This window comes from Sus scrofa, chromosome 17 (assembly GCF_000003025.6).
Source record: "Sus scrofa isolate TJ Tabasco breed Duroc chromosome 17, Sscrofa11.1, whole genome shotgun sequence".
Lineage (NCBI taxonomy): Eukaryota > Metazoa > Chordata > Mammalia > Artiodactyla > Suidae > Sus > Sus scrofa.
The window spans coordinates 32,044,989-32,260,533 of record NC_010459.5 but is presented as its reverse complement, the minus strand read 5'-3'; the positions used below and the strand labels follow the sequence as shown (position 1 = coordinate 32,260,533).

The 215,545-nt window shown below is 41.6% G+C and overlaps 1 protein-coding gene, 1 long non-coding RNA gene and 1 pseudogene across 6 annotated transcripts; all 3 read left to right on the top strand.

The window, feature by feature from the left end:
- Positions 9,368–15,504, top strand: LOC110257419. Its single transcript, XR_002339986.1, has 3 exons — positions 9,368–9,821; positions 11,527–11,616; positions 14,826–15,504. It is a non-coding gene; the product is annotated as an uncharacterized LOC110257419 (long non-coding RNA).
- Positions 20,958–206,294, top strand: ATRN (attractin). 5 transcript variants are annotated; one of them, XM_021077390.1, is made up of 30 exons: positions 20,958–21,471; positions 72,042–72,125; positions 75,890–76,003; positions 83,621–83,749; positions 85,641–85,846; positions 87,338–87,506; positions 101,039–101,129; positions 102,576–102,819; positions 103,556–103,739; positions 105,446–105,600; positions 108,197–108,281; positions 114,633–114,853; positions 116,791–116,912; positions 117,760–117,898; positions 120,326–120,516; positions 122,999–123,218; positions 124,953–125,138; positions 125,834–126,067; positions 133,532–133,669; positions 136,408–136,501; positions 139,027–139,079; positions 143,236–143,330; positions 146,745–146,823; positions 148,772–148,929; positions 168,820–168,881; positions 185,089–185,167; positions 188,957–189,064; positions 196,357–196,471; positions 201,926–202,083; positions 204,249–205,828. In XM_021077390.1, the coding sequence occupies exons 1-29, from the start codon at positions 21,101–21,103 to the stop codon at positions 202,048–202,050; spliced, it is 4,251 nt and encodes a 1,416-aa protein (XP_020933049.1). In that variant the 5' UTR covers positions 20,958–21,100; the 3' UTR covers positions 202,051–202,083; positions 204,249–205,828. The 5 variants fall into 5 exon arrangements, with proteins under 5 accessions (XP_020933049.1, XP_020933051.1, XP_001927324.7 ...); XM_021077392.1 differs by adding an exon at positions 198,286–198,291 and having other exon boundaries at positions 20,962–21,471; positions 196,357–196,466; positions 201,926–206,294; XM_021077389.1 differs by having other exon boundaries at positions 20,988–21,471; positions 202,926–205,828.
- On the top strand, positions 179,688–181,609 carry LOC100158021 (annotated as a pseudogene).

Here is a 215,545-nt window from a genome sequence, read left to right as displayed (position 1 = left end):
ATACTCATATCCGACCTTAAGGCAAGCAGAACTTCTAGGAATAGAGACTTTTCATAATGGCAAAATGTTCAATTTGCCAGGAAGATATAATAATTACAAATTTGTTGGCATCTGGTAATACAGTCCTCAATATGAAAAACTAGATCGACAGAACTAAAAGGAGAAATAGAAAATGTCCACAATTGTGGAGAAACACACGGTTCTCAGAAACTGACGAAATAAACAAAATATCACTTGTTTGCTCTTTCTCTTTCACATTTCCTTCCTGCCCTCCCTCCTCCTCTTCCTTCCTTCCTTCCTTTCTTTCTTTCCTTCCTTCTTTCTTTCTTTCCATTTGTTAGTTTATTAAGTCAGAATTAGTGTTATCAGCAAGTTCATTACAAATATGGATGTAAAAACCAGGAGAAAAAACTCCAGCACTCAGGTTGAGTGGGATCAGAAAGTTCTTTTCCTTATGAGCTTTCCAATGCTATTTTATTTTTTTAATCAATTTCATTTGTTGCTTTGGCAAAAATTAACAATTTCAAATGACATTTTAAATAATTGAATAAAGAATAATTAACAGAATCAGATTAATGGAGGTAGAATCAAGAAGAACCAGAGGCCAAAACATGCTTGTCAGAAGTTTAGAAGCAAGTGAAAAGCAAGGCTCCTCAATGAAGTTAATTCTTATTTAAACAACATGGAGTTGTTACAGGGATAGAAAAGCAGGTCAGTGGAGCAATGCATAATCAGGAAATACAACCTGGGATTTCCCTTGTGGTCTAGTGTTAGGATTTGACACTTTCACCACTGCAGCTCAGGTTCAATCCCTGGTCTAGGAATTGAGATGCCGCATCAAGGTGCTACATGCCCTCACTAAGCAAACAAAAAATAGAACCACTTAAATGTAGAATCTAGGTTGTAATGAATGTGGCATTTACCACTAGCGGGGAAAAGATAAATTATTCAAGACATGCTTTTAGGGCAGCAGGTTTTACACATGGGTAAAAAAATGTAGATTATTTACCTCATGGCGTAAATAAAAATATATTCCAGATGGAGTGTAGACTTAAACTAAAAACAACATTTTATTTTTTAATTTTTGTCTTTTTAGGGCCGCACCATGGCATACAGAAATTCCCAGACCAGGGGTCGAATCAGAGCTGCAGCTGCCGGCCTATACCACAGCACAGCAACGCCAGATCCAAGCCAAATCGGCAACCTGTGCTGCAGCTTGCAGCAATGCCAGATCCTTAACCCACTGAGCGAGGCCAGGGATCAAACCTGCATCCTCATGGATACTAGTCAGGTTCTTAACCTGCTGAGAACTCCTTAAAAGAATATTTTAAATGCAAAATATATGAGCAGATTAAAAAGAAACATACATACGTATCTGTCCATCTAATCTATCTATCTAAATTTATACAAATATAATTTGGGAAAAGGAAGATTTTCATAAACAAGACACAGAAAATGGAGATGAGTAAGCTAGCTATCATACACTTACCAGATTTTCCCTGCCTCCTGTTCTTCCGTATCAAAACTATTTCAACCCATGTAGAGCACATTCTGAGTAGTCTGAAATTACTGAACCAGCTACCAGACACATGAATGGATGCAGCACATACTGGTCAGCGTGCCCATAATAGCTAGCAGGCTCTCCTGGGATTCCTACACCCCATTCATCAGGAGAATCTTCCTCTCTTCCTTTGGAACCATAAAGTGTAAGGATGTGGGCCACGTTTCCAAAAAGATAAAGGGAACGTCAATGGGAAAGAAGCCCAGGGAATCGATAGATGGAGACAGAAATGGCCCTAAGGATGTGTGGCTGGAGTTATAATTCTAGTTCAGGCTCAGGAACAAACACCTCTAGAATTCCCAATTTTGGTAGCCAATAAAGTGTCTTTTTTTTTTTTTGGCCCTGCCTATGGCATGCAAAATTCCCGGGCCAAGGATCAACCCTGCACCAGAGCAGTGACCCCAGGCACAGCAGTGACCCATTTGGATCTTTAACCTGCTAAGCCACCAGCGAATTCCAATACGTTATCTTTTTATTTGAACCAGATTGAGTTGGGTTTGCATCACTTTCGACCAAAAGAACCTATGTCCCATAATCCCAAAAATGATAAAGGTGAAGCTCGTTGATTTAGACGTTATAACATCACAACTTTCTCAATACTGAGAAATAGCCTAAATGAAGTAAAAGATAAGTGGTGGAGTGAATTATGTACAGCAAACAATAGACAAAAGATCAAGGTCCAGAACATATACAGAATGCCTTCAATAAGGAAAAAATAGAACGGGCTCAAAGGAAAAATGAGAAAAGCGTATTGTGTTAGAACTTTTTCCACTGAACGTGATAAAGCTTAACACTTACTCCTTTAAGGAATAAAGTGGGGGATTTTTATGTTCAAATAACTGGGAACCCAAAGGAGCAATATATTTCAGGAGTGGTAGAATTCTGATCCTTAGTTATTGCCTAAGCAATTGCTTCCTTTTCTGTACTCCATCTCTTAGTTCTAATTCTTTCTTTCTTATGAGTAGTTTTCATTGTTACCCAGGGTCTCTTCACGTAGCAGCAACATATTTTCCTGCAGCTGCCGGGCTTGCCATTATTGGGTCTGTCATAACTGTTTTGATTGTATTATAAAATCCAACCCAAACTGGTTTAAACAGAAAAAAGAACACATTAGCCTGTGTCATCAAAGAGGGGTAATCTGAAATAGGCCTGTCTGAGTGGAGCTCGTACCAAGGGCACCAACACCATCAACTAGGACTCATTTCACCCCCCTCCACACTCTCCTGCTTTCTGCAGGGTTGGCTTTCTACTCCGGGTCCTCCTGATGGCTTCGTGCAGCCCTACTTTCCCCTCATCCTTGATACTCTTAGTCCAGGGGGAAAAAAGAGTTTTTTTCTCTTTTACCAATTGCCATATTTCAGTGGCTCTCACTGGGTCACATGACCACAGCCCACAATCTCTGTGGCCACGGGAATGCGGTTGGTCAGTACTGGTCATAGGCCCACCTACAGACTCAAGGAGAAGCCAGCTCCACTCAAAAGAGAGGAGCCAAGAATAAGAGAAAGAGCTAGTTCCTCCCTCTTTCTTCTCAAATCAATATACTGGGTTATCAGAGGAAGAGTGAAATATTGTAGGAAGTAAACATACATCTTCTTTTTTTTTTTTTTTTTTTTTTTTGTCTTTTTAGGCCCTCACCCATGGCATGTGGAAGTTCCCAGGCTAGGGGTTGAGTCAGAGCTGCAGCTGCCCGCCTACGCCACAGCCACAGTAATGCCAGATCTGAGCCGTGTCTGTGACCTACACCACAGCTCACGGCAATGCTGGATCACTGACCCTCTGAGCGAGGCAAGGGATCGAACTGCATCCTCGTGGATACCAGTCAGATTGGTTTCTGCTGCAGCACAACGGGAACGCCTACACAATGTTATTAAATGTAGCTCATATTCTTAAAGAGAGATAGGGTTCCCAGAGTCTAGATCAATGCCCTGAAAAGTTCTAGCTATGTCAGAGGCACGTGCCTTTCCCGGGGCCAATCCATCATTGCATCTCACTGAATGGGTTTGGGGTTGGCTACCCTAGAAGCAGAGCCTGAGCCGAGGAATCAGCTGCGCCTGACTGAGGAGTACTCTCAGGAAGAGCCTCTAAGGGAGTGAGGGGAACAGAATAGGGTCAGGGAAAAGACTAGGCAAAGGCGAGGGTCCAGCTGCAGTCCTCGTCTCTTGGGGAGTGCGGAAGCATAAATTGCTCTGCTGAACTCTCTCTTCCACATCCCCACATCCCCTCATGAGGCAAGAGAGGGGTCTTTTTTATCTCCTTATCTTTAGGTGTGGAATGGGGGTGTAACGTGTATGTGCAAATTGGCCTTCCCCTATACTCTGAAGAAAAATGCAACCATCAGCCACCCTCTGCTGAACCGCAGGATGGGTGCCCTGGCCAGTAAAGGGAATCTAACTGGGGTGACGACAGTATCTGCTACAATGAATTAAGACGATTGCCCTGCTTGGGTGGTTTGTACGCCTTGTGTCAGGGGACTTGAGCCTTCTGAGTGACAGCCCCACCAGAATCATACCGAACGGGAGAAGGCAATTCTGAAAAGTAGAATCAGATACTGTCTGCCGTTCACCTCTTTGGCCAGCACTCACACACGCATGCCTGCAACCTTTAAAATGCCCCCATTTAAGATAATAAGGTTAGTTCACAATGGAAGAGACACTCTTTCTTTGCTGCAGATGCTGCCATTGCCTTGCCTAAATCCTCTTGTCGTTACCACTTTAGTGCACGCTGGCCTGACTTTCAGCTGCCAGTATGTGTGCTTCTTTGCATAAGGACTTTCTCTGATTGCTCCCTGCTTTGTCGCCTATGCAGCTGGCCCAAAGTGCAGAGGAATTAATGTTTTTTCCCTCCCTGGGAGCTGTCCTCAACCAATTTGATTTGACGTATAAACACTTCAGCTTTCTCACTCTTGGTAGTAGAATAACACTGTGGTGCGAGTGGCTCCCAGAGCTTCCTATGGGATTAAGATCTAATTGTACATGATGGGAATTCCCGTCGTGGCGCAGTGGTTAAGGAATCTGACTAGGAACCATGAGGTTGTGGGTTCGATCCCTGCCTTTGCTCAGTGGGTTAACGATCCGGCATTGCCGTGAGCTGTGGTGTAGGTCACAGACATGGCTCGGATCCTGCATTGCTGTGGCTCTGGTGTAGGCCGGTGGCTACAGCTCCGATTTGACTCCTAGCCTGGGAACCTCCATATGTCGAGGGAGTGGCCCAAGAAACAGCAAAAAGACGAAAAAAAAAAAAAAAGAGTTATCTAAGAAATGATGACAAGATGGAATCATAGAAACTAATCAATTAATCTGAATGAAGACAGGAAAAAAAAAAAGAAAAAAATTTTAAAAATTAATTGTACATGATGGTAACTGGCTTGATAATACACCCTCTGTTTGCTGTCTGACTTTCCCTGGGTCACTTCCCTACTCTATTAGCAATATTCTCCTTCACCTCCCAAATAAACTACTACTTAAACTGATGTAAGTGCTATTTGCTTTGGCAGCTGACAATGTTCCTTGGTCAGTCCAACTCACTGCGTCCTGGCTACTCTCTCTGCTGATCCTCTTGTTCATTGTCCTCCATGGCCACATCTAAAAGGTTTCTGGGATGGATCCCCTTCCGAACTCTGCACAGCTTTAGGAAGGTCATTTCCTGTTGCTGCAAGATCAGAGGGCTGAGGATGCTCCAAGGTATTGTCAGCCATAACTGCTGTATCACAAGACTTGCTCGGGATGCTTATAAAAAAACATGAATTCCCAGCAGCTCTTCACCCTTCTAAAGGAATAGATCCTGGGAAATTGTCTTTGTCTGATTCCCCTGGGGAACAGAACAGGAGGCAAAGCTTTCATGTAGAGCTTTAAAGGGAGGTACAATCCCAGAGTAACAAAAGTTAGGAATAAGGGGCAAGAGCGAATCCCTGTTGTGGCTCAATGGGTTATGAACCCAACACAGGGTTCCTGAGGACACGGGTTCAATCCCTGGCCTCACTCAGTGGGTTAAGGATCCAGTATGGCCACAAGCTGTGGCATAGGTCACATCTGCCGTTGCTGTGGCTGTGGTGTAGCTGGCAGCTGCAGCTGCCATTTGATCCCTAGCCTGGGAACTTCCATATGCTGCAGGTGTGGCCCTAGAAAGAAAAATAAATAAATGAATAAGGGGCAGGAAAGAAAACAAGTGCAAGGTGGTCTATTACTGGGCTCACCAAAGCTTCAAGAAAACATTCCTGATTGCTTAATTACACAGGAGTCTTTAAAAGTTATGCAAACCCACCATGTCTTAGAATGTTCCACTGAGGGGGTGAAGAAGAAAGTTTATTTGCTAGATCTCTCCTGTCTCTTACCTTACACTAGCCAAAGTTCACCCATGGGGTAACTCCCTCATGGCCTGGGATTCCCTTTCACTCCTATAGAAGGGTCAGCCAAGGTCACTGACTGACCGGTTTACTAAACCATGGATGGTAGGAGAATAGCAATTCCCCCCAATGAGAAAATGGAAGGAGAGAATAATTAACTCACAGAATTTGAAGGGTAAGAGTGATATTCAAGATGTTTAACAATCAGGAGTTCCTGTCATGTCCAGTAGTTAACAAACCTGACTAATATCCATGAGGACACGGGTTTGATCCTTGGCCTCGCCCAGCGGGTTAAGGATTCGGTGTTGCTGTGAGCTGTGGTGTAGGCTGGCAGCTATAGCTCTGATTTGACCCCTAGCCTGGGAACTTCCATAGGCCATGAGTGAGGCCCTAAAAAGACCAAAAAAAAAGATATTTAACAGTCAATACATGATGGGCATAGCTCAATCAGAAATTATTACAGATATTATATAGGACAAAAAAAAAATGAGTACTTGTATTGATAACAGTAGGAACAAAGATTTTCAGTCCAGGAGAAAAGAGATACAAACATAAAATCAAAGTTAAGTAAAACTTTGTAGTCCTAAATTTGAATTTGGAATATCAACATGAATTTACGATGTATTTTCTTTAAAAAACAAAGAAACAAAAATCAAACAGGAGTTCTTCTTGTTGCTCAGAGGGTTAAAAACCCAACTAGTATCCATGAGAATGCAGTATCCATGGTCCCTAGCTTTGCTCAATTGGTTAAGTATCCAGGGTTGCCACAAGCTGTGGTGTAATTCACGGATGTGGCTCAGACCTGGTGTGGCTGTGGTGTAGGCCGGCAGCTGCAGCTCCGATTCGACCCCTAGCCTGGGAACTTCCTTATTCTTTTTTTTTGGGCGGGGGGGAGTGTCAAGCCCATGGCATGTGGAAGTTCCTGGGCCAGGGATCAAACCCACATCACAGCAGTGACCCAAGCCACTGCAGTGACAATGCCAGATCCTTAACCTGCTGCACCACACAGAAACTACCTGTATATTCTTTTTTGTATTCTTTTCCATCATAGTCTAGTCTAAGACACTGGAAATATTTCCCCCATGCTATAGAGTAGGACCTTGTTATTTATCTGTTCTAAATGTAATTGTTTGCAGCTACTAACCCCAAGCTCCTAGTCCATTCTTCTCCCTCCCCCGCTTCCCCTTAGCTAGCACAAGTCTATTCTCTATGTCTGTGAGTGTTTTTCTCCTTTGTAGATAGGTTCATTTGTGCCATATTTTAGATTCCACATATAATTGATATCATTCATTACTTGTCTTTCTTTCTCTTCCTGGCTTACTTCACTTAGTATGGTAATCTCTAGCTGCATCATGTTGCTGCGAATGGCATTATATCATTCTTTTTTGTGGTTGAGTAGTACTCCATTGTATACATGCACCACATCTTTTTAGTCCATTCATCTGCTTTTTAATCTTTTTTGATACACATTTTTAATTAAAGTATAGCTGATTTACAATGTTGTGCCAATTTCTGCTGTACAGCAAAGTGATTCAGTCGTACACACACATACATTCTCCCTCTCACATTATCTTCCATCGTGTTCTATCCCAAGAGATTGGACATAGTTCCCTGTGTTATACAGCAGGACCTCATTGTCTATCCACTCTGAATGTAATAGTTTGCGTCTGGTAACCCCAAACTCCTTGTCCATCCCATCCCCTCCTCCCACCCCAGCAACCACAAGTCTGTCCTCTACGGCTTTGCGTCTGTTTCCATTTTGAAGATAGGTTCATTTGCGCCATATTTTAGTTTCACATATAACTGATATCATATGGAGTTCCCATCGTGGCTCAGTGGTTAACGAATCTGACTAGGAACCATGAGGTTGCAGGTTCCATCCCTGGCCTTGCTCAGTGGGTTAAGGATCCGGCGTTGCCATGAGCTGTGGTGTAGGTTGCAGACTCGGCTTGGATCCCGAGTTGCTGTGGCTCTGGTGTAGGCCAGCATCTGTAGCTCCAATTGGATCCCTAGCCTGAGACCCTCCATATGCCACAAGAGCGGCCCAAGAAATGGCAAACAAACAAACAAACTGATATCATATGGTATTTATCTTTTTCTTTCTTGCTTACTTCACTTAGTATGATAATTTCTAGTTGCATCTATGTTACTGTGAATGGCATCATATCATTCTTTTTTATGGCTGAGTAGTATTCCCTTGTATGTATGTACCACATCTTTTTAATCCATTCATTTGTTCCTGGAACTCCAGGAAAAGATTTGTTAAACAAGAAAAGCACAGACTGGAGTTCCTGTTGTGGCTCAGCAGGTTAAGAAGTCGACTAGTATCCATGGGGATTCAGGTTCGATCCCTGGTCTCGCTCAGCAGGTTAAAGATCCAACATTGCTGCAAGCTACAGTGGAGGTCACACATGCAGCTCAGATCCGTGTTGCTGATGCTGTGGTGTAGGCCCTCTAGCCTGGGAACTTCCATATGCTGCAGGTGTGGCCCTAAAAAGAAAGAAAGAAAAGAAAAGCATAGCCTCTAAAGATTGATAAATAATCTACACTAAAAATAAGAACTATTTGTTGAGTGATACCCTAAAGAAAGTGAAAAACTGAACAAAAATCTGCAGCATGATATTTGTCACACATACAATGAAGAAAAGATTAGTATCTAAATATATACATCAGTATTAAAAAGATAAACCAATAGAAAAATGGGCAAAGGATATGAGCATGCAATTCCAAAAAAGGAGACCTAAATGACCGATAAACAAAAAATTGATCAACAAATATCTGCATCTCTGTGTTGATCACCCCAGTAATAAACACTCCTTCCCCTAGCAACCCTCAACCATGGCTGGCTGGAGCTGGTGTATAAATACCTTCAAAAATTCCAACCCTCTTCCCTCCCTGGAGTTTGTATCTTACACCATTTCCCAATGTTTCCCTCGAGTAATTCAGCTCCAATTGCTCACGCTAGTACCGGGTTTGATAAAACACCCTGTGTTGACTTCCCTTATCTTCTATGTCTCACTTCCTCACTCCCCTGTGTGCTTTTTAGGATTACATCCCCCAGTAATCTTGAATACTTGCCTCAGGGGTTTCTTCTGGGTGAACCTAAACTAATTTGCCAGCTTGGGACAAAGTCTGAATCCTAGCAACTCTGTGGGGAAGTTTTCTTTTCTTTTTTTTCTTTCTTCTTTTCTTTTTAGGGCAGTACCTGCGGCATATGGAAGTTACCAGGCCAGGGGTCAAATCAGAGCTATAGCTGCGCAGGCTACGCCACAGCCACAGCAACGCCAGATCCAAACTGCATCTGCGACCTACACCATGGCTCACAGCAATGCCAGATCCCTAACCCACTGAGCATGGCAAGGGCTCCAACCCGCATTCTCAGGGATACTAGTTAGGTTTGTTCCTGCTGAGCCACACGGGGGAACTCTGCGGGGAATTTTTCCAGATGAACTCCCTCGAAATGTATATAGGGCAAGGGCCCTTATGGCTTCCATGGCCTTAGGCACACATTTCAAAGCTGCCCCAACTGTAGGACTTTGGCTCATGGACCTAGTGCAGGTCTGCTTTCTTTCTATCCCCTTTGAAACTTTTCCATAATCAGTGCCCTTGGCCCTGACACACTGGGGTTCATAGCTAAATTATCCTTGTTCCATGAGCCATGTCTGATACGCTGCTCTGGCTTCAGCCTGTTTATCTTGGTAAACACTGCAATCTGGGCCACACCTCTAGTCACGAGGAGCCAGGCTTTCAGTCAGCTAGCTCTGCATAAAGAGTTACCTGCCACCCCTCCCCCACCTTGGGGTTCCTGCACAGTCACATTACAGGTGAATGCAAGAACCACTTTGCTGTTATGAAGTCTGCATTGCTGCCAGTGTCTTCTTAGAGGATGGGAGCTGGTGCCTGTGGCTCGGCAGCAAGGTGAGATGGTGAGCTCTGTGTAGGCATCAGAGATTTTGATCATAACCCTGGCAGCAATCTGTATCAAGGCCTTATATAAGCTCTAGAAATAAAGATGGTGTTTCTTTCTTTCTTTCTTATTTTTTTTTTGTTTGTTTTTTGTTTTTTGTCTTTCTGTCTTTTTCCAGGGCCGCACCCAAGGCATATGGAAGTTCCTAGGCTAGGGGCCTCATCAGAGCTCTAACCGCTGGCTTACACACAGCCACAGCAACGCAGGACCCGAGCCGAATCTGCAACCTACATCACAGCTTACAGCAACGCCGGATCCTTAACCCACTGAGCAAGGCCAGGGATCGAACCTGAAACTTCATAGTTCCTAGTTGGATTCGTTAACCACTGAGCCACGACGGGAACTCCAAAGATGGTGTTTCTAATAGCACCAGGACAGTGGGCTTTGGTGAGAGTCAGCTTCAAGAGGAGATGACTTCTCTATGAACCAAGGCAGGAAATGAGGAAACGGATACCTTCCACGGGTTTGCCACATTGTCTTAGTACTAACAGCTTCTGCTATGATGTTGGTTGTGTGCAGGGGGAATTTCAAACTCTCATTGCCCGTATTAGTTATCTATTGCCATGAGATCAGTTATCCCCAGTTCAGGGGCTTACAACAACAATAACAAATTATTATCCTCATGGTTCCTGTGGATCAGAAATTTGAGGACAGCTTGACTAAGCAATTCTGGTTCAAGGTCTTTCATGAGGTCATGGTTAAGATGCTGGCCAGGGCTGCCACCATCTGAAGCCTTGACTGAAGCTAAAAGATCCATTTTCTTTTCTTTTCTTTTTTTTTTTTTTGTCTTTTTGCTATTTCTTTGGGCCGCTCCCGCGGCACATGGAGGTTCCCAGGCTAGGGGTCGAATCGGAGCTGTAGCCACTGGCCTTTGCCAGAGCCACAGCAACGCGGGATCCGAGCCGCGTCTGCAACCTACACCACAGCTCACGGCAACGCCGGATCCTTAACCCACTGAGCAAGGGCAGGGACTGAAGCCGCAACCTCATGGTTCCTAGTTGGATTCGTTAACCACTGTGCCACGACGGGAACTCCCTAAAAGATCTATTTTCAAGTTCACTCACACCCACGTTTGGCCAGTTTGTGCTGGCTTTTGGTGGGAGGCCTCAATTCCTTACCACTTGGGCCTCACCACAGGCTTTTTGAGTGGCCTCATGACATGATGACTGGCTTTTTCCAAAGCAAGTGAAGAGAGAGAGAGAGGGAGAGAGAGAAAAAGCAGGGGAGAGAGAGAGAGAGGGAGAGGGAGAGAGAGATCCTCTGTGTGGTCACAATCCACCCACATCCTATTTGTCAGAAGTGAGTCTCCAAGTCTGGCCTACATTCTAGGTAGGGAAATTAAACTCCAATGTATAAATATAAAGGGAGTAGCAAAGAATTTGTGGACATATTTTTAAAAGCACCACATTGCTTTTCGTTCCATAGATAACTATAACTTGGAATCTAAGGTATTTTCCAGCTTCTATTTCTGATTAGTTTCTTCCATTTTTCTGTTCTTTCCTTATATAAACAGCCAGGTACAAATCATCAGTTGGGGATACAGTATGGTCAACTCATTACTGTAATCGATAATTAGAACACTTATCTGCCCTTACTAGGAGGAAGTCTGGTGTCTTCCTCAGTATCCCTCTTTTTTTTTTTTTTTTTTTTTTTCAGAAGAAACCTGGGGCTTATTCAGTCGAAAATGGCCAAGGCAGCTTCCAAACACGTCAGCCAAGCCAGGGTCATGCATCGAACTTGTGAAAAGTAAGATGTCTAGAGAGGACATTGATTGAGAAGCCGTCCCACTCATCTCCAGGGAGGTGGCATGAAGGAATGCTGTACGGTGTGAAGTTCATGAAAGTGCAGTGTTCACGTCTCCTGCCGTGGGGAGTGTAACTCACTGGCAACCCAGCTGCCTCAGCCTGGCTCCATGACCATGTTTGTGCTAATACAGGCCTATTCCTGCGAGAGTCAGGGCTGCTCCGACTGACAGTTTTGTCTCCAGCACTGCCCATTGCCCTGGACAGGCCTTTCTTGGAGCTTCGCAACAGCTTGAGACTCTTCCTAACCAATCCTTCCTTCCTTCTTTCCTTTACAGCTGTCAGGTTTTTATTCCAGTCTGAATACTCTCCCTGCCTTTCCCTGCTTCCTTTCTCTTTCTCCTTCACAGATGTTCCCCCTAATTTGTCTCTTAGGTGTCTCATTCTGTTCTGGCATCTGTTTCTTTTTCTTTTTTGTGCTTTTTAGGGCCTCACCCGTGACATACGGAGTTTCCCAGGCTAGGGGTCTAATTGGAGCTGCGGCTGCCAGCCTACACCACAGCCACAGCCACACCAGATCCGAGCCGTGTCTGTGACTTACCCCACAGCTCACAGCAACGCCGGATCCTTAACCCACTGAGCAAGGCCAGGGATGGAACCTGCAGCCTGATGGTTCTCAGTGGGATTTGTTTCCGCTGCATCATGACGGGAACTCCTGGCATCTGTTTCTTGGTAGACCTCCCAGGTGTTCACAGTGATGGAGCTGATTCCCACCGGCTTGAGAGAGCGGAGTCCGGGCACCTCTTGCCAGCTTCGCATTCAGTGCCATCACATTGGTAGCTTGAACTAACGGGTCATGGTGGGAGTAGATACACCATAGGAATCAACAAATGCTACGCATGAGGGCTTTTCCCCCCTCCTGAGCTGGTGAAACATTTATCAGGATCTCTCTGGTTATTTACCCACGAGAAATGTGTACATGTGTTCACCAAGATTCCTAGATTGTTCAGCGTATAGAAATGAAAACGAATGACCTACAATGTAAAACAACAGGCATGAATTTCACCAGCATAATCCTAAGAGAAAGCCAATCACAAAAGAGCTTGTATTGTGGCTTTCCATTTATATAAAGTGAAAAACTGGCCAAACAAATCTATAATGTAAGAAGTCAGGACAGTGATTCCCGTGTGAAAGTAGTGACTGGAAGGGGCCGAGAGGGGTCCTGTAATGTTCAATTTCTTGACCTGGGCCCTGGTTCTATATGACTGTGTTTACTTTGAAAATTCACTGAGCTGTACAGGTACGAGCTCTTCACTTTTCTCTATGTATGCTAAATTTTATTAGAGTTAAAAAAATATATATATACCTGATTAGTGGTCCCATGAAGGCAGGGTTTTTTGGGTTTTTTTTGCTGCAGCATGTAGTAACTTAATGTGGGATCTTAGTTCCCAGAATCAGAGATCGAAGCCAGGCTACAAAGGTGAAAGTTCCATGTCCTAATTTACCACTAGACCAGGAGGGAACTCCCAGGGATTTTTTAAAAATGTGATTTTAAACTTGTTTAATTGTGGTTTAAAAAACCCCCACATACCATAAAATTTACCATCTTACACATTTTTTTTTTCCTTTTTCTGGCTACACCTGCAGCATATGGAAGCTCCTGGGCGAGGGGTTGAATGGGAGCTGCAGCTTCGGGCCTATGCCACAGCCAAGGCAACACTGGATCTGAGCCGCATGTGTGACTTACACTGCAGCCTGCAGCAATGCCGGATCCTTGACCCATTGATCGCGCCTAGGAATCAAACCCTCATCCTCACAGACACTATGTGGGTGGGAACACCTCATCTCAAACATTTTTAAGTGTACAGTTAAGTAGTGTCAAGTATATTCACACTGTTGTATAACAAATGTCCAGAACTTTTTCATCTCGCAAAACTCTAACTCTATATCCATTAAACAACCACTGCCCATTTTCCCCTCCGCTCAACCCTGGCAACCACCATTCTACTTTCTGTTTCTATGAATTTGACTACTTTGGTTACCTCATGTGAGTGAAATCATACAGTGTTTGGCTTTTTGTGACTGACTTGTTTCACTTAGCATAATATTTTCAAGGTTCATCCATGCTGTAGCATGTGTCAGAATTTCTTTCCTTTTAAGGGTGAATACTATTCCATTGTATTTATTTACCACATTTTGTATATCCACTCATCTGCTGATGGATGTTTGGGCTGCTTCCACCTCTTGGTTATTGCAAATGATGTTAATTTGAACATGAGTGTGTGTACAAATATCTCTTCAAAATCCTGCTTTCAATTATTTTGGATGTACATACCCACAAGTGGTATTGCCAGATCATATGGTAGTTATACACATATATATTTTTTTGTCCTTTTGGGGCCGCACCAGTGGCATATGGAGGTTCCCAGGCTAGGGGTCTAATGGGAGCTGTAGCTGCCAGCCTACACCAGAGCCACAGCAACGCGGGATCCCAGCTGAGTCTGCAACCTACACCACAGCTCACGGCAACACCAGATCCTTAACTCACTGAGCAAGGCCAGGGATCGAACCCGCCACCTCATGGTTCCTAGTCGAATTCGTTAACCACTGCGCCATGATGGGAACTGCAGGAATTCTTTCATTGATTTTTCACTGCTGCCCCCCCCAAATCCTAGATCATTTCTGGTACATACTAGCCACTAAATAAGTATTAGTTGCATAAATAAATAAATTGAATGAGTTGACTTCATGTACAGGGTTGTGTAGTGGGTTGAATAGTGGCTCCCCAAAAGATGTGTCCACTGCCTTACTCCAGAGCCTGTGAATGTTACCATATTTGGAAAAGGGTCTTTGTAGATGAAATTAATTAAGGATCCTGAGATAAAGAGATCATCCTGGATTACCCAGGCGGGCCCTAACTCTAATGACACGTGTTCCTATAAGAGACACCCACAGGAGGAATTCCTGTTGTGGCGCAGTGGAAACGAAACTGACTAGTATCCATGAGGACGCAGGTTCAATCCCTGGCCTAGCTCAGTGGGTTAAGGATCCAGCGTTGCTGGGGGCTGTGGTGTAGGTTGCAGACGTGGCTCAGATCCCAAATTGCTGTGGCTGTGGCATAGGCTGGCAGCTGTAGCTCCGGTTCGACCCCTAGCCTGGAGAACCTCCATATGCCGTGGGTGCAGCCCTAAAAATATATATATATATCCACAGGAGGAGAAAGCAACGTGATGACGAAAACTGGAGTGATGTGGCCACAAGGAATGCCAAGAGCCACCAGAAGCTGGAGCAATCAAGGAAGGATTCTCCCCTGGAGTCTCCAGAGGTAACATGGCCCTTCTGAAACCTAGAGCTGTGAGGGCATACATTCCTGTTGTTTTATGGCACCAAGCTTTTAGTAATTTGTTACAGCAGCCACAGGAAACTAACACAGACTGTTGCCTGTAACTCTGAGAAATTTTTGTCAAAAAGGATGGCTTCAGCAGTGAGGAGGGAGGATGAAAGAAATAAGTGAGGGAGGTTAAGGACAAACTTCCAGTTACAAAATAAATGTCACCAGTATAAAATGTACAGTGTGGGGAATACAGTCAATAATAGTGTAATATCTTTGTATGGTGACAAATAGTAACTAGATTTATCATGGTGATCGTTTTGTTAGGTATAGAAATACTGATCACTATATTTCACACTAGGAACACACACAGTGTTGCAGGTCAAAACCCAACAAATATACAAACTTATAGACAAAGAGATATGATTTGTGGTTACTAGAGGCGGAGGTTGTGGGGCAGGGAAATTGGATGAAGCTGATCAAAATTACGAACGTCCTGAAGTTCCCACTGTGGTGCAATGGGATTGGTGGTGTCTCTGCAGTGCCTGGACACAGGTTCAAGCCCAGCCTGGCAGAGTGGGTTAAAGGATCCAGTGTTGCTGCAGCTGCAGTGTAGGTTGCAACTCCACCTTGGCTCTTATCCCTCGCCCAGGAACTCCCATCAGGTGACCAAAAAAGAAGAAAAAAAGTTGAAATCTTCCAAGTATAAGATATACAAGTGCTAAGGATATAATATGCAATATTATTATTATGCGGCATATGGAGGTTCCCAGGCTAGGGGTTGAATCAGAGCTGTAGCCACCCGCCTGCGCCAGAGCCACAGCAACGCGGGATCCGAGCTGCGTCTGCAACCTACACCACAGCTCACGGCAACGCCGGATCATTAACCCACTGAGCAAGGGCAAGGACCGAACCCCCAACCTCATGGTTCCTAGTCGGATTCGTTAACCACTGCACCACGACGGGAACTCCCCCGAGTTCTTATCATAAGGAAAGAATATTTTTTCCGTCTCTTTAATTTTGTATGTATATGAGATGATGGATGATCACTAAATTTATTGTGATAACTGTTTCATGATGTATGTAAGTCAAATCAATATGCTGTACACCTTAAATTTATACTATACTGTATGTCAATCATATCTCAATAAAACCAGGGGGAAAAGGATGGCTTTAGTTTGGGAAGCTCTAATTTGAAGTCATTCTTCACAGATGTACTATTTAGCAAGGCCAGTTGTCTTTTAATGCTATTATTGCTTTTATAATATCTAATCTATGTACAAGAGATGCTTTTTAATTCTCAATAATAGAAATTTGGGGATGGGGCATGTGTTCTGCTCATCCAACAGGAATTTCAAGTCCTCTGCTTTTAAATTGGCGATCTTGTCCAAAGGCTGGGTCTTATCCCTTAAGCTGATATAAAGGCCACATTCTGTATTTGTGGAGTTTGTCTATGTAGGCCACTAAAAGCTCTGCCAATAGCTCAGGGGGCCAACTTCATGCAACCAGGTCAAGGGTCCCTAAATCCTCTAAGGGTCCCTTAGAGCCTGCCAGGGAGTATTGGGATCTTATGCTTCTAAGTTGACCATTCCCTCACATGGAAGCTGCTCCCCAACAGAGCTTTGTTCCTACCTAGCACCCTCCCATTGTATTTGTTTCAAAGTTTCAGCATTAGCCTGTTTCACAGGCAATATGTTACCCTGCTTGTTAGGTGAGATCCTGACAGCTGTAATTGGGGAATGATTTCACTTCACCTAGAGTGAAAGTATAAGATGACTTTTGTCATCCAAAGTATGTTGATGCTCCAAACAATTCAGAGTGAGGTCTGTTGACCCTTAGGGAAGGTCAGACAGCTGAGCAGATAGATCTTACCAGGGAGGCATTCCTCTGTGCTATATAATGCTTAATAAATATACATTGTATACAGCAGATTGTTGGTACCTCTCCCAAATTTCCTTTACTGGAGGTTTCTTACTGCTGTAAGTGATGCCTTCTACAAGAGATATGTGTATAAAATGCTGGTCCTTTTGCCTGAAGGTGGGACCAACTCTATGGTAAAACTCATGCTTCACAGCTCTTCACAGGGTTAGCTTGAGGTTCCAGATAAGATCACATCCTTAATCAGCTACCTTCCCTGCCTGATCCTGTTTCCTTCATTGCCTTTCTCCTAAGAGAATTCTACCAATAAATTATGCATTAGAATCCTGTTTTATCTCTGCTCTTAGGGAAACTGACCTAAGACACCATGTGAATAAAAAATTGTAAAAAATCAGGAGTTCCTGTCGTGGCGCAGTGGTTAACGAATCCGACTAGGAACGATGAGGTTGCGGGTTCGGTCCCTGCCCTTGCTCAGTGGGTTAAGGATCCGGCGTTGCCATGAGCTGTGGTGTAGGTTGCAGACACGGCTCGGATCCCGAGTTGCTGTGGCTCTGGCGTAGGATGGCGGCTACAGCTCCGATCGGACCCCTAGCCTGGGAACCTCCATATGCCGCGGGAGCGGCCCAAAGAAATGGCAAAAAGCCAAAAAAGAAAAAAAAAATCATCCATGTCCATGACCTGGAGACAATGTAATAATGCAAGTAAAGATACAGAAAATGATGACATGAAATCAGAGAGAGCAAAAGAATGTTCTTCCTTGGGTGGAAAAAAAAAACCCCACAACCCCCCCCCCCAAAAAAAATTGGCAGAGGCAACTTCACACCATCTTAGTGGCAAACATCCTTGGCTGTGCAGTTGGTAAGGACTCTGTTATTTAGAGTCTGGATTTAGAACAGTTCCAGATCAAAGGCTAGGCAGTCATTGCCATTGGAATAAAAGTTTCTGGGACCTAGAGGTGGCTGCCTTGACGAGGACTAGTGGAGGAAAAAAGGGACATGGATTTGAGGTAGAAGAGCCACAGAACCTCAGTGATAAGGCATGAGGAGTCCAGCAGAAGTGCTTTTGGAGCTTCAGTGATCCTTTTTCTTTTTTACTTTTTAGGGCCACACCCAAAGCACTTGGAAGTTCCCAGGCTGGAGGTCTAATTGGAGCTACAACTGCTGGCCACAGCAACAATGGGTTCCGAGCCACATCTGCAACATACACCACAGCTCACGGCAATGCCAGATCCTTAACCCACTGAGCGAGGCCAGGGATGGAACCCCCAACCTCATGGTTCCTAGTCAGATTCGTTTCCACTGTGCCAAGACAGAAAGTCTGGTGATTCCTTTTGTTAGGATTGGCTGGATATTACAATATCAGAACCCACTTAGTATTATATAGAGATGACTAGTTATACATGATGTATGTATATATAATTATACAACCATTGTTGATCAATTCTTTTTTTTTTTTTTTGTCTTTTTGCTATTTCTTCGGCTGCTCCCGCGGCATATGGAGATTCCCAGGCTAGGGGTCCAATCGGAGCTGTAGCCACCGGCCTACGCCAGAGCCACAGCAACGCGGGATCCGAGCCGCGTCTGCAACCTACACCACAGCTCACAGCAATGCCGGATCGTTAACCCACTGAGCAAGGGCAGGGACCGAACCCGCAACCTCATGGTTCCTAGTCGGATTCGTTAACCACTGCGCCACAATGGGAACTCCTGTTGATCAATTCTTAATCAAGTTTACCTCATAAGACTTGGAGGAAGCAAGTTACAGAGTATTCTGTAATCTATTGCTGTGTAACACATTTAGTGGCTTAAACTCATTTATTTTGCTTATGTACCTGCAGTCTGGGGTAGGTTCAGCACAGATCACATTCTTCTGCTTCATGAGTGTCTAGGACCTCAACTAGGAAGATCTAAATGGCTGGGGATTGACTTCCCCATAGCATGTAGCCTCAGAGTAGCTAGACTTCTTTTAAGGCAGCCCGATTTCCCCAGAGCAAGTGTTTCGAGACACTCAGGAGGAAGCTGCAAAACTTCCTATGACCTAGACTCAAAAGTCTCAGCCCATCACTTCCACCATAGTCCACTGGTTAAGCAAATCACTAAGACCACCCCAGATTCAAGGAGTTCGGGGTTCATTCCCACCTCTCCATGGAAGGAAGGTTAAAGAATTTGTAGCCATCTTTGATGCAGCATGCAGAAATAGAAAGTGTAGCAGACTCTGACAACAACAGTAAATGAGAAAGGAAATGCCAATACTTCCCTTCATAAGAAAAGATTTTGTTTGTTTTTTAAGGACAAGATGATTTGAGCATGTTTGAAGGCTAAGGAAAAAGAACCAGTGAAGGGAGTGGATTAAGGCAGTAAGAAAAAGAATGTTTGCTGCTTGAGAGCTTTGGAGAGCAGCCATACTGCTGTTGCGTAGATGCAAGCCATTTCCTGTTATCCTTGAGCATTGGTGAAGTCATGTGAAACTTCTCAGCCTGGGCTCACTTTTGCTGTGGGGAATGGCAGGATAGGCTGGTTCCGCTTCTGGTCTGGAAGAGCAGTGCTTTCTGAAGCCAGAGATTGGCTCCATGTCAGTCTGCCCCATGTTAGGGCCATGTGCTCCATTTTCCTTTCTCACCCTGCACAGCCTCATGTAAGACACCACAGCAAAAACACAACCTGCAAACCAGAATGCCAGTGCTAGGGCCTTGGTGGAACAAAAGGTTTCACGTAGGTGGAGGGTGGAGAGCGGGCTGTGTGTAGTTCAGCTTCACCAGGCTTGAAGAGGATGCAGAAGGAGGAAGATCAGAACCTGGTTACATCCTAGAATCTTAGAATTCTGTGCTCTGAGGTAAAAGAGGGCCTTTCTTTATTTTCCAGGGATTGCAAGGTGCCCAAACATCCCTAGCTGCCATAGGGTTATTCCTCACAACACAAGGCTTATGTCAGACAAGGTTCTGGCAAAACTCTCTAAACTTTGCAGACATAAAATAGCAGCTGGATTTTAATTTCTCAGGATTTTGGATAAGGCATAGTAGGAAAGACTTGTCTCCATTCTAGGTAATGTGGAACAGCTCAGATGGCAGGGCTTCTTCCCTCAATGACTTGGTTCCTCACCTGGATGGGTGCACCTGGTTCTTGTGTCTGGGATCTCAGTTCTCTGTGATAACTGGAGAACTCCATGTGATCTCTTACAGCAAGATGGAAGAGCAGATGCAGCCCAGTTTTATCAAGAGCTCAGAATCAAGATTGCCAGGTGTTCTTAAGGCTCAGACCTGAAACCAGCACATCATCATTTCCCCCAGATTCTTCTTTGGGTAAGTTGAGTCAAAGGCCCAGTCCAGATTTCAGGGTGGAGAACCACACAAGCTTATACTGCCAGGAGGCACGTTTCATTGGAGGTCAACAAAGTAACTACCTGACAAGAGGGGCTCTAGGGGCTGTGGCGGGGTGGGTGGGTAGGATGCTTCGGTTCCTAATTTTATGCTGCCCTTTCTTCAGAGATGACTGGAGCGCAAATAGTGGGGAGCAATTAAATCCCAAACTTCCTCTACAGAATTAAAGGTGTGTGTGGGGGTCTGTTCTAATACTGAATCAGTCTGTATCAAGGGAGGCCGGGCTATGTAGCTTCAGTCTTAGGCATTTACTGAGTATAGCCTATGCGTTGGGTTCTTAAGACACGTGTTACTTGTTAACCCTGTATTAGAGGAGAAAGCAGAGGCTCGATCGCAGCACTCCTATGTCACCGCATCAAGCACTACACCGCGACTCCTAGGACCTTTCTGCTTGGCAGCAGTGTTGGGGTAGAGAGCTGATGGGCGCCGGCGTCTCTGGAAGGTAGCGCTCAACTCCGCGGGGTTGGCTAGAAGAGCGATAGGCTCCCAGGCAACCAAAGGGAAGAGGGAGCTTCAGGATGTCTACCCAGATGCCGCCGAGCCGAGCGAAGGGATAAAACTAGAGCGCTAGGGCGCCCGGGTCGGTATCAAAGCCTGGGACGCTTTGGCCAACCTCAAATCTCCAGCTAGAGACCCTCTTCCAGGGCCGCGCGCGCTGGAGGATGGCAGCCTGCTCTCTGCGCCCCGCCCACGCACGGACGCGCCGGCCCCGCCTCCCGCGCAGTCCTGGCCCCGCCCTCAAGATTGGCCGCCCAGAGCCACCGTCCGCCCAGCCCCGCCCCGCACGGCCAGGCGAAGCTGAGCCGGCCGTGCGGTGTGTGTGTGTGTCTGTGTCCGTGTGTGTGTGTGTGTGCGCGCGCGTGTGTGTATGTGTTCGCGGGGCACACTCTCTGCCCCGGGAAGATGGTGGCGGCGGCGGCGGCGACTGAGGCGAAGCTGAAGAGGAGGACGGCGGAGACTACAGCGCCCGCGAGCAGGAACGACAGGCGGCGCCAGGACTGGGACACAACTGGGGCCGGGAGGCCGGGGCTGGGGGCCGGGCTGCGCCTCTCGCGGTGGCTGCTGCTGCTGCTGCTCCCGCCGCTGCTGCTGCTTCCCTGGGTGGCTGAGGCCGCGGCGGCAGCGGCAGCGGTGTCGGGCTCAGCTGCAGCCGAGGCCAAGGAATGTGACCGGCCTTGTGTCAACGGCGGCCGCTGCAACCCTGGCACCGGCCAGTGCGTCTGCCCCGCCGGCTGGGTGGGCGAGCAATGCCAGCACTGCGGGGGCCGCTTCAGGTGAGTGGGGGTAATGTGCGGTGTTGGAGGGTAGGGCCCAGCCAGAGGCTGAGGCCAAGGGGGCTGGAGATGGCCCCAGGCTGGGGGCGCATGCCAGACGGAAAGTGGGGAGGGTACGGCCGCCCCATGGTGTTTGAGGACCATTTGCTTCCGGGGAGATCATCTTCTCTGGCCTGGGGTCTTCCTGTACTAGAAGATGAAAAGGTTCAAGGCGAGGGTGGGGGCTCCCCAAAGGGGTTTGGGTGCGGCGGTCTACATGAGTGGAAAGCTTAGGGTCCCGAGGATTATCAAAGCCAGTCGGGCTTCTTCGTAAATGAGGTATAAAAGAAAAGGTGAGAGAGCCAGTCTTCCTTAAACACTTCAAAAGAACATCCCCTAGTTCTCTAGGGCCTGATGAGTTGCCTGACTGGTTAGAGATACTCCAGTCTGTGGGGTACTTTGAAGAAACAGGGCCCTGGAAGAGATTTGTTGTTTGGAGATAGAAGGGAAAAGGGTAGGATTGTGAGATATTAGATATAGAAGAAGTAGTGATTCTTGGCTAAAGGAAAGTGAGGAAAGTAGCCTTTAGAAGCTCACCGGAGGAGGCGGATTGGACCAGGGTCTGTCGTGGGGAGCACATGGAAGGAGGTTCTTATTTGCCCTGGTTTCTGGAGAATATGGAGTTCTGAGTTGGTCTGGTTTAGGGCAGGACCTCGCCATTAATTAATTGGTAGTTAGCTATTATTTGCTTTAGTCGTGCAAGGATTTCTGGATAATACACACAGACAGATAGATTAGGCAGACTTTAGCCTAGTCCACAAGGTGTTTGGAACATAGGTCGAGAAAGATAGGTTCATAGATGACTCTAATCATAAGGACCACAAAGTCATTCATGCCTTTGGCAGATGTTCACTGGGCATTTTTGATGTCCGACGTGGAGGAGTGGGGAAATACGGAGAACAAGACAGCCAGGGTCCCTCCTCTCATAGAACTTACTTTCTAGTGGGGAGACAGGCAGTTAACAAGTAAATGAATAAGTGAAAGAAAAGAACAAGGTGATTTCAGATAATGATAAAAGCTGTCAAGTGAGTAAGACATGTTGGCCTGATAGAGAATTATAACCAGTGGATAGTTTTTGGAGAAGCCACACATTGGAAGTGACCTTTGGTCCAATATCTGAATGAGGCAAGGGAGAGAGAACCTGTGGGAGTTCAGGGACAGAGAGACTGTGACTGGTTGGGGGACGCAGGGAATAATTTGAGGAGGAGGTGGCATTGAGTTTGAGCATTTGAGGCTAAGTAAGGTTGGGAAATGTGGAGCTGGGGAAAAAACTCCAAATGGAACAAAGGAGTCAGACAAAATTGTGGAGACTAATAAGTATTGCTAGTGCCAGGGTACATAGATGAGAATTGTGAGAAAGAAGTTTGGAACAGTAGAAGTCTAGAGTCACGTAATGTCAGATCTTCAAGGAAAACTCAGAGAATGAGAACTTTGAGGAGATGAGCTTTGTGGAGCAAGCAAGTGATTTCAAGACTAGTGTACAGCAGGGCTGGCCATGTAACGAGGATTCTGGTAATGTAGTTCTGGTTTAGGAACTGCATTACTCTGCACATACTTGTGAGGGCTACTCTGGGTGAGGTTATGTGATTATAGTGATTAACAAGAGAGACACTGTCCTGCCTTTTTGGAGCTTATATTCTACCTTGGGAATAAGAAATCCAGTTGTCAGTTTCTTATAATTTTCTTAAAGCTGTAGAAGCAAAGAGCAACTTGATTTAGTTTGGAAAGGTAAGGTTAGTGTCCAAATAAGTGATTTCTGAGTTGAGATGTGAAGGGTGACATCACACTGCCTACATAGGAGGTGGGGTGCTGAGGGGCCAGCATGTACGGAGGCTTGAAAATGAGAGGGATCATGGCAGGATGGATAGAAGGCCGGGTGGCTGGAGGAGAGAGAGCAAAGGGGAGCATGGCCAGACTGGAGAGATGAGCAGGAGCCAGGCTGTGTGGAGCCCTGTCCATTGAGTTGAGAATTTTGACCTGTAGCCTTTGAGCCTTGGATTAGCATAGTTCAGCTTGTTTTCATGACATTACAGGCTTTTAGATTGGAGCCAGAGCAGGAATGTTCTTGAAGATGGGGCCAGAGCATTCTGAACCTGAGGAACTTTCAAGATCAAGTGAGTGGATGGTTGGGTCAGAGCAGAGTTCTTCAAGTTCTGAAAATCTGGGAAGCCTTGGTAGGCAGTGGGGGCCCACGGATGAGGAGGGACATACATAGCTAGATCAGTCTGTCTGTAATGTTCGGATTGGGTGGACTCACTTTAAGCATGAGAGATAGTGGGCAGCTAGGTTGGAACTGTTGATCTGGGTCAGGCCAGGAGTGATGAGAACTTGAGGTAAGTTGTGGGAGCGCAGGCAGGGGTAGAGCTAGGTGGTAGTGGAGAGGTAAATGACAGACCTTTCTTTGAAACTGGCTTGCTTTTGGGAAGAGAGAGGGGGCTGGTGAGGGAAAGAAAACTAGATCATATCTTAGGTGATTGAGAGGACAGTGGTGTCATCAACAGACATAGGTGTGGATCTCAGATGTTTAATTCTGCGCACACTGAGATTGGGGTGCTTTCAGGGTATCTACCTGGCAGGAGGCTATAAGCACTGGAGTCATCTACATATACAAGAGCAGGTCTGAGTGTCCACATGGACAGTCCAGAGGTTTGGAGAAGAGCTACTGGTTAGGGGGAACGGGCAGTCCTGACTGGCGCTGCTTGTCTCAGATGGTGTCATGTGCGAGTGAAGGGGCTCCCCTGGTTGTTTTGGACTCTCCATTTGAGCCAGTTCCAGCTGGTGTCAGTGCTCTTTCCTGGGCAAACAGTTATGACCTTGGTCCTGATAATTTCATTGTATCTTGTGAGCTTCCGGAATTTGCATTTAAAAAAATGAAATAAGAGGGACTTACATCTCTAACCTTAAAAAAAAACTCACTTTAATTTTTTTATTGTAGGTTTTTTTAGGGGAAAAGTGAAATGTTGGTTTTGATTGTATGTTGTTATGTGTCTTGATTTAACTTACAAACCTCTTTGTTATTAGATAAGAGGCATTAGAGTGAATAATTTTCTGGTTTGGGTCAGCATCAAGTTGGTGTGTTTTTTAAGCTTTTTAGTTCCATAAGTCCTGGGTTACAATTGCTATTATAAGGTCTTTTTCATTAATTAGAAGGAATGTAAGGAGTTCCCGTTGTGGCTCAGTGGTTAACGAATCTGACTAGGACCGATGAGGTTGTGGGTTCGATCCCTGGGCTTGCTCAGTGGGTTAAGGATCCGGCGTTGCTGTGAGCTGTGGTGTAGTTTGTAGATGCGGCTCAGATCTCACATTGCTGTGGCTCTGGCGTAGCCTGGGAACCTCCATGTGCCCCGGAGCGGCCCTAGAAAATGCAAAAAGACCAAAAAAAAAAAAAAAAAAAAAAAAAAAAAGAAGAAGAAGGAATGTAAGATAATAAGAGGATTAGATATATCTCTGAATGCATACCGCATGCCCTGGACCTGGTCAGGCGTTTTCATGTATGTTGTGCCATTTAATCTTCAGGACAGCTCTGACGGTGTTGTTTAAAATTTGGATTATTGTATGGTTATAGTTAGAAAATCGCTTAATTTTTTCCCCAAATGTAAGATACTATAGAAATGATTAATTACAGAGGATGAGGTTAGTGGTGTCAGGATTTTTGTTTTTGTTTTTTTTCTTTTTGCCTTGCCAGCAGCATGTGGAAGTTCCCAGGCCAGGGCTTGAATCTCCGTCACAGCAGTGACAATGCCAGATCCTTAACTGCTAGGCCACCAGGGAACTCCCTTAATGGTGTCAGTTTAATTAAAATAAGTGAACTCTTTGGTGGATGATTTCTAAATCAGTGCCACTTCCATTCATTTTTGTGTGATTCAGTAATCATTTTTTTCTACTTGTGATACCATCATTGGAAATTTTCTTTGGAGGTTTGTGTCGCAGCAAGTTAGAGAATTAAAATATTAAGCTCATTTATGAAATTAATGTGCATTTAATTCTTTTAAGTTCCTGCTATACAACTTTTGGGAGGATAGACTACAATAGCCTACTGAATTAGAGCCTTATTGTTATGTATGATATTAAGATCATCTATAGAAGAAAAAAAAAGAAGTAGGCATTGAGCATCTGTTTTGTGACCAGCACATGCAGTAATAATACAGTAATAGTTGAAGCAATAGCTGCTTCCATTTTTCTAGCATTTCTCTATATTTTCCAGACGTTGTATCAAGTGCCTTTTAGAAATTATTCCTTTTAGGAGTTCCTTGGTGGCTCAGTGAGTTAAGGGTCTGGCATTGTCACTCCTGTGGTGAGGGTTTGATCTGTGACCCAGGAACTTCTGCATGCTGTGGGGTAGTCCAAAAAAGAAGAAATTATTCCTTTATCATTCCCTTCCTTAGAGTGAAGCTAACTTCACAGATAGGTAAACTAAGCTTGGACAAAATAGTTTGCCCCAGGTTACACAACTTGTAAAAAATTGAGATTTGAATTTAGGCTTTGTCTAATTGCGAAACTCATGCTTTCCATTGTACCATTTGGCCTCTTATTTTTTGAGTCCAGTCATCCTTTATGAGCGTTATTTGGAAGTGCTGACTTAATACCAACACTTTGAGAAACAAAAGGGAAAATATTGAGAACTATGTCTAGATACTCATGTTGCAACAGAAGAAAGGATGGGGGAAAAACTGTAATTGTAATGTATACATGTAAGGATAACCTGACCCCCTTGCTGTACAGTGGGAAAATAAAATAAAAAAAAAAAAAAAAGGGAAAATAGATTTGTTGAAACAGCTAGCATTAAAGGAGTTCCCGTCATGGTGCAGTGGTTAACGAATCCGACTGGGAACCATGAGGTTGCGGGTTCGATCCTTGCCTTTGCTCAGTGGGTTAAGGATCTGGCGTTACCATGAGCTGTGGTGTAGGTCGCAGATGCGGCTTGGATTCCGCGTTGCTATGGCCCTGGTGTAGCCCGGTGACTACAGCTCTGGTTAGACCCCTAGCCTGGGAACCTCCATATGCTGCAGAAGCAGCCCTAGAAAAGGCAAGAAGACAAAAAAAACCCCCCGAAAAAACAGTATTAAAAAAAAAATCTTGGAGTTCCTATTTTGGCTCAGCAGGTTAAGGAGCTGACGTAGTCTTTGTGAGGCTGCAGGTTTGATCCCTGGCCTCCCTCAGTGGGTTAAGGATCTGGTGTAACCACAAGCTGCGGCATAGGTCATAGATGCCTTGGATCCGGTGTTGCTGTGGCTGTGGTATAGGCCTGCTGCTGCAGCTCCAATTTGACCCCTAGCTCAGGACCTTTCATATGCCACAGGTGTGGCTATAAAAAGAAAAACAAAACAACCCCCCCAACTCTCTCATAGGCTACCTTCTCATTTCCCTTTATTTAAAAAAAATCTTAATTTACTTGAATATTTGTCTGGCTGCTGGTCTGAGGACATAAATATACTGTTCTAACTAGTGAAATGAAAATTCTTGACAATAAAATTTGCTGAAAGAAGGTAAAAAAATACTTATTTTACTTATAGTAATTTCTAAGGAAATATTAACCTGAAGCCCTAAATTATGTTCATGAATCAAATTTAGTCTTGTGTCTTTTCCCCAGTAAAATAAAAGCTCCATGAGGGTGGGAATTTTCATCTTTTTTGCTCATTGTTCTATTCCTAGAGCCTAGAGCAGGGCCTGAGATGTAATACTCAATCACTGTTGTTGAATGAAGGAATGAAATTCTGCTGTATATTCTTTATGCCTTAAAGAAAAAAGTTACCTGACTGCCATGTTTGTGTTTTGTCCTTTTGCTTCTCCTGAACTTCATTGTCTTGTCTTCCACCATTTGCTGGGTCTCTTTATCGTGCTGTCACCCCATATTGAGTCACATCTAAGATCAAACTTCTTATCTTCATTGAAAAGGTAGTATTTTCCTCTGTACTTCTTTACTTTAGTAGCAGATCCTACTTTAGTTAACCACACGTCTGAATTTAGGAGTAATCCTTTGCTCTCTCTGTTTATTCTCCATTCTTTAAAGTCTTAGAAATTTGTTCCTTTCTGTTCTTCCTGCTGCTATCCAAGTGCACTGGCCCTTCACCTCATTGCATGCCTACCTCTGTTGCGCCCTGGCTGGTTTCTTGTACCTCTGGAATCCATTCTACCCTTTGTCATACAATCCCCTGAGAACATGTGTCGCTGTCTTGCTCAGAAACTTTTTTTTTTTTTTTTTTGCCTTTTTAGGGCCGAACCAGTGGCATATGGAGGTGCCCAGGCTAGGGGATAAATGGGAGCTGTAGCCGCTGGCAAATACCACAGCCACAGCAACGTGGGATCCAAGCCACATCTGTGACCTACACCACAGCTCACTTTGCAATTCCAGATCCTTAACCCACTGAGGAAGGCCAGGCATCAAACCTGTGTCCTCATGGATACTAGTTGGGCTTGTTAACTACTGAAGCATGGCGGGAGCTCCAGAAACTTTTCTTTTTGACCTCCTTTTATTATCTGTAAAATGACCCTCAGTAGAAGACTCCTCTGTGCCTTACACTTATCCCCTTTTCCCTAACCAAATCCTCTACTTTGTAGTTTTTCTGCATATTTGCTAAATTCAGCACCCTTCCTCTTCCCTGCTCCCACATTCTTCTCTACTTGTCTAAATTCTGCCCCAAGCCCAAGGCCCATTGTCAGTTCTCTATAATCTGTAATAGCCAATTCTCTGAAATCATGCCCATTTTCTTCTTTTGAGATGAGCTCTTGACTTGTTCAGTTCATAAATAGCTTCTGAATGATGATTATGTGTTAGGTACTGTGTGCTCTGACTTGAGGATGTGAAGGTGGATTAGAATCAGGCCTTGCTTACCCCTTGGAGAGCTCATAATTCTGAGGGGGGATTGCTGTGTGCACATGCTTTCAAAATTTAGTAATAAAAGTACGTGCAATATGTGGTGCTGGACTAATATGTGGTGGAGAGAGTAACTCTGATGGGGGCTCTGGTGGAAAGTGTCACAGAAAAGGGAATATTTGGGCAAATCTGAGAGGTTTAGTGTGAATAGACCGTCTAGGGGAGAGCAAAGAGCTTGTGCAAAGACAAAGAATCATGAACTTACTCGGTGTATTAAGTTTCTAAGACAGTGTTAACAAAGTACTGCAAACTGGGTGGCTTAAAACATTAGAAATGTAATCTCTCATAGTTCTGGAGATCAGAAGTCTGAAATCAAGGTGCTGGAAGGGCAATGCTCTCTCTGAAGGCTCCAAGGGAGAATCTGTTCTGTGCCTTTCTCTTAGCTTCTAGAATTGCCAGTAATGCTTGGCATTCCTTGGCTTGTAGATCAACCTCTGCCTCTATCACTTCAATCTCACATAGCACTTTCCCTTGTGTCTCTTCCCTTAAGGACATCAGTCATATTGGATATATGAGTATGGCCTCAACTTAAGTACATCTGTAAGCACCTGTTTCCAAATAAGGTCATGTTCAGGGATGGTTTGAACTTCAGTGTATCTTTTTCATCAACATGGTTCAATCCGTAAGACTGCAAGAACTCAACATAGATGGCTATTGCTATTGTCGGAGCGTAACTTTTAAGAGATACAATTGGAAGGATGTGAGACTGGAAGGTGTAAATGGCCTTCCCTTTTCGCCTCCCAGTAGCCTCCAGCTTCAGGATGCATCCTTGACTTAAGCCATGCCATCAGAGCATTCTAGTCTCTGGCTACAGTGATTGTTTTGTGGTAGGCTTGTGACCCAAGGTGATCGAGTCAGAGTTAATCTCAGGATTTTTGCTGGACACCTCTCTTCTCTATGGGCGTTTATGAAGGAAATGTGTTGTCTTCTGTTTGTGTGGTGAGGATGTAGGGCCTACAACTAGTGTAGCTAGCATTGCTGTTGTGATAGCTCACCTGAGGTCAGAGTAACTCGCAGAAGAGCAAAAATGGCTGAGAAATGGAGCTAGAGACCCAATGACTTTCTGAATTTCTGGATCAGGCTTTACCTGAAGCTGTACTTTTGGTTTTACAAGGTGCTGCAGTCCACATTTTTCTCAAGCTAGTTAGAGTTGGATTTCCTGTCCCTTAAAATATAGAACAATTCCTAACATACAGAGGGACAAAGGGCCAGATCATTAAAGACTTAATATTCCATACCCAGGAGTTTGGGCCTTATCCTTTTATTTTTTTAATTGAAATACAATATTATATTAGTTTCAGGTGTACTACATAGCGATTTGACCTTTAAATACATTATGAAGTGATCACCATGATAAGTCTAGTAACCATCTGTTCCCATACAAAATTATTACAGTATTATTGACCACATTCCTTATGCTGTATAATTACATCCCTGTGGCTTATTTATTACATAACTAGATGTTTGTATCTCTTAATCCCCTTTACCGATATCACCCCCACTCAGGGCTTATCCTCTTGGGATTGATAACAAAGTCTAAATTAGTGACATTTTTATACCAAGTTTCCCAGTGTTCTAATCATGATGGGCACATGATCTGAACCCTGAGTTGCCACAGGCAATAGTTTTAACTTGTTTCTCTGGTATCACATAACTGGAATTGCCAGCTTCCAGCTGGGGATCAGGCTGTTTTCACTACCCTCTACCTCAGCTCTTTTTATCTAGTTTCACATTTGAGGGCTCCTAATTGTCACTGTATTTGTAAATTATATTGGATACAATTTCTATCAAAGTTCTTTTGATGACAGATGCCCAGCTCAGACAAGCTTAAGAGAAAAAGGTGGGAGAGATTTAATAAAAGTCCAGGGGACTTTTTAGGTTTCATGTATGGCTAGATCCAGGGGAGCAGTTGTTCTCTCTCCTTCCCTCTTTACTGGCCTCACTTTCAGGCAAGCTCTTTTCACATGATGTCTCCAGAAGCTAAATCCAACTGGAAAGGAGTGACTCTTCCTTAGGAGTCCCTAGTCCTTTACTGAAGTAATCACTGTGGCTGGGGTCATGGGAATGTTCTGACAGATCAGACCTGAGTTGAGTACCTCTCTGGAGCTGAGGTTCGGTTCCATTAGAAGCACAGACGAGAAAGGGGGAAGGAAGAAGGAGAACATGTAATGTTGTCAGAAAATAGGGCCAGTGCTAGGAGGTGAGAACAGTGACATTCCCACATATTTGAAGAACCTACTATTTGATGAATACTCACAAGTGTTGATGACGAGAATTGGGAATGGTCTTCAAAATATAGCAAGTAATGAGATGCTCGTCCCCCATTTTACTAGGAATTCACTCCATGAGGCACCCACTATGTGGGGTGTTGAGGTTACTGCAGTGAGGCCTGACTTGTGTTGAGATTAAGTGTAGTAGAACCATGTCATCGAATGACAGTTGTAAAATATGTGCTGATATTGTGTGAAGTTATGTTATTTTGGGTGAAAACTTAACTTTATGTAAAATACTTATATAATAGACCTTAAAAGATTTTGCCTGACTCCTGGAAGATAGTGTTTACTTAGATGAAAGGGGTAAAAATATGTTTATTGAGTAAAAAGAAAAATTGAGGATGAATGTCTTAATGTAATTGCATAAGTTATATTTGAAAGTACATATCTGACCTGTAAATTTTACATCTGTGAACGCTTCCTAAGATAGATGCATTTTATTTACTACAGCATAGAAGACAGATAAATGCATAGGAAAAAAGCAGAGTATGTTTATGATCAAAACAGTTTAAACTAATTATGATTAACTGATTTAATAAATTTGTAGGTTATCTTTATCTTGAGAATTAAATGTAGAAATAGGTAGCTGTTACTGTGGTTGAACAGAGATCGTACTGGTTTTTCTCTTTAAACACAATCTTGTTTCTAAAACTGAGATGAAACTGGTTGTACTTTCCAAAATACTTGCATCTGGAAATTTTTTAGCCACTAACCTGGTATGCAGCTTGTTTCTCACTTATACTACCATTTTCTATGATTTCCCAAATGCATTGTGGCAAAAGTGACTCCTATTCATCTATTATATACTAACCTAATCCTTTATTTTGTTACTTTTCATCCTTCCATTTTATTCCCTATGCTTTCAAACTGGCCCTTATTATTTTTTTTCTAATTTTTCCTCCTCAGGCTGACTTTCTTTTATTTATTTTGCGTTTTTCTTTCTCTTCATTTTATTCACGTCATATCCCTTTAACTGCTTTTCTGGTTTTATCCTTTCAAAAATTTTATTGGGGGGGCACCCATGGCATATTCTCAGGCCAGGGATTGAATCAGCTGTGGCAATGCCTGATCCTTTAACCCAGTGGGCCATGCCAGGGATCAAAACCTGTGCCTCTGCAGAGACATGAGCTGCTGCAGTTGGATTCTTAATCAGTTGTACCACAGTGGGAACTCCTATTCTTTCGACTTTTAATTCTTTAAGTTTTCTGTTTTTTAAAGTACATTTTGAGTGAACCTTAATTCTAGCTATTTATATGTTTACTCATCTAGAATCTCTTTCTTTTTTTAAATTAATTAATTAATTAATTATTTTTTTGCTTTTTAGGGCCCCACCCACAACATATGTGGTTCCCAGGCTAGGGCTCCAATTGGAGCTACAGCTTCTGGCTAACACCACAACCACAGCAATGCCAGATCTGAGCCGCATCTGTGACCCACACCACAGCTCATGGCAATGCCAGATCCTTAACCCACTGAGCGAGGCCAGAGATTGAACCCTCAACTTCACAGCTCTTAGTTGGATTCACCACAGTGGAAACTCTGTGGAATGCTCTTTTACTTGGAGAATTCATTTTGTTCTTCATTGTTCACCATTTTACTTACTGATGTACAGTTACTAAGATGAATGAAATATCCAATTAATTCCTCTTGTACTATTGCATTCTAAATGAGTTTTCTAATTTGTTTATTAATAAGCCTATAAGCATTGGTGGCTGAAATTGTATCAAGTGCTGTTAAGAGACACAAAAGTAATCTCTTGACCAGTATTTCCTGTATTTCTGGATTCACAAATCCTTTCACGAAAATATATAATCTTGTGGACTATTTTAATTACACACTAAAAAAATGTATCCTGTTTTTGATAAGATTATTATTATTATTATTTTGTCTTTTTAGGGCCACACCCGTGGCATATGGAAGTTCCCAGGCTGGGGTCAAATTGGAGCTGCAGCAGCTGGCCTACACCACAGCCAGAGCAATGGCCAGATTCAAGCTGCGTCTGTGACCTACACTATAGCTCGTGTCAACCCACTTCCTCATGTACACTAGTTGGGTTTGTTACTGTTGAGCTGCAATGGGAACTCTGATAAGGTTATTTTAAATAGAATAAAAAGAAATTTCTGATTAAGGATTATAACATATAGTTAAAGTTCAATTTGTAATGACATTCATAATTTATAAAAGGAAAAATTTGGCCTTTTTCCCTCTTTAACATTTGGGTACATGTTTAATGTTATTTTAAGTTAATTAAGGAAAAGCATTATTTATAGACAAATAAAAAGTGACACTTAATTTTGGGATCAAATATATATTAAAATGGAGATTGAATTTGACTCTGCTTTATGCTGTAGAAATAGACAACTTTAAAAAAAAAAAAAAGGAGAAAAGAGTTCCTCTCATGGTTCAGCAGTTAACGAACCTGACTAGGATCCATGAGAATGCAGATTCAATCCCTGGCCTTGCTCAGTGGGTTAAGCATCCAGCGTTGCCGTGAGCTGTGGTGTAGGTCACAGACACGGCTCGGATCTGATATTGCTGTGGCTGTGGCGTAGGCTGGCAGCCATAGCTCTGATTCAACCCCTAGCCTGGGAACCTCCATATGCCATGAGTGTGGCCCTAAAAAACAAAAAAAGAAAAAAAAGAAAAAAAGAAAAAAAACCAATTTTCTTGTCCAAATGTTTGTTATTCATGCATGCGTGCTTTAAAAATTATTTCTTAGGATTTTTTTTGTGTTTTGTTTCTAAACGATAAAATGATAGTGGTTTTCAGCTGTTTATAAGCATTTGTTTGCAAGCAGCATATTTCCTGTGTGGAGGGTTTTCCAAAATTGAATGAAGAGCCCAAACTAGCTATTAATTTTCTCCTTTAACATTGGTTTTTGAAATACCAGCGACATCTTGTAAAGTTATATAAGAATTTTGATCAGAAGGTTTTAGCAAGCTGATCTTCAGGCGGATTTGCAGAATTAGATTCGTTTTTTGCCCTTGCCTAACATTTATTTAAATATCATGTCTTATGCTTAATAAGTGTGCTTGATGTCTTTTATTTGGAAACATTACTTGGACTACTAGTTGAGAAACACTGACCAACTCTGACTGAGTAGCTGGTTGCTTTAAAGCAATCATGTATTTGGTGTTGGTTCAATCTCTGAGCTAACTTTAACATTCTTTTAGCATGAAATATTTTAAGCCTATGGAAGAGATTGAAAGAATAATAAAATGCATATCTGTGTACTTACTGTCCAGCTCTTCTGAATTTTATTGCTACACAATGATATAATTTACACAATATAAAATCTTAGATACCAGTCAATGTCCTTTATTATTCTGCCTTAATCCTATTCACTGTACAAGAGGCAGCTAATATGGTGAAGATGATGTGTATTATTTCTTTTGCATGTTTCTACTTTTACTACAGATACACACAGACACACAGATGCATATACACAATGTCTTTTTTCCAAAAACAAGATCATGTTTTTAAACTATAAAAAGTAATCATTCTGTGACATGCTTTTCCTTATTCCCAAACCTATTTTTTTATACTTTTGAGTTGCTGATAAATTTAGTTCTAGTTGATTTATAGCTATATTCATTACAGAAATCCAATTTATTTACCTATTTTTTTCTCCTGCTGAGCATTTAGGTTTTTCCAACTTGTGCTATTATGAACAGTGCTGCAATTAACATTTTTTATGTATCTCTTTGTGTATCCTTGTATGATTTCCTTAAACTATAATCTTCAGACTTTTGAAGCACCTCCAAAATAATTTAAAAATTCTATTTATTCCTTGAATACTTTTAGGTTGACATGCAGCTGACATATGTCATTTAAAATAATGGATTTAATAATGTTAAAAAAAGAGTGTATATGAATGTATGGCTGGGTCACTTTGCTGTACAGCAGAAATTGACAGAACATTGTAAACTATAATAAAAAATTAAAAATAACATAAAATAATGGATTTAGGGAGTTCCCATCGTGGCTCAGCAGTAACGAACCTGACTAGTATCCATGAGGATACACGTCTGATCCCTGGACTTGCTCAGTGGGTTAAGGATCTGGTGTTGCCATGAGCTGTGGTGTAGGTGGCAGACGTGGCTCAGATCTGGTGTTGCTCTGGCTGTGATGTAGGCCAGCAGCTACAGCTCTGATTCAACCCTTGGCCTAGGAGCCTTCATATTGCAGTGGGTGCAGCCCTAAAGAGACACACAAAAAAATCTGTAATGGTGGAGCTCCTGCTGTGGCACAACGGGATTGGCAGCATCTTGGGAGCTCTGGGCTGCAGGTTCAATCACTGGCCTGGCACAGTGTGTTGGGGATCCGGCATTGCTGCAGCTGTGGCTTGGGTCATGACTGTGGCTTGGATATGATCCCTGGCCTGGAAACTCCATATGTTGTGGGGTGGCCAAAAATGAAGAAAAAAAAAAAATCTGTGATGGAATAACTTAACTGTTAGAACGAGACTGAGTTTAGTGTAAATATTAATCCTTTCCCCTCTTTTGGTCAATGTAAAACTAATAAACCATATTAGCATAACTAAATATCTTTATTTTTTTCTTTTTAAACAGTTTTTTTTTTTTTTTTTTTTTTTTTTTTTTTGCCTTTTTGCTATTTCTTGGGCTGCTCCCAGGGCATATGGAGGTTCCCAGGCTAGGGGTCGAATCGGAGCTGTAGCCGCTGGCTGACACCACAGCTCACGGCAACGCCGGATCGTTAACCCACTGAGCAAGGGCAGGGATCGAACCCGCAACCTCATGGTTCCTGGTCGGATTCGTTAACCACTGCGCCACGACGGGAACTCCTAAACAGTTTTAAGTATAGTTGATTTATGATGTTGTGATAATTTCTGCTGTACAACAAAGTGATTCAGTTATATGTGTACACTCACATCCGTTCTTTTTCAGATTCTTTTCCCATTTAAAATTATCACAGAATATTGGGTAGAGTTCCCTGTGTTATATAGCAGGTTCCTGTTGTCCAGTCATTCATTTACCAACCCCAAACCTCCAGTCCATCCCTGCACACCTGTTCCTTTTGGTAACCATAAGTTTTTTTTTTTTTTTTTTAAGTCTGTGAGTCTGTTTCTGTTCTGCAATAAATTCATTTGTATCCTTACTTAGATTCCCCATATAAGTGATATTATATAATGTTTGTTTTTCACTATCTGACTAACTTCACTTAGTGTGATAATCTCTATTCCCATTCATGTTGCCACAAATGGCATTATTTCATTCTTTTTTATGGCTAGGTAATATTCCACTGAATATATGTATCACATCTTTATACAGTGTATGTATGGGTCTTGTTTTTGTATCCATTCAGGTAGTTGTGTCTTTTTTTTTTTTTTTTTTTTTTTGGTCTTTTTGCTATTTCTTGGTCCGCTCCTGCGGCATATGGAGGTTCCCAGGCTAGGGGTCGAATCGGAGCTGTAGCCACCGGCCTACTCCAGAGCCACAGCAACACGGGATCCGAGCCACGTCTGCTACCTACACCACAGTTCATGGCAATGCCGGATCATTAACCCACTGAGCAAGGCCAGGGATTGAACCCACAACCTCATGGTTCCTGGTCGGATTTGTTAACCACTGCGCCATGACGGGAACTCCTAGTCTGTGTCTTTTGATTGGAGCATTTAGTCCATTTACATTTAAGGTAATTATTGATATGTATGTTCTTATTGCTATTTTGTTAATTATTTTGGATTTTGTTGGTTGGTCTTTTTTCTTCCCTTCTTTTGTTCTGTTCTCTTGTGGTTTGATAACTGTCTTTAGTATTGTGTTTGGATTGCTTTTCCTTATTTGTATATGTATCTATTTAAAATTTTTGATTTGCATTTACCATAAGGTTTAGATATAGGAGCCTCTCTCTCTCTCTCTCTCTCTCTCTCTCTCTATATATATATATATATATATATATATATGTAGATTGTTTTAAGTTGCTGTTCAGTGCATTTCCAGGATCCTGTATTTGTACTGTCCTTTTCCCAGAATTGCTGGTTTTGGTATCATATTTGTATGATATGATTTCCCACCTTTACTGTATGTTTGCCTTTATGGCGAGCCTTCTCATTTGTAATTTTCTTGTTTTTAGTTGTGGTAAAAACTTTTCTTTTCTGCCTGGAGAAGTTCCTTTAGTATTTGTTGTAAAGCTGGTTTAGTGGTGCTGAATTCTCTTAGCTTTTGCTTGTCTGTAAAGCTTTGATTTCTCCTTTAAATCAAAAGGAGATTGATTTTGAGCCTTGCTGGGAGGATTTTTCTTGGTTATAGGTTTTTTCCCTTTCATCACTTTAAGTATATTGTGCCACCTCATTCTGGCCTGCAGTTTCTGCTGAAAAGTCAGCTGATAGCCTTCTTGGGATTCCCTTGTATGTTATTTGCTGTTTTTCCCTAGCTGCCTTTTTTTTTTTTTCTTTCTTTTTTTTTCTTTTTAGGGCTGCATGTGCAGCAAATGGAAGTTCCCAGGCTAGAGGTTGAATCAGAGCTGCTGCTGCTGGTCACAGCCACAGCAACACAGGATCTGAGCCACATCTGCGAATTAACACCACAGCTCATGGCAATGCCTTAACCCACTGAGCAAGACCAGGATTCGAACCTGCATCCTCATGGGTACTAGTCGCATTCATTATCACTGAGCCATAACAGGTACCCTTCTAGCTGCTTTTAATATTTTTTCTTTGTCTTTAATTTTGGTTAGTATGATGAATATGTATCTTGGGGTGTTCTTCCTTGGATTTAGCCTATATGGTATTCATTGTGCTTTCTGGATTTGAAGGAGTGATTCTTTTTCCATGTTAGAGAAATTTTTGGCTATTGTCTCTTCAAATATTTTCTCTGGTCCTTTCTCTCTCTCTTCTTCAGGCACCCCTATAATGCAAATGTTGGTGTGTTTAAAGTCGTCCCAGAGTTCTCTTAGACTGTCTTCAGTTCTTTTCATTCTTTTTTCTTTATTCCATTCCTTGTCAGTGATTTCTAGCAGTCTATCTTCCACCTCACTTTTTTGTTCTTCTGCCTCCTGTATTTGCTGTTGATTCCTTCTAGTGAATTTTTTTTTTTTTTTTTTTTTTTTTTTTTTGCCATTTCTTGGGCCGCTCCCGCAGCATATGGAGGTTCCCAGGCTAGGTGTCAAATCAGAGCTGTAGCTGCCAGCCTATGGCCAGAACCACAGCAACACGGGATCCGAGCTGCATCAGCAACCTACACCACAGCTCATGGCAATGCCACATCCTTAACCCACTGGGCAAGGCCAGTGATCGAACCTGCAACCTCATAGTTCCTAGTCGAATTCATTAACCACTGAGCCATGACGGGAACTCCTAGTGAATTTTTTATTTTGGTTATTGTGTTGTTCATCTCTGCTTGTTTAATCTTTAAATCTTCTATTTCTTTAAATGTTTCTTATAATTTATTGATCCAATTTTTTAATCCTGCCTCTGGATTTTTTTCCCAAGATCTTTGATCATCTTTACTGTCATTACTCTAAAGTCTTTGTCATGTAGGTTGCTTATCTCTACTTCAGTTAGCTGTTCTGGGGTTTTGTCTTGTTCCTTCACCTGGCTCATATTTCTCTGCCTTTTCATTTTGTGTAGCTTTTTGTGTGGTTTCCTTTTTGCGGGCTACAGGTCTGCAGCTTCTTTTGGTTCTGGTGTCTGCCCCCTTGTGGGTAAAGTTGATGGAGGCGCTTATTGCAGGCTTCCTGATGGGAGGGACTGGTGCCTGCCCACTGGTAGGTGGAGCTGAGTCTTGTCCCTCTGGTGGGTGGGGTTTTGTCTCTGAGTGAGATTAGAGGCAGCTGTGTGCCTAGGAGGACTTTAGGCAGCCTGTTTGATGATGGGTGGCGCTGTGTTCCCACTGTGTTTATTTTTTGGCCTGGGGTTTCTCAGCCCTGATGGGTGAGGCCAGATTTTTCCAAAATGGCAGCCTCCAGAGGAGGTCACACCCATGATTATTCCCGAGACCTCTGCCTCCAAAGTTCTGTGCTCTGCAAGCCACAGCTGCTCCTTGCTCTCCCAGGAGACCATCCAAGACCCACAGGTAGGCCTGGTCCAGATTCTTATGTAGTTCTTGCTTTGTCCTAGGACCCAGGGCACATGAAATCCTGTGTGTGTCCTTTAAGAGTAGAGTCTGATTCCGCTAGGCCTGTGGAGCTCCTATGCACAAGCCCCACTGGCCTTCAATGCCATATGCTCCAGGGACTCCTCCTCCCAGTGCCAGACCCTCGGATTGAGGAACCTGATGTGGGCTTCGAAACTCTCACTCCTATGGGAAAACCTCTGTAATATAGTTATTTTCCAGTCTGTGGGTCACCCACCCAGCGGGTATGGGATTGCTTATATCATGAAAACTCCCCTCCTACTGTCTTGATGAGACTTCTTTGTCTTTGAGTGTAGGATACTTTTTTGGTAGCTCCTAGCCTATTTTGTTGATGGTTGTTTAGCAGTTTGTTGTAATCTTGGTGTTTTTGTGAGAGGAGGTGAGCTTGAGTCCTTCTACGCCACCATCTTGTCTCTGTTATTTACGTTCAGTTTCCCATGTTCTGTTGTGGTCCTGTCCACATGTTGTAAAGTTAGGATGTTCCTTTGCAGGATGCCATGTTTTCTCTGACTTAATGACCAACAAACTGTTCTTTTTCTCCTTTTTTTTTTCTTGTCCTCTGTGCTGAGTCTAGTCTCACTGGCTCATGCAGAGGCCCGGCACCTGGCCCTTCAGCTAAATAAGTATCTTTAAATGGAAGAAACTTTGTGGTAGTGTCACTCAAGTATTTGAACTCCTTTTAAATTATATGTCAAAAGTCAGATGATGCTCTTTCATCAAAAATTCCTTTAAAGTATCTATCAGGTGACAGCTGAGTTATATCTGCCTTTAATTTTGTTTTAAGGAAAAAATTGGAAGCCACCTGACTTTTGAAAGGATTTGTTACCCAGTCATTAGGAGTAAAATTGCTGGGTCAAAGCACTTCAATTTTAGATATTACTGAAAAAAATTTTTTTTTTTTGGTCTTTTTGTCTTTTTTCCTAGGGCCACACCCATGGCATATGGAGGTTCCCAGGCTAGGGGTTTAATTGGAACTGTAGCCACCAGCCCATGCCACAGCCACAGCAACTCAGGATTCGAGCCATGTCTGCGACTTGCACCACAGCTCACGGCAATGCTGGATCCTTAACTCACTATGCAAGGTCAGAGATCAAATCCACAACCTCATGGTTCCTAGTCGGAGTTGTTAACCATTGCGCCACAATGGGAACTCCAAGATATTACTGAATTGTTTTTAAAAGGGATTGGTCCAGTTTTCACTCCCATCGCTGTTTAGGTGGTCCGTTTTTTTTTTTTTTTTTCTGTTCCAATCTGGTGGGTATGAAATTGTATATGGTGGTTTTATTTTGTATACCTTTGATTACTAATGAGAGTGAGCATCTTTTCATATGTAAAGGCTGTTTGATTTATGTTCATTTGATTTTTCTTGCCTTTTGCCCATTTGTCATTTGGGTTGTCTTTTGAAAATTTTTTATAGGAGTTCTTTATATATTCTGAATATTAATCCTGGGATTATATATGCAACAATGATTTTCTTTTAGTAAATGGCTTGCTTTATATCATAATTAAAAATTTTTACCTGTAAATGATTGGATAAATAAATAATTGATAAGAAAGGACAAATCTTACAGAAGAATTCTGAGTAATGTAAGTAGATATTCCCTCTTCCAGGATGTGGAGCTTAATTTCTTTCCACTGTCTTCTCCCACCGCCACCCCTTGACTATAGGCTGGATTTAGGGAATCTCATCCAAATAATAGAATATAGAGAGGGGAAAGATAGTAACTTTATTTTTTTTTTAATTTTTTTTTGTCTTTTGTCTATTGTCTTTTTGTTGTTGTTGTTGTTGTTGTTATTGTTGCTATTTCTTGGGCCGCTCCCGCGGCATATGGAGGTTCCCAGGCTAGGGGTTGAATCGGAGCTGTAGCCACCGGCCTACGCCAGAGCCACAGCAACGCGGGATCCGAGCCGCGTCTGCAATCTACACCACAGCTCACGGCAACGCCGGATCGTTAACCCACTGAGCAAGGGCAGGGATCGAACCCGCAACCTCATGGTTCCTAGTCGGATTCGTTAACCACTGCGCCACGACGGGAACTCCAAAGATAGTAACTTTAGAGTAGAGAAACCTGGTAGACACTACCTTAACCAGATGATCAGGGTTGACATGGCAGTGGCAAAACATGTTGATAATCATGTGCCACCTGAAATGATGTGATTAGGAAGGAATGTTGCTTCTGTGGTATTTTCCCCATAACCCCAATCTGATTATGAGAAAAACTTCAGACAAACTGAGGAACATTCTGTGAAATCCTTGATAGTATTTCTCAAAACTGTCAAGGTCATGAAAAATAAAGAAACTGTCATAGATCAGGGTAGACGAAGGACACATGATGAATAAATGTGACTTGGTATCCTGGAAGAGAAAAATAGTACATTAGTGTAAAAACTGGAGAACTTTGAATAAGTCTAGTGCTTAGGGAGTAGAAAGGTACCAATGTTGATTTCCTAGTCTGGCAAATATATCCTAGTAATTTAGTATGTTATCATTAGGTGAAACTGGCTAATAGGTATCTGGGAATTCACTGTATCGTCTTTGCAACTTTTTTTGTAAATCTAAAATTATATTCCAAAATAAAAATTTATTAAGAATTTTTAGCTTAATTTTATTGAATCTAAGATGCCATCAACTGTAAGATACAGTGTTTTATGTACTACTAAGAGAGAAAAATGTTTAAAGTTAAGATATTGGTATCAGTTCTACAAAGCACCTTGATTTCAGAGATGTTAAATGAGGAAAAAAAGGCATATCTTAGAACAGATGAAATACGGTCTTTTTTTTTTTTTTTTTGTCTTTTTGCCTTTTCTAGGGCTGCTCCTGCAGCATACGGAGGTTCCCAGGCTAGGGGTTGAATTGGAGCTGTGGCCACTGGCCTACACCACAGCCCCGGCAACTCAGGATCTGAGCCATGTTTGCAACCTACACCACAGTTTATGGCAACGCTGGATCCTTAACCCATCGAGCAAGGCCAGGGATCGAACCCACAACCTCGTGGTTCCTAGTCGGATTTATTAACCACAGAGCCACAATGGGAACTCTGAAATATGGTCTTTTTAAAAATCTATGATACCTTCAAAAGCTACAAAGGGGTACATGGTAGCAAGTTTTCCTTTCACTCTCTCTGGGAATAGTCTGTTATCAGTTGGGTAGGTCTCCAGATATGTTAGCAGCTTATATAAACAATTACATATATTGTATGTTTCCCTTCCTTCCTTCTTTTTTTTTTTTTTTTTTTTAAATCTTTTTAGGGCCACACCCCAGGCATATGGAAGTTCCCACGCTAGGGATCGAATTGGAGCCACAGCTGCCAGCCTACACCACAACCCCAGCAATGCCAGGTCCGAGCCGTGTCTGCAACCTACACCACAGCTCATGGCAATGCCGGATCCTTAACCTACTGAGCGAGGTCAGGGATCAAACCCACATCCTCATGGATCCTAGTCAGGTTCGTTACTGCTGAGCCGCTCCTCCCTCCTTTCTTTTTATGTAAGTAGGGTATACATTCCTCATTGACCTGTGCTTTGCTTTCCCCTCTCCACCCTCACTGAACAGTATATCTTGGAGATAGTTTCATATGGCTACATTTGAAAAAAAAATTGGAATTCGGTAGCATGCTTGTGTCTTATTCTACTTTATGGTTTTGTTTTAATTTGTATAAAGCTGTTTTTTATTTGTTTGTTTGTTGTCTGTCTGTTTTTTTGGCCATGCCCATGGCATGCGAAAATTCTGGGGCCAGAGATCAAGCCGATGTCACAGCAGTGACCTGAGCCCCAGCAGTGACAGTGTCATATTCTTAACCCATTGAGCTACCAGGAAACTCCTAAAGGTGTTGAATGATCTGTGTTTCACATGTGATTTTACACACTTGTGGAGCTGTTTTTACTTTTAGTTCTCAAAAGTAGATTGCTTCATCAGAGGGATGTGTGCATTTTAAATTTTGTTAGGTATTGTCAAAAAGCTTCCCATAGAGATTTAGCCAATTTATATAACAAGCAGCAGTAAGTTATGGCTTGTCTTTAACTTTCTTTATGGTGTCCTTTTAATAGAAATTTAAATTTTAATGTAGTCAGTTTCATCACTTTTTTCCTTTCTGGCTTGTGCTTTTTTTTGTTATATTAAAAAATTCCTTTCCTGAACTGACCTTGTAAAGATGTCCTCCTGTATTTTTGCCTCAACATTTAAAAATACTTGCTTTTTCACACTCTGATTTTTTCATCTACCTGTAATTTATTTTTATGTAAAGTTTTGTGTAATGACCTAATTTAGTTATTTTTATTTGGGAAGCATTTGTCCCAGCCCCTTTTATATAATAGTATATTTTTCCTCCTACAGATTTGAACCCTGGTTACCTAAAACTTAAAATTTCTTTTGATTGTTTTTAGCCCTTTGCTCCTTTTATTTTAATGAAAAATACTTGTTGAGTTTTTGATTAAAATTTTACCTGATAGTGAGATTATCCTGGGGAAATTTTTCATCTTTATAGATAGAATGTTTCCATCTAGAACATGCTTTATATTTCTATCTATTTAGGTATCTTTTATAACTTTTTTCAAAATGGTCTCATACTTTTATTGGATTTACCTGTAGATAATAATTTTGTTGCTATTGCTAAGCCTAAGAGATTACTGTAGTACATAGGAGTGAAATGTTTTATTTTTTATCAATATTGCCATTAAAAAAGTAAGCAGTATTTAGCTCATGAGTCTCTGTGGTTATCTGGGTGACTTGAAGAATCTCTCCAGAATTTACCTGTATGGTCTAGGTTGGAGGTTAGCTGGGCTTATCTGGTGGCAATGGGGTGTCCCAACTCTCTAATCTTCTTTGGACCGGAAGCTGTCTGATCCTTATCATCACTGTGATGGTAGAGGTGCAAAAGCACAATTGATCTTCTTAAAGATTAAACTTAGATCTAAGAAACCTTCGTAAATTTTTATAGTGCTGATAGCTTGACTATGGATTCCTCTCTAAGTTTTCTGTGTTGACAGTCATGCTGCCAAGAAATTGTGATAGTTTTTTTATTTCTGATCTGTATACTTTGTGCTTCTTTCCCTTGTCTAATTATTGAATGGTTTAAGGTCTGTAGGACATTGTTGAATAGTCTTGTTTAAAGAAATCTTCCAGAATAATGCCTGGCACATAGTAGGTGGCCAGTGATTATATTGCTTTTGTCGTTTAATTTGTTAATGTGTTAAATTACACTGATAGGCTTTCTAATTGTTTGACCATCCTTATATTCCTGAGATGAACTCAATTTAGCCATGATGTGTGTGTGTGTGTGTGTGTGTGTGTGTTTGACCATGCTTGCAGCATGCCGAAGTTCCAGAGCCAGGGATTAGAACCCACACCACAGCAGGGACCTGAGCCATAGCAGTGACAATACCAGGTTCTTAATCACTAGGCCACCAGGGAACTCCTGGCCATGATATATTTTTTTAATAGAGATTTTCTGGATTTTATTTGGTAGTATTTTGTTTTGGACTTGTATATCTATGTTCACGAGCTTCTCTTTTGGCAAGGGTATCAGATTTTGTCTTTTGTCTGTATTTTGTCTTCACTCTTCAATGCTGATGTTTTAGGGGATAGAATTTAAGACTGATCATTGTTTTTTCTTAGCAGTTCGACTATATTCTATTGTCCTTTTTTCTTTTTTCTTTTTTTTTCTTTTTTGATCTTTTTAGGGTCATAATCCCGCAGCATATGGAAGTTCCCAGACAGGGGTCAAACTGGAGCTGCAGCTGCTGGCCTACACCATAGCCACAGCAACGCCAGATCCAAGCCAAGGCTGCAACCTACACCACAGCTCATGGCAGTGCCAGATCCTTAACCCATTGAACAAGGCCAGGGATTGAACCCGCATCCTCATGGATACTAGTTGGATTCTTAGCCCTCTGAGCCACAAAGGGAACTCCATCTTCTGATTTTTTATTACTGCCGTTTCAAATATAGCTATCAGTCTGTCATTTGTTCATTAGTAATCTTCCTTTTTTGTTTCTTTTAAGCTTTTAATCTGGAAAACTTCAAACAAACAAAAATCAAAAGTATAATGAACTTAAGCATTTTCAACTCACAGCCAGTCTTTCTTACTTTAACCACTAGCACTTTCCTATACCCACCCTTGCCCCTCCCAAAGATAGCAGGAATTATTTTGAAACAAATCTTAGATGTCATTTGATTTCAAGTTCATTATAATTCTAAGTGTTTGTTTTTTTAATTTGACCTCGCCCATTGCATACAGAAGTTCCCAGGCCGGGGATTGAACCTGAGACACAGCAGTGACAATGCTGAGACTTTAACTGCTAGGCCTCCAAGGAACTCCTATAAGTGTTTTTAAGTGCACTCAAAAGTGCACTCATACTCTTTTTCAGTTTTTTCTTTTTCCTTTCTCTTTTGATTGCTGTTGTTTGGTATTATTATGATATGTCCAAATGTGGATTTATTTTTATTTATTTTGCTCCATGTATATGCTTCCTTTATCTGAGGATTCAAGTCTGTCATCATAGCTGAAAAATTTTTAGGTGATATATCTTTAAAGATTCCTCTCCCTTGAATCATGCTCCCTGACTTCACACTAAACTACAAAGCTCAGTAATCAAAATAGTATGGTACTGGCACAAAAGCAGACACATAGCTCATTGGAACAGGATAGAGAGCCCAGCAATAAACCCACACACTTATGCCTAACTAATTTATGACAAAGGAGGCAAGAATATACAGTGGGGAAAAGAGAGTCCCTTTAATAAGTGATGCTGGGAAAACTGGACAGCTACATGTAAAAGAATGAAGTTAGAACGAACATTCTCTAACAACATATTAAAAAAAATCAAAATGGATTAAAGACCAAAATGTAAGACCAGGTACTACAAAAATCCTAGAGGAAAAAATAGGCACAACACTCTTTGACGTAAATCTTCGGCAATATCTTTTTGGATCCATCTCCTAGAGTAATGGAAATAAAACCAAAAATAAACAAATAGGATCTAATTAAACTTAAAAGCTCTTGCACATCAAAGGAAACCATTGACAAAAGACAACCTAGTGAATGGGAAAAATGTTTACAAATTATGTGATACAGGGATTAATTTCCAACATATGTAAATAGCTCCTACAACTCAAGGTAAAAAAGAAACAACCTAATTAAAAAATGGACAGAATAACTTGAATAGACATATTTCCAAAGAGAAAATGCAGATAGCCAACAGATGCATGAAAAGAGCCTCAACATTGCTAATCATCAGGGAAAGGCAAATCAAAATCACAGTGATGTATTACTTCACACCTGTTGGAATGACTGTCATCCAAAGAACGCAAATAACGACTGCTGGTGAGGTTATGGCAGAGAGGAAACCCTTATACCCCATTGGTGAGAATGTAATTTGGTGCAGCCACTGTGGAAAACATTATAGAGGTTTCTCGGAAAAAAAAAAAAATCCCACTAAAAATAGAACTACCATGTGATCCTTCAGTTCCACTCCTGGGTGTATATCCGAAAAAACAAAAAACACTAATTTGAAAAGATACATGAACTCCAGTGTTCACAGCAGCATTATTCACAGTGGCAAAGATACAGAAGCAACCTGAATATCCATTAATAGATGAATGGACAATGCAGATGTGGTATATATAGCCAATGGAAACAGTGGAATACTGCTCAGCCATGAAAAAGAAAATTTGCCATTTGTAGCAACATGGATGGACTTGGGGAGCATTATGCTAAGTGAAATAAATCAGAGAAAGACAAATACTGTATGGTTTCACTTATATATGGAATATGAAAAATACAGCAAACTGGTGAATATAACAAAAAAGAAGCAGACTCACAGATATAGATTACAATCTAGTGGTTACCAGTGGAGAGAGGGAGGGGGCAATATAAGAGTGGAGGAGTAGGAAGTATACACTATCAGGTATAAGATAGACTATAAGGATACATTGTATGACATGGTGAATATATTCAATATTTTGTAATAACTATAAATGGTGTGTAACTTTTAAAAAGTATAAAGAATACTCCCAAAGCAACAGAAATAAGAGCAAAAATAAACCAGTGGAACCTAATCAAACTGACAAGCTTTTGCACAGCAGAGGAAACTGAAAAGAAAACAAAAAGACAGCTTACAGAATGGGAGAAAATAGTTTCAAATGGTGCAACTGACAAGGACTTAATCTCTAGAATATAAAAGCAACTTACACAACTCAACAGCAAAAATGCCAACAACCCAATTGAAAAATGGGCGGAAGACCTGAATAGACATTTCTCCAAAGAAGGTATACAGATGGCCAACAAACACATGAAAAAATGCTCGACAACACTGATTGAGAAATGCAAATCAAAACTACCATGAGATGCCACCTCACACCAGTCAGAATGGCCATCATTACTAAATCCGCAAATAACAAATGCTGGAGGGGGTGTGGAGAAAAGGGAACCCTCCTGCACTGTTGGGAATGTAAGGCGGTACAGCCACTATGGAGATAAGTGTGGAGATACCTTAGAAATCTATACATAGAACCACCATATGACCCAGCAATCCCACTCTTGGGCATCTATCCGGACAAAACTTTCCTTAAAAAAGACACATGCACCCGCATGTTCATTGCAGCTATGTTCACAATAACCAAGACATGGAAACGACCCAAATGTCCATCGACAGACGACAGACGATTGGATTAGGAAGATGTGGTCTATATACACAATAGAATACTACTCAGCCATAAAAAGGAACTAAATAATGCCATTTATAGCAACCTGGATGGGACTAGAGACTCTCTTGCTGAGTGAAGTAAGTCAGAAAGAGAAAGACAAATACTATATGATAGCACTTATATCTGGAATCTAAGGCACACTTGAACCTTTCCACAGAAAAGAAAGTCATGGTACATGGAGAACAGACTTGTGGTTGCCGAGGGGGAGGGGGAGGGAGTGGGGTGGTTGGGAAGCTTGGGGTTAATAGATACAAACTATTGCCTTTGGAATGGATTAGCAGTGAGATCCTGCTGTGTCGCACTGGGAACTATGTCTAGTCACTTAGGATGGAGCATGATAATGTGCGAAAATAGAATGTGTACATGTTTGTGTAACTGAGTCACCATGCTGTACAGTAGACAAAAAAATTGTATGGGGGAAATAACTCTTAAAATATAATAACAAAAAATAAAATAAAAAAATAACCTAAACAAAAACTATAAAAAATAAGATGAAAAGGAGATTTCCTCTCATTTTCTTGGCTATTTTTGCTACTACTGTAGATGCATGTTGCTCATTCTTAATCTGTTCTTTCTATCCTCTCCTTTACATACTTTGTCTTTTTATTTCTCTCTGTTGCATTCAGAGTAGTTTCCTCAGCTCTGTTTTCTATTTCACAAACTTTCACTTTAGCTGTATCTAATTTACCATTTAACTTGTCAAGTTTTTATTTATTTATTTTTATTTATTTTTTTTTGTCTTTTTGTCTTTTGTTGTTGTTGTTGTTGCTCCCAAGCTATGGCCGCTCCCGCGGCATGTGGAGGTTCCCAAGCTAGGGGTTGAATCGGAGCTGTAGCCACCGGCCTACGCCAGAGCCACAGCAACGCAGAATCCGAGCCGCGTCTGCAACCTACACCACAGCTCACGGCAACGCCGGATCGTTAACCCACTGAGCAAGGGCAGGGACCGAACCCGCAACCTCATGGTTCCTAGTCGGATTTGTTAACCACTGCGCCACGACGGGAACTCCAAGTTTTTATTTTTAATGATTATATTTTTAATTTCTAGAAGTTCTGTCTTTCAAAAACTGTCTGCTCATTTTCATAATGCCCTTTTCTTTTTTGATCTTTTGGTCCATTTGTGCCTTGAAGCATTTTAAGATAATTTGTATTCTCAGAGGTTCCCGTCGTCTCAGTGGTTAATGAATCTGACTAGGAACCATGAGGTTGCAGGTTCGATCCCTGCCCTTGCTCAGTGGGTTAAAGATCCGGTGTTGCCATGAACTGTGGTGTAGGTCGCAGAGGTGGCTGGGATCCTGACTTGCTATGGCTCTGGTGTAGGCTGGCAGCTATAGCTCTGATTAGATCCCTAGCCTGGGAACCTCTATATGCCACAGGAGTGGCCCCAGAAAAAGGCAAAAAGACAAAAAAAAAAAAAAAAAAAAAAGTTAATTTATATTCTCTATTGGATTGTTTGAACTTTGTAGGGTCTTATCCTAAATTGGTTTTGTTTGCCAATTTTTGTTCATGGAGCCTTGCTTCCAAATATGTCCAAATTTTGTCTCAGTAACATTTTACAATTTTCTATGCAGAGTTTCTTGTACATCCCTTTCCAAGATATTTGAAATTTTTTGTAAAGTATATTTTTAAAAATTTCATTTTCTGATTTTTGCTGCTATAAGGGAATGTAATTGACTTTTTGTATATGTCTTGTATCCTGCAGCTTTGCTAAACTCATTGACTTTGATCATCTATAAATGACTTATTCTCTGGAGAAGAAACCTCTGTCTTGATCCAATAGTTTCTCCATATGTTGTCTCATTCTATGTTTTTCTTTTTTTTTTTTAACAACACCTAGAAAATGAAGTTGTTGTTTCTTCTTGCCGTCTCTTTTCTTACTCACCTCCAGCTTTCTCTTTAGCTCATTGTAGTTAGAATTTTTAAGAGTAGCAACTTCCACAGCTTCTGCAGTCCAGTGGTTAATCCTCTTCTTCATCTTCCTAAACTTCGTAACCATCCACTGCTTCCTTTTTGAAAACTTGTCCTGAGCTTCAGGGATCCCTGATTTTTTTCCCAAACTTGACTGACTTCTCATTTGCAAACTCTTCCTTCTTTTGGCCTCTAAAAATTATAGTGTCCCTCAAGGCACTCTCTGTACATCTATACTCAGTCCTCTTCTGTGTTAATACCTGTGTTCAGATGTTCTCCTTAGTCCCAGGTCTTTAAATGCTGTACAGTGGAACCTTCTTTTTTTTTACTCCAAACCTGGGTGTTTTCTGCACATGTATATGGCACCACTCAGGCCAAAAACCTGGGTGTTTTCCTTACTTGCTCTTTTCTTTACTCACAGACCATCATCAGATCTTGTGTACTTAACAGCTAAAATTTATCTAAGAATTTGGTGATATTCTTTTTTTTTCTCTCTATTTGTAGATAGGAACAGATTGTGTTATGTCTTTTTTTTTTTTTTTTTTTTTTTTTTTTGCCGCATATGGAAGTTCCCAGGCTAGGGGTTGTGTTGGAGCTGCAGCTACTGACCTATACCACACCCACAGCAATGCAGAATCTGAGCCATGTCTGACCTATACCTCAGCTCCTGACAGTGCTGGATCCTTAACTCTGTCCTCAAGGGTACTGGTTGGGTTCATTACCATTGAGCCACAACGGGAACTCCCGTGTTATCTTTATAGTCTTAAATAAACATACAAAAATTCTGAAAAGCATAAGATGATATGCAAATGAAAGGTGTCACATGGCTAGGAGGAGTTGGAGTTAAATGTCAGGATCTTTAAGTTTCTTTTGCTCATTGAATTCTCTTTCCTTTCATTCCTATAAATGTACATGGACTCTTTGAAAGGGATATAGTTTTAAAGAGCCGATTGCCAGCAGGGTTGGTCTTTGGTTAAATGTAATCCTATTTCGTGCTGATTTTTGCCCTATCAGAGATTCTGTGGTTATTAGGTACACAAGAAAGATGGAGAGCACATACTAGATAAGGGGGAAATGTGTGTGGGTGGCTGGATCGGCTTTCCAGGGAGAGAAGGGGAATATGGTGTAAGAGCACAGTAGAGGTGAAAATGGGAGTGGAGTGTTTGAAGGACAGTTTGAGGACTGGCTTATCAGGTGAGAGGGAGGATTGATAGTCTTAATAGTCAGATTGTCAGGATCAGGAGTTTAGACTTCATTCCACAGTCTGTGCAGAGTCATTGTAAACACTTGACAAGGTGACATCGGTACCTTAGGAATGTTGCTCTGGCTGTGGGGTGCTTTGTAGACTTTGTGGGCAGGTCTCAGAAGCTGTGAGGATAGCCAAAGGCTTTGGCAGTAAGACTGTCAAGAATTGTTTGGGTTTTGGGGTAGAATGTAGCAGCGGTAGTGGAGATGAAGGGATAGATCTGAGGAAGCCTTTTGTGTGTGTGTCTGTGTGTGTGTCTGTGTGTGTCTTTTTTTTCTTTTCAGGGCTGCACCCGTGGCATATGGAAGTTCCCAGGCTAGGGGTTGAATTGGAGCTGTAGCCTCTGGCCTTTGCCACAGCCACAGCAACACGGGATGCCAGCTGCTTCTGTGACCTACACCACAGCAACGCTGGATCCTTAACCCACTGAGCAAGGCCAAGGATCAAACCCTCATGGATACTAGTCAGGTCTGTTACTGCTAAGCCACAATGGGAACTCCTAAGAAAGCTTTTGATTGCAGTTGTATTATAAATTGGTCATACATTTGGTAAAGGTGATCAAAACAGAGGAAGAAGCTAATAAACTTCATACCAACATTTTGAGCTGTTTTATCATTTCAGGTGAACGAGTGGGAAGAGATATTCCTACCATAAGATTAATTTAATAACTCAGATTATGAGTTAAGGATGTATCTAGAAACCTGGAAGAAACAAGGGAGGGGGGGCACGCACAGTGGAACCGAATATAGCTTGTGTCAGAGCCCTGTTTTTTTGCTTCTGATTTCTTTCTTGGGTTGAGTTTTGTTGGTTCTGAAACTCTCAGTTTTTGCTGTGGCATTGCCCTCTTATGCTCTGAATTTTTAATTTTATTTAGAAAAACATAATACAGACAATCTTTATACGCTGTTTAAGGGAACACTTTGCACAAACTATTGGACTTTTCTGTTTCTTGAACCAAGCCAGCTATCCACCCACAGGTACCATCTTAATTGAGAGGATAGAGTCAGTGTTCAGATGTCTTTGAACTGGAGGCTCTACCTCCAGTTCTTTTTTCTTTTTAAACCCAATGAATTTTGTTATATTTATAGTTGTACATCTATCATCACAACCCAGTTTTACAATATTTCCATCCCAAACTCCCAGCCCATTCCTCTCCCCCCCAACCTGTCTTCTTTGGTAACCATACATTTTTCAAAGTCTGTGAGTCAGCATCTGTTCTGCAAAGAAGTTCATCGTATTCTTTTTTTTTTTTTTTTTTTTTTTGGTTCCACATATAAGTAATAGCATATGACGTTAAGCACTAACTTCACTTAGCAGCATGATAATTTCTAGGTCCATCCATGTTGCTGCAAATGCCATTATTTTATTCATTTTTATGGCTGAGTTAATTCCATTGTGTATATGTACCACATCTTCTTTATCTACTCCTCTGACAATGGACATTTAGGTTGCTTCTGTGTCTTTGGTATTGTATGTAGTGCTTCAGTGAACTTTGGGGTACATGTATCTTTTTGAGTCATGGTTTTCTCTGGGTAGATGCCCAGGAGTGGGATTACTGGATCATATGATAATTCTATTTTTAGTTTTTTGAGGAATCTCCATGCTGTTTTCCATAGTGGTTATACCAGTTTACATTCCCATCAACAGTGCAAGAGGGTTTCCTTTTCTCCACACACCCTCTCCAGCATTTATTGTTTGTGGACTTTTTTTTTTTGTCTTTTTTAAGGCCACACCTGCAGCATATGGAGGTTCCCAGGCTAGGGGTTGAATCCAAGCTGCAGCTGCCAGCCTAGCCACAGTCACAGCAGCACCAGATCCAAGCAACATCTTCGACTTGTGCCACAGCTCACGGCAATGCTGTATCCTTAACCCACTGAGCGAGACCAGGGATTGAACCCACAACCTCATGGTTCCTAGTTGGATTCGTTTCCACTCTGCCAAGATGGGAACTCCCTTGTTTGTAGACTTTTTGACGATAGCCATTCTGACTGGTGTAAGGTGGTACCTCATAGTAGTTTTGATTTGCATTTCTCTAATAATGAGTGATATTGAACATCTTTCATGTGTCTTTTGGCCATCTTTGGAGAATTGTCTGTTTGGAGCTTCTGCCCATTTTGAGTTTTTTTTTTTTTTTTTGTATCAAGTTGCAGGAAGTGTTTATATATTTTGGAGATTAATCCCTTGTCAGTCACTTCTTTTGCAAATATTTTCTCCCATTCTGTGGGTTGTCTTTTTGTTTTGTTTTTTCCTTTGCTGTGCAAAAACTTTTAAGCTTAATTAGGTCCCATTTGTTTATTTTTGTTTTTATTGTCATTACTCTAGGAGGTGGATCTGAGAAGATATTGCTGTGGTTTATGTCGGCCTATGTTTTCCTCTAGGAGTTTTATAGTATCCGGTCTTATATTTAGGTCTGTAATCCATGTTGAGGTTATTTTTGTCTATGGTGTTAGGTAGGGAGTGTTCTACTTCCAGTTCTTTAGGTTTTGAAATGCTCTTCTCTCCAGACTGTGATGGAGAATTTATCCAAGACTTTCTTTGTGGTAAACTTTCCTGATAATAAGCTCTTGAAAAATTTTCTTGTGAAACTTTGCTGGAATTGATACTGTTATTTATAAGGCAGCAAATGTTACATGGATACCTGTGATGTTTTAGGTACTGGAGAAAAAAAAGCGAATGAGCTATGTCCTTGAGAGGATCATGGTAGTCTAGTGGGCAGAGATATTTCTCTCATGTCAGTATTATTCGGACCTCATGACTCAGCTCAGTGTAGAAAACGTTGGGCACAGTTTCCAGAGTTCTATGGATTATTTGAACTGAGATATAAAAGAGTGGTTAGGAGTTAAGTAGGTGGGGAAGAAAGAGGGAGGAAAGAAAGGACAGTTACTCTAGACAGAAGTCGGGATGTGCTAAGACGTGGGGACTTACAGGTTGGTGAGTTGAAGGAGGACAGTGACATTCAGTATTGCCGCAAAATTGGCTGCTCTGTCTGGGAGTAGTGGCTAGAGATGGAGCAGGGGATGTAAGTTGGGGTTGGATTGCCTGGGACCATGCATGCGGTGCTAAGGCAGGCACTATTTTCCAAGCAGGTTTTGATATGATCCGATTGGCCTTTGAGGATGACAGAAGATATCTATAGAGAAATGGCTAGATCAAAGAGTTGGTTTAAACTGTTGCTGAAGAACAAACTTGGATGAGGAGAATTTGATCTGGGGCGTTGGCCCTAGGGATAGAAGAGGGACAGAATGGGGATAAAAGAGGGACAAAAATAAACGTGGTTGTAGGCTGAGTCAATGGGGTGAGGCAAAAGAAGAGTTAATAAGTTTTGAAAGATTGGGTGGCTGATGACAGAATGGTAGGGAAAAAAACAAGAGGCAAAAAGAAGTAGATTTAGGGGAGTTTCCTTTGTGGCTCATTAGTTAACGAACCTGACTGGGATCCATGAAGATGAAGGTTCAATCCCTGGCCTCGCCCAGTGGGTTAATGATCCGGCACTGCTGTGAGCTGTGGTGTAGGTTGCCGACTCAGCTTAGAGCTGGTGTGGCTGTGGCTGTGGTGTAGGCCGGCAGCTATAGCTCTGATTCAGCCCCTAGACTGGGAACTTCCATGTGTGTCCGGTGTGGCCCTAAAAAGCAAAAAAAAAAAAAAAAAAGGTGGATTTAATGACTTTATTTATGTATTTATTTTGCTTTTGAGGGCCACCTGTGTGGCATGTGGAAGTTCTCAGGCTAGGGGTTGAATTGGAGCTGCAATTGCTGGCCCTTGCCTTAGCTACAGCAGTGCAGGATCCAAGCTGTGTCTGCAACCTGCACCAAAGCTCATGGCAACCCCGGATCCTTAACTCACTGATCCTTATTTATTTATTTTGCGGCAATGCTCAATGTCACTGTCCTCCCTTAACTCACCAACCTGTAAGTCCCCACGTCTTAGCACATCCTGACTTCTCTGTCTAGAATAATAACTTTCCTTTCTTTCCTTCCTCTTTCTTCTCCACCTGCTTAACTCCTAACCACTCTTTCATATCTCAGTTCAAATGACCCTTAGAACTCTGGAAACTGTGCCCAATGTTTTCTACACTGAGCTGAGTAATGTCATCTCTGTGGTGAGGTCTGAGTTAAGGATCCGAGTAAGGATCCGAGTTAACTCCATCCACTGTGAGGATGTGGGATTGAACCCACATTCTCACAGACACTATGTTGGGTTCTTAACGCACTGAGCCACAATGGGAACTCCTTGTCATTGTATTTTGATTTTAAAGAATTATTAGATCAGAAGTTTCTAACTAAAGGTGAAACTTCAGAATGTGGAAATAACTTTTAGAATTGATGTCAGAAATTCAGCTTCTTACTTTAACACCCAGAAATTCTGAGATTGTATGTGGAAGATTTGTTCTTCATTCGGAGTATGTATTAGAATAATTTGTGAAGCTTTTATTTTATTTATTATTTTTTTAGGGCCGCACTGCAGCATATGGGGATTCCTAGGCTAGGGGTCTAATTGGAGCTGTACCTGCCAGCCTATGCCACAGCCACAGCAACATGGGATCTGATCCAGATCCTCGACCTACACCGCAGCTCACAGCAACGCCGGATCCTTAACCCACTGAGCAAGGCCAGGGAGCGAACCTGTGTCCTCATGGATGCCAGTCAGATTCGTTAACTGCTGAGCCACGATGGGAACTCCTTGTGGAGCTTTAAAGACACCAATGCAGTATTGGGTCCTGTCTCAAAGTGGTTTGTGTTGTGGCCCTATCTTTTGTTGTTTGTGTTTTTTAAGAGTCTGTGGGTAATTTTGATGTATGCTCCAGTTGAGAACTTTATCAGAGGTTTGGGCCGGTGCTTTGTTAGTGTATTTATTTCTTGTTAATATAGTTAACTTCTTCGCTTAATACTGGGACAGCTAAGGCCAGCTAAGGCCAGAATACTAGCAAGTTAGTGGGTCTGTCTACCTCAGTGAGATCGTTTGTATTTTTATGTGAACTTAAATCATGAAACAAAATTTAAAAGCAGTTTAGTTTGGACTCAAATCATTATAGGACTGATTAAATAAAATATGCCACACAATGGAGTGTTATACATGGAGTAGCTATAAAAGGGAATGAGGATATTCTTTATATCAGCTGTGTGGTCATCTCAGGAATGTGTTATTAGATGGAAAAAGCAAGGAGCAAAACAGTGGTGTTGTATGCAACTATTTTTCAAAGAGAAAGGTGCTACAAATATATACATCTATATTTTGGTGTATATACATAGACCAAGCAAAAGAATGATAAACCAAAAACTAAGAAAAATGGTTACTCTCAGGAAAGGGAGGGAATGAGGTGGAAGAAACTGGTAAAGAACTTAGACTTCTGAACCTACTTTGTGGACTACGTTTTAGAATCATGCAGATGCTTTACCATATTATAAAACAAGAATAAAATAAAATGAGAGAAAAATGCAATTCTTAAAAACCAAATGCAGAATGAAATGTGAACTTAAGTATATATCAGATTTGAGGCTGAAGTACATAGAGAATATTTCAAGTGACTTTGAAACAATAATTTGTATGTTTCTAATTGGATATACTCCCAGGGACCAAAAACTGCAAAGATACCATAAACTGTTCTTAGTAATCATATATTGGTATAATATTGGTATCATTATTCTGGAGGTATATATCATAAAGTAAAGCAAGAATATTTATTTTGGATTAAGCCTTTAGATTTTTGAATGGAAAAGAGATACTATCAGAGAAATTGGGTAAGAATTCTAGGATCTTAAATTTAGGTTGGAAATGTCAGTAAGAACTCAGGATTTTTTTTTTTTCCCTTATGAAAATGTATTTCCTAATTCTCTCTACTGAAAAATCCCAGAAATTAAGCTAGGTAGCATGAAGCACTTCTAATGCCAGACTCTGTTCTTTAAATAATAATTCTCACTAGGAGGAATCCTAGGGTAACTTGAAAAAATGGCCAGCTCCCCCTGGGTTGGAGCCAGAAGATCTATAATATGAACCGAGAACATATTTTTATATCACATAACAAGCTACTGAGGAGATTTCTGTTTCTATCAGTGGTAGAGTAGCCTTTTCCAAGCCAGCACTCTGAGAACAACTAGAAGAGCTTGAAAATATTAAAAAAAAAAAAATCTATTTGAAGGCTTTGGAGAGTGAACAAGGTAGACAGCAAGAACTTGAGAGGCCAAAATTTTGGAGAAAAGGAGAGCACAGAGGGATGAGGCCAACTTTTGATATAGCTTTCTCCATGGAGTATTTGGCTGATTTGAAACATGTAGCTAAGGGATTGAGCAGAAAGTTGTGGCAGAGACGCTGATATTCTAAGCAGAATTGTTGGTAGTCTTGCAGAGTCGGGGGACAGAATTGGAGTTCAGAGCTGGCAGGGTAAGAGGGGCACTAGGAAACACCCCAGGCTTTTATTTGGGAACCCGGAAGGATAGGCTACACTTTATGCTTAAAGGTGAAGCCAAAATAGTTCATTCAGCTCTCACAAAAAGCTGAGGCCTAGCTTTCAAATCGCCTCAGTCCTTGATTGGATTAAGATCTGTTCCTAGCTTTATTGTTTGCTAGAAGCAATTGTAAATCTTCTCTGGAGGAAGACAACTGTCATTAGTCATTGATTCAGGTTATCTGTATAGTTTTTATGTATTTAGTGATAATGCATGATGTCTATTTATATATAACTACATGTAATATATATTGGTAACATGATAAATATTTACAAACTTAGTCTGGCATTCAATACAAAAAAATAACCAGCTATATAAAAAGGAGAGAACTGACTGAAAATCAAGAGAGAAAACAGATAATTAAAAAGACTCAGGGAGATTTGCAGTACAGATGAGGTGGTATATACCCATTTTTCCCAGCTAAATCCAACTGTAAGTCCTGGGGTTGGTACAGAAGACAACCGAAGGAGAACTGTGCATGGGTCTAGGAAGGTGAGCTGGTTTGGGACCATAGGACTGAAAGAACAGCATAGCCATAAGGCGTCTTGCATTCCCCTCACGGAAGAAGGCCACCTAGATCTGGTGTTTTCTGACCCCTCTGACCTAGAAACAGAACACAATCCAGGTAATCTCCTGCCCCCCTGAAATCAAATGGGAGTCCCATCATGCAAGTTTGATATCATTGGCAAGGGGGATCAGTTAGGAGCGCCCACTGAATATGTGTCCAAGGAGAAGCACATTCCTTCCCCACCTGTTTTGAGACTTCCCTCTTCCACTGAGAGATGTCAAGGTAAGTCGGCAGAACTGACAAGAGAGACTCAGCTACAGCAAGCATTCCAGTCTGAGAAGCATCTTTACCCTTGAGGGCTTGAGACTCACTTCCCCAACCCAAAGACCCCTGGGTGGCACTGCTGTCAAAAAGGACACAGCTGCAGATGGCTTAGTCCAAAGTCTCTTTGGCTTTGTGGGCCTGAGCTGCTTCTCTCCTATCCAAGAGACACAGGGACAGATGGTTGGAACTGGCAAGAGGGATTCAGCTATATTGCAGGAGGCACATTTGGGAAGCATCTTTGTCTATGTGGGCTCCATTCTTGCCTTTTCTATTCAGAGACAGTAGGAAGCTAAGGGCAACTTAGGGCCACCACAGCCTTTCTCTAACAAGAGTCACCTGCAACCTGGCTTGAGGAAACTCCTTTTGCCCCCTCAGGCAGCACCAGCAGGGACCAGTGGGAGCCCAGTGGCACCAGATAAAGCAGGCCAAATAAGACCACAAAGGTTCTGAAAAGTTATCTGCCATTAGAACAATAGCCCAGAAAAGTAGGCCAAGATCCATATGCTAAAACTAAACGGGGTAACAAACTGCTAAAATATTTAACAAGACCCTATGTTAGTGACATCTAACATAATAGATAAAATGTTCAAGCTACAGTAGAAAAATCACTCATCATACTAATAACAAAGAAAATTGAAATTTGAATCAGAAAAGACGACACAAATACAAGATGAATCAGATACTAGAATTTTATAACAAGAATTTTAAGCTAGCTGTTACAATAATGCTTCAAAATAATTTAAAATATCTTGAAACAAATAAAAAAGTCATAGCAAAAAACCCAAAAAGTTAATTAGAACCAAATTTAAAATGAAATTAGAAACAACCAATGGAAGTTTTATTATTTATTTATTAATTTATTTATTTTTGTCTTTTTAGGGCCGTACCCAGGGCATATGGAAGTTCCTGGGCTAGGGGTCACATCAGAGCTGCAGCGGCCAGCCTACACCATGGCCACAGCAATGCCAGATCCAGTTCACATCTGTGACCTACACTACACCTCATGGCAATGCCAGATCCTTGGCCCACTGAGTGACGCCAGGGATTGAACCCATGTCCTCATGTGTACTAGCCGGGTTTGTTTCCACTGAGCCACAAAGGGAACTCCCCCAAATGGAAATTTTAAAATTGAAAAACGCAGTAAAAACAACAACAACAACAACAACAAAATTGGCTGGATGAGTTCAGTAGTATATATATATTGTGTGTGTGTATAATGTGTGTGTGTGTGTGTGTCTGTGTATGTATATATACTGTGTATATAGTGTGTATATGTATATAGTTATATATATATAAGGTGTGTGTGTATAGTAAAGCTTTATTTTTTTAAATTAATTAATTTAAATTACTCAAATTAATTTATCACATCTGTAGTTGTATAATGATCATCACAATCCAATTTCACAGGATTTCCATCCCACAGCCCAAGCACATCCCCCCACCCCCCAAACTGTCTCCTCCGGAGACCATAAGTTTTTCAAAGTCTGTGAGTCAGCATCTGTTCTGCAAAGAAGTTCAGTCTGTCCTTTTTTCAGATTCCATATGTCAGTGAAAGCATTTGATGTTGGTGTCTCATTGTATGGCTGACTTCACTTAGCATGATAGTTTCTAGGTCCATCCATGTTGCTAAAAATGCCGGTATTTCGTTCTTTTTAATGGCTGAGTAATATTCCATTGTGTGTATGTACCACATCTTCTTGATCCACTCCTCTGTCGATGGACATTTAGGTTGTTTCCATGTCTTGGCTACTGAAAATAGTGCTGCAGTGAACATGGGCGTACATGTGTCTTTGTGAGTCATGGTCTTCTCTGGATAGATGCCCAGGAATGGGATTGCTGGATCAAGTGGTAGTTCTATGTTTAGTTTTCTGAGGAATCTCCATACTGCTTTCCACAGTGGTTGCACCAATTTACAATCCCACCAACAGTGTACTAGGGTTCCTTTTTCTCCATACCCTCTCCAGCACTTGTTTTTTGTAGACTTTTGGATGATGGCCATTCTGGCTGGTATAAGGTTGTACCTCATAGTGGTTTTGATTTGCATTTCTCTAATAATGAGTGATGTTGAACATCCTTTCATGTGTTTCTCGGCCATCTGTATGTCTTCTTTGGAGAGCTGTCTGTTTAGATCTTCTGCCCATTTTTTGATGGGGTTGTTTGTTTTTTTGGTATGGAGCTGCAGAAGTTGTTTATAAATTTTGGAGATTAATTCCTTGTCCATCGATTCACTTGCAAAGATTTTCTCCCATTCTGTGGGTTGTCTTTTTCTGTTGTTTAGGGTTTCCTTTGCTGTACAGAAACTTTTCAGTTTGATTATTTATTTTTCTTTTTATTGTCAATACTCTAAGAGGTGGATCTGAGAAGATGTTGCTTTCGTTTATGTCAGAGAGTGTTTGGCCTCTGTTTTCCTCTAAGAGTTTTATAGTGTCTGCTCTTATATCTAGGTCTTTAATCCATTTGGAGTTTATTTTTGTGTATGGTGTTAGGGAGTGTTCTAATTTCATTCTTTTCCATATGACTGTCCAGTTTTCCCAGCACCACTTATTGCACAAGCTGTCCTTTCTTCATTGTATATCCTTGCCTCCTTTGTCATAGATGAGTTGGCTGTAGGTGCGTGGGTTTAATTCTGGGCTTTCTATCCTATTCCACTGATCTGTATTTCTGTCTTTGTGCCAGTACCATGCGGTTTTGATGATTATTGCTTTGTAGTATAGTCTGAAGTCCAGGAGCCTGATTCCTCCTGCTCCATTTTTCTTTCTCAGGGTGTCTTTGGCTATTCCGGGTCTTTTGTGCTTCCAGACAAACTTTAAAATATTTTGTTTGAGTTATGTGAAAAACGTCCTTGGTAGTTTGGTAGGGATTGCATTGAATCTGTAGATTTCCTCAGGTAGTATAGTCATTTTGATAATATTAACTCTTCCAATCTACGAGCATGGTATATCTTTCCTTCTGTTTGTGTCATCTTTGATTTCTTTCATCAGTGTCTTATAGTTTTCAGAGTACAGGTCTTTTGTCTCTTTAGGTAGGTTTACTCCTAGGTATTTTATTCTTTTGGATGTGATGGTAAACAGGATTGCTTCCCTAATTTCTTTTTCTGCTCTTTCACTGTTAGTGTATAGAAATGCCGTCAATTTCTGTGTATTAATTTTGTATCCTGCGACTTTGCCAAATTCACGGATGAGCTCTAACAGTTTTCTGGTAGAGTCTTTAGGATTCTCTAGGTATAGTATCATGTCATCTGCAAATAGAGATAGTTTTACTTCTTCTAGTAAAGTTTTAAATTCTATACACACACTTTTTTTTTGGCCACACCCACACCACATGGAAGTTTCAGGGATCGAATCTGATTTGCAGCTGTGACCTACACCTCAGCTGTGGCAACATCAGATCCTTAACCTACTGTGCTGGGTTATGTATTGAAGCTTTAAGAGAGTTTGAGATCACCCGTTCAGTGAATTTAGGTAGAGAAGCAGACTGGGGTTGGAACCCTATAGTATTCCTGCGATTAGATATTGGGTTAAGCAGTTGGGCTTATCAAAGGAGATCAAGAAGAAGCTACTCATGAGTCCAGAGGGTTTGCAAAACCAGGTGAAGAAAGTGTTTTAAGAAAGAGGTATTCTCCTTGATTTCAAATTATACTTCGAACTACAGTAATCAAAACAGTATGGTACTGGCAAGAAAACAGACACATGTATCAATAGAACAGAATAGAGAGCCCAGAAATGGAGCTACTTATGTGGGCAACTAATCTATGATATAGAGCAAGAATAAACATTTGGGAAGACAGCTTCTTTATTATATGATGTTGTTAGAGCTGTATAGCTACATGCAAAAGAATCAAATTGGACTACTCTCTCATACAATGCACAAAAGCAAATTCAAAATGGATTAAAGACTTAAACGTAAGCCGTGAAACTGTAAAACTTCTAGAGGAAGACATAGGCAGTGTGTTCTTTGACACCAGTATTAGTAATTCATTTTGGATATGTCTCCTCAGGCAGGGGAAACAAAAGCAAAAATAGTGAATGGGGCTACATCAAACAAGAATCTTCTGCACAGTGAAGGAAGCTATTAACAAAATGAAAAGCCACCTACTGAGAAGAGAAGATATTTGCAAACAATGTATTTTTTTTTTTGGCCATGCCTGTGGCATGCAGAAGTTCACAGACCAGGGATCAAACCCCTGCTGTAGCAGTGGCAATGCCAGACCCTTAACCTGCCGAACCACCAGGGAGCTCCTAGCAAATGATATTTTTGATATGGGGTTAATATCCAAAATATACAAAGAACTCATACAACTCAACATGAAAAATAAAATCAAAGAACCTGGTTAAAAAAAAAAATGGGCAGAGGATCTGAATGGATATTTTTCTTTTTTCTTTTTTTGTCTTTTTGCCTTTTCTTGAGCCGCTCCCATGGCATACCCCAGGCTAGGGGTTGAATCGGAGCTGTAGCCACCAGCCTACACCAGAGCCACAGCAACGCCAGATCTGAGCCGCGTCTGCAACCTACACCACAGCTCATGGCAACGCCAGATCCTTAACCCACTGAGCAAGGGCGGGAATTGAACCTGCAACCTCATGGTTCCTAGTCGGATTCGTTAACTACTGCGCCATGAAGGGAACTCCAGAATGGATATTCTTCTAAAAAAAAAAAATAGAAACAGAAGGCCGAAGGAACATGAAAAGATGCTCCACATCACCAGTCATCAGGCAAATGAAGATCAAAACTGGTGCGATAACACCTCATACTGGTCAAAATGGCTGTTTTCAAAAAGACAGCAAATAGCAAATGTTAGTAAGAACGTGGAGAAAAGAGAACCCTGTGCATTGTTGGCAGGAATGTAAATTGGTGCATCTACTATAGTAAACAGTATGAAGATTCTTCAAAAAATTAAAAATAGAAATACTGTATGATCCAGCAATTCCACTTCTGGGTATTTATCCAAAAAAAAAAAAAAAAAAAAGAAAAGAAAAGAAAAGAAAACACCAATTGGAAAAGATATATGTACCCCTGTGTTCATTGCAATGTTATTTACAATAGCCAAGCTGTGGAAGCAACTGAAGTGCCCATCAGTAGAGGAATGGATAAAAATGTGGTTACACACACACGCTGGAATATTACTCAGCCATAGAAAGAATGAAATCTTGCCATTTGTGACAACATGGATGGACCTAGAAGGTATTATGCCAAGTGAAATAAGTAAGAGAAAGACAAATACCGTGTGAGTTCACTAATATGTGGAATCTAAAAAACAAAACAAATGAACAAACACAAAGCAGAAACAGGGAGTTCCCGTTGTGGTTCAGCAGGTTAAGGACCTGACCTTGTCTCTGTGAGGATGCACATTCGACCCCTGGCCTCAGTCATTGTGTTAAGGATCTGGCGTTGCCACAAGCTCTGACATAGTTCTTAGATGTGGCCCAGATCTGGTGTTGCTGTGGTTGTGGCATAGGTCACAGTTGCAGCTCCTCTTCAACTCCTGGCCCAGGAACTTCCATATGCCACAGATGAGGCCCAGAACAGAAACAAGAGTTGTAAATACAGAGGACAAACAGGTGGTTGCTAGAGAGGAGAGGGGAATGGGGAGAGGAGTGAAATAGGTGAAGGAGATTGAGGTACACACTTAACAGTTGTGAAAAAAAATGAGTCAGGAGTATGAAATGTGCAGCGTAGGGAATATAGTCAATAATTTACTATGAATATCTTTGTATGATGATGTGTCATAACTAGACTTGTAATTGTGATCATTTTGAATGTATGGAAATATCAAAACACTGTGTTGTGTAATAGGAACCAGCATAGTGTTTGTTGTAGCTCAATTATATTTCAAAAACAAACTTAGAGAAAAAGGGATCATATATGTGGTTACCAGAGGCAGAGGGATGGGTGGAGGGGGAACTGGATGAGGCAGCAAATGATAGAAACTTGTAGTCCTAAGATAAATACTAGGGATGCACAACTTGATGCATTTAACTAACTGCTGTGTGTTATGTATGAAAGTTGTTGAGAGAAAATCCTTAGAGTTCTTATCACAAGGAAAATTTTTTTCTATTTAATTTTGTATCTATATGAGATGATTGGTGTTTACTAAATTCATTGTGACAGTTATTTCATGGTGTAAGTCAGATCATTAATGCACACCTTAAACTTATACAGTGTTATATGTCAATTGTGTCAGTAAAACTGGAAGAAACCAAAAGATTAAATGCAACAACAAAAGAAGAGGGAGTCATCAGCTATTTCAAATGCTGTGGGAAAGTGAAGTAGGAAGGGAGTGAGAATTTGCTCTTGTATACCTTAACAGAATATTTCAGAGGAGGGATGAGGGCTAGACCCTATTGGAATGGGTTAAGAAATTAGGAGATGAGAGTATTGTCCGTGAGAGTAGATAATTCTCAGGATTTTTGATGTAAAAGTAAGAAAAAAGTAGGCAGTAGCTTGAGAACATGAGAAGTGAGTTTGTTTTGGTTTTGGTGTGTTTGTTTGTTTGTTTTGCTTTTTAGGGCCGCACCAACAACATATGGAAGTTTCCAGGCTAGGGGTCAAAAGCAGGGCTGCAGCTGCCAGCCTATGCCACAGCCATAGCAACACCAGATCTGAGCTGCATCTGCAACCTAAGCCACAGCTCAGGGCAACACCACATCCTTAACCCACTGAGCAAGGCTGGGGATCGCATCTGTGTTCTTATGAATACTAGTTGGGTTCATTACTGCTGAGCCACGACAGGAACCCCAAGTTTGTTTTTTAAGAAGGAAGTACAACAGCTTGTCTTTTTTTTTTTTTTTTTTAATACTCAATTGGCAATTTCTTTTTTAAATTTATTTATTTATTTATTTATTTTTTGTCTTTTTGCCATTTCTTGGGCCGCTCCCGTGGCATATGGAGGTTCCCAGGCTAGGGGTCTAATCGGAGCCATAGCCACCAGCCTACGCCAGAGCCACAGCAACGTGGGATCCAAGCCGCGTCTGTGACCTACACCACAGCTCACGGCAACACCGGATCTTCAACCCACTGAGCAAGAGCAGGGATAGAATCTGCAACCTCATGGTTCCTAGTCGGATTCGTTAACCACTGCACCACGACGGGAACTCCAGTTTGTTTGGGAAGTTGTTTGGGAAGTTGTAAGAAAATAAGGTATGACAGCGAACTGACCGGGGAAATGAAAGGATTGATTGTCCTGCAGTGTTGGGAACCTACTTGAGATATGTGTTTATAAATGTGAAGTGAGACCAGTCAGCACAGTGTTGTGTGTGTCTAGCCTTATTTAGCCGCTGAGTTTCATATACTGAGTAAGCAGAGAGTTGGGTTCAGCCAGGTTTAGGGTTTGCCTTAAGTATAACCGCAGTTTATCAAGATGTCAATGAATGTAAAATGCACCCTTATCTGGTGTACTATTGAGAAAGAAAAAAACACTCATTTAAACTGTGACATTTTTGATTTTCCAGTGCATCCTGATTTCTGAGCTATTAGGAAAAACATGTTCATCTTGGAGTTGGTGAAATACGTAGTCAGGATGCTTTTAGTTGGAAGCAACTCAGAGAGACTTTAACAGTAGGGAGGAAGCACTTGGTAGCTTGAATGAGACTTGCTTCACCAGCTGTCCTAACTGCATCTCCTCGCTGCTCTTGAGCCAGCATGCTATGGGAACCCATAGGAAACTATAGGATCTAGATTTTGTTGTGATTCTTCTAGGCACGGAGAGCAGTGTAGCTGGGCCGGTGTAGCAAGATGCAAGGACCGTGAAGCTGCAGAACTGGAAAGCATGATGTTGCACCCATGGAGTGCAGTTAGGTCTTCCTGACTTCCATAGGTCCAGTATGTTACTGAAGGGATATATTGCTGAGGCTGCGGGGTACTGCGAGACTTGAGAGCAGAGAAGATTTATACCTTTATGATAGAAGTGTGAGATGCTATAACCACTTAGGAAACAATTTGGCCGTTTCTTTAAATTTAGGTATATATATCTTTAATCCAGTGATAACTTTTTTTTTTTGGGTCTTTTTGCCACATCTAGGGCCGCTTCTGCGGTACATGGAGGTTCCCAGGCTAGGGGTCCAATCAGAGCTACAGCCGGCTGCCTACACCAGAGCCATAGCAACGTGGGATCCAAGTCGCATCTGCAATCTACACCACAGCTCACGGCAACGCTGGAGCCTCAACCCACTGAGCAAGGCCAGGGATCGAACCCGCAACCCCATGGTTCCTAGTCAGATTCATTAACCACTGAGCCACGACTGGAACTCCAATCCAGTGATAACTTTTAAAAATATTTGTCCAAGAGAAATATCCATATGAAGGCTTATACACGTGTGATCTTAGTTTTGTTTATAAGAGGCTATAACTACATAATGCAAGTGTCCATCAACAAGAAAATGGATAGATATATCATGCTATATTCATACAGAGAATACTACTTAGCAATAGAAGGGAACAAACTGTTGATACACATAATACTCAGAAACACGCTGATCAAAAGGAGTGAGACACAAAAGTGTCTCAGTGTGATCTATTAAATCATGTTCTATAAAACTGGTCTATGGTGATAGAAACAAGATCAGTGTTGAGAGAGATTACCTGCAAAGAGATTTGAGGGAGCTTTGGGGGAGGGGGATGACTGGACTGTTACTTTTTCTTTTTCTTTTTATGGCTGCACCTGCAGCATATGGAAGTTCCTGGATTAGGGGTTGAATCAGAGCTGTGGCCCTCTGCCACAGCCACAGAAACACCAAATCAGAGCTGTGTCTGCAAACTACACTGTAGCTTAGGGCAACGCCAGGTCCTTAACCCACTGAGCAAGGCCAGGGATCAAACCTGCATCCTCACAGACAATGTCTTGGGTTCTTAACCCATTGTGCCACAGTGGCAACTCCAAGTACTGTTTTATATCTTGTTTGGAGGGTTTTATAGGAGTGTGAATTTGTCAAAACATATCAAATTGTACATTTACTGCATTTTATTATATGTAAATTTCTCTTCATTAATCTTGATTTAGAAGTTTGGTTGGAAGGAATCAAATTAGTATAGCAATCACAATTATACTAAATGTGAATAGACCGTATTATGTCAGTAAAACTGTCAGACTAGGTTAAGAAACGAAACCTAACCATGTCCTGTTTAGAAGAAACAAACTTCTGAAAATTTTATAAAAAAATATGAAAAATATGGAGTTAAATTAATATGTAAGGCCTAGGAAAATAACAAAAAATTAGTAATTATGATAATAGACAAGTTGGAATTTGAGCATCAAACTAGGTTAATGGGAAGTTCCTGTTGTGGCACCAGCAGAAACGAATCCGGTTGTAGGTTCGATCCTTGGCCTTGCTCAGTGGGTTAAGGATCTGCCGTTGCCGTGAGCCATGGTGTAGGTTGCAGTCATGGCTCAGATCTGGCATTGCTGTGGCTGTGGTATAGCCTGGCAGCTGTAGCTCCAAGGCAACCCCTATCCTGGGAACCTCATTATGCCATGGTGTGGCCCTAAAAAGCAAAAAAAAAAAAAAAAAAAAAAAAAAGGCTAGTGGGTTATTGTTTTAATAAAAGGCATAATTTATGAAGATCTAATAGTCATAAGCTTGTATGGCTGAATAGCTAAATACAGAAAGCAAAACAGTGTGAGAAATGTCATCCATGAAACAGCCAGGTGTGAGATTTCAGTATACATTTCTCAGAATTAGATCTAGTATATAAAAAATAAGAATATAAAGGAATTGAATAGTGCATTCAGTAAACTTAATTATATGTGATATATATAAGTATACATTCCTACTGTAGACTTATTTTTTAATGTCCAAGGAACTTTGGTGAAAGTTTATCAATGTCTGGATACTTGACCATAAAGAAAAATTTTAACAGGAGTTCCCCTTTTGTTGCAGTGGAAGTGAGTCCCATTAATATGCATGAGGATGCAGGTTCAATCCCTGGCCTCACTCAGTGGGTTAAGGATCCAGCATTGCTCTGAGCTGTGGTGTAGGTCACAGACACAGCTTGGATCCCACATTGCTGTGGCTGTGGTGTAGGCCAGCAGCTGCAGCTCCAATTCGACTCCTAGCCTGGGAATTTCCATATGCCACAAGTGTGACCCTAAAAAGCCAAAAAAATAAAGAAGAAAGAAAAGAAAAAGAAAAATTTTAACAGATGAGAAAAGTTGAGGTTTTACAGGATGTATTGTCTGGTAATAATACAAGTAAAGTAGAAAGAAATAATGATAAGATGACTTCTTCAAAACCTGCCCCCTATAGAGGATTTCCTTATTTCCTCTGTATTCATTTCCATTGCAGAATTACCCTCTGTGTGTTCTTGAGTGGAGAAATTAGTGATAGCAAGGAGTTAATTCTTTATGTTTCTGGTCTTGTATTGTTGAAATGTATGTTTCAGTTTGTTGCCTTTGTATTACTGCTGATTCAGTGGATACAGGAAGTACCAGTGTCCATACCTAGATCACCAGTGAAACTGTAAAACTCGACCTGAAATTTTGTTTTATTTTGTTTTGTTTCATTTATTTATTTATTGGCCATGCCTGAGGGATGCAGAATTTCCTGGGTCAGGGATCAAACCAGAGCCACAGCAGTAACCCAAGTCACAGCAAGGGCATTGCTGAGTCCTTAATGACTAGGCCACCAGGGAACTCCAACAACCTGGTATTTTAGATTCATTTTCCTGGCCTACCTCTTTTCAAATCTCTTTAAATTTTTAGTCACTAGTTCTTGGCCAGTCACTGGAATACAGGAAATTTTGAGTTAAAATCTAGTGAAATTTAAAAGAAACAAGAACACCTAATATAGGAATTGTTAAAGCCTTTTGGAAAGTAATTTGGCAGCCTGGTTAACAATTAAAATTCATATTTCTTTTGGCGTGGTAATCCTCCTCCTACGATTCTCTTCTTAGAAATTAAAGCACAAGTAAGGCCATATGTATAGGAGTATTTATTTCAGCAATGTGCATAATTCCAACCAACTGAAAACAAAATGAATGCTAGTAGGAGAAAGGCAGAAAAAAAGTGATACCTTGTAGAGTGGAGTATTATGCTACATGAAAAAGAATGAAGTAGACTAATAACTGATTAGTTGGAAGGGATTCCCACAAAGTTTTGTTGAGTGAAGAAAAGGAAAATGCAGAAAAGCTTGTATAATAATTAATTTGTATAACCAAAACTGGATTTAAGAGAACCATGCACATATCGTGGGCCCATGAGTTTGAAAAACAGTAATTAAGAATGCTTGCTAGGAGGTTGTTAAATGTTTATCTTGGGGAGAAATGGTGGGGTGTGTGGGGATTTCGGTTAAAAAAAAAAGAATTGTCCTTTAGTTGACCAAAAAAGTCTGATCATATCAATTCATTGTCTGTAAAATTATGTAAATGTGTATGTTTAAAGATACGAAGTAAATATTTAAAATAGGAATTCTCTGGTGGCCTTGTGGTTAAGGATCCGGCATTGTCATTGCTGTGGCTTAGGTCACTGCTGTGATGCAAGTTCGATCCCTGACCTGGGAGCTTCCACATCCTGTGGCTATCGCTAAAAAATAAAGAAATAAAACCTCTTTATTCTTCAGAAGTGGTGCAGATGTGCAAGTAGCGGAACATGTCCATATATAAAGTCCATAAAAACTCTTAGAAGTGAAACAAGCATGGTAGAAAGCCACAAAACTGAACTAGGAGAGCCTAAAACAAAGAATCAAGGACACACACACACACACACACACACACACACACAGTGAAGCAGTAACCAGTGGGAAATTTATTTACTCATAAAACCGGGGTGGTCTCCATAACTAGTTGGTATGGCTCTTCAGGGACCTTTGCTATTGGCTTTGTGTTTAAGCTTGTAGCATGATGGCTGAGGTAAAAATCCAAAGATGGCAAAGTCCAGAGGAAGAAGAAGGATGGTCTCTTTGGACGTCTGTCTGTCATAGGTTGGGTTTCTTAAAGCATTTGCTGAGATGGAGTTTGGGGTACAATTTAGTGTTTTAACATTTGTGAGGGGAGAGGGCAGGAAGCAGAACTAGGCAAAGGAAGAAGTTGAGCTTCATAGCTGGCCCGACAAAGGGGAGCTCTGGAGTGAAGATGGCCTGTCAGAGTCATCTGGGGTAATGGCTGCATTTCTCAGCCTCCCTGTACATTTATGTATGTCTGATTCTTGTCATGTTTGACTTAGCGTGTGGGGGGGTATATGCCTTGTTTCCTTTCTTCCTTCCTGCTGGGTAGAATATGGGAATAATAATGAGTTTGTGCAGCCCTCTCGGATTATGAGGCAGAAGCCACATGGTGAGGATGGCAAAGTAACAGGATAGAAGAACGTAAGTTGGGTGCCTGATGGTCATAGCAATGCTTTACATGTTACAGGTTGCCTCCCTTTGGACTTTATATCTTGGTTCAACCATTACTATTTAGGGTTTTCTGTCAGTTATGCATTAGAGCTTAATCGTAACTGGTACAATTTCTAATGGGAAAGGGGCACAGGAAACCATGACTGGCTTAGCCTAACATTTTGGAAGTGGAATGGATGTTGAGGAGTAAGGCATAGAGACATTTATATCAGGCAGGTGCAGCACAGAGAGAGAGAGAGAAGTCAAAGGACTTGCAAGGGATGATAATTCTGATGGACCTTGGAATCACAACTAGGTAAGTGGGAAAGTGAAATGTGTAGGTGGTGAGTGATGAGCATGAAGAAGTGATCGTTCGGTGGACTGGAGGTTTTCATGGGCCTGAAGATTCACTGAGAGAGCAGAGGTAGTGGTTGCCTAAAATGGAGATTTTGGTGGTAGAGCTTTTACTGCTAACAGCAGGGCCCAAAAGAATGGGTGACTAAAGTGGGGAAGAGGAAAAGATGGTTAATGGTGCAGAAATAGAGAGGCTGGGTTTTGGATGGAGCATCTTGGATGAGGATGTGATTGAATGGAGGCAATGAGTTAGATGCTGATATTTTGAGTGGATGAAGAGGAGTAACTGGGAAGTCAGTAGATAACTCAGAAAGTAAGGGAGGCAGATCCAGAAGAGAGCAGCTGTTTCAGAAAGGCTGACACTGTTCATGGAAGAGGGAGGAAAAATGACCTGGAAACAGCGATGAGGAAAGAAATAGCATCCTTCTTAAATATTAATAACTTCTCTAGAGCAAAAGATACTAGACACCAAGTATAGAGAAAAAACTGAACTGAGAAAATATGTTTAGAGTATATTTACCATACAGATGCAGTGCCTTAATATAAAAAGAGCTCCTAAACATTAATTTGAGAAAGATAACTTGGTAGCAAAGTGGGTGAAGAATGTGGAATCTTTTTTTAAAAAGTTTTATTGAGGTATAGTTAATTTACAAGGTTGTGATAATTGCTGCTGTACAACAAAGTGACCCAGTCTTACATATGCACATATCCATTCTCTCTCAGATTCTTTTCCTACATAGATTATCACAGAATACTGGGTAGAGTTCTCTGTGCTATGTAGCAAGTTAAGTCACCGTTAGCCAGTCATTCCATGTAAAGCATATGGAATCTTATAATTCACAAAGGAGGAAATACAGATGACCAAAACATATAATAAGATATTCAGACATTAGGGTTGGTACCAGTAAAAACAACAAGATACTGGATGTGCTTATCATATTGGCAAGACCTAAAAATACCGATAAACTTCAGGCTTGGGATGTGGGTGGGAAGACAGGTGCTGATATGCACTGCTCTTGGAGTGTGGGGGATTGCCACTTCACAAGCAGCAGCCAAATGGCTCTGGTGGGTCTGTTGTGTGTTGTGGATTGATGTGTTTGCCCATCACAGTTATGTCAGTTACAGTTTATTTATTTTATTAACACATTTTACTTGTAACGGTAATTGTGTGGCCTTATTTTTTAAATATCAACTCATATTTATGAGTACCTTCTTGTGGCCATTTTTATGGCACAAAGTATGATTTTTCTGTCTCAGGTAGAAAATATATGGATGTTTTTGTTCATTCCTCTTGGTTTTAATATTTTTTATCCCCTTAAGTCTGGCAAGAATTTGTTTCATCCAGATTTGTGTACTCTGAGTATAACTATTTGGTCATTTTCTTCTGGTCAGAGTATGCATCATTGTACCCACTTGGATTGTGTTGAGAATTAAGAAAGATATTGTTACTATGTGAAATTTTGATGGATTAAAATTGTTTTTTGTTTTTTTTTGAATTACAGACTAACTGGATCTTCTGGGTTTATAACAGATGGACCTGGAAATTATAAATATAAAACGAAGTGCACATGGCTCATTGAAGGACAGTAAGTAGTGATGGCTAATTGAGATTTTTTTTTCCAGGTTAGAGCTTATTGTGAGATTACTTTTCCAACAAGTAAAAATTAATCATCTGTAGCAAAATATTTTTTGATAACCTTTTCTTTGACAAGTGAAATTGGTTTTCTTATTTTTCTTAATCTTCAACATTAATTTAAAGAACTTTTATGTTTATTTAGTGCTGCAAATGAATTGTGTACACCAGAAATTTGTATATTTTCAATTGTAATAGTTAAAAAACAGTTGACTATTTTAAATGGTTTGCATTAGAAAATTACATTATTTTGTCGTTTTTCTAAGCGTATATTTTTATTTGGGGCAGGAAAATCAGAATAACTGTTACTGCCCAAACAACTCCTTCTTTGTGCTTTGGCGTCCCTCCAGCTACCACCTTTTTTCTTTTTTAACCTTTATGGCAAATTTTTTTTTTTTTTGTCTTTTTGCTATTTCTTTGGGCCACTCCCGCGGCATATGGAGGTTCCCAGGCTAGGGGTCGAATCGGAGCTGTAGCCACCGGCCTACGCCAGAGCCACAGCAACGTGGGATCCGAGCCGTGTCTGCAACCTACACCACAGCTCACGGCAATGCTGGATTGTTAACCCACTGAGCCAAGGGCAGGGACCGAACCCGCAACCTCATGGTTCCTAGTCGGATTCGTTAACCACTGCGCCACGACGGGAACTCCTATGGCAAATTTTTAAAGCAGTTTACTCAGACTTTGGTCTTAGGACCTCTTTACACCCTCAAATTTTGAGAATTCCAAATAACCTTTGTTATATCTGTTTACTATATTAGAAATTAAAAGTAAGTAATATTATTTTCATTAATTTAAGAGCAATAAAACTGACCATGTTAGCACAGATTTTTTTAAGAAAACAATTTTATTTTTTTTAAAAATTAGAAGAATGGTATTGTTTTACATTTTTGTGAATCTCTTTTTTGTTTGGCTTAATAGAAGACAGCCAGATTATATTTTCTTCTGCTGTTCAGTTTGTTACAATAGTTTATTATGGTTGAGATATGTGAAGAAAAATTAGGTTTCAGTTGGATATGTCGTAGGTAAGGGAGGAGATTTTAATTGTCATTATAATATAATAAGGGCGGGTAGTCTACTTTGCACCAAGGAAGACTGGACCAAAACTGGACAGATGGTAATTTCTTGAAACTGAATTGCAGTGTAGAATCTGAAACAATGTCAGTGAACTTTTAGAACTTGTTAAATTAAAATTGGTTTTCTTGTACTTTGAATGGATCTTTAACCTATGCATGATTTTGTAATATTTGGAAAATATTGGTTCTCTGAATTATGCAGGTCATCCAGATACTGATATATTTTCATTTTATGATATTTATAACTTCACCTTGGTTAAAAATCACCATCAACCTCATCAAAAAGTTTTTATTTTTTATTTTTTTCCCCATCAGAAAGTTTTAAGTATTGGGAAGTTGCATCTAGGTGGCAGATGCAGATTTTCCAAAATTCTGATTATTGTTTGAAAGCTTGTGTTTTCTTTAGCAACAAATACAGTCTGTTGTTTTCTTTGAAGTGACAGGCTTGCTTTGTTCATTTTCAAGAAAATATCTACCAAATATCTAAGTCTCAGTAACCATAGTTTGTACTCCTCCTAAAAGGGCCTCAGGGGCCTTGGCATGGGGAGGACTATGCTCTGAGAATGGCTACTCTAAGGAGTTGTCTGCCTTTGCCCTTTCTACCCCTTCACTCCCACCTGATGGATGTCCTTCTCCACCATTGCTCTGAATATGCTGTCAGTGGTTGCTCCACCTCAGCCTGCGCATAAGACTAAGCAAAAGCTTCACATCCTCCTCCATTTCCTTATCCTCATATCTTGAGCCTGTCAGTAAGTTCTGTCAATTTTTCCACTAGAATATCTCCTCAATCCTTTTTATCTTCACCTCTACAGTTATTATAAGACCACCAGCCATCCTCTCTTTCCTGATCCTCTGTAATAGCCTTGACATTGGCCTCCAGTTTTCACCTTTGCCCTTTGCCCACCTCTCGCTTCTTACCTCTCGTGGGTCCTTCTGTTTGCTGTGTTTCAGACATGCTGATTTTCTTCATGTTTCTTGAACGCAACTACTTCTTTCTAAGACTGTAAGATTCTTGTTCCCTCTGCCTGAAATATTGTCCCCCAGGCTTTTCTCCTGGTTTCTCTCTCATCCTTGTAATGTTTTCCAAAGCTTTCTGGGGTATTTCCACCACCTGTTATACTTCTATATCACATTCCTTTAATTTCTTCCCAGTACTCATGACCATGTGAGTTTACTTGTTTACGTATTTATTTAGTTTATTTTGATAGAGATGTTAGATATGTAAGTGTGGATGAAGTAGATAAAAGGTCAAGGCTAGAGACACAGAATTAGGAATCACCAGGCTATAAATGGTGTTGATATTTCCAAGAACTTTTTTTTTTTTCTTTTTTTTCTTTTTATGGCTGTACCTGCAGCATATGGAAGTTCCTGGGCTAGGAGTCAGATTAGAGCTTCAGCTGCCAGCCTGTATCACAGCCACAGCCACACCAGATCCAGGCCACATCTGCAGCCTATACTGCAGCTTTCAGTAACGCCGGATCCTTAACCCACTGAGTGAGGCCAGGGATCGAACCTGCATCCTCACAGAGACAGCGTTGGTTTCTTAACCCACAAAGCCACAGTTGGAACTCCACCAAGAGCTTCTTGAGTAGAGTGTTTGGGCTACAGCCCGGTTAGAGAGTGAAGAGATGAGGGGGAAGTGAGGAAATGGAGAAAAGCAAAGTTTTCTGTGGAGTTTCAGAGGAGAAAGGGGTAGATTGGGGAATAGCTAGAAGGAGTTGGGATTTGAAGTTTTTTTTATGTTTTGTTGGTATTTTGGTAAAATATGTGATACTTAAAGAGATTTAAATGTGGATGTGGAAGTTTCAGATGAGAGGGAGATGTTAAATATTTGAGAGATGGAAGGAAAAGTAGGTAGGTTGATCTATTTTGGAAAATAGGAACTTGAGAAATTTTTGTCTGAGTATTGAGGATAAGCAGGGAGATGGGACTGGATGGTCTGAAATAGTAATTGAGAGTTAGTAGTAAGACTGCTGGCAGAATTGAAGCCTCCTTTAAAGTTGGCGAGCAGTGACCAATATTGGAACCAGCCTACCCAGTGGTGTGACTTTCCCCAGCTTGGCTTAGTTTTCTCTAGATTCATTCTAGGTCAAAGCAGATAACTAGTCTCCTCTAGAGCAGGACTTTTTCCAGGGAGTTCCATGAAAAGGCAGAGGGGCAAGAGACTTTAGAGGACTGGCATGTGTGTTTGTGAAATGATGTAGTGTGAAGTTTTTTTTTTCATTTTTTTATTACTCAAATGAATTTATCACATCCGTAGTTGTATAATGATCATAACAATCTGATTTCACAGGATTTCCATCCCATAGCCCAGGCACATCCCCCCACCCCCCGATGTAGTGTGAAGTTTTAAGTTGAATGAGGAAGAAAGTGCTGAATGGCTAATGGATTGGTAAAGAACAACCACTGTAGAGATGGTAGGGCCCAAAGATGCACAGAACATGTCTGTTTTGTTTACCATTGCATGTTTAGTGGTCTCTGACATATCGTAAGTACTATGGAAACCTTTGACAAATGAAGGAGTACTGATTAGGTACTATTAGATTCTTCCCTCTCTTTAATTCATTTTTAAATCTGTTTTTTTCTCAAGTGTTTGATAGTGATGATGATTATTATAAATTAATTTTTCTGTTCTTTTCAGGCCAAATAGAATAATGAGACTTCGTTTCAATCATTTTGCTACAGAGTGTAGTTGGGACCATTTATATGTTTATGATGGGGACTCAATTTATGCACCTCTAGTTGCTGCCTTTAGGTAAGCTCACTCATAAACATTAGTTAATCGTTATTGGATTTCTAAATTCAGATGTATCTCCTAGATTGTGTTCTTACTGGTTTTACTTTTATCATCAGTTAACATGTTTATTACGTGGAAAGAGTACTAGTTCTGGTGTCCTGTCACTTGTGTGCTGGTCCTGATGTGGTTTCCTATAGCTACGGGGTAAATTTCTGGGCAGATTGCTTGACCTCTCTTTTCAGTTTCCTGGTCTATGAAATTGTGATAGCAGTGTCAAGTTTACATTCTTCTCATGGTGATGGTGGTCAAAGCTTAAATCTAAAAATGTTTTGTGAGTGATATATTAAATACTAATATATAGGTGTATATATGTGTGTGTATGTGTGTATTTGTCTTTTTAGGGCCACTCCCATGGCATATGGAAGTTCCCAGTCTAGGGGTCAAATTGGAGCTGCAGCTGCTGGCCTGCTCCACAGCCACAGCAATGCCAGATCCTACACCACAGCTCACAGCAATGCCGAATCCTTAACCCACTGATCGAGGTCAGGGATCAAGCCCGCATCCTCATAGATACTAGTTGGGTTCGTTACTACTGAGCCAGGATAGGAACTCCCTAAATACTAATATTTTTTTAAAAATTCAGATAAAAAATCATGTTCATCTTGATCCTTGTTGTGTTCCTCATTGCGTAGGTGTTCAGAAGTTATTTGTGAATTCAAGTGTAGTTGTGTGTGTATGTGATGAGAATTTATGTATATACATTAATGTGAATGAGGAAAAAGTTTCGGAAGAATATACATAAAGTGACCAGTGGTTACCTGTGGAGGATGAGAAACATTCCGGTTATGTATTGTGATTTTTTTCAACAAATATATTCTGTGTTTATACCTGAACAGCTTATTCTTGGCTTTAAAATGAATCAGGAGTTCTCATGTGGTTCAGTGGGTTAAGGATCTGGCATTGTTACTGCAGTGGCTCCGGTCGTGGTGGTGAAGGCTTGATCCGTGAACTGGGAGCTTCTGCATGCCACAGCCAAGGCCAAGAAAAGAAATCAGCTTAACCAGTATTTTTTGTGTTCTTCACCTGGAGCTGGTTGATGTCTCATGTGGGTGAGGAGGCACAGGGAGTAAACAGTACACAAGGAGGCAAAGGACAGATGAAATCAGGGGACTAATGTGCCCTTGTATTTCTGCACTCCCTTTGGCTTAGAAATCCCTCCAACATATCTTTGAACTGAGAACCATGGCCATTTTCTGGGTTTCAGAGATTTCACTTAGAGGGCCAAAGAACAGAATGGATAAGCCACGTGAAGCATTAAAACATCATTGATAACGTGTTGGGCATACATATCTTTATGCCAGAATTGACTCATATCTTGTCTTATAGCAAGAGCCCCCCCAGACTTTAACACAAGCACAAAATCTATCTATAGTGTGATGTTATCATGATAATGGTTCTTATTGGAGGTTCACTTGATGCTGAAACTGTTCATCAAAACTCAAGGAGTCCCCTCTTTATGTGCCAAGCACTGAATCAGTTTTGCCAGTAGCCCTGTGGCAACATCCACAGAGTAGGTATGTGCACCCCTGTAGTTCACCTGACCTGTGTATTTAATGAGCAGACATGTGAACCAATAGCAACAAGAAAATAAGCAGAAGGCAGTAATTGTTCTAGTCAGTGACTTGTGAGAGAAGCCAAAGTACACATATAGATAACAGGTAAATTTTAATTTTTATTAAAAATTTATGCCTACTGATAGGTATAAATGAATATGCATTGATTGTGTTAAAATTTAACTTATGACATATTTGAAGGTACATTTTCTAACATCATAGTGAAAAAATATGTGTTTAATAATTAAAAATTTAGGGAGTTCCCGTCATGGCGCAGTGATTGACGAATCCGATTAGGAACCATGAGGTTGCGGGTTTGATGCCTGTCCTTGCTCAGTGGGTTAAGGATCCGGCTTTGCCGTGAGCTGTGGTGTAGGTCGCAGACACGGCTCGGATCCCACATTGCTGTGGCTCTGGTGTGGGCTGGTGGCTACAGCTCTGATTAAACCCCTAGCCTGGGAACCTCCATATGCCCCAGAAGTGGCCCAAGAAATGGCAAAAAGACAAAAAAAAAAAAAAAAATTTAAAAATTTATCTGAGACGTGGAACCCCTGAAGCACTGATGTGCAGAAGAATTTGAATATCAGTGTTTAGAACATAAGGGCAAGATGGGTTGCTGAGGAGCTGTTCTTGGGTTAGGAGGACTTCGGATAGAGGGATCAACCCATAGGTGATGCGCTGGGAGCCCAACGTGGAGTGAGCGAGTGAGCCTGGCAGCAGATAGTTCAGCCAAATAAGGAAAAGGAGAGCCACACAGGATTCAGAAGATGTGGACTTTTAATCTGAATTTTGTGCAAGTCTTTACATGAGCCTGAATAGTTCATTTAAGCGCTCTGGTCCTCAGCTTCTGAAGCTTAAATTGAAGGTGTTGTACTGTGTTTTCTCTGGGTGTATTGCAGATTGTGAAGTTTAATTTGGTAGTGAACTGGTTGATCATATTTATCTTTTTATATGTTGAAGTTCTGAATGAAATTTTTTTTTTTTTGTTTGTTTGTTTGTTTGTTTGTCTGTCTTTTCTAGGACCGCACCCATGGCATATGGAGGTTCCCAGGCTAGGGGTCTAATCGGAGCTGTAGCCGCCAGACTATGCCAGAGGCACAGCAACACCAGATCCGAGCTATGTCTGTGACCTACAGCACAGCTCACGGCAACGCCGGATCCTTAACCCACTGAGCAAGGCTAGGGATCGAACCTACCACCTCATGGTTCCTAGTTGGATTCGTTAATCTCTGAGCCACGACAGCAACTCCGATATTTGTTTAACAAAGGAGTTTACTACTGGATAAATTTTTGAATCACTAGAGCAAGTCTTTTCTAGCTATATAACATTATTATTTTATGGTGCATTCACTTCAAGTGCACGAATGTAGCACCTTTGTGAGCACCTGCTCTGCTCAGACCTGTTGGAAGGAGATGCAGAGGTGTTAGTGATGATGGAGCAGGGGGAATAGTTTCTCTTTGAGAACATTCTTTTTTTTTTTTTTGTCTTTTTGCTATTTTTTTGGGCCGCTCCTGCGGCATATGGAGGTTCCCAGGCTAGGGATCTAATCGGAGCTGTAGCCACTGGCCTACACCAGAGCCACAGCAACGCAGGATCTGAGCCGCGTCTGCAACCTACACCACAGATCATGGCAAAGCCGGATCGTTAACCCACTGAGCAAGGGCAGGGACCGAACCCGCAACCTCATGGTTCCTAGTCGGATTCGTTAACCACTGCGCCACGATGGGAACTCCTCTTTGAGAACATTCTTATTCCTTTTAGAGGTTTTTGTTGTTGTTTTTAAGAAAGTCAGATATTGATGAGGCAGTTGTCTCGACTGTGATGAAGAGTGTTAGAGGAAGTCTCGTGAAAGTCGCACTTGGTCTGTCTGTCCAGCACCCCATTGAAAGTGTGGTCAAACTGTAGCAGGTAGTGATAGGCAAGTGCCCCTCTTCACCTGTCGGAAGTATAGATGCTGCCTGTCCGCATCCCCGGGCTCTTGCCCCTGATTTTAAGAATCTGGCTTCTGTACCTACCTGCCCTTGAGTGTAGGGTTTACAAGACGATAGGTGTGTCAACCTGAAGGTTTCAAGTAAAATTACATAATGTATTTGGCAAAGTCAGGTTGTGCTCCAGGTGTGTTCAGAGAGCCTACGTCTTTCTGGGACAGTTATGTTGGATTAAGACCATATCTTCAGTGGTTTTCAAAAATGGTTCTAGATAGGGGTACTCTGTGTTTAAAATATAAGATTATGAAGAACCCCAGGGCCAGAAGTTCGTAATTTTTGCAAGTTGAATAACTGGCTGCAGCCTAAGCTGAGCCTACGTTTATTTCCTTACCCAGGGGCAGGGGAATAGGGAGGTGGGAGGTGGCTCAGGGTGACACTTGCATGGTCTGCCTGCAGCAGCATCACTTTCTCACCCACACACTTTCTATTGCCTTGCATGCTGGGTTGAGGTTTGTATTCATTTATTCCGTAAGAGTTTATTTTTGTCCTAAACCAGTTGTTTTATTTTCACACTGGGAGAAAGCAGCACATTCCAAAGCTGTCACAGTTTCAAGTTTTGAAGTGTAAAGAAGTAAACGCCTATGTCTCTTTGACAGTAGGTAATCCGATCCCCTTTTTCCAGCAATATGGTCAATCCCACCCCTTCTGTGACTCTCCATCCTCCCTCCCTCCACCCAGTCCCCCATTCGTTCTATACATTTAAATGTCCCCTCTGTAAAAATAATAAATACCATTAGCCATCACTTATTGAGCACCTATTAGTGTGAGGCACTGTTCAAGCACTTCACATGCTGTAACAGTTTGAGTCTCATTACATTGCTGTGAGGCAGGTGGGGTTTCTTTCACTGTGTTTTGGAGGAAACTGAGGCCTAGAGATGTCCGACATACTCAGGCTTGTGGAACAAGGATCAGTGCTCACAAGGATCAGAGCTCCTTCTGGAACAAGTATCTCTTTGGCGGTGAAGCTCATGCTGGGATAACAGAACGTGTTCTACATGTGACTGAAGCTCCCAGTCCTTTCCTGGGCCAGTATTTCTTATGGGAAGTTTACTTTCAACATACCTGTTTCTTTTTTCTTTTTTTTTTCTCATTTTTTAGGGCCACACCTGGGGCATATGGAAATTCCCAGGCTAGGGGTCGAATCAGAGCTGTAGCTGCTGGCTTGTACCACAGCCACAGCAACGTGGGATCTGAGCTGTGTCTGTGACCTTTGCCACAGCTCATAGCAACACCAGATACCTAACCCACTGAGCAAGGCCAGGGATCGAACCCACGTCCTCATGGTTACTAGTCAGGTTTCTTACGGCTGAGCCACAACAGGAACTCTCTGACATACCTGTTTCTAAGTGGCCATGCTCTAACATGTACTTACACTTAGCATTTCATGGGGTTCTGGTTATAAAACTGAAGAAAGCATGGTGATGGTTGAAACCTTCATTTAGGTCTCTGATTAGATGTCAGTTCTTCCAAGAGTCCTTCCCTAAATGCCCTTTCTAAAGTAGCACCTTCTTTTCTTTCACTCTGTTTTATTTCCTTTTGCAGCATTTACCTCTGCCTGGCATTACATATGCACACCTGTAGGTCCATTGTCTTGCAGCTTTTTTTTCCTTTTTTTCCTGCTTATCAGAATGCCTTATGAGTGCCCTGTTAGTCCTGCAGACCTACACATGTGTGATGACTCATTCAGCCAGCTCCCTTTGGATGACCAATTAGGTGGTTTTTAACCTGTTCTCATTGTGAATAGTGCTATTGTGGGATTCTTATATATTTGTCTTTGCATACACGAGCAAGTGCTTCTACTAAGAAATAGGATTGCTGGAGTTCCCATCGTGGCGCAGTGGAAATGAATCAGACTAGTATCTGTGAGGATGCAGGTTCGATCCCTGACCTCGCTCAGTGGGTTAAGGATCTCGTGTTCCTGTAAGCTGTGGTGTAGGCCAGTGGCTGTAGCCTTGATCAGACCCCTACTCTGGGAACCTACAGCCCTAAAAAGACAAAAAAAAAAAAAAAAAAAGAGAGAGAGAGAAATAGAATCACTATGACATCACGAATGAGCATTTAAGATAGTTGTAGGTCCAAAGGTGAGAGTTTATCTGTTATGTTCTCTAGCAAAGAAGAGGCCAGGGTGATTGGGGTTGAACGAGTGAAAGCTAGAAAGTATAGATCTTCCTTGGCTTATGATGGGGTTACATCCTGATAAACCCATTGTAGATTTGAAAATATTGTAAGTTAAAATGCATTTAATACACCTAACCTACTGAACATCATAGCTCACCTTAAACGTTCTCGAAACACTTCCGTCAGCTTATAGTGGGCAAAATCATCTAACACAAAACCTATTTAATAATTAATGTTGAATATCTCATGTAATTTATTGAATACTGTACTGAAAATGGAAAATAGGAAGGTTGCCTGAGTACAGAGTGGTTGTAAGTATATCAGTTGTTAACCCTTGTGATTGTATGGCCGATTGGGAGCTGCTGCTCTCTGCTGCTTCCCAGCATCACAAGAGAGTATCGAAAAGGCCAAAATACAAAATTCGGAGCATACTTTCTACTGAATGTATTGCTTTTGCACCACTGTAAAGGTGAAAATTTTTAAGCGAAAAAGTGTTAAGTTGAACCATTTTAAATTGGGGACTGTCTGTAACAGATGAGATGTTTGGTCATTGAACGGGGTTGTGTGTGTGGAACAGATTGTGCAGGGCCTGGTACGGACTACTGAATGATAATTGGGCAAAAGATAGGAGCATATGAATAAAAGCCAAAGTAAACATAGGAAAAATGATTACCCTCAGGAGTATAAAAGAAACTCAAAACCCCAATTTAAAAAAGCACTTTCAGTTATTCAATTAACAAAACTCAAATAGGACTCGTAATTCTCTTTTGGCAAGATGAGGTGGGATGGATGGACCCTCTCATTCTCTGTTGGTGGAATTTCATGTTAGGATCTCTCTTCTGGAGAGCAAGTTGGTGTGTGAATTAAGAGCCTTAAAGCCATCATTTAGACACAGTGATTCTTTCTCTGTGCAGCCACCCAACAGATACTATTGTGTGCTGAACTCTGAATGAGGTTCTGAAATCTCTGAGGGAGCTCTTAATGACACAGTAATGCTTATGTTATATTACTTGTAAAATTGAATAGAAGATGTAATATGGTAACAGTTAGGTGGAGAAAATACATCAGAATTCTGACACTATTGGAATGATGGATATTTGTGTATCAAACTTTTATGTGTTTTTTTATTTCTTTTCTTTTCTTTTTTTTTTTTTTTTTGTTATGGCCACACCTGTGGCATATGGCAGTTCCTGGGGCAGGGATTAAATCTGAGGCACAGCTGCAACCCACGCCATGCCTACAGCAGTGCCAGGCCAGAGATCAAACCTGTACTTCCTCAGCAACCTGAGCCCCTGCAGTTGGATTCTTAACCCACCATGCCACAGTGGGAACTTCCAAGCTTTTATTTATATTTTTAATTTTTATGTCTTTCAGTGGTATATATTTGGTATCCATCAACTCATAAAGTTTGTTAATTTCTGTGATTGTGTAGGTTTACTCAGTTTTTCAGAGGAGCATTATGAAAATTTCACTAAAAAGAAAAAAAATAGGGTCATTGATTTAAAATCTTGTTAGAAATATAACATAGAATAGAGGAGAGCCTAGCAAAAGATTCAGATCTGTTCTTTTTTTAATTTTATGGCTGTACCCACAGCATATGGACATCACCGGGCCAGGGATTGAATCCAGGCTGCAGCTCTGGCAATGCCAGATCCTTTACCCCACTGTGCCAGGCTGGTGATTGAACCTCTGCCTTCTCAGCAACCCAAGCCACTGCTGTCAGATTCTTAATTCACTGTGCCACAGCAGGAACTCCTTCAGTTCTGTTCTTATGCATTTATCACAGGAATTTGCTCCTCTTCCTGGAAGTGGTTTTTTAAATTAGAAGCGTGAAATCTAGTTGAATTTGTGTCTGCCACCATGTGATGTGTCTGTGATTATGCTTTCTCTTGTAAGAAATGTGTTTCCATTTCAGCGGCCTTATCGTTCCTGAGAGAGACAGCAACGAGACTGTCCCAGAGGTCGTTGCCACATCAGGTTATGCCCTGCTGCATTTTTTTAGCGATGCTGCTTATAATTTGACTGGATTTAATATCACTTACAAGTAAGATATTTAAGTCTAATATTTGTGATTTTTTCAGAAGACCCTGTACTTTGTTTTAACAATAATTATGACTAACATATATTGAGGGTTTATAGTGTGCCAGGCATTGTGCTGAGCAGTGTGCATGGATTTTCTCATTGAAAGTTCTTTTAAAAACTCAGTTACAGGTACTGTTTTCTCGACTTCTTTTATAATTGAGGAAACTGGCAGGAAAAGGTAAAGCCGATTGTCAAAGTGGCGGACCATCGTTCCAATTCAGGTCTTGGTGCTGTTGAATGTCTCCTGGGAAAGAGGGGCATTGTCCATTCCTGCTAATGGATTAAAACACTGGGAGGGTTTGCTAAGTAAAATTTAACAAATATTAATAGTTTTCATGTACTCAGTAGTTGGCCCATTGATGACAGTTTAGTAGAGGTTAAAAGGAAATGTAGACAGATTCTGGGCATCTTTTGGAATTCGTTGTGGCAGGAGAGAGAGCTGTCTTTTGTCTTTTCCTTTTTTTCTTTTTAGGAAATGTTTGTTTTCATAAGTAGTTAAATTCATAAAATGCCATAAAGCAGTTCTGTGATAAAGAACTTGTGTCACCCACGAAACCTAAATTACATTATTATCTGGTCTTTTACACAATAAGCTTGACTCCTCCTGGTGTGGCTGGTAACCCCTGTGTGTAACCTTTTGCTGGGTGTTTTTTCTTGTTCATTTTCTCAGGATCTCAGTATTCTTTCAAGCCTATTTAAAGCCATCTCTGTCTTGATTGGTATGGTGATTCAGCTTTTCAGGTACCCAGAGTTTGTGACTTGGAAGCCTGGGCAGCTCATTACAAGCCTGGGCTTGAAATGTAGGCATATGCACTTATTATGTTATAATTATAACATATATTGTAAAAATACTGTATGTAGATACTTATAAAATTTTGTTATAAATGTTTCATTAACTGATATTTAAGTGCAGGCATGAATATTAATTAGCTTGTTTTTGTAACGGATTCCTGATTTTCTGACATGCTTTGCTACAGAATTCCTTTTTAGTTTTCTTTACACTCTTTTTTTTTAATGGCCATACCTGTGGTATATGGACGTTCCCAGGCCAGGGATTGAATCTGAGCCACAGCTGCGATCTACAGCACTGCTCCTGCAACGCTGAATCCTTTAACCCACTGAGTTGGTCTGGGGATTGAAACCTTATCTGAGCCGCTGCAGTTGGATTCTTAACCCACTGTGCCACAGTGGGAACTCCTTTACGTTCAAAGTATCTTGCTAATCCTGTTAACCCTCCCCCTTTTAAGTCTGAATTATGTCTTTTCAAAGCGTTGTCAATATAATTGTCACATTACTGTGTGACATTTTGTGGTTAAACTCATGTATTAAGTTAAACTGCTCCTCCCTTTTCAAGCATCTGAGATGGGAACTTAAAATACTCCAATCTGAGCAAGAATCTTAAGCAAATTCTGTAAACTTTCAGAGACTATCCAGAGGCATAAGGATGGTGGTCTACTATTGGACGTTTGTGTTATCCTTTTCTTCTCCAAATTTGTAAGCATGCATTTGGCAGCTTTATAATGGTCATCATTTGTGGGCTACAAAGAATAAGATAGTTATCCTGTCCTTAAGAAGCTAAGCCTGGACATTTTGCAAGAATCTCTTCTCTCTTGTAATTTCTTTAACTTGTCTCTTCTTATGAGAATCCAGTGGGTTAATTTGATCTTATTACTTGCCCTAGCTCTGCAATGGTGAGTGACTCCATTTAGGCTGAATGGTAAGTACTGCAGTTATGCTTGTGAATGAACTGGAGAGACAGTGAGTTTTCTTAAGCCCCACGTAGGAGGAAGTTCTGCTAAATTAATCAAAGTGTTGCTTTGTGTTGATTTAATTTTCCCCTACTGTTTTTATAGTTTTGACATGTGTCCGAATAATTGCTCAGGCCGAGGAGAATGTAAGATCAGTAACAGCAGCAACACTGTTCAATGTGAATGTTCTGAAAACTGGAAGGGTGAAGCGTGTGACATTCCTCACTGTGTAAATAACTGTGGTTTTCCTCATCGAGGCATCTGCAATTCAAGTGACGTCAGAGGGTGCTCCTGCTTCTCAGAGTGGCAGGGTGGGAACATCTTTTCTTTCTTTTTTTTTCTTTCAATTTACGGAATGTTTCTAGTTTAATAAATTGCGGATTTACTTTATTCCTAGCATCTGTTCAGTTATATTCATCAAATATCAGGAAGTGTTTAAGTTTTCACATCTCTCTATTCAGCTTCTTACAAATCTTTGAATTTCATAGATGATATATGGTTGTGGTCTCTTGAGAATTGTGCAGGGGTTTAACGTTCTTCGCAATTAATTCATGAATTTGGAGAACTTGGTCTCAGCCGTAAAAAGACATAGCAGAGACTTTCCTTAGATTATAAAATATAGCCCACCTAATTCTCAGGGCAGAGCCTCCTCTCCTGCCCACTGTATCCCTCACAAGCGTCCTACCTTAATAAACATATATATATATTTTTAACCTTTTTATAGCCTCACCTGTAGCATATGGAAGTTCCCAGGCTAGGGGTCGAATCAGAGCTGCAGCTGCAGGTCTGCAACCACAGCCACACAGCAACACCAGATCCGGATCTGCAACCTACGCCGCAGCTTGTGTGACACTGGATCCTTAACCCACTGAGCGAGGCCAGGGATCAAACCTGCAACCTTATGGACACTAGTTGGGTTCTCAACCCGCTGAGTCACAATGGGGACTCCCAATAAATCTATTTCTTGGCTATCTAAAAGAAAGACATAGCAGAGAACCAAGCTGGGAGTTGGGAGAAGAGCTGACAATAATGGTCTCCCCACAAAAACTTCTAATAAACGTAGAGAAAATTGAGGTCGATTATACAGTAGAGTTCTGAAGCAGTCAACTAGTGGAATTATCTGAGGATACAGATTATTAAAGAAACCCTTTAGCAAATTCTTCAATGGGTGTGGGTGATAATAACTGTTCCTGATTTAGTCATTTTCTTTATACATTTACCCCTTTCTCAGAACACTTATTTTGAAAGGAAATATGCTTGTTTAAATGGTTTGGTGTGTTTGACTTGGCTGACATTAAATGCTTAGTTTGTTTGGCTTGGCTGACATTAAAGAGTTAAATAATTGAAGTCTTTGAGTACCTACCACTATGCAAATGTTGGAGCAGAAGCCAAACCTCTCAAGAATAGAGTTTCTTGATTTTCTAGGAAATGGATAGTTTGCATGACTTTCAAAACTAGTCTTTCCATTTAGCCCTGGAATTTTTCATTTGAATTAATAATACTTTTGTCCACTCTTTCCTCTAAGAACTGCTTAAGCAAGTATTTCATTATTAAAAAAATCCTAAGCTGGATATGGTCAGATCTTCATTAGAAAGTATGTGATTTTGAGTTTTATTAGAGAGTACCCTTGGTCTCTATCTTTAAGTAAATTGAAAGCACAAATTAAAGGAATTTGTCTGATATTTAGATGCTAAAGGAAAGACTGTAAGTATTCTTTAGATAGTGTATTTAGATGATTAAAACTTAAATTCAGTAATTTTAAAGCTGCATTTTGTGAAGCTAATTTATTATGTTTTTATTAGGACCTGGATGTTCAGTTCCTGTACCAGCTAACCAGTCATTTTGGACGCGAGAGGAATATACTAACCTAAAGCTCCCCAGAGCCTCTCACAAAGCTGTGGTCAATGGAAATATAATGTGGATTGTTGGAGGATATATGTTCAACCACTCAGATTACAACATGGTTCTGGCGTAAGTTGTTTTAAACATTTTTAACCGGAAGCATAGTATTCCATTTCAAAAATATGTAAAGTAGAGATTAAGCAAAAAGAAAAGAAATCATCAGTAATTGCATACCTGAGGAAAGTCTCTGTTAATATTTTGGTAGATGGATTCTAGACTTTTGGGGTCATATACTTAGTTTTTTAAATTGGGAGCCACAGAGAACTTGTCATAATAAGGAGTAATTCATCTTTTCCAGACACTGTCTCTCATATTTTGCTTTAGGTACATAGAGTAAGTTCTGTGTAAATAGGGGATTGCTTTACCTCTTAATGTAATTTACATTTCTGTGACTTAAATGGTTTGAATTGAGAGTTTGCTAGTGGAAATTATGCCATCATCTAATACTTTCCAGGGCTCAAAGGTCAATTTGCTGGTCCCCTACCCACTCATCCTGAATATACGATATGTTTTTGCAGGAATTGGCTATGCATATGGACTTTAGGGAGACATTTATGAACACTTACTTGTGCTGATTTTTTGCCCTGGGAATTTTTTCTGAACATTTTCTATTAATGAAGGTTGTCAAGAACCAGCGTCTGTTCTTTAAGAAATTCTGGAAATATGGCAGTGGTGGTGTAGTTCTGAATCCCCCAAATATAGTCATTAAAATACAGAGAGCAGGAGTTCCTTTGTGGCTCAGTGGGTAAAGAACCCAGCTAGTACCCATGAGGATGCTGGTTTGATCCCTGGCCTTGCTCAGTGGGTTAAGGATCCGGCATTGTCACAAGCTGCAGCATAGGTCGTAGATGCACCTCCAGTTGGACCCCTAGCCGAGGAACTTCTGTATGCCACAGGAGTGACCCTGAAAAGAAGGAGAAGGAAAAAACCCCACAGAGAACAACTAGGATAGCAAAATTAAAAACACATGGGTACCACCTACAACAAACTGTGGTCAGAAGGCATCTACATAAATGGGTAGGACTAAACCATTGACATCTGCAAGACCTGTGTGGTATTAGTTTCTGTGTAAGAGTAAGCAAAGGGGCCCACCAACTGTAAGCCCAAGGACCCACTGGAAAGCTCAGCAAGCTTCTTTGAGAACAGCTGGTGGAACTGGGAAGATTTTGCCTATGCTAGTGGGGGAAGCGGACTCAAGGGATCTGTAGTAAGATCTGAAGGGACTGGAGCAGTTTGTGCTTTACTAACTCTCAAAATGAACCAGCCAGATGTCCCACACTGAAGAGAAACTGCTGGGAGTAGAATTCAGATAGAACAGGATGTGAACAGCAGAGGAAAAGTAAAAGAAAGTCCATATAACAAGGAGAGGAACAAGAGCTAGAAGAGCTCAACAAGAAAGCTGCCAGGTCAGAAGAGGGGCCAGAGAGTTGAGAAATTAGAAAAACTAAATCAAGCCTCTCCTGTAAGAGCTCTGGAAAAAAATAATTTTACTTAAAATTTAGCAACAGAAAAATATCAAGGTCAAATCTCATCGAAAGTTATTTTTAAAAAGATGAAAGTAGAATAACACCCCTTCACACATGAAAGCGTAATAGAAAAATATGTTCAGAAAGCTGACAAAAATGATAACTTAGTATTCCAAAATAAGCTGAAATACAATAAAAAAACTATAAAAGACATGAAAGAACAATATAACACAGTAAGATGGTAGAAGTTAGGAAATAATTTAAAAATGATTTCAGAATCTAGAAGGAACACAGAGTAAAAAAAACAACAGATACTTCTTTAGAAGTTGAATGTGAAAAAAGAAACTTTAAAAAGTCATAAAGAAATGAAGGTTATTTCCCCCATTCTTTGTATAATAAGTATAGTTAAAAACCCTGGACATGATATATAAAACAAACATGAGAAAACTGAAAAACGCTGTCTTAACTAGGGACCTCAAGACACAAGGAGTGACATAATGGTAAGTTCCAAGGGTTTTTCTTTTGTCTCATATATCCCAGACTTGATGTTGGAAAAAATCAGCAGTCTAGAAAGGTTAATAGGCACAAGCTGAAAGGCCCCAAGAAAAACCTGTTTTCTCTAGTCCGAGGACCAGGAAAGGGGCAGCTTAACAAAACAGAAAACCTTTAGACAGTAACCACCCTAGAAAAACACCACAGAAAGAACTGTGGCCTTGCCCCCTCCCCTGCCAGCACAACGTAAGTGTAGATTTCCACTCATGCCAAGATGTAGTGAGATACTTCAATCTCCCCCTTCCCACCAGGGCAGGGTTATAGAAAGCCATTAGGGAGCTGGGACTCTCTTCTGGGGTGGTGTTAGAGGAGGCGTGCTGTAACAGAAGATTTAAATAAGGTCCAGAGTCTCATGTCATGATACCCAAAATACTCAGACTTCAATCGAAAATCATTTGTCATGGAAATCATGACAGAAGGAACTAGGAAAATCTCAACTTGAATGAGAAAAGGCAATCAAGATGTTGACACCAAGGCGACACAAGTATTAGAATTATCTGACAAAGATGTTAAAAGTAGCCATTATAAAAATGCTTCAACAAGCAATTATGGGCATATTTGAAACAAATGAAAAATAGCCTTATGAAATAGAAAATATAATCAAATGGAAATTTTAGAGCTGAAAAATACAGTGACCAAAATAAAATTTTTTAGTGGATGGGCTTGACAATAGAATGGAGAAGACAGAGGAAAGAATCAGTGGATTTTAAGATAGAACAGTAGAGATTCCTTAATCTGAACAACAGAGAGAAAATAGATCATTTAAAAATTGGAGGAGTTCCCGTTGTGGCTCAGCAGGAACAAATCCGACTAGGAACTATGAGGTTGTGGGTTCGATCCCTGGCCTCCCTCAGTGGGTAAAGGATCCGGTGTTGCCGTGAGCTGTGGTGTAGGTTGCAGACATGGCTTGGCTCCTGTGGCTGGGGTGTAGGCCGGCAGCAACAGCTCCGATTAGACCCCTAGCCTGGGAATCTCCATGTGCCATGGGTGCAGCCCTCAAAAGACAAAAAGAAGACAGAATTTCAGTGACCTGTGAACTGTAACAAAAAAACTTAACGTTTCTATCACCAGAAGAGCCCTGGAAGGAGAGAGGGAAGAGAGTGTGTCTGAAGAAGTATTTGAAGAAATAATAGTTGAAAAGTGCCCAAGTATGGCAGAAGACATGCATGTATAGATTCAAGAAGTTGGGTGAACTTCAGAAATCCTTGACTCTCACAGGGTCTTATAGTCCATTAATTCTTTCTCATTTACTCTCTCATTCCCCTGATTGCTGCTGTATTTTCTTTCCATTTTTTAAAACTCTACCACATTTGCTTCTATTTTCATTCTCAGCTAGTGACTTTCTTCCAATTTCTATTTTGAAAGCTAAAAAAGGTTGTAAGAAGAGGACTTCCACAAACTCCCAACCACCACATTTAGCCGTCACCTACATCTTTGCTCACTTCTCTGTCTTCTGTTCCTGTACATCACAACTGTCCAGTGGACAGTTTCTGTTTAGGTCACAATGGAAGTGTTCTGTATTTGTACTCGTATGTCATACTCTCATGTCACTAGCCACATGTGGTTATTCAGCACTTGAAATGTGGCAAGTGTGACTGAGGAGCTGGATTTTAAATTTTCAGTTCTTTGCCTGCCCTCAGTATTTGGAAGTTCCCAGGCCAGGGATTGAACCCATGCCACAGCAGTGATCCAAGCTGCAGCTGTGACAACACCGGATCCTTAACCCACTGAGCCACCAGAGAACTCTTCTTCCTCCTCTTTTAAAAGCAGTTTATTCCCTTGGCGTCTAGGACTCTACATTCCCTTGATTTTTTTTTTAACTTACTCTGTCTCAGCGGCCTTAGCTGGTTTCTCTTCAGCTGACTGGCTTCTGAATGATGATGTGCCCCAGGGCTCAGCCCGTGGTCCTCCTCTGTGAGAGTGTCTTCATTCTCATGGTGATCTTATGTGTCATCTTGGCCTTTATGCTAGTGACTCCCAAATTCGTATCTGTTTCCCATATCCCCACCTCTTTATTTGACATCTCAATCTTTTGGCTGTCAAGTAGGCATCTTAAACTCCCCGTATTCTAGACTGATCTTTCCTCCAACCCTGTTCTTGCTCCAGGAGTCCTGTCTCTGTAAATGATCACTTCATTCTTCTGTTTGCTTAAGCCAAAAATTTTGGAGTCATCCTTGACTTCTTATTTCTTCATACCATATATCAGTATGTATATTATTTATACATATTCTTGCTGAATAAATCACTACAAACCTAAGGGATTAAAACAACAGATATTTGTCACTTCATAGTTTCTGCTGCCGGGCAGGGCCAAGGCATGGCTTAACTGGGTTCTCTGCGATCAAGGTGTCACCTGGCCTGTGTTCTCATTTAGAGATTCAGCTGGGAAGGAATCCACTTCCAAGCTCACTCAGGTTGTTGGCAGAATCCATTTCCTGGTGGTTATAAGACTGGGGGCTCTGGCTTCTCTCTGGCTGCCAACTGGAGGCCACCTCAACTCTTAAAGGCTGACCACACTTTCTTATCACTAGGGTTCCCCAGTGTGGCTGCTTATTTCGTCAGGACATAAGGAGAATTTCTGGACTGAGTCTGCTAATAGGATAGATTTCAGAGAAATGACATTTTATCATCTTTACCATATTCTTTTGGTGAGAGTAAGTCATAGATCCCGCTCACACTTGAGGGAAGGATAAATACATGGGTATGAACACCAGGAGGCAGGGGTCATGAGAACCACCCTAGTGTCTCGTCTGCCTGCCACAGTATGTCAGCAGATCTTGTTAGCTCTTTAAAATCTGTCCCCAGACTAACTACTTCTCACTACTTCTAGTGCTGCCACCCTGAGAAATAAAGGTAAAATGAAAAGTGTGATTATCCCTTCCATTATTATACTAGATATTATGAGAGTCGTGTGGTCTACCACTTGTGTGTGATTTTTACACTTGTACCTGGCGTCATCCTCTCTTGAGGCAAGAAATCTGAGAGTCATTTTGGTATTTCCTCTCCTTCGCCTCCTCATAACATAATCTCATATCAAGCACATCACCTCTGTACATGTACATGTCAAATTCATTGTTTTCCCTCTAAGACAAGCCTGCCAGTATCTCACATTTAGGCTTCAGCAGTAGGTTCTTATCAAGTCTGTCTGTTTCCGTTCATTATTCTTAATCTATTTTCTCAGTATCAACTGGGATGATTTTTTTAAGATACATTTTTTACCATTTACTTCCTTCGTAAAACCCATCAGTGGCTTCCCATGGGACTTAATAGTCAGGCCTGATGTAACCACTGCTTACCTTCCCAGACTCAACTTGCTCCCCTTCTGCCACACCAGCCTTTTTTCTTTACCTAAAACTTAGCATGTGTTCCCTCTGTCTAGACCATTCCTGCCGTTGTACCTCATCTCATGCTTTGCATATCATATCAGTTAGCTGTCCCATAGTGAGATCCTCCCTGATCAGTAAGTTCAGACAGGTTCTCCCTGTTCTTTTTCATAGTTCTCATTTCCTTTAGAGCAGAGTTCATAATTTTTAATTCTGTCTGTGCCCATTATTGTCCTTGCTCATTTTTCTGCTCTTTCCACTCTGTGTTCTTCACAGAGAACCTTGTTTACTTGCTTAATTTGACGTAGCTCATAGAAGGTGCTCAAATAAGTTTTTATCAAATGAATGAGAGAGTAAATGAATTATCTATTTCCTTCACAAATATTTGTTCTTAGAATTGTCATTGTCACATCTTGCTTTTGTTTGACTGGTGTGCCTCATGAGCCACATTTGTTTTAAATTTTTTTTTTTTTTTTTTTTACTTTTTTTGTCTTTTTAGGGCCACACCCATGACATATGGAGGTTCCCAGGCTAGGAGTCCAATCAGAGCTATAGCCACCGGCCTATGCCACAGCCACAGCAACTTGGGATCCGAGCTTCATCTGCAACCTAAACCAGAGCTTGTGGCAATGCTCGATCTTTAACCCACTGAGCAAGGTCAGGGATCAAACCCGTATCCTCCTGGATACTAATCGAGTGCATTAATCACTGAGCCACGATGGGAACTCCTTTTTTATTTGTTTGTTTGTTTTTGTTTTTTTAGATCATAACTTTTTTTGTGTATTTGTATTTGATAAAAACATGATTTTTACAGCTTTATGTATTTTGCGGAAATACTAATATAGTTTCAAGCAAATTTTTAGTAACTCATGAAAAGTAAATATAGTGACTTCTTTCAGAAGTATTTCTGGAGCTTAGATTATAAAATTTTATCATCACAGAGTTCCCGTTGTGGTACAGTGGAAATGAATCCGACCAGGAACCATGAGGTTGCAAGTTCAATCCCTGGCCTCGCTCAGTGGCTTGAGGATCCAGCTTTGCTGTTAGTGTGGTGTAGGTCACAGACGCGGCTCGAATCTGGCATTGCTGTGGCTGTGGTGTAGGCCAGCAGTTGTAGCTCCAGTTAGATCCCTAGCCTGGGAAACTCCATATGCCACAGGTTTGGCCCTCAAAAGCAAATAAATAAATAAATTTTATCATCATCTGTACTCTTGTATAAGCATATTTTGGGAATTGCCCTCACTCTCTATTTTCTCCATGGCCATCACCCAGAACTTTAAGTTGCATTGAAAAGCAGTTCCCTGGAAGTTCCCATTGTGTCTCAGTGGGTTACGAATCCACCTAGAATCCATGAGGATTCAGGTTTAATCCCTGGCTTCACTCAGTGGATTAAGGATCTGGCGTTGCCGTGAACTGTGGTGTAGGTCACAGACTCTGCTCAGATCCCACATTGCTGTGGCTGTGATATAGGCTGGCAGCTGCAGCTATGATTTGACTCCTAGCCTGGGAGCTTCCATATGCCTCAAGTGCGGCCCTAAAAAGAAAAAAAAGCACTTCCCATTTTGTCACCCAAGGGTTCTCTTGCAAAACAAGTTATCTTCTAGGTCTTCTGGGTTAAGCTTTCCAGTTTAAACTTCACCGAATTTCCTTCCCTTGAACAGAAAATGATTGTTCCCCCCATTTTTGGCCCCTCCGAGGCATATGGAGTACCCAGCCAGGGATCAGATCTGAGCTACAGTTGCAACCTATGCTGCAGCTTTGTTATGCCAGGTCCTTTAACTCACTGTGCCAGACCAGGGTTGGAATCTGTGTCCTGGCGGTATAGAGACATGGCCTATCTAGTTACACCACAGCAGGAACTCCTGAAAAGGATTTTTTTTTTTAAGTTAAAAATAGTAAGAAATTGAGCAACAGATAACCGCACAAGATAAGGAATATCACCTAAGCCAGTAAACTTCAAACAGACGCATGAGAACAGCAAGACCAACCCCTTCTCTACCCTACAGAAACTATGTGGGTGATATTCTGAGAGTTCTCACTGATAGCCCCAAATTTAGAAAGAAGAAGAATGAATAGGTGTCATTGGGTTTTTTTTAACCCTTTTAACTGAAGAGTAGGAGAAGTAGCTCCTAAGGAGGATCAGGTAAAAAGGGGAGAAATTGATCAAGTGGCTCATTCCCTGCCTCAAAGCCAGGGCTTCTATTTAATTTGGATATCCCAACATTTGCACCCTGGAATAGGACACTTAAAATCTCAGAGGCAAGGGATTTCCCACTGTGGCATAGTGGGTTAAGAATCCAACTGCAGTGGCTTAGGTCAGTGTGGAGATGTGGCACATTAGGTTAAAGGATCTGACATTGCTGCAGCTGTGGTGTAAGGTGACTGCTGCAGCTTGGATTCAGTCCCTGGCTCGAGAACTACTTATGCCTCAGATGCATCCAAAAAAATCTCAGAGGCAAGTAGAGTCTGGATATTTTATTCTAATAGACTGCACACCTCGCTTGTATCTCAGCCCCAGCATTTCTTCAGACTTTAGAAAAGTGGATAGAACATAAAATGCCAACTCTCACACTAAAGCTAGATGGAAAGATAAACTTGTCTTAGATACAGTGGGGAAAAAAGTTAAGAAATCACCCACATTTTGCAAATGTAGTGTCTGGAATGCAGTGTGTAGTACGAGATGAAAGAAGTGACATTGTAGCAAATAATACAAATATTTATGGTAAAAAAAATGAAGAAGAAAGAACACTGCATGTTAAACTGACAAGAACTGATCGTAGACAGAAAGTAACTTAAGGAGCAGAAGGAGATTCCTTCCAAGTACTTTGTGCTGTGAATAAATATAATGAGAATTTGAATTCAGGAAAACCAGCTAAAAGACAAGATGCTAATAACAGGAGATGAAATGGGAGCTTACACAGGTAAAGAAATATAAATAAATTACATACAGCAAAAATTAGAATGAAAATCAAACTGCTGACACCTTGATAGACATGATTCCAATGAATATGGATGAATAGGTTGATAATTAGAGAAAAGGAAAGACACATGGAAGACAGAAGATCCGATATAATATAGGTAATTGCTGTCATTGAAGAAAAGAACCCAGCAAATAGAACAGGTGGATTGAAATAGCGCAACATGTTTTAGGAAAATGTTATTCAGTGACAAGGCCTAATTTGATCAAATTATTAAAATTCCATGATAAAGGATAAATTATTGGGTGGAAAGTCTCAGTTGCCTTCTCCTGGCTGGGGTCATGTTCAGTCTCTGCAGAGCCTTTTCCTTGGTCTTTGGAGGGCCAGACACGGTAATTGGAATACCAGGCCACTGTGAGTGGCAGAGTGTGTGCCCTGTGGCATGGTGGGCATTATGTTCCCAGCCATCAAAGAGCTTGTGAGAGAGATAGCTGCACATCTGTGAAAGATTCCTCTTTTTAAATTCCTGCATGTCCAGGTCTTAGAACTAGTTGTTTAGTATTCCATTATTTTAGACTCAGCTCCCAGAAGGAGTGCCTGGCATTTATGTTCGGTTGCATCAACTTTGTTTTTGTCTTGTGTTTGCTTCTCTGTGTTATGAAGAGTGACAGAATGTTATATAAATGTCTTTTAGCAGTTCACCTTTGCCAGATTTTAGGAACCTGCTGGCACGTTAGTGTCTTGTATCAGCTCTTGGGCTGCCGTGCCATTGACTGAGGAAGAGTAAAATGCATTAAGATACAGATTGAGCACCTTCCATGTAATGAAAGACGTACGGATTGTGTCATGTGGAGACTTATTTCTGTGCTCCTTCTGTTTCTCTCCTCTCTTTCAAGCTTAAAGAAAAAGGCTTCTGGCTTGAACACAAGGGATATATGTGTTTTCATAAGCCATGCTAGTTTTTCTCTGGAAATACTTTCCAGAATGCTATGAATGTTGTAGTACTGTACAATCCGTTTTGTAAAAACAATTACCTGGATGGAATTAAGTTATTACTACCTCAAGTAAAGGACAATATTGTGTCTTTAAAAATTAGTGAAAGGTATATATATTTAGAGAGAGAGGGAGGGAAGGAAGAAAGGAAGGGGAGAGAAAAAGAGAATGACTGAGACTTCTTAGGCTTCCAAGCAGAAAAGCAAGCCACATAGAAGTGGGAGAAAAATCAGACTGGCCTCAGACCTCCATTGGCAACATCGATACAAGCAACTTTCGAGGGAGCAGTGTCAGCAAAGTTACCTGGGAAAGAAAGGATGGCCCATGAATATTCTACCCAGCCAAGATGTCGTTCACCTCTAAAGCTAGATGTCATTCACCCAGGCCAGGGATTGAACTTGGGCCACTGCAGTAACCTGATCTGTTGCAGTGACAATGCTGGATCCTTAACCTGCAGCACCGCAAGAGAGCTCCGCAAGCAGATATTCCTAAACATGAAAGAATTTAGGGAAAGGAACGCACATGAGCTCTACTAGGAAAAAACCACTTGACAGTGAAGTCTAGCCAATTAAGACTTGGGGAGTTCTCGTTGTGGCCCAGTGGAAACCAACCAGACGAGTATTCATGAGGATGCAGGTTCGATCCCTGGCCTTGCTTAATGGAATGAGGATCTGGCTTTGCCGTGAGCTGTCGTGTAGGTCGCAGACTTGGCTTGGATCCCTCGCTGCTGTGGCTGTGGTGTATGCCAATAGCTGGAGCTCTGATTCAACCCCTAGCTTTGGAACTTCCATATGCTGTGGGTGCAGCCCTTAAAAGACCAAAAAAATTAAAAAGGCTTGGGATTGGCATATGCACAGCAAAGTATATGGAATGATTGGCCAGTGGGGACATGCTTTATAGCACCAGGAGCTCTGCCCAGTATTTTGTGATAATCTATGTGGGAAAAGAATCTGAAAGAGAATGGATAGATGTATATGTATGACAAATAACTTTGTTGTACAGCAGAAATTATCACAACCTTGTAAACTGACTAGACTTCAATAAACTTAAGAAGAATTTAGTGCTTGCTTTGGCAGCACATATACTAAAATTGGAATGATACACAAAAGATTAGCATGGCCCCTGCACATGGATGACACGCAAATTCGTGAAGCGTTCCGTATTTTGTTTGTTAATAAATGAAAAAAAAAATTAAAGACTAAAGAAGGCAGAGTTCCAGCTGTGGTGCGACAGGATTGGCAGCATCTTGGGAGTGCTGGGATGCATGTTCAATCCCCAGCCTGGCACAGTGGGTTAAGGATGTGGTGTTTCCACGGCTGTGGCTTAGGCAACTGTGGTTTCTACAGCCGTGGAGTTCCCATTGTGGCAAAGCAGAAATGAATCCAACTAGGAACCACGGGGTTGAGGGTTCAGTCCCTGGCCTCGCTCAGTGCGTTAAGGATCCGGTGTTGCCGTGATCTGTGGTGTAGGTTGCAGACGCGGCTTGGATTCTGCATTGCTGTGGCTGTGGCATAGACCAGCAGCTGTAGCTCTGATCCCTGGCCTGGAAACCTCCATATGCCGTGGGTAGATGCAGCTGTGAAAAGACAAAAAATAAATTTAAAAAAGCAAAACAAAAAAAAAGAAATAGCAGGTAGTGTGGGTGCTAAGGTTTTCAACTTTCAAAGCAGGAAGTTAATGGAGTCTGTTCAAAATTAAATTACTTATAATTTTAAAACTAAAGTGAATTTGTAGTTCTTTGGTGGCTCAGCAGGTTTTGGATCCAGCATTGTCACTGCTGTGGCTAGGGTCACTGCTGTGGCCTGGGTTCGATCCCTTTCCTGAGAATTTCCACATGCTGTGGGTAAGGCCAAAAAAAAAAAAGAGAGAGACAGAGAAACTAAATTTAATTTATAAATAATTTTTCTTGTATTTAAAAAATGTAGAATACTCAAAAAATACATAAAATAATAGTATTGATTTATGTGTTCTTTGTATTTAATAAGTGTCACCATTTTATATTTGCCTAAGATCATGTCCAAAATATTTAAGATAAAGGAAAAGGTTTAGAGAAAAAGAATGAATGCTAATACATTCACCACCCAGGTTAGGAAATAAAACATTCCCAATTTAGTTAAGACACTTGTATGCTCCTCCAAAATCCCGGAGGTGATCAATAACCTGATATTATTATTTGTTCACATACTTATCTTTACACTTTTAATGTAAACATTTTTAGAATTAATAGATTTTTCTAGTTTTAGTTTTTTAATTTTTTTCCTTTGGCTGCACCCGTGGCTTGCAGAAGTTCCCAGGCTAAGGATGGAACCCATACCAGAGCAGCGACCCAAGCCGCTGCAGCGACAACAACGGATCCTTAACCCACTGCACATAAGAGAATGCTGTAGAGTTCCCATTGTGGAGCAGCAGAAATGAATCCGACTAGGAACCATGAGGTTGCTGGTTCAATCCCTGGCCTTGCTCAGTGGGTTAAGAATCTAGTGATGCCGTGAGCTGTGGTGTAGGTTGCAGACGCAGCTTGGATCCTGCATTGCAGTGGCTGTGGCATAGAGTAGCAGCTGTAGCTCTGATGTGGAGTCTAGCCTGGGAACCTGCATGTGCCATAGGTGTGGTCCTCAAAAGCAAAAAAGAAAAAAAAGAGAGAATGCTGTAATTTTAGGCTTTGTAGAAATAGTTGTCTATAGTTTCTTTTTCAGCTTAACATTGTTTTAAGATTTGTGTTAATATGTCACAAGTGTATTTATCTTTCACTATATATTATATAGACATACTGTAATTTATTAATCCATTTTCTGTTGATAGGCATGTTTCTCTTTTTTGCTTTTATATTGTGATAAACTTTTCTTACATCTTGTTTACATATAATGATGTTTTTCATAAGTAAAAACATGTCTAAGGAAACAACATAAACATTTAAAATATAACAATAACATGAGTTTCCCTTTGGTTTCCTTTTTCTATTAAATTATATTAAATTAACACTGTTTATTAAAATTATCATTTGTTTTATGATTCCCTTTGTATAAATATATATTATCTGTCTATCTGTATATATGCATAGAAAAGGGAGAAATGTTTACCTAATGGCACTTATTTCTAGATGACAGAATAGGAGGTCATTTTAAAGTTGTTAGCTCATTTTTTTTTGCATTGGTTACAGTTTTTATAATGAGTAAGTATAGTTTTAATACAAACAATAGAGTGTTTTCTTCAGAAACAAAGCTAATGTTCTAAGGTAGATGTGATTAATGCTGCAATATAAGAGTATAAGTGATTTTCTTTGGGGCCTTTTATTTTATTTTATTTTATTTTATTTTTATTTTTTGGTCTTTTCTAGGGCTGCACCCGAGGCATATGGAGGTTCCCAGGCTAGGGGTCTAATGGGAGCTGTAGCTGCTGGCCTACACGAGAGCCACAGCAATGCCAGATCTGAGCCGTGTCTGCAACCTACACCACAGCTCACGGCAATGCTGGATCCTTAACCATGCTGAGCGAGGCCAGGGATCGAAACTGCAACCTAATGGTTCCTAGTCGGATTTGTTAACCACTGAGCCATGACAGGAATTCCTTTTTTTTTTTTTACATTTTAAAGGTCTTTAAATGTATTCATAGTATAATTGAAATTCTCCAATGATATTCAAGTTTTCTTGAAAATATTACTTTTTTTTTTTTTTTTTTTGGTCTTTTTACGGCTGCATCCAAGGCAAATGGGGGTTCCCAGGCTAGGTGTCTAATCAGAGCTGTAGCCGCTGGTCTACATCACAGCCACAACACCAGATCCAAGCCTCATCTGCGACCTACACCACAGCTCACAGCCATGCCAGATCCTTAACCCACTGAGCAAGGCCAGGGATCGAATCCACAGCCTCCTGGTTCCTTGTCGGATTCGTTTCTTCTGCACCATGATGGAAACTCCGAAAATATTACTTTTTAAAATCACTTAGATAAAGAAAAGGAAAGGCTAGAAATTTTTTAACTTAGTTGTCATTCTTTTTTCTGTACATGTCTTCAGTTTTGCATCGTTAAATGAAAGAAAAATTACAGTAATAGAAGTCCCTTGAGTATACTGCAACTGGTAGGTGATTTAGTGTGTAGAAGAGGTTTTCAGGAAGCATTAGAAAGTGCCAGTCAATTCTGTTTCTTTCTCATCCCAGGGCTCTGAAGCCTAGCACCCTCTTCCTGAATTCTCCTGGTCAGTAGGCCCAGATGTTAGTTTTGTTTACCCAGGTACCTCCTCATGTCCATTACAGATTTAATGAGCATCTCCAAAGTGGATTGGATCACAAATAAAGCATCTAAGATGTTCTCTTTTGTCATTTGAGTGAAAATGTAATTTGTTTGTTTTGCAGGTATGACCTTGCTTCTCGGGAGTGGCTTGCACTGAACAGTTCTGTGAACAGTGTAGTTGTTAGATATGGGCATTCTTTAGCATTATACAAGGTAAAATGCCTCCTCTCTGTACTGAGTAACTCTTCCAAAGTAACTTTATCATATTATGAGATTGAAAAGCTATTTGGTGTTGGACTTTTTTCCTAATCTCTTTTGTGGTGGTAAAATGCACCTAACAGAATTTACCATCTTAGCCATTTATAAGTATACAATCCAGTGATAATAAATTCCTCATAATGTTGTGCAGCTATTGTCATCATCCATCTTTGTAATATTTTTGATCTTGTTAAACTGCAACCCTATGCCCATTAAACGATAATCCCACCCCACCCGACCCCTGCCCTTGACAACTACCATTCTACTTCCTGTCTCTGATTTTGAATTGTGTTGACTTTTTATTTATTTATTTATTTATTTATTTATTTATTTATTTATTTTTGTCTTTTTAGGGCCACACCCATGGCACATGGAAGTTCCCATGCTAGAGGTCGAATTGAAGCTACAGCTGCCGGCCTGTGCCACAGCCATAGCAACATGGGGTGCAAGCCACATCTGTGACTTAAACCACAGCTCACGGCAACGCCAGATCCTTAACCCACTGAGGGAGGCCAGGGATTGAACCCAGGTACTCATGGACCCTAGTCAGTTTCATTTCTGCTGAGCCATGACGGGAACGCCTGTGTTGAATTTTAATTGGGGGAAAACCTTCTAATTTGGGGTAGTTATATAATTAGCTAACTTGTAAGTGGAAATTAAAGTTAAAACTACTTTAACTGGAGAGATTTGAATGGATTCATATTCAAACTGGGATATTATGACTGTGGTACTAAATGGTTAAAAAGTCAGTATCGTGTAGATTAGCTCTTATGTTCATTAGCAAGTTTAGCCAAGGATAGCCACGTTGCAATATAACTGAATAGTCATTTTTATTTCCCTGTTCTGTAGTTTATTTCAACTTTATCTTTCCAAGTCATTTTATGTTGTAAAAGATCTTGTGTGAAGAAATCCAAGAAAAGAGGCAAAATATTAGAGATGTAGATATGATTTGTTTTATTTTGTTTGTTTCTCCTCCCTTTTCCTAATAACTCCCTGAAAGGTGCTTTTGACTAACACTTTTTTTTTTTTTTTCCGTCTTTTTGCCTTTTTCTAGGGCCACTCCCGCAGCATATGGAGGTTCCCAGGCTAGGGGTCAAATCAGAGCTGTAGCTGCCGGCCTCCCACACAGCCACAGCAACGCAGGATCTGAGCCTCATCTGTGACCTACACCATAGCTCATGGCAACGCCAGATCCTTAACCCACTGAACAAGGCCAGGGATCAAACCTGCAACCTCATGGTTCCTAGTCGGATTCGTTAACCACTGAGCCACGACAGGAACTCCTTCACTAACACATTTTAAGCTAAGAATAATATTGAGGTTTTGAACTGTTTCTTTTTCTAGTCTTAGGTATAATCCTTTTGATGTTGTTTAGAATTTTCTTTACGTTTTTTTTCCTAGGATAAAATCTACATGTACGGAGGAAAAATTGATTCAACAGGGAATGTGACCAATGAGTTGAGAGTGTTTCATATTCATAACGAATCATGGGTACTGTTGACCCCTAAAGCAAAAGAGCAGTATGCGGTGGTCGGGCACTCGGCACACATCGTCACGTTGACAAGTGGCCGAGTGGTCATGCTGGTTATCTTTGGTCACTGCCCTCTCTATGGATATATAAGCAATGTGCAGGAATATGACTTGGGTAGGTATATTTTTTTCCCAGCAGATCTCTTTTGAATGTCAGATTTAAAACCTTTACCATTATTATTATTTCTGTTCAACAAGATTTAACCTAACATTGACCTAGTACTTTATCTTGAAATACAGTTAACACAGATAAAATGCCAGTGAAATGTAGATTGTTGATGCTGCTATGTAGTATATGTTTGTTACTGTCAATTCGACAAGGAGCCAAAGATATCACTAAATGCTTTGAATGTTGCAAATAAAATAAACAAATAAGAAGGGTTGAAACAACAAATACTCTGAAGAAAAAGTATTTGGATAGCCCTTTAGAGATTGGCTTTATGGAGTGTGATTTCCCCTTAACATATACTCTTTCCTTTGGTTAAATTTTATTATACTTGTTTTTGTGGATGTGGATGATATTTTAAGAAATTAGGTCCATAATGTACACCTATGTATTGGTCTGAAAAGGTTGTGGGAAATTAAGCGTTCAATTGAAGAATATCTGAGTCTTTTAAATTTAGTGTACTTCTGTTCCTACTAGCATCTTAGAACATCAGAACATTCAACAGATTGAAGTTTGGCCACCTGGCTTTGTTACAAGTTTTAGATGGCCTTCCTTTAGAAATGAAAAGTTTAAAGTTACATGTATCCAGTCTGCTGAAATATCTTCTCTTATCCTAATTGGTAGTTTTAAGTATTAAGAGAAGAGGAGCCTGCAGTGTTTGCCTTTCACTGTTTGCCATTTCCAGATAAGAACACGTGGAGTATATTAAATACCCAGGGTGCCCTGGTCCAAGGCGGCTATGGCCACAGCAGTGTCTTTGACCACATTACCAGGGCCCTGTATGTTCATGGAGGCTACAAAGCTTTCAGCGCCAATAAATACCGACTTGCGGATGATCTCTACAGATACAACGTGGACACCCAGATGTGGTGGGTGCTTTTTCTTGAGCTTTCCCTTTCAGGTGTGAGTTCTGACAGTTGCTGGAAAGATACTGGGCTACATTTTTGTTTTCATGCCTACCATCATTCTCTTCATAATGTAAAGAGAAAAATGGTGAAATAAGCAGAAGGCAATAAAGTAATAGTATCTATAATTTGATAGTAGGTTGATTAGAAAATGCTTGGGGTTTTCTTGACTGGCCTTTTGTGTGTGTGTGTGTGTTTTTGCCATTTCTTGGGCCGCTCACGCGGCATATGGAGTTCCCAGGCTAGGGGTCGAATCGGAGCTGTAGCCACTGGCCTACACCACAGCCACAGCAACGCAGAATCCGAGCCGCGTCTGCAACCTACACCACAGCTCACGGCAACGCCGGATCGTTAACCCACTGAGCAAGGGCAGAGACGGAACTCGCAACCTCATGGTTGCGCGGCATATGGAGGTTCCCAGGCTAGGGGTCTAATGGAAGCTGTAGCCACCGGCCTACGCCAGAGCCACAGCAATGTGGGATCCGAGCCGAGTCTGCAACCTACACCACAACTCACGGCAACGCCGGATCGTTAACCCACTGAGCAAGGGCAGGGATCGAACCCGCAACCTCATGGTTCCTAGTCAGATTTGTTAACCACTGCGCCACAATGGGAACTCCAAGGCTTTTAATTTTTATACACTCAATACCACGATAAAATTTTAGCTCTTCAGAATCCTGAAAAATAAGTTGTTCTACATAGTTGAGTTTATGCACACTGTTGTCATTAATTAAGTAGAATGTATCCATTTTTTAACCTTTTCTTGATGACCAGGGTGTTCTCTTTGGAGTCAGTAACTGGTGTTATTGCTTGAAATCATCAAACAGAGGTGGTCTCAGTACCTAAAAGATTAGCGCTCCCCTCACTGTACTGTATATTGGTCTTGTAAAGTATGCTGATTTTAGTAAATATAAAGCATATTTGAGTTATGGAATAATATGATTATCAAGCAATGGTTTATTTATTTATTTTTGGGCGCACCCACAGCATGTGGAAGTTTCCAGGCCAAGGATTGAATGCTGGATTCTTAACTGACTGTGCCACAGGAGAACTCCTAGTAATGGTTTATCTTCTTTTCATATATCCTTACATATTTGATACCATGCTGTGGATACCATTTTACATGGTCATTTCTAGTGGCTATGTAATACTCCATCTAGTGGGTATGATAACGCCCATACAGTTGGAAGTTTTGGTTCCTAGCTTTTGTCTTATTAAAAAAGTATTGTATGTAAGCTTCTATCTGTATTTCCCATGATTTCTGCTCAGAAACTAGAATTATATTGTCAAAGGGTATGAACATTTTTAAGGCTCTTAATATATTTTATCAAAATTCTCATGAGTCTTAGAGTTCCCTGGTGGCTTAGTGGGTTAAGGATCCATCATTGTTGCTGCTGTGTTGCAAGTTTGATTCCTGGCCTGGGAACTTCTGTATACTGCGAGCATAGCCAAAAAATAAAAAACAAAGATTCTCATAAATTTTTAAGATTTTGTTTGTTATTTTTATTACTTATATACAGAGAAAGTTTCCTATACACAGAGAAAAATATAGAAGTATTTACACATTTGGATCTGAAGTTAAGAAAATGGTTATATTTGTATTAGCAAATAGATGATGACTATTCTGAAGAACTAACCTTGTATTTATTATTTTTAAATAAACTCAAAAGGACCATTCTTAAGGACAGCCGGTTTTTCCGTTACTTGCACACAGCTGTGATAGTGAGTGGAACCATGCTGGTGTTTGGAGGAAACACACACAATGACACGTCCATGAGCCATGGAGCTAAATGCTTCTCTTCAGATTTCATGGCTTATGACATTGGTAAGTTGCCCAAAGCCATTTTGGCTTCAAGAATCTTTTTTTTTTTTTTTTTTGTCCGTAAGCACCATTTTAAAAGAAACGAAATATTGGTAGTTAAGAGTAGTCAAGCCATTTGAAAGAGGTCCAAATGGTATTTTTTAATGGTAATTTGACTGATACTATATTAAAACACATTACTTGTGTAATGTAATGTTCTTTTTGAAGTTCATCCTTTGATAAGCTGGGGTGATTGGGCTCTCCTGTGTTACAGATGAAAAGCCTTACATAGTAGTGTAGGGTAGCTATGACCACCAGCTATGTTAAGTTGGTTTAAGTATAGCTTTATTTCATTCCCCAGAAACTGGTTTCACACATTCTTGCTGTAATACTTGGACAGGAATTTTTTTTTTTTTTTTGCTTTTTAGGGCCGCCCCTGCAGCATATTGGAGGTTTCCAGGCTAGGGGTCCAATTGGAGCTGTAGGTGCTGGCCTACACCACAGCCACAGCAATGCCAGATCCTTAACCCACTGACCAAGGCCAGGGATTGAACCTGCTACCTCATGGATGCTAGTTAGATTCGTTTTCTCTGTGCCACAACAAAAAACTCCAGGAATTTTTTTTTTTTTTTTAATTTGGTATGGTAATGTAGTGACCAGAAGAGGGCAATATTTGTTCATGCAAAACAAATATTAGAAGGTTTTTTTTTTGGTATAAATATCATCAGATATTCTTTATTAACGGATGTCTTATGTGCCAGCCCCTGAGCTTGTGCATTGGGGATTGTAAGAGGAATAAGTTACAGTCCTTGCCTCATGATGTGGGAGGCAAAGAACTGAGCAGGCAGTATAATTGCAATTCGGATCCCTCAGGATCTGACCAGACAGCTGCTTGCTTCTAGTACCACTTGAAGCCACTCCTCCCTGATGTGCTGCTAGGATACAGCCCCAAGTATGTGGCATGGACTCTTTCCGCATCTAGGTCTCTGCATATGGGCTTCCTTTGCCTGAGAAGTTCTGCCTGCCTTGGCGCAGCTGACTTCTTGATGTTGGAGGACGCAGCATGTATGGCCCCTCTTCAAGAAGGCTTTCCCTGACCATAACCCTTAGCCCCCAGGAGTTAAGAGAAGCTCACAGGTGCTCGCATATATTCTTCTCAGAGCAGGTGACATCTTGAATAGCAGTTATACTGTCAGCCACTTCCACAGCCTTGGTTCCAACCCTCCTCAGGACTTCAGCAACAGCCTCCTAATAACTCCCACCTTGCCCCTTCCCGAGTATGCATCACAGTGCCACCAAGAGATCGTCCCAAGACGCAAATATAATTTCAGACCTCCTATGTGAGATTCTTCAGAAAGCCCCGGCTCCTCAATACGGCAAGGCTGTGGAAGTGGCAGTGAGGGTAAAGAGGTTTGGGAAGTCACAGGAACCTGATGATTGTCCAGGGTGTGTGTTTGAGAGCTGTGGCAGCATCCTATCTGGTATCTGGTGTGGGCCATGGTAGATGGTGCTTTTCACCAAGGCTGGAAATAGAGGTAGAGGGACAGGGTCTGGGAGGAGGTGAGGAAATTGAATGTGGGGACATGTTCAGCTGGAGATGACTGTGGGACAGAATAGTACAGATCAGTGGGGATCTGAGGTGGTGAGCTTCTGGAGGGAGCATGTATCTTCAGGGATGAGCAAAGAGCCAGAGGATAGAGCCATAAAGAAGTCTGAAAGAAGAATTCCCTGGTGGCCTAGCAGTTAAGAATCCAGCGTTGTCACTGCTGTGGCGTAGGTTCCATCCTTTGCCCTTGGAACTTCCATATGCTGCGGGGTGCAGCCAAAAAAAAGTCTGAAAGGGACAAAGTGAGGTGAGACTGGGAACCTGTGAGGGAGCAATTAACAGGGGTTACAGAGAGATTAAATAAAGGCTAGAGTCAGATTTAGCAGGAAAAAGGTCATTTATTACCCTCTAGATATGGAGGAGCAATCCAGATTGCAGTAGCTGAGAAGTTTTGTATGGTGAGATGTACACGGTGAATATTGAGCATTATAATAAAAAACTCTTATTTGTGAAGGAAGAAAGGGGTAAGTTAAGTGCCTCTCTGGGCTTATTTAAATGCCCTGGTAGGAGTTCCCATTGTGGCTTGGTGGTTATCTGACTAGCATCCATGAGGATGTGGGTTCAATCCCTGGCCTTGATCAGTTGGTCAGGGATCCAGCATTGCTGTGAGCTGATGTGTAGGTCACAGACACGGCTCGGATCTGGCGTTGCTGTGGCTGTGGTGTAGGCCAGCGGCTACAGCTCTGATTCAGCTCCTAGCCTGGGAACCTCCATATGCCGAGGGTGTGGCCCTACAATGGCAAACAGTCTAGAGGGTAAACATTGATAGGCGACAGAGTGATGCAGGCATCTTGGGTTTTCGGCGCATTCACTAATTAGAATTGCCAGGGTCCTACCTTTCTTCCATGCCCTGCTGATCTGTTACTACGACCTTTTGCCAACTAAATAATGGTATGATTAAGAAAAACTGAGAGATAAGTTTGTGTTTGTTATCGACTTCTTTCCCAAAGAAAATGCAATGTCCAGTTCCTATTGAATAAGAATGACAGTCCCTTATGTTTTTCTTGCTCCTAGCTTGTGACCGATGGTCAGTGCTTCCCAGACCTGATCTGCACCATGATGTCAACAGATTTGGCCATTCAGCGGTCTTACACAACAGGTAATTGGAGAAATGCTTGCTCTTTTTCTCTTGTTTTTAATGAAAATGAATTATAAATGAAATGATATTGGACTTACCATGTTGTTCACAGGATTCCCTCATCCCATTAGCTTTTCATAAAATTATGTAGGCATGAATTTCCTGATTTATATTTAAAATATTTGATGTGGATTTGAATTACTTCTAATGAAATGTTTGTTGATGTGGTTCTGTTAGCATCAGGAGTAAGCTCTGTTAGGTGTTGTCTGAGTGCACGGGACAACAGAAGTTTGTGTAGTTACCAGCTTATGCCCTCTGCTATTCTATTATTGTGGTGGCTAGGTTGTCACGTTTCTCTTAGTTTTATCTGCGTGGTGAAGATGGATTTGAAAAAAACGAGAGAGGATACTTGAGATGAGGGATAAGATATGGGAACAGAGGGGGCGATTGTAACGCTTCCCATCGATCAAGTCTGTTATTTCATGTGGATCAAGTCTTTGGAACTGCATTTCATTGCATCGTTTAGAAATGCGTGGCTCATGGGAAAAAATAAAAATCATTATTGAAAAACAAAAAGGAAATGTTTGGCTCAAACTAGTAGAGCTCTTTATAAATCTGCCCCTAGAAAAGGACCTGTCGTTTAAGGGAGATCCAGACTGGCCACTCGACCTACACCTTACATGTGCTTTATAGATTTTTGATTTGTTAATCATGTTGTTAATGTTTCTCATTTTGCTTCTGCTGTTATTACTGTTGTTTACCTCACCTTTTAAAATTCTAGGCCTTATCGATCCTGAAACTATTTAAATGCTATAATGCTTGTATATATTATGTTAGGATTCCTTTTATTTTCAAAATGGCTGTTGTGATAATGCAGGTTAGATGAGGTAATTCATCTTGGATTAGGAAAGATAAGAAAGCAACCTATCTTGGGAGTCCCTGCTGTGGTGCAATGGGATTGGCAGTGTCTCTGCAGCGCTGGGACATAGGTTCAATCCCCGACCTGGCACAGGGGTTTAAGGATCTGGCATTGCTGTAGGTCACGACTCTGGCTCCAATCTGATCCCTGGCCCAGGGACTCCAAAAAAGAAAAAAAGGAAAGAAAGAAAGAAAGCAACCTATCTTGTAGATGTGAAGGAAGAATCAACAGAATTCAAGCACTTAGATGTTGGAAAAAGGGACATCTTTCACAAAGTAAACACCTAACTAAAATTTATCAATAAGTATGGTTTTAGTGTGGGAGTATTTGTCAGGTATAGATTAAAATGGAAGGATTTTTGAGTACTTATTTTCAGTGTTATCTTTCTTTTTTTTTTTTAGGGCCACACCTGAGGCATATGGAAGTTCCCAGGCTAGGGGTCAAGTCGGAACTGTAGCTGCCGGCCACAGCCACAGCAACACCAGATCCGAGCCACATCTGCTACTTACACCCCAGCTCACGGCAACACCAGATTCTTAACCCACTGAGCAAGACCAGGGATCGAGCCCACATTCTCATGGATACTAGTCAGGTTCATAAACCGCTAAGCCACAATGGGAACTCCTGAAGTGTTATCTTAAATTGTAGTTTGATATTTCCTCAGTAAGGAAAACCTTAAAGTTTTCTATAAGTGCCTCTTGATGTTTTGCATCTGGAAAGCAGTGGATCCGTTTTGTCTTCATCTTGCCTGTGGGTGCCTGGTCTCAGGTCTGTTCATCTTTACATTCCTGGTGTTCTCCTAGCATAGGACTTGGCACACAGTTGCCATTTGCTAAATATTGGGAGGTTTTATATAAACTCAGAGAAGTTGACAATTTACCGTAGATGTAATTTAACCATGCCTCAAAACTGGAAATGGCTTGCCTGAGTTACAGTGATGTTTTTATTTTTGTGTAATTCCAGTGGAGTGTTTGAGCCTGTATGTGAGTATCTGTGTGTATGGTTGGAGGGGGCAGAGTGTAACAGGGGAGGCCATGTAGTTAAAAACCATGATTAGCTTAATTCTATGAAATAATTTACCAAAAGAGAAACTTTGATTCACATAAGACTTCTTGGTGTTTTGAAAGATAGTTCCCTTAATCAAGCAGCAGCACTGGGCCAGCTGTACCTCACTTAGTTGTCATCCCTGTGGTTTGGGGGAGGCAGGAAGAGGAGTGGGCTGTGAGACCCTGAGGCTGCTGCTGATGCACCTGTTCTTCTCAGTTCCCTGCTCCAGGCCTCTTTGATGGACTCTGCCTACCCTTGCAGAGCCATTGTGTGACCAGATGCATTCAGAATTAGTGAGAACACCAGCTCTACTGGGAAGGGGTTGGAGCTTACTTGGTTTAAGCAGTAAATTGACTGACTAGTTGAATCTAGACTACGTAATGTGATACTAAGTAAACCAATGTGGGGTTAATAATTAAACCTGGTGTTCATTTTTAGTTACTGAAATATGTCAGTTTTCAGAAAGAGTGAAAATATAGCCACAAAATCTTTATGCTTTAGTTAGTTATCCGTCTGTTGATTTGAGGAAAATAGAGGCATTGGGAGAGGGAATTATTTGATACCTCGTTGTGGGTTACTTCCTGTCAGATCATAGGATCTCAGAGTTGGAAGAGATCCTTGAAATAGTCTGTTCCAAACTCCCACTTAATGCAGGCATTCCCTCTAAAGTGTTCAGAGGTGATGAACGTGCCTCCCAAAGAAGACACTCCTTTAAACAGGCCTAGGAATGAAAAACTCACCTAAGTTGGAAACTCGTAATGAGCACATTTTCCTTTATCTTATCTGAAATCCTCTTTGAATCTTCTGCCTATTGATTTTATTTCTGTTCTTTAAATGTTTGCAATAGAAGCCCAAATCCTCTGCCATGCAAAGCTCCCTCAAATACATATATATATTTTTTTTTGTCTTTTTTTTTTCGCTATTTCTTGGGCTGCTCCCGCAGCATATGGAGGTTCCCAGCTAGGGGTCGAATTGGAGCTGCAGCCACCAGCCTACGCCAGAGCCACAGCAACGCTGGATCCAAGCCGCGTCTGCAACCTATACCACAGCTCATGGGAACGCCAGATTGTTAACCCACTGAGCAAGGGCAGGGACCGAACCCGCAACCTCATGGTTCCTAGTCGGATTCGTTAACCACTGCGCCACGACGGGAACTCCCTCCCTCAAATATTTAAGGGATGTTTAAGTTGTCTCTCCTGACTAAACAGACCCCAGTCTAACTCTTCAGCTTCTGACCTGGCACGTGGTTGTCAGGCTTGAGGATGTCGCAGTGAACATCGCACAAGAGGCGCAGACGCAGACGTATCATGTATGTGGCAGCTGAGACCCAGTGTTCTCTGTGATACAAACGATTTCACTTTGATAACCTGTGGTTTTGGTCTCCCACACCAGCGTTTTAAGAACTTTCCCTGGAGCTATGATACAATTGCTTTTGTTTTGAATATGGGTAATTCTGCATATATGGCCTATAAACAACTTTATTGAAGTAGAGTTGATATACACAATAAAGAGTATACATTTAAAGTGTGTGATTGGATGAATTTTGACATAAGTATACACCGTGACATCGTCACACAATCAAGAAAATGTATCCATCACCCACAAAATTTCCCTGAAATGTCCCAGCTGTACTCATGAGGATATTGCTCTATACTTTTTTGGTGATATCTTTGTCTGGTTAATATTGGACTTACAGAATAAATTGAGAAATGTTCTTTCCCACTCTATTTTCTGGAAGAGTTTATAAAGAATTGGTATTACTGGAGTTCCCGCCATGGCACAATAGGATCGGCGGCATCCTGGGAGCTCTGGGACACGGGTTTGATATCTGGCCTGGCACAGTGGGTTAAGGATCTGGTGTTACCACAGCTGTGGCTTAGGTCATGACTGTGGCTTGGATCTGATCTCTGGCCCAGGAGCTTCATATGCCGTGGGGCAGCCAAAAATTAAAAAATAAATACATAACGAATTGGTATTATTATTTTAAATGTTTGATGCTTGATAAAATTCATCTGGGCCTGGGCCTTTTCTTTGTGGGAATATTTTATTTTATTTTATTTATTTATTTATTTATTTATTTTTCTTTTTGTCTTTTTGTTGTTGTTGTTGTTGCTATTTCTTGGGCCGCTCCCACGGCATATGGAGGTTCCCAGGCTAGGGGTTGAATCGGAGCTGTAGCCACCGGCCTACACCAGAGCCACAGCAACGCGGGATCCGAGCCGCGTCTGCAACCTACACCACAGCTCACGGCAACGCCGGATCGTTAAGCCACTGAGCAAGGGCAGGGACCGAACCCGCAACCTCATGGTTCCTAGTCGGATTCGTTAACCACTGCGCCACGACGGGAACTCCTTTGTGGGAATATTTTAAATTGCCAGTTCAGTCTTTATTCTTGTGATAGGTTTGTCTATTTGAATTTTTTTTTTTCTTCTTTTTCTTAGGGCTGTTCCCACGTTATATGTAAGTTCCCAGGCTAGGAGTCTAATGGGAGCCATTCCCACTGGCCTACACCATGGCTGTAGCAATTCAGGATCCATGCCGCATCTGTGACCTACACCACAGCTCACAGCAACACTGGGTCCTTAACCCACTGAGTGAGATCAGGGATCGAACTTGAGTCCTCATGAATACTAGTCAGGTTCAATATTGCTGAGCCACAACAGCAATGCCTAGATTTTCTCTTTCTTGTTAAGGTGGTGAGGGCGGCGGGGGGGGTGGGTATTTTAAAAACTGTGGTAAAATTTTCATAACATAAGGTTTACCATATTAACTTTTTTTGTTGTTGTTGTCTTTTTAGGGCCACTCCCAGCACATGGAGGTTCCCAGGCTAGGGGTTGAATTGGAGCGGTAGACGCCGGCCTATGTCACAGCCACGGCAGTACCAGATCCCAGCTGCATCTTCGACCTACACCACAGCTCATGGCAATGCTGGATCCTTAACCCACTGAGTGAGGCCATGGATCGAACCTGCAACCTCATGGTTCCTAGTCTGATTTGTTTATGCTGAGCCACAACGGGAAGTCCATATTAAACATTTTTAAGTGTTTGATTCAGTGGCACTTAGTACACCAAATGTACATTGTTGTACACTGATCCATTTTTAGACCTATTTTCATCTCACAAAACTGAAACTCTACCCATTAAACAGTAACTCCCCATTCCACCCTTTCCCCTGCTCTTGGCAACTACCATCTGCCTTTTGTCTCTATACATTTGACCACTTTAGTTTCCTCATATTAAGTGGAATTATATACTATTTGTCATGTTGTTATTGGCTTATTTCACTTAGCATGATTTCCCAAGGTTCATTCATCCATGTAGCATGTGTCAGAATTTCTTTCCTTTTTAAGGTGTATACATATACACCACATTTGTTTATCCATTCACGTATCTGTGGATACTTGGGTTGCTCCTGTCTTTTGGCTATTGTGAATAATGCTCCTGTGATCATGGGTGTACAAATATCTGTTTGAGTCCCAGCTTTCAGTTCTTTTGGGTATATATTCAGAAATGGAATTGCTGTGTCTTATTGTAATTCTGCTTTTTACTTTATTGAAGAACTAATTGGTTTTGATAATCTGTGTCTTTCTAAGAATATGTCCATTTCATCCAGGTTGTCTTATTTGTTGGTATAAAAGGTCATAATATATCCTTATAATGCTTTTTAATTTCTCTAAAGACACTAATGGTGTTTCCTCTTCATTCCTGATTTTGTTAATTTGTGTCCTCTCTCTTTTTTCTTGGTCAGTCTAGCAAAAGGTTATCAATTTTGTTGATCTTCTCAAAGAACAAACTTCTAGTTTTATTGATTTTTTTTTTTTTTACCATTTTCTTCTATGTAATATTGTTTCTTTGTATAATTTATTCTCTTCTTCTTGCTTTTCTTTTTCTAGTTTCTTAAGGCAGAAACTTAGATTTTAATTTTCTCATATAGTTGTTTAAAGCTGTAAGTTTCTAAGTACTATAATTCTACCCCATAAACTTTGATAAGGCATTTCTTTGGTTTTATTCCGTTGAAAATATTTCCTTCCTTCCTCTCTTCCTTCCTTTCCTGGCTGTGGCCGTGGCACATGGAAGTTCCTGGGCCAGGGATCCAGTCCATGCCACAGCAGTGATTAACCCTGGATCCTAACATTACTAAGTTGTCATGAGAACTTTTTAATATAGTGGCTAGAAAGAGTAGATGGATTATTGGAACTATTCTAGGTAATCACAGGCCATTGTGAAAGGTTGGAATTTGGGAGGTAAAAGTATGAAGAATTTTTTTGAGATCTGAAAAAAATTTTTTTACAGACTTATGTAACATTTGTCTAACAATCGTAAAAGTTATATCATACATTTGTTTATACAAGTTTTCAGTAAACTCTTTCTCACTCCTTTTTTTTTTTTTTTTTTTTTTCTTTTAGCACCATGTATGTATTTGGTGGTTTCAATAGTCTCCTCCTCAGTGACATCCTGGTATTCACCTCAGAAGAGTGTGAAGCACACCAGAGTGAAGCCGCTTGTCTAGCAGCAGGACCTGGCATCCGGTGTGTGTGGGACACAGGGTCATCTCAGTGTGTCTCCTGGGAGTTGGCGACTGAAGCACAGAGAGCAAAGTTAAACTCAGAATGTTTTTTCAAAAGAAGTATGTTTTTTCTCTCTTAAAATTTAATTAATTTGAGATCTCATTTTATCTGAATCATGAAGGCAGTTAGCCTGTGTATACTTTTTATGTTCATTTTATTATCCGTAATTATTCAGTAATTACTTATGTAAATACTTTGTGGATATTTGCAAATTGGTTTCTAAACATCTTTATAATGGATGGGAACATGCCATGTGGCTCCTAGAAAGTTGTCTGCTAAAGATAAAGACAGACCTTTCAGCACTGTGTATACTTTGTATACCAACCCCAGAACCTAGCTCCAGTTGTTCTGAGGCACTGCAATCCAATAGGACTTTATTGTGACAATTACAATGTTCTGTCTTCACTGTCCCAGTGTCCTGTGGCTATCAAACAGGAATGGGATGGCTATCTTGGAATGCGACTGGTGTGACTGAAGAACTGAATTTTTAAATTTTAATTAATTACAATAAAAAAACTGCATGTGGTTAGTGGCTACCATATTAGATTAAGCAGCTCTAAGATTAGAGCTAATATTAAGAGGGCCAATCCAGAAAAGCTCTGTTGGAGTAGATTGTTCTGGTGGATAGAGGTAGAGATACTCTCTTTTCAAAGTATTGTTCTTCTCTGGCTTCTCCTAGCAGGGCACAGCAGTGTTAGCAAGGCAGACAGTTGCTGTGGATGAGCAGTGACCTCTCCTTTTAGAACCACCACTTACATTTTCCAAGCTTCTTAACCCACTGAGCAAGGCCAGGGATCGAACCCGCAACCTCATGGTTCCTAGTCAGATTTGTTAACCTCTGCGCCAGGATGGGAACTCCTATGTTGACTGAATTTCTTAACTGTTAGGGTTGTTGTAGCAGTTACCATGAGAGCTAAGATGGTTAGAGGCAGCTTTCACCCCCCTGGGACTTTCCAAGTTAAGCTGAACATAAATTCTCAGTAAGAACACCCAGGCAGCCTTCCAGGTTCATTGGTGGGCTGGTGAGTGCTGGAGAACCAAGATGACCAGAACCTGGTAGGATTAGTCACTATCTCCTGAAAGGGATGAAATCAATGAAATCATTATTTTTGAAACCACTTTTTCAAAGTCCAAATGAAATGTGCAAGTTTATAGGAAATAATATTTAATTACCTTAGGTGGTTGCTTATGAACCCATCTGTTATGAACTCATCTCAAATGTCACCTCCCTGGCTCACTCTGTTTTCTGTATGGGTCCAGGCCATGAAGTGATGACCAGGGCAGGAAGGACAGCCTAGGGAGCACATTGCTGGGGTCTTTGTGAAGATGGCCCTGCCTTTTCTTGTCCATGGATTCCATTGTGTGCCACGTCCACAAATGGGTCAATAGATGAGGCAGCATGATGGTGTAGCTTCTTTTGTTGCTGACCTTGACCCATCTAGGGAGATCAACAGGTCCATAGCAGCCCAGCAATTCCTGGACTTAACATATGTGTGTGTTGCCTTCTTTGGGGTTCTGTGTTGCTGCCTGCTTCCTGTGCCCAGAGCAGCCTTGCATTTAGAGCTGGGAGGTATGGCTTGTCTCCTACATTTCTTTGTTTGGCTCCTTGGCATCTCTTGCTGTTCATTCAGTTGCTAGTTGAGCATTTTTCCTTGCAAAGAAAAGTATTTAGAGAAGCAGACCTATTTCCCCTGTATCTCATTGTTCTTGAATTCAGTTAAGCTATCTTTGTTTTTCACTTTTGCTATAATTTTGTTGGGAGGGTGGAGTACCAAGTAGCTTTTCTTCAGATTGTTTGCTTATTTCTAAATACTATTTTAACCTGAACACACCAGTATATTTTCCTGCCAGTTTCACTCCTCATTTTACTTCCCAACCCTTGTCACTTTTTTTTTTTTTGCCTCAGTCTCAGATTGTGCTCAACAGCAGCTATGATGGCCTGTGACTTTTCTGAGGAGAAGCTGTCACAGTTGATGAGTTTTTCTTCTCTTCATAGCTCTTGACCATGACAGATGTGACCAGCACACGGATTGTTACAGCTGCACGGCCAACACTAATGACTGCCACTGGTGCAATGACCATTGTGTCCCTATGAACCACAGCTGCACGGAAGGCCAGGTCAGAGGCTGTTTTCTCAAGGATCTCAGAGGATAGCAAATTCCTGAGTGGGCTTAGGTGTAGATTTTAGTGTGTATGGTGTAAATACTAGACCAGGGTTACTTTTAAAACCTTAAGTGTAGATTTGGATTTTATTATTGCTCAAGTTATCTTTTAGGAAGGGATCCACTATATGTCCCAATTCCAAAGGTCCTGCTAGCCACAAGGATCCATGTGTGGTATTTTAGAAGAAGGTATGACTGTTACTCTGAGTACACCCCACTCCCTAGGCATGGCTGCGGCTAAGTACTAGATTGTTGGTGTGAGGTTTGTAATGGTGTGTTCCCTTTACCTGTGCAAGGTTTAGGGAAGCAATTTAGGGCTCGAGACTGAAAATGAATCAGGTGTGTAGTGGCCATACTGAGTAGGCTTTGCACAATCTCTTTGTTTTATGTTATGTCTTGCCTCAGCATAATTTATGCTTACAACTTATGATTTTTTTATTTAGGTTATAAGGCAGAAAAAGATATAATGACTCAACTTTTATAATTTTTGACTGTTTATAAAACAGTCAGTCTCTAAAGCAGCTCATGAAATATAAAACTTTGGGGGGGGGCATATAAAAAGCAGAAAGTTTAAAAGAGTGCACTGCTTTCTTGCTAGGTAAAGGCATGTCCTTGAACCGAGCGTTTCACCACAGTGTCTCCACTGCAGTGCTGCTTCATCTGCATCTTCTTTATTTGTTTGTGTATTTATGTGTTTGTAGTTTGCCTTCTCTGTTAGGCTTTGTTATTTTTAGTATCCTATTTGTTTTTACTGTGAGTTCTCTCTGGATATAAGAGAAAAGCTTTTGTCCACTGTGTTCTAGATCTCCATTGCCAAATATGAGAATTGCCCAAAGGATAACCCCATGTACTACTGTAACAAGAAGACCAGCTGCAGGAGCTGTGCCCTGGACCAGAACTGCCAGTGGGAGCCCCGGAATCAGGAGTGCATTGCCCTGCCCGGTAGGCTTGCAGGGGCATTATGTCTGGGGGTCCAAAGACTTCACACACACATGCACCCTCAATACTTGCAGCCTAGGAGTTCCCATCGTAGTTAGCGAACCTGACTAGTATCCATGAGGACTCAGGTTCCATCTCTGGCCTTGCTTAGTGGGTTAAAGATCCAGCGTTGCTGTGAGCCACGGTGTAGGTTGCAGATGTGGCTCGGATCTGGCATTGCTGTGGCTGTGTCGAAGGCCAGCAGTTACACCTTCAATTCGACCCCTAGCCTGGGAACCTCCATATGCCTTGGGTATGGCCCTAAAAAGACAAAAGATAAACAAACAAACAAAAACTGTGCAGCCTAAGGGGGTGAACTCATCCATTTATCCTCAGCATCGCTATTGTGCTACTGTGGGGGTTTTGGTTTGCTTGGTTTTTTTTTTTTTTTTTTTGGCCATGGTGAAAGTGCCAAGTTCTAACCACCAGACCACTAGGGAACTCCCCGTGGTTGTTATTTTTTAAAGCAAAGATATATTTCGTATGTATTTACTTCTGTCGTCCTTTGAAAGAAGGTGAAGCATCATCTGCCATGAAGAATCAAACGACAGCTTGGCTCCATGTCATCGAGCCTGCTCTGTTGTCTGTAGTGGTAACCGGGAGTCAAAGGCAGTAGTCTCAGCAGAGTAGTCTCAGCACTTTATGAAGAGTACTACGTATTGACCCCTGGGGTCAGGTTGTCAACACCTTCTAACAAGAGGGAAAAGAGAGAGGCCTTTGTCAGCAGCACCTCCTGGAGTGACTCCAGCCCAAATACCTTGATTCATGGCACTTCCAGGGTTTGGGATGAGGAGTTGAGGGCCTGAAGCGCTATTATATATTCGCTTAACTCGGAAGTCCAGGAAGGGGGCTTCTATGGCTCTGTGTAGCATCTGAGACGTGTGCAGGGTAGCTGGGCTCTACTGAGGCCTTCTTGAATGTGCTTTGGGAGTATTTGATCCAGCTTGCTTGAGTGGGCTTCTTGTTCTTACTGCTTTCAAACTTCAGTGTATGGCAAAGTAACTGGGAGTCTTGCTAGAAGCCAGATTCTGACACAGATCTGTGGTGGGGCTCTAGAATCTGCATTTCGGCAAGCATTGACAGTGACAGCACACTTTGAGGAGCGAGGCTTTATCTGCTCTGGAATGATCCCTTTCCCATGGCACCTTCCATTTATCTCACTGGCTCTTGATGAACTCTGAACACTGTTGAGGGCATCTCCAGGGCACTTTGGTTCTGGTGATGTTGCTTTGCACATGCACGGTTTTCTGGGAAGCATTCATAGCTTCTGTGCAGTTCTTTGGGTGGGTTCAGGGAGATGGCAGTAGCAGATTACAAACTGTAACTGTAGCACTTCAGTTTATTTCCTCAAAAGGCTCTCCCCATCTCACTTTTGGAGTGTTTTTTGCACTTGATTTTACTTCCCACTTAATGTGAAAACAGTGCAGCTTTTGTAGAGTTATTTACTCACCAACACCATTTCTTTCCTTGCAGGTTTCCTCCCCACCTTTCCAACAATGCATATTTGTTTTTCTGCCCTTTACTTGGGATTTTAATCTTACTTCTTTACTTCTTAAGTCTTTTTTTTTTTTTTTTTTTTTTTTTTCTTCCCTGCTTTTTAGGGCCATACCTTTGTCATATGGAAGTTCCCAGGCTAGGCAGAGCTGCAGCTTCAGGCCTACATCATAGTTCACGGCAACGCCAGATCCTTAACCCACTGAGCAAGGCCAGGGATCGAACTCACATCCTATGGATATTAGTTGGGTATGTAACCCACTGAGCCACTATGGGACCTCCCAAGCCTTATTTCTAAGTGTTCTTCAAAAGGAGGTTTATAAATTTAACACTGGCACCAAATGGATGTTTTCCTCTAAAACATAGCAGGGATGACCTCAGAATATGTGTCTTGAGATCTGTAAAATATGCCTGATAAACATTTTTAAGATTCTCTATATATTCTGTGTTTGGTCCTTAGTAATGTGTCTGATTCACTCACTACATTCTAATGAAGTATCTAGAGTTCAAATCACAAAAACCCATTTAGGTTTTCAGCAGTTCAGACTGGTAACAGAAGTAGTTTTGTGTGATTTCTTTCTTTCTTTTTTTTTTTTTTTTGTCTTTTTGTCTTTTCTAGGGCCACTCCTGTGGCATATGGAGGTTCCCAGGCTAGGGGTCTAATCGGTGCTGTAGCTGTCAGCCTATGCCAAAGCCACAGCAACACGGATCCGAGTTGCATTTGCGACCTACACCACAGCTCACGGCAACTCCAGATCCTTAACCCACTGAGCAAGGCCAGGGATTGAACCCGCAACCTCATGGTTCCTAGTCAGATTCGTTAACCACTGAGCCACGACGGGAACTCCAGTTTTGTGTGATTTCTAAAACCGTTTTTCTCTCCTCTCTTTATGCAAGAAAATATCTGTGGCATCGGCTGGCATTTGGTTGGAAACTCATGTTTGAAAATTACTACTGCCAAGGAGAATTACGACAATGCAAAATTGTCCTGCAGGAACCACAATGCCTTTTTGGCTTCTCTTACAACCCAGAAGAAGGTGGAATTTGTCCTTAAGCAGCTGCGAACCATGCAGTCTTCTCAGAGCATGGTGAGTGAAAATCCACCGAACTTAAGCTTCTGCTGAGAACATGACTACAGCTTCCCTGTGATGTGCTTGGCAGGAGGGGGCTGGTAGGTGCAGCGTCATAGACAGTGGAACTGCACAGTTGGATTTGCTTCCTTTAATATCTTCTTTCTTAGCTTAAATTTCCAACATTTTATTTTTCTTAGTCATAGCCATTACATTAACAGATATATGGATAAGTACGTTTGTACTGAATGGTAACGTGTGTACATGTGAACAGAGCCTGTGAGAACAGTGGATGGTTCCATATCTGTTTTATCCCTGGGTTCTGCTGAGGTTGGGGAGGGCAGCGCCATTACTAATCAGCTGCATTGCATTTAGCCACCTGAGTCTCTCAGATTTCGCTGCAGTGTGTAATATGATTTAATGTTAATCCTCCCAAGAAGTGGACAGCCATTTGGGTCTTTTTCAGGTCTGGCCAGCCCCAAAGGAAAGGACCCCTTATCAAGAGTTTCTGGGCATAGAAGGGCCCCAGGTTCTCACTCTCAGGCAGTTTGTAGTTGATATTCCACAATCACATTTTGTCTTTTTGAGTCCAGAGTCCTATAACTGTGGTGATACCTTCACTTAGGTAGCTACTCACAGGACAAGGCCTTTTCAACACCGCTGGCTTTGGTACAGAGCAGTTAGGGGGAAATGTTCTTCTCATCCAGCAGGTAGGAGGACTGGGCAGCCCTTCTGTGGAAAGGACATGGGAAGTGTGGTCTGGGTCTTGGCTACACGTGGCCTCTGTGTACCACCTAGGGCAGCATCCTGTGATGGTAGGAGGTGCCCTGTATTTTATTTTACTCCAGTCTTTTTTTCCAGTGCAACTTTGGTATGGTTTGGATACTCAAACTACCATTGGTACATTATAAATATGATTAACTCGGGGGACACTGCGGCCTCATTTGATGTCTTATGATATTTTGAAAGATGTTTCAAATTTCTTAGTCTCCACTGGAAACTACCCATGTTGTTTGTTTCTCTTTTCCTCATCTCCACAAATAGGCCTTTCCCAATGTTCTGTCCTTGGCTCTTTGCCCATCCTAAATTTAGTCACTCCCTTGGAAAATTGATGGCTTACAACTTTGCCCTTTATGAACAACCCCCAGTTCCATATCTCTGAAAGGATACCTGGTGAGAAGGGGTCAGCCATCCCAGCTGGCACAGATGGATCTTCTGGTCCTTCGTCTCTCATCCTTAGGTTTCCGAGCTCTAGAAAGTTCTGAATAGTTTAATCTGCTGGGATCACCTTTATACAACAGGAATTCATGGTCTTGTGACAAAGGACTGACAAATGAGAGACAACTAAAGTGTAATGTGCTTTCACGGCTGTCAGTTTATACGTAGAGCCCAGGCTTGAATGGAAAAAATAAGGAAGAGCACTGTAGCCTTTAGGGCAGAGGCTGGCTGACGGGCAGCTAGACGAGGTAAGCGTGAGGATGAGAAGGAATGAGTTGGTTTCTCTGTGCATTAGGTCCCCCATGTTTAAGATGCAGAGATTGAGGGATGTACTGCAGGTAAGTTTGTGTGGCTGGCTGCAGGCTGGATGGAAGGGTATTGCTGTAGCTAAAGGATTTTCTCAATCCTTGGAGACCTTGTCTACCATGCTGATGGCTTGAAATTTTATCATGAAAACAAAAGGAGGTTATTGAAAGACTTTTAAGGGTGTTTGTAATTATCTTTCCTTATTATTCCTTAGAAGTAATACGTATTTCTAAGGAAATTTTTAAAATACATTAAAAATAAGAAAATAAATATCACTCATTACAACTAAAAATAACTACTTGGGGTGTTTTTAATTCTTTTAGGTCTTTTAATAGGCATGTTTATTTTTTCCTCTCAAAAATGGAAATACTGTACATTTTGTTTTCTAACTGCCAAAATTAAAAATGCCTTTCATTTCTGTGCTAAACTTTGTTCAATGTTTTTTTTAATTGCAACAAAAAGGAAATTTCAGTAGAGCAGGAAACAGACTCTCCCAGGAATCCATTGTCCTATTATTCCCCATAAAATTCAGTGACAGCCGATACCCCCCTCGTTTGAAGTGGGAATCTTCAATCATCTCACCTAGTGGAACTCCCAAAACAGGCTTAGATAATGACCTGAGGGTAGGCCTATAATCAATATTTCACGTATAAATAGATATTTCAGCCAAGTTGGAGGTAGTTGTTTCTTCATAGCATTTGTCAAAGAAATTTAGGAGCCTAATTATTACTTTGTTATTAATCTCTGCGAAATTTCTGATGTCTTCTCTGAGTTACATTTCTGTCCTTTGTCAAATGACCGTGTTAAAGTGCCAGGCATGATATGTAGCATAGAAATGATGGTCTGCCGTGGCTGATTCGGGATAGGAAAGTTTTCCTATATCTTTTGGGTAAATGTAACTTAATGGTTTTTATCTAAAAGCCTATTTTGGTCAAGACATTGATTATTTTCATAGCTGTGCCTGTTTTGCCTACAGTCCAAACTCACCTTAACCCCATGGGTTGGCCTTCGGAAGATTAATGTGTCCTACTGGTGCTGGGAAGATATGTCCCCATTCACAAATAGTTTGCTACAGTGGATGCCATCTGAGCCCAGTGATGCTGGATTCTGTGGAATCTTGTCAGAGCCCAGTAGTCGGGGCTTAAAGGCTGCAACCTGCATCAACCCTCTCAACGGTAGTGTCTGTGAGAGGCCTGGTAAGTACATGGGTGAATTTTGCGTTACTGGAAGTTTTTTGGAAGAGAAACTGTAGAAAGCATAGTTAAGTATTGTAACATTTTCATGAAAAACAGAGAGAGTCTTGATTTCAAGCATGTGAAACAGAATATAACCTGGGATTTTTAAAGCAGAAGCAAGTTGTCTCTGGCTATGAATAGTGTGAGCCATAAGCAAAAACAAAGATAACTTAACATTGATATTCTCATTAATAGTGAGATTAATTGGTTTGTTGACCACTAAAGGTATTGATCCATGCTGAAAGGCAGATTTCTTGGTGTTGGCAGAAAAATGCTATGGAAGAAGGAACAAAAAAATGCAAAGAAAATACTTTAATAAAAAAATTTGGAGTTCCTGTCATGGTGCAGCAGAAACAAATCCGACTAGGAGCCATGACGTTGTGGGTTTGATCCCTGGCCTCGGTCAGTGGGTTAATGATCCAGTGTTGCCGTGAGCTGTGGTGTAGGTCGCAGATACGGCTCAGATCTGACATTGCTGTGGCTCTGGCATAGGCCGGCAGCTTCAGCTCCATTTAGACCCCTAGCCTGGAAACCTGCATGTGCAGCAGGTGCAGCCCTAAAAAGACAAAAAGACAAAAATAAATAAATAAATAAATTTTAATGCAAAGAAGGAATTTCTGTTTGGCTCAGCAAAAACAAACCCCATTAAGATGGGGGTTCGCTCTCTGGCCTCTCTCAACAGGTTAAAGGATCCAGCGTTGCCATGAACTGTGGTGTAGACCAAAGATGCAGCTCGGATCCTGCGTTGCTATGGCTGTGGTGTAGGCTGGCAGCTGCAGCTCCAATTCAGCCCCTTGCCTGGGAATTTCCATATGCCATGGGTGTTGCCCTAAAAAGGGAAAAAAAAAAAATGCAAAGAAAAGATCGAAAATCAGGCAGACCACTGCAGAGACAGTGGACAGAAAGACAGCGTCAGTGGGGAGAAAAATAATGGCAGCAGTTGTGTCAGGAAACAAGCAAACCTTGAGCACACTGAACTTGCAGGAGAGTGCAGAAGGCACTGACGTGTGGGGCAGCCTCACAGGCCTGAAGCTCTCCTCTGGGGACATTTGGGCTTCTCAAGGGCAGGCACAGGGTGGCGTCTCCAGCACGCAGACAAGCCCTAGACCAGCGTCCTCCTCCTACCGAGGGACTCACAAGCAGCAGCTGGAATGTTGTGAATGCTTCGGGGAGGCCAGACTCCATTGACATCATGTCTCATTATAGGAAGGTCCTGTAATTCGCCTGAGGAGCACAGAGGTGTGGAAGAGGATTTATAGCACGTAGGAGTCACCTTCAGATATGATTTCTAACCTTCCCGTGAGGGGAGCTTTTCAGCCATTTGGGATCCCGAATGCTTTGGTGAATTTAATGAGCACTGTAATTTTTCTTGGCCCCAAATATACAAAGAGACAGTTTTGCCTCGATGGGTGGTAAAAACCCTGATTGTAAGGAACTTTAGAACACTTCTCTTGTGGAGAGGTTAGCCTGTTTTCCTCATGTCTGTCCTCAATGCTCTTTGAAAAGAAAAACCGCCCCCCCCATATAAATAGAGTTTACTAGACACTACGCAATGACCTAAGACTTTATATTTTCTTCTTCATTTAGTATAATCCACTGACTCTATTTCATGACACACTAGTGGGTCATAGCCCACACTGAAAAGTCTTCGACCTTTGCAAAGCTTCAAGTGTCTCTCTTGGGTTTACTTTCCAGCGAACCACAGTGCCAAGCAGTGCCGGACGCCATGTGCCTTGCGGACGGCGTGTGGAGAGTGTACCAGCGGCAGCTCGGAGTGCATGTGGTGCAGCAACATGAAGCAGTGTGTGGACTCCAATGCCTATGTGGCCTCCTTCCCCTTCGGCCAGTGCATGGAGTGGTACACCATGAGCAGCTGCCCCCGTGAGTGAAGAGTGAGCTCTAGGCACTCACAAGTGCCATGTGTTTGGGCGACAACTCTTGTGTTAGGGCAGTGCTGACAGCCTCTGAACATTCTAGGGATGAGACCAGACTTGGCCTTCTGCTCAGGTCTGTCCAGAGACTGCCTGACGTGAACCTGCAGGCAGAATCAAGCACATTGACCCACGTAAATAGACGGAGGATAGTTTCTGAGTACAGAAATAACTTATCCAGCCTCAGTATCATATTGCTTAATCCATGTAATATTTCCATGTCTTATTCCCCGAATTCATGAAGAAAGTGTTTTCCAGTTGATAATCTCTAAGGTCTCTTCTGCCTCCAATATCCTGGGATTGAGAGAGGAGGGGCGTAGTCTCTATTATATGTCAGGCAAAATATGGGCTCTTTAAAGATTTATTATGTCGTTTAAACAGTCACAATAGAATAGAAAGTTTGACTCATAGAAGTTGAATAGTCTTTTAAAGAAAAAGGTGATTTAGGAATTCCCTGGTGGCGCAGTGGGTTAACATGTCACAGCAGTGGTTTGGGTCACTGCTGTGACGTGGGTTCAGTCCCTGTCCCAGGAACTTCTTTTGCTGTGGATGTGGCCAAAAAAAAAAAAAAAAGAAGAAAAAGAAAAGGGTAAATTTAATGAATTTACATAATGTGATAGTGAATTATAACATGTTTTTTTATAGCTGAAAATTGTTCAGGCTACTGTACCTGTAGCCATTGCTTGGAGCAACCAGGCTGTGGCTGGTGTACTGATCCCAGCAATACTGGCAAAGGGAAATGCATAGAGGGCTCCTATAAAGGACCAGTGAAGATGCCTTCTCAGGCCCCCTCAGGAAGTTCCTATCCACAGCCCCTTCTCAATTCCAGCATGTGTCTGGAGGACAGCAGATACAACTGGTCTTTCATCCATTGTCCAGGTAAGATGCCTTGTGTATCCAGAATCAAGTGTTTCACTACCCGTTTACAAAGATGCATGCCTTGAAAGCTACATTATTTATATGGATTTTCTTTAAGAAAAAAATGTAACAGATCGTTTTAGGATGAATAGTTTAATATGAAAAAAAATTTTTTTTTTTTTTGGCTTTTTTTGCCATTTCTTGGGCCGCTCCCGTGGCATATGGAGGTTCCCAGGCTAGGGGTCAAATCGGAGCTGTAGCCGCCAGCCGACGCCAGAGCCACAGCAACGCGGGATCCGAGCCACGTCTGCAAGCTACACCACAGCTCACGGCAACGCCGAATCATTAACCCACCGAGCAAGGGCAGGGACCGAACCCACAGTCTCATGGTTCCTAGTCGGATTCGTTAACCACTGCGCCATGACGGAACTCCGAAAAATATTTTTGATGTCAATTAGTGAAAATACTAAGGACTTCAAGTGAGTTATTTTGCTTTTACTACAAAAGTAATAAAATGTGTTCATTATAAAAAATTAAATATTAGAGATGCAGATTAAAAAAAAAAACTAGAATTCCTCTTTTCATCCCAGTTCTTCATAGAAGACTTATAGGAGTGTAATATAGATACCGCTAGATACATATTTTTAAAATAAAAAATACTATGCTGTATACTATGCATATGATATATATTATTCTGCAGTTTTCTTTTTACTTAAAAATACATCAGGAGTTCCCGTCATGGCGCAGTGGTTAACGAATCTGACCAGGAAACATGAGGTTGCAGGTTCGATCCCTGCCCTTGCTCGGTGGGTTAACGATCCGGCGTTGCCGTGAGCTGTGGTGTAGGTCGCAGACGCGGCTCGGATCCCGCGTTGCTGTGGCTCTGGCATAGGCTGGCGGCAACAGCTCCGATTAGACCCCAAGCCTGGGAACCTCCGTATGCTGCGGCAGTGGCCCAAGAAATGGCAAAAAGACCAAAAAAAAAGTACATCATAGCAATTGTTGGGGGGAAGACTAAAAATAATATCTGCCAACCCCCAGATTCCTCTCCACAGATGCAGAAACGAAAGAACTGTTTTATTATTGAATAAGCATTAAACCAGACTGTGGTGCCCATCGCCGCAATCCACTAATGAGAATGCAAAGTCAGAGAAATTCCACCCTTCTAAACAGCCCAGCATGTATAATCTGTCATATACATGTTCTCAAAATGAAGATACCTTGTCTTCATGTGAGAGGTTTTGACAGCACTGTTTGCTCTACATTCTTTCATAGTTTATTCTCAATTTGCCTAGATGGCCACCTGTATTAGTTATTATCTTTACCCAATGGAGGAAAAAAAAAACAAAAACCAAGCAGATGGTGACAGTTTGGACCCATTCCCATAGTGGAGGCGGTGGGTAGGGCGCTGCCTACCTTGATGTTTACATTTCAAAAAGATGGCTCATTAGTCCTTAAGAAAAATATCCCTCCATCTTGGTGCTAACCTGAGGCTTCTGTGGGTTTTCAAACACAGGTTTTCATAATGAAATGCTCTTAGAAAAGGGAGAAGGAAAACACTCTTTCCCTCTGACAAGAGAGAAAAAGGAAAAATGCAGCCTGCCTTGCTTGCCTTTCTCCCCCCGGCTCTTTGCCCTCCCCTCCCCTCCTCCCTCCCTCCCTTCCCTTCTCCCCATCCTTCCCTTCTCTCTGTCCTTTCCAGTAGTTGATGCAAGAAGGAATAGACCTTTAGCTGACCTAAAGTTTGGGCCTTGACCTATGGGGTAGCTGTCCTGAGACGCCAACCCTGGGAAATTGGCCTTTGCCTCAGACTTTCAGTAACTACTAAGGAATGTACCGATGGGCCTCCAGAACAGTTGGGGGAGGCTAGGCAGGTGCCAGGACGCCCAAGAGGTTAGTGGATGAGAATGGTGCTTCTGGCCACAGGGCTCTTTGTGAGGATGTCTGTAAGGGAAAGACCACTGTAAACAAGGGGTCTCAGACTGGGAGAAAATACCTGTAGTGTATATAGCAAATGGTTATCATCCAGAATATGTAAGCCTCTACCTTTCAGGAGAAGAAAAGCCAAATGTCAGCCCAGCAGAAAAAGTGGGCAAAGGATGTCCAGTCATTCTCAGAAAAGGAAATCGAGAAAACAGGAAAACGCAAAATAAAATGAGAAACCAACTTTTGATCTACCAAACTGGATTAAATGTTTTGTCCTTTTTTTTCCCCTAAGATTTTAGAGGACCTACAGTTCTATTTGTAATCTATTAGTGTTTTAATTAGTGAACTATTTAAATCTGTGCTTTTCCCACTCGTATCAAGAATGTATCAGGTGAAATGAAAATCTGCAGAATATAGGAAGATATTTACAAATCATATGTCTGATAAGAGTCTCATGTCCAATATACATAAAGAACTGTTTAAACCAATTAAGCACATGGAAAAAGATTCAACATTAATTGAGAAATTGGAATCCTCACACACTGTTGGTAGGAACATACAGTGTTGTAGCCACTTTGGAAAACCGTCTGGCAGTTCCTCAGAAAGTTAAAACATAGAGCCATCATATGGCCCAGTATATGCCCAAGAGAATTGAAAACATATGTCTATACAAAAACTGGTACTGAGTGCTCATAGTCGTATTATTCATAATAGTCAACAGTGGCAACAACCCAGATGACTGTCGGCCAGTGAGTGGATAAACAAAATGTGGTACATTCGTGTATGGGATACTCTGTGGCAATGAAAAGGAGTGAAGTGCTGACATATCCTACAACATGGATGAACCTCAAAAACATGCTGTATAAAAGCAGCCAAATGCAAAGACTGTGTATTATATGATATCATTTATATGGAATGCCCAAAAAAGGGCAAATACATAGAGACAAAAAAGAGATTAGTGGTTGACTAGGGCCAGGAGCAGAAATGGGGAATAATGGGCACAAGGTTTTTCAAAGTGTGCCATTTTTTATTCTCACTAGCAGTGTAAAAAGGTTCTGATTTCTCCATAACCTCATCAACACTTGTATCTGTCTGATTGTAGTTGTCCTAGTATATGAGAAATGGTGTCTCATTGTGGTTTTGATTTGCATTTCCCTAATTCCTAACGAAGTCGAGCATCTTTTTTTTTTTTTTTTTTAATCTTTTTATGGCCACACCTATGGCATACGGAAGTTCCAGGCTAGGGAACTGTAGCCCCAGGCCTATACCACAGCCACAGCAACACGGGATCCAAGCTGCATCTACGACCTACACCACAGCTCTGGCAACGCCAGATCCTTAACTGACCCAGCAAGGCCGGGGATCGAACCCACGTCCTCCTGGATCCTAGTCGGGTTTGTTACCACTGAGCCATGATGGGAACTCGGTTAAGATCTTATTGCCATTTGTACATCTTCTTTGAAGAACTATCTATGCAAATTCTTTGCCCAGGTTTCCCCCCCACCCCCCACACCTGAGGCAAGTGGAAGTTCCTAGGCCAGAGATTGAACCTGTGCCACAGCAGCAATCCAGGCCACCACAGTGCCAATGCTGGATACCTAACCTGCTGGATGCCTAATCGGGAATTCCCGATTTTAAGTTGCATTGTCTTTTTACTATTGGCCTATAGGAGTTCTTAATGAATCAGATACAAGTCCCCTATTGGTGTGGGATTATTTATATTTTCTCCCCCTCCATGGGTTTCTTTTTATTTTCTTGCTGGTATCTTTTGAAATACAAAAATTTTAAATTTTATAAGTCCATTGTATCAGTTCTTTTATCCTATGTGCTTTTGGTATTGCATTTAAGAAATCAGTGCCTAACTAACCCCTAACCACAAAGGTTTACCCCTATATTTTCCTTTTAAAGTTCTTAGATATTATCTTTTTGTATTTGGGTCCAAAATTCACTTTGAGTTACTTTTTTGTATATGGTGTGAAGTTGGGGTCCAAATTTATCTTTTTGCATATGATTAACCAATTGTCCCTGCACCTTTGATTGAAAGGTTTTTTTTTTTTTTTTTTTACTGTTGAATTTTGGGAGCACATTTGTTGCAAATCAATTAAATAACTTATTTATAGACTCTCATTTCTTTTGGATTGAATACGATAGAATATATGTCTGTCCTTATCCAGTGTCACTGTCTTTTGATTACTGTAGTTTTGTAGTACGTTTTGAAATTGGGAAATATAAGTCTTCTGGTATTTGATAGAGAGAGAGATTGCATTGAATCTGTAGACCAATTTGGGGTATGTTACCATCTTAACAATATTAAGCCTTCTAGTTGATGAACCTGGAATGTCTTTCTATTTCTTTAGTTCTTTATTTTCCTTCAGCGATGTTTTGTAGTTTTCAATATATGTATCTTACATTTATTTTGTTAAATTTACTATACAGCATATTTTATTCTTCATGGTGCTGTGAATGGAATTATCTTAATTTTGTTTTCTGATTGTTCCTTGTTAATATGCAGAAATACAGTTGATTTTTTTATGTTGATCTGGTGTCCTGTTACCTTGCAGAACTCATGATTTCTACTGGTTTTTAGTGGATTTTCTAGGGTTTTCTATATATATATATATATATATATATGGTCATGTTTTCTGCTAAGAAAAACAGTTTTACTTTTCCCTTTCTGATCTGGTTACCTTTAAAAAATTTTTGTTGTTGTTGTTATTGGGGGGCTAATTGGCCTGGCTAGAAATCCAATATAGTTTTAGATAAAAGTGGTGAGAATGGGCATTACTGTCTTGTCCCTGATCTTAAGGGGGGAAAGAATTCAGTCTTTCTCTGTTATGTATGATGTTGGCTTTAGGTTTTCATACATGTCCTTTATCAGGTGGAGAAATTTTCCTTCTGTTCCTAGTTTTTTTTGGATTTTTGTCATGATTGGGTGCTGGATTTTGTTGGATGCTTTTTCTGTATCATGATAATCATGTGGTTTTGTTCTTGAGTTTATTAATACGATGTATTATGCTAATTGATTTAAGGATGTTAAAACCAGCCTTTCATTTCTGGGCTAAAGTCCATTTGCTCATGCTGTGTAATCCCTTTTAATGTGTTGCTGAAATCAGTCTGCTAGTTGGATAGTTTGTGCCTGTATTCATGAGGGGTATAGGTATGTTCTGTAGTTTTCTTTCTTGTGATGATTGTCTGACTCTAGTATCAGGGTAGTAGTGGCTTCATGGAGTGAGTTGGGAACTATCCCCTCCTCTTGTATTTACTGAATGAATTTGCAAAAGGATTGGTGTTACTTCTTTAAGTGTAGGTAAAACTCACCAGTGAAGCCATCTGGGCTTGGAGTTTTCTTTGTGGGAAGATTTTTGATTATTCATTCAATCTTTTTACTTAGTGTTCATAGGTAAGCAGACTTTAAGATAGGCAGATTTTCTGTTTCTGAGTCTGTTTTATAGGAATTTTTCTTTCTGTTCGTGCCTGTGGCATGTGGAAGTTCCTGGGCCAGGGATCCAACCCGCACCACAGCTGTGACCTGAGCCACTACAGTGACAATACCAGATCCTTAACCCACTGCATCACAGGAAGAGAACTCCTATTCATCTAAGTAATCAAGTTTGTTGGCATACAGCTGTTCATATTATTTTCTAGAGGTAGCCTTTTAGCTATATGTGTTCTCCTCAAAAATCCTATTGAAGGGTTTTTATTTTGTATCTGGTCTTGTTTTATCCTTTTCATTTTGAGAAATCTCTAAATATTGTGAAGTTTTTTCAGAGCTTGCTTGCTTTATGAATACAGTGATCTCTGAAGCCCACTTAAATTTACTAAAATTAGTATTTTTCATTCTCTTAAGTTTCTTGCATTACTCTTTCCTTCAGAGCTGGTTATCCTGCATGTTTAGGTGGTGCTTTTAGGTTGATGATTTTCTTAGACTAGTGATTCCTCAAGGCTGATTTGTACTTATAACTGTCTGGGCTTATCAGTATTGGGTGTACTGAGCAGTTGTGAAGGCATGGTGTGATGTCCTAAGACACTCCAGCTCTGCTCTGCTCCGGCTGTTGTTGAATGGTCTGCATTCCTTCTGCAGTGGAGAAAGGAACGAATAACGGACCAGGTGTCTGGATGCATTGGTTGTGCCTCCCTCCTTGAGGTGTTCTGAATACTAATAGAAATTCAGTGTCTTAGAAATCTCTCTCCATTACTTCTCATAGCACCTTTTCCTCTTATCCCATACTCCTGATTGTCTTTACATTTCTTCTTTAATTTCAGTGAGATTTTGAAGAAGAGAGAGAAGCATTTGTTCAGTCTTTTAATCTTGAACCAGAATACAGATATTTTGGTAAATGATTTTAGGTATTACATTTTTTTTATGTCGTGCTTTGCCCTTTTGCTTTGCGCATAATTGTTCATCTTCACAGGAAAACATTATATGCCATACATCTTAAGCAATTTTGCTGGACTCTTCGATGTAGTCATCTCTAAGTTTTTCAGTTGCAGTCCGTATACAACTCAAATACCTACAGACATGGGGTAGAGAGCAAGTGAGTAAACAAAACAGATGCAGGCCCATGGAAAGTTGCCAAGGTGGTGACTGTGTCACATTGATCAACCAAGACAGATCTCCAAAAGGGTAGATCTTATGTTTCACCACAAAAAAGAAGTGGTGATTATGTGCTGTGATGCAGGTATTAGCTAAAGCTATGGTGGTCATGACTTTGCCTTGTGTGTGTATAATTGTATCAAAGCAACATCTTGTACACTTTAAAGTACACTTTAAATTTACACAGTGGTATGTCAGTTATATCTCAGAGCTAAGAAGAGAAAAAAACAGGTCTGCTTATAGGTTGTAGCTTGTGAGTGGCCCCACCTGGAGCCTGCAGTGCCCAGCTGTCCTGAGCAGCCTGAGCAATAGAGGCTTCATATAACTTCCTAGCTGTAAAGTCCTATATCAGGAGTCAGTAATTCCACTTATGGAAATGTTTACATATAAGCATGGTTACTTTTCTAAAAATGAAAAATTGAAAGCAAACTAAATATCAGAATATAAAGGAATCATTAAATGACTTAGGATTCATAGAAATCTTTCAGCCACAAAACTTTTGTTTATGATAGAGGAAATTATGTGCTAAAATAATTTGATCTACATTAATAAGATCAAAATTAAATATTAATACGAACACAACTGTGTAAAACTGTATAGAAAAAAGACTGGAAGGAAAAATTTCAAATGTGACCAGTGATCTCTGGGTGATAGAATTATATATGATTTTCTTCCCCCTTCCTTTGTATTTTCCAAATTTACCGTCATGAGCATATATTATTTTCACAGTGAGCAACAACTTAATGGCTGTAGACTTTCACCTTGTGGTATAGATATATTCTGATATTCCTAGACTAGCTCTTTTTTTTGGTGTTTTGATCTTATTTCTCAAACTAGTTTTTAGTAATTTTGTTGATTTTGTATTTAGTGGCAATAAGGAACTTAAACAGTTGCAAATAAATCTTGTGGAACTTATTGCACTCAGTTATACCATGGGACAATCACCTTAAAATTCTTTCTTTCAGCTTGCCAGTGCAACGGCCACAGCAAATGCGTTAATCAGAGTGTCTGTGAGAAGTGTGAGAACCTGACCACAGGCAGGCACTGTGAGACCTGCATATCTGGCTTCTATGGTGATCCCACCAACGGGGGAAAGTGTCAACGTAAGTCAGATTTTACAGGGTTTCTGCTTGCAAACCAGGTGTCTGTTTGACTTGAATATCTTTGAGGGAAAAAACCCCTTGGTTTCCGACACCGCATTTCTTAAGTTATACTTTATCAGGAGCTTATCTGAGCTAGGGGAGAGAGAGCAGAGCTGCCACGTTTTGGAGTAGCCGTGAAAGCATCTTGTCAAAAGTGAAGGGATCTAGCCTTTCATTACTTCCCGTAATGGTATAAACAGAAGCTTACACTGGAGAAAGCACTGACTCCCCTCCTTTCACTCTCCCTCCTGCAGGGGCGCTGGTGTCAGGTGGGTCAGCATAGGTTTGGGTCAGCACGATGCTGTTGAGTGAGCCCAGAACAGAAGGCCCAGCAGGACCCTGAGGTGGTGAGGGCGGGGAATAGGGAAGGGCTCGGAGTGGAAGAGTACGGGGTTTCCCTCCTCCTCCTGAATGGGGTGCCTGAAGAAAAGGTCTGCTCAGGGCCTCAGATAAAGAGACCTAGGAGGAATAAGAGCACCTCATGAGGAATGCAGAGATGTGAGAGAGAGGGGCTGCCCAGGGGGCCCGAGGTCTTAACTCAGCTCCCCTCAGGGACTGCCACCAAGGTGCGTGGGCAGGGCAGCTTTCCCCGTAAGGCCCACCAGGGAAAGCCTTTGTCATGATCTGTGATTGGGCCTCAAAAATCACTTTTTTTTTTTTTTTTGCTGGGCCCTGGACTCTTCATTACTTCTGTTATTTTTACTTCTGTTATTTTTAAAGATTTAAATCATCTCATGTTTCCTCATACATATCAAATAGATTCCTGTACGCAAGAAGATACTTTGTTAGAACACAAATAACATATTTTTTTTAAATGACAAATGATACTTTTTTGTTTGTTCTAATTTTCAGTGGACAGTCCTCTTAGGTCTGAGTACAAAAATAATTAAGAAAGGAAAATCTCTACCTCCTCCCCAGATCCCACCTCCAGACTCCTTAACATAGCCTTTGAGAATCTGATCCCAGAGCAGAGCTAGCTTCCTGGCGGAATATCCCTTAACCTCTGAACTGGGGTTCAGTTTCCTCATTTGTAAAACGGGGATAGTAGAGTGGTTGTTGAAATAAAAAGTCAGTAAGACCTGACAGGTAGATAGATGTGAGCAGTTACTACTACTCTTCTGATGTCCTTTCCCACTACTCTTAAATGAAATGTCTTGCTCAGATTAAAAAGCATTCAGTGTCATTTTTTCCCCACTCCTTGTGAATAGGTTCCATCTGTTAGATGGTAGTCAGAGTTCCTGGCATCTTTGAGTGGTGAGTGTGTACAGGACATTGTGCTGGCAGCTACCTGGGACATTGGCGCTTGTATTATCCCAGAGATCAAGTCACCTGCCCAAGGGCTCACCAGGAGATTTGGCCACACTGAGAACCACGTCCAGGATGTGTGACTTTAACTACCAGGCCTGGTTGTGCCTCTAAGTGCCATCATCTCTGTATCTGTGGCTGTCTTCTTAGATAATTACATTCTCCTCTGTGGCATTTGTGGCATTTATGGGGCTTGAGTCCAGAAATTAGAGCTAGCTTTGTTTTTCAGACTCACAATCCATAATAGAAAGCATGATTTAAAAATACTGTGAGTGGCATCAGGTCTGAAATGTTTTCTTCTTAGAACTGTATAGTCCTTCAGCGATGGGTAACAGTCATGATTTTTTGAATGCTTACTGTGTCTCTTTCATATATTATCTCATTTAACCCTCCCTACAACCCTGTGAGATGGGCACTTTCATTATCCAAGTCACAGAGGAAGCCGACCTAGGAAGGTCAAGTAGTGGGCCCAAAGTTACGGAGAGCCAAGTGGAGGGGCCTGAATTGAAACCCAGGCAAACTGACTTAGGCCCAGTGCTTTTGTTAATACACTGCAGCTCTCTGTATGGTCAGCAGAGCCCAGAGTTGAACCCTTGTGTTTCTCATTCCAGCATAAATCTTCTTAATCACTGCACTAGTCTATTCATAGGTTTCTATGGACGATTTTTGTTGTTGTTGTTGCACAAGGTTTCTTTTAAAAGTACACCTATCTCCAGCCTAATACTTTTAACTTATTCACCAAAAAAACAGATTTAGCATGAAAAGGTTTTGAGCAAAAGGATTCGTTTATTTCACCTGGAGTATAAAATGGGTCATAGCTCACACTTATGTGTTGGATGAAAGAAGGTGGAGGTATGTTGATGGCTAGAGGAGGGAGATGACAAGAGTCATTTGTTCTGAAGGCCAAGAAGAAGGCAGGCAAGGGTGGCGAGTCCTAGAGGATCTCTGAAACACTGATCTGCCGCTGGAATCCTGGTGTGATCTGAAACACAGCTTTTGTGGAGAAGGCACCTCAGCTGAGGTGGAGCTTAGCCAGACGAGCCCTTGTGAAATGAAAGAAATTGTGCTAGTGAATGAAAGAAGCGTGGTAGTGAAAAACAGAGCCTGTGGCAAAGATCAAAAGAGCAACAGCCTCAGGTGGCAGTGGACACTGGCATTCTCTTTTCTGCTGGCCTGTGCCTTTGGCTTCTTTAATGTTGCCTTGACAGTACTTGAGATAAACCACCGGCTGAAAAACAAGAATCTTATCCATTAAATAGCGGCTTTTATTTTATCTGTCTTTCCTATTGAATCCAATTCAGATAAAATTGTTTTAGGAAAAAGTCTCTGATAGTTGTAATCTTTTAAGCCAATTGTGACCATGCCCTCCCCCCTACCCCTTTCCTTCTCCCCAGCGTGCAAGTGCAACGGGCATGCGTCACTGTGCAACACCAACACGGGCAAGTGCTTCTGCACCACCAAGGGCGTCAAGGGGGACGAGTGCCAGCTGTGAGTATACACACCTAGAACTCCTGCCATGGGCCACACCTCGCCAGGCGGGCCAAGGGTCTGTGAAGCTGCCTGAACCCAAGAGCCACTGTCTTCCCTGTGCCTTGTTGCCATGGGCTCTAAGGGATTTCCAAGTTGATTGATTTGAAATTTTTCCCTCTATACTTTAGACAGGTCTAATTTACACCCTTCATACTGAGAAGGTCGTCAGTTTTGTCCTAATTCCTTAATGGCTCTTTAATTTGTATTTTTATGTTTGAGTGACAATTCCTGGGTCGCTGATTTGGATTAGTCTTTTAACTTTATTAACATCTTGATTTTTGTCATGTCAGATTTTCCTAAAAGATAGAGCTGGAAGAGCTGGTATTCTAGGACAGTATGTTATTTGGCATTTTGGTTGTCTAATAGTAAAGGGGTCCTCTTGGCTTTAACACCTCCCTTCCTGTTTTAGTATTTTCCTTGATGAAGTATGTCAAACATCTTCCAGAGAAGAGTTTGGAGTTGAAATTCAGGAGGATGCCAACAGCATCAAGCACATGTGGGGATTCAGCCCTGGCTGTGCCTCCGCTTAACTGTGCTAAGCCTCATTGTCCCCGTCTGTCAATAGTGAGACTAGTGAGAATTGTTTTTACTGTCCTGGTGAGTTGAAACAAGAGAGGCGATTCCCCAGCTGCTCTCCGCCTCACCAGAAAACCTCCTAAAATATGCTCCAGTTTTACTCATTCTCTCAAGAGGAGACTTAAGAGAGGAAAGTTTAGTAGTGTCAAACATTGAGCTGATACCAGCAGAGAGTCACTGGTAAACTTTGTTTTTCTTTAAAACAAAACAAACAAACAAACAAAAACTAGTAATAATGTCAGCAGGGACTGAGGCCTTGATGTCGTATTCAGGAAGGAATTGTTCTCTCTGCATTTTATGGTCTACACCAATGTTCATTTTTACTGGTTTTATGCTACCCTAAAGCTAATATGTGAAGAAAACACTAATCAGAGATTAAATTTAATTTTTAAATCTAGGTTCTTTTAAACAGAAAAGTGTAATAGGTAAAATGAATCAACCCTGCCTTCTGTTGTGATGTATATCAAAGAAATGAGATGTGTGTAGGTCCAGTGAGAGACTTTCTCTTCAGGAGATTTTAGATCTAAGCAATTGCTGATAATCACTCTAGATAAAAGGACATAATATCCTTATTATTATTTATCTGGAAAAGTGTTTGACCTATGCTTTTCCCTCCTCTCCTCATAGTTCATAGTTATTGCGCCTGCCTGAATCACTTTGTGTAGTGGGAGACTGAGTTTTATGATGTCATAGATGATATCTTTGGGAAAATTAATAATTCTTCTTTTTTTTTTTTTTTTTTTTTTTTTTTTTAATTGCCGCTCCTGCAGCATTTCTAAGTTCCTGGGCAGGGACTGAACCAGATGCTGGATCATTTAACCCACTGTGCTGGGCTGGGGATCAAACCTGCGCCTCTACAGTGACCTGAGTCACTGCAGTCAGATTCCTAACCTGCTGTACCACAGTGGGAACTCCTTTAATATCTCTTTTTGACTAGAACTTTTTTTTCTCAAGACTGATGAAAAAGTGATTATTGGTGTTTATCCTTCTCTCACTTGTAAAAGAACAGGATCAAATTGTCCAGGGAAAAGTGAGATGTGTACATAGGAAAAATATTTTTAATTTTCTTTCAGTAACAGCTCTAATTTTATTGCAGTAACAAAAACAGAGAGCTTGGTCGTTCCTGTTATGGCTCAGCAGGTTATGAACCCGACTTGCATCCATAAAGTTGTAGGTTTGATCCCTGACCTCACTCAGTGGGTTAAAGATCCTGTATTGCCATGAGCTGTGATGTAGGTCTCAGATGTGGCCAGGATCCTACTTTGCTGTGGCTGTGGTGTAGGGTGGCAACTGCAGATTTGGTTCGATCCCTAGCCTGGGAACTTTCGTATGCCTGCCATGAGTGCAGCCCTAAAAAGCAAAAAAAAAAAAAAAAAAAAAAGGAGAGAGAAAGCTAAATGGCTATTGGTGAAAAACACACATATAAGATAGCCGCTCTTCCACGCAGCCACCACTTACATGTTTTGACATAATCTCATCTACACAGTTAGCCTTTGTCACAGTCTCATCCACACCCACACATTCCAAGATGGATAAAAACTTACTGCTTTGTTAGCAACCAACCATAGGTAAATCAAATTGAAAATGTTCTGACTGTGCTTTTAGGAGAATATTTAGTCCATTCAATAGTGAAATGTGTTTTTTATGATAATAAATAAGATCTAAATTGTATTTCATCTAGATTTATCTCAAATGTGTATCAGTTATTGGTGTGAATTGCTGGGCAGTCACCTTTGAAAATGAATGCAAACTCTCATTAGTTCACCTGATTTGAGTCTAGCAGTGAAGAATATAATTATACTGACTCAAAAACTGTAGTTATATATAAAGATCTGCTTGATTTTAAAATGAATGTAGATTCTGTTTTAAGTAACAATGGAAAATAACCTTCATTTTTCCCCCCCTAGATGTGAGGTAGAAAACCGATACCAAGGAAACCCTCTCAAAGGAACATGTTATTGTAAGTGTTTTGCACTTCTTATTTGTCTAGAAGCAAAGCAGTTCAGTAAAACTTCATTATTTCCTTTAACTTGGTTAGAGAATCATACAGACTATAAGAATATAGTAACCACCTGTGGAAGTATCCTCTAATTTGATGTGTTGCATTCTATTAAGTTTCATACATATGTGAACACTATTTTAAGCTGCTTTAAGTCTGGTTGTGGTTTATATCAGTCTGTCCATAGCAGAGAGCAGGGAAGAGTACAGAGATGTACATTTCTGGCTTTCCTTATTCATATTCTCCTGAAACCTTATTTCATTTGTCATTACCTAGTTGGAGTTGTCATAGTTCATATTTTAGGATCAATCAAAAACAAAATTCTTAGAGTTCCCTGGTAACTTAGAGGTTAAGGATTCGGCATTGTCACTACAATGGTGTGGGTTTGATCCCTAACCAGGGAACGTCTGCATGCCTCAGGCGTAGCCAAAAAAATTTTTAAGCAAAAACAAAACAATGCCAGAATTCTTAAAATATAGTTGAAGCTATCATTTTCTGAAACCGATTTTTGTTAAACTCCTCTTTAGGAACAAATATGTGAAATAAAATATCTAATGACTAATGACTAGTCATTAGATAATGACTAATATCTCATAACTTCTAGTGAAAGGTAAATCTGGCAAGATGACCAAGTCCTTCTGGGTAAATACATTTTCTTCCTGTAGGAGAATCCACATTCTTGGCCAGATTATTGAACCAGAGAAGAGCTAATGTTGTGGCATTCTACTATATAATATACCCTCAAATTCATGTTCAGCTGGACATGAATGTGTTTTTTCCAAGGAAAAGAAGAAAAAAACTTCATGAGTTCTTAGATCTTATTTTAAAAGCACAATTCATAAAAGAAAAAGTTGTTGGAGTTCTTTTGTGGTGCAGCGGGTTAAGGATCTGGCATTGTCACTGCAGCTGCTCAGGTCGCTGCTGTGATGCTTCGGTTTGATCCCTGGACCATGAACTACATGCCACAGGCATAGCCAAAAAGAAAAAGAAGTTGTTTATTGAGACTTATCAAAATTTAAAACTTGCGTTTTAAAAAGTTACCATCGTGGCACAGCGGAAACAAATCCGACTAGGAACCATGAGTTTGCAGGTTCGATCCCTGGCCTTGCTCAGTGGGTTAAGGATCTGGCGTTGCCGTGAGCTGTGGTGTAGTGAGCTGTGGTGTAGGCCAGCAGCTGTAGTTCTGATTTGACTCCTAGTCTGGGAACCTCCATGTGCCTTAAGTGTGGTCTTAAAAATAAAATTAAATTAAAAAAATATATACCATTAAGGAGTTCCCATTGTGGCTCAGCAGGGTTAGAAACCGACTAGTATCCATGAGTATGTGGTTTCAATCCCTGGCCTTGTTCAGTAGGTTAAAGGATCCAGCGTTAGGTCATGGCATAGGTCATGGATGCAGCTTGGATTTGGCATTGCTGTGGCTATGGCATAGGCTGGTGGCTACAACTCCGATCTGACCCCTAACCTGGAAACCTCCATATGCCATAGGTACAGTCCTAAAAAGACAATCAACCAGTCAATAAAATACCATTAAAAAAGTTAAAAAAAAAAACAAGCTACACACTAAAAATGTTTGCCAACCATATCTTTGATAAACAGTTTATATTCAGAATAAATAACTTATGACTCTGGGATAAGGGGACAATTGCAGTTAAAAACAAAGATTTGAATAGACATTGCAACAAAAAAGATAGATGAATTGCCAATAAACATATGAAAAAATGGGTAACATTATTAGACATTTGAGATATGTGTATTAAAACCACAGCGAGATATAGCCCTAATACGACAGGAATCAGAAGCCAAGACTGTGGCTTATTAGAAGACAATTGGATTCTCATATCTGCCTTTGCATTCAGTTTGTTGCACCATGTTTCCTTGGTTAAAGTACATGAAATAAAAAACAAAAACAAAAACAAAACTGGCCCTACCAGATGTATAGTTGGAAAAGGATAGAGTATTTTAACAACCTTTTCAGACAACTATGTGTATTACCCTTTAATACCAAACCAAAACCAGACAACTGGTCATTTCTTAAGGGTTAGTTTACAATGTATAAACTGAAACCACATCAATTAATCTTTTGTAATTTGGTGCATTATAATCTATTTCTCTATCTTGAAGAGTAAAAGCCAGTGCCACATTTTAGCAGTGATGTGGAGAAACTGAAACCCTCCTAAATTTTTTGTGGGGATGTAAAATGCTTTTCCACTTCATAAAATCATTTGGCAGTTTTTTGAACAGTTCAAAATATATTTGCCAATATCTCATTTCCTTCTTTCCCTGGCCCCTAGCAATCACCATTTTACTTTTTTTTTTTGTCTTTTGTCTTTTTTTGTTGTTGTTGTTGCTATTTCTTGGGCCGCTCCCGCGGCATATGGAGGTTCCCAGGCTAGGGGTTGAATCGGAGCTGTAGCCACCGGCCTATGCCAGAGCCACAGCAACGCGGGATCCGAGCCGCGTCTGCAACCTACACCACAGCTCACGGCAACGCCGGATCATTAACCCACTGAGCATAGGGCAGGGATTGAACCCGCAACCTCATGGTTCCTAGTCGGATTCGTTAACCACTGCGCCACGACGGGAACTCCACCTTACTTTCTATCTCTGTGAATTCAACTAGTCTAGATACCTCGTTTAAGTAAAAATAGACAATATTTGTTTTTTCGTGACCTGTTTATTTCATTTAGCATAGTGTCCTCAAGGTTCATTCATGTTTTCAGAATTTCCTTTCTCAGAGTTCCTCCTGCGGCTGAGCAGTAGTGAACCTGACTAGTATCCATGAGGATGAGGTTCAATCCCTGACCTCGCTCAGTGGGTTAAGAATCCGGAGTTCAGCCTTGCTGTGGCTCTGGCGTAGGCTGGTGGCTACAGCTCCGATTAGACCCCTAGCCTGGGAACCTCCGTATGCCGCGGGAGCGGCAGGAGAAAAGGCAAAAAGACAAAAAAAAAAAAAGAACCGGAGTTGCCACGAGCTATGGTGTAGGTTGCATACGTACTTCATTCTGGTGTTGCCGTGGCTCTGACATAGGCAGAGCTGCAGCTCTGGTTTGACCCCTAGCCTGGGAACGGCCGTATGCTATGGATGCGGCCCTAAAAGAAAAAAAAATTTTTTCCTCTTTAAGACTGAGTAATACTCCATTGAATGAATGGACTGCATTTTGTTTATCCATTCATCTGTTGATGGTTATTTGGATTCTTTCCACCACTGGGCTATTGTGACTAATAGCTATGATCTCTTTAGTGACTATGCTATGAACATGGTTGAACAAATAGCCCTCAGGATCCTGCTTTTAGTTCTTTTGGTATATGCTCAGAAGTGGAATTGCTGGATCATTTGGTAATTGTATTTTTAATTTTTTGAGGACTGCCATACTATTTTCCATAGCCGCTGCACCATTTTACATTCCCACCAGCAGTGCACAGGGGTTCCAAGTTTCTCCACAACCCCACCAACAGTTTTTTTTTGGGGGGGGAGGGGGTTGGGTAGTCATCCTATTATAGGTGATATGATTTCCCATTGTGGGTTTGATTTACATTTCCCTAATGATCAATGATGTTGAACACCTTTTCGTGTGCTTATTGGCCATTTGTTTATCTTCTTTGGAGAAATATGCAAGTCTTTTACCCAGTTTTAAATCAGGTTGTTGAACTGTGCAATACTTTTTAGAATTAAGGAATACCATTTTTGGCCAGTAGGCTCTTTTCAAGGTATGTTCTTTTGCTTCATTATTAGTCTTTGAATATTTCCTTGATTTCTAGAATAAGATAAATGAGGCACATATTCCTTGCTCCAGACCTGGAATCAACAATTTTTACATGGAATCTTGATTACTTTATACAATTAATTTATAGCTTTGTATCTTTTAAGCATGAATAGATGCTCAATTAATATTTGTAGGTGAGTTAGGTTGGAGCCTAAAATCTCAACCAGGAACATAATATAGGGCGGTTTTCAGTGGGTGAACTCAAATAAAATGATGGTGCCCGTAGACTTGATTTCCTCTGCCAAAAGCGGTTTCCTGGCTATTGAATATTTATGAGAAAATCAGTCAGTTTCCCTAGAGACCTATTCTGTTTTGCTCAGCTTTTAAATACGCATTTCTTTCTTCCGTAGATACTCTTCTTATTGACTATCAGTTCACCTTTAGCCTATCCCAGGAAGATGATCGCTATTACACAGCCATCAATTTTGTGGCTACTCCTGATGAAGTAAGGTTTAAAGCTTCTTACTTTGTTTTGAATTTGTATGGATCTTTTTCTTGCTCATTATGGGTAGAGGCACTGCCTTAGTTGCCATCTCCAGAGTGGAGCCCACAGGATGATGTGTAGAGGGACAGGAAAGAAATGTTGGAATCTGCATTTTATCTCCTTTCTCTCTAAAAGGTAAGAATGGTGTTGTTACGATTTACCAGAGTTCGATACAGAGAGTGACATTGACTCCACACGTATGTGGTGTCCCATCAGCCCTTCGCAGTCCCATACAGGAAAGGAGAGGAGACTGCACAGGGAACTGCCCTGTCAGGGGACAGCGGCAGAACCCATTTGTACTCCCGCAGAATGGGAATTAATACCAGCGATGCAAGGAAGGTGACACGTCTGCACCTAGAAAGAGTTCTTAGCCTCATTAAGAGGTAAAAACAGTGACGGTTTAGTTGTCCAATAAGAGGTTAGCCAGAGATAATTGAAATTATTAAGGTAACTATTTGAAATGTATTTTGATATCTACTGTTATTAATGGTGAAGCTCACCTGCCATAAAGAATTACCTGGTGGTAGAAGGGACCGACCACAGCACGACCTTTAAAAGTGAAGCATCTAGGTCGTGAAGACACACCATTATGATTTCTTCAGTGAAATAGAAAGTCATTCAAAACTACTCTGGTACAAATGAAATTTTTCTTAAAATATTTTATTTATTGATTTACATAATGATTTTTTTTTCATTATAGCTGGTTTACAGTGTTCTGTCAATTTTGTACTATACAGCATGGTGACCCAGTTACACATACATGTATAGATTCTTTTTTCTCACTCAAATGAAATTTTACTAAACTTGATGATAAATTATTTAGGAACCTCCTTAGAGGTTTCTTATTTCTCATCAACAAACGCAGAGTCATTTACCATTACAAAATACAATAAATGTAACAAACGAGATATGGAAAACTATATGATAAAAAGCCGAAGTATACTCCTTTGTTAACAAACGTTATCAACAGGCACTGCTGAATTTAAGAAATAAATAAATTAGTAGTAAAACAAAGTCCATAGTGTGTGATGTTTACAGTTAAATGAAAGGAAGATTTGTTTTTTATATTCCACTTCAGTGATAAAATTGAGAAGAGATGCACTAGAGAAAATATATTCTCATGAATGAATAGCTTTTTAAGAAAAATAATAAATGACTTTCAGTGAAAATATTGTGGAAAAGCTGTGTTGGTATATAATTTCAGTGGTTGTATTGACCAGAATTTTTTTTTTAATTTTTTCAGGATAAGGCTATAGCAAAAGTGCCACACATAAAATTTATTTACTGCCTTGTTTTTCTTAGGATAATATTTAATAGCGTTATACAATGTGTGTGTCCTGTCTTTTACAAAAGCACCAGGATCTCAAGTTTATTAATCTTTTCCATGGAAAGAAGTGATGGCTAGTAATGTGCTGTGTTATTAAAAAATAAACACTTGAGCTGTCCCCTCAAGAGGAAGGTGAGGCTTTATCAGTAAATCAGAAGGTGACTGTTTTGTCAGAAAAACTATCACATTTTGGAAATGCTGTTTGGAAATGCTTCCATTGTTGTAATTTTTTGCTGTAAAAACTATCAAGAGAACAGCCTTTAAAGTCTTTTTTCTAACCTGTTTCAAAATCTTTCAAAATGAACTTCAGCAGGATTGGATTCAAAAATATAAAATACAACATCTGACTCATTTGGAAAAACAATTTTTTGACCCTAAGAAAGAGATTTATTAGCCAAATTTCAGTGAAAACTGAATATTAGTATCATGACTTAGCCAGCACAGCTGACAGTGCTCTTCTTCCAGCTGGCTCAGCATTTTTTCAGAGATGGCCTTTTCAGTCTCAAGAGTCAAAATAAACTAGCTCTTCAAATTGCTGTATCTCTAAGTGCTATATAGCATTTTCAAAGGAATGAAATATATTTTGTCATATTTCTCTTGAAATATTTTTAGTGAGAGAAAAATATTCTTTTTTTAAAATTTTTTTTATTTTTCCACTGTACAGCAAGGGGATCAAGTTATCCTTACATGTATACATTACAATTACATTTTTTTTTCCCTACCCTTTGTTCTGTTGCAACATGAGTATCTAGACAAAGTTCTCAGTGCTACTCAGCAGGATCTCCTTGTAAATCTGTTATTCTAAGTTGTGTCTGATAAGCCCAAGCTCCCGATTCCTCCCACTCCCTCCCCCTCCCATCAGGCAGCCACAAGTCTTTTCTCCAAGTCCATGATTTTCTTTTCTGAGGAGATGTTCATTTGTGCTGGATATTAGATTCCAGTTATAAGTGATATCATATGGTATTTGTCTTTGTCTTTCTGGCTCATTTCACTCAGTATGAGATTCTCTAGTTCCATCCGTGTTGCTACAAATGGCATTATGTCATTCTTTTTTATGTCTGAGTAGTATTCCATTGTGTATATATACCACATCTTCTGAATCCAATCATCTGTTGATGGACATTTGGGTTGTTTCCATGTCCTGGCTATTGTGAATAGTGCTGCAATGAACATGCAGGTGCATGTGTCTCTTTTAAGTAGAGTTTTGTCCGGCTAGATGCCCAAGAGTGGGATTGCGGGGTCATATGGAAGTTCTATGTATAGATTTCGAAGGTATCTCCAATCTGTTCTCCATAGTGGCTGTACCAGTTTACATTCCCACCAGCAGTGCAGGAGGGTTCCCTTTTCTCCACAGCCCCTCCAGCACTTGCTATTTGTGGATTTATTAATGATGGCCATTCTGACTGGTGTGAGGTGGTATCTCATGGTAGTTTTGATTTGCATTTCTCTTATAATCAGCGATGTTGAGCATTTTGAGAAAAATATTCTTAATCATGATTGAAGATGATCAAAAGTTTTTAAACTTAGTTTATTTCAGCTTTTTGTGCTATTTTTTAAAAACCGTTTCCATTTTGGAGAACTTTTTACACTGTATATAATCTATGGGCTCAGAAGTACATAGGTTTGAATTATACATAAATATAAATTGAGACACTTGATCCGAGTATTTTCCTCTCTAGACGTTTGGAAAGGGCTGCCCTGAGGATTCTTAGGAGGCTGATCCCTCTAACATAGATTACAGGATGTAGGTCATTGTGTTCTGGTGAGGGTCTTTTTTCTTGGAGTTAGGCATTTGATAAAGCATTAAACCCCATATACCTCTGTGGGAAGGAAGTGAAATTTATTTGAAGTGAAATTTTATTTATATTGCTTATGTTAAGGTTAGAAATTTTTGCTAACCCTTCTATAAGTGTGAGTTTCTTTTGAGACATTAAAATATCTTTTTTGTAATTAAGAAAGTTGAGATGGTAAAATTTAATTACTGCTTTATTTTAAAGTTAGAAACTGTTATAGTAATTAATTTTCTAATTATTTATACTTCTGATCAGCAAAACAGGGATTTAGACATGTTCATCAATGCCTCCAAGAACTTCAACCTCAACATCACCTGGGCTGCCAGCTTCTCAGGTAAAGACATACCTAGAGAAGACCTTCTGAGTGGAAGAGGGGAAAAAGAGTTGAGAAAAGGGGCTTTGGAGACAGATAGGTTTGAAACCCACCTTTGCCACTTATTAGCTGGGAGACCTTAAGCAAAGGTCTAAAACCTATCCTTAGACCCTCAGGGCTGTTTATCTTAAAGAAAAGGTAATAATACTTATCTCCTGCAATTATTATATTGATTAAATTGGCTATACCTGGAGTTCCCTGGTGGCTCAGCGGGTTAAGGATCTGGCCTTGTCATTGCTGTGGTGCATGTTTGATCCCTGGCCCCACAACTTCTGCATGCCCCAGGCACAGGCAAAAGAAAAAGATAAATTAGGCTATACCTGTCAGTGCCTGCCATGGTAGCAGGGTAGATACATGCTCACTTCCCCTGCCCTCCTACCACCATTGCTGTAGCCTGTGCCACCATCATTCCCATCCACACTTTAGAAATATAAAATGCAAGTGACTCAGTTTCAGAAAAAGGAAACATTTTAGAATCAGATTTTAATGGGTATGGGAAAAAACATACTTTGGGAATTAAATCAAGCTCTGAGAGCACAGCTTTTGCTGTCTTGTTTATCTTACTATGATTCCCTGAAGAAGATCTAAGGGGCAGAAAATCTACTAAAGAAAGAACCCTGATGCAGTGGTTAAGAATGTAGCTCAGTGGATCTGGATTTGAATTCTGCATTTACTTATTGCCCTGTGCTTTCTGAGCCAGTTTCCTTAGGTATGAAAAGGGATGATTAAAAACACCCAGCCATATAGAATGTTCTGAGGATTAAATGAGACAATAAATGAAATACTCATTGTAAAGCTAGAACATGGTAAATTCTCATCAGATGGTAACTACGTTTCATCACGGTTATTCCTATCACAATACTGTTTTTTTGGCCAAAACACAACCAATCAGATGGAAACAAACAAACAAAAATTATCTTTGCACATCACTTGTGTTTATCACATCTTAAAAGATTGTATGGAATTCAGAAAAGGTTCAGAAACCTGCAGTATGGAGAGACCTTTAAGAAGAAGTCTGAATCATGAGAGCCTTTGTTTGGAGAAAGGCGGCATCCCTGAGTATGTGATTGATTTACAATGAGTCTGAATGAGGCCCTGCCGGTTTGGGCTTCAGTCAGGTGTTTAACACAGACATGGAAAAAGCCTATTTTGTGAATCTTTATAGACACTAGAATTCCTGGCTGAGGGATGATATGGAATGTTGAAGAACTGCCTGGGGATAGGATGGGTTTATATCAGATTGGGGGCATTTAAAGTCAGTTGTAGCTGGTAATGGAAGGGATGGAGTGACACCCCCCACACCCCACCCCAGAGCTACCTGCTACTGCTGAGACTTGGGGTCGCTGCTAGTTAGGAAGTGAGGGTGAGAATCCACTTCCCCGATGTGTGCATCAGGAGTACTGCCAAACACGTGAAAGTGGGAAATGCAAAGCAAGTGAAGTGTTGTGGGCAGAGTGAATGCTCTTGCTTGTTAATATGATCCTAGTGGTATCTGTATTTTCAAGGCCACATGTAGCCTGTTTCTGTGGGAAGGGTTGTAGGGGCTCCTGGTAAAGCCATTTTGGTTGAGGGCAAAGGCTTGGGTATCAACCTGCCAAGCTTCAAATCCTAAATCCACTTCTTCCTGGTTGTGCAACCCGAGTTAAGTTACTTAATTTTCCTGAACCTAAGTTTTCTGATGTGTAAAGGAAGATAATAGTTGCTAGAATTAAATGGGATTGAGCTCTTAAAGGCTGTTTCTGGAACAGAGTGTTTTGGGATTTGTTTTTTATTTTTTTAATTTTATTGCAGTATAGTTGACTTACAATGGAACAGTGTTTAATAAAGGCTGTTACTGTAATAGTAAGGGCAGATTCTGTCCAAAAAAAAGAAGGGGGTCTCTTCTATTTCAATCTTTTCTTCCCAACAGCTGGAACCCAGGCTGGAGAAGAGATGCCAGTTGTTTCAAAAACCAACATTAAGGAGTACAAAGATAGCTTCTCTAATGAGAAATTTGATTTTCGCAACCACCCAAATATCACTTTCTTTGTTTATGTCAGCAATTTCACCTGGCCCATCAAAATTCAGGTAAGAAGTGCTTTTCAGTCTCATACTTGCAAAGATGGTGAAATCTCTGTAATGGAAACTAAATTCGCTAATCTGTCACTGGCAGTAAATGAGATGTACAAGATTAATATTGCTTTGCCTCTGCCATATCTGTGCTATGGAGTTCCATGTGCATACCATAAAGAAGATTATAGGCTTAAATCACTTATGAGGAAATTTTTAAGTACTTTTGAAAGCAAGTTGACGTGTAACAGATTTGGTAATTACACCTGTATTCATTTCTTCATTGAGGACTTACCACTTAAAAGCCTGTAGAGAGCTACACAAAGATTCAATTCTGGACTAAGGTGGATATACATGAAGCAGACACGTGTATAACCAGTGAAAGCTGGAGTGTAGACATCACCATATGAGAAGACCCCCAATGTGCCACAGAGTTTAAAGGGTTATAGGATGGAGGGTCGTGAGGACACAGTTGGGTGAGGGGTATAAGTCACCTAAAGTGTTTAGGCCTTCTAGTCAGATGCAGATTTGAGTCCTGGCTCTCTCCTATAACCTCTCTACGTCCCAGATTCTTGGCGCATGTGAACTGAAAGGGTAGATCTAAGGGTTCATGTTGTCTGCTTCAGCCACTGCTGCGATCAGCCTGCTCCTTTTCTCTGTTCCCAGGAGATCAGCGCACTCCCTCTTACCCAAGACTGTGGCCCCGTTTGTGCTCTTTATCATCACGTGCCACTGTGTCTTTGAGGCCTTGCCTCAGCGCTTTCTGCTTTAACCTCCTCAGTTTTAGGTAAATGTGGCGTTCCGGTATAGATGGACTTCCAAGGATTGCTTCACCTTTAGCCATGGAAGTGTGGTCAGTGGACTGGGCTAAGGCTCTTTGCCAGCTGTCAGTAGCTTGTTCAAAAGAAGCAAGTCATCACTGATCAGTTGGGATAGGTTCGAAATCTAGTTCTGGTGCTGTGTGTCCATGCCTATGGACTGTAACTAAAAAAATAGTCGGTCATTCTTTCCCTTTCTGGAATGTGAATGACAGGCTCTGTGTTGTATTTTTTCTCACCACCCTCTTTCCTATCTAGGTGGTCTACAGATATGTTTATCCTTTAATCTGCTTCCGCCTTTGCTCTTGCACACTCTCTGCTTCCCTCCCCAACTAGCCTTCTTGTAAACATTGACCACACTCCCTGTTTCTGTTTCCTCTTATCCATTCACCCATCAGCCCGCAACAGTCAGCCTTCTTCTCTCACCATATCCTGAAGCCACCGTCATAGTGGACTCCAGTGATGGAATTCTTCAGTCCTCTTCTTCTTCTCATTGCATGATTTGAGTCACTGTCTTTCTTACCTGCCAGTCCTTCTTTCCCTGATTCTCTGGCCTGTCTTTTTAAAGAATCTTCTTCCTTAAACATTGGGGTTGTCTGGGATTCAGTCCACGCTTCTCCTCAGTCTTATCCCACTTGTAAGATTTATGGTACTATTTCTATACTGGTGATTCTCAGCACTTGGTCTCCAGCCCTGCTTATACTTAAACTCCAGTGCTCTTTGTTGCTCCCTAAACATCTTTCCCTGGACATTCACAGGCTCCCTGCACTCAGGGAGTCATTCTTATGATCTTAGTCACAAACCCTGTGCTTCTCTTTCAAGTGAATGGCACTACCATTTGTTCTATTGCATGAGGCAGGACCCTGGAAATTATTTGCATTCCTAGGTCCTGATGGATATGGCGTGATTTTTTGTTTTTTTTAACTTTATGCATTGCTGGACTCAGTTTGCTAGTATACTTTGTATTTATCTCATGAGTGAGAAAGGCTAGTAATTTTCCTTTCCTGTCCTTGTTATGGTCTTTTTGGTCATTTGTTTTTTAGGGCTGCACCTGTGTCATATGGAAGTTCCCAGGCTAGGGGTCCAGTCAGAGCTACAGCTGCTGGCCTACACCACAGCCACAGCAACACAGGACCTGAGCTGTGTCTGTGACCCACACCACAGCTCACAGCAACACGGGATCCTTAACCCACTGAGCAACGCCAGGGATCAAACCCACAACCTACATGTTACCAGTCCGATTCATTTCCCTGTGCCACAATGGAAACTCCTGTTACAGTTTTTATATCAAAGTTAAGCTAACCTTTAATTACAAATTGAGTAGCTATCTCTCTTTTTCCTTTCTGGAAGAGATTATGTGAGATTAGAATTATATGAACTTTGAATACATGATTGATCTCTCTTGTAAATCATTCTGGTGTTTTATTTGTGGAGCTTTTTTTTTTCTTATCTGCTGATTCAGCTTCTTTAATAGTTACAAAATATTTTGGATTATCTATTTGAATCACTTAAGGTAATTTTTTCTAGATATTTATTTCATATGTTTTCAAATGTATTGACACAAAGTTTTTCACAGTGTCCTCTTATCTTTGCAGCATCTGTGCTTAAATGTATTGATTCATATATTCAAAGACGGTTAAAGTGGTAAACTTTATCTTAATATATATTTAACCTAATTTTTTAAAGTTAAAAAAAGCAAAATTTTTTGTAGACATATACAAGCTTATTCTAATATTTATATGAAAAGGAAAAGATTCTAAAATAGCTATAACAGTTTTTAAAAAGCTGTTCTAGAATAGCTATAACAGTTTATGAAATAGTTATAATAGCTATAAAGTAGGAGGTATCACTGAACAAAATATTAATAAGGCTTACCATTTAGCTACAGTAATCAAGACGCTGTGGTTATTACTAGGGGATAGAACATAGATCAGTGGGATAGAACAAAGAACTCAGAACCACATAAATATATCCAAATGATTTTTGACAAAGGCGCAGTCAATTTAGTGGAAGAAGGATACCCTTTTCAACAGATAATGCTGGAAGAATTGGACAACCATAGGCAAGTAAGTGACCAAAGTATCACTCTTATACAAAAGTTAACTCAATATGGGTCACATTTAAATGTAAACCTGTAAAACTTTTAGGAAAAAAAAAATAGAAAAATCTTCATATCCTAAACCTAGACAAAATATTTTCAGATTTGACAACAAAAGCATGATCTATGAAAAAAATTAATAAATTGGACCACATCAAAATCAAAAGCTTTTGCTCTGTGAAAAACCCTGGTAAGCAGTTGAAAAAATAAGCCATATACTAGGAGAAAATATTTGCAAAAAATTTTTCTGACAAAGAACTTGTATCTAAAATACAAGAACTCCCGGAGTTCCCATCGTGGTGCAGCGGAAACAAATCTGACTAGGAACCATGAGGTTGTGGGTTCAATCCCTGGTCTCGCTCAGTGGGTTAAGGATCTTGCGTTGCCGTGAGCCCTGGTGTAGGTCGCAGACGTGGCTCGGATCCTGCATTGCTGTGGGCTGTGGTGTAGGCCAGCAGCTACATCTCCAATTCAACCCCTAGCCTGGGACCCTCCATATGCCATGGGTGCAGCTCCCCCCCACCAAAAAAAAGACAAAAATAAATAAATAAATACAATATAAGAACTCTCAGTATAGCTCTGGAAGACAAGATGGCAGAGTAGGACTTGAGCTCACCTCTTCTCATAAAAACACCAAAATTACAACTGACTGCTGAGCAACCATTGACAAAAAAGATTGGAATCTGCCAAAAGAGATATTTTACATACAAAGAAGCCACAATGAGATGGTAGGAGGGGCACTTTCACTGTACTATCAAATCCCATACCCACTGGGTAGGTGACCCACGAACTATAAAACAATTATATTGCAGAGTTTCTCCCACAGGAGTGAGAGTTCTGAGCCCCACATCAGGCTTCCCAGCCTGGGGAATCTTGCATCAGGAGGAGGAGCCCCCAGAGCATTTGGCTTTGAAGGCCAGTGGGGCTTGAGTACAGGAGTTATACAGGACTGGAGGAAGCAGAGACTCCACTCTTGAAGGGCGCATACATGGTCTCACATGCACTGAAACTCAGGGCAAACAAATGACTCCATAGGAGCCTGGGCCAGACCTACCTGTAAGTCATGGCGGGTCTTCTGGGGTGGTGGGAGATGGCTGTGGCTTACTGTGGGATCAAGGACACTGGTGACAGAATCCTTGGGGAGTATTCATCAGCATGCATTCTCTGGGAGGTCACCATTTTGTCACTGAGATGACCCCCACACAGCAGCCTGCAGGCTTCAGTGCTGGGATACTGCTGCCCAAACAATCAACAGGGTGGGAACACAGCCCCACCCATAAGCAGACAGGCTGCCTAGTCACCTAGAGCCCACTGCTGCCTGGTGGCTAAACACACCACTTAACATGGTCCTGTCCACCAGACGGACAAGACCCAGCTCCACCCAGCAGTAGGCAGGCAGCTGTCCCTCCCACCAGGAAGCCTGCACAGCCCCTGGACAGACCTCACCCACCACAAATCAGACACGAGAAGGAAGAGGAGCTACATTCCTGCAGCCTGTGGAACACAGACCACAAACACAGAAAGTTAAACAAAATGAGATTGTAGAGAAATATATTCCAGATGAACGACTATGCTCCAGAAGAACAACTATGTGAGGTGAAAAAAGAAGATAAAACCCCAGAAGAACAACTCTATGAGGTGGGGATAGTTAATCTACATGGAAAAGAATTCAGAGTAGTGACAGTAAAGTTGATCCAAGATCTCTGAAAAGGAGTGGAGGCACAGAAGGAGACAGTACAAGAAATATTTAACAAAAGCTAGAAGTTGTAGGAGTTAACTTGTGGTGCTGAGGGTTAAGGATCCAATGTTATCGCTGAAGCAGCTTGGGTCTCTGCTGTGGCATGAATTCAGTCCCTGGTCCGGGAACTTCCACATGCTGCAGGTGCAGCCGCCCCAAAAAAGCTAGAAGATTTTAAAGAACAAACAGGAGTTCCCATCGCGGCTCAGGGGAAACAAATCTGATTAGTATCCATGAGGACGCAGATTCAATCCCTGGCCTCACTCAGTGGGCTAAGGATCTGGCATTGCCTTGAGCTGTGGTATGGGTTGCAGATGCAGCTCGGATCTGGCATTGCTATGGCTGTGGTGTAGGCCAGCGGCTACAGCTCCAATTCAGCCTCTAGCTTGGGAACCTCCACATGCTGTGGGTGCAGTCCTAAAAAGACAAAAATAAAAATTAAAAGAACAAATAAAAAGAGGTGAACAATACAATAACTGAAAAATACACTAGAAGGAATCAATAGAATAAATGAGGCAGAAGAATAAATAAGTGAGCTGCAAGACAGATTGGTGGAAATCACTGTCACAGAACAGATTAAAGAAAAAAGAATGAAAAGAAATAAGGACAGTCTAAGAAACCTCTGGGAAACATTAAACATACCAACATTCACATTTTATATATATGTAAGTCCCAGACAGAGAAAAGAGGGAGGAAGGGCCAGAGAAAATATTTGGAGAGATAATAGCTAAAAACTTCCCTAACATGAGAAAGGGAACACTCAAGTCCAGAAAGTGCAGAGATAAACTCAAGAAGGAGCATACTGAGACACATATTAATCAAACTGAAAAATATTAAAGACAGAGAAAATGTTAAAAGTAACAAGAGAAAAGCAACAAATCACATACAAGGGAATCCCCATAAGGTTATTGACTGACTTTTTTCAGCAGAAGCTTTGTAAGTGAGAAAGGAGTGGCCTGCTATATTTGAAGTGATGAAAGGGACAAACCTACAACTAAGAATATGCTACCCTGCAAGACTCTTGTTCAGATTTGACAGAGAAACCAAAAGCGTTACAGAGAAGCAAAAGCTGAGAGAATTCAGCACCACTAAACCAGCTTTAGAACAAATACTAAAGGAACTTCTCTAGACAGGAAAGGAAGGCCACAACTAGAAACAAGAAAATTACAAATGGGAAAGCTCACCAGTAGAGGCAAACATATAGTAAATGTAGGGAATCATCCACACACAAATATGATATCAAAACCAGCAATTGTGAGGAGGGTACAAATACAGGATATTGGAAATGTGCTTGAATTAAGAGACCAGCAACTTAAAACAATCTGGGTTAAGAACCTGACTAGTGTCCTTGAGGATTCAGGTTTGATCCTGGCCTCGCTCAGTGGATTAAGCATCCAGCATTGCTGCAAGCCACATCATAGGTCACAGGTGAGGCTCAAATCTGGTGTGGCCGTGGCGTAGGCTGGCAGCTGCAGCTCCGATGCAGCCCCTAGCCTGGGAACTTCCATAGGTCGCAGGTGTGGCCCTAAAAAAATTAAGTAAATAAATACGAGTTTAAAAATAAAATAAAGACTGTTGGAGTTCTCTTGTGGCACAGCAGCTTAAGGATCTGGCATTGTTACTGTAGCAGCTGGAAAATTCCACATGCTGGGGTGTGTAAAAAAAGTATAGAACTGGCACAAAATCAGACAAATAGAGATCAGTGGAATAGAATAGGGAGCCCAGAAATAAACCCATGCACTTATGGTCAAGTAATCTATGACAAAGGAGGCAAGAATATGCAATGGAGAATAGACAGTCCCTTCAGTAAGTGGTGCTAGGAAATAGCTACATGTAAAAGAATGAAATTAGAACATTTTCTAATACCATACACAAAAATAAACTCAAAATGAATTAAAGACCTAAAGGTAAGACCAGATACTATAAAACTTAGAGGAGGGAGTTCCCCATCCTGGCTCAGCAGAAATCTGACTAGTAACCATGAGGACGCAGGTTCAATCCCTGGTCTTTCTCAGTGGGTTAAGGATCTGGCGTTGCTGTGAGCTGTGGTGTAAGTCACAGACTCGGCTCAGATCTGGTGTTGCTGTGGCTGTGGTGTAGGGCAGCAGCTATAGCTCCAATTTGACTCCTAGCCTGGGAACTTCCATATGCAATGGATACGGCCCTAAAAAGACAAAAATAAATAAATAAATGAAAACCACAGTGGACACACCTATTAAAATAACTAAAATTTAAAATAGCAGTAACACCACATGCTAGAGAGAAAGCATAGAAATTGAATCTTTTGGTCCACTGGAAATGGACCATACATTACTGATAAAATGGGACAGCCAATCTGGAGAAGAATTTTGCATTTTCTTATAAAAATAAACTTGCACTTAGTATACAACCTGGCAGTTGCATTCCTGGGCATTTATCCCAAAGAAATGAAAACTGACGTACATTCTAGCACCTGAACAGCATTGTTTATAGCACCTGTACAGCAATATTTAGCAGCTTTATTCTTAATACCTCCAAACTGTAACCAACCCAAGTATTCTCCAACAGGTGAATGATTAAACAAACTCTGCTACATTAGATATCATGGAATAATACTCAGCAATAAAAAGAAACAAACTTGATAAACCAACTTGGATGAGTCTGAGGAAATTTTGCTGAATGGAAAAAAAAATCTTAGAAATTTACATACTATGCAGTTCCATTTATACATCTGAAAATAAAAATTTTAGACCAAAAATAGATACAGATCTACTGAACCTTCGACTTTCTCTGACTTCTTCTAGACCCTTTTTTGAAAATTCTCATCAAATTAGGTCAGCACCCCCGCCCCACGCGCGCACACACACAAGGGGCAGGAGTTATACCAGATACACACATCAATGTGGTAGGAATCTTTGGAAATATATTAGCATTTTTCTCTGCCATTGTCTACATTTGGAGTGGGGCTAGCAAGTTAGAATGTTTGTCTGACCCCCAGGGAATGTCAGCTCTATCTCTAGTCAGTCACATTTCAATTTGATAACATCTGCTAACACTGTCAAGTTTGCATACAATTGTAAAATATTTTCTTTGGGTTCTAGTAAATATAATTTATTGACTTGTTTTAAGTTGAGGTTATTTTCATATTGACATACCCTGTTATATTCCAGATCTGATTGAACTCGCAGCTTTCTTTCTTACAGCTGGAAAATGATTAGTATTTTTACGATTCTTAGTGAAAATCTTGACTTACACTGCTGACGTTTTTCCTTTTTGGAAAGAGGGCCCTGTGCATATAAACGGGCTTTTGTGCTGGAGATAGCTGTGCTGTTGCCAATGCCGAGTTTGTTTGGTTTTTTTTTTTTTTTTCCTACCAATACCCTGTTGCTCCACCCTCTGAAAGTCACTGACATGGTCATTTCCTTCTGGAGGGATTTCTTCCCCACATATACTTTTTAAGAGAACTAACTTTAAGACTCAAAGAGATGTTGATTTTCTGCCTGATTTTTTGGTCTTCTTTACCTGGACTGGATCACTCACTTGAGTAAGATCCACTTATGAAAGCTGCATTCAGAAGCACTTTCGAAAATAAATGATGGCATGCTTGCCATTTAGTTTGCCAAGCTGTCCTTGAAAAAGCAGGTAAGTTCTTTTGAAAATATGTCTTTTTACTCTTTGGTACAAATCGTTGCAGTATTCACGAACAGCATGACGGGATCATCGGCCTCATGTGTTCTTGGTATCTTTGCATGAGAACCTGGTCAGTGCTGTTCTTTCCACACTTGGGACTGGATCTGGATGTGTGCTTGAGGGGCCTCAGCTTGCATCTTCCTAGCAGATGTGGGCATGTTCTCAGCAGAGAAGGCTGCACCTTTTTTTATTGCTTTATTTTCCTCGAGCCTTAGCTTTTCTAGACATAATTAGCTCTTAAATACACATTAGAGACTATGTAGATTTAGTTAAAATGCAGACTTATTTGAAGAAGAGAATGGGAAATGTTTAAAGGGGGCAGTATAGGCCATTCAGTTAAATTTCAGTATGGCTTTCAGTGCAGACAAAGACATTTTTTGTCTTTGATTCTCATTTTTTAAAGCAAAATAACTGAGGAAATTTAATTCTCTACTCAGAAATTTGTGTAAATATTGGCACTTTAAAAAGTAATAGTAAACTCAAGTTCTTTTGCTCTGAACTGATCCCAGGATTCTTTTCCATAATTAGGAACAGATCAAAACCTACAACTGCTAACTCAGGGAGTTTGAAACTAACTATAAAAATCTTTGTAGATACAGTTTAAAATTTTTAAAAACCACCCAGACTGAAAAGGCCTGTGTGGTGGAGGATGGTGGGAGTGTAGGGTCTGCTGCGCCTGGTTTCTGGTTGGCTGCTCTTGTGGGTGAGTTCCCCTTCTTCAGTCTCCGCTTTCTGAAAGCGAGTCTAGTTGTTTCCCTGTGTCCATAGGACTCACCTGGCTTCAGCCATGGCCATCATTTGGGAGGGTAGGTATTCAAGATAGAGAATGCACAGGCAGACATTGTGTATGAGGTGGGAAGGTGGGTGGTGGAGCTGGGATGCTGGCTTGTTACTGGCTCTGCAACAGAGGTTGTTATTGTAATGTGGAACTAATATTAAAGTTCTCTCCATGCTGGGTGTTTCGTTTGCTAGTTTATGTAAGAGGCTAGTGTTCACAAGTGAAGGCAGCACAGGATTTGTATTGAGAACTGGGCATTCATTTAGATCCTAGACTTATGTTTACAGGTGCTAGTAGGATTGCTGTACTAAGCAAAACATGTATGAGACTTCTGTTGACTCACATAGACTTTTTATATTAACAGCTTTATTGAGATATAAATCACATACTGTACAGTTTTCCCATTTAAAATGCACAATTTAGTGGGTTTTGGTATATTCACAGAGTTGTGCAACCATGACTGCTGTTGGTTTTAGAATGTGTTCATCCTCCCGAAAAGAAACCCCACACCCAGATGCAGTCCCTTCCATTCCTCGCTCCCTCTAGCCCGGGCAGCTACCAGTCTACATTCTTTCTCTATGGATTTGCCTATTCTGGGCATTTCGTATAAATTGAATCATGTAACACTGTGTGTTCAAGGTGCATCCATATTTAGCATGTTTCAGTACTTCATTCCTTTTGCAGACTGAATAATTTTCTATTGTATGGATATACCACATTTTGTTTATCCATTCATCTGTTGATGGATACTTGGGTGGTTTTCACTCTTAGCTATTATGAACAGTCAGATATACTTGGTTTACATTTATTGTATGATAATGTATACACATCCCTTCTAGCGTTAGATGTCTGTACCATAAGGATTGTAAGAATTATAACACCATGAAATACATTTAGAACTAAACTACTGAAAGTATAAATCTCTCTTAGTTTCAGGTGGCATTTAAAGTTCTTATACTACCTCCTGGTTTTCATCCTGATTGTTATTTATTATTCCTTCTTCTTAAAAGTCTCCTCTCTTCTGCTTTTCACCTGTGGCTTTGGCTGTTTCTTCTCAGTTGTTCATTGCCGTCATTCCCTTGGGTTTCCTCTGGACCCTTTTGCCCTGGACAGTCCCATCCAAACCATCTGTGAACACCACCTATGGCTGGCATGGTCACAGCAGACCTCTCTCCTGTAATCTCCTTGGCCACGACCCACTAGACTTCCTTTACTATCCACTCACTTTCTGGCCCAGCATAGGCAGCCATGAGTGGACAGCAGGAGCCATGCCATATGCTGGGAGGCAGGATGTGCCCCTGGGTTCCTGGAGGCCCTGGGAGGAGAGCGGAGTGCTGGTGTTGCCTGAGTCTGCATGAGATGAGATAGCACTGGAGCTGAAGTCTAAGGAACATGAGTTGAGGGAGTGAGGATGTTCAGGGTAGGAAGGAGCATCTCCATGCACTTTCAAGAACTACCAGGAGTTTAGCAGAGCTGAAGTGACAGTTCTGTGAGCAAGGAGCTAGAGAGCAGGGCAGACAGAAGCTGTCATAAAGAAACTGGGGATGGTGTTCCTATCATGGCTCAGCAGTTAACAAACCTGACTAGCATCCATGAGGATGTGGGTTCGATCCCTGGCCTCGCTCAGTGAGTTAAGGATCCAGCATTGCCGTGAGCTGTGGTGTAGGTCACAGACGTGGCTCAGATCCCAAGTTGCTGTGGCGTAGGCCAGTAGCTACAGCTCTGATTCAGCCCCTAGCCTGGGAACCTCCGTATGCCACCGGTGGAGCCCTAAAAGACAAAAAGACAAGGAAAAAAAGAGACTGGGGCTTCAGCTGAGGGATTTGCACTATAGCCTAGAAACCACTAGAACTTATTAAGATGCTTTAAGCCAACAAATGACCAAAGATCAGTGTTTTAGAGAGATGGCTTTGGCAGCAGTTGGGAGAATAGATTGGAAGGAGCCAGGGCTGTCACAGCAAAACTCACAGAGGTGGCAGCATTAAGACCCAAGTTAGAATATGCTCAGGCAGTGGTCATAGAATCTTCTGTCCTTGGCACAGCTGAGGCCTGAATAGCAGGCTGTTTATAAATAGGCCTACGGTTTTATGGGAGGAATCAGTCCTCTCCTGGCCTTGAAGTGTTCAGAGCTATGTGGCCAGATTAGCGTAGTCAATCCAGGAGACGGAGAGCAGCCATGACCACTTAGGCCCTCTCTGGTCTTCATGGTCTGCAGAGCCTGGCCTCTTATTATTCACTCGTTCATTCATTCATTTGTACCTGCTTTGTGGATTGTACATAGTAGGTGCAAAATAAGAAGATTTTGTTTTGTGGCAATTGAGTGTAGTGTCATTTACAATCTTGGCCTCAGGAGAGAGGATTAAGATGACAGAATAGAAGAACTGGAGCTCAACTTCTCTCCTAAAAACAACAAAATTCACAACTAAAAGCTGAGCAATCCCCACCCAAATGGGCTGGAAACCTTAAAAAAAGATACCCTACTCCAGAAGAAAAAGAGGAGGCCACATCAAGAGGTAGGAGGGGCGATTTCGCAATATAAACAACCCCATACCTCCCAGGTGGGAAGCTCCACAGACTGAAAACTAACTGGTTCACAGAGAGAGACTCACTTACAGGAGTGAGGGTTCTGAGCCCCAGATCAAACCCTCACGTGTGGGAATCTGGCACTGGGAGAAAGAGCCCCTGGAGCATCTGGCATTGAAGGCCAGCGGGGCTTGTGTGCAGGAGCTCCACAGGACTGGGGGAAACGGAAACCCCATTCTTAAAAGGTGCACACAGACTTTCACGTGTACTGGATCCCAGGGCAGAGTGAGGTCTCCCTAGCAATCTGGGTCAAACCTGACTGCAGTTCTTGGAGGACATCCTGGGAAAACAGGGGTGAATGTGGCTTGTTGTGAGGGACAGACATTGAAAGCAAAGCTCTTGGGAATATTCATCAGCTGCCTTTCTCTGGAGGTGGCCATTTTGGGAAAATCTGGCCTCACCCATCAGCACTGAGAAGCCCCAGGGCAAACAACAATCCAGGTGGGATCATAGCCCCGCCTCTCAGTAAACAGGCTGCCTAAAGACCCCTCAGGCACACAGCTGCCTCTAATCCCATCCAGAGACTCAGCCCCTCCCATCAGGAAGCCTACAGCAAGCCCCCATACAGACTTCAGCCACAAGGGGAGCAGATACCAGAAGAGAGGCTACAACCCTATTATCTGTAAAAAGGTCACTACACCAAAAACCTATAAAAATGAAAAGACAGAGAACTATAACTCAGATGAGGGAGAAAGGAAAAACCCCAGAAAATCAGCTAAGTGGGGAGGAGATTCTCAACCTCCAGGAAAAAGACTTTAGATTGTTGATGCTGAAGATGATGCAAGACATTGGGAATAAACTGGAGGCAAAGATGGATAACTTACAGGAAACACTGAGCAAAGAGATAAAGATATAAAACTTTAATAAGAAGAGGTGCAAAATACAATAACTGAAATAAAAAATTCACTAGAAGCAACCAACAGCAGAATACAGAGGCAGAAGAACGAATAAGCGAGGTGGACGACAGATTAGTGGAAGTTACGGATGTGGAACAGAAAAGAGAAAAAAGATTGAAAACAAATGAAGGGAGTCTCAGAGAACTCTGGGAAAACGTTAAATGCAACAACATCCGTATTATAGGGGTGCCAGAAGGAGAAGAGAGAGAGAAGGGGACAGAAAAAATATTCCAAGAGGTAATAGCCAAAAACTTCCCTAACATGGGGAAGGAATCACTCACTCAAATCCAGGAAGCACAACGAGTACCATATAAAATAAACCCAAGGAGGAACACCCTGAGACATATATTAATCAAACTGACCCAAATGAAAGACAAAGAGAAAATCTTGAAAGCAGCTAGTGAAAAGAAACAAGTAACATACAAGGGAACCCCAGAAAGCCTATCGGCAGATTTTTCAGCAGAAACTCTGCAGGCCAGAAGGGAGTGGCAGGATATACTCGACGTGATGAAAGGAGAAAACCTCCAACCAAGATTACTCTACCCAGCAAGGCTCTCATTCACATTTGAAGGAGAAATCAAAACCTTCACAGAGAAGCAAAAGCTGAGAGAATTCAGCAACACTAAACCAGCCCTACAACAAATACTAAAGTAATCTTGGCCTCAGCCTGTACTCACCATAGTTGATGAAATTCATTCTCAGCCTTTTTTCACAGACCTTCCTCCCGTTCCCTCCGGGACACTCAGAAACCTCAGCTTATCTGAGTCCAGAGATCTTCATTCATTGACCACTTCTCCTAGTACCTTGGCCCATGGCCGTGAGGCATGGGTGAAGGGTTCTCACTGCCATGGGTGACAGGCTTGAGGGCACAGTAATTCCTGGGGCTCCAGAGCCTCCCTGGGCCTACCGTGCAGTCACCACTTATTTCCCTGTACTCAACAAACATTCTCTCCACGCCCTTCATTCCCCTCCATTCCCTGGTCTCAGGGTTTGGGCCAGGCCTCTCTTCCTTTGTCCCTACTCCCACCCCTGGGGAAGATCCAAGTTCATTTCTTTTGACACCAGACCTTCTAAGTAAAAATGACAGTTTTTTTTTTTTTTCTTTTCAGTGCAGTTCCTAAAATTCTAAAGAAATTGTTGGGAGGGTGTGAGTGGGGAGGGTTTTTTTGCTTTTTTTGGTTTTGTCTTTTTACTGCCACACCTGTGGCATATATAAGGGGTCAAATCGGAGCTGCAGCTGCCAGCCACAGCCACAGCCACATCAATGCCAGACTGGAGCTGCATCTGCAACCTACACCACCGCTCATGGCAATACCAGATCCTTAACCCACTGAACAAGGCCAAGGATTGAACCCGTGTCCTCATGGATACTAGTCGTGTTCGTTACTGCTGAGCCAGGACAGGAACTCCCCGAGAATTTTTTTTTTTTAATAATTCCTTATTTCAGAGTTTCCTAAGGTGTGGCCTCTAGACACCAGCATCAGATTCACCTGGGGAATTTAAAGCTATAAATTAGGAGTAGGAGAAGGACCCAGGATACTGACTTTGTTGCAAGCTCTCCAGAGTTTAGAACTATGGATGGTCTAGTTCTTGGAATACAAGACTCTATCAGCACTTGTGTGGGAGATAGGAAATTACCTTTTCATTCTTTCTCCTCCAACGACATTTTACAAGTCAACAGTTCATGGTCTTTGTAGATAGAAGGATGTAGGAATCCTCTTTTCCAGGATCTTTCCGTGTACACAGGCGTAGTGTAAGTAGAATATGATTATCCCATGCCCTAAAAGGGAAGTGGACCAAATGCTGAGAGTGTGTAGAAAAGAGAGAGCCAATTCCCAGTGGAGGATGGAGTAGCTGAATGAGGAAGGGTGTTTGTGCTGGGCCACAAAGGACGAGGAGGACTCCCATTGAAGGTGAGCAAGGGAGGCACTCTGGTGACAGAGGTTGAAGTGTAATAGTGTTTCTACAACCAGAAAACACATGTTAGGCTGAAGCTCAAAAAAAGTGCAGGTTTACAATATCCTATCCCAAATCCTGAGGCTAGAAGGGCTTCTGTGATTCATTTTCTAGGACACACCCAAAGGCCCCTTGGGAAAACACACTATAATCAAACTTATTGCTGAAAGTTGAGCACACAGCAGGTTGTGGAAATAAATTCTAGATTTCCTGGAGTGTGGAGAGTGATACCTACTGTTTGGAAAGAGAGAAGGATGAAATTGTTTTACTTATAAATTGGAATGGAATTTTCTTCTAAAATATAATAGATTTTATTGTAGAAGTTCCTTGTTATCCTTAGTATCAGAAAAGCCACAAACACATTTCAGTGTTTTTATAATAAATCATGAAAGAAAGGTTTGCTTGGGATATTATTTTGAAAATGAAACTCTAAAATATGAGTTTTCATTTTACAGTTAACAAAATTTAAATTATGATTGCAACCCTGAGCCAATTGTTAGGGGAAAAAAAACTCAGTCAGGTCCTACTGAGTTTGGGAGGAAATGGAGTCATTATTTTTCCAATTATCATATTCATTTTTTCAGCAAATATTAAGTACTTCTTACATGTCAATCACGGCTTTGGGCACTAGGTGTAGTAGTCAGTGGTGAGGTCCTTCATGGATCTTATTTTCTAGTGGAAGAAAAAAAGCATAAATAGATGTACATTTAAGGGCTGTGGAGAAAGATTGAGCAAGATAAGAAAATAGAGGTGTGGTTTCTGTTATGCAGTTGGTGCTTTGAAATAAGACAGCAAGAATGAAGTCTTTCACTTCAGACTCGATTTCACAGCATGATTTTTAAAACAATAGTCAGGGAATTCCCACTGTGGCTCAGTGGGTTGAGAACCTGACTGGTACCCATGAGGGTGAGGGTTCAATCCCTGGCCTCGCTTAGTGGATTAAGGATCCAAAGTTGCCAATAAGCTGTGGCTCAGATCTGGCATTGCTGTGACTGTGATGTAGGCTGGCAGCTGCAGCTCCAGTTTGACCCCTAGTATGAACTTCCATATGCCACAGGTGCAGCCCTAAAAAGAATAACAATGATAATAATAATAATAAAAGCAATAGTGAGGGTCTCATAAGTTTTCCCAAGATCCTCTCTTAATGCTATTCAGAGTATTTTCAAAAATGTTGTCTTCATCCTTCATCCCTCTTCAGTTGATAATTCTGCCAAGTCTTGACTTATCAATGGTTTTGTGTAATCAATTCTTCAGTAGTGCTTGCACTAAAATCTCATCTTTGGCAAAATTGATTTTGCAGTAGGTTGTCTTGTTTGACAGTCTGAATAGTTACAATAGCCCAATTCATGCTTATTGTCCCAGTGTAATTTTTAATAGCATTCTCCTTCACTCTCAGTTCTCTGTTTGGACAGTAAGTTCATCACCTTGTCGATCAAACATCAGTCAACAAAGACTGACACAGTGGGTGGGGTATAAGCAGGGCTAGATATTTCTAAGTGTTCAATCTGTTCATAAACTTTTTTTTTTTTTTTTGCCATTTCTTGGGCCACTGCCGCAGCATATGGAGGTTCCCAGGCTAGGGGTCTAATCGGAGCTTTTGCTGCTGGCCTACGCCAGAGCCATAGCAATGAGGGATCCGAGCCGCGTCTGCGACCTACACCACAGCTCATGACAACGCTGGATCCTTAACCCACTGAGCAAGGCCAGGGATCGAACCCGCCACCTCATGGTTCCTAGTCGGATTCATTAACCACTGTGCCATGATGGGAACTCTGGTTCATAAACATTTTTATGTTAGGACTTTTGCTTCTTTATGATACTTTGTAACTTTGGAGGCTTAGATGATAAACATTCAACAGAAGAAAACCACTTTTATAGTAATGTTTGGGGATCAGCCACCCTGGCAGCAAGTTAATATAGGTTCTTTATGATTTTTATTTTTTTTATTTATTTTTTTTTTGACTGCACCAGTGGCATGTGGAAGTTCCCAGGCCAGGGAACAAACCCAAGCCACAGAAGTTCCCACTGTGGCTCAGCGGGTTAAGAACTTCATATAGTGTCCGTGAGGGTACAAGTTGGATCCCTGGCATTGCTCAGTGGTTTAAGGATCCAGCATTGCCGTGAGCCGTGGTGTAGGTCACAGACGCGGCTTGGATCCCTCATTGCTGTGGCTCTGGCATAGGTCGGCAGTGACAGCTCCGATTCGACCCCTAGCCTGGGAACCTCCATATGCTGCAGGAGCGGCCCTAGAAAAGGCAAAAAGATTAAAAAAAAAAAACCAAAAAACCCAAGCCACAACAGTGATAATGCAAAATCCACAACTGCTAGGCCACCAGGGAGCTCCAGGTTCTTTATATTTTTAAATTGGACATGAATGTCGTGTGGCCCTGCTTTAGCAAGCAATCAGACTAATGATTGGGATCCCAGCCTGGGGTAGCTGCTCCAAGGAATGTTATGTGGCACAGGGCACACAGACACCCTATGGTCTTCAGAAGATGCCATTAGTATACAAACTTTGTGGCATCCACAATGAGTAAAATCATCTCAAGGAGTCCTTTCTTTAAGTTGAAATGCTAAGGAACTACTGATTGTTTCAAAGATTAAAACCTAAACAGAATTGGATGCAGTAGAATCTGTTTCCTTCTCTTTCGTTATGTCTTGTAACATGAACTCTTCATTCCTTAAGACCTTAAGATTGAATAACTTTGTTTATATAATTGTTTTTTCCAGTCTTTTTTTTTTTTTTTTTTTTTTTTTTGTCTTTTTAGGGCCACACCCACCCTAAGAAGGCTAGGGGTCGAATCGGAGCTGTAGCCTCTGGCTTACGCCACAGTCACAGCAACGCAGGATCCTTAACCTTAACCCACTGAGCAAGGTCAGGGATTGAACCTGCATCCTCATGGATGCTAGTCAGATTCATTTTCACTGAGTCACGGCAGGAACTCCCTTCAGTTTTTTTTTTTTTTTTTTTTTTTTTTTAAGGGTCACACCCACAGCATATGGAAGTTCCCAGGCTAGAGGGCAAATAGGAGCTATAGATACCAGCCTACACCACAGCCACAGCAACAGCAACACCAGATCTGAGCCATATCTGTGACCTACACTGTAGCTCATACCAATGCCAGATCCTTGACCCACTGAGCAAGGCCAGGGATCAAACCTGCTTCCTCATGGGTACTAGTCAGGTTTGTTACAGCTGAGCCACAAGGGGAACTCCTGTATTTCTTTTCTTTTTTTTTTTTTTTTTGGTCTTTTTGCTATTTCTTTGGGCCGCTTCCTCGGCATATGGAGGTTCCCAGGCTAGGGGTCTAATCGGAGCTGTAGCCTCTGGCCTACGCCAGAGCCACAGCAACGCGGGATCCAAGCTGCATCTGCAGCCTACACCACAGCTCACGGCAATGCCGGATCGTTAACCCACTGAGCAAGGGCAGGGACCGAACCCGCAACCTCATGGTTCCTAGTCGGATTCGTTAACCACTGCGCCACGATGGTAACTCCGGAACTCCTGTATTTCTAATTATAAATGGTGGCTAGAGGGAGGACACAAAAACCAGACTCTGCGCCCCATAATATTCTATGGAATGAACATGTAGTATTGGAGCTGTACTTGTTTATGGAATGTCAAAAAAAAAAAAAAAAAGCAAGACCATCAAAAAGGAAAACAGTGGAAGCTTCTCTTCTGTCTCTGTGAGTCTGGCTAGAGTATAAAGCAGGAATTCCCTGGTGTCCTAGCAGGTAAGGACTCAGTATTGTTACTGCTGTGGCTGGGTTCATTCCCTGGCCCAGGAACTTCTGTGCATGCTGTGGGTGCAACCAAAATAGGGAAAAAAGGGGAGTTCCCATTGTGGCTCAGCAGATCATGAACCAGACTAGTATCCATGAGGATGCCAGTTCAATCCCTGGCCTCGATCAGTGGGTTAAGGATCCAGCATTGCCAGGAGCTGCAGTGTAGGTCACAAACTCAGTTTGGATCCCAAGTTGCTGTGGCTGTGGCATAGGCCGGCACCTGCAGCTCCAGTTTGACCCCCTAGCCGGGGAACTTCCATATGCTGTGGGTGCAGCTCTAAAAAGCCAAAAAAAAAAAAAAAAAAAAAAAAAAAAGACTGTAAAGCATTGGATTGTTACTGGGCTGGGGCCTGAGCTGTAGCACTTTTCTTTCATTGCTGTAGGATGAGAGTTAACAAGAGTTGCAAGGTGGGTCCTGGGCAGGACTAGGAAAAGAAAGTGCTAATCATTTACTTCTATGATTCTTGTCATACTTTGTCATATTTACTATCTTCATTTGAGTAATAATCATCTTATTCAATAATTGTTTTATTTATAGGACCATTATCTCTCCAAGGAAGACTCTATGGTCCCTTAAAAATAAGCAGGGAATACACCATAACATCTGGCTAGTACTGTGTGTATCATAGGGTAATAAGGATACAATTGCCATGCTTAGTAATAAATCCCAAGGTGCACATTTTTGCATATTCCGACGTCTCTGAAATTATGAAACATCTTACAGTGATTTTAAAAGCATTGTGTCGTAGTTTAATTGGTAGTGTTTTTGTTTTTAAGTGGCGACACCCACAGCATATGGAAGTTCCTGGGCCAGGGATTGAATCTGAATCACAGCTGCAGCAACACCTGATCCTTTAACCCCCCTGTGCCAGGCCAGGGATTGAGCCCGTGCCTCTGCAGCGACCCAAGCTGCTGCAGTCAGATTTATCCCACTCTGCCACAATGGGAATTCCAGCAGTGTTTTTCTTAATAGTACACGGAATAATGCCTCTTTTAGTGGTATTTTAAATTTGATGAACTACATTAGGATTTTTTAGTCTTCTTGATATAAAGACTGTTAACTGTATAATAAAATTATTTAAGTTCCACCTGGTGTTAGATTGATTGTCAGTTAATATTCAATGTAGGGGGACTTGGGATGCATGTTTTTTTAAAGGACATTATCTTAAAGTGAGTGTACACTAAGCACATTAGGTATCAAAGGGATGGATGAAGGGCAGAAAAGGAGGTACAGGAATTGGAATTTGAAGCAGACAAGGAGAGCATTTGTCTTGATAATGGCCCGAGGAGGTAGCAAGTAAACTGACTTGCTTCTCATTGGGGTTTTCAAATAGGAGTCTGAGAAGTCTTCCAGCTCAGACTGAAAACTGAGATCTGATGTCAAGAGCCAGTGGGGCTTTAGGAGTTTGTGTTGTCTCAGAATACCACTCTTGGGTTGGCAATTAAAGGAAAGAGGCACTTTTCCTAAAGTGAAGAAATTTCATTAATCTCACCTCAAAATTTGAATGTCTTTCTGCTTCAATGAGAAGGCTGAGTTAATGATACTGTCTTGTAACCTAATCATCCTACCTGTTTTTCTATCACAGATTGCCTTCTCCCAGCACAGCAATTTTATGGACCTGGTACAGTTCTTCGTGACTTTCTTCAGGTAATTACATTTATACAAACTGTGTCTGTTCTTTTGATCCAGGCTCTTAATTCATTAATTATATGCTCATAAAAGATGAATGAATAATCCTGTGTTTGCACAACAAATCAAACTAACTTTACATATATGTTCTTGAAAAGTTACATGTCGATTATAATTCTGTGAATTCAGTCTTATCTGATAAAATGAAAACCTTTGGTTTGTATGTTCTGGCTTTTTGAGGCAGTCTTTCATATACGCTGTACTAAAATGTTGATAATTTGGCTCTTCATATGGGGAGAATTTGGGGTTGAAGTAACACGTAATTAATAATTACTGGTGTGTGCTACATATATGCTTCTTCTTGTTCAAGAGATGATTCAGGTGATTATCCAGAGTTTTAAAGCTAAAAGTGATTTATTAGGCTTAGTGATTCTTTTGTTTTCACAGGTTTTTTTTTTCAGTTTAATTTTATCTTTAAGAAAATATTACATAACACGTTTAAAAGTGCTGCAAGTGCTTAGAAGAGAAAGAAGCAGCATCCTTCCCCACACCTTCCCATTCTCACTTTCTCCATTTAAATTATTTTAGCTGTTTTTCCTCTCCATGCTAACACTCTTTCTTGAGTTTTCAATTCAGTTTTTGTTTGTTTGTTTGTTTTTGGCAATGCCTGTGACATGCAAAAGTTCCCAGGCCAGGGATCGATCCCATACCACAGCAGTGACCTGAGCCACAGCAGTGACAATGCCAAATCTTTAACACACTGAGCCACCAGAGAACTCCCTAATTCAATTATTTTTTGATGTCCTACTTTTAGAAGATGAGGATTTATTATTTTATGTTGCCTCCCTCAGCAGCTCTCCATACACTAGAAACACATACCAAATCCCCTTCCTTCCACTTATGTAAAATAGTTACATCACAATGTTTGACTAAATCAGTAATCCCTCTTTATATTGTTATAGTCATAAAAACTACTATTTGTAGCCAAGTTGAACAATGATTCTACTTCCCCATTTTTGTGGATGGGGGTATCATGCTTTGTTTATCCTCAATGTAATATTTGTCATATTTGGGGGTTTTACTTGTTTGGTTTTCTATTTAGCTACCCCTGATTTGCCTCTATACTCTGACAGAACTAACAGTCTCTCAGTATGGTCAAACACAAGCAGGTACTCATCTAGTTTTAGTTTCTTTGGGGAATTTCTGCCTGATAACCCTCTAGCTTAGAGTTCCTGTCATGGCTTAGTGGTAACAAACCTGACAAGCATCCATGAGGTTTGATCCCTGGCTTCATTGAATGGGTTAAGGATCCGGTGTTGCTGTGAGCTGTGGTGTAGGCCACAGATGTGGCTTGGGTCCAGCATTGCTGTGGCTGTGGTGTCGGCCAGCAGCTATAGTTTACCTTCCTTTTATATTGAAGTCTCTGTTTCCTCGATCCCATGCCTTTGTCTCCCTATTAATTCCCTCCTTATACTAAAGCACATTCTCCAGGATGTTACTGAGGAAAAGGTGCCTGGGGAGATAACTTTTCTGTGGCCTTCCCTTGTCTGAAAATATCTTAATTTTACCCTTACATTTGATTGAAAGTTTGAATACAGAATTCTAGGTTGGAAATCATTTTCCATTAGAATTTAAAAGGCATTATGCTGTTTCTTCTGGCTTCTAATATTAATATTGAGAAGGTTAGTGTCATTATAATTCCCACTCCTTGTATGGGATCTATCTTCTCTCTTCAAAAAAAAAAAAAATTGTACTGGGGAATTCTCTTGTGGCGCAGCAGGCAAAGAATCTGGCATTGTCACTGTAGCAGCATGGGGTGCTGCTGTGACTTGAGTTTGATCCATGACCCAAGATCTTTCATATGATGTGTGCGCAGCCAAAAAAAAAAAAAAATTATCTTGAAGTATAATATAAAATTACAGAAACACTTAAAAATCATAAATATATAGCTCAATGAATTATCACAAATTGAACACACTCATGTAACCACTACCCAGGACAAGAGATAAAATATTACCAGTACCTTAGAAGTTACCTTGTGTTTCTCTTAACGACAGCCCCCTTCCTCATTCCCAAGGTTATCATTTACTTGACTTCTAAAACAGTGTGTTGCATTTGCCCATTTAAAAAATTCTATGTAAATTAAATCACAACAGGGAGTTCCTGTTGTGGCTCACTGGAAACAAACCCAACTAGTATCCATGAGGATGTGTGTTCGATCCCTGGCCTCAGTCAGTGGTTAAGGTCCGGCATTGCTGTGAGCTGTGGTGTAGGTTGCAGATGTGCCTCGGATCTGCCATTGCCATGGCTGTGGTGTAGGCCAGCAGCTCCAATTCAACCCCTAGCCTGGCTACTTTCATAGGCTGCAGGTGTGGCCCTAAAAAACAAAAGAATAAATAAATAAATAAATTTTAAAAAGTTAAATCACAACAAAAAATTTTAAATGATTTGAGCTGAACGACGAAGAAAATATTAAAAGCTTGTGGGATGAAGTTGAAGTTGTGTTTAGAGGATGCTGCTTTAAATCTATGGTTGTCAACTTTAACTATACCGTAGAATCACTTGGGGAACTTCTGATGCCCAAGCCACATCCTAGACCAATTACATCAGAATCTCGGGGAGGGGGGGTGGACCTCAAGTATTTAAAAGCTCTCCACGTGATTCCAGTTTGCAGCTAAGGTTGAAATTCTCTGCTTTATAAAAGCGTATGTTGAGAAGAAAGACAACCTTCTCATTAAATCAGAAAAAGAACTGCTAATTAAACCCAAAGAAAGTAGAAGAAAGAAATATAAATAGAGCAAAATTTAATGATGTAGGATTGAGAGAATCACAAGTTGAGTTTTTGAGAAGAATAAAAATAATATTGATAAACCCCTGGCAAGAGTGACCAAGAGAAAAAGAGAAAAAAATATAAATAATCCATCTTAGAAATAAAGTGGGGATATTATTTCAAATCCTGAAGACATTTTTCCCTTTAGAGGAGTATTTTATGAGTAACTTTGTGCAAATAAATTTGAAAATGGAACAGATGGAGTGAAACAACTAAAAACAGAAATAAAAACTATATGCAACTTATCAGAACTGACACGGAAGAAACGGAAACTTGAATAGTCCTATATTTATTTAAAAATAGTATATAATTTTAAAATTTCTCACAAAGATAACTCTAGGCCGAAGTGGCTTCATTGGTAACGTATAACCCTTTAAGGAAGAAATAATAGCAACATTAACTAAACTTTCTAGAAAATATAAAAGAAGAAACACTCCTCATTTTGTTTTATGAACTTAGCACAATCTGACAAGAATAATCTGAGGATGGAATTTATAATCCAGTCTCACTCATGAATGAGGAATCAAAAACCCACCAATAATATGAAAAGACTACTGCATCATAATCTAATTGGGTTTATTCTAGAAATTATAAGGTTAATTTAGTGTCAGAAAATAAGTCAGTGTAATTCACGTTAATTGCATGAAGAAGAATAGTATGATCATCTTAATCGATGCCAGAAAGCATTTGACAAAATTTAGTATCATTCGTTAAAAAAAAACTATTAGGAAATTTGGAATAGAAAGAAACTTCTTGAATCTGATAAAGGGATAATATTATAAATCCAGCAACAAACCACACTCCTTTTTTTTTGTTTGTTTTGTTTTGTTTTGTATTTTTAAGGCAGAACCCATGGCATATGGAAGTTCCCAGGCTAAGGGCCAAATTGGAACTGCAGCTGCTGGCCTTTGCCATAGCCACAGCAACATCAGATCCGAGCCGCATCTGCAACCTACACAGCAGCTCACTGCAACGCTGGATCCTTAACCCACTGAGTGAGGCCAGGAATTAAATGCACGTCCTCATGGATATTACTTGGGTTCGTTACCCCTGAGCCACAGCAGAATCTCCCAGCAGACCACATTCTTAATGGTAAAATGGAGAAGCTTTCCTTTTGAGTTTGGAAACAAGACAGAGATGCCAGTATCATTTACTCTCTTCAGCATTGTGATAGAGGATCTAGACAATACAATGAAACAAGAAAAATAAGTATGTAAGATCAGAAAAAAAAATCATTATTACTTACAACATTATTGTATTCATGGAAGTTCAGAAAAATCTATAGATGAAGTACTAGAATTAATGGGCGAATTCAACAAAGTTGCTAGACACAAGGACAGTATTAAAAACATGAGTTCTTGAAATTCTGTGGTGGCTCAGCAGGTTAAGGATCCAGCATTGTCACTACTGGGGTTCAGGTCGCTGCTGTAACATGGGTTCTGTCCCTGGCCCAGGAACTTCTGCATACCATGGGCACAAGGAAGAAAAAAAAACGCACAACTCAGTTTTTTGTTGTTCAGAGCTATTATACACATTTTGTAGCTCTTATCAGTACAGGCAGATGCTGGCATAAAAACCATACAATTATATTTCCCATAGTAAAGCAGCAAGTGCCCTTTCAGTCTTTGTACTGTCCCTTCTTGAGTGATGCTGGGAAGCAGATGGCCTTGTGTCAAGATTCATCCACATCCTGATGGGCTACTTCTGCCTGCTGGAAGCTGATGTGGTTGAGAAAAAGAGTTGTCACATTACCAAGTTGCTCTTTCCTATATTAAATTTGCTTGTAATATTTTTTACTTTGGTTGCTAATACATTTTATTCTCTGGAGTGTGAGAGACCCAGCATCCTGCGTAGCCTTTAATTAGTTTCTGGATGATGATATCTCGTCCAAGAAGCAACAGGATGCGTCTCTCCAATGTTGGAGGGAAATAAAAGAACTCATAAAGATATTCAATATTTCTAGGGGAAAAGAAATTCAATTATAAAATGAAATCTACATAAGATTAGTGTTACTTTGATAAATAAAACTGTTCAGACTTGTAGTATATCTAGAACAAGAAAGAATAACCAAGAAAACATGAGGAGGGTGTGGGGGCAATCTAATGGCCTTCCTAGATAGTGAGCATTTTGTCAAGCTGCAGTGATCAGTGTGGCACTGATACAAAACCAGATTGACCAGTGGAACATATTACGTAGTCAAGGAAACATCAAGTTTAAAAGGTTCAAATTTGTTTGAAGTGATGAGAAATTAAATGAAAAATAGATAGTCACAAACAAGAGCTAAAAGATCAGCATAGGAGTTCCCATCGTGGCACAGTGGAAATGAATCCGACTAGGAGCCATGAGGTTGCGGGTTCCATCCCTGGCCTTGCTCAGTGGGTTAAGGATCCGGCGTTGCCATGAGCTGTGGTGTAGGTCGCAGATGTGGCTTGGATCCCATGTTGCTGTGGCTCTGGTGTAGGCCGGCAGCAACAGCTCCAATTAGACTCCTAGCCTGGAAACCTCCATATGCCACGGGTGTGGCCCTAAAAAGACAAAAGACAAAAAAAAAAAAAAAAAAAAGATAAGCGTATACTTTATGGCCGCTAGTCACACGTACATCATGAGTACTTGAAATGTAGCTAATATGAGAAACTGAATTTTTCGTTGTATTTAATTTTAACTAATTTAAGCATAATTTAAAAAACCGATATTCAGGAGTTCTCTTGTGGTGCAGCAGGTTAAGGATCCAGCATTGTCACTGCAACGGCTGGGTCACTGCTGTGGTGTGGGTTCAGTCCCTGGCCTGGAAACTTCCATTTGCCGCGAGTACCACCAAAACAAAACAAAACAAAAAAACTGATACTCACTTCAATTATCAGAAAACATTTAGGTATGTTTAGAACAACTTGGATAGGAGTTTCCTGGTGGCCTAGTGATTAAGAACTGAACATTCTCACTGTTGTGGCTCACGTTCTATCTCCAGCCCAGGAGCTTCTGCATGCCTCGAGCATGGCCATAAAAAAGACAAGAAACAATCTGGATATGTGACTCTGCTTTTTTTCAAGTGTGAATTTTACGAAATCTAAATACAAATTAAATGTTTTCTGGTAAAAATTTAATATGCAATTAGAGATTGGCTTATAAGTATAAAATACTAGATTTTGAAGGCTTAGTAGAAAATAAGAATGTAAAAGTCTCAATTTTTATGTTGGTTGCAGATTTAAATGATGTTTTGGCTATCTTGGGTTAAATTAAAATGTATTAAAAATCAATTTCACCTGTTACTTTTTACTTTTTTGATGACTACTAGAACATTTAAAATTATATATGTGGCTCACATTAAATTACTGTTGGTCAATGATAATATAGATAATGGAAAGGTAAACATTTTATAGGGATAGCGTAATTGGCAAAATAATTGTAAACTAATCCAAATATTTTAAAAGAAAAATATTAAATCTCCAAACTTTTTAAAGTAGAAAATCTTCTTAAAAACAAGAGTTCTTACATTGTAAAATACCGAAAGTAATTTAAATTCATATAAAAATTTCAATATAAAAATAAAATTCAAAATCACACTAAATCCTAATTACTCTTTATAAATTACCACTGTTAATATTTTGGTATTTATATTACAGTTTTTTCTTAGTGTATATGTATTGCAGATAAATTATAGTATTTCTGATTCTTTGGCTTATAAAACAGGCTACCTACCACCTTACCTGTTATTCTGTACTTGCTTTTTTTTTTTTTTCCCCCCGCTTTTTAGAGCCACACCCACAGCATATGGAGGTTCCCAGGCTAGGGGTCTAATTGGAGCTGTAGCTGCCAGCCTACACCACAGCCACAGCCACACCAGATCCAAGCCGCCTCTGCAGCCTACACCAAACTCACGGCAATGCCGGATCCTTAACCCACTGAGTGAGGCCAGGGATTGAACCTGCAATCTCATGGTTCCTAGTCGGATTTGTTTATGCTGAGCCATGGCAGGAACTCCTGTAACTTGCTTTTTTACTCAATGTTCTATGATAAATTTTCCCCTATGGAAATTTACTTCATTTTTTTTTTCATTCATTCTTTTTTTTTTTTTTCTTTCTTTCTTTTTTGGTCACCCCATGGCATAAGGGGTTCCTGGACAAGGGCTTAGATCTGAGCCACAGTTGCTACCTTTGCCACAACTGCTGCAGTACTGGATCCTTTAATGCACTGTGCCAGGCTGGAAATCGAACCTGTGTCCTGATGTTACAGAGACTCCACCAATCCTGTTGTGCTTTAGCAGGAACTCCTACTTCATATTTTTAAACAGCTTTTTCCATAGTATGAGCGCCATCTTTTATTTAACCATTCGTCTTTTGACTGACTCTTCGATTGTACTTAATTTTTATTGCATATGTCTTTGCAGTTTTCTGTTATACCTCTGGGATTTTTTTTTTTTTTTTTTTTTTTTTTTTTTTTTGTCTTTTTGCTATTTCTTTGGGCCACTCCTGCGGCATATGGAGGTTCCCAGGCTAGGGGTCGAATCGGAGCTGTAGCCGCTGGCCTATGCCAGAGCCACAGCAACGCAGGATCCGAGCCGCGTCTGCAACCTACACCACAGCTCACAGCAACGCCGGATCGTTAACCCACTGAGCAAGGGCAGGGACCGAACCCGCAACCTCATGGTTCCAAGTTGGATTCATTAACCACTGTGCCACGACAGGAACTCCCCTGGGATAATTTTTTATCCTGTAATTGGTATATCTAAATGTGAAAACATTACCACATGGCCCCTCAGAAGTTGCATGAATTTATACTTCTGCAGCAAGAATACAATCTCTTACTATTTCTGCCTATTTCTCTTACTACTGCTTTTACTATTACTCTCTCTTTTTTTTTTTTTAAGTTGCCAATCTGGAAGATATCAGTCATACCTTGCATTAACTTGTATTTATTTGTAAGTGATATTTACTGATCTTATAGTTCTTGTTTTGAGTTACACTTTCATATCCTTTGCTCTTATTTCTGTTGGGTTGTTTGCTTTTTTCTTAATGAAGTTTAGGACATTATTATATTTTATGATTATTAACATGTGTTCAGTTGTTTGTCTTTTAACCTCATTTATTTTTCACCATGTAGATCTGTCATTTTTTTTCCTATATTTTCTTCATAAGCATTCTGTCTATTGTCTTTTCATGTTTAAGTCTTCCTTTACCCATCTTGAATTTATTTGGATTATAGCTTTGCCATTTTTCCATTTGGGTAGGCTTCAGAAACTTATCAGCAAATCAGAGCAATATATTAATACCGCAACTCCAAAGCCACACCATCCACTAGGCTAGGAATTCACTCTGTATTTTTTCTTTTTTTTCAGACTATGACTGTCTTAGCTCGTTTGAGCTGAGTGGGCATCACAGAACCTCAGTCCTAAATGATGCATTGCCAGCAGTATGAAAATTTGATTACATGTCCTCCCATTCACAATGAAATATCTTCTTTCCACAGAAATACATATTTCACAAGGAAATTGCCCTCTCTAATCCTATCATCTTGTTCCACCCCTTCCAGTATATCTTTATTATGCTTAGTGCTAGGCAGTCAGAACTCACTGACACCAGCCATTTTCATGGTTCCTCCAGAGTGGGGCTGCTGTATTCTTGCACACTCAGTATTTTTTGAATCTTTACCTTGTGACTTCTACCAATTTCTGTTGTGGCTCAGCAGTCAAGAACCCAACTGTATCCACGAGGACATGGGTTTGATCCCTGGCCCCACTCAGTGAGTTAAGGATCCGGCATTGCCATGAGCTGTGGTGTGGGTTGCAGATATGACTCGGATCCCACATTGCTGTGGCTGTGGTGTAGGCCAAAAGCTGCAGCTCCGATTCACCCCTTAGCTTGGGAACTTCCATATGCCTCTGGTGCGGCCCTAAAAAGACAAAGATAAAATAAAAACCAGGGTCCTGCATGAACTGGCCTCTGGTCACCTCTCCACCTTCATCTTACACTACTCTCTTTGTTCCCATTATATAAGCCTCTTTCTATTTCTTAAAAAGCACCAAGCCCCTGCCCACCTCATAGCATTTGCACAGACTTTTCCTTCTTTCTGGAATGCTCTTCTTCCTACCCTTCATCTCTATACTTTTACCCATTGATTGCTTTTTCCAAGCAAAAACCAGTTCTCTGGTTTCAGCTGGCTGTCCTCCGTTCAGTTCAGGTCAGTTCTGACACTAACCACGGAGCTAGTGCACACCCCACAGGTTAGGGACTCAATCCAGCAAGACTGCTGCCACTTTACATGTCGACAACAAATGGACCTCAGGCCACAGACACTTCTGCCTGGCCAATTACAGGTATGGGGGTTCCCATGACCCCCTCAGATGCAGTATTTTGCTAGGATGACTCACAGGAAAATACTGTACTGAAAATTACTGTTTTATTATAAAGAATACAACTCAGGCACAGTGGATGAGATGCATTGGGCAAGTTATGGAGGGAAGAGGGGGGGCACAGGGCTTTCACGATCACCTGGGCATGACATACTCCCAGCATGTTGACATGTTCACCAGCCTTGTCATTCCACGTTTCCTCAAAGTTTCATTGAGTAGACAATCATGTCTACTGAAATCGCCAGTCACTGGTGATTGAGCTCAATCTCCAGCCCCTCTCTGCTCCTGGGGGGAGGCTCATTAGGGGGACTGAACCATCTAACCCCCTAATCACATGATTAGTTTTTATGGTGGCCAGCCCCCATCCTGAGGCTGTTTAGGTCCTTCCCTCCCGTAAGGGAAAAAAAAACACTTCTGAATTACATCTCCATAAACCTGTTACTAAAAAATAATTAATTCAGACTCAGAGACCCTGTCACTTTTTATACCCTTCTATAGTGTATAAATTACTTCATGTAAAAAGAGCTGATGAAAATGTATTTTAGAACTTCCCATTGTGGCTCAGTTGTAGCAAACCTGACAAGTATCCATTGGACATGGGTTCAATGCCTGGCCTTGCTCAGCAGGTTAAGGATCTGGGGTTGCTGTGAGCTGTGGTGTAGGTCACAGCTGTGGCTCAGATCCTACATTGCTGTGGCTGTGGAGTAAGCCAGCAGCTGCAGCTCCCATTAGAACCCTAGCCTGGGAACTTCCATATGCTGTGGGTGTGGTCCTAAAAAGATTAAAAAAAAAAAAAAAGACATATTTTAAAGGTTTTTTTTAAATCAAAAATTTTTAAATTCCTTCTTTTTTAGCCTTGAGTAATACTCTGTATAAAGATAAACCACAATTTGTTTATCTATTCATCTCTTGATGATTGGGTTGTCTCCAGTTTTTGACTGTTACTAATAAAGCTGTTGTGAACATTTGTGTGAAAAAGAAGGAAGGGATCACTCCTATTCCATGGACTTTAAGGGTTTTAGGAGCTCTGTGCCAGGAAATCAGGGCAAAGACCGTATGTACATTTCTTACTCTACCACACTCATCCTTCACATTTTGGCACGTGTCACTTCCTCCAAGATTCCATCAAGGAACTCCCAGATTAAATTCTCTCCCTTTGTGCTTCTCTCCCATGGAACTATTGTGCTTTTTTGTTTGCTTGTTTTTGTTTTTTATTTATTTGTTCTTATTCAATGACTTTATCACATCTGTAGTTGTATAATGATCATCACAATCCAATTTCACAGGATTTCCATCCCACAACCCAAACACATTCCCCACCCCCGAGACTGTCTCCTCCGAAGACCAAAAGTTTTTCAATGTCTGTGAGTCAGCATCTGTTCTGCAAAGAAGTTCATTGCGTCCTTTTTTTCAGATTCCACTTGTCAGTGAAAGCATTTGATGTTGGTGTCTCATTGTCTGACTGACTTCACTCAGCATGATAATTTCTAGGTCCATCCATGTTGCTAAAAATGCCGGTATTTCATTCCTTTTAATGGCTGAGTAATATTCCATTGTGTATATGTACCACATCTTCTTGATCCATCCTTCTGTCGATGGACATTTAGGTTATTTCCATGTCTTGGCTACTGAAAATAGTGCTGCAGTGAACATTGGAGTATGTGTGTCTTTGCGAGTCGTGGTTTTCTCTGGGTAGATGCCCAGGAGTGGGATTGCTGGATCAAATGGTAGTTCTATGTTTAGTTTTCTGAGGAATCTCCATACTGCTTTTCTCTGAGCAAATTAACCAGGTTCAAAATGATACACATGAAATGTAAAGGAAGAAGGCAAGGTAGCCAAATAATGAAGACTAGCTCCTAGAATACGGAAGAGAGAATTAGAGGTGGGAGCGAGGGTGGAAGGGGGAAGCTCAGGGATTCAGATAAAATATCAGTGTGAGGTAAGTTAGAAAAGGACTCCCAGACTTGGGCAAAGTGAAGAGTAAACTCTAGATCCTGATAAATCGGCTAAGCCTCTTAGTGTCGTAATGAGATGACCCCCAGACTCCAGTAGGAGCCGTGTGTATAAAGAGGGGAATAATAAGGCCCATTTGCTTGCTTGCTCTGAAAATCAAATGAGGTGATGTATGTGAAAGAGCTGTGTGTTTGGGAGTGATATGGTAGTGACTATTTGTTAGTAAAAGCGGGAGAGACAGACTGACATTCTAAAAATCGGCGTGGCTGGGGCCAAAGGTACTTTACAGAGTAGCATTTGGATGAGGATGAAAAAGAGAAGCAGGTGGAAGTTCACTTGTGGTTAAGGATGTGGCATTGCCACAGCTATGGTGCGAGTCGCAACTTTGGCTCAGGTTCAGTCTCTGGCCCAGGAACTTTCACATGCCGTGGATTCAGCCAAAAAAAAAAAGAAGAAGGAGTTCCTGCTGTGGCTCAGCAGGTTAAGGATCCGGCATTGTTTCTTCAGTGGCCTGGGTTTGATCCCCAGCCTTGGTTAAGGATCCAGCTTTGCTGCAGCTATGGCACAGGTCACAGCTATAGCTCAGATTCGATCCCTGGCCCAGGAACTTCCATGTACTGCGGATGCAGCTGAAAAAGAAAAAGAATAGGAGAAGCAGGGGATGTCCTACTGCCTGACCAGAAGGAGGGACAGTAATGGGAACTCCTGACAAAGGCAAGATAGGTTTTCATAACACTTTAAGTTACCTGAACTTCTGCTAAGACTCTTGCTAAATTAATTGACAGCCAACATTTTGACAAGCCTGTGACTTGTTGATCAGTTCATTTTCTGGAAGATGGAAGTGATATAGGGTCCTGCCACTCTGGATCTAATCCAGACCAGAATGGTGAAGTGCATATCACAGGACCTTGGGAAGAAGCGGCAGTGACTCTGTGTTTAGACTGGCTAGGAGGTCACATCCAGGCCAAGAAATGAATACGCAGTATTATAAAGGCTAGACTTGTAAGGGCAGGAAAAAATACCCATTATTTAATGGCCTTACCCTCTGGAAGGAAAGTTAAGTATCAGAAATTGGGGTGGGGCCCTCACTTCATCCAGCAACCAGCACACACCTGGAGGTGCTCCTTCCCCCCTCAGCACTCGCCCATGGCCTCCATCTGGGAGCTGGCCTGCATCTACTCCGCCCTCATCCTGCACGATGAGGTGACAGTCCCGGAGTATAAGATCAATGCCCTCATTAAATCAGCCAATGTAAATGTTGAGCCTTTCTGGCCAGGCTTGTTTGCAAACGCTCTGGCCAGTGTCAACATTGAGAGCCTCATCTGCAAGGTAGGGGCCGGTGGACATGCCCTGTCAGCTAGTGCTGCACCAGCAGGAGGTCCTGCCCCTCCACCACCGCTGCCCCAGCTGAGGAGAAGAAAGTAGATGCAGAGAAAGAAGAATCTGAGGAGTCTGATGATGGCATGGGCTTTGGTCTTTTTGAGTAAACCTCTATAATACATTCAATAATAAAAAGCTGAACTCTTGGAGTTCCCATCATGGCTCAGCGGAAATGAATCTGACTAGTATCCATGAGGACAAAGGTTCAATCCCTGGTCTTGCTCAGTGGGTTAAGGATTTGGCGTTGCTGTGAGCTGTGGTGTAGGGCAGCAGCTACAGCTCAGATTCAGCCCCTAGCCTGGGAACCTCCATATGCCATTGGTGAGGCCTTTAAAAAAAAAATTAAAAAAAAAAAAAAAACAGCTGAGCTCTTAAAAAATATATGTGTGTGTGTGTGTATACGCGTGCGCGCGCACGCGCACACACACACGTAAAACAGTTGATGAGAGGGACTGCAATAAGATGAAAACAAAGTCATAGCCCCACCTGTTCCCAGATTTCTAGGGGAAAAAAAGAAGGGAGGGGTATCAGGGAGAGCCACCCTCTTGAAATAACTAGTAAATTCTTCATTGTTGTGTTACTCTAGGAAAAATCACGCACATATCAGTTTTGAGGGATGATCATTGTGTATCGATACGTGGTTTGTGTCTCAGAGAAACAGGAACAGGTGGAAGGAACTGGGTCGTGGGTGCTTCTGACAGGTCCACCTTGAAGACAAAAGCCCACCAAGGCCTGGGGGGAGGGGCCCAGACCTTCCCAGTGGTGCCATTTCACAGCTCTGTGTTGAGGACAGTCCAAGAGAGGCCTCTGAGTGACACCAGTGTCCTCACCTCTAAGGCCAGCGCTGTATTCAGCTGCAATCGCAGCATCTTGACCAGTACATCTGTTTTATGTTCTTCCATGTGGATTTGCTGCCTCCTGTGTTTGTTAGAATAAAAATAACGAAAAGCAGGATTATGGGGGGGGGGTGTAAAAGGATTGTGGATAGAAATCATGAAAGACTGAGAAGATTATTCTTCTCAGACTCCTTGACTGCTTCTTCCTGGTCTCCCCAGCTTCTCAGTGTTAGGGTGTCCCCAGGACCCTCTTCTCCATTTGTATTCCCTCCCTTGGTGACCTCATCCAGATTCATTACTTCGAACACCACATGTATGCTGGTGACTCTCAAATGCTGTCTTCCGCCCAGACCTGGCACCCAGTGCCCAGGCTCATAGCTGCTCCCGATTTCTTAGAACTCACCATGTCTGCAACTGAACTCTGTTGCGTCAAACCTGCTCCACCCAGAGCCTTCCCTATCTTGGTTGATGGCAAGTTCCTTAGATCAAAACCCCGACTTCTCTCTGTTTTATATCCTACATCCAGTCCATCAGGAAATTCTATTGTCTCCACCTTCAAGTCATGTCCAGATTCCAAAGTGCTTTTCGCACCCCTGCTACCACCATCCTGGTTTGAGCCACCCTCACTTCTCACCTAGACTCCTGTTCTTTCTATTCGTGCCATTGCCTCCTTAATGGTCTCTTCAGCATAAGTTAAGTCATGGCACGTCTCTGCACTGGCTCATCTCAGTGAAGTCCAACACCCTTACAGTGCCTGGAGGGCCCTCATGATGTGCCCTCCCTTTACTTCTGTGTCTTTATCCCTGGCCTGACTCCCGCACTCCAGCCACACTGGCCTCCTAAGGTTCCTCACAAAATCCTAGGCACATCCTTGCCTCAGGCTTTGCACTGGCTGACCCCAGTTGCCCAGGCGCATTTCTGCAGACATCCACAAGTCACCTCCCACACATCCTCCAAGTCTTTGCTCAGATGTCACCATCTCAAGAATTAAGGCCCACCCACTCTGACCTTTCTGCTGTAGAATGCCATTGCCACTTCTCAACTCCCTTACCCTTAACATCTTTTTATTTGTGTAGCATTAACTCCCTTCTGACATGCTCTATAATTTGCTCACTTATTTTCATTTACTATTTGCCTCCGTCTGCTGAAATATAAACTCCATGGGAAAGGTGATCTTTTTGTCTGTTCATTGGTATATTCTGTGAGCCTAGAATAGGATCTGTAAAGTACTGATAAAAAGAAAAACAGAAACTGTCAGGAGTTCCCATTGTGGCTTAGCAGGTTGAGAACCCGACTAGTATCCATGAGGATGTGGGTCCAATCCCTGGTCTTACTCAGCGGGTCAAGGATCCGGTGATGCCACAAGCTGCAGTGTAGGTCACGGATGCGGCTCGGGTCTGTTGTTGGTGTAGGCGGGCAGCTACAGTCCGGATGTGACCACTAGCCTAGGAATGTCCATATGCTGCAGGTGCGGGCCTAAAAAGGCAAAAAGGAAGGAAGGAAGAAAGTGTCAGAGAGGAGGGATCAACAGTGTCAAGACAGCGAGGAGGCCCAGCAAGATAGGAACTGAAGACTTTCCACTGAGTAATGACCCTGGGGGACTTCTCTTTTGTTAGAATACCCCTTGGAGGGGTCTGTACTCTTGTGTCTCTTGGGAAAAGCGGTGGGCTGAGGTGGCTTAATTTCTATTTCCAAAAAGGCAGAAGCTCAGTCCTCTTAGCACTTTAGAGGGCCTGCCTCTAGCCAGCCTGGGAGGCCTGTCTTCAGCACTGTGTGTGCTCAGGCTGCCTTTCACAAAGCCAGCCCCATCCTGAATACCCAGAGCTCAGCAAGAGGGTACCTGACTGCAGGGTGCCTGCCTGTGTCTGTTTGTAACACTCTGGAACAGTACTCTCTAGAAAGCCCCTTTCACAATTTAATGAGTGAAAATACCAGCTTTAAAATTATTTAAGCAGTTACCTAGGAGGTTTATCTGTTAGAATTATTAGTCCTTTTCATCTGAAATCACTCATTCTCTTTGCTGTCACAGTAGCTTTTCAAACCATTCAGTGCCTGGTTTACACTTGAGCGAACATTGAAATCATTTCCAGTTACAAGACCACTGGGACTTCGTGTCTCCTGATACTTTTAAGAAAGTTGGGGGCGGGGGGGAAGGAATTCCCATTGTGGCTCAGAGAGTTAAGAACCTGATTAATGTCCATGAGGATGCAGGTTCGATCCCTGGCCTCGCTCAGTGGGTTAAGGATCTGGCATTGCCATGAGCTGTGGTGTCGTAGATGCTGCTCAGATCCTGCTTTGCTGTGGCTGTGGTGTAGACTGGCAGCTGAAGCTCCAGTTCAACCCCTAGCCTGGGAGCTTCCATATGCCACACATACAGCCCTTTAAAAAAAAAAAAAAAGTACTTACTTTGTAAAAATATAATTGAATATCCATTACGACATATAAATTTATTGTTTACTTCTTCCTTGTGAAACGCTGGTTGTTACTTTGCTAACTTTCTCGTTTTTTAGACTTTGCAATAAATGTCTGCTAACAAGATTAAATAGCATGCTTATTACTTGTCATAATTACATAGCATTATTTTCCTTGTTTGGGATAAGCCATGATGGGCCATTCCGATAAAGGCCTGGTGGGAGGTCCAGGCTCTCCTCCCAGAGTACACTGTGGAGACAATTCTGTCCAGTGTTTGGGTCGAGAAGCCCAGCTTATCAGTCTTCTCACACTGTTCCCTGTGAACCTGGACACAATTGTGATGACTCATCACAAAGGAGCTTGGAGTTGGTCTTTGGGGGATTGTCTTGCTTCCTGTCTTGAGGTGTGGGTGGCGGCGTGCTGATTCTGGGGACTGGGCTAATAACTCGGTCCTTTCCTTTCTCATAGTTGTTTCCTCTCTTTGCTCCTGGTGGCTGCTGTGGTTTGGAAGATCAAACAAAGTTGCTGGGCTTCCAGACGTAGAGAGGTAAGTCTCAGTGGATAAAGATTAACGAATCCCTGCAAGAGCTTTTTCCTTCCTAGTTCTCTTCAGGAAGCCACTGTTAGCTATTTAGTGATAATTGATGGACATAGCTACAGAGACAGTGATGCTGCTTGCTCCGCGTGTATGGTCCATGGACTTCAATAAGTGCTATATATGGTATAGTTAATTCTGCATCGCATGGTTTTTAACTTTCGCAAAGGAAACTTTTAGAATTGTGTTGACTTACAGCTGTCTGTTTTACCCTTCCTACCAAAATCTGGATCCTCAGCTCAGGCTGGAGATCTGAAGGCTTATTATAAGTCACACAGCCTTTATAAGAGCCTTTCATGAGATGAGAGTAAAACCAGCCACATAAGCATCTCAGAAGTTTCTCATTGTTCAAGAAAACGGCAGATAGCTTTAAAAAAAAAAAATCCTGGGAATTGCTGCCTGCAGTGGTTCAGGCTGCTGTGGAGGCACAGGCTCAATCCCCAACCTGACACAGTGGGTTAAAGGATCTGGTGTTGCCACAGGTGCAGCCTTAAAAAAAAGAAAGAAAAATAAATTAAGCGATTAAAGGGGTAAATTTTTAAAAATCGTGGTTCATTTTATGCATACAAACCTTGAAACCTAAACCTGAGAAAGGAAGCACCAGAAAGTAGAGACCAGTTGCATAACAACTATATGTGCAGCAATCTAATTTACCAGTATAGTAAAAGGATCATTTCATACCAGAAAACCTACTAGGATATGTTATATCCGTGGGTCAAAAATAAAATCTAAATTTTTAATAGTGGCCAAGTAATCATTTACTGATATCAACTCTCATTCCTACTTTAAAAACAAAACTCATAGAAAAATATTTCCTTAACACTTGGAAGAATATCCAGGTAACTAACATCACCCATGATGAAAAAATACTAGAAGTAGTCCCCAGTAAAAATTCAGACAAGTTAGTCATATTAAGAACTAACATTTGAGTTTCTACTGTGGCACAGTGGATTAAGGATCCAGTTGTCTCTGTGGCAGTGCAGATTCGATTCTTGGCCCAGTGCAGTGGGTTAAGGATCTGACAATGCCCAAGCTGTAGTGTATGTCACAGCTGTGGCTCAGATTTAGTCCTTGGCCAGGGGATTTCTGTATGCTGGGTGGTTAGCTAAAAAAAACAAACAAAAAACCTGACATTTGAGCATTTCCAAATTGCAGGCACTGTTCTAAGAGGTTTTATACAGATTAATTAAATCCTCACAACAATCCTATGAAATAGTTATTAATACCAGTCCTATTTCACAGTTAAGGGAACTGAGACTCAGGCATAGTAACTTGCTGATCTTTACACACCAAGCTGGGCTGTAACCTTAGGACTGCTGTCTCCACAGACCATGTTTCTAATCATCACATGGTCCCCAGAGTCACTTAGTTTTGTTCTGGATATTAAGACTTTGCACTAAGAGAAAGAGAAATGTTTTGTTACTTTTGGAAAAAGGATGAAATTATTATTTTTAGATAAGATTATCAAAACATAGAGATTTGCCTGCATAAAAATTAATACTTAAGTATATCAAAATAAACAGGGAGTTCCCATTGTGGCCCAGCAGGTTAAGAACCTGACTAGTATCCATGAGGATGTAGCTTCAATCCCTGGCCTTGCTTAGTGGGTTAAGGATCAGGGGTTGCCACAAGCTGCGTAGGTCACAGATATGGCTCGGATCTGACATTGCTGTAGCTGTGGCTGTTACATAGGCCAGCAGCAACAACTTTGATTCAGCCCCTAGCCTGGGAACTTCCATATGCTGTAGCTGCAGCCCTAAAAAGACAAAAATAAATAAATAAATAAAAATTTAAAATAAACAAATGAATACCATAGACAAACAACCAACTGAAAAATATTTGCAACATACATAAAAGGAATAAGATAAAACACCTGCTAGAAAAGAGATTTTCCCAAAAAATATGCTTTTATTACAGTTGATCAGCCAATAAACTAAACTTTTACCTTTGTGATTTAAAATGTCTCTATTACTGTGAACCTGACTATTCGGAATATAGTTTATCTTTTCTAAAATGTCAGTCATGGTTTATTCCTCTCAGAACTGTAGAAAAAGTGATTTATGTTCTTTATAACAACTAAAATAAAGTAGCTAATACAGCTTAAGCCCTTGCAACATACCAGGTCCTGTTTTAAATGCCTTTACTCACATTATCTCCTGCACTCATCATAAAGGAACCAGAATGGGAACTAGAGTAGGGTAGGCACTCTGTCTCTCTGTGGCTTCACACTTACACTAAAACGGGTGGGAGTTCCCGTTGTGGCTCAGCTGAAATGAACCTGACTGGTATCCATGAGGATGCAGGTTCTATCTCTGGCCTCGCTAAGTGGGTTAAGGATCTAGCGTTGCCGTGAGCTGTGGTGTAGGTCACAGACTCAGCTAGGATTTAGAGTGGCTGTGGCGTAGGCTGGCAGCTGCATCTCCGGTTTGACCCCCAGCCTGGGAAATTCCATATGCCATGGGCACGGCCCTAAAAAGCAAAAAAAAAAAAAAAACGCAGATCCCAAAGTAGGGTTGTTATTGTATGTCTTTGTTGAATAATTGGTCCAATAGTTTTATGAGATGTAGGAATGTGATTATTGATATTTTAATAAGATGTTTAATATAAAAAACACCCTTCTAAAACAGAGTTATGACCTGTCCAGCCCAAGATTCTGTCTCCAAAAGCAGTCCCAAGGGAGTAGTTGAAGTATAAAGTTTGAGTGGTTGCCTTCTGCAGCATGACCTCAAAGCTTCAGCGACATCGCACATCTCTAACATTGATACATGCTTGACCCACACCATGTGCTTGGGTTAGTGCCGAGCACATGGCATCTCATTTAATTTTACTGACATTCTTATGGGGTTAAAAACCCATTACAGAGAGGAGGGAACTGAAGCCCAGAGACTTTAAACACCTTTGTTAGGGTCATACAGCTGGAGAATGTTGGAGCAGGTATTCATATTCCAAGTCCCCCTTATCCATAGCCCCCACTTATCCCTCTGCTCTGCAGAACTTCATGTTTATTTATGTGTTTAGCTTTTACCACCTCTCTAAATAAAGAGCTCTTTGAGTTCCTGTCTACTGTGTACCAAAGGACAGGTTTTGTTACTGTGTAAATACTTGGTTCAGTTTTCAGCAGGAAAAAAGAAACCCTGGCTTTTATCTAATAATAAAAGTATGGAGTTCCCGTCGTGGCGCAGTGGTTAACGAATCCGACTAGGAACCATGAGGTTGCGGGTTCGGTCCCTGCCCTTGCTCAGTGGGTTAACGATCCGGCGTTGCCGTGAGCTGTGGTGTAGGTTGCAGACGCGGCTCGGATCCTGCGTTGCTGTGGCTCTGGCGTAGGCTGGCAGCTACAGCTCCGATTCGACCCCTAGCCTGGGAACCTCCATATGCCGCAGGAGCGGCCCAAAGAAATAGCAAAAAAAAAAAAAAAAAAAGACAAAAAAATAAAAGTATGAGGAGGTAGGATAATTTATTTTATGTATTTAACAAGCAGGCATCATTGCATTATATCCATCAGTACATTAGTATGTATCTCTAACAGATAGGAATTTTTTCTTTAATCTAACAAGCACAGCCAACAAAATTAAAAAGTTAATAATAATCCATATCAAATTATCCCCAACTGTCTCAAAAATATCATTTTGGATTTGATTAGTTTGAATCAAGGAGGATAAAGTATTTTGAATATGTGGTATTCTCTAATAAAATCACCTCCGTCCTCTTTGCATTAATGGTTGCTGTATTACTCATCAGCAACTTCTTCGAGAGATGCAGCAGATGGCCAGTCGTCCGTTTGCCTCTGTAAACGTTGCCTTGGAAACAGATGAAGAGCCTCCTGATCTTATTGGGGGGAGTATAAAGGTGAGATTGTAATTCAGAAGCCCCTTTAATTTATCAGAGTTAAGTCTGGGGAACCAGAGAGAGCAAGAGCCTCATCCTGTTGCCTCTTAGGTTGTCCCCTCTTTCTTCTTAACAATAAGTCGATACAACGAAAGTATCAGGTATTCTTTTGCTTTCATTTTCCAGTCTTTGATTCATGTTGTTAAGCTGTCACATGTTCAGGGAATTTTAAAATATAAATAATTTGTCTGATATTCTTACAAGTTTTCTGTGGTGTAATACTTGAAAACTTGAAAATAGCTAAATTGAATCATTGTTCTTTATGAGTATTTTGGGAGATTTTTTAAAAGGGGAAAAATCATAATTGACTATGAATTCAATGGAAAATAATTCTGACCCCCCACCCCAATGAAAAAGAGAGTGTTAAGGCTTTTTCTTTTAACAAAATGATGAAATATTTTAGATACTCTTGGGAAACAACTATATGTTAATGGAGATATATATGTATATATGTGTGGTGTAGATATATATATTATATATAACATGTATAAACCTGATGTATAATATGTATAACATACTTAGTAAAGCATTTACTGAGCTCACAGGAATTATGTGAGATATACAGGGACTTTTCTCCTTTCCCTCCTCCAAAAAAGAACAAACCATAAACCAAAACCAGAACCATGCGTGGTCTAAAGTGGTTCTAGCTTGGTAACACATCACATCTCCCAGCTGAAATAGATGCAGATCCTGCCTTAGGGAAAACACCTGATTCAGATATGTAGGATTTCTACAGATAAAGACCAGACAATCAACAATCACCAAGGATGAGAGAGAAAAGCCACCATGAATAAGAGTCAGCAGAAACAACGTAATTGACATCTAACAAATATAGCTCTGTATGAAATGTTTAAAAAAATAAAAGATGGACTCATAAAGATAAGGAAGCCGGAGTTCCCGTCGTGGCACAGTGGTTAACAAATCCTACTAGGAACCATGAGGTTGCGGGTTCGATCCCTGGCCTTGCTCAGTGGGTTAACGATCCGGCGTTGCCGTGAGCTATGGTGTAGGTTGCAGACGTGGCTCGGATCCTGTGTTGCTGTGGCTCTGGCGTAGACCGGTGGATACAGCTCCGATTAGACCCCTAGCCTGGGAACTCTATATGCCGCGAGAGCAGCCCAATAAATGGTAAAAAAGACCAAAAAAAAAAAAAAAGATAAGGAAGCCCTGAGAATCAAGAATGGCCAAGCAGATCTGAAAAAGAACCAACTGGAACTGTTAGAAATGGAAAAATATAGTAGTTGAAAATTTTTAAATAGCTCAGTTTTTTTTAATGTTTTAAATAACATTTTTAAATGTCAAGCAGCACATGAGACACATGAGAGCTCTTGACTGGAAGATGACTGAAGAAATTACATAGAATGTAGAACAGAGAGACAAGGAGATGGAAAACATGAACGATAATAAAATATAGAGGGTAGAATGAGAAGGCCATTTGTGTGTATGTATATATATATATATATATACACATACACAGACACACAGATCTATATATATATATATATATACACATATATACATATACATAAATAAATCACAGTCCCAGAACAAATGAAGGGAGGAGAGGCCATATTTAAAGAGATAATAGCTGAGAATTTTCCATAACTGATGAAAGACATGATTATACATATTCTAACAAATGTATCATAAGCAGGAGTAAGGAGAGAAAGCAGAGGGAAGGCAGGAGAGAAAGAAAACTACAGTTGGATTTATCTTAGTGAAACTGAAGAACTCCAAAGACAGAGAACATCTTAAAAAATTAGCCAGAGCAGAGAAGAGATAAAACTGTCACTGTATGCAGATGACATGATACTATACATAGAAAACCGTAAGGACTCAACCCAAAAACTCCTTGAACTGATTAATAAATTCAGCAAAGTAGCAGGCTATAAGATTAACATTCAGAAGTCATTTGCATTTCTGTATATCAGCAATGAAATGTTAGAAAAGGAATGCAAAAATACAATACCTATTAAAATTGCACCTCACAAAATCAAATAACTTGGAATACACCTGACCAAAGAGGTGAAAGACCTATATGCCGAGAACTATAAAACTTTAATCAAAGAAATCAAAGATGTAAAGAAATGGAAAGATAGTCCATGTTCCTGGATTGGGAAAATCAATATTGTAAAAATGGCCATACTACCCAAAGCAATCTACAGATTCAATGCAATCCCTATCAAATTACCCATGACATTTTTCACAGAACTAGAACAAACAATCCAGACATTTATATGGAACAACAAAAGACCCAGAATTGCCAAAGCAATCCTGAGAAACAAAAACCAAGCAGGAGGCATAACTCTCCCAGACTTCAAGAAATACTACAAAGCCACAGTCATCAAAACAGTGTGGTACTGGTATCAAAACAGACAGACAGACCAATGGAACAGAATAGAGAACCTGGAAATAAACCCTGACACCTCGTAATCTTTGACGAGGGAGGCAAGAACATAAAATGGGAAAAAGAAAGTCTATTCAGCAAGCATTGCTGGGAAACCTGGACAGCTGCATGCAAAGCAGTGAAACTAGAACACACCCTCACACCATGCACAAAAATAAACTCCAAATGGCTGAAAGACTTAAATATACGACAGGACACCATCAAACTCCTAGAAGAAAACATAGGCAAAACACTCTCTGACATCAACATCATGAATATTTTCTCAGGTCAGTCTCCCAAAGCAATAGAAATTAGAGCAAAATAAACCCATGGGACCTAATCAAACTGAAAAGCTTTTGCACAGCAAAGGAAACCCAAAAGAAAACAAAAAGACAACTTTCAGAATGGGAGAAAATAATTTCAAATGATGCAACCGACAAGGGCTTAATCTCTAGAATATATAAACAACTTATACAACCCAACAGCAAAAAAGCCAATCACTCAATGGAAAAATGGGCAAAAGACCTGAATAGACATTTCTCCAAGGAAGATATACATATAGCCAGCAAACACATGAAAAAATGCTCAACATCGTTGATTATAAGAGAAATGCAAATCAAAACTACCATGAGATACCACCTCACACCAGTCAAAATGGCCATCATTAATAAATCCACAAATAGCAAGTGCTGGAGGGGCTGTGGAGAAAAGGGAACCCTCCTGCACTGTTGGTGGGAATGGAAACTGGTACAGCCACTATGGAGAACAGTTTGGAGATACGTTAGAAATCTATACATAGAACTTCCACATGACCCCGCAATCCCACTCTTGGGCATCTATCCGGACAAAACTCTACTTAAAAGAGACACATGCACCCGCATGTTCATTGCAGCACTATTCACAATAGCCAGGACATGGAAACAACCCAAATGTCCATCGACAGATGATTGGATTCAGAAGATGTGGTGTATATATACACAATGGAATACTACTCAGCCATAAAAAAAGAATGACATAATGCCATTTGTAGCAACATGGATGGAACTAGAGAATCTCATACTGAGTGAAATGAGCCAGAAAGACAAAGACAAATACCATATGATATCACTTATAACTGGAATCTAATATCCAGCACAAATGAACACCTCCTCAGAAAAGAAAATCATGGACTTGGAGAAAAGACTTGTGGCTGCCTGATGGGAGGGGGAGGGAGTGGGAGGGATCAGGAGCTTATCAGACACAACTTAGAATAGATTTACAAGGAGATCCTGCTGAGTAGCATTGAGAACTTTGTCTAGATACTCATGCTGCAACAGAACAAAGGGTGGGGAAAAAAATGTAATTGTAATGTATACATGTAAGGATAACTTGATCCCCTTGCTGTACAGTGGGAAAAAAAAAAAAAAGAACTAGCAATACAAAAATTAGCCAGAGCACAAAAAGATCACTACCATGTGGAGAAATTGGAAACCTTGTATACTGTGTAGGAATGAAAATGATGCAGCTGCTGTGAAAAAAAAAAACAACCGTATTTCTCTTCCTCAGAAAAGAAAAATAGAATTATTAGATGATCCTGCAATTCCATTTCTGGGTGTGTACCCAAAAGAATTGAAAGCAGAGTCTTGAAGGTATATGTGCACACCCATGTACATAGTAGCTTTATTCACAGTAGCTAGAAGTTGGAAGCAGCCCACGTGTCCACAGACATATGAATGAATAAACAAAGTGTAGTGTATACATGCAGCGGAATATTACTCAGCCTTAAGGAAAGAAAGTCTGAACAAAGAAATGACCATGTCGATAAACATAAGTGAACCTTGAAGACATTATGCTAAGTGAAATAAGCCAGTCACAAAAAGACAAACACTTTATGATTTCACTTTTATGAGGTACCTTGAATAGTCAAATTTGTAAAGGCAGAAGTTAGAATGGTAGTTGCCAGGGTCTGGGAAGAGGAAGGGCGAGTTACTGTTTCATGGGTGTAGTTTCAATTTTCCAAGATGAAGGAGTTCTGGAAATTGATTCTGGTGATGGTTGTAGACACTATAGATGTTCTTAATACCACTGAACTGTGTACGTAAAAATGGTTAAGATGGTAAATTTTATGTTTTGTGCATTTTACCACATTAAAAAATAACTGGGGAAAAAAGAAAAAGTCACCTACAAAGGAATGACTGAGTGGCAGCTGACTTCTCAGAAGTTACGACAGAGAAGAATGTCTTCAAAGCATTGAAAGAAAACTGCCAACCTGGAATAGTGTGCCCAGGAACCACCTTCCAAGAACAAGGACGAAATAAAGATATCTTCAGATTATGGGAACAGCTGAGCATTTGCCACCAGCAGACCCATACAAAAGAAATGTCTAAAGGATGTATTAGAAAGGAGGAAATTTACGGGAGGGGGGCTGGAATAAAAAGGGATGGTGACTAACCGCAATGATAAACATGTGTGTAAATCTAAGCAAATATGGTCCTGATAAAATAGTAATAGTCTGTGGGATTAAGAAGAATAGACAGGGGAGTTGTAGTTCAGTGGGTTAAGAACTAGACATAGTGTCCATGAGGATGTGGGTTTGATCCCTGGCCTCGCTCAGTGTGTGAAAGATCCAGTGTTGCCGCAAGCTGCAGCATAGGTCACAGATGGGGCTTGGATCCAGTGTTGCTGTGGCTGTGGCTGCAGCTCCGATTTGACCACTAGCCCAGGAACTTCCATGTGACACAGGTGCGGCCTTGAAAAAAAGGCCGGGATTATCTTGTGGTGTAGCAGGTTAAGGATCCAGCCTTGTCACTGCCACAACTCCAGGCATGGTTGTGGTGGCATAGGCTCAATTCCTGGCCCAGGAACTTCCACATGCCTCAAGCACAGCCAAAAATGAGAGGCGCCCTCCCTGTGTCATCTTTCAGCAGCGTGTGGCACAGTTGGCTGCTCCTTAAAACATGTTCTTGACTTTATCCTCAGGATACCACACACTCAGCTTCTGGCCGTTCTTGCTCTGTGTTCTTTGTTCAACCCCCTTGTCTCCCAGCAGCTTTTAACATTCACAGGCTCAGTCTTGGCGCCTCTTCTCACGTCTTTTATACCTTACACCTTTGGTGATTGTCTTAGTCTGTTCAGGCTGCTATAACAAAATACCAGAGATTGGGTGGCTTACAAACAACAGAAATTTATTTCTCACAGTTTTGGAGGCTGGGAAAGTCAAGATCAAGGTGCTGGCAGATTAGGTGTCTGGTAAAGACTCGCTTTCTGGTTCATGGATGATGCCTTCAGCTATAATCTTACATGGGAGAAGGGGTGAAGGAGCTCTCAGGGTCTCTTTTCTAAGGGCACTAATCCCATTCATGAGGGCTCTGCCTCATGACCAAATCACCTCCCAAAGCCCCCACCTCAAAATACTGTCACTTTGGGGGTTAAAATTTATACTGTGGGAGTATACAAATATCCAGACCCTGGCAGTGATCGTATCCATCATGGATTTAAATACCATGAGCTCCCCCTCAAATGTCTCCTGTGAGTGTCCAGCTCATGTATCACGTTACTTGCTCAGTGTTCCCAGATGGATATCTTAACAGGCATCGTAAATTTAACACTGTCCAAAACCGAGCTCTAGGTATTGTTCCCCACACCTCCTCCTCTGGCATAACTTCCCCAACTCGGTGCATATCACCGCCATCATCCAAGTTGCTCAGGCCAAGCCAAAAGCATCCTTGACTCAGCCTTGCTCTCATCCTCACTGGACAGCCAGTCCGTCAGCAAATCTTTTCAGCTTTCTCTTCAAAAATATTTCCTGACGACTGTGCACCACCTCCACCACTCTACCTACCACCTTGATCTGGGCCACTGTCATCTTCCACCTGGATTATTACAGTTGCCTTGTGACTGGTTGACCCCCTTCTGTCATTTCACTCTAGTCATTTCCCTGTGCTATAACTAGAGTGGTACTGGAAATGATTTTCATCAACTGATGTGAAGAAATTGATGACATATTTGGAGATATAATAGGCACAATTCTAAAGATGGCCTCCAAGACTCTTGTCTCATGGTTCTTCAAACCCTACTCCAGGTTCTGCTCTGAAGCGATTTTGCAAAAGTGGTGAAAGTCTGAGGGCAGTTGACGTTAAGATGTAGGGAGAGCTTTCTCTGGGGGGTGGCAGAAGAGGAAGCATGAAGACTTGAGCTTCGTCACTGGTTTGAAGCAGGCGGAGCTGCATGGGGAAGGATGTGAGTGGCCTCTGAGAGAAGAGCGTGGCCCCTGGCTGGCTGCTAGCCAGGAAACGGGGACCTCAGACCTCAAGCAGCAAGGAACTGGATTCTGCCAACAACCTGAATACGTTTTGAAGCAAGTTCTTCCCCAGCGCTTCCTGGGAAAAAGAGTGAAGCCCAGCTGACAACTTGACTTCCACCTTCTGAAGATGAAAGCTGAGGCCCTTGCGACCTTTTTGAGATAGAGCTGGGAATTTTTCCAGAACTGATGGAAGACATGAGTAAGGTGTATGTCCCTAAGCAGAAAGCCCTGCAGAGCTCTCAGCTGGACTAGTGACCCACAAAATTGAGATAATACATATGTGCTGTTGGTGATTTGTTTCACAGCAATAAAAACAAATAATGGGGGTAGTTCCCCTGTGGTTCAGTAGGTTAGGGATCTTGCCTTGTCACTGCTATGGCATGGGTTCAGTCCCTAGGCCAGGAACTTCCACAGGCAGTGGGCACAGCAAAAAAAATACACACACACACACATATACATACATATGTATATACACACACACACATATATACGGCATCTTTTAAAAAAAATTCCATCTAAAGGCTGAGAAGGTGTTTGTTTCCTAGGAAACACTGCTTTAGGTAATTCTTTGTTTTCTTCCACCAGACTGTTCCCAAGCCCATTGCCCTGGAGCCCTGTTTTGGAAACAAAGCAGCTGTCCTCTCTGTGTTTGTGAGGCTCCCCCGTGGCCTTGGTGGAATCCCTCCTCCTGGGCAGTCAGGTGAGTAAATGAAGTTCAGTGACAAATGCAGTTTCCGTTTCAGTTGTGTGAGGTCTCCTTCCCTTTCATCAAGAACATAGTTATCATAGTAATCATGGCAGTATTGAATTCAGGTAGACCTCAGAGATATTGCAGGTTCAGTTCCAGAAAACCGCAGTGAAGCCAATATCACAATAAAGCAAGTCACACGAATTTTTTTATTTTCCAGTGACTATAATTATGTTACATTATACTGTAGTCTATTAATTGTATAATAGCATTGTATCTAAAAAAGACAGTGTATGTCCTTGATTTTAAAATGCTTTATTGCGGAGTTCCCGTCGTGGCGCAGTGGTTAACGAATCCGACTAGGAACCATGAGGTTGCGGGTTCGGTCCCTGCCCTTGCTCAGTGGGTTAACAATCTGGTGTTGCCATGAGCTGTGGTGTAGGTTGCAGACGCGGCTCAGATCCCACGTTGCTGTGGCTCTGGTGTAGGCCGGTGGCTACAGCCCCAATTCAACCCCTAGCCGGGGAACCTCCATATGCCGCGGGAGCGGCCCAAGAAATAGCTAAAAAGACAAAAAAAATTTTAAAAAAATGCTTTATTGTTTAAAAATGCCAACTTATCTAATGAAGCAGGGTGCCATAAACCTTTTGTTTAAAAAAAAAAGGAAAGAAACAGAAAACAGAAGCAGTACCCATGAGGCGCAGTAAAACGTATGCCTGTAGTGCCTGTGTCGTGTCAGTTGTGAGGATTCAGTGAGATGATCCCATCACCCCTGAATTCCTTAATCCGTCTTTCCTTCCTGAGAAAAGTCTAGAGCCCTCCTCACTGCACCAGCCCCCTCAGCCCCCTGTGGTATTGCTGCTTCTGGACACACCTTCCTTTGCCACCAGGGTTCCAGTCCCCAATGGCTGTGCTGCTCCTTTCCTGCCTCTTGCCTTGCTCTGCCCCTAGATGTAGGCTCTCTCTCTTTTCACTCCATTTGCTTTCCTCAGTCATCTTACCTTCGCTCACGGCTTCCAGCGAGCTCCTCCAAGCTAGTGCTTCTCAAATTGGCATTTCTAGCACTACTGCATTTCTTTTGCTTTTTCACTCTAAGTATAAGGCACAGGAGTTCCCCTCGTGGCGCAGCGGAAACAAATCCAACTAGGAACCATGAGGTTGCAGGTTGGATCCCTGGCCTCGCTCAATGGGTTAAGGATCCGGCGTTGCCGTGAACTGTGGTGTAGGTCGCAGACGCGCCTCAGATCTGGCGTTTTTGTGGCTGTGGTTCAGGCCAGCAGCTGTATCTCTGATTAGACCCCTAGGCTGGGAACCTCCATAATGCTGCAGGTGCAGCCTTGAAAAGACACACACACACACACACTAAGTATAAGGCACAAACAACTATAACATTCTAAAGGAAGTTTTTGAAAATTTACTCACAGGTCTGCCATCCAACACCCACCAATTTTCACTGTTCTTTCTAGCTTTTATTAGCAATTTAGTTGCGATGATTGTTTAATTTTTATTCTTTTTTCATGTAACATAAACATTTTTATAGGTTACATTATATTTTACCCATCTTTACACTATTCCATCCAATACATGAATCCTAATTTAGATAAACATTCTTTTATTGTTGAACACGAAGAAAATACGAATGCAGCTTCGAAGTGTCTTGATTAATCATGGAGGATGCCTCAGTCAGTATGAGTGCTTTAGACAACTTTCAGTTGAGGTGGTTCTGCCGGTCAAGGTTGCCTGAGCCAAAAAGAAAGCCTTGTGACTATGAGGAAAGAATGTTCCAGAATCCTTGCTCAGGCCCTGAGTTCCAGAGCTTTCAGAAGGTCTAGGTCTGTGGTGCCCCATGGGGGACGCGGTGTACGAGTGCGCGCGCGCACACACACACACACATCTCCATTATCCATTCATCTGTTAATGGACACTTGGGTTGCTTCCATAGCTTGGCTGTTTTAAATAATGCTGCTATGAACAACATTAGGGTGTATGTATCTTTTCTGATTGGTATTTTCTTTTTCTTCGCATAAATACCCAGAGGTGGATTTGCTGAATCCTACTTAGTTCTACTTTTAGTTCTTTGAGGAATCTTCATACTGTTTTCCACAGTGGCTTCACCAATATATAGTCCCACCAACAATATACAAGGGTTCCCTTTTCACCCCATCCTGGAGTTCTGCTGTGGTGCATCGGGATCAGTGGCATCTCTGGAGCACTAGGTTGCAGGTTGGATCCCTGGCCCAGCACAGTGGGTTAATAAGGATCCGGCATTGCCAAAACTGCAGCTCAGATCTGATCCCTCGCCCAGGAACTCTGTAGGCGGCAGGGTAGCCAAAAAAAAAATATATATATATATAATATATATATGTATGTATGTATATGTAATCTTTCACCACATCCTCACCAACATTTGTTACCTGTGGTCTTTTTGATGATAGCTGTTTTGACAGATGTGAGATGATAGCTCTTTGTGGTTTCAATTTGCATTTTTCTTATGATTAGTGATGTTGAACAACTTTTCATGTGCCTGCTGGCCATCTGTATAGAGTCTTTGAAAAAATGTCTGTTCAGGTCTTTGCCCATTGTTTGATCGGTAGATTTGGGGCTTTTTTTTTTTTTAATATTGGGAAGTATGAGCTGCTTATATATTTTGGATATTAACCCCTTATCAGTCATATCATTTGCAAATATTTTCTCCCATTCAGTAGGTTGTCTTTTCATTTTGTTGAGGTTGCCTTTGCTGTGCAAAAGCTTTTAAGTTTGATTAAGTCACATTTGTTTGTTTTTGCTTTTATTTTTTTTGCCTTATGAGACAGATCCCCAAAAAAAATATTGCTATGGCTTATTGTCAAAGAGTGTTCTGCCTGTGTTCTCTTCTAGGAGTTGTATGGTTTCAGGTCTTATATTTAGGTTCTTATGCATATGACGTAAGGAAATGTTCTAATCTCATTCTCTTACATAAACTGTCCAGTTTTCCCAGCACCACTTATTAAAGAGACTTTTCTCCACTCTTGCCTCCTTTGTCGTAGATTTATTGACCGTGAGTGCATGGGATGATTCAGGGCTATTCTGTTCTGCTGATCTGTGTGTCTGTTTTTGTGAGAGTATCATGCTGTTTTGATTACTGTAGCTTTTTTTTTTTTTTCGTCTTTTGTCTTTTTAGGGTTGCACCCACAGCACATGGAGATTCCTAAGCTAGGGGTCTAATCAGAGCTGTAGCTCCCGGCCTACACCACATCCACACCAATGCCAGATCCAAGCCGTGTCTGTGACCTACACCACAGCTCACGGCAACACCAGATCCTTAACCCACTGAGGAAGGCCAGGGGTCGAACCCGCAACCTCATGGTTCCTAGTCAGATTTGTTTCCACTGCGCGACAACGGCAACTCCACTGTATCTTTTTAGTACAGTCTTAAGTGAGGAAGCATGATACCTTCAGCTTTATTCTTTTTTCTTGAGATTGCTTTGGAATTCAGATCTTTCATAGCTCCATATAAATTTTAGGCTTACTTGTTCTAGTTCTGTGGAAAATGTCATGGTTATTTTGATAGGGATTGCATTAAATCTGTAAATTGCTTTGGGTAGTATGGACATTCTAACAATATTATGCCAATCCAAGTACACAGGATATCCTTCCATTTCTTTGTATGATTTTCACATTCCTTCATAAAAGTTTCACAGTTTTTAGAGTATAAATCTTTCACTTCTTTGGTTAAGTTTATTCCTAGGTATCCCATCTTTTTGATGTGATTTTAAACAAGGTTGTTTTCTTGCTTTCTCATTATTGGTACTTAGAAAAGCAACAGATTTCTATATATTAATCTTGTATCCTGCAACTTTACTGAATTCATTTATTAGTTCTAATATAAATAGCATCATGTCATGTGCACATAGTGACGGTTTTACTTCTTCCCTTCCAATTTGGATGCCCCTTACTTCTTTTTCTTGTCTGATTGATGTGACTAGGATCTACCCCCCACTTTTATTTTTATTTTGCCTTTATTTTAGGGCTACCCCTGTGGCATATGGAAGTCCCCAGGCTAGGGGTTCAGTCACAGCTGTAGCTGCCGGCCTACACCACAGCCACAGCAATGTCAGATCTAAGCCAAATCTGCAACCTACACCACGGCTCATGGCAATGCCAGATCCTTAACCCACCGAGTGAGGCCAGAGATTGAACCTGTGTCCTAATGGATACTAGTCGGGTTCACTACCACTGAACCACCACAGGAACTCCTACCCTCTGTTTTAGATGGTGTCCTTCTCTGGACTCTCAAAGCACCTGGCTCTGTCTTTGCTATTAACAGTGGTCACTAGTGGGATTCCCCACTGCATGCCAGGTACTACCTGGCACTTAAAAGCTACCCCACCACCACCACCACCTTTTTATAGGCTCAGCGAGATGGAGTAAGAAGCTCCTTTAACGTGGCTTCTGGGGGCCTCAGCTGGGCTCTGAGCCTGTCTGTCCTTTTCCCGCTGTAGGAATCAGCTCCACCCGGACTTGCCTTCCCTAATGAACATCAGGTTAATCAGTTACCAATACAAAAAGGAGAACGGACTAATCAGTTACCAATACAAAAAGGAGAACGGACCCACCAGTCCCTAAAGCAAAGATGGTAGGGGAGGTGGTAGGGTGATGAGCCAGGTACCATTCTAAGACTTCAACAGTTCACTCATTGACGCATCACATGAGCTCTGTGCTGTGCCCCATTTACAAATGAGGAAGCTAAGGCACAGGGAAGTTAAAGAACCTTGCTTATTCCAGAGTGTGGCCCTGGAGTCTGTCCTACCCCTTATCATGGTGTAGACAGCAAAATAACTAGTGCTGGCTGGCCTATGTGGAATGAATAATTTCATTGTAAAGAGTGCTGCTTTTCCTTGACACCCATTTGGATGCGGACAGGAGAAAGTTAGTGCTTAAAAGCAAGTCTGCAGTCTTATTTAAATGTTCCTGCCACCAGGCAGAGCACTTTGCTTGGTCGGTATTCTGAAAAGTAAGGTACTATTTTCATGTAAATGTGATGGGGAGGGGGGCGAACATGTATTTGCATTTGTACAAATAAACCCTGAAAGAATATATACAAACCAATGAAAGCACTTACTCTGATAGAGGAAGACACAGGTTGGAAGTAAGACGTTTCCTGTCTAGGCGTTCCCGTTGTGGCTTAGCAGGTTAAGAACCTGATGTAGTCTCTGCTGCAAGCTGCAGTGTGGGTCACAGATGTGGGTTGGATCTGGTGTAGCCATGGCTGTGGTGTAGGCTGCAGCTGCAGCTGCAGCTCTGATTCAACCCCTAGCCAGGCAATTTCCATATGTTGCAAGTGTGGCCATAAAAAGGAAAAAAAAAAAAGAAGAAGAAGACTTTTCCATTGTACCATGGGAATGTAAAAAGAAAATTTTTTAATTATTTTTAAAATAGAAGCAAGCTGTTCCTATAACATGTGTTCTCTCCATCGGTTCTCCCAAGGTCTCGCAGTGGCCAGCGCCCTGGTGGACATTTCTCAGCAGATGCCAATAGTGTACAAAGAGAAGTCGGGAGCGGTAAGGAACCGGAAGCAGCAGCCCCCTGCGCAGCCTGGGACCTGCATTTGATGCTGGGGCCAGGACTCTCCGTGAGCGAGCGAGGTGCGGCGAGCCAGAGCCGTCTGCAGGGAGGGAGCAGGCAGGGAGACTCTGTGTGGGGCAGAAGACTGGAAACCCTCAAAACATCCACCTCATCTGCATGTTCACAAGCTTTCTTTGACGGTTTCTCCCATCTGTGCTCCAGCATCTAACCTTTTACTTTCACATAGGAAATAACTGATTTAGTTCCAGGTCCAGGGGCGACCCAGTTGTTGGAGGAGGAGGCTGGTGCAGAGCAAATGAGAGAGCTAGGATCACACTCAGGTTCACTTGTGGAAGACTGTTCTTGGGATTGTGTCAACTGTGCAGAACACAAAAGATGTCGTGTTTACGAGTAGACCTTTGTCATCAGTCATTCTCGAACGTGGTCTTTTAAAAATTAGTCAGATGAAGTAACTTGTTTTCATCTGAAGCCTGCTATCTTTTTTAAAAGATGTGCTATTTATTCTTGCACGATTTAGGCAAATATCTGTCTTCCAGGGAGTAGCTTTTTTCTAGCTGAGAATTAATAATGGTCCATTCTTTTGAATCATAAGATAGAAGGGGGCTATTTTCAATGTCAAGGTCAACAATGTTACTTAGAATGTAAACCGATGTAATGGGTAGTTTTCTGTAGCAACTCGATTAGTCTTAATCCATTTGAAATTCTCTTTCTCCTCTCTCTCCCTCCCCCCTCCCCCTCTCCTCACAGACACACACACACACTAAGTGCCTAGACTTTAAGTAGATCTAGCAATTGGAAGGTTAGTAAGCATAAGTTTTTACATAATTGCATTCTGACATTGTTATAAAACGTAAATGGCTATCATTGGCAATCTGCTCTTTTTCTAAAATCTAATTTGCAGCCAGGGAAGAATTCTCTCACCCCAAGAAACATTTAACGTAGCAGCAGGATTGAGAGGAAAGCAGAAATGACGTGACTGCGAAAGCTCCTGTTTTCATGGTTGTCAAAAAGGACCCTAAATAAGGCGTGTTCCCGCAGGCCCTCCCTGCGCCTGGTCATTCTAGGCCTGACGTTTGCTTCAGCCCTTCTGGCCACTCCTGCCAGGGCACCACAGGAGAAGGGACTTGTTCATGTTACGTGTCCCCCTTGAACAGAAAAGAGCACGACGGTAGTTGGGACCCCTGAATCAGCGGGCGACTCTGTTCCTGTAGCCTGCTTGAGCTGGCGGGTCACTCTAGGGCTGCAGGTCGAGTCATATGCCGGGAGAGGCTCGGGCTCCTGTTGTCAAAGCCTGGAAAAGGACCTGGAGCCGTTTGCCCTCTTTCCTCCAGACGGTGGCTGTGGGAGGGCAGTGAACGCGGACAAGGATGAAAAGCACATGGGGAAAATGGACAAGGAGGGGAAACTCTGCCAAACGGAAAGGGACCAAATGTAAGGGGGGTCTGGCAGTCCCTGCCCTTCTCAGGGCCCTGCTGGATGTTGCGTCGTCCCTGTCCATGGTGCTCTGTCCTCTGGTGTTACGCAGCAGCCTCCCAAGACCTCTCTTCTGCTTCAGAACCTGGGCTTTCTGGCGTTGCCCTGCCGGGATAGAGCTTTAGACAGCAGTGCTCGAGTCTGTGAATTTGGAGAAGTGAATACTCAAAAGAGCAAACACTGCAGCACCCCACCTGTACATGCAGAGCCCAGAGAGGGAGCCTTCTCGCTCCCACAGCACTAGCTCCGCTCCCATGAAGAAGGGCCTGGAAAGAGGTTTTCAAGGATGTTGAACCATAAAACACTGTCTGATGCACAAAACACCTCTACTTTGAGACTTGCCTCTCAAAATGCTGCTTTTTCACATCACTGTTAGAGAGCAGAAAGTTCTAGAAAAGACTCCTCCTCTTAAAAGCGCCCCACATCCCTGCTCCAGATCACAGCACCCACGGAGAGCCTACCAAGGGACAGGCCCTTCACCCCTGTAGTTACCACAAGGCCACTGGAGGGGGACCCTCCCACAAGGGACGTCCTTGTTTGTTAAAGGATTAGTGTTTCCTTGGCAAAGAAGCCTCTTCCCTACCGGAGTCCCATGCCTTGAAATGATATGCACCGTGTCCCATAACTACCTGGTTATTGTCTTTTTTCTAAAAGATAATTTTATTTTTTAAAAGAAAGGAAGGAGCAAGTGAAGTTTCATTCTGCTCCAATAGTGGAGAAACAGCTGGATCCACCTGCTTTTCCTTTGCAGCCAGTAGTAAACGGCTTCCTCCAGGCTCAGGCCAGAAGAAGGGAGCAGCAGGAGAAAGAGGCACTCAGCTCAGAGCCACTTACCAAGAGGAAGTCATCTGGAACTTCAGAGAAATGCCTGCATGTCACGCGAGAGCCTGTATGTAAATTAAAATAGTTACGAAAACATCGATACTGCACTTGTACATAACTATACAGTAGTGTCTGAATGCCCAGACATTCGGAGTGTACATAAAACAGAAAAATATCTTAATGTATTTTTATTAAACGTAATGGTATCTGAGTTTCACCTAATATGTGTTCGTGCCACACGCTGGATATCCAGATTCAGAGAATTCCTCTCGTTATGCCCTGATACAGTGGTCACAAAGCCAAGAAAGGCATCCCCCTGTGCCCGTGTGTCAAGCACACCTGGGACCAATCGGATAACTTTTAAAGCAGGACCATCTGTCAGTGCACGTATGCAGGCGGTGTGGAAAGAGACGGTGGCAGCAGGAACATCTCTGTCCCCAGCATTGGCTCTGCAAGTGCGTGGTGAATCTCCCAGTCGGCCTCTTGGTGCTGTGGGTTGCCAGGGAGGACCAATGTCACCCTGAGAAATGTTTCTCTTAGTCTTTAGATTCGAAGACTGTACCTATAGATAGCAGATTTTCCAAAAAGGGGTTTTCCAGGCTGCATTTTGTTGTGGTTTTTGTCTAAATTTTTAACAACCATTTCCCAGGACCATAGTTTACTGAAAACTGGGAGTGGGAGTGGGTGGCCGCTTTGTTGTTAATCAGCTCCTGTTTCCCATGGAGACCTCACCCTTTCCTTCTGCCCTTCCCCACACAGTTTGGGGAGAAGTCCATGCTTCCCTGTGAGGATCACCTCTAAATGTGGGAGGAGATGGGGGGAGAAGGCAGCCCATGCTCCCCTGAGCTGACCTGGAGGAAAGCAGCCCGGGACAAGGACTGCTGGCAAAAGGAAAATACGGCAGCATCTGTGGGTGAGGTCTGAGGTGCGAGATTGGAGATGTCCCAGGAAATCTGGGGCAAATGGAAAGACACATTTTACCATTCAGTGCAAATCTTGCTCCTTCGATGTAATAGAGTGTATTTAGAGAGGAGGTGGGAGCGAGTCACTTCCTTGGGTGGTGGTATCATTTTCATGAACACCTTTGATCCTTAGGTTTCATCCATTCATTCAACAAATATTCACTAAGCACTTACTAACAACCTAAGCTAATGCTAGGGCAACGTCCAAGGTGGAAGAACAGCTCTTCAGAATTACAGCAGAATTCAGCTCCTCAAACCTGTCAACCCAGGAGACCTTTCCTCGTGGTTTCTGTGAGAATTGGCCACCTGAGGACAAACCCAGGAAAGCAGAGTCTGCCTGTCTCGGGCTATGCACCGGCTCTCAGTCTGAAATGTTTACCCGGTTTACCAAATGGCTCAAAACCATACAGCCGTTTTTATGGCTCAAACCATAAAAACCACCGTGATGGTTCATAGACAGCCACGCCCACCAAGAGACATTTCCCAAGTTGTCCAAATTCATAAACACGCTCGCCTGCAGGGAGATGGTCTGGAGCAGAGAGGAAAACTGGCGCCTTCTCTTTCAAAGGCAATAATGGAATCGACTTTCAGTAACTGAATTTGTGCACAAAGCATTCTAAACACTAGTGACGCCTGTTTTGTTGAACTAATTCTGGCTCTGGAAATGTTTTTGTTTTATAGTTATTTACAGTTTTGTTTTGGGGTTTTTTGTTTTGGATTCAAGCTTAGTTTGTTAATATGTATAATTTAGCATCTATTGCACTCATGTAAATATGGAGTAAGTATTGTAAACTATTTCATTGCTGGGGATTGTGGGTGTTATACATACATTTAGGACTGCAATTTTTTGGTATTTTTTGTATTGTAAAATAACAGCTAATTTAAGCAGGAACAAGAGAATTAAGGGAGGTCTGTGCATTTTAAAACACAAATGTGAAGAACTTGTATATAAACAAAAGTAAATACTATAATACAAACTTCCTTCTGAAATAAAAGTAGATCTGATAAAAATGTGGGTTTTGTTCCTAGTGTTTGATTTTGTTTCACTTATTTTTACAATTTGGTCATTAGAACCTTAAGAAAAAGGAAAAAAAAATTGTTTTAATTTTTTTTTGCTTTTTAGGGCATATGAAGGTTCCCAGGCTAGGGGTTGAATTGGAGCTGTAGCCACCGGCCTATGCCACAGCCACGCCAGATATAAGCCGCATCTGTAACCTACACCACAGCTCACGACACCACCAGATCCTTACCCCCTGAGCAAGGCCAGGGATAGAACCCGCAACCTCATGGTTCCTAGTTGGATTCGCTTCCACTGCGCCACAACGGGAACTGCGAGAAAAGGAAAAAATGTTTTAAAACGTTTTCAGACTGCCTCCAAGAAAGCACTGGCGGTCCGTGACTGAGGCATCAGCCAGCAGCCTGGGCACCGTGTGTGGGAGGAGCCCTGCACAGCTTGTGAGGGGGACTCTCCCACGTGTTGCCCTCGACACACCAGTGTGGGGGACAGAGATTGGTGTGCGGGTCAGTCTGTCCAGCCACCATCACCCCAATGCCGGTGCCTTACCAGCTGCTCTTGGTCCTTCAAGGTTCGTCCTCCTGGAGGCTTCTGCTAATCCTCAGGCATGCTGATAGGTTTAGTTCTCTGCTGGAGGCCAGCTCTGGCGGCCAGGGAGTGTACACTTTTTCCCAGTAGGAGAGGGACACGCGTTGGCGAATGTACACATGGAGACAGCCTCTTTGTCCCTTCTTTCAGGGCGCTGGACTGCTCAAATTTTATTAGCATAAGTGGTTGATTATATAGACAGTTTTTCACTACAGATTACATCATAGTGTTAAAAGTACATTGGTTAACTATTAGGCTTTGTTTTTTGATCACATGGTACGGTAGCAATACATTACATTCTAAAATCTTCAACTTAACTAAATTTAATGAGTACAGTTCAAGGACAAACAGGCACAGCATATCGTATGGGAAACAGGAGACCCAGCACAAACCATCTTATGGCCAGCCAGTTCCCACAAGCTAAAGAAGTTACAGACACAAAAAAAATCCTGTCTTCAGACTAGTGTCTATCTTCAAAGTGTCCTTGGCAGAGAGACAGTGTGAGAACATACAAATCAACTTAGTTGCTACCACTGAAAGTTTCTAAAATCAAGGACAAAATTCACAGCTGGGTTTCTTTTGATCAAGAATAATATGTCTAACTTCTATGGACCTCATTAAAATCCTAACTCTAAAGTATACTGTATAACTAGTTAGTAGATAAACACTGTGTTTTAATTAAGTTGGATTTAAATAGGGAAAAGTCCTTTAGGATGAAATTCTTATTATATTATTGTTGTAACTTTGTTAAATCACAAATCACCACAGGAAAATAAGAATGGGAAATAAGAATAATAAGTAAATAATCAGGAAAAATGAGGAAAACTGAATAACAAGTGAATAACAGAAAAGACTAAGTCATCCATGGAACAATGCAACACAAAATGGAAATTATTTTTTGGGAAAATTAGTTTTCCACCTATGTCAGCGGGCGAGCCTTATTATCTTCTGGGGCCTGTCCTCGGGATTGTGCCGTGCAGGCAGGCATCCCCTTGTTTAGGCAGCTGCCCTCGGAATTGTACCGTTCAAACAGGCCCCTTTTCCTGATTGGGAGCTTGTCCTCAGAACTGCACCGTTCAGGCAAGCTCCCTTCCTTGGCTCCTTGTATCTTCTCGGCTCCCCGCAGTCCTCCGAGGCCACAGCATTGTCCTTGGTCTTTTTTGGCCGCCCTGCAGCATGTGGAGTTCCCAGGCCAGGGATCAGACCTGAGCCACACTGCAACCTATACAACACAGCTGCAGCAATGGCAGATCCTTTAACCCACTGAGCTGGGCCAGGGATCGAACCTGCAACCTGGTGCTGCAGAAACACCCCCAATCCCATTGCATCATAGTAGGAACTCCTCCTTGATCCTGAATTTCTGATGAACTTAACACGTCTGTTCACAAAGCCTTGTCTGTGGGCCTTCTGCATGCCCGGCCCCGCTTTATGTAGCTCCTGCCCTCAGAGCAGTGCCTTTCAGGTGAGACCAAGGCAAAGGAAGATGAGAAAGCAAAAGTCCAGAGGAAGCACAAAGAAGGGCTATGGTTCCTACAGGGGAGGGTGGGCGAGGCACCAGGCCAGGGTCGGGAGCCTGGAGGAGGCCTGCCCACCGGCTTCAGCCTGGGCATGGGTGGGAAACAGGTGAATGGGAGGCCAGCACTAGGTTGGGGAGGACCTTGAAACTTGTGAGAAGGATTGTGAGAGCCACCAAGCACCTCTGACTGACTAGAAACCTATGATTTGGTGACACTGTAGCAGTTTGCCACTGGACACACAGGTCAGCAGCAGCCTTGCAGTTAGGTTGGGGCCACAAACTGGGCTTTAGCCAAAGAAACGCTGGCAGAAGTGATGTATGTAAGTTCCAAATGTGGCACACCTACCATGCTCCCACGTGGGACTCCCTGGAGGGCACAAGTTAATGATGGTGGAGGTAGTGAGGGTCCCCTCCGTCACCACCAAGAGGCAAGTCACCTGACCAGCAAGAGCTGTGTGCTGGCCTGTGCATCACTGAAAAGCAAACTTTCACTCTACCGACCCACTGAGATTTTGAGTTTTTATTACAACAGGTAGCTTTTCTTACTCTTACTCATACACAAACTGGCCCCTAGAAGTGCAAGGTAACTTAAACCAAAGCCTAAGGTACATGGCATTGGTTTAGCTGGTGGTCAGGTGGCAGGCAATGAGGAGACACATGCAGCAGGCAGGCCAGCTGGGGATCACTGCCAGGCAGTGGCAGGACCTCTGGTACAGCCATTGATGTTTGATTAACTTGTTAAAGTAAACTTCGTGTCTATTGAGTTTTTTGTTCAAGGGAAAGAAATGGGGGAAAAAAAAAAAAAAAACAGAATGTGGTATGTTGATTATTACTGGCCGCTTTGAGGAAGACAGAGGTGGGTTCCAAAAAAGTTTAGCCAGTTTACAGGCAGAAATGACGGGTAGAGAATTCTGAAATACAAGGTCATAGAGTGTTGGGAAAGCCAACTAGCCTTGCTTCTAGTTTCCAAACAGGAAGATGTGCTTATAAGCAAAAAACGGCCCATGACTCAGCCTCTGGCTAAGAATCAGAGGGTGTGCACTTCCTGCTTGAGCCTCATAACCACAAGCTCATCATCTTGAGGGGAAGGCATGTGGATAAGGAAGCAAAGAGATAAAGCCAACCTGAGAACAGTGCCCAGGAAAGAACTAGGAATGCTGTCAATGACCCTGGACCTGCCTGGTAAAGAAAGAAAGAAAGAAAAAGTTAGGTTTTTGAGGGAATGATGTTGCCAAAGAAACCATTAATCTGACCTTAAAAAAATGAAACCAACCAACCCTGTGACTATTGAGAAAGCCTTAATTAGAACCATTTGCAGGCTGTGAAAGCCATCTAACGAGGGCCTACGACCCCATGCCACCTCAGATGGGGCCCAGAGGGCAGATTTTGGACCTGGCCAGGAACCTCCCACACCCCAAGGCAGGGCCCAGGAGGATTTCAGAGTCGCTGTGGGCCAGTGACTGAAGTGTGTCTGCCACCATCTGTCACCCAAGCACTGTGTGGGGACCAGGGACTTCACCATGGACCATGCAGACAAATCCCTGTCCTCGTGGAGTGAGTCTGCAATCTTGTGGGGAGACACAATGAAGACAATACTGGGGGCTAAGTTCTGTGAAGAAAGGTTGCGAAGGATTGGGGGCTGCTACTTTACAGAGTGGGGATGCAGAAGGTCCTGAGGCTAAGGTGACAGCTGGGCAGAGCTGAGTGAAGGAGGGAGCACACGGATGTCTGCTCGAAGAGCACAGTGAATAGAAGCAACAGCGGGTGTGGAGGCCCATGTGCCTGGTGGGTCTGCAGGGCGTGGGGTGGGGGGAGGCCTAGGGTGAGGGAGGGGGGCAGGGTGCAAAATGCGCACAACAGCAGAGGTCGAGTGGAGGCCAGCCAGGTCCTTTGGGACAATAGTTCTAACGGGCACAGGACTGCCCCCTAGGGGGCATCTTGGAAAGAGGTGAGGTGACTAGATTATTACTGAGAAGCATTTAGTGGGTTGGAATGTCCTGCCCAATAAGGAATTACTCATGCCCCAGCCCCAATTTTTAAATGTCTTGCAGAATACTTGTGTAGATGAAAAAAATCTGTTTCTAATTTTTTTTTTTTTTTTTTTTTTTTTTTAGGGCTGCACCCGCAGCATATGGAAGTTCCCAGGCTAGGGTCAAATCGGGGCTCCCGCTGCCAGCCTACACCACAGCCACAGCGACACCAGATCCTTAATACACTAAGCAAGACCAGGGATCGAACCTGTGTCCTCAAGGACACTAGTGCATTCGTTACTACAAAGCCACGACAGAACTCCTGTTTCTAATTAGTTTAGAACCCAATCTGTTGTAAACAAAGTTTTCCCGAAATGCAGCTACTTTATAACTAAAGGGAAGACTGGACTTTGTTTTCTTCACAACTTTACCAAGAGCTGGTCATCATTTTGGAATGTTCTGTCACCAACCTCAATGTCATGCCTTGTATCTGAGTTCCAACCCCACACATGTTGCATCTGCACAGACAGTCACACACACTGTAACCAGCGCCAATTAGACCCCTAGCCTGGGAACCTCCATATGCCACTGGTGCAGCCCTAAAAAGACCAAAAAAAAAAAGGCCCAAAAAAATCACAGGCCTGCCAGGCTCACTGGCAAGCTGCTTTCCCGTGGGGGGCCTCCCCTGAAGCCCCGCACAGCCCCTTCCTTCCTGGCTCTCTAGAAATTTCACCCACCAGTATCCATACTCTATAAAGATAAGCCAGTTCTGTGAGTTTGGCCCCATTTAAACTCGAGTGGGGGGTTGGGGGGAGAAGGTGGGCAGTGAGCAGCTTCCTATCAACCTTGCACCTCAGACAACAGGCTGCACGCCAGAGTGGGCATTCATGAGCCATGAAGTTTCCACCCATAAATCCATGGATGCTTCCAACACCTGCCTTTCTGACTGCCCTCATCCCCAGCCACCTGCCAGCTGGAGGCTCAGTGTTGACAAGAGCTAACAGAGACCCAGTCACAGGGGTGAGGCCAGGCCAGGACTGCAGTCGCCCAGAGCGCCTGTGAGACAGGTAACAGCAAGGCAGCTACCTGGCAGGACATAGGCCAATACTCAGATGTGGACAAGGCGACACCCCTTCCTGTTGTGGGGGCCGCAGCTGGCTCAGCTTTGAGGTGTATGGCCAGACTTAATCCTGTGCCACAATCCGGGACCTTTTTACATGGAAGTGACAGAAACCACACTCTGACCACCTTAGACAACTCCGTTAGTTTCTGGGGCTGCTGTAACCAATTATCCAACCTCAGTGGGTTTAAACGATGGAAATTTATTCTCACAGTTCTGGAGGCCGAAAGTCCAAAATCATGCTGTCAGCAGGGCTGCACTCCCCCCAGGGCAGAAGATGCTCTAGAGGAGAGTCTGTTCCTGGCCTCTCCCAGCTTCCAGTGGCTGCCTCCATTCCTTGGCTTGTGGCCATATCACTCCCGTCTCTGCCTAAGTCTCCTGTGTGTCTGTCTAACCTCCCTCTGCCTCTCTTTTTATTTTCTTCCTTTTTTTTTAACACTGCACCTGCAGCATATGGAAGTTCCCAGGCTAGGGGTTGAATCAGAGCTGCAGCTGTCATCTTATGCCATAGACATGGCACTACCAAACCAAATCAGTGACCTACACTGCAGCTTGCAGCAATGCCGGATCCTAAACCCACTAAGCGAGGCCAGATACTGAACCCACATCCTCACAGTCACTGTCAGGTCCTGAATCCACTGAGCCGCAACGAAACTCTAATCCTCTGCTTCTCTTTAATGAAGACGCAAGTGACTCATTTATGGCCCCTCTGATAATCTAGGATAAGTGCCTCCTCTCACGATCCTTAATCACGCCTTTCACTGCAGAAGATAATATTCACCTACGCATAAGGCAACATTCCCAGATTCCAGGAATTAGGATACGGACATATCTTTGGAGCCACTATTCAGCCCATTATAGCCACAAAAGCCTAGGAACTGCACTGTCCCAGAGGTGGCAGGATGGTGGCCTCTGCATGACACAGGGCCTTGTCCTCCCTCTTGGCTTCTGTCTCCAGGGCTGGCTAGGTCCATGCCCCGACGGCCTCAGGCCTCCCGCCAGGAATGTTCTCACTCTGGGAGAAAACAGAGCCAGGCTCACATCAGGGCCCCGTGACCTTTTATTTTTCCCCTGTGCCCAGTACGGATGCCTCTTTTCCTTGCATACTATCTGATGTTAAAGGGGCTCCATTTGATTAAAGCCTGTGCCTGAGTTGGGGAGAAGTACTGAAGGAAAACAGCCAGCTGCCATGAAACAATTTTGCAGTTTTCTACTAAGTTCCACTCAGTTGTTTGTTTGTTTCTTTTTTTTCTTTTTTTTTTTTTTTTGGTCTTTTTGTCTTTTTTTTTTTTTTTTTTTTTTTTTTTTTAGGGCCGCACCCACAGCACATGGGGTCTAATCAGAGCTACAGCTGCTGGCCTACGTCACAGCCACAGCCACACCAGATCTAAGCCTCATCTGCGACCCACACCCCAGCCCTCAGCAACACCGGATCCTTAACCCACTGAGCGGGGCCAGGGATGGAACCCGCAACCTCATGGTTACTAGTTGGATTTGTTTCCACTGCACCACAACGGGAACTCCCTAGGTTCCACTCACTTTTATCTTCCCAATCTTTTGAAAGGTATATGGTTCTATTTTTTTCCAATTATTTGAGTAAAAAACAGAAGTGGTAGAGTTTAACATACTCTCACATAAGGTGAATCACTCAGCAGATATTTAATTCTGCACTTGGGCCACCATGCAATGGTGGCACATGGGTCAAGGCAATGCTTCCACTTGCCTACCCCACACCTGTCTCCAGCCCACCTCCAGGTGTCCATTCCCATACAGGTGTAGGTGGCTGACTCTTTTTTTCTTTGTGAAGTGGGAAGAGGCTAGACTCTTTGAGCATTGCTAAGACTGTCATCCTTCCTTTTTTCTATTAGAAAACTGTCCTTTCCATTCTGTGTGAACTTGGTGGGCTGATGTCATTCTCTGGGCCACGAATGCTGAGAGAGAGAAGTGCCTTTCTCTGCTGAGAGTGCCAAAGGATAGACTATAGATCCAGGGCTGCTGGGAACATCCTTAGCTGTGGGAAGAACCTGTTTGGTCTTGGAGGGAAACACGGACCAGCAAAGGGCAATATCATCTGAACCCCTGGAGACAGCTGTGCCTGAAGCCCAGGTTGCTCAGTTGCATGCCCAAGCCAATTTGATCTGTTTGGTTCCAGCCAGGAGAGTACTGTCTGATGCTGATAGGCTGGATGACAGCTGCCACATGCAGCATCTGTAGGTTTGGCATGAGTTGCTATTTACATAGTCGCAATGCCAGCGGCTCTTTTTCTGTTCAGAACAGCCCCAGGCCTGGGCTTTGGCATGGTCTGTACCTAACCCCCGTGTCTTAGGTCGGGTTCTTCAGAAGTGGAGCCCAAGTCAGAGATTCTCAAGCCATGATTTATTGGAGGGAATGCCCTGAAGGGAACTTCTAAGTGAGGGAGGCAGTAGTGGGCAGGGGAAGGAGCTAAATTAGGATGTGGTCTCAGCTGGAATCCAACCTTAGCCTGATCCCACAGGGAGCTCTGATGCATGAATGGCACAGAGAACTATCCCCCCAGGCAGGCAGGCCGGCCAGGCTCTGAACTCCTGCCTCAGTCAGTCATCGGCTATTGTCCACCTCTGAGGGCAGAGTGTAACCTTACAGCCATTTCTTCTAGAGAAGGGAGCAGCTGCGATCTGTTAGCAGCCAACATCCCAGCAGCTTGGGGATGGGTTGTACTAGCTTAGAGAGGTCTGAGCAAGGCATCAACAGCTTCTACTTCAACCTGTCTTGTGGCTCCTGCCAAATCTCAACCAGGTTTGAGAAGGAACAGCCCGGAGACACAGTAGCTCATCAGGACTCTCCAAGCTTTTGAGGAGGAAGGCTAAGTACCTTTCCCCTTCATTCCACCCTCCCCTCCCAAAACTCCTCCACAGAACTGCAGTTTAACAACGTCCTCGGCATTTGTGGGTCCACACAGACTGTTTATAAGAAACTTTATGATAATTTCCTTCGCTGAAGGAAAGAATCTGACTCTCCACGTGGACAGAAACACGGAAGTTAATAAACAAAACCAGTGTTCCCGCTGTGGCACAATGGAATTGGCTGAGTCTCTGGAACATTGGGATGAAGATTCAACCCCTGGCCCAGCACAGTGGGTTAAGAATCTGGTGTTGCCACAGCTGCAGCATTAGTTGCAACCAACTGTGGCTTGAATCTGATCTCTGGCCTGGGACAGCCACATGCTGCAAGGCAACCAAAAAAGAAAAAAATTAAAATTAAAAAATTTTTTTAAAAAACCATTCGTTGTCACTGCTGTGGCACAGGTTGGATCCCTGGCCTGAGAACTTGTGCATGACTCAGGCGCCGCCAAAAAGAAGGAAAGAAAAAAGGAAAAACAAAACCACCATTGACCCTTCTTTCAAGTGTCTGCCAGGGCCGGGCTCTGTGCACACTGAGGTGGGGCTCCCCTTAATGTCTAAGGCAGGTGATCCCAGGGCTCCAGGCACCTCAGAGGTGGGAGTGTATCAATCAAGGACTATGTTTGGCTGAAACAACAGACACATGGGGAGAATGGCTTAAACAAACTGAAGGTATCATTTTTCTCACATAATAAAGTCCAGAGGAAGGCAGCCTGGGACTGGTGCAGTAGCTCCACAACGTCGTCATGTGGGTCTACTTTCAAAATGGTGCCCAAGTCCCCAGGCATTGCCACCAAATACTGGGCAAGAAGGGGGTGAGTTGAGGCCAGAGGCTGAAGGCCGAGGCAGCAAGTCTGCTCCTTTTCTAAATTTTTTTTGCTTTTTAGGTCCGCACTGCAGCATATGGAGGTTCCCAGGCTAGGGGTCCAATTGGAGCTACAGCTGCTGGCCTACACCACAGTCACACCAGATCTGAGTGGTGCCTGAGACCTATACCACAGCTCACAGCAACACCAGATCCCTAACCCACTGAAGTGAGGCCAGAGATCAAACCTGCAGCCTCATGCTTCCTAGTTGGATTCCTTTCAGATGCACCACAACCAGATCACCCAAGTCTGCTCCTTTTTAAAGAACTCTCCTGAAAGCCTTATCTGTGAATTTCACTCATTGGCCTGA

What these genes read in the sequence shown, in the direction of transcription:
- ATRN (XM_021077392.1), top strand. Translation starts at nt 21,101, where the DNA reads ATGGTGGCGGCGGCGGCGGCGACTGAGGCGAAGCTGAAGAGGAGGACG. An exon ending in AAGGGGGACGAGTGCCAGCT is followed by an intron (nt 136,502 to 139,026) that starts GTGAGTATACAC and finishes TTCCCCCCCTAG; the next exon opens with ATGTGAGGTAGAAAACCGAT. An exon ending in CTGGGCTGCCAGCTTCTCAG is followed by an intron (nt 146,824 to 148,771) that starts GTAAAGACATAC and finishes TCTTCCCAACAG; the next exon opens with CTGGAACCCAGGCTGGAGAA.